Raw genomic sequence first — 214,312 nt, 5'->3', positions numbered from 1 at the left:
CTCTACCCGGTGGCCTGTCCGGGACAGTGTGAATGCGTGATGGGCACAGTAGCCCAGCTGGACTTACAAACCAGAGGTTGTGATTTCAATACAACTGGTCACTTGTGGGTGCTGGCACCAGGAAAATGGCCATGTTGTGGAAAGTTGGCCTTATCACCCTATCCTCTCCGTGCTTAAGTCACTATAGTTGGAAACATTGCGGTGCCCTGAATTACACTCTGGTCTTTGGTTTCAATCCCTGATCAAACCAGGTGAAGATTTCTTTGATATACTGGCTTTGAAGATCCTATATCAAATGAGTTTGAAACATCTCAAGACAGTTGTAAATAAACTTTGGCCTGGAGAACAAAACTCCCTAATCCAGCGCTAAACTTCATCACTAATTGTAGACCTGGTTTTGGTGGCTGAAACAGAAAATGTTCCACCTCCCACTTTGGTTTGGTGAATTTTATACTCAACGCACAGGCTGATGCTCTGAGGAACATGGGTTCCTCTATATAAGTTCCTTATTAGGTCTAATATTGAAAATTGGCTGGGGGAGGTGAGGGAGCTTCAGAGGGTGCTCACTGCATTCAAGCGAGTGTGAAGTGGATAGACATAAGTGTGCTACAGGAAAACTGAAGAATCTGGTTTCCATATTATAAAGAGGAAACAGAGGCACTGGAGAAGCTCAGATAAGATTTGCAAGGATGATGCCAAAACTGAGATAATCCCCCTATCAGAAAGGATTGAACAGGCTGGGCCTTTTCTCTAGAAAAATGGCGGAGGGTGAGATTTTCTTCTGAAAATTCTGGAAGGATTTGATAGGGTAGACAAGAGAAAATGTTTCTGCTTGCAGGGGAGAGCAGAACTAGAAGTCATAAATAAAAGTCAAAGATAGTCACTAATAAATTTAATCCAATTGGACAGAACGGGGTGGGCGGAACCACATTTGGTGACAAAGAACACGAGCTGTCATAAGTGACTTCATAAACTTGGTGTTGTGTACTGGAAGTTTCTCAAAGATACAAATTCCTTCTTGCTGCATACAAGCCAAATGCTTCATTGAAGGGTAAATTAGTGATGTCATTACTGAAAGACTTACTGTTATGTTGTATATTTACTGACAGGATTGTAACCAGCAATTTCATCAAAACTGCACTGCAATCTACACTTGCCTAACCCCACAATTAGATGATCTCTTGGGGGTTGGGCTCACCTTATATGTGTCTGTCCTGGGAGAGGGGAGGGACCCACTGAACAATTTCCTGTCCTGGTGATGGGGTGGCTGACCCTGGCACCACCAGTGACTGCAGCGGAGATTGGAAACTTGCCAAGCAAGGAGCTACAGAGCAAATCCAGCTCCTCCCATCTGTATGTTGAATGATTCCTCAGTTAACCAATTATTAGTGAATTAATAGTCACAGCGCATGCCAGGATCCAGCTCAGAATTACCTGGTCAAAAGTGCAAAAATGACTAGTGATTACAGTGAAACCGTTTAATAATAAATAACCACATTAGGCAGGACAGGTTGAAATGTACAATCACTTAGCTTTACAACTATAAATTTTCTTAAAAGAAAGGACTTGATTTATATAGTGCCTTCCATCACCTACATATCCCAAATCACTTGGTCAATGATGGGTGTGCTCAAAGATCAGGGCAGATCAGCAGTGAAATCAAATGAGTGGTGGTCCTAATGCAGGGTCTGGTTTAAACCATGTAACACAGTCCAATTGGTGCACAAATCAATCATCGCCTGGGTGGTTTGCACACAGCACCGGCTAGAATTTGAAAATCACTGCTTTAGATACAAAGATACAGTCAATGGGGAGACCTGCCATGTTTTTTCCTGAAGGAATTAACTTAGCTGCACAAGCACATTTTCCAACAGACAGCAATCCTAATCTTATTTCTCACTCACACCCAAACCAAAACAAAATCTGTTGTAACACCCCAATCCTGCCTGAAATAGTTAATTCAGCACAACCCAGAGATTGAACCTCTTCATCAGCTGTGGACCATGGCCTGGATAACGTCTGAACTTAGCGCACGTCGGACCAAGATAGACATGACTTTTGTTCGCTGACTCTGAGCAACATTCAAACCAAAATTCAAGTAGTAAAAGTCAGAACCGAGTTCAGTGCATCCTAGTCCTGGGGGTGTTGAAGTAAGGACATGAATGGGTTCAGAATCCAATTATGACCATCGGAAGAAACTGGCTTAACATAAACTCAATTAAAAACACTAACTCCTGACTAATATCAAACTTTCTTTTCCCACTCTCCCCTTTGGTTTTCTCTCCTTATCCCTACTTTCTCAAGTTGTGGGGTACGTGTGCAGTGGTTACTCTCCATTATCCAATCCCATGGGGATTGGCATCAGGACTGTTACACATCATTCTATTACCTGTAAAAAGCTAGGAACTAATTGTTTTGTGTAATTGTTCCGGGGGCCACATTTTACAGCACAGTCAAACCAGTCCTTCTATTGTACAAGGCAGCATGGCAAGTTAGAGTGATTATTATCAACATCTGGGAACCAAACAACAGGAAGAATATAGAGCAAGGACAAAGACCAAACCTCTATTCTCACCCAAGAGCCCCAGAAGCTGCTTTCTGGCTGGGAACAAAGAATGGTGAACAGGAACTGAATCCTCCTCCGCACACCCCCCTGGCCCAGATTGGTTTCTCCTCTCCTGACCCTGGGCGCAGTGAGGTCAATCACTGCAGCTTGGGTGGCAGGAGGACACAATCACTTAACAGTACAGAGCAGGATTTCAATCTGAGTGCCCTAGTATTTGTGTAGTTCAACATCATGCCACTCACACCCACATCGTGCCCCCTTACATCCATCCCCACAACCCAATCATCAGGAATTTGCCACCCCCAACACTCTGACCCACAGTTGTCCTTTAGGACTACTACCCAGAAGCAGCCGGCAACTGGTCAGAGACAGGCCTGTTGGAACACCGTAGTCAATCCCACTTACAAGTAGTCCAGTTAAAGGGACAACTTCTCACATACAGGAGAGTTTGTCAAAATTTGAGAAGGCAGCAAAAGTGTGTATGATTTTAGTGTGAGACAATTCTCAACCAATAAAGACAAGCTCAGACAGTTTCCATCACTGGACATTTGTAAAGTCACAAAAAGGGTTGATCAAACTGGCTCCAAGAAGACAACAGTCCCTTTAAATAAAAGCATTCAGAAATATAACTAGTTCTTGATGGCCTTGTGTTTCTCCCCCAATGAGCAGCTGATCCATACTGACCAAAAAGGTCACATGATTCACCTGATCTCGTCTTTATGTTGGTGGTGGCTCAGTGAGCCACACTCTCAGCTGAGTCAACAAGGTTGTGGGTTCAAGTTCTACTCCAGGCTCTGGAGCTCATGATCTAGACTGACAGGCCAGGCACTTCTGAGGGAGTGCTGCAGTGACACAGGTGCCGTCTTGCGGATGAGACGTTACACAAAGGCCCCATCTTCCCTCCCGTGTTGATGTAATCGATCTCAAACACGATTTGAAGAATAGTAGGTGGTTAGCCCCAGTGTCCTGGGGTCAATATTTATCCTTCAATCATCAGCATTAAAAAACAGATTAACTGGTCATTATCATATTGCTGTTTGTGGCATCTGCCTATGCGCAAAATGGCTGTCGCATTTCCCACATTACAACAGACACTGAGGTCATGAGAGCTGCCATTTAAAAGGGAGTTTGTTCTTTCTTCAAACATGTTGAGAGGGAACATCATCTCTAACGTTACTGAGGCAGGTGCAAACTGTTCAACAAAGCAAGAAGAAATGATTCAACAGTCTCTGAGCAACAAGCTGAAAATCAAAATACTGCGGATACTGGAAATATGAACTAAAAACAGGAATCTGCTGAAATAGTCAGCTGCTCAGCCAGAATCTGTGGAGAGGGAAACAGCATAAACGTTTGGGTCGGTAACCTGAAACTTTAACTCTGTTTCTCTCTCCACAGATGCTGCCTGAGCTGCTGACTATTTCCAGCATTTCCTATTTTTATTTTAGGCTGAAGTTACTCCTCACCGTTGCTTGCAATGCGCTCAGCCCTCTGTACTAAATGCTCTGCGCAAAATGGGTTACAATCATTGACCTCAGTGCGCTTGGATGACTATGACTGGCACCTGTTGAGATACTGGTGGTAACTGATCAAGTCCCTCTTTAATCGTGATGTGATATTTTAAGACCTGTTAAACAGAAATTCGTAAAAAGCAACAGCCTGCAGCAAAGCATCGCACATTTCCTCTCCCCGTTCTGTATTTCCCTTCTGAAACAGTCTCCTATAGCGGGCCAGAGTGTCCCGGGGAAACAGCACCCGTGGGTGCTCCTGCATCACCGAGTCGACCATGAGCTGCAGCACCAGTTCCCTCCCGCTGGTCCGGGATTCCCCCACCATCAATTCAAAGTGCTTCCCAATTGCAGTGCGCACCACGCTCAGCACCCTGTGCTGACCATCCTCCAGGAAGCTGCCCCCCAGCAGCCCGTGTAGCATGGCCTCAATTGTGCGCAAGTGCAGAGTCACAGGGAACAGGTTGGTGTTCTGAGTCGAGATGCTGGGCTTCTCCAAGATGAAGAAATCTGCTTTGGGGATTTTAGAGACGGCCGTGGAGATCTGCAAATAAATGGAAACGAAAGAGGGATGTTAGAATTTTCAGGGAATCTGGAAAGACATTAGAATCTTACAGCACACACGAGGCCTTTCAGTCCATTGCTCCTGTGCTAGGGTCTTTGAAAGTCCCATTTCCCTGCTCTTGACCCCTGGTCCTGCAAACTGTTTCTTTTTCAAGTATTTATCCAATTCCAAATCCGCTTCTCCCGCCCTTTCAGGCAGGTCTCCTGATTCCAGTCAGATTCCGGTCCACGTGAGCCCATGCAATCTTACGGATTCCAAACACGACTGCCTTTCAGGCAGCATATTCCAGATCAGAACTTGCTGCACAAAAATAAAATTCCCCTTGTGTACCTCTGGAACTTTTGCCAATTATTCGAAATCTGTGCCCTCTTGGATACTGGCCAGTTTGACCCCCTCTCCTTCTGCAGATCTCAGGAGTATTCGGGATAGTGACACAGTCTGTTTCTAAACCGCTGTGATCTGCGGACGAGCAGCAGCTAACACCAAAGGCCACTGAGAGAGAGGCAGTGAGCTGAGGCATGCACCTCTCCACAGGGCAGAGTACCCTTCTCCTGCTCTAACTTAAGTTGAATCACAGTTCCCTGGGAACAGGAGACGGCCTCGAGCCTGTTCCGTCAATTAGATCCTGGCTGATCTGTATCTAAACTCCATCTACCTGCCTTGGTTCTGTAATCCTTCATACCCCTGCCTAACAAAAATCTTATCAACCTCAGCTTCGAAATTTTCAATTGATGGCATGGTGGTATTGTCGTTGGACTAGTAATCCAGAGACCCAGGGTAATGGTCTGGAAACCCGGATTTGAACCCCGCTACGGCAGATGGTGAATTCAATAAAAATCTGGAATGACCATGAAACCATTGTCGAATGTGATAAAAACCCATCTGCATTCACTAATGCCCTTTAGGGAAGGAAATCTGTTGTCCTTACCCAGTCTGGCCTACATGTGACTCCAGGCCCACAGCAATGTGGTTGACTCTCAGATGCCCTCTGAACAAGGGCAATTAGGGATGGGCAATAAATGCTGGTCTCGTCAGCATTTCATGAATGAATTAAATAAAAATCCTCCAGCCTCAACTCCTTTTTAGGAAAGAAAGTTCCAGATTTCCAGTGCCCTGTGAATAAGGGCTCTAAATCTAATAACTCTAAATCTAAATCTGAGATTAGGTTCCTCCTACTCCAGAAACCCATTGCCAACCGTCCTGTATTGATCTGGATTCTCCAGGAATTGAAGATTAATCTTCTCTGAACAAAACCCATTATTTATTCTTTTTGAACGGTATATTTACTCATTACAAAAATATTAGTGATGGGGAATAAGGCTGTTTCACTCGATGTCCAGGCTGGGGGAGAAGGTCATGTGATGAAACCTCCACGAATTCATCCAAACAGAGTTGACAACCCAAATTCAGAGGAAACAGTTTCTCTCTATCAATTCCTTGAATCGTCTCAAACACCTCAATTAGCTCTCCCCCCTCCCCACTTTGAATCTTTGAAAGGATACAAGCCTTTAGAGATAATTGGACTGGCCACTTCTCTGGCACAGTGCAGTGGGAGCCCAGGAGAACGGAGAGAGACAAACCTGCTGAGCCGACTCACCTCCTCAAGGTAGACGGAGGGCAGGTAGGTGCCTTTCATATAGCGATGACTCGTCTCCTGATTCCAGTCTAGAACAGTCAGATTCCGGTCCACATGAGCCCATGCAATCTTACGGATTCCAAACACGACTGACACAATGCTTTTTGCAGCCTTGTGATAAATGAGAGGATATATTTAGGTAGGATGTCTTTCCCGGTCAGAATGTGTAATCCCCACTAAAGGCTATTGCTGCGGTAGGCCAGACATCACCAACCTGCAACATTCAGCTCAGGAACTCCACTCTGGAAAGTGCACGCACATACAAAGCAAACCACCTCACCACAGACAGTTTCAACAGCATCAACCAAGCATCACATATATGGATTCAAAATCTTACATCCGAGCACACTTCAACAGAACCTTACTTTCTATTGTCAGGCTTTTCAATTCTGTATCAAATCAAATACCAGTCCCGCATTATAAACTGCTGTCCTCACATTTCTAAAGGAAATGGTCTAAATAAGCCATGTTGTAATTAGGCACGTCCACCAGTGTCATCTGCAGCTCACCGACAGAACTCTCGCCTGTCAGGAGCTCAGGGTTTTGAGTATGTTCAGTATACTAATTATCTATCCAGTATACCTATTCTACATCCAGTGCACCATTTGTATATCCAGTGTACTGTTTGTACAGCCTCCATGCAATTTACTTCAGCCCTTACCAGAAGTCGCTTTCGTTCTACATCAGGTTTGATAAACTTCAGTCCTTGAAGTTTCTTGTCTCTCCTCCCAGGCTCCTCACAGGGATTCAGGATTGACTGACACACTTTCATTATGGTTTTGTGTTTGAAGAGCGGCACCTCCAGTAGACACCGCAGGTGTGTGAATGGCCCACGTTCATCTCTGTACTCCACAATGTTGGCCGACTTCCTGCCACGCAGCAGTTTGATTCCCGCCAGCTCCTCCCGGGAGGCTGTGTTCAGCACCCGCAGGACAGCCGCCCGCTGCTGGGGGGTGTAGCGCTCATCGATGTCCTCGGCCTCTGGGTCAGGCTGTGAGCAGTCGATGTGGTGGAAATCCGCCACAGTGTAGTGACCTTCCTTACAACAAGTGCAGCGGAGATAGCGCTGGTGTCTCACCATGCCGGGGAGCCTCAACTGCTGGAACACACACTGCTGGCCTAGGGAAATACAAACACACTCCATGAGATATGATGCTTTGAAACATCTCTCCTGGCCGGTCACCCATCTACCTTCCACCCTCTATCAATTCTCCAAAATTCTGCTGCCCATGTCCTAACTTGCAAAAGTCCTGTTCACCTATCACCACCTGTTCTTACTGACCTACACTGGCTTCCAAGTCTGGCAGTGCCTCAGTCCCAAAATTCTGATCCTTGTTTTCAAATCGCTCCATGGCCTCACTCCTCCCAATCTCTTTAATCTCCCCCAGCCCCACAATTCTCTGCAATCTCTGCGCTTCTCCAATCTTGATCTCTTCAGCATCCCAGATTGTAATCGCTCCACCATTGGCGATGGTGCCTTCAGCTGCCTGGGCCGTAAGGTCTGGAATTCCCTCCTGAACCTCAGCTTCTCTCTCTCTCTTCCTTTAAGATATTCACTAATGCCTGTCTGTTTGACAAAACCTTTGGTCACCTGTCCTAATATATAATATCTCCTAATGTAGTTTGGTAATAAATGTTGTTTGATATCCTCCTATGAAACACTTTGGGGAGTTTTAATACACTAATGGCATCATGTTGTTGTATAACTCAAAAAAGTCAATAGAAATTTAATAAAGTAACACTACACCCTCCTGCCATTAGGGGAGGGGGAGAGAGGGGGATGGGGAGGGGTGAGAGAGGGAGAGGGGGAGGGGGAAGATGGGGGAGAGAGGAGAGGGGGAAGGGGGTCGGGAAGGGGGAGCAGGGGGTGGGGAGCAGGGGGTGGGGAGGGGGAGCAGGGGGTGGGGGGAGCAGGGGGTCGGGGTGGGGGAGCAGGGGGTCGGGGTGGGGGAGCAGGGGGTCGGGGGGATGGGGAGTGGGGGAGCAGGGGGTGGGGGTGGGGGAGAAGGGGGTGGGGGTGGGTGGGGTGGGGTGGGGGAGAAGGGGGTGGGGGTGGGTGGGGTGGGGGAGGGGGAGCAGGGGGATGGGGAGGGGGGTGGGGGAGGGGGAGCAGGGGGTGGGGGAGGGGGTGTAGGGGGTCGGGTTGGGGGGAGCAGGGGGTGGGGGAGGGGTCGGGGTGGGGGAGGGGGTGTAGGGGTTCGGGGTGGGGAGGGGGTGGGGGAGGGGGAGCAGGGGGTGGGGGAGGGGGTGTAGGAGGGGGAGCAGGGGGTGGGGGAGGGGTCGGGGTGGGGGGAGGGGGGAGGGGTGGGGAGGGGGTGGGGGAGGGGTCGGGGAGGGGGAGCAGGGGGATGGGGAGGGGGGTCGGGGTGGGGGAGCAGGGGGTGGGGGAGGGGTCGGGGTGTAGGGGGTGGGGATGGGGAGAGGGGGAGCAGGGGGTGGGGGAGGGGGTGTAGGGGGTCGGGTTGGGGGGAGCAGGGGGTGGGGGAGGGGGTGTAGGGGTTTGGGGTGGGGAGGGGGTGGGGGAGGGGGAGCAGGGGGTGGGGGAGGGGGTGTAGGGGGTCGGGTTGGGGAGGGGGTCGGGGTGGGGGAGGGGGTCGGGGTGGGGGAGGGGGAGCAGGGGGTGGGGGAGGGGTCGGGTGGGGGAGGGGGAGCAGGGGGTGGGGGAGGGGTCGGGGTGGGGGAGGGGGAGCAGGGGGTGGGGGAGGGGGTGTAGGAGGGGGAGCAGGGGGTGGGGGAGGGGTCGGGTGGGGGGAGGGGGGAGGGGTGGGGAGGGGGTGGGGGAGGGGTCGGGGAGGGGGAGCAGGGGGTGGGGGAGGGGGTGTAGGGGGTCGGGTTGGGGGTTGGGGTGGGGGAGGGGGAGCAGGGGGTGGGGGAGGGGTCGGGGTGGGGGAGGGGGAGCAGGGGGTGGGGGAGGGGTCGGGGTGGGGGAGGGGGAGCAGGGGGTGGGGGAGGGGTCGGGGTGGGGGAGGGGGAGCAGGGGGTGGGGGAGGGGTCGGGGTGGGGGAGGGGGAGCAGGGGGTGGGGGAGGGGTCGGGGTGGGGGAGGGGGTGTAGGGGTTCGGGGTGGGGGAGGGGGAGCAGGGAGTGGGGGAGGGGTCGGAGTGGGGGAGGGGGTGTAGGGGGTCGGGTTGGGGGAGGGGTGGGGGAGGGGGAGCAGGGGGTGGGGGAGGGGTCGGGGTGGGGGAGGGGGAGCAGGGGGTGGGGGAGGGGGTGTAGGGGTTCGGGGTGGGGGAGGGGGAGCAGGGGGTGGGGGAGGGGTCGGGGTGGGGGAGGGGGAGCAGGGGGTGGGGGAGGGGGTGTAGGGGTTCGGGGTGGGGGAGGGGGAGCAGGGGGTGGGGGAGGGTTCGGGGTGGGGGAGGGGGAGCAGGGGGTGGGGGAGGGGTCGGGGTGGGGGAGGGGTCGGGGTGGGGAGGGGGTCGTTGTGGGGGAGGGGGAGCAGGGGGTGGGGGAGGGGTCGGGGTGGGGAGGGGGTCGTTGTGGGGGAGGGGGAGCAGGGGGTGGGGGAGGGGTCGGGGTGGGGAGGGGGTCGGGGTGGGGGAGGGGGAGCAGGGGGTGGGGGAGGGGTTCGGGGTGGGGGAGGGGGAGCAGGGGGTGGGGGAGGGGTCGGGGTGGGGGAGGGGTCGGGGTGGGGGAGGGGGTGTAGGGGTTCGGGGTGGGGGAGGGGGAGCAGGGGGTGGGGGAGGGGTTCGGGGTGGGGGAGGGGTCGGGGTGGGGGAGGGGTTCGGGGTGGGGGAGGGGGAGCAGGGGGTGGGGGAGGGGTCGGGGTGGGGGAGGGGGAGCAGGGGGTGGGGGAGGGGTCGGGGTGGGGGAGGGGTTCGGGGTGGGGGAGGGGGAGCAGGGGGTGGGGGAGGGGTTCGGGGTGGGGGAGGGGGAGCAGGGGGTGGGGGAGGGGTTCGGGGTGGGGGAGGGGGAGCAGGGGGTGGGGGAGGGGTTCGGGGTGGGGGAGGGGGAGCAGGGGGTGGGGGAGGGGTCGGGGTGGGGGAGGGGTCGGGGTGGGGGAGGGGGTGTAGGGGTTCGGGGTGGGGGAGGGGGAGCAGGGGGTGGGGGAGGGGGTGTAGGGGTTCGGGGTGGGGGAGGGGGAGCAGGGGGTGGGGGAGGGGGTGTAGGGGTTCGGGGTGGGGGAGGGGGAGCAGGGGGTGGGGGAGGGGTTCGGGGTGGGGGAGGGGTCGGGGTGGGGGAGGGGGAGCAGGGGGTGGGGGAGGGGGAGCAGGGGGTGGGGGAGGGGGTGTAGGGGTTCGGGGTGGGGGAGGGGGAGCTGGGGGTGGGGGAGGGGTTCGGGGTGGGGGAGGGGTCGGGGTGGGGGAGGGGGGTGTAGGGGTTCGGGGTGGGGGAGGGGGAGCAGGGGGTGGGGGAGGGGTCGGGGTGGGGGAGGGGCGGGTTCCTCACTGAGGCAGAAACCCCGCCGGTCAGAGAGGCGAAGCTTGGCAGCGTGTGATTCCCCCCTGGGTGGAACAGCTCTGACCCTGACCCTGACCCCCGGGGAGACTCTCCCCACCCCGAACCCTCCCCCTCCCCCTCCCCCTCCCTCCCGGGAGACTCTCCCCGCGCTCCCGGCGCCGGTACCTCGGCTCACGACGCGCCTCAGGCCATTCACCATCATGACCGCGGCCCGGGTGCAGCCGCCAACCGGGTCCCCCAGGCCCGAGCAGCGCGGCCCCTGGATCCGTCCGGCCGAAACCAGCGCCCGGAACTCGGTTCCCACCCGCCACCTGCTGGCAGCTGGGGAAATGTCCCCTGTCCCCCCTGACCCATTCTAATCCCACTGTTGCAGATTTTTCTAAAGGTTATTGTTGGCGTCTGTTCTGTGTTGACCTCAGGAATTGGTAAATCAGCAACTTTAATTCATGTGGCGCCTTTCACATCCTCAGGATGTCCTTTGAAGACAGTGTTTTGTTGTTTTGTGGTGAGTGCACCAGCGAATTCTGCAGATGGTGACTTGCTAGACACAGCTAGCAATGACCTGATAATACGTTTCAGCTGAGGGAAGGCTGTTGCTCAGGCTATTAGGTCAGCTTTTGTTGCTCTTCCAAGTCCCTCGGGACCTTTGAACAGTCAGACAGGCCACCCAGGTCAAATTCACATCTGAAAAGGTGGCACTTCTGACAGTGCAGCACTCCCTCAGCACTGCACCAGAGTGACTGCCTAGGTTGCATTGTGGTCACATTTCTGTGGTGGACCTTCGAAGCACAACCTTCCGACTCAGAGGTTAACATGCCACCCAAGCTTTCTAACAATATTATTTTCTAGTACTGGTAATAATATAAACATTAAAGTCATTTATATATCTCAAGAGAGCCAGCACAAGCATGATGGGCCGAATACAATTCTATGATTTTTATTGTTCATTATATTAGCTGTAACGATCAACAATTATTAATTGCTAGTTTATCTTCCATGGCATTGCACATCTCAGGGGAGGAGGTGAGTGTGATGATAAAAACCAAGTGTTTTCTCCAAAGAGAGGTGAGGCTGGAATAATCAAAGCAGGGAACAGACTTAATCCAGTCCCCAATTGAAAGTCATATATTCTGTCCTTTTTAACATATATCCCCTCTAACCTCCTGCATCCACATTCCAGTGACCCCTGAGTATCACATTAAAGTAATAAAAGTCAGGTTATATATACTTGGTTTGTATGGGGTGTATCTGGAAGGGGTTGTACCTCTGTAAAGTGGGGACTTGTCGCACTCTTCGAAGTGGTTCACCTTTCTTTGGTCCTCACCGGCACCCAAATCTCATCTGTGGCTCAGAAGTAGTTGTTTGCATGAAAGAGTGGCCACACTCAGGCAGTCCATCTCAGCAAAACCCCATCAGTGAGTTCAGATTCGCCTATCCTTATGTGCAAAGTTTTAACTTGACATTGTGGGTGGAAGAACCCAACACAAAGTCAATGTCCAACGGCAATAAGGCAAAGCATTGTGGAATGCTGAGAGTGCGGTCAGACACTCAAGGTACCATGGTCACCCATTGTATTCAGAGTCATCTCCAGCTGTTTCAACTTTGTCTTGGTACTAGACTCAGATGTGCCAGGATGTGAGATTGAGGTTGATGCAGTGCAACTCTCGCTCACTATAATCTATTTCATGCACAAGTCATGACATCATCCATCATCTCAATGAATTCTAGTTGATGTCATGGTCAGCTTTGAGCATAAGGAACGAACACCAAAATTCCCTTGAGTTTAGTAGCTTGAGGGGTGATTTAATCAAAATGTTTGAAATTATAATGGGATTCTATAGGATTGAGAGAAACTATTTCTTCTGGTCAGGGGAAATCCAGACCAAAGGAATATCATTAGAGTCAAGAGATTTAGGAGTGAAATCAGGAAACAGTTCTTCACACAAGGTTAGTGGAAATCTGGAACTCTCTCCACTGAATGCTGGATCAATTGGAACTTTCCAGACTAAGATAAATAGTTTTTTTTGTTGGATAAAGGTTCTAAGGGATATGCAGCAAAGGAATGTAAATGAAATTGAAGTGCAGATCAGTCATATTCTAACTGGATGGTGGAACAGACTCAAGGGGCTGAATGGCCTCTTCTTCCTTATTCCCAATAGTACCTCAATGATCTGGTAACAAACACCACCAATAGCCTCTGTCAATCATCAATGACTGATCTCACTGAATAAAAACATCCTATTTGAAACTAGTGTTAGGAAATAGAGATAGTTTAAATAAATATTTGTATTTTTAGGTGTTAGGAATGAGTTTTAGCTTTAAAGTTTAAGTTTCATTCGTATTTCTGTATCTGTGTGTTAAGAAAGGTCAAATGGAGTTTTAGTTTCACTTTAAAAAGGTGCTTGCATTTCCAATGAGGAGTTTTACGACCCCTAAAGAAAAGGAAAACATACAAGGATAGAAGGATTGGAATGTTACCTGGCAACAGGGGCCAGGGAAGCAGCTCCCTCCCACAGACACACACACAAGAAGAGAAGCAGCAGTTGTTTTGGCAGCTGTTTGAGTTCAATTGGTTCTGAAAATTGCTGCCAAGAGAAACTGGATCAAAGGGGGCAGATAGCCAATCCCAAGCTAAAGAAAAACCCCTAAAATCTGGAAGAGGGGAAAGTTAAAGAAGTCCTTCTAGTGAAAAGAAGGACAGGAACCTGGAAAAGGTCCTGTTAAGTGAAGTTAAGAGTGAGGGGCAGAGAGAAAGCCTCCAAGCTTCAAGTTTAAAGAGACCAAAGCTGCAGAAAGCAGCTTTAAGGTGAGAACAGCTTGCAAAAGGCAAGAAGGTCCAAAGAGACAGCTGAAGATCTGTAACTCTTTGCTATGGGCAAGTGAAGCAGTGGTGTACTGTTGATGGCTGAGTCAGAGAGACAGAGTGCGTTGAAGACGCTTGAATGCATGGGGGAGGAACATCAGAAGAAGAGTTCGAAACCCTGGAGATGGACCCTTTGGAAGGCTTCTGAGAGAAAGCATCGGTTTGGGAGATTCCAAGGCAAGGCCGTGGAGATTGGAAACCCTCGTGTGAAAGACGGAATTCAATGAGGCCGGTTGGCTCAGAGGGTGACAAGCATCTGGGGGAAGTTGAGGAGAAACCCATAGCATCTGTTTGAGGTGGCATCTGTCACTTGGTTTCAGAGTGTGGTGTGCCTGACCACAGGGTGCTATAGGTTTACATGGACTGTGTACTTACTGTGAACATCCAAGTATAAGTTAGCTTTTTTAACTTGTGTTATCCTTACAAACCTGTATATATCTGTAAAGGTATAGTTATGGGTGAAGGAGAATTGTAATATAGTTCATCTTTTCTTGTTGAATAAATGTTTTATTCTTTTGTTAAAAGTTCATCAGCTGACTCCTGTGACTCTGTTCAGTAGCCACTCTCCACATATCTAAACAAACAAATAAAGTTAGGATCTATCAAGCTGGGTTCCACTCTGGGATCAGGCTTGTCCAGGGATAGCCTCAGCTGGGATCATAACACTAGTTTTTCTTCTCCTGACAGGAACACACCAGAAAGTGGTGTGTTTGTATACAGAATCGAATTTCTCCAACTGGGAGTGTTGCCTGAAGGCAATATTAAAATTGTTTGGAATCTTTCTGAATAAATTAACCCGTTGGGTTTCAGCTCCTGCTGATATGGCCGTTTCCCTTCCCCCACTTCCTTTCCCCATTTCCCCCTCATGAGCTCACGTAAGTGGACATTCTTCATGTGGGGGGGCATTAAAGAGTGAACATTGCTGTACTAATGAAACATGAGGGGCCTATACAGAACAAACTAGATAAATAGCTGTTGAAGATTGGGAATGAAAGACATTCCTAGTGACTCACTGAGTTTATTCAGTGTGATAGCAGAGCTACATGGACAGGTTCAGCTGCCCCAGTTAGTGCTGATCTCAGCCAGTGTCATCAGCTTCAGTGGCCCAATGTTTGTCACTATGAGGAAAAAGAGACTTCCTCAAAGCTCAATGGGATGTCTTATGTCCACTTGAGAGGGCAGAAAGGTAGCACCTCTGACAGTGCAGCACTCCCTCAGTACTGCCCTGGAGTGTCAGCCTGGAAATCTTATGCTCAAGTCTTTGGAGTGAGATTTGAATCCACAACCTTCGGACTCACAGGCAGGAGTTCTATCAATTCAGGTGACACCCAATAACCATTTCTGGGTGAATAACTGAGGGATTCAGACTCTTTGGAACAATACGCCATTAAGGAGTCGCAGTCTTCAGAAATGAATTTGTTTTGAAGCTTTAAGGAATGGAACAGACGGAAACAGTTACCCTACACAAGGTGCTGCCCAAATCATGGGAATGTCATCCCAGAAATGTCATTTGTCAGGAGTTAAGTAATCCTGGGATGTTATCAGGGTGAAATTATTTTGGAAGTTCACCCCCTTCAGGAATAGGGAGAGGGAAATCCCCAATGAAGCAGGTTGTATTGTGGTTTGTGAGTCAGTAAGTATTTTGATGGGTTTACCTATGTACAAATATACAAATTAGGAGCAGGAGAAGGCCACTCGGCCCTTCGAGCCTGCTCATCCATTCAATAAGATCATGGCTGATCCGACTGTGACTTTTATATCCCGCCTACCTCCAGTAACATTTCAGCCCCTTGTTAATCAAGAATACATCTGGCTCTGCCTTAAAAACATGCAAATACTTTGCTTCCACCACCTTTTGAGGAAGAGAGTTCCAAAGGCTCACAATCCTCAGAGAGAAAAATTTCTACTAATCTCTGTTTTAAATGGGTGACTCCTTATTTTTGAACGGTGACCTAGATTCTCCCACAAGAGGAAACATCCGCTCCACATCCACCCTGTCAAGTCCCCTCAGGATCTTACACGTAATCAAATGGCCTCTTACTGTTCTAAACACCAGTGGGTACAAGCCTAGTCTGTCCAACCTTTCCTCATATGACATCTTTGTCAATCTCTTCTTTGCTTTCACTTATCACTGGCCCTTTATCCAGCTCTATCGGTCCCTGTACCCACCCCACCCCACCCCCCCACCCCTCAATCAGTTTATATTTCACCACATTTCTATATTTCCTTAGTTCTGATGAAGAGTCATTTGGACTCGAAACGCTATGTTCCTCTCTGCAGATGCTGTCAGACCTGTTGAGTTTTTCCAGCTATTTTTATTTTTGTTTCAGATTTCCAGCATCCGCAATTTTTTTGCTTTTATTCCAGATATTAGTTTAGTAAACCTTCTCTGAACTGCTTCCAATGCATTCACACCTTTCCTTAAATAAGGAGACCAGTACTGTACAGAGTATTCCAGATGTGGTCTCACTAGTGCTCTATTCAACTGAAACATAAGCTCTCTACTTTTGTATTCAGTTCCCCTCGCAATAAAAGATAACATTCTATTAGCTTTCCTAATTACCTGCTGTACCTGCATATTAACATTTTGCGATCCAGAGCAATCTTTATCTCTTAAGCATTCTTCCAGTTGCCCATTCTTTCCCCTAAAGGTGCCAACTCCTTCTGCAATTCTACTTCCTGGTTACCTTGACAATCCTATAGTATCTCATCCCATGTGACATTTTCATTGTAGAACAAGCTGCAAACTCAGTTGGTAGGATGATGAACTGCATGGGGCGTCACAGACAAACCCAACATTCTGTTATTATCTGACATTCAGGCACAAATACACAGGACATAAAAGTCACAAGAACAGGAATTCAACTCAGGCAGTCCATGCTAGAATAGTATCTAGTTATATTGTCGAGAGAGGGAAGGGGATATACGGCAGCTAACTGGAAGATCTGGCTGATTTGTTTTGCCTCTCTGGGCTCAGAATCCACTTGTCCCAAGTGGTCCCAGCCCCCTTTATCTGTATAATCTTCCCCTGCCCTACAACCCACCAAGATCTCTGTGTTTGTACAATTCTGGTCTCTTGAGCATCTGTAATTTTCATCACCCCCACCATTAGTGAATATGCTGTGATCTGTCTGGACTCTAAGCTCTGAAATTCCCTCCTTTCTGCCTCTCTCTTCTCCTTGCGCTACTTAAAACCCACTTCTTTGACTAAGCTTTTGATCACCTGTCCTACGATCTCCTTATGTGATTCAATGTCTGATTTTATTTGATAATTGCTCCTGCAAAACTCCTGGAGACACTAAGAGGTGCTATATAAATGGAAACTGTTGTTATTATTCATGTTGAGGGAATGTTGGCTTTCAGATGCGACATTAAACCAAGCTCTGTCTGCCTCCTCATGGCGCTCTTTGAAGAAGAGTAGAGTGGATTGTCCAGGATTCACTGATGCTTTACTGGCTTTGTTGTTCATTATAAAGTGGCTGCTGTTCAGACTTAATTCATTGGCTATGGATGACTCTGGGACATCTTCTCGTCTGGACCTGGAAACATTTATTAATTTTGCTGCCAATTTCGCCCCTCCATCACTTTCAACTGGTCCATCACTGACACTTCCCTTCCCTTCCTCAATCTCTCTGTCTCTATTTTTGGTGATAGACTGTTCACCAATATTCAAAAGGATGTGGAAGTTGCTTTGGAAATTCAGTGTTGTTTGTTGACCCTAAATCATTTCTCGACTTTGTCTTTCCTCCCTCACCTACCCCTGACCCTCTTCCCCCCCACCTTCCCCATTACTGAGTTACTGGTGCCCCTGGGTGAGCTTCCACTGACCTTGACTGAGCTTTGTGAGACCCTGCAAGTCAGGGGCCAACACTGAAGCTGTATTAATCCTACGCTAAACATAAACACAGAACTCAAACTATCTTCAGAAATCCAACTTCCAATTTCTTTCTAATCTGTGACCAACTGATCCAACGCAATAACTGCCCCCTCACCAGCTGCAGGTTGACCCTGATGCCCCAAATTTACTTAGAAGTTTTTAAAATTAGTTTGAAGATGATTTGAAATGGAGACAGAAGGGAGGAGGTCACCAGCGCTACCTGGACTGACTCTTCCTTACTGGATCGATGACTGACAACTGTCATTGATCACACCTCCAATATTGTTATAACTACAACGACAGTTTGCATCTATGGAGTGCCCTTAACATCCCAATGTGCTTTACATGGACGTGTCCAAACAAAATATAGCATTAAGCTCCATTAGGAGATATGATGAAAGGTATTTTTTAAGAAGTGACTTAAGGAAGGAGAGTGAAATACAAAAATGGGGAGGTTTCAGGAAAGAGTTCCAGGGCTTAGGGCCTAGGTATTGGAAAAATGGAGGTGCACAAGAGACCAGAATTGGTGTAGTGTAGCAATCTTGGAGAGTTGCAGGGCTGGAAAAGGTGACAAGAGATAAAGGGCTGAATTTTAGCTTTGGGGTCAGGAGACGGGAATTGGGACTGTTTCCAGGTCCCAAAGCCACCCCCAATCATTGGGATTTTAAATGGGGCTCCGCCATTCCTTGGCAGGAAGACAGCTAAGCTCCCTCTCCAATGAAGGGCGGTGGGCACACTCTGGAAACTGACAGGTCAATAAGCAGCCTTCCAGTTTCAGAGGGGCAGCCAAATCATCAGACAACATCATGAGTGCCCATTAAAGCACATCAGCAACATGAACGAGACAGTTTTTAAGACATATTGATCCTGCTTAAAGGTATTCTTATAGAACTTATTCATTCAATGAAAAGTATCACATTGGTTTAATCTGGAGTACCAATGTCATGTTTTCTCCTCACATTTCAAAACGGTGATCAGACACACACCAACACCAACACCACCGGTTAACATTTTATACCCAGTGTATCATCGATCTTCACTTTTAAAGGATTTTTCGAGGCTTCAAAGATTGATTTACACGCCACAATCTGCGGTAACTGAAATCTGGACATTCCCATCTCCAACCCAGGGGAAAGAGGTAGTTCCTATCAGGCCAAAAATCTTCATGCTGCAAAAGACATCTCGGGGTTTGTAATCATGAAAGAGAGAGAGAGAGAGAGAGAAAACCCTGGCGAGTGAGTGAGTGACGCCAAAGGCAGGAATTCAGTGCGAGCAGGAGGTGTGCCTTCTGACAGCTGAAACAGGGAGGAGACTAAAAACGTCTGGGCTGGCCATGAGAAACAGACAGAGAGAGAGAGAGAGACAGAGAGCAGGGCTCAAACAGCGGACTGATTAACTGGTAGAGATACAAACTGGTGAAATTTAAAGTGGACTGGATCTATCAGCCAGGGTTCCAAACACACACACACTGTCTGACTGAAGCCTGGGTTGTATGAGTGCACATCTACACAAATTGCTCTAACTTAGTTTCAAACTATGGACAACTGGGACAGGAATAAGACGATTCTCCTGGAGCTACTGAGAGAGGGAGAGAACAGTGAGTGTGCCGACTGTGGAGCAGCAGGTAAGAACAGGATAAGCTGGTTACCTGCTGGGCTGAGGGAAGTTGCCCAGGACAGTGATTTAATTAAATCTTTACTGGACTGCATCCAAAACTCTGCCGCCTGTACTCTAACTCGAACCAAGTCCACCCATCACCTCTGTACTTGCTGAGTCACCTTGACTCCCTGTTTGGCAACACTTTGATTTTAATGCTCATTCTGATGTTTATGTCCCTTCGTGCCCTCGCCTCCTCCCTCTGGAACCTTCTCCAGCCCCACAACGCTCCAAGGTCTCGGTGCTGATCCACTTCTGGCCTCTTGCACAACCTTGGTTTTAATCGCTCTGCCTTTATTGGCCATACTTTCAGATGCTGAGGCTTTCACCTCTGTAATTCTCAGCCGAAACCTCTCCACCTCTCATTCCAAAGTTCCTTGAAATCTACCTCTGACAAAGTTTTACTTCTCCTGCCCAAAAGTCTCTTTATGAGGCTTGGTATCACCATTTTGCTTGTTAATCATTCCTCTGAAATGCCCTGGAGTATTTTACTGCATGAAGGGTGCTATATAAATACAAGTTGTCTGTCGTTGACATTTACCACCCGGAGTGCCAGCTCAGGATTCACTCCTATTGCTGCCAGTGGTTTCTGAATGGATGACTTGTCCTATGTACAACCTGTCCAATAAATTGTCCATTGTAATTTTCCAGACTGATATCAGTCTGAGATTTTTGTTCGGTTTGGGTATCAAGGAATTGGGAGCAGAGACGAGAAACTGGAACTGATATACATCAATGATCTGAACGAATGGTGGAACATACTCGAATGACGTCTTCCTGCTCCTAAATTGATCTGGGAGCTGATGTTCTCATCCTCACAGTGAAATCAGGAGTCTATACTTTTGAAAAGGATGAGGTATACTATGATGTGATCTATAGGGTTCTCAGTAACATATAACAGCCCTTGTGCAATGTATCACACGGTGATATACATAATCTCACACTTTCAATATTAAATGTGAATCTCCCACTCCTCCAATGTAACCTCTGCAGAACTCTCCTTTACACTGGTAGACACTGTGCCCAATGAATGTAAGGTCCTAAGGAATCACCCCTATGTACAGTTGTTTCTGTTCATGCAGGCCTTTAACATAAGAAAACAACCCAAAGTACCTTATGGGAGTGTAAATCAGGCAGAAAAAACATAATAGAAGAGGTGGCCAAAAGAGTTGGTTAAAGAGGTGCATTTTAAGGGGGTTCTTAAAGGAGAGACAGGTGGAGAAGCAGAGGTGTTTAGGGAGGGAAGTCCAAAGCTTAGGACCTTGCTATCTAAAGACACAATCAACTAGGGTGGAGCAAAGGGAGTGGGGAATGGACAGATTTCACCAAACCCTCGATTAGATTCCAGTCTGTAACTCACTCCCGGGTATCTGTTATTCTATATATAAATCCACCCAAACCCCTCGATTAGATTCCAGTCTGTAACTCACTCCCGGGTATCTGTTATTCTACATATAAACCCCACAAACCCCTCGATTAGATTCCAGTCTGTAACTCATCCCTTATGAATATTATTCTTTTTTTAAAATTTATTCTTTCACAGTGGGTGTCACTAGCTAGGCCAACATGTATTACCCTCCCTAATTACACTTGAGAAGGCTTTTGAACCGCTGCAGTCCATGTGATGTAACTCTTTCGAGTACAAACCCATTTCCATCTGTTTCAGATGAAGTTACATTGTTTGATAGTTTGCCAGTGTGAGATTTGAACTCTTGATACTCTTTTGAGTAAACCTGTTTCCATCTGTTTCAGATGAAGTTACATTGTTTCATAGTTTGCCATTGTGAGATTTGAACTCTTGATCTTGGGGTTACAAACCCAGTACCATAACCACTAAGCTATTTAGGCCAAGCGAGTCCATGTGGTGTAGATGTACTCATAATACATAAGTCCTCTGACCCCCTCAATTAGATTCCAGCCTTGGGTATTGGTTATGCAAATGTGTCATCGGAACAGTTTTGCTGTAAATGGTGGCTGGAGTGAGAGTAACAGGGTGTCATTTACATGAGGGATGAAGTCACAGGCCATAAGAAAAATGTCTAAATGTCAATTTAAAACCAATTTTCTACTAGCACCTTTTTTTTGAAAGTGTGCTTTGCTTTGATAAAAATAGTGCAGTTCAAGTGAGATATTGAGCTGACAGGAAATGGTCTGTAAAGAAAGCAGCAATAACTCCTCTGATGGTCTAGAGGTTAAATATAAAGTGTTTGAGGTTGTTGATAAATGTCCAGACTGCTGGATCCTGTATTCATGACTGATTCCTGCCCCAAGTACAATAGAGCTGATCTCATACGAGTTCACACCCTCTCCCCATCTCACATTACAACAGCGACTAAACTTCAAAAATACTTCACTGGCTGTAAATTACTTTGGGACATTGAATGAGATGGTGAAAGGTGATACATAAATGCAAGGTCTCTCTTTCAACCGGGAAGCTTGTTGAAATCTTTATTTTGTTCCTCCCTTCCTTGTTCCCAGAAGAAACCGTGGGGCTTTCCCCATTCACCTACCTGATAAATTCCTCTCACATTTCCAAATACCAATGGAGTTTTTTTTAGAGGAACAAATTAGACTAAAAATCCGATTGAAGAAATGCTGGAGCTGTTTCCCCAGTGTGTTGCTGCCTCAGTGTTGAATTGGTTAAATGCAGTGTGTGTGGATGTACTGAACATCTTCCACTCGTCCATTTTGCTCTCTTCTACATTAAAAGACAAGTATTAGCTACTGTTACTGTTGTTAATCAGTTGCAGCATAATCTTTCATATCTGGACCCTGGTTCAGATTCAGCCAAGACTAAAGGTATGTCTGTTAGCCTCTCTCCTTCTGCTGGCTTTAGACCTGTATAAAAAGCTCCCACAAAGAGCATTTCTCTTTAAAAAAAAGACTTGCATTTATATAATCCCTCTAAAAAAAAGACTTGCATTTATATAATCCCTCACACGACCACCGAACGTTCCAAAGCGCTTTACAGCCAATGAAGCACTTTTGAAGTGGAGTCGCTTTGGGAACGTAGGAAACACAGCAACCAATTTGTACACAGCAAGATCCCAAACCAACAATGTGATAAAGACCAGACAATCTGTTTTTATGATGCAGATTGAGGGATAAATATTGGTCTGGTCGCCAGAGATAACTCCCCTGCTGTTCTTCGAAATAGTATCATGGGATCTTTTACCTCCATCTGAGAGGGCACGCAGAGCCTCAGTTTAATGTCTCATCTGAAAATGGCACCCTCTGACAGTGCAGCACTCCCTCAGTACTGCACTGGGGTGTCAGTGTGGATCATATGTTTGATCTGGACTTGAACCCACAGCTTTCTGACTCAAGAGGATACAGACTAACTCTTTGAGCCACAGCTGTCACCTATTACTTTATTTTTTTGACCTTTTGTCCTCATGTACTTTCTCATGCACGTTCATCAGGAACAGTGATCCAGGCAACAGTGATTCTGATCTTTGTCACTTCCCACCCTCCAAGTGGACAGTTTGTGAGGTTTACAATTGCTCAGGGAAGTCCAGAGCCCTGGTTTTGCCTTGCAGATGCTGCAGCCACCCAAGGAGAGGGAGGTGAGGGAACACATCACAACATCAGCCAGGGAATCCTGCATCTCTGCTCTATCCCTGCTGGAAGGTATACACAGGCATGACACCAAAATGGTACCAGGACTAAAAGGGTTAAATGAGGAGGACAGTTTGCATGGACTAGGCCACTTTCCCTTGAGTAAAGAAGATTAAAGGGGGTGATCAAATCAAGTGTTTAAGATGATCAAATGAGTCAAAAAGTTTAATAAATAGAGAAACTATTTTCCCTGGTGTTGGTGGAGGGTGTTGGGGTTGGAGATGGGGGGTTGGGGGAGTCCAGAACAAGGAGGCAGAATCTTAAAATTCACACCAGGCTGTTCAGGGGTGATGTCAGGAAGCTCTCCTTCACACAAAGATGAGTGCACATCTAGAACTCTCTCCCCCAAAAAGGCTGAAGTTGGAGGGGTTTAACTGAAGACTGTTGGTTGGTTTAGGGTATCAAGGGTCACAACCAAGGTGGGTGAATGGCATTAAGATACAGAGTAGCCATGATCTATGGTGGAACAGGCTCGAGGGGCTGAATGCTCCTGGCCCTATGTTCCCATCTGAAGGATGAGATTCAGCTGTGCTTCCTTTGTAGTTGAATAGCCTGGTGATTTCACCGCCTAGGCTCACTGGCACTGGTGGCTCCATAACCTCAGCATGAATCAGAGCCTTCACAGGAACACCAGGAGGGGGAGGGTGGGGGTACATTGTCCATGAGCTGAGAGCTGTGGGTTTGTAAAGATCACAGCCCGTATCAGGCCTAAGTGGACCTGAGTAAAGCTGAACAAGCCTCTTCATGTTCCTGAGAAGTTAGTTGCAGCTCAGCCACATTGGTGGAAAGCAGCACCTACTCTCGGAGTTAAGGGGAAGTGAAATTTCAGACTTATTTTCTAAGTGCCCAGCCTCCTAAAAATACACAACTGCATCACAGGGTTGACAGCTCACAACCTGTGGGGAGAACAGTCAGCAGCTTAGACTCAGGATGAGTCCCAGCTCGTCAACTGTCTACACATACTGCCTGATCTGCTAAAGGAAAAGAAAGATTTGCATTTATATAGTAGCTTTCACAGCTTCAGGGCATTCCAAAGCACTTTACAGCCAATGAGGTACAAGTGTAGTCATGGCTGTAATAAACACATCAGCCAAATTTTACACAGCAAGATCTCACAAACAGCAATATAATAATGACCAGATAATCTGGGTTTTTACTGATGCTGCTTGAGGGATAATTATTGGCCACCGGATACTGGAGAGAACTCTTGCTTTCTCAGCTAGGATCTTTTAAGTATACCTGAAAGGGCAGATGGAACTCTCATCCAAAAAACAACTACCCAACAGTGCAGCACTCCCTCAGCACCAACCCTCTGACAATGTATTGCTCCCTCAGTACTTCCCCTCCTGCTGTGCAGTGCTCCCTCAGAACTGACCTTCCAACAGTGCAGCACTCCCTCAGTACTGACGCTTTGATAGTACGGTATTCCCTCAGTACTGACCCTGTGACAGTGCAGCTCTCCCTCAGTACTGACCCTGTGACAGTGCAGCACTCCCTCAGTACTGACCCTCTGACAGTGCAGCACTCCTTCAGTACTGACCCTCCGACAGTACTGCACTCCCTCAGAACTGACCTTCTAACAGTGCAGCACTCCCTCAGTACTGACGCTTTGACAGTGCAGCATTCCCTCAGTACTGACCCTCTGACAGTGCAGCACTCCCTCAGTACTGACCCTCCGACAGTACTGCACTCCCTCAGAACTGACCTTCTAACAGTGCAGCACTCCCTCAGTACTGACGCTTTGACAGTGCAGCATTCCCTCAGTACTGACCCTCTGACAGTGCAGCACTCCCTCAGTACTGACCCTCTGACAATGCAGCACTCCCTCAGTACTGACCCTCTGACAGTGTGGCACTCCCTCAGTACTGACCCTCTGACAGTGCAGCACTCCCTCAGTACTGACCCTCTGACAGTGTGGCACTCCCTCAGTACTGACCCTCTGACAATGCAGCACTCCCTCAGTACTGACACTCCGACAGTGCAGCACTCCCTCAGTACTGACCCTCTGACAATGCAGCACTCCCTCAGTACTGACCCTCTGACAGTGTGGCACTCCCTCAGTACTGACCTTCTGACAATGCAGCACTCCCTCAGTACTGACCCTCTGACAGTGTGGCACTCCCTCAGTACTGACCCTCTGACAGTGTGGCACTCCCTCAGTACTGACCCTCTGACAATGCAGCACTCCCTCAGTACTGACACTCCGACAGTGCAGCACTCCCTCAGTACTGACACTCTGACAGTGCAGCATTCCCTCAGTACTGACCCTCTGACAGTGAAGTGCTCCCTCAGTACTGACCCTCCGACAGTGCAGCACTCCCTCAGTACTGACACTCCGACAGTGCAGCACTCCCTCAGTACTGACCTCTGACAATGCAGCACTCCCTCAGTACTGACCCTCTGACAGTGTGGCACTCCCTCAGTACTGACCCTCCGACAGTGCAGCACTCCCTCAGTACTGACCCTCTGACAGTGCAGCACTCCCTCAGTACTGACCCTCTGACAGTGTGGCACTCCCTCAGTACTGACCTTCTGACAATGCAGCACTCCCTCAGTACTGACCCTCTGACAATGCAGCACTCCCTCAGTACCAACCCTCCGACAGTGCATCACTCCCTCAGTACTGACCCTCCGACAGTGCATCACTCCCTCAGTACTGACCCTCTGACAATGCAGCACTCCCTCAGTACTGACCCTCTGACAGTGCTGCACTCCCTCAGTACTGACCCTCTGACAGTGCAGCACTCCCTCAGTACTGACCCTCTGACAATGCAGCACTCCCTCAGCCCTCTCTACTCATTGTCTCTTTATAAGACAATCCTCTCATCCCAGGAATCAAGCTAGTGAACCTAAAACAAAGTCGTGGGATCTTTTCTGTCCACTGGAGTTGATGTAGAAATTCAAACTTGATTTTCTTGAATGGTGGAACAGGCTAGAAGAGCTACAAGGCCCACTCCTGCTCCAACGTCTGAGGCTGTTCACAAGTTCTTTTGTGGCTTAGGGTAGGATCACCCCCAGTTGGGCGGGGTGTGGGGGGGGCTTTGCAGGAGCGGAGCGGACTGGTTCCCGATTGACGCCCCTGGTAGGGGGTGCGCTGCCATTTTACACGGGCGAGCCAATTAAGGCCCACCCAGCGTGACGTTCGCCAGGAAGCGCTATGCGTTCCCTGTGCAGGCAGGGTGGGGGGGGGGGTGGTGATTCCCTGAGCCAGGAGTGGACTCGCACACAGATCTCCCTGAGGCAAAGTGCTGCCTGAGAGAGATCGGCTCAGGTGTGGAACATTAAATAAAGACAAGAAAAAAAATTCCTGACATGTCCTGTCATGTGCCACTGTCATGAGGTGGGACACGTCAATTTCTTGCATTTAGAGATTTCGTACAAAATTTAATAACATCATCCCGCCCACGGATGAGGTTTTCATGTTTTTTCTGAAGCCCGCCTGGGCTCCCGGCTTGTCTGCTGGGCAGGTCCATTAGTCACTCTAATTACCTTTTTAATGGCCTTAACAGGCCTTTGACAGTTCGGCTGCGCACCCACTGAACTGAAAATCTAAATGATGCACGGTGATGTCGGGAAACACGTCTGACATCACCTCGCGTCATTTTACACGTCGGTGAGCACGCCTCGCCCCTCGCTCGCCGACTGGAAGATGCAGCTCCTAGTGTCCGCGATTTGTCTGCTATTCGTCCCTGGGATCTGCTTTGTTATATTTCGCTAAGTTAAAGGCGCTACATAAATGCTGTTGTTAAATAATTTTTTGATTCTAACTGGGCCACAAGGAAAGCACTGTATTCACCAGTGATTAACCAGTGATTTCTGTTCCCCTCAGATCCTGACTGGGCCTCCTACACCCTTGGAGTGTTTATCTGCCTGAACTGTTCAGGTATTCATCGCAACTTGTCAGGAATCAGCAGAGTCAAATCTATCCGGCTGGATTTCTGGGATGACGATTTAATTGAGGTGCGGGAGATGCATGTATTATAATATTATCAGTGCCCCCTTGACCACAGTTTGACTGCAGTTTGTGCTGAGATTGGCAGAATTGCAGCTTGTCCATAATCAGAGTATCTTGGAAGTTTTTTTTTAACTTTAATTCGTCCACAGGATGTGGGCACCACTGGCCGAGGCTGGCATTGCTTGCCTACCCCTGGTGATAATGATCTGCCTTCTCGAATCGCTGCAGTCTCTGTGGCTTTTCTTTGTAATGATTTGATCTGCCTGAGTGGTTCATCAGTTCACTTCAGAGAACAGCTGAGGGTCAGCGACCTGAGGTGTAGGACGGGAGTCACACGTAGGCCGGACTGGGCAAGGCCCCCAAGTTTCCTAGTGTCAAGTAAGCAATCCTCTCAGGCCCATTATCATTTATTTGTACAATTAATGAGTAAGTGCAAAGACTACTGCGGTTCTGAGTGTTGGGAAGGGTTCGAGTCTAATGTTTCATCTGTGCTCAGTAAATATAAACTCAGTCAAGGCAAAAACATGGGATATCAGAATCCCTGGATGATGGAGGGAGAGATTCAGTTCCTGATCACGACCTGGTGACTCTTCCTGAAGATCCACCTGCCTCTGTATATTGAGAGAGAAAGGGATCAGCTTGGTTTGTGATGCCCTCTCACAGACTTCACTAACACAGGGAGAATGAGCATTTGGGCAAGGTGGGTGCATTCATGGATCTGTACCCACCCCAAGCATTGAGTCAACACCTGTGGGAAGGCTAGGGGGTGGTGAAGGGAAAATAATCAATAATTAAGGAGACCATATGTTAACGTCCTGTTCTATGATGAATTACCAGGTAATGGGTTTAAGTTTAAGGCTTTGAGTGAGGCTTGAATGTAGGTCAATAATGGGGAAAAAAAAGGTACATTTCAATCTGTGCACCTAACGCAAATGAAAATCTCCTTTTGTTTTTGTGTGTGTAGAAAATGAGGAAACGTGGAAACCGGGTGGCAAAGAAACATTACGAGGCCAACATCCCTCCTTTCTACTACAAGCCACGAGCATCAGACTGTGTGTAAGGAAAAGCCTTTTTTACTGGGGTCAGAACTGGCGCTCAGAGGGGAAAATCGATGGAGCTGCTCTGTCGCACAATTAGCAATGTGGGAGGGTATTCAGCCCCACGAGCCTGTCCTGCTATTCAACTGTGGCTGATTTGTATCTTTAATCCACGCACGCTGGGTCTGTAACCTTTAATACTCTCCGCTCAGCAAAAGTCTATCAATTTTGAAACTTTTGGGGGAAGGAAGAGATTTCCTTCTCTTCCTTCAATCTCTTTGTTTGATGAAGTGCTTCCTGACATTGCCCCTGAATGGCCCGGCTCTAAGTTTAAGCTTCTGCCCCTATTCTGGCATCCCTCTGCTACCAGAGGAAACAGTTTCCCTCTATCAACCCTTTAGCTCCACTGGACATTTTGGCTCACGGAACTTGCCCAGTTTGTAAAGTGCGACGATGGGGTCCCACGGGATAAGGATTCCATGAGCTGAATGTCCCACATCCTCATTTGACTGCATCTTCTTTGTTGCATTTACGTTTTTCAGAGAGGGTTTCGAAAAATTCTATTTTTAGTCATTATTCCTTCTCGGGATCTGCATGAGACTGGCATTTCTGTTATTGCTGGTTGATGTCTCAGCTGAGTGGTTTCTAGGCCATTTCAGAAGGCAATGCTGAGTCAATCGCATTGTTGTGGGTCTGGAGTTATATACAGGCCAGGCTGGGTAAGGGCGGCTGATTTCCTTCTCTAAAGACATTAGTGGACCATTTGTGTTTTTACAATCCCACAACTTCATGGTCACTTTTACTAAGACCAGCTTTCTATTTCCAGGTTTATTTTGAACATTATTTAAATTTGCAAATTGCCCCTGGTGGGATTTGAGCTCAAAGCTTTATTAGATTGGTGGTCCAGGCCTCCGGGTTAGCACTATAACCACTACACTACCGTACTCAGTTGGGATTACCAGAACGGTGCTGGAGAATATCAAACTCACTGGGCATGTATGTCACCCAGTGTGAAACAAACTCTGAACCCTCCAGGTTTGATTCCTGCTTCATTGAACTCTGCAGGTCAGGCTGCACCTGTGGAGGGAGAAACAGTTAATGTTTCCGGTCGACGACCTTTCATCAGAACTGGAAACTGTCAGAGATGCAACAGGTGCCATACAAATGCAGGGGCAGGGAAAGGTGGGTGGAGGAGAGGGAGGAGCTAAAAGCCTATGTTAGGGTGGGAGGCAGGAGAGGATAAATAACGAACGGAATGATAGTGCAAGGCCAAAAGGAAACGGTGATAGAATGAGTAAAGAAAGAAAAAATGAGCCTAGAGGAGGTGTAAATGGGAGAAACAGAAGCATTACCAACAGTTACATAAAAGCAAAATATTGCATGTGCTGGAAACCTGAAATAAAATCAGAAAATGCTGGAAATACTCAGCAGATTTGGCAGCATCGGTGGAGAGAGAAACAGAGTTAACATTTCAGGGTTATTGACCTGGCCATCGACCTGGAATGTTAACTCTGTTTCTCTCTCCGCTGTTTCTGCCAGGCCTGCTGAGTATTTCCAGCATTTTCTGCTTTTATTTCCAACAACTGCTGTCCGAACAAAACAGGGGAGGGGGGTTATGATCAGCAACTGTTGAGGTCAATGTTGCATCTGAAATCTGGAGAGTACAAGAACCAAAGTTGGCCTCAGTATCACCATGGTATGAAATGGCGTAAAGCTCTTCACGGTCTCTGTTTCAAATTCGAATCTAGTGATCCCAGCTGGAAAGTTCTTGGATATGTATGTGCACATGTTGCATGTTTCTATGTGTGCACGCATGTACGCAGAAGTTGGCAGGGTCAGGGTTGAGTTTATGCACAAAGAGTTTTGCTGTCTGCCAGGGTTGGGGGTGGGATTGGGCACACTGTCACCTTGCTCAGCTGGACTCAGGGTCCAGGGGTCAAGGGGTAGGACCCAAACCAAGCTGCCTGAAAACTGTCCAGTCCAACGCTGGCTGCTGGCAAAGGCCCTCTCACTGTCTGGGGAAAGAAACTGATAGAAGGTGCCTCAAGGCTTTGTGTGCAGCAGAGGCAATGACTCTATTCACAAATGCACACTTGCATTTATTTTATTCTCCAATCCCAAAGCCCTCCAGTCAGTGATGGATCTCCCAGCTGGTCGTCGAGCATGAGTGTGCTTAATACACTGAGCAGGCTATTTGACCATGGAAGGAGTCACCCAATCCAATTCTCACCCAACTTCCATATATAGAAGCTAGTGAATGGGGGTGAGTCACTAACGGTGGTCAGAAATGGGAACCTTGATCCAGCTCTGGGACTCCATATTAGCAGACTCAATGCAGACTGAAGATCAAAGATAGGACTATCTTGGGCTGTACAGTAGCTTTGTTTCCCAATGGCCCGAGCACTTCTTGACTCGAGTTGTTGCGGAGATGCACCGTGCTTTCATTTTGTTGAAAAACTGCCACTGGCGGCATAAGTTACCGCTTTAACCAACCTACCTTGTCAGGAGTTGTTTTTACAGCTCTCATGGCCTTGACCACCCTCTCTGTCCCTAATGCAGAGTTCTGAAAGAGCAATGGATTCGAGCCAAGTACGAGCGGGAGGAGTTCACCGACATTGTCACCAAGCTGCAGAAATCGGTCACTTCAGGTACGGGAGTCAGTGTTTGGACCTCTCCTTCAAAACAGGAACGTGTATTTATATAACGCCTTTAACATAGTAAAACATCTCAAGAAGTTTCACAGGAACATAAATCAGACAAAATTTGACAAGGAGCCACATTAGGAGATGTTAGGACTGGTGACCTAAAGTTTGGTCAAAGAAGTAGGTTTTAAGGGGCGACTTAAGCAAGGCGAGAGAGAGAGAGAGCGCGCGCCGGAGAGGTTAGGGAGGGAATCCAGAGCGTAGGATCCAGGCAGCCGAAGGTACGGCTGCCAACGGTGGAACGATAAGATCAGGGATGCTCAAGAGGCCAGAGTTAGAGGAACGTTTAGAGGGTTGTGGGGCTGGAGATGATTACAGACATAGGGAGGGGCAAGGAGGGATCTGAAAATTAGAAAGAGAATTTTAAAATCGAGGCATTGTTTTACCGTAACTCAGTGAACACGGGGGAATGTGACTAACTGCGAGCTGGGATTTGCACCTTTGCATGCTCATGAATGTTTCCTTGTCCAATATAAAAGGTAACCGAGTTGGCTATCTCTGGAAACGGGGAAAGGACAATAGAAATTTTCGGAAAAGGAATTTCCGTCTTTTAGAGAAAGAGGGTCTGATCCTTTACTACGCTAAGGAGGTATGGCTTTTGTATCTCAGTGTCATTGCATTTCTTCCAGTTTGTAAAGATTTCCCCCTCTACCCCAAACTGTAGCTATTGGACCTGAGCAGAGCCTCCATTGAGATCAATAAGATTGAATATTGGCAGCATTTTGTGACAATTTGGTTACCAATCCTCCAGGACTGCCCTGCAGTCTCCAAGAATTAATGCATAACTTCCCGGACATGACTGCGAACAAATCCGGCAGAATAACCATATTAAAAAATGGTGTTTCCTCTTTTTGAGCACTTTTGTTTATTAATTCTAAGAATATTGGAGGTGAGAGAAAGACTGATTGTGTAGGGGTGGGGTGGTTAGAGTGATGAAACTTCCAGCAGGACGTCTAACCAGAGTTTACAAAGGGCAGCAAATGTATCTCTACAGCGATGACCTGGGATTGAGAAATTGACATCTAACAAACACGGTCTATCTTCCTTTGTGCTAGGTATGACTCCAACCAGTGAAGAGTTTTCCCCTGATTCCTATTGACTCCAGTTCTGCTAGGGCTCCTTGGTGTCACACTCGGTTAAATGCTGCCTTGATGTCAAGGGCAGTCACTCTCACCTCACCTCTGGAGTTCAGTTCTTTTGTCCATGTTTGGGCCAAGGCTGTAACGAGATCAGGGGCTGAGTGACCCTGATGCAACCCAAACTGAGCATCAGTGAGCAGGTTACTGCTGTGTAAGTGCTGCTTGATAGCACTGTCATCAATGCCTCAATACCTTGTTGATAATCGAGAATGGACTGCTGGGCCAGTAATTGGCTGGATTGGATTTGTCCTGTATTTTGTGGACAGGACATACCTGGGCAATTTTCCATCTATTGGTACAACTCTTTCGGAAGACATGCTATGAAATCCCACAAATGCCACAGTCTTGCTTCTTAATTTTCAACAATTGGCCTTGACATGCCCTCTTTTAAGACAAAAATAGCACGTTGGTCCCCTTGAATCATTCCTATACTTACCCTCCTTAATGTCTTTTTTACCCCTTTGATGAACATCTGTATTTTCATTTCTGCTATCTTTCTCACTGTTCCCATGGGTCTGTTCGATATCAGACCTCTTATCTCTCCAAGTTCAGCATGGGTTTGCAAACATAGCTTACTGCTAACATGCTTATGACAGCTAACATGCTTATGAGACAATCCATAATCATCAGCCCTAATAGCAGCTGCTCTAGAACCTTATTCCTAAAGGGACACTATTTTTAAATTCTTCCATTAGCCTTACCTCTCAAAATATTCTTTAATTTTCATAGGCCTACACCACCTTTCAAATATAATTTATTCTGCTTTAAAAAATCCCACAGAAGTCAGATTCCGTTTCTTCCTTAAGTTCCCAAAATTTTTTTCTGTGTGCCTCTGGCACTAACACGTATGCACTGAGAGCAGCAGTTTTCACTGTACTATAATTACAAGACTGCATACTTGAAAGAGACAAGTACACCGCTAATGACTTCCCTGTGAATATGTTCTGCAATGAAATTGTGCAACTTATTCTCAGCCATTGCAGTTTTGTAGCAATTTTCTCAAATGACACTAAAGACATTTCAACCTCTTCCTCACAGAATTTAGGCACTAAGCAAATATTTCTTGCCAAATCAAAGCCATAAGTTAAATCTGAGTCATCATCAAGTTTTACTGCCATCCCCTCTTCACATAATTTAAGCTTTTCTCTGTCCAGTTCAAACTTTGTCTCATTCTAGTTTCTCTTTTTCTCACTCTCTCTTTGAGTCACAAGGTTTTCCTGTTCCTTTGCTCTTTGAAATCCAAATTCAAGTTTTTAAATTTTTCGTCCTCTTTTCCTCTTACTATATCTCCTTCTAATTCAAGTTGCTTCATTTGTAGCTGAATTCTAGCTAACTCAACCTGAGTACTATCAGGCTCTGTCTTTTCTTCCTCAATGTTCAGGTTGAGTCAATACTTCAGCAATCTCTGCCTTTTTAGGCCCTACTTTTAAGTTGACCCCTACTTTCTCTGTCACAGCCTTCAAACTAACCTGTAACTGTTGTAAGGCACCAACAATCAGGTCGTCTCTCTCTCTTCAGAAATGCTTGAGCAGCAAATGAGTCATGTCACTTTTTAGTGATATAGCCAAAAGTAATTGTGAAACTGTGAAGTTCCAGGGTACTTGTTTACCAGCCTCTGGATTCACATCTGGCAAGAGTCTGTCATTTTAAAAAGTGATTTGAATTTCCCAGCAGCCGACTCAAAGGATCACATGTCAAGATTTCACGTTTTAGGGCTTTTACTGTAACACACTAAAATCAACCATCGACTAAACGTTACTTATTAGGCAACTAATACATAAACTACAGGAAAGCTATCCCCTCCTTTAACTTCTTACATAATGGAAAACCCCATGCCACATTTCTACGTTATACCACAATCTCTGTAGACTTGTAATCTTAAGTTCAAAGTCCAACTCCTCTGGCATGAACAGGATCCCTTCTCCCTGCTTCGCCAAGAAGAATCTTCCAGTGTCCTTTTAAACCAAGTCCCCTTCACACAACCCGTTGAGCATAATCAAATGGACTCTTTGTTGTGAGGTTCCCTCTGGAGATTCCATGGTCTCTAACTTCTCACAATCCTATTTCTTTGAACATGGGTTCCATTCTCCGGGGGTTGGGGGGGGGGGGGGTGGAAACGGGGATGGTTAACCCAAAAGCAGGTCCTTTTCTTCCACTTGGCATAGCAGCATTTGTTGTGGGTCTACCTCCCCCAAACATTACGGTCTCACTGATTCTTGAGAGTCTAAGTCTGCAGCAGTAAGGCCAGTCTCCATTCCCTTTGTGTCCAGGTGTTAATTGAAACTTACACCAGACTTTGAATCAGTTTTGACCTTGTGAGCGGGCAGAGTTCAGTATAACTTCACAATATTCTCCCGCTCCAGGGCATTGTCCTTAAACTAAAGAGACAGTTTAAAACATAACTGTCTTATAAAGTCTAATGGTCATAGCAATATACGTGCACACAGGCATACACGTGAACACAGGTACGTGCACACAGGCATACACGTGAACACAGGTACGTGCACTCACACAAATCCAGGGTAGGCAGAACAGAAAATACTGGAAGACTTAGAATTTATTTTGATTTTATACGAACATATAGATAATTTAAAAACATAAATAATATGAAAATAGCAGGTATCATTTTGTGGCTGCGCAGCTCTCCCTCACTACCCTGTTTGGTTCTGTTTAGTCCTGGGTTGACTCCCTCAGCATAATTCTGGCTAATTTCTATTAATATTAGAGCTGCCCACTCTTGGGGATATCGACCGAATACAAGAGGAGCTCAGACTTTGGAAGCTAGTGGGGAAAGAGTGGAGCATCAAAGAGACGTTACTAATGGGAGAATTTTGTTTTAACAGGATGAAGAGCCAAAGGGAGTCATTCAGGTGTCAGGTCTCAATGCTACATTCCAGCCAGAGAAGATTGGGAATCCAAACGGGCTGCAGATCACTTATCTGAAAGATGGGCGCACCAGGAGTATGTTTGTGTACCACAAAAATGGGAAGGTAATGGAGGATGTGATCGGCCCACTTGGTCACAAGTTGGAAGTTCCTCAAAACTGCTTCCCTCTCTCTCTCTCCCAACACTGAGTCTCTCTCTCTCTCTCTTCCTGTCCCTACACTGACTCTCTCTCTTTCTGTCTCCCGACACTGAGTCTTTCTCTGTCCTGATTTGACTTTCTCTGTTTTTCCCAGGACATAGTGGATTGGTTCAATGCAATCAGGGCGGCTCGTTTCCGATACCTCAAAAGTGCTTTCCCCACAATTAGTGACGCAGAGGTGAGCTCATAGTTCATATTTTAATTGTGTTTCATATAAAGGCAAATACACATTAAAATAATGAGATACACAATGCATCAGAACATAAGAAATATGGAGCCAGCCTGCTGCTCTAGTCAACAAGATCATGGCTGATCTTTACCTGATCTGCACTTTCTCTGCCTTGATCCTGAGTACCCAGAGGTCTATTTCTTGCTCTCTTGAATATATGCAAGGACTGGGCATCCACTACTGTCGGTAGAGAATTCCAAAGGATTCACCACTCTGAGTAAAGAAATCTATCCCCTTTTATGTCCCAAATGGCCAATACTTTATTCTGAGACTGTGACCCCATGTTCTAGATTTCCCAGTCAAGGAAAACATTTTCTCAGTATCTACTCTGTCAGTCCCCTTTAGAATTTTATATGTTTCCATGAGATCACCTCTCATTCTTCTAAATTATAGTGACTATAGACCCACTCTACTCACTCTCTCCTCATAGGACAATCCCTTTTTCCCCCATTGGTGAACACACAAGAACATAAGAAATAGGAGCAAGAGTACACCATATGGTCCATCGAACCTGCTTCACCATTCACTATGATCATGGATGATCTTGGGTTTCAACTCCACTTTCCTGCCCACTCCCCATATCCCTTGATTCCCTGAGAGGCCAAAGATCTGTCAATCTCAGCCTTAAATATATTCAATGATGGAGCATCTACAACCCTCTGGGCTAGGGAATCCCAGAGATTCGCAACCCTTTGAGTGAAGAAATTTCTCCTCATCTCAGTCCTAAATGATCGGCCCCTTATCCTGAAACAGTGCCCCCCCATGTTCTAGATTTTCCAGCCAGGAGGGAACAACCTCTCAGTATCTGCTTTGTCAAGCCCCTTCTGAATACCGTGTGTTTCAATGAGATCACCTCTCTTCAGAACTCCAGAGAATATAGGCCCAATTTACTGAGTCTCTCATAATAGGGCAACCCTCTCATCCCAGGGAGGAACCTAGTGAACCTTCACTGTACCGCCTCCAATGCAAGTATTTCCTTCCTTAAATATGGAGACCAGAACTGTACACAGTATTCTAGATGTGGTCTCACCAAAGCCCTGTACAACTGTAGCAAGACTTCTTTATTCCTGTATTTCAATCCGCTTGCAATATTGCCAATATGCTTTGCCTTCCTAATTGCTTGATGTAGCTCTATGCTAACTTTGTGTTCCTTATACAAACAAACCCGTCTCTCCAAATATCAATGTTTACAAGTTGGCGCCTTTTAAAAAAATATTCTGCTTTTCTATCCTTAGGACCAAAGTGAATAACCTCACATTTCCCCACATTATACTCCATCTGTCACCTTGTTGTCCACTCATTCATCTATATCTCTTTGCAGCCTCTCTGATTCCTCCTGGCAGCTAGCATTCCCACCTTGCTTTGCACCTTTGAAGAGAGTGGAGTGGGGATGTGGGGAGAGGGTAGTTGAAGAGGGGGAAAAGAAAGACATGTCTCCATCTGAGGAACTCTGTTCAATTCATGCACGAATGGACACACGCATAGACATAGGAACATGCATGCACATGGACATGTACACACAAACAGACATGCACATGCACGCATATACACAAAGACATGCAGATACAAAGACACATGCATACACGCAAACACTTGCATACACAAGCACTCAAATACACATATGCACAAATACAGACACATACACTAACATAACCACACACAAATAAACACAGACTCTCACACACACACGCATGTGGTCTTGCATACCTAACACTGCACAGAGTCCAAAGGGTGCCTCGCAGTTGGATTGTTTTATAATTATGTTTGTCATAACGAGTTGCAGGAGGTGACAGCGTTACCCCGATCCAATTCAAACAGCTGCATTCTTACAATACTGTATTTTTTTTTAAATGATTGCACCATCCGGTGGAGGAAACACTGACAGGAGGTGTTACCAACTCAAGGATTCTTTTGGGGGGGGGGGGGTGCAACTGGATCTCCCAGATCCGAAATGGGCTGAATGTAACTTGTGAAACAGGCCCAATATTTCACCATTGTCTCCTATGTTTGAGAAGAAGTGTCTCTGCTGAACTGATTCATGTATTATGTATTTTCTCAGCTCATACCAAAATTAACAAGGGATTACACAAAGGAGGGATACATGGAGAAGACTGGCCCCACAGTACGTACACCGTGCACTAACCTAGAGAATAAACTTAATATGTTTAATATAGAATTTTTAGATTCCTGATGGGATTTGCCCTTTGTTATTATACAGTTAGGGACCAGTAATTTTTTTGTTTAAAGCAAAGTTTGAAATTCCAGTTACCCACTAGGAGAATAAAACCACAAGATTTCACAGTTTTAAACAAATGGAATAAGCTTTAGTATACAAAGTCAGAAAAGTAAAATAATTTACAATATTTATGTTACACTCTTTACCATTCAGAATTAACATAAATTAACAAGCAAATTGTGGTTGAATACACCAAACTGCGCATTAAATGGCAAATGCGACTAAGACAGATCCCACAGATTTCTGAGCAACCCACCCAGACGTCAGTGACCACTGTGAGTCACAATATCTCGTTAGAACTCTGTCTCCCACACAAGGGATTCCAACTTTACACTTTCAAAGACCTAGCCTCTGAATTAATTCATAAGCCGCGCTGAGTCGGACTGCCTCAATGACTGCTCACCTCACAATGGTTCAATCTCTCCTCCTGAGACTTCCACAGAATTTACAAAGCCGCACTCCCACCTCTAAGTATTGGCTCACTTCCAACTCATTCGCAGACCGCTAACTTCACAAAGCCCTGGGTTTCTCCAAACTTCAATCTCCTGGCTACAGCAAGCTTTAAAATGGCTCCCAGGGCTTCACTGAGCCCTAACTGCCTGGCATGAAACTAGTACCAACACAAAACCAGTGACCTTCTGCACTCTCTCAGCTCCCCGGGACTTCTCTGAGCTCTAATTGCCTGGAGCCTGCTAACAGCTCCCATGGCTTCTCTGTGCTGCCAACCACATGTGGTCCAAACTGCAACTAAGCCCCTCTTCAAGCAAACACACAGATAAATTGAAAACAGGCAACATTCTTAAGCCCCACCTATCTCCATGACAACGCAGTCTTTTAGGGTTCACTGAATGCTTTTAACTAATTTAGCTCTAACTCCCAAAACAAAACATCTCTCGGGATTGCATGTCTTTGCAAGCAGTGTAGACATCATGCCTCCAGTTCTCCGCTAAGTAAATCCACTGCTGTTTTATGGCTCCATCTCTTCTATACTGACTCTATTAAACAAACATGGGTAACCTTCTGAACTGTCATTTTTTTTTAAGGTGTTCTTAGGTGACTAGATATTCTTCACACCTTGGTAAAATGAATGGCTCTAAACTTTAATCTTAAAACTTAAAAATTTAAACTTAAATATGCATAATGTTTTGTTCTGCTGCTTTAAGGTTACAAAGTTTAATTGCTGTTAAGTAAACACAAGGTGAGGTCAATTGGAGGTCAAAGTGTTCTTTACAGGGAGTTTCTCAGTCCTTTGAAAATGATCTTTTAATACTTTATTTTAATCTACGACAAAGAAATTTGCATATAGTAACAGCACTTGCAATAAAGGCTTGAAACAGTGATTAGATCTTTCTCAACAAGGGAATTTTCCAAATTCAGATGACCAGAGAGGAAGTGAAAATGTTCATGAGGCTCTTTGGACACCTCTCCATAACCTGGACTGAGGGTTATTCCCAAAGCAGTAGATACCCCAGGCACAGGATAATAATCATTTAAGTTGAGTCTGGTAATATAATAGCTGTTTTTATTTCAGACTCTCCAGAACATTCTTTATGGGTATTACATTTAATGTAAGGAGACCCTGGAGAGTAGCTCATACCACATTTGCTCCCATCAGGAGTCCCTCTATCCCTCAGGGTACAGCTTTACAGATTTCTAAAAGTAGTGATGCAGGATCATAAAGCTATATATAAAGCAAAGAAATCACTGGGGTTCATTTCTAGAGGTAAAGAATTGAAAAGCAGACAAGTTATATATGTTAGACTTGGTTAGATCATAGTTAGAATACTCTGCACAGTTTTGAAATCATATTTTAAGAACCAAACTGAGACACTGGAGAAGGCACAAAAAGATTTATAAGGGTGTAACCAGAAATGAAAATATTTTAACAATGACTAAAGGATGATTTTTTTTCTGCATAAAGCTGAGGGGCTTCATGATTGAGGTCTTTAAAACATAAGATAGTCACTAATAACAGGGAATTTGGGAAAATCTTTTTAGGAATATGAAACAAAGAAGTAATTAAGGCAAAGAACATAGATACATTTAAGGGGAAACGTGATAATCACGAGGGAGAAAGGAGTAGAAGGATATACTGATAGGATCAGGTGAAGTGAGTGGGAGAGACTCGTGGAGCATACACATCAGCATGTTGGACTGAATGGCCTATTGCTGGGCTGTAGATCCTATGTAACAAAATATATATCACAGGGAATAAAGTAAAAAGAGTGGCTATAAAATTAAATACAAAGTGTCAAAGAGACAAAAATTGAATCTTATACTCTGTAAATAAACTAACAGTGCCTCTCTCTTGTAGCAAAAGGAACCTTTTAAGAGGCGATGGTTTACACTTGATAATCAGGATCGCAAACTGTTGTACTTTAAGGAACCACTGGTGAGTGACAGTGTCTGCACAGCGCACAGAAGGATAGAGACAGAACACCAGGGGCAGCAACACTCCCAAGGGTTAACACAGGATAATGGGCAACACAGTTGCTAATGTCTGATTGGGCTGAGAGTTTCACACATGGCAACAGGGAACAATATTTCTCAATTTTTGCCTGTGATTATTCATCATCTTGTTCTCCAGATGAGCTGAGGAGAGTTGTTGAGAAACTAAATTGCTAATGGTCTGTTTGGGAGGATTATTGCCACCATCTCCCCTCTCCTCCTGGAAGCAGTAGCTCCCTCTGGAAAGCTCAGTAATGCCTCAACCAAGGGAATTTGTTCTTAGGTGCGAGGCTGGGCAGTGACTATTTATGTCATCAACTGAGCAAGACCAGACCAGATACTGTTTCAGCCTGTTCCTGCCCCACAGAACTGATTTTTTTCCCTATCTCGACTTTATTTTTCTCCCCTTGTCCAGTTTCTTCCCACCCACATTCGTGACTCTGCCACTTAAACAGTTTCCTGCCCCCACCCACTTCCTTTACCATTGAGGTCGAATACTTCTATATTTCGATCCCCAACAGAATGTTCTCTATTTCTTCCTTGAATGGAAGCCCAACTAGTTTCCACCCACCACTACTGTGCTCTGCCTGGCTGAGCCTGTTCTCACTTGTGAAAAACTTCTCTTCTCAATTCCACCAAAGAGAGGTATGGGTATATGGGTATCTTCATGGGTCCTAGCTGTGCCTGCTTTTTTATGGGAGATGTGGAACATTCCTTGTTCGAGTTTGACTCAGGCTCCCTCCCTCACCTCTTTTTCTTATAGATTGATGACTGTATTGATGTCGTCTCCTGCTATCATCCTGAAACTGGAAAAACTCATCAACTTTTCTTCCAATTTTCACCCTCCTCCCACCTTCATATGGTCCATTTCTGACTCTTCCTTCCTCGAACACACCTTCCAGGTGAACTAGCGATTTACACCTACTTCTTTTAATTTAATATACTGTACTCACTACTCACAATGTGGTCTGCACGACACTGGGGAGACCAAGTGTGGATAGGGTAATTGCTTTGCTGAACACCTCCATTCATTCTGAAACATGACCCTGAGCTTCCAGTTGCCTGTCATTTTAAGTCCCAGCTCCCACTTTGTCCTTACCCCTCCTACGCTGTTTCAAAGCAGTTCAATGGAAGTTCCAGGAACAGCACTTCAATTTTCAATTAAGCACTTCACTGCCTTCTGGATTCCACACTGAGTTCAACAATTTCAGATCATAACTTCTGCCCCCAATTCTATGCTTTTTTATTTTTCTGGGGTTTTTTTTGGCTTTGTTTCAGACACCAGCCATTGTTAGTGTTTCTGCTTCTACCATTTAGCTCTCCTCTAGACCCATCTTTTGTTTCTTCACTTGTCCCATTACTACTACCTTTCACTCTTGCACCCTCCACCTTGCTTAAAAGCTGTTACGTCTCTAATGTTTTCCATTTTTGACAAAAATCATCAAGGCAAAATGTTAATTGTTTCTCCCTCCACAGATGCTGCCTGATTTGCTGAGTATTCACAGTAAGGGGCTAATTTTAACTTAAATCACCCAACAGCAAAGTAACGCAATCGGATCAGTTTTATTCTCCATTGGCAGACAATCTGATAGCGCCAATTTCCCCACCAGGCGAGTTTGATTAAAATGACCAGGGTATTGAATCCAAGACCCACTGGCTCAGTGTCATGTATTTTAGCCACTGAATCATCAGGGGGAGCCATTGTTCTATTTTCCTCCTCATCTTTGTAGATTTACCAGAGGATAGGTGTGCTGTGGTGACAGATTGAGGTCACACTCTCACTTTAGAGTCAGGAGGTTGTGAGTTCAAGTCCCACTCCAATGTGTTGAGCTCAAAGCCTAGGCTGACACTCCCAGTGCAATACTGAGGGAGTGCTACGCTGTTGGAGATGCTGTCTTTCAGAGGAGATGTTAAAGTGAAGCCCTGGCTGCCCTCTCAGGTGGTCATAAAAGATCCCTTGTCAGTATGTAAAAGAGCAGGGGGATTTTTCCTGTGCCAGTATGTACCCCTCAACCAATATCACTACAAACAGTAATACAGGAGGCAAAGTACTGCAGATGCTGAAAATCTAAAATAAAGACAGAAAATGCTGCAAATATTCAGCAGGCCCAGCAGCATCTGTGAAGGCAGAAATAGAATTAATGGTTCATGTCAAGGACGCTGTCAGAACTCATTAAAAACAGGTCATCTTGTCATTAAATCCTTGCTTATGGGATTGTGCTGTGCATAAACTAGCTGCTGTGCTTCCTAGGGTGACTTCACTTTAAAGAAGTATTTAATTGGCCACCAATTTGGGACATGGTGAAAGGTACTGAATTAACATGAGCTTTCTTTCAGGATGCCTATGCACAAGGGGAGGTGTTCATCGGACATTCACAGTACGGATATAATGTGATAGAGGGCCTACCGCCTGGCCTGAAAGGCAACAAATGGAAATTGGGCATCACGATCGAGACACCAGAGAGGAAGTTTGTGTTTACCTGTAAGGATGACCAGGACCTCAAGGAATGGATTGTGGCTTTTAAAGAAGTGATTTTCAAGCCGATGTCTCCCCAGGATTACTCGGGTAAGAAAGACTTTCTGGTTGAAAATGTCTTTTTAAGCTCCCCAAGTAGCTGGTCTATGTCGAGTTAGCTCAAGGGAACCAGGGCCAAAATTGACAGTATTATTGGGCCTACTTACCCGATGGGCAGTAATGTGCTGTAAATGATTCTGTGTGCCATTCTTCGCATAGGATTGCACAGACAGCATTGGGAAATATTCAACTACGTTGGTCATTGTACTTCAGCCAGCTGCTGTCTGAGGCATTTGCACTGTCCAGTGGGCAGAGTTCCAGACTAGCAAGCGCCTGTCGTTGTGTTCTGCAGCTCAGGGGCAGAGTGTAATGCCCCTTCAACTGTTCCAACTATCTCAGTATGGCATGGGACTGAGCCTGTGCACCCCCCCCCCGCCATAGCTCAAAGCTATACACTGGACAGCACACATAGCTCACTGAGATTGTCCAATACAGATAAATGTCTTACTCATTAAATTCTCAGCTCTTCTAACCATCAAAAGCTAGCGCACAGTGGGATGAAAACATGGTATCGCAAAATAAGATAAAGTGGTGTGAAAATAATCATACTAGTTTCTAAGTGCGCAGTTTAACCAACTAGCTCTTTATTTTTCAGTTGAAGCTACATTAAGGCGGAAGCAAAGATGATGATAACGCAAAGTGATGGCCTGACTCAGAAGAAGTTCCACTCAGAAGATATTCTGCGATAAATAAGGGAGACATTCCTCTTTGGGATCAGGATTCCCCGCTCAGAACAGGCTATCTAGCACATGGGGCCACCTGCATACACTCTGGGCTTTGAACAGAGTTTCTTATTGTCCAACTTCTCCACGTGCAGTCCAGGGCCTCTGTCAATAGGTGTGCTTCTATTGAAAGCACCAGTTACAATTCAGTTATGAACAGTTGGTACGTGGAGTGAGGCGATGTTGGAACTGGACGCCCTGGAGCGTAGGGACAGAATCGGCAAGACTCCCTCGAAGCATTTCCTCAAAACCATTCCTTTCTATACCACAAGATTTGCTATGCAGACAAACTGAAAGCAAAACCCAAGGGACCACTGCCATTATTTCAGAAACTAATGGCACTCCTGAATTAGGACAATAGTGATGGCTCAATCATGTTGATGTAAATTAGTTTCTCTCAGATTGTGATCCTGTTTGCTTAACAGGAGCTCCAAGGTAATGGATTAAATGTCAATTTTTTACTGATCCGTTTGTTTATTGTAAAAAAAAATTCAGTTTCCCAGTGGCAGAAGCGCTGCCTTTAATGATGGTGAACCACAATAATGAGGCACTTTCCAGGCTTTGGCAAGGAATGGGTTTGCTACGATACCTTACACAGTCAAATAGCCTGCCAACATTTGGTGTCAAAGCTCACCCAGGAAGAAGAGCTACAAGGGCAGGATGATTGGGGGAGGGGGTGCGTGGGGGAAAAAGGCAAAATATTTCCTACATCCGTGGAACATCAAGGAATATTTAAAAAAGAAATTGCATGCCAGAGCCCAGAGAGGAGGGACTGGTGTGGAAAGAACAATCCTTCCCCTTTCCCAGCCCAGGAGATGGGGGTGGGGGGCGGTGGGTGTGGTCTCATCTCTCTGACCCACACAACATAGCTCAGCTGAGAGCCTGGGAAGTCCAACGGTCTGCTGCAATGTGCATGTGGGAGTTTGCCAGCAAGATTCATAGAATGATATGACATGGGAGACCATTCGTCCCTATGCTGCCTCTCTGAAAGAGCTATCCAATTAGTCCCACATCCCAGCATCTTTTCATAGCCCTGTAAATCTTGCCTTTTCAATTGTACATCCAAATGCCATCTGAAAGTTACTATTGAATCAACTTCCACTGCTCTTTCACACAGTGCATTCCAGATCAGAACAACTTACTGCGTCAAAGTGCACAATTTTGATCCCTTTATCTAAGGGAAGATATACTGGCATTGTAAGCAGTCCAGAGAAGGTTCACTAGGTTATGGGGGGATTTTCTTATGAGGAGAGGTTGGGCCTGTACTCATTGGAGTTTAGAAGAATGAGAGGCCACCTTATTGAAACATATAAGATTCCTAGGAGGCTTGACAGGGTAGATGCTGAGGTTGTTTCTCCTTGTAGGAGAGTCTAAGTCCAGAGGGCAAAATCTCAGAGTAAGGGCGCACCCATTTAAAACAGTGATGAGGAGGAATTTCTTCTCAGAGGGTAGTCAATCTGTGGCATCCTTTACTGCAGAGGTCTGTAGAGGCAGGACCATTCAGTATATTAAAGGCAGAGTTGGATTTTTAATGAGTAATGGAATTGAGGGTTATGGGGAAAAGGCAGGAAAGTGGAGTTGAGGATTATCAGATCAGCCACGGTCTCATTGAATGGTGGAGATTTGATGGGCCGAATGGCTACTTATGCTCCTACGAGCTTATGGAAACGTGGGCTACATTGTACTTTAGTAAAATTATTCCTTCAGGAGCTTTCACTGATAATTGTGGCTCTCAACAAACATACCAGGTGTAGTTTTGGAGTATGAAATGACAGGGGAACCTGCAATCTTTAGAGGTGTTTCTCTGTAAAATGTTAAAATAACTCCCTCAAAACAGATTAATTTGACCATTTTTTTTTTTTACATGCAAAGCCAACATTTATTGTCCATCTCAGAAAGATGATGAGTGAGGGTAGTTAAGAATCAGCCACGTTGATGTGGGACTGGATTCACATATTAACCCAGACAGGGTAAGGGCAATAGGTTTTTTCTAGGTGACTTTATGACAATTCAAAAGCGTCTCAGTCACTTTTACCGAGATCAGCTTTTTATTTCCAGATTTTTAAACCTGAATTCAAGTTCTAAACTCGCATTTGTCTGCGAAATTACTTGGCTGTGAAACTCTTTGGGATGTCCTGAAGATGGAAAGGGTGCAAGAAATAAACGCAAGATATCTTTAGTTTGTATTAACTTGGGTCGGCATCACATCAAAGAGTGCATCTGCAAAGTGGGGAAGTTTTAATCTGTAGCTGTTGCAAACAATAAAGTGATGTGATATCTAGAGATGATCCCATTCTTTAATAATAGAATTATTCATCATGCCAACCACACAACTGTCAGTAACATTGATTGCTGGAGACTGGGGCTGTTCTGTGAAGCAGGGAGGAATTTGAAAGTCTAACATGAATGGACCCCATCTGCCTTTCCCTGTTTTGTTGGGTTGTTTCCCAGATCTGCGCTTTGTGTTTTCCATTTTGATTTTGAGCTGCACTAACTCTTGGACATGGCTTCTACTTCTGATTTTCTCCCTTTCTGAGGGGGGAGCTAACCTGTTCCCATCTGTTCGGAACTGGTGAATAATTCTATCACCAGCCCCTGCGGGCGCAACTTCTGTCAGGAGTGCACCGACAGCTGCTGAGGAAGGCTGTGAAGAGGGCACATCTGCTGCCCCCAATGTAGGAGGATGTTCATGGAGAAACTGACCCTCTGCTGCAACACGATGCTGTGCTCCGTGGTCACACAATTCTATGCATCTTGCAGGGGAGCATGGAGTGCAGAAATGAAGTCAGGTGAGGTGGCCTGCAACATTTGCATGAAGTGGAAGCTGAAAGCTGCCCAGGCCTGCCTGAGCTATCTGGTGTCCTGCTGTGAGGTACACCTGCTGTTCCACCAAGAGAACCATGCCTTCGCCCAGCACAAGCTGAGCGACTCAACATCCAAGCCGTCAGACAGGAAGTGTGACCGACACAGCAAGGAGCTACTTTTTCTGTTCTATTTGCTGGAACCCAAAGAGTGATAGGTTTTCACCCTCGGACAGGCAAACCATGCAGAAGTACAGGGTCCCAACTATATTATCTGTTCCAGTAGTAATAACTTGGCAGAAATGTTTCAGCACTATTCCCTTCCATCACTCTTCACCCTGCAACTCTTGATTTTAGTCAAGATGATTCTCTAAAAATAATGGTAACTTTCAACAACTTATATTCACTTAGTGCCTTTAACATAGCAAAGCGTCCCAAGATACTTTTGATGAAGCTCATTATCAAACCACAGTTGACACCCAGCCAAACATTGGACAGGTGGTGATTTTTATACCTCCCACTAACATATTTCCAGGTTGGCAGGGAGCATGTAAAATAAAACGGCTTGCTAGCCCACTGCCTTACAGTCCAGCTCCAAGCTGTCCCCCATTATAGGTTTGGCAGGCAAGGCATCAGCCAGTCTACCTCCGCTAAAATAATACCCATGGCCGGGGAAGGTGGAACAAAGAAGGCCAGCCTGCTGCTATTACAACTGAGGCTAAAAGGTGGGAAGGCGAATCCCTCCTTTGGCGATAGTCCTGTGGCTATCGGAGGCACCTCTGAAAATCATACCCACCCCCACAGGGTTCCTGATCTCTCGTTGGCCAAAAACCCCAGAGTTACCTTTCAGTCCAGCATCCATTGATCATCTTCTCAGGAATTCCCTCGCAGTCCGAACAGCTGCCAAGATTGAGTTCTGCCAGTGCTGGGAGTAATCAACTGCAGGCCAATCAGATTGACTGGCAGCACTCAAGGGCAGGAGGTCCTGTTCCTGAGGGGCAAAATTCCCATACTAACTGTGTTAAGGCTGCCCCCACAGTATTACTTTAAAATCTGCAGGCTCAAGGCCAACCTTTTTACTGGAGGTGGGGGAAGGAATATGCCCTCTTCCACTTGCACAATTCACCCTATGCAGTTATTAGGAAAGGTGACCAAAACAGATAGGCTTTCAGAAGTTCTTAAAGGGAGGAAAGAGGAAGAGAAAGGCTTAGGGAGGCAGTTCCAGACCTTAAGGTCCAGGCAGCTGAAGATATGGCTGCCAATGATGGAGGAATTAAAATTGGGATGCTCAAGAGGCCAGAATCAGATGAGCGTAGATATCTCAGAGCATTGCAGGCAGGGTGACCAGCCATCACAGATTTAATGTGATCATCCTGTAATTGGGTTACTTGTCTCACGTTCCCCCAGGTGGTTTGAGTCCCGAACGTCTTTACTCCCGTACTTGCAATGTTGGAACTTTGCATGTGCATGCTTCCCTCTTTGATCTGCTCCTTTGCTTCTTGAAAAGCTCTGGCACCACCACCCCTCCCCCCTGCTCACACAGCATCCCACCACCACTACATCGTGCCAATGCCAAAACGCCCTTTTTCCTGCCGGGAGTTGGTCACCCTGGTTGTGGGGCTGGAGAATTTAAAAATTGAGGCATCAAAAGATAATTAGATCCAGACCTGAAACGGAAACCCTTGCTGAGTAATGGGGAAGAGAGCCAGGGAGTGGGACTTAGGAGCAGCACTTTCAAAGAGCTGGCAAAGGAATGATGGATTGAACAGCCTCCATCTTTGCTGTAAGTTTCTATGGGTTGTAAAATTAACAAATATCGACCCAAGTTTACTTTTCTGTTTACTTTGTTACTACTATGTGTCTCATGACTCAATTGGTAAGAACTGGGGTTGATACAGCTCCAAACCAAAAATAGGCATGTTAAAATCTTTTTCTAACTACAAAGTTTAAAAATACAGGGTTCCTTCACCTTCAGCAAAGTAAAATACTGTAAATTTTCCATAACCAAACTAAAATATTTCGTGACCATTTTTTTCTTTCAAATACATCATGAATTCTAATATTTGTAGCTTTACACAAGCATTAGAACCTTGCATTGTGTGTCAGTTATCCAATAAGCTCAGTTTCTCACAAGACTATGTTTTGCCGAATTTTGGGTGGAATTCTAACCTTTTCCAAAGAAAAGTCTCATCCCCATGTTTATAAAATTCTGAGTTTTCAATGGCTTTGGACCTTTTTTTTTTAAAAAAAAATTTCCATGGCTTTTCCAGGTTTTCCATGGCCCTTGGGAACCCTGCAGCTATCTTAATTTCTTCATTATAAATTGAGGATGTGGGCATCACTGACAAGGCAGACATTTACTGATTTAACTGAGTGACTTGCCAAGCCATTTCAGTCAACTATAGGGTGGTGGGTGGGGGGGGAGAGGAAGTGGGGAGTAACACATAGGCCCAGATCAGATGAGGATGACAGGTTTCCTTCCCTAAAGGGTTACTTCAGTGAACCAGTTGAATTTTTCACGACGATCCAAAACTTTAATGGTCACTTTCCAATAAGTGTGAGGTCTTTACATTCATAAAAAGATTGAGAATGAAATAGGAGAACCGGAAGCAGAAGGTTCAAGATGCATTGATACCACTGTAAAGAAAACTGCACACTATCAACAACAGTTTCTAGTTCTTCAAGTAGCAACAAGTGACAGAGGGCAGGGAGATGATTTTAAAATGAGAGTGGGATGAGCATCAAACCTGCTCAAAATCAGTTTCATGACCTGGGCTATATTACCTCCAGGTGCCAGCCCAAAAGGGGCAGAAAGAGACAACTTGCCACCTGGTTAAAGTCTCAGTGCACAGAGGCCAAGTGGGCAAGTTGGGTGGTCAGTGGCAGGGGGGGTGGGGGTAGTTCAACATGGTCCCACATGTCACAATACCTTCTTACATGCAAGTGTGAAGCAGAGGCCAATGCTTTCCCTTGCCAATGGAATCACAAATTGCCAGACCAGCTTTCCTTCCATAAAGGACATTGGTGAACCTGTTGGGTTTTAATGACAACTTCAAGGACAGTTTTTCTAATTCCCAGATTTGAACTCGCATCTTACTTGAATTACTGGTTCAGGCCATATGTTCAGTGGTATAACCCGTACACTGTCATGAACACCGTCCCCCTGGAAGTTGCTTTAGTAACATTTGGTGACAGAGCTCCGATTCTCATTAGGAGAAAACCCTGATTTGAAGAATGCTTTAGCAGAGCAGTTCCACAAGGTGAAAAAGGTGTTTGAAGAGGGAAAGAAAACAGCCAATAATAAACACATGCAAAACAAGCCACTCAAACAAATAATGGACTTCCTGCTGAATATTCAGCAGGAATTAGAATGAACAGAAGTCACAAATAAACACCCTTTTCCAGGCAACAGCCCCTATAGATGCTTAATCTATATATAAAAAAAGTAATATTACCACAAGGCACCACTGTTGCTATAGGGGAGGCTTCTCCTCACTCAACAATGGAAATTCCAAGGCTTGTAAATGTATAACATTTTGAGGGGGTTGATAGGGTAGACAGGAAGGAACTTTTCCCCTTGGTGGTGGGATCAATAACCAGGGGGCATAGATTTAAGATAAGAGGTAGGAGGCTTAGAGGGGATGTGAGGAAGAAGTTTTTCACCCAGAGGGTGGAGGGAATCTGGAACTCAGTGTCTAAAAGGGTAGTAGAGGCAGAAACTCTCATAACATTTAAGTATTTGGATGTGCACTTGCGATGCCCTGGCATACAAGGCTATGGGCTTAGTGCTGGAAAATGGGATTAGAATTAGTTAGGTACTTGTTTGACTGGCACAGACTTGATGGGTCAAAGGGACTTTTTCTGTGCTTTACGACTATGTAACAAAACCTTGCTTTCTGGAACAAAAAATTCTCTGGGGTGGCTAGAAGCTGCTTACTTCACAGGTCTGTCCTCATAGCACAGCTTTCAATGTTTCCTGAAATGTTTTTTTTTCCCTTTAACTTTCTTTGGAAGTTACCTTTCCCAGAACATAAAAATCTTTCATATTGTCTTTATGGGCACTACTTTTGGGAAAAATAAACTTAATAACGTTGCTTTATTCATTTATGATCTCTGCCAGTTGTAACATTCCTTTTATTTCTCTTTGAAAATCATGAAAAATTCAACTCATTTATTGCCTAATGTAAATTCTTATTCATGTTGTATTTACTGGTATCCCATCTTAACTTGTTCATCACCACCTCAAAATGCCTGCTTTTACACCTAACCCTTTGAAGATTTAAACCTTGCAGTCTGTCTTCAGTTTAATTAAATTAGTCTCTCTCACACACACCTGTGCAAAGTCCCCAAAAGCCTGCTTTACAGGGTCCCACAGGAAAATTGGAAAAAAATGATATTCTCCTTTACAAGTGGCAAATAATGCTCATGTCACACAAATGTTAGTTAATAACCATCTCTCCTCAATGACATTACTATTGCTGAATCCCCTGCCATGAACATCCTGGTTTTGGGGGGTGGGGGGGGGGGGTAAAAAGAGGAAGAGAGAGGAATGTTACCATTAACCAGAAATTTTATATAAAATTTAATAGCCATATAAATACTGTAGCTACAAAGAGGTAGGTCAGAGACTGGAAATTCTGCAGTGTCTAACTCTCCTGATCCCCAAAGCCTGTTCACCAACTACAAGGCATTAGTCGGGAGTGTGACAAAACAATCTTCACTTGCCTGAAGAGCTCTCTCTCATTCCAGTGGGAAACCTAACTGCAACTACACTGTTAAGCCCCCTCAGAATTTTATACATTGCAATGACATCATTCTCATTTTTCTAAACTCCAGATAATATAGATTCTTTCTACCCATGGACCCTCATAGGACAGCCCTCACCCTGGAATCAATCTAGTGAGCTCTCTTTGCACCCTAAGGCAAAGTATATCTTCCCTTAAGTAAGACTATATGTAGTCCCACCAAAGTTTCAACTTAACTAGAGCAAAATTTCCTTGCTTTCATACTCCAACATCTTTGCAATAAAACTATTTGCCTAAGTGCTTGCTGAATATGCATGATAATTTTGTGATTCGTGTACAAGGATACTCCAAATTCTCTGAAAACCAAGTTACCAGTCTCTCATCTTATAAAAAGACTATTTTTCCTCTCTTCCTACAGAAGTGGATAATTTCATACTTCCCCACATTATGCTTCATCTATCACATTCTTGCCCAATCATTTAACTAGTCTATACCCTTTGCAGCCTGTGTCATCCTCAAAGTTTACTTTTTCAACTAACTTTATATCAGTAAACTTGAACATATTACACTTGGCCCCCCTCATCTAAGTCATTGATATAGATCACGAACAGCAAAGGTGCAAGTATGGATCATTGCAGCACTCCACTAGCTACACCCTGCAATCCTGAAAATTACCCGCTTCTACTGTTTTCTGTTAACCAATTCTCAAGTCATGCTATATATTACCCACAATCCCATGAGCCATAAACTTGTAAACAGGTCCCTGTGTGGGCACCCTATTGAATGCCTTTTAAAAATCCAAATATATTACATCTACTGGTTCTCCTTTATCTACCCTGGTTATACCACCAAATAAACTAATAGACATGTCAAATATGATTTTCCTCATCATAAAACTTAGAACAGTAGTGCCCAATTACTATGTCCATACTAGATTCCAGCATTTTTGACTATTATCCACTAGAATCTACAAAATTCTGGAAGATCAAATGCAACCCACTGTCACTGCAGCCAGCTCTTTAACTTCAGGCTGTAAGCAATCAGGTTTCAAGGGATTGTCAGCTTTTAGTCTCATTAATTTTTCCAATACCTTTTCTTTACTAGTGTTACTTCCTCTGCAATTTTTAAAAACTCTCCATTACAATTTCTCCCGTGTCTGCTTTTAAGGGGCCAATATTTATTTTCACTAAGTCCAGCATTCTGTCCTACAAGTCAGAGATTAAGAGGTGTGATAGAGGGGTTCAAAATCATGAGGGGCAGATGGCAGAAGGATTGAGAATCAATGAGGACACAATTTAAAGTGACTGACAAAAGAGGCAACAGTGGCAGAAGAAAAACATTTATATCCCTCGAGTTGTTAGGGTATGGAATATACTGCCTGAATCTTCTTCCAGCAGATTCACTAGAGGCCTTCAAAAGACAATTGGACAATATCTGAAAATTTTGTAGCACTGCAGAGAAAAGGCAGGGAGTAGGATTAAGTGAGTTGCTCATGCAAACAGCCAGGATTAACTTGATTAGCTGAATGGTCTCCTCCTGTACTGAAAGCCACTGGAAACAGCTTTCCAGTCACAAAAACACCCACTCAATATTACCTATACCTTCCTGCCACTGAGCCAACTTTGGATTCAACTTGCCACTTTCTCTTGGATCCCATGGATTTATCTGGCCAGTGCACGTAAGAGCTTGTCGAAAGTCTGGCTTAAATCCATGTGCACATTAAATGTACGACCCTCACTGATACTTCCCCAGAACAAACTTTTTTTTTAAATCTACATTGATTAATCTGCATCTTCCTGATACTGTCCTTCAGTTTTTTTTTGTTCAATAATTTGCCCACCAGAGCTTAGGCTGACTGGCCTGTAACTACTCAGTCTACCCCTTTCTCCCCTTTGAAATGGGACTGTTAGCAGTCCTCCAATTCTCTGGCATCACCCCTGCAGCCAGAGATGATTAGAAAATGGCCTGAATATTTTCCCTTGCTTCCTTTAACAGCCCTAGATACATTTCATCCACGCCTGGTGATACCTAAAGATGCCAAACCCCTTAATATTTCCTCTGTTTATCCCATTCAATACTTCAAACTTTTACAGTGTGTTGGCCCCCCTCTTGACAGACAGCATAAAGAACCATGTTCACATCTTCCACCTTCACACACAGGTTACCCTTTTGGAATTTTGGGGCAAAAGGCAAGGGAAAAGAGGAGAGAAGGGAGGGAGGAAATAAATACAATAACTATCACTAAAGAAAAAAATATTAGGGAAACTAATGGGGCTAAAGGCCGATAAGTCACCTGGGCCCTGGTGGATTGTATCCTAGGGAATAGCTGCAGAGATAGTGGAGCACTGGTAGTAATCTTCCAAGAATTCTTAGATTCTGGAAAAGTCCCTGAGAATTGGAAAACTGCCAATGTAACACCTTTATTCAAAAAGGGAGGGAGACAAAAAAAAACAGCTAACCATAGGCCAGTTAGCTTAACCTCTGTCATTGGGAAAATGCTGGAATCTATTATAAAGGATGTAATAACAGAGTTTAGAAGAATGAGAGGCGATCTTATTGAAACATAAAGAAGATTCTTTGGGGATTTGACAGGGTAGATGCTGGGAGTTTGTTTGTTTCCTCTTGTGGGAGAGTATAGGACCAGAGGGCATAATCTCAGAGCAAGGGGTCACCTATTTAAGACTGATGGAGGAATTTCTTTTAGACCATAAGACATGGGAGCAGAAATGAGGGAAGTGAATCTGTGGAATTCTTTACCACAGAGGTCTGTAGAAGCTGGGTCGTTAAGCATATTCAAGGCTGAGATAGACAGATTTTTAATCAGTAAGGGAATTGAGGATTATGGAGAAAAGGCAGGAAAGTGGAGCAAGGATTATCAGATCAGCCATGATCTCATTGAATGGTGGAGCAGACTCGATGTTCCAAATGGACTACTTCTGCTCCTCCATCTTATGCTCTTATTCCTTAGTTATCCTCTTTCCCATTACATATCTTAGGGCTTTCCCTGATTTTACTTGTCAACATTTACTCATGCCCTTCTCTTTGCTTTTCTAATTTCCTTTTTAAATCTTATCCCTGCACTTTCTAGAAGTCTCTATGCTTTCTCCAGTTCAGCAAGGTTCCTTTTTTTGCAGTATGTCTGATATGGGAGTTCAACCTTTTCCTTTGTGGGAAATGTATTTATTCTGACATCTTGCTATCTCCTCCTTCAAAGCCTCCCACTTGTTTTAAGTTATTTCCAGTTCATCTTTGCTAAATCACACCTTAGCTTACTTAGTAAAATTAGCCTTGCTCCAATTAAGAACTTTTTCCTCCTAATCCATCTTTGCCCTTTTCCATAATTATACTAAATCTAACTGACTTATGATCATGACCACCAAAATGCTCTCCCACTGATACCCCTTCATCCCCTAAAACTAATCCTAAGAACTGCCAGACTCGAGTTTGCTGACCAGCTTCCACAGTTCTCCTGAATGCTTAAGAATGTTGCCTCCTCTATACCTTTCATACCGATTCTGTTAATTTGAAATCCCCATATTGTTTCTGCACTTCAAACTTTTCACCCCTATTATATTGAAATTAGACCCACTGTAGTCCCTGAATAAAGAATCTCAGTACTTCTGCCACTCATCTGCCTGCCCTCTTGCAAAGCTAAGGTTTTTAAAATCCAAACCCAGTGCCACTTAATCAAAACTTCCTGCTTTACCTCACCTCTCCTACAGTCTTTGGAAGTTTCCTGGGCCCTGGCTTTCATGGTGATAGTTCCATATTTCACAATCATGTATGGCTATTTTAGGCCTCCTAGGGTTCAAAGATGTAGATACAATTCAGCAAAACAGCACAATAATTTTTAAAAAGTAAAAGTTTGGCAAATGTTAAAAATAACTAAGTTAAGATTTCAATTGAGTCAGGCTAGATTGAGGTCGTTGTACTATAGGACAGGTGCGGTCACTGCCCACTGCCCCAATTTGTCCATCAGTCTGATCTAGTTATTCCAAGGATCAGAATGTTCATGTTTGGACAACCAGGATCTAATTAAAAAGGTGCTTGGGTCAAGGCAATAATAAAAAAAGATCAAACATAGTTAGAAACTGGTTTTAAACCAGGAAATAAAGTTACCAAAGAAAGGCAATCTAGAGCACTGAACTAGGCCATTCAACCCAAGCGGAACGTGGTTTTAAGCACAGGCCTCAAACAACATGTAAGGGAATGTTGCAAGTTCTTAAAATTGCTGGGTTACTACAGAAATTGAAATGTTTAACCCAATACATTTTGTAGACTATATTAATATTGGATGTAAAAATGTTACATCCAAAATGTATTTACTAGAATGGTACCGGGGATTTCAGTTTATTTACAGAGACTAGAGCGCAGCTCAACACCACCCAGAACAAAGCAACCCGCCTCATTGGCACCCCCTCCACAAACATTCACTCCCTCCACCACCAACACACAGTAGCAGCAGTGCATACCATCTGCAAGAACTTACCAAGCCTCTTTGGACAGCACATTCCAAAACCATGACCACTACCCTCTGGAAGGATGAGAGCAGCAGACACATGGGAACACCAGCACTTGGGAGTTGCCCTCCAAGCCCCTCATCATCCTGACTTGGAAATATATTGCTGTTCCTTCACTGTCACTGGGTCAAAATCCTGGAACTCCCTAACAGCTCTGCAGGTGTGCCTACACCATGTGGACTGCAGCAGTTCAAGAAGGCACTTCATTACCACCTTCTCAAGGATGGGCAATAAATGCTGGCCTAGCCAGTGACACCTACATCCCATGAATTTAAAAAATGGGATGCTGGGGTTGTTCTGCTCGAGCGCACAGAAGGTCAACAGGAGAATTGAGGCATTCAAAAATGAGTAAATAAAGACAAAATTGTTTCCAGAAGGGTTGGTAACCAAATTACATATTTAAGATGATTGGCAAAGAACTAAAACTGGAAGCAACATGGGGAATTTTCTTTGTTGCAATGAGATGTGATCTTAAGTGCAATGCCTAAGAGTGGAATCAAATTTATTAACTTTCAAAAGGAATACTTGGGAAGAGAGAAGAGATTACAGGGCTATGGGCAAAGAGGGGTGCAGGACTAATTGGATAACTTTTTCAAAGCACTGGCACAGACATGATGGGCTTAATAATCTGAGCTGCATCTAGGTTTACATAGTTCCCATCAATCTTTGTTGTAAATTCTTTAATCCACATGTGCAAATATGTTGCGGCACCCTCACTGGCAGGGATGTGCAATTACAGGGCGACAAAATAACCATATATATTAAACAGACTGCTTCCAAAATAAAATGTTGCCACAAGAATTTATTGCATGCCCAGCTCAAGTTATACACCACCTTTTAATACCAATTCGAGGATTATGCTCCTCTCTGACTTACGAGCAATGTCACAGGAGATCAAAAAGTGCCCACAAATATAACAGAATTGATGCCACTTAAGGATTAAAATATTCCACAGCAATACGGCTGAACAGTGAGATCAACTGTGAAATATATTTAACAAAATTAAGATGGGCAAGTGCAATTAAGATATCGATGCTTGCAATCATTGTTATAAAGGGTAATTTTACAATATTTAAAACAATTAGCTGTGGTTTTGAATGGGGACAGAGTGGACGGCTTTAGAAAAATGAATCAGTTCCAGAAGTTTGAATTCCAGTTTAATTAAGAAACAACTCAATCTTAAGAAAAAAAATGTTGGACAAGAAACAAGACAAAAATTGGTAATTTTATTTCAAATAAGAAACACTTTCCAAACCTTAAGCTTTGAACGATTAACTGAAAGAAAAAAGCAAATCATTTTCTTCTAAAGGTTGTTGTCAGCACCGAGATTGCGTCCATCTGGTTGACTGTACAATATGCAAATAAGAGATTGTAGACAGACAAGTACAACCTAAAATCTGGAGACGTTTGAGGAAGTGATTCAAATGCAGAGATCAGGCAAGCTCCTTAACAGGGGTGTCCAAATTGCAGCCTGTGGGCCACATGAAGGTTCCAAGCTCTCGCAATCTGGCCCTTGTCCCAAATAACTTATTGGCACTTAACTCATATGTTGATTTGTCCTGTTTGATTTTATGGGCCTGGAGGTTTGAGAAGAGACGTTCTTTATCTAGTGAGATGCCTCACCGGTGAAAAAATTCCAAACCAGAATACTCTATCCATTCCATCAACAACTGAGGGGGTATGCAAATTAATGTGAATACCATTTTAAATTTTAAACATGAACCCACGAGACACTCCATGGTGTTCAGCTACGTGGCCCATGAAGACATAACCTTGGACACCTTGCCTTAATACCAGTATCCTTACATCAGATACTTCATTAGTTCCTTGTAATTCTGCACTAAAATAAACATTTTCTTCCAAACAGTCAAACAACAGATGCACCATGGGTATCACTATTCTCAAAAGGGCCATCTTCAAATGTTCATCATACAACTCATTTCAAATTAGAAAGAAAAATCTACAAATGAAATGCATTTGGCTATCAGGCAATTACAACTAACAGTCCACAGCAGTATTACTCACCACCTCGAGTTGAAGGTCAGTCTGAATACTCCAATATATTGCAGTGACGGGATATAGGTGTGCACGTGATTCCCAATGATCATCTGATTTTGACTAAGTCACCATGAGCACTTGCCAAGCAAAGGCCCATCACTTTCCCATAGTAAGGAAGAAAGCACACCTCCAAAACTACCAGGTTTTTTTAAATTTCATAAACAGGGCTATCTCCACTTCACAATTTGTTTGTCCGCACTTACTGTGGAGCAAGAGCAGAAGGGGAAACAGTACCTAATCTCAGCTCCTTCAAGTGGGGAAGGTGCGAATTGAGACCTTGAGTCAAATGACAAAACAAGCCTAATGGCCATGAATGAAGGGCTACAGATGGTTCTATTTCGTAAATACTGCTGGGCTACTACCTCAAAGCAAGGTGAAGTAATTTATAAGCTTCTCACAGCATGTTAAGGCAGCCACAAAGTCAACTTCTTAAAAAAGTTAGCACCAACCAAACCCAGTTAAAGAGACATCACATACACAACTTTGATTTGTTTTGATCACGTTTTAGTGCTCTGGAGATTTTTGGTCAATCAACTGAGCAGACCAGCAGAATGGAGAAAAAAAAAACTCGACAATATAGTGATTGCAGAGCCCAAATGTTCTGTTTAACACTGTATAGAATAAAATCGGTCCACTTTCTGAAAGCTGTTCTAGTATGCACCATATTAATGAGGAAAACACACTAGCTTGGATATAGGCAAACGCTGGTCTGACCTTTGAAGAAATTCATTGATTGAAGAGATCCTTTTCAAATCATTTGCTAAATGGACTCATAAGGCATTGGTTCTTCATTAGGAATGACTTTTCTTCAGGGGCATGTGAATTCAATGGTGCTCGGATTCTTCCACCTCACCCCCACCCGCCCCCCATTGTCATAATAATTCAGATTTCAATAAAAGAGGTACATTGATTAGACAGAAAGGATATTCCTAACAAGATTAGAAGACAGAAATTCAAATTGCAAGTGTTACACCCAAGCATGAAATGGTTCCATAATACAACTTTGATTTAAGTCTGACATTGTGACATGGAAGTGTTGGGGCAGCACATCCATTTCAACTCTGTGTATACCAAGACCTATAAAAAACCCTAGAATTTATCAAACTTGATTGGCAATCAGTACATTTCTTTATAAAGTCAGTTATAAAAACACAAATGCAGATTGTCAACTGGATGTGATCAGTACAGTTCTATTCAGCCGACAGTAAAACCTGTATTAAATGTAACAAGTTTTTTTTTAAAAAAAGGCTGTAAACTTATTAGCCAAATGTTCACCAACCCGAAACTTCTCAGCCCATTTTTGTGTGAATGCACCATAAGATAGGAGAGAGTGTTGAGTCAAAAAAGGGGGTAGAAGTGTAAAAAAAGACAAGATACTGTCTCCATTTTCAAATACTTTATAGCTTGATGACTTAGCACTCTGCTGAAATAAAAATGCATTTTAAATGTAGCATATCACATTTTATAACATAATACCCCTTGCCAAAGTTATGGTATGCCCTCTGCAACATAAAAGGGTGATAAAAGTGTTAAAACTACAAGAAACTTACAACAAAATAGCTGACAAGTTTAAGGCACTAATTTAAAACCAGACTGCTGTGAGGGCATTTATAAAACAATTCTTTGGTAATTACCAGAACTACTGCTCTGCTTAGTTACTGCCAGTGACTGCATTTAATAATAAAGGTTGGAGTTTCCGCTACTCAAGCAGTAACACTTCCAGGAACATGCTGATGTAACAGTGCTCTAAAGCTATTTCATTACAAAGTTTCTTTTAAAATATTCATTCCTGGCATGTGGGCATCGCTGGCTAGAACAGCATTTATTGCCCATCACCAATTTCCTAAGGAGGTGGTGTGCTGCCTTCTTAAATCACTGCAGTCCATTCACAACATGTGTCCTTACTTGAGGATCTCTTGACAACAGCTTTTTGAGTTACATATAGGTCTGTACAACACCAAAAATGTACAAAATGTCCAGCAACTGAAAACTGTAATAGACACCCAACAGAAAGTGCCATCATTGCTCTGATATAAAAATAGATTGGTCTGTGCAGGGGGGGCAGGGCAGCATGGAAAAGCTCAAAAAAAACTTGGAGCTTATTAATTTTTTGTCTCAGTCTTTCCCCCTCCTTCCAGGAAGGCACCGACTCTTGTGGGCTACAGTTTCTTGGGTGCCAGAAGCTATTCAAGCTGCAAAATTAGACGAAGGAATTATTATTGACTACTTGGGTGTGGAAGGCACTGCAGTCAAGACAGATCCTTTCCACACCTGAAGACCCCACAAAAAGATTTTCTGGGAAGACTTGCTCAATAATCAGGGCCAGGAACCCCTTTCATATTTCCTCTTTGAGCATGGGGAACACCAATCAAGCCCAACAAATTCAGCAGACTAGAGCGTAATCTTTGGATTTTCTACATTGTGGTTCAGTGCCCTACTCGATGCATTTACACATCAAGTCTTCTGAAGGGCCATGTAAATTTTAGTTAACGTTTACTCTGATCCTTTATCATACCAGGTGGAATAATTTAGAAAGCCAACCATAATTGCAGATAATGGCCAATCAAAAAGTAACTTTCAGCCACAAAGTTCTGTTCTTTTCCCATTCTTACTAAGTAACATAGCAGAAAAAAATAGTTTTTGCAGCAGCGTGAAAATCACTTAATAAAGGTTTTACTGTCGATCACTAGAAACTTTAAAAAAAAAACTGTTATAGACATTAGTTGTGAATGTGCTTTTGTTGAGGAAAACTTCCACCACTAATATTCACACTGTTTAGAGACAACAGATACTTACAGATTAAACTAACCTGTACTGCCAGAGCTCTTGGCATTTCCTTTCCTACACGTTAAAAAGCAAGTGACGGAACGCTGCTGTTATAGTTAACTGAAACAAAAATTATGTTGAAGAAAATCTCAGTTTCGGGTGCAGGGAACTTCCATATTAAAATACGCTGAACATTTGAGAACCCAATCATCTGAATGGAAATCACTGATAAATAAAACCAGTTTGCAACATTGCAAATTAGAGGGTTACATTTTCCATTCAGTGCTAATTTAGTACAAACATTAACATGGTCGCACCAAATTCTTGTCTACTGTTTAACCACTGGCTTTAAACCAACGTTTAAAAATGCCAAGTGGAAAACGCTCAAAACTAAAAGATAAATGTGTTTAATAATTTGGAACTAAACTATCAAGTGAAATGAAATATTGTAAACTGCCCAAAAAGCAGAAAATACTAGCATCAGGATCAGATAGAGCACTAAATGAATTAACTGAATCCTGTGAAACCCAGTTTGTGACATACTTCAAAAACTAGCCAAGAGGCCCTTATTAAAAAAGGAATATTTTAGCCCAATATCAATGTTTTCATATCCTGAAGCTTTACAATAAAATCAATGTCTTCCTTTTATACACTTTCTCCAATACTGGGAACAGACTGTGCCCTCAGAAGTAAAATCCTCCAGTTAATAACAGGATTAAAAAGTGTTATCATTTCTATTCATTTGTCCTGCGTTGCTAAAAGAGCATTAAGCTGCAAGAGAAATATCCACACACTCCCATAAGCTGCAAAACAGAGCAAGAATTCTCCTTTGCATTTCATTCCCAACCAATAATTGAAGTCATACATCAAGCTACAAATTCCAATCCCCTCCCCAGATTTAGCAACATTAACTAGTCTAATCTACACTTCACAGCTCCTTTATTACGAAGATCAGAATTTTTTTTAAAAAAAGGTGCATAGATTCTTGGTGAGCAAGGGGGTGATAGGTGGGATGCAGATTTTAGGTTACTATCAGATCAGATACGACCTTATTAAATGGTGGAGCAGGCTCGAAGGGCCGAATGGCCTATACCTGCTCTTTGTTCATATATTCTTGGAAAGGAATGGGACAAATGCAGTTTTAAAATCTAAATACAGAAATTGTGTATTTTAAGTCCAAAGTTTACATTTGCAATTAGATCAAAGATTTCAAAGCTCAACATCAATTTATTCAGGCACTGGGTCCTTTTCATTAGTCTCAAAGTAAAATTGTGCATGCTCACTGGAAATAGGCATAACCAAGCTTACTTTCACAAAACACGTTCATACAATCAAAATTTAGTGGTCTCTAAAGATGATGTGAACCTTCTCTCCAGACGGTGCCTTGTCATGCTAGGTAGTTTCATGGGTTCCAGCAGACATCCATTGCCTAGTCCAAGAGGTTATTCTTCTCACAAAAGTGGACAGTAAGTATTGGCAGTCTATTGCATTGTGCGTGACATCACCTCCCTTTCCACTGCCCCCAGCCTAAGTAGTACTGAGGCCAAGTGTAACAACACCTCTCCCAAAGTCCCAGCTGAGATTTGATCACTACAGAAGGCAGCTTCAAACCTACAGCCTATATTACTCAGTTTCGCATTTAGCTGAAGTTAACTTTTAAAAGCAATATACTTCATCCCAACCAGATGACTGGCTCGCCCAGGTCATATCACTTCAATTAATTGTTTACAGCTTTCTCTTTGACAGAGTACTTGGTACACAATGGACGGCTCCAGGCAAAGCAAGATTGTTCATTCACTATCCAATTACCTACCCCTCACCCCAGCAGTGGGTTGAATGATGGACCCGTAAGTCTATTGACTCTTCAGCTGTTTTAAATTAAGCAAGGAGGATGGAAGCTCACTACAACTCTGCCATGGACAGAATAGAGGCAGACATTGAAAAAAAGATAAAAGAGCAAAGAGTGTATGAGAAAAGATTAGCAAGTAGCAAAAAAAGAAACCCCAAATCCTTTTATAACCATAAAAGGAAAAGGATAGTTAAAGGAATGGTGGGGTAGATTAGGGACAAAGAAATCTGAGGCAAAAGGAATGACTGGGGGATCCAAATGTACATCTAGCAGTTTGCACAGCACAAGAGGATGAAGCTAAGATCACAGTAATGTGGAAATTTGGACAGGACAAAAATAGAAAGGTGATTATTAACAGGTTGGCACCACTCCAAGTTAAGACACCCTGGTCCAGATAGGGTGTATCCTAGGTTACTGAGGAAGGAAAGTTAGGGTGGAGATAGAAGCTCTACCCATAATCTTTCAATCTTCTTTTGATATGGTGCCAGAGGTACTGGAGAATTGAAAAAGTTACACCTTTGTTCAAAAAGAGAGAGGGATAAACCTGTGTCAGTGATGGGGAAAACTACTTGAGACCACTGTCAAGGTCAACATTAACTCGCACTTGGAGAAATATGGGTAACAAAGCCAGCACAGATTTGTTAAGGCAAATCTTGTCTGAATACCTGGAGTTCTTTAAACGAAGTACCAGAAGCCTGATGAAAATAGGACAAATGATGTATACATGGTCTTTTAAGAAGTACCTTGTAACAGACTTATTTGGAAAAGAAGCATATAACAAAGAGTAAGCAGTAAAATGGGTACATAATTGGATACAGGATCAGTAGCAGAGGGCACCGATGAATGGATTAGAGATGTGGTGGGGCCTTCCAGCAGAGTTAGGTCAATAGTTTCTTTTTGTACAAAAATGATCTGGACTTGGCTGTAGGGAGCACAATTTTGAAATCTGCATATAAATACAAAACTTAATATAGCAAATAATTGGCAGGGTAGCAACAGACTAAAGGGGGACAAATGCGCACACATAACAAATGTAATTTAATACAGATAAAAGTGTGAAGTGATATACTTTGGGAGTAACAACACAAGTCTAAACAGTGCTATTTTGTTGGGGAGGGTGTACAAATCCTTAAAGGTGGCAAGGCAAGACGACATTTAAGAAATTCCACAGGAAGCTTGGTTTTGTAAATAGGGGAATTGGATACAAGAACAAATAAATCATGCTTTACAAATCACTAGTTAGACCTCCATTGGAGTACTGCATACAATTCTGGGCACTACTTGGAGAAGGATCAAGGACTTGGGAAGGATACAGAGGTTTACGAGGAATGAGAGACTTCAGTTACGTGGAGAAATTAGAGAAGTTGGGATTGGTCTCCTTAGAGCAAAGAAGGTTAAGGAGAGATCCAATAGACACATTCAAAATTGAGCTGTTTTGACAGAGCAATTAGCAAGAAATGGTTTCCTCTGGCAAATGGGTTGGCAATCAGAGGTCATAGATTTAAAATACTTGGCAAAGGAACTAGAGAGGAAATAAAATTATTTCAGAGGAGTATGATGGTCTGGAATGCATCATTGAAAGAGCAGTGGAATCAGATTCCGTAACTTTCAAAGGCAATCGGATAGATACTTCGAGAACCAATTTGCAGGGTTATAATGGGGGCAGGGGAGGAAAGAGCAAGAACTGGCTGAAAGACTAAATTGGACATCTCTTTCAAAGAGCCAGTGCAGCCATGATTGGCCAATTGGCCCCCTATGCTGTAAGATTCTATATCAATATTACCATTGATCAAGGAGATCTCATAAGTTAGATCTTTCTCAGAAGACATCAGCCCAAATTTAAGTGGACAATAGGGCCTCAGCTGTGCAGAGTAAAGATTTGTCTGAAGTTGACTAATGCATCTTCCGTTTGCACGTGCACAAAGCAAAACGGAATTAAGTGTCTTCCGGATGCAGATCAGGACAAGCAAAGCGTGGCAAATTCCACAGCAAAGATAAAAAATCAGCTTGATAAATGTACACGGAAAAGGGGTTACCTGGGCTGTCCTGCCATTTTTTGAGTGTCAGACAATACTAACCATTTTAAATGCAAAATCCTACCCTTATTCTGTAATACCTTCAGTGCCCAAGTACCTCCATTTTAAACTGCTCAATTGCCTCAGCATTAGCAACTTTCTGGGAGGTGGGGTGGTGAGGGCAGTAAGTGCCCTCAATGTTCTTATAGCCCTGCATGTGATGTCTTTCTTTCAGGATCCACTTTCAACCAGCTTGGTAATAATTTGAATTATCTCTTTGTTCTGAAATCTCCATCTAGAAGAGATGTTGAATATTAAGTGTCCCACACACTCAGGATCACACTGAAATGATAATTTGAATGTGTGCGAGACACCATGTGATAAGTCGTCCTTTTTTTTAAAAATACATCTGCTGCGAAATGCAACGAGCAATTCAACTAACAGAAAAGCAGCAAAAATGGCCGATGCCCATCATTTATTGAGCACAAAAAGCATTTTGAAAAAATAAAACCAGGCACCAGCTGCAGGTGCAATGTTTGTGATCAGGACAGAATTTCAATGGTCATCTAATAATTACTCTTAAAATACTTTTAGCAACAAAATTTGCAGTGAATGTCAGGGACAGTTTTCAATTTCAGTCCTACTTCATTGGCTGGGTTGGTTATTTAAAACTTATTCAATTCAAGCAACAATCTCACTCTGGTTAAACTGTCTCCAAGTATTTTATACATAGCTTAAATTATGACATTTAACATGGCTCTGACCTAGGAGTTCAAAGATCAGTGCAACCCAAGCAATGTCCCACTTGCCAGATACAAGGAAATAAAAATTTAAAAAGCTAGGCACAAACTTGAATGTGCATAATCACTAGATAAGCAATTGACCCCACCGGTTTCTCTGTGTGCTCAAGAAAACTGTTTAAAAAGGGAAAAATAACCACTAATATTTAAAGTTTAGGTAAATGGGAACAGTAAACAGTAATCTAATCTCTGCAAATAGTAGGTTCCCATATCCAGCAAATAGCACTTTGCTCTAAAGTCAAATACAATCACAACACAATATAATACGTTACTAGAAATAGATTTTTTAAAAAAGGGCCTTCACCAAACTTGCTACAAGTTTGGGGACAGAGAAATCCAACAGCCATAAAAAGCTGTGAAAGCCCCTGGAAAGGAATAAAATGAAATCTGACTTGCCTCAGACTGAGAGGACAATAAGATTCAGCCTCAGCCTGTCCCATGGCAGGGCTACAGGAAGGAAGAAATAAATTCCAATTTTAGCAATATGTTAGGGTGGTCAATTCTACATCCAAATACCATGCATTCACTCCACAATTTTTCCAGAAAGGTTTTAAATATATTGTTTTTCTGTTGCTTTACTGACCTTGTTTGTCACAAATATGAATAATTTAATGCATACTGGGCTAATATAAAGCATGCAGAGAGATATACAGATATATACAATGTTGGTTCATTCCAAAAGCATAACCAATAAAATCCCCCTCCAATGCTTTTACTTTTATTTTTGCATTAAATCACAGCAACATGCAGTGGTACAAACCTTGAGGCAGTGATCCACAGCTGGTCATGAATAAAGCAACATTAATGTTTCCATCAAGTTTTATTACAATGAGCTTTACAACAGTACAGAAATTAAGAAATCAGGTACGACCTATTTAGGTTCAAAATGTTTTTTTGAACCCTGGATACGGGGTACGTTAAACAGTTACATAATCAAAACAACTGAACAGGTATTTGGTGCTGCAACAAGCAACTACACCAGAAGCCCTCACCAAACAATGTTGGGGACAATAAAGTCCAACAGCACCTAAAGTGCTGCGAAGGCCTCACTTTTGTTTTTAATACAAAAGCAAATTTTAATTTACAGAACTTGCCTTCAAAGGTGGTACTGTATGTTCATGTAACTCCAGCGCCTTCAATTTTTTTTATATATAAATGGACCATACTTATTATACTTCACTTCTACAAACCTAGATGAAACATGAGAAAAGAAGCTATACAACATGAATTGCAATTATATGGTGTTTGGGTGGGGGGGGAGAAAGAGAGGGGGAGGGTGAGAAAGAGAGAGGGGGGGGGAAGGTGAGAAAGAGAGAGGGGGGGGAAGGTGAGAAAGAGAGAGGGGGTGAGAAAGAGAGAGAGAGGGGGTGAGAAAGAGAGAGGGGGTGAGAGAGATAGAGAGAGGGGGGTGAGAGAGATAGAGAGAGAGGGGGAGGGTGAGATAGAGAGAGAGGGGGAGGGTGAGATAGAGAGAGAGGGGGAGGGTGAGATAGAGAGAGAGGGGGAGGGTGAGATAGAGAGAGAGGGGGAGGGTGAGATAGAGAGAGAGGGGGAGGGTGAGATAGAGAGAGAGGGGGAGGGTGAGATAGAGAGAGAGGGGGAGGGTGAGATAGAGAGAGAGGGGGAGGGTGAGATAGAGAGAGAGGGGGAGGGTGAGATAGAGAGAGAGGGGGAGGGTGAGATAGAGAGAGAGGGGGAGGGTGAGATAGAGAGAGAGGGGGAGGGTGAGATAGAGAGAGAGGGGGAGGGTGAGATAGAGAGAGAGGGGGAGGGTGAGATAGAGAGAGAGGGGGAGGGTGAGATAGAGAGAGAGGGGGAGGGTGAGATAGAGAGAGAGGGGGAGGGTGAGATAGAGAGAGAGGGGGAGGGTGAGATAGAGAGAGAGGGGGAGGGTGAGATAGAGAGAGAGGGGGAGGGTGAGATAGAGAGAGAGGGGGAGGGTGAGATAGAGAGAGAGGGGGAGGGTGAGATAGAGAGAGAGGGGGAGGGTGAGATAGAGAGAGAGGGGGAGGGTGAGATAGAGAGAGAGGGGGAGGGTGAGATAGAGAGAGAGGGGGAGGGTGAGATAGAGAGAGAGGGGGAGGGTGAGATAGAGAGAGAGGGGGAGGGTGAGATAGAGAGAGAGGGGGAGGGTGAGATAGAGAGAGAGGGGGAGGGTGAGATAGAGAGAGAGGGGGAGGGTGAGATAGAGAGAGAGGGGGAGGGTGAGATAGAGAGAGAGGGGGAGGGTGAGATAGAGAGAGAGGGGGAGGGTGAGATAGAGAGAGAGGGGGAGGGTGAGATAGAGAGAGAGGGGGAGGGTGAGATAGAGAGAGAGGGGGAGGGTGAGAAAGAGAGAGAGGGGGAGGGTGAGAAAGAGAGAGAGGGGGAGGGTGAGAAAGAGAGAGAGGGGGGAGGGTGAGATAGAGAGAGAGGGGGAGGGTGAGAAAGAGAGAGAGGGGGAGGGTGAGAAAGAGAGAGTGAGAAAGAGAGAGAGAGAGAGGAGGGTGAGAAAGAGAGAGAGAGAGGGGGGAGGGTGAGAAAGAGAGAGAGAGAGAGAGAGAGAGAGGGGGGGGAGCGTGAGAAAGAGGAGGGGGAGGGTGAGAAAGAGAGAGAGAGGGGGAAGGTGAGAAAGAGAGTGGGGGAGGGTGAGAAAGAGAGAGAGAGGGGGGAGGGGGAGAAAGAGAGGGAGGGGGAGAAAGAGAAAGAGGGAGGGGGAGAGAGAGCGGCAGAATGAGAGAGAGGGGGAGAGGGGCAGAAAGAGAGAGGGAGAGGGGGAAAAAGAGAGAGAGGGAGAGGGGGAAAAAGAGAGAGAGGGAGAGGGGGAAAAAGAGAGAGAGGGAGAGGGGGAAAAAGAGAGAGAGGGAGAGGGGGAAAAAGAGAGAGAGGGAGAGGGGGAAAAAGAGAGAGAGGGAGAGGGGGAAAAAGAGAGAGAGGGAGAGGGGGAAAAAGAGAGAGAGGGAGAGGGGGAAAAAGAGAGAGAGGGAGAGGGGGAAAAAGAGAGAGAGGGAGAGGGGGAAAAAGAGAGAGAGGGAGAGGGGGAAAAAGAGAGAGAGGGAGAGGGGGAAAAAGAGAGAGAGGGAGGGAGGGGGAGAAAGAGAGAGAGGGAGGGAGGGGGAGAAAGAGAGGGAGGGAGGGAGGGGGAGAAAGAGAGGGAGGGAGGGAGGGGGAGAAAGAAAGAGAGAAAGAAAGAAAAAATGGGAGAGAAAGAAAAAACGAACGAACGGGGGGGAGGGGGAGAAAAAGAGAAAGGGGGAGGGAAAAGAGAGAGAGAGAAGAAAGAAAGAAAGAGAGCAGGTGGAGAAAGGAATAAGGGAGACACATCAGGATTTTGCTTTTCAAGAGTATGCTTTTCTTTTCCCCGCTATTGAGGTTAAACAAACAACAGGTCCTGGGATTTTGTGGTCATCATTAGCAGGCAGGAAGAGGTTTACCAGGTTTTTCTTAAAAAATGTTAAAGTCACTTATATTCACTGAAGCTTGTCTAGTTAACAGCAAGTTGAGAAAAGGTTGAATCTCCAAACCTATTAACGTAGGTACACCAGCTTCAGTAGCGGCCCCCTTGTGACATTACAGGAGGCCTCATTCCTGACATTCCCATTGGTGGCCGAGGGGGTCCACCCTGGTAAGGGGGCACCATTGGCGGTCCCTGTCCATATGGAGGCATGCCGCCAGGGAGGTAACCTGGCATACCCTGTGGGGGGCCACCATACTGACCTGAAAAGAAAAGAAAATAGGGAGTGTAAGTACAAATACTTGTCAAAGGTCAAGGAAATACAACAAATTTAAAAACACAGGGCAAAAGTAAATCTATATGAGCTTAACACCACTTCTTGGCTGATTGGTTTTGCATCCTAGTGTATTTCAGCTTCACATATCCTCACTATACATAGCCCAAGACTATGAAGGGGCAAAAACTAACAGCTAACAAGAGGTGTTCTTCATAGTTGAAGCAAACAGATTACAGGAATTTCAAACTCTACATTTCACTTCACCGAATTCTAGCAACAAACCAACTACTATTTAAGATAATGGAGAAGCCTGGGTTTATTTTCTTAGAACTGAGAAAGTTCAGGGGAAGATTTGAACACAAGAACAGGCATAAGAAATAGGTGGCCATTTGGCCCCTCGAACCTGCTCCCCCATTCATTAGGTTCATGGCTGATCTGATCAAGGCCTCAACTCCACTTTCTTGCCCAGTCCCCAAAACCCTGGATTCCATTGTAGATCAAAAATCTAACTCAGCCTGGTGTATACATACAGTGCAACTTCCACTGCTCTCTGAGGAAGAGATACCAAAGATTAACAACCCTCAGGAGAAACTCCTCCTCCTCACATAGGAGACCCCTTATTTTGAAATTGTGCTCCCTAGCTCTATATACCTCCACCAATGGAAATATGCTCTCCGCATCTACCCTGTCAAGACCCCTCAGAATCTTACATGTTTCACTAAGATCATATCTCACTCCTCTAAACTCCAGTGAGTATAGGGCAAATGGTGAAGGGTTTTGCTAAAGTACTGTTTCCAGTGACAGAAGGGCGGGTAACCAGAGGGCATGAATTTAAAGGTTACTGGCAAAAGAACCAGAAATGTCGTGAAACTATTTTTTGATATACAGCGAGTTGTGATCTGCAATGCACTACTTTAAAATGGTAGTGAAAGTTGATTCATTACTGACATTCAAAAAGATCTAGATAAATGCTTGCTTGAAGGGGAAAAATTTAGGGAACGCTATGTGGAAAGAGGATGAGGGGGGACTAAATGGATAGCTCTACCAAAGAGCCAGCGCAGATACAATAGACTGAATGACCTCTTTGTGCTGTCTCATTCTTTGATCTGTGCACTCAATCAGGATTTCATACTAGACACCATTAATTCAACTGAGTTTATAAACCCATATTATCCCATGGTACTATCTGCATTTACTCATGCCACACAATGAACCCTTCGTCATATACAGGTTTACTGAAACAGTGGTTAGCCAACAGAAGTCATATACACCCAAGTGCAAAATTAACAAGGGCCTCAAGCCATACAGAGTACTTCTGTGCATATTAGTAGCAAATCTAATTAAACCAAAAATCACTAAAAACCCACAAAAAGACAAACGCTTTTTAACCTGGAGGTGGCATGGGAGGCCTCATTGCTGGTTGCTGAGGTGGCATTCCTTGTTGTGGTGGCATCATGCCACCCATTGGCCCAACTGGTGGTGGCCCCATTGGTGTCTGGCCTTGCCGAGGGATGTTGCGCTGGTACTTTGGAAACTGAGCTCTCCTTTCCTCCTAAGGGGAAGACAAATGAAAATTGCACAGATACATTACTTTTCCTTAAAAGAAAAATAACTTATAACATGAATCCGCTACTGAATGTTCTATTAGTGTGGCACACATGTTAAATCCAGTTAAGACAGAAGGGTTTTAATTAAATGAACAAAGAATGACCCATACACTTACCAGTGATATATCCTCATCTGGATGGATCAACTTACTAGTTGCACTAGTTGTGGTTAGAGTAGCAGGCTTACTAGTTACAGGGATAGTTGGCTTAGCTGCAGAACTGTTCGATGTGCTGGTGGCAGTAGCTGTTGACTGCGTGTATGCTGGGAATGTGGGCTTCGGAGGTTCTGCAGTAGTGGCAGGCGTACTGTTGAGGGGTTTAAAATCTGTACCCACGGGTCCAGAGACAGACTGCTGGCTCTGTTGAATCAACACCACAAAAGTTAGATTAATTGCAAATCCAGAAAATCAAAATCAAAATCAAGCCTCAAGCAAAGCAGTTTAATTTTCCAAATAACATGCTAATCTAAAAAAATGCAGGTTTACAAGTTTCAATTGTACTGACAATTCAAATTAAGTATCCTCAAAAGAGTCAAAAGGAACAAAAAAAAAGTGAAATTAAAAAAAAATTCTGGCTCAATTTAAACTGGCAAACCTTCAGCAGACTCTGCATCAGATGTAAAGCTACTGGATGTTTCTTGGTGATTGCTTTTTTTAAAAAAAAAAAATAAAAATAAAAAAGCTAACTCTACAAAGTAGTACAGCACACTACACCAGATTAGCATTACACAGCCCATACACACTCCAAAAGCCTCTAAAGCTAGTTTATAGCATGCTCAAGAATTATTCTGGCAGGTGAAGCACTGTGAATTAGTCTAACACCAGAACAGATGGTGACTGCCTGCGTACTTGTGCTGCACTAGGAAACAGAGGTTTAGAGGAAGTTGAGAGATTTGCCGAATTTGATGAAGCTGTAGTGGAGGTTGTAGTTGTGCTTGAAACACGAGTCCCCATCTGAAGCATAAAAAGAGCAGATAGTGAAAATCCTCAACAGCTGCCAGTACTCTACACTAAAAGGGTGACTGTCAGACATTCAATGCATTAAAACCTAGAGGAGCTTCAATTTCCTATAAACATTTTACAGCTTGCCCTAAATAACTGCATCCCTAGTCTGAGTGTTGACTGCAATGAATTATGACCAGATAAGTACTAAAGTTATTCACATACCAGGAAACAATTGTGGCACTCTGATATTACACAGGTCAACAGGACTTACCAACACTGATATTTCAAGTTAGCATGCACTTACCTGGCCAGCACTGGGGAAGAGTGGCTTTGAAATGGGAGGCTGTGGGCTAGGTCCAGGAAGTGGTGCTCTACTGGGTAAACCAGGTGCAACCACTGGCTGCGACTGGGTCATTGATGGTCCTCCTGGGCGTGGAACAGGTGGTGGCATACCTGAAAAAGTACAAGAAAACTAGAAGTTAGAACTAAAACTAGTTAGAAGGAAATCAGATGCAAATGAGACTTAGAACAATCAAGTTACTAATCTGCAACTCTGCTCAGTTGTTGTACAATGCTTACTGAATACGAAGAATATTGTTCAGATGGTCTAGTTCCTTTGAAATTTAATTTACTTACCATTAACAGCCACTGAAGTATTTGGAGATAGTAACTGGTCATCAGATTATGTCACACTTACTGAAACCATAAAGTATAAATCATAAACCATCCCAGCTCTACCCATTTTTTTCCAAGTGGTATTGAATGTTCTGTACCAGCTGTTAGAGCCCATATTTACTAAATGAGTGACTTATACTGAAAGAAGTTAAATCTTACAGCGGAGGAACGGGGATCTTTCTAAACATGCAGACAAAACAGGTGCGGCGGTAATAAAAGGAGATAGGGCAAATGTGATTTAAGGTTTAATATAGAGAGGCATATAAGAGCAATGTTAAATTTGTACAAGATATTGGCAATGCCACAATTGTAATATAAGCAAAATACTGAAAAGTCATATTGGACTCAAAACGTTAACTCCTCTCCCCAGATGCTGCCAGATCTGCTGAGTTTTACCAGCACACTTTTTAATCCACAATATCAGCAACTGTAGTATTTTTATTTTACATTAGTGTTCTAATATCTTTGGGCAAGCAATTATAGGATAAATGCTATGTTCACTGAAAGGTTACAATGAAGACTCATTAGAATTAAACCAAGAAAAGTTAGGGTTGTTTTTTTTACTTCATTCATGAGATGTTGCTGCCAAGGCCAGCATTTATTGCCCATCTCCAAATGCCCTCGAGAAATTGGCAGTGAGCTGCCTTTTTGAACCAATGCAGACCATATGGTGTAGGTACACCCACAGTGCTGTTAGGGAGGAAGTTCCAGGGTATTAACATGATGACAGTGGAGAAGTGGAAATATTGTTCCAAGTCAAGGTAGTGTGTGGCTTGGAGAGAAACTTGCAGGCGGTGGCATTCCCATATATCTGCTGCTCTTCTTCTAGATAGCAGAGGTCGCTGGTTCGGTAGGTGCTGTCCAAGTAGCCATAGCGTGTTGCTGCAATGCATTTTTTAAATAGCACGTACTGCTGTCATTGTGCGCTGGTGGGGCAGGGAGTGATGTGCTGCCAATCAAGTGAGCCACTTTGTTCTGGATGGTGTCGAGCTGCGAGTGCTGATGAAGCCGCATTCATCCTGGCAAGAAGAGTATTCCATTACACTCCTGACTTGCACCCTGTAGATGGACAGGCTTTGGCGAGGTAGAAGGCAGGCTACTTGCCATAAAATTCCCGGTCTCTGACCTGCTCCTTAAGCCATAGTATTCATATAGCTGGTCCATCTGGTCAATGGTAACCCCAGCACGTTGACGGTGGGGGATTCAGTGATGACAGTGCTGCTGAATGCCATGGGGTGAGTAATACTTGCAGCACACAAGAGCCTAGCCTGATTGTTGCCCAGATATTGCAGCGTGGGCACAGAAACGGAGTGCTTCAGTATCCGAGAAGTCACAAATGGTATTGAACACAGCAATCATTGGTGAGCATCTCTACTTCTGACCTTATGATGGAGAGAAGGTCACTGATGAAGATAGTTGGACTAGGACAGACTGATTTCCAACAATCACAATCCATCTTCCTTTGTGCTAGGCATGACTCCAACCAGCACAGACATCCCCCACCCAATCATCATTGGTATCAATTTTGCTAGTGTTTAATGATTAAGTTTTTGTGTCAGAGTAGTCAAACGCTGCCTTTATGTCAAGGTCAGTCACTCTCACCTCAACTCTGAAATTCAGCTCTTTTGCCCATATTTGGATCATGCCTGTAATGAGGTCTGGAAGCATGTGGTCCTGGCAGAACTACTACTGAGCTTGGCTGAGCAAGTTGTTGCTAAATAAGTGCTCCTTAATAGCAGCTGATGCCTTCTTCCATCACTTTGCTGATGACTGAAAGTAGACTGATGGGGCAGTAATTGGCTGGATTGGATTTATCCTGTTTTTTGCGAACAGGACATACCTGGACAATTTTCCACATTGTCAGGTTGATGCCAGTGTTGTAGCTAGACTGGAACAGGATAAAGTGCCCTGAGATTTTACTATGTTAAAAGCACCATATAAATGCAAGTAGTTGTTGCTGTTGAAAGGCTAAAACAGCATTTCATTTCCCCCTGCTGCAACAAAGGTTTAGGGAGAATCTAATAGACTTTCAAAATTGGGAAGTTTTATTTTATTTTGATTTATTCATTAATGGGATATGGGCATCGCTGGCTAAGGCTAACAGGTAAACAGTAATGGCAGTACAGAATCAATTGTCACAAGAACAAAAAAAAAGCTCAAAAAATATTTGGGATAAACAGCAATTAGGAACACCAGGAAATATTAGAATACAAAATGCTTTAAGACAAATAGTTATTAAGTCAGAAATGACTAGATTGCATTAGAAGTTCTTTTTAAAAATTAACTCATGCGTTATTGGACATCCCTGAAAAGGCCAGCATTTGGTGTCCATTCTAAACTGCCCTGAAAGGCAGCGGTTAGCCGACTTCTTGAACCATTGCAATTCATGTATTGTAGGTGTACCCTCTGGGCTGTCAAGTATAGTTTTTGAAAATGACAGGAATGGCCAAGGCAGTGAAATTAGAGTAAACAGTACCAGTTGAGAACACAGCACAAACAAACCAAATGACCTCTTCCTGTGTTGTAAATTCTATGATTCCTTTATTAGGTGATATCTCAGTATTATCCTTTATGGGACAGTCCAAAAGAAAATGGTGAGATACATCTTATAATTGGAGATGTTGCTGTTTAAACCCCTTGATGGTATAGATCAGTCACAATTTAACTGAACGGCAAGCATGGTTAATGGCTCTAGAAAGACATGGTCAATAGGTGCATGTGAACACTATCAAGTAACACACCACCTAGTGTTCACGGTCACTGGATGAAAATCCTGGAATTCCTTACCCAACAGCACTGTGGTAATATACTCAACACACTGATATCAGTAATATTAAATGGCATGAGGTCTTTCTGAAGTACAACTAGGAATGGGCAATAAATGCCAACATGTTCATATCTCCAGATTTTTATATTATAAATTACCTACTCCTGTTCCAATGCCCCTGTGCCCATACAGATGATATCCAAGTCATTGTTGTAGACTTCATTTGATGGGTTGCATGACATCTTTACCAGTGCTCTCTAGCTAGGAAGCAATCATTTAGTACATTAACTACTCATACTCGTTTCAAACTGCTTTACAACTTAATTTTTTAAAAAAAATCCTTTCCCTTAAGGGTACTGGAAGAATGTCTTAATACCATTTTTGCTTTCTACAACTATGCCATCTACAGTTCTCCAACTGCCTATTCATTTTTGGGGGTATATTCTAATGCTCTTTCCAATGGTTTCTCCTCATTTCCCTACACAATGTAGAGAACGTTTCTTTTAAAATACAATTCCGTGATAGAAGATCTCCTGTGGCATTGCCCAGAGTCAAGACAAAGCATACTGCCCTGAAAGTGCATTAATACTGCTGTAACTGTGGATAGGGGGATCTGCAGCTACATCAAATGGTAGAAGGCGGCAACTGCAGGCAGAACTGTGTCACTGAATGCTTGACCCTGAATAAGGATCATCAGACAGAGAGAAATTCATTATGTAGATTTCTTGTTTATTACTATAATTTCATAGCTTACTACTGCAAATATGGGAATTACTATTTTTGAAAGTTGCCTTTTCCATAGAAGTTTGCTTTCCAAAATAATCTTACAAAATTTATGGGTCACAGCAAGTCACGAGTCTGAAATTAAACTTTTTTTTCTCTTTCATGAGATGTGGGCGTCATTGGCAAAACCAACACTTCTTGCCCATTCTCAACTGCCCTTGAACCAATGATGGTTTCCATGGCCACTATTATTGAGACCAGCTTTATGTTGCAGATTTATTAACTGAACTTAAATTCCACCAGTTTCCATGATGAGTACTGAACTCGTATCCTCAGGGACTTCTGCGTTACAAGCTCAGTGACATTACCACTACACCATCATCTCCCCCAGAGTGAACATAAGCAACTAGAAAGGTAGCCTGTATCCAAAATATCTCTTTAGAAATTGTTTGCCAATAAAGTCAAAGTTGACTAATCATGTCTTATGCTAGATTTGGATATGTGGAAATAAGTGCTTTGAGACACAACAGTACATTTTTGCATTGCTCTAAATAACTAGAGGTTAAGATTCTCTGCAATACAGACCTAAGTTGCTGCCAACCGTTTTCAAATACCCACCAGGGTGCATGCCTGGCATCATGGGTGGCATTCCAGGTCCTGGAGGCATCATTCCACCCATGGGCATCATCCTGTGATGACAAGATTTAACAGAGATTACATTCTGAAATCAAGGTTGCGTATAAAAATACAAGAGCTCAGTGAGCTTATTCAGTGTTGCTAATTTGTAGAAAGCACAAAGGCCCCAAACTGTGCTGAGTTAGATTTTTTTTTTGGGGGGTGGGGGGGGGGAAAAACTATAATTGATTTTGCATCCCAAGTTAAGGGCAGTGGAAACCAGCCAGAGCTCTTGATTGCTACCAGCAACTGTAATTGGAACTGCATTGTATGGATACAGGGTCTGGTTAAGCAGTGAGGCTCTCTACAGAGAAACAGCATTCTGACATTCACGGCTGGGACCCACAGGGCACTTTGGAAAGATATCAGAACAGCATGCATGGAATCATAAACTAGCCAAAAGTCAAGGCAGATCAGAATTTGCTTAAAAAGAAACTCATTAGTCACTATTCACAAATTTAAACAGGCAGGCATCTGGCAGATAGAAGGCTGGATTGAATTTCACCTTGGGGAATAATCCTGTCCCACCTTAATGATAAAGGATAGCAGGAGCATTTTAAGGCACAATGTGTTAGTATACAGAGATGACAACACTAGGATGACAAAGAAACAACTTCCCTTTGTTAATATTAATCAAAAGACAGTAAGAGGTAAATTGAGAATACTGACCCTGGTGGCATTCCTGGCATTACCGGTGGCATTCCTGGCATCATGGGAGGAACACCTGGTACCACTGGTGGCATTCCTGGAGAAGAAATGCAACCATGTAAAAAAAAAAATTCACAAATAATCCTGGAATATTGCAGCATAAAAGAATCTGCTTAATTGATTGGCTCCAATGGACTGATCAGAAATTAAACATTTGGTCTGCGTAGGAAATTACTGAAATAAAATAGTGAATATACAGAAGATCTTCCCTAGCATAGCTCATGAAGTCAAAGCTGCTAGGGTCAGGGGAGACTTTGAACTGCTTGCAAATTCCAAGTTTCAGGTCAGTAATTGGATTTCCTTTTTTTTTTAAAAACTGATTTGCTTCTAGGTCAGTACATGAATTTTGATATGACACTGACATGACAATGCAAGTCATGTTAACCTACAAAGGTTATACATGCATTCCCCTCTGGCCAGTGAGGTCAACTAGAACTATAGCAGGGATAATATTGCTAAAGGTCAATCATCTAATATCTGTAGTGAGAGTCAGGAGTTTCTAAGAAAAAGCAAAAAGCTTGTATCACCTGGAGGAATGCCTGGGGCACCCGTTACAGGGTGCATGCTTGACTGGTTCATACTTGAAACAAAGTTCTGTTGTTGCTGCATTCCTTGCTGCTGGTATGAAGTCCCAGCTTCTGCGTCGTCATCATCAAACTCATCAGAATCATCATCTTTCTGCTTCTTTTTTTGACTTTCCGCTGATGGAAGATATAAGAATTTTAACACTTGCACCCTAAAACAGTTTTTTTTTGGGGGGGGGGGGGGGTGGAGAACCACACATATGAGTTCAGTGTAACAGGAATGTAATCAGCTTGAATCTTTGTAGAAGTTTTATTTTATCGTTAGGCTCCAGTACAGATATTTTCCTATTACAGGGTTCAATGAACGACGACAGGAACACTCTGGTATCTCACCTGGGAAATACTCATTGCCGGCAACACAGGCAATATAATTCGGTTACAAGATCACGAGTCCTACCTTGTATTTGCTACAGTGCGTTTCCAGCAGAACCTGCACTTATCTCTGACCCAATTACTCCTCTCCACAGTGAGGCGACCCAAGGCAACGCTTCCACCCTCACTCTGAGCAAATGTCACTGGCCATGGAATTCAAGGTCAGAATCTAGCACCTCTCCTTGTCTCTGTGGCCTTTGTGCTACATTACAATTTTTTAAAAAATGGGATGTGGGCATAGCTGGCTAGGCCAACATTTATTGCCCATCCCTAACTGCCCTTGAAGTGGTGGTGGTGAGCTGCCTTCTTGAACCGCTGCAGTCCCTATGGTGTAAGTGCTCCCACAGTGCTGTTAGGGAGTGAGTTCCAGGATTTTGACTCAGCGACAGTGAAGAAACGGTGATATATTTCCAAGTCAGGATGAAGAGGGGCTTGGAGGGGAACTTTCAGGTGGTGGTGTTCCCATTGATCTGCTGCCCTTGTCCTTTTGATGGTAGCGGTCATGGGTTTGTAAGGTGTTGCCTAAGGAGCCTTGGTGAGTTTCTGCATTGCATCATTGTTCGTCAGTGGTGGTGGGAGTGAATGTTTGTGGAAGGGGTGCCAATCAATCGGGCTGCTTTGTCCTGTAAGGCTTCCAGCTTTGAGTGTTGTTGAAGCTGCACTCATCCAGGCAAGTGAAAGAGTATTCCATTACACTCCTGACTTGTGCCTCGATGGTAGACAAGCTTTGGGGAGTCAGGTGGTGAGTTACTTGTGCAGGAGTCTTAGCCTATGACCTGCTCTTTTAGCCACAGCATTTATGTGGCTAGCCCAGTTCAGTTCCTGATCAATGGTAATCCCCAGGATGTTGATAGTGGGGGATTCAGTGATGGTACAATCATTAGTTTCTCTCTTATTGGAGATGGTCATTGCCTGGCACTTGTGTCGCACGAATGTTACTTGCCACTTGTTAGCCCAGCCTGGATAGCTTCCAGGTCTTGCTGCATTTGGACATGGGCTACTTCAGTATCTGAGTTGTGAATGGTGCTGAACATTGTACAATCTCATCAGTGAACACCCCACCTCTGATCTTATGATAGAAGGGAGGTCATTGATGAAACAGCTTGGCTAGGGGCACAGCAACTTACAGTAATTTATAAATGGTAAAATTACAAATGATAAAAATTAAAGTTCCATTTTGAAAGGGCGTCTGATCAGCCCAGCATGGAATTCAGCATCAGGCACATGGGTACAATTCATACCACATTAGCTAGAGTGGCAGCAGTATCCTCAGCATCACTGGGTATTCAAAAGAGTTCCATTCTGGAACATGAATCAGTGATTCTATTGGAAAGGTATATGTGTGTCCACTGGTTGAAAATGGATCGGAAACATCTGCAATGGCCTTTCTCACTCACTTGGACAAGGTGCAATGCCAGTGGAATCATAACCTAGCTTTTGATACCGTTTCAGGGAATAAAAGACAAACCGGAGGGAGTGAAAAAAAAAAACACAACACAAATTTACAATGTTTTTGTCAAACTCCCCAACCTACAAAAACAGGATATGGTAATTTTTATTGCAGTCTGAATAAAAATTGAACAGCACTGAAAAAAAACTTGCAGTTCACTAAAAGCAACTTATATTTATAAAGCACCTTGGGGTAATGAAATGTCCTAGGGCTACTATAAAACAAAATATGACACTGATCCACATAAGGAGATATTAGAGCAGGTGACCAAAAGCTTGGTCAAAGAGGTAGGTTTTAAGGAGAGTCTTAAAAGAAGAAAGCAAAGCAGAGAAGTATATGGAAGGTATTCCTGAGCTTAGACAACTGGAAAAGAAGACAATGTGGATCTGAAACTATGTTAACATTCACTGAGGGACTGCTGCAGCACTAGGGGTGTCATAGAACCATAGAAAAGTTACAGCACAGAAAAGGGCCATTTAGCCCGTCGTGTCTGTGCTAGCTAAAAAAATATAAAAACAAGCTACCCATTCTAATCCCAACCTCCAGCAACTGGTCTATATCCTTGCAGGTTACAGCACTTTAGGTGCAGATTCAGGTACCTTTTATCTTCCAGATAAGACATTTAAAGACTCCACTTGCCTACCCAGGTAAAGAAGTGATTCCATGGCACTATAGAGGATCAGGGGAGTTCTCCTAGTGTCCTGGTCAACATTATATCTCAACAGGTGTCACCAAAAATAAACTAGTCTATTTTATTGCTGGTTTGAATTTGTTTATGTAAAAATGACTACCCCGAAAATATTCAATGGCTGTGAGGCATTTCGTACCATCTTAAGGGCAAGTCTGTATATAAATGCTAACTTTCTTTTAGCTTCCCCGTCTCTCTGCAGGTTAAGCAATCGAATAGCTCAGTCATCCAGAAAACCTCTGGCTCAATTCACCCAGAGGGTGGCTTGAGTAGCAGATTAAGAGAAACTAGGATTCTCACTCCCAATTATAGTCTAGCAGCGTCTGCTGGAAATGCACCTAAGGCAATGAATATAAGGCCAAAAAGGCTGGGAGCATTCACCATTAAGACTCAACAGGAATAATGGACATTCTGACATTACAACAAAAGTGCTTCATTCACTGCAAAACTCCCTGAAAGGATCTACATAAATGCATGGTTATTTTGTTTTTTTAAATTTGGAAAGGCACTTATGAAACAAACTCCAACTAGGACTTAAATGCCATTAGATAGAAAAGGCCCACAACAAAATATAGATCAAAAGATAGCAACCACCACACTATTTACCTTGAGTCTTTTGTTCCAGCAGTCGCCTCCTCTCCTCCATATCCTTTTCTGGAATGCCTTCCATTCCATAAATTTCTAATTCTATGTCTGTTCTTCCTGGGATTGCATTTGGGACTGCATCTATTGTTTCCTTGTGAACCTACACAAAACAAAAATTATTCCACAAATTTCAAAAGCAGTTGAAACAATACATTAAAAATATTAGGGCAATAATACACCAAACCAATGACCATGCAACAGAATAAACATGACTCCAAACTGTAGAATCACCCCAGCACCCTTAAGGGAACAATGATCAGCACAGGAGACCATAACTTTGAAAGAGCTATCCAATTAGTTCTATGCCCCACAATTCTGCATATTGTCCTCCAATTTATCCAATTCCCTTTTGGAAGATAAATTTGCTCCCATCAGCCTTTCAGCAAATGCATTCCAAAATTGAAAAATACTGTTTCTTATTTACTTAATCAAAACTCTTTGATTTTGAACACCTTTTAAATCTTGCCTTTATCTTCCCTGCTCAAAAATAGAACCAGCCCAGTGTCACCACCTAAATGAAGTACTTCATCACAGATATTAAAATAAATAAATCTCCTCTGCAGTCACTCCAAGGCCTTGACCTCCATAAAAATATGGTGCCCAGGAATTAGACGGAGTATCAGCAAAAGAACCAGAGTTGACATGAGATTATTTTTAAAAAATCATGTATTATTGTCTTCTGTCCTCTAAAAAGATGGTTACCAATTTTACAAAGTGCAAGATTCTACAAGCAGCAAATGCGATGATTGGTCAGCTAATCTGTTGGTTTTGGTGACTGTTTTACTTGGAAAAGAACATTTTTGTTTACTCTTCCAGGCAATGATTAAAATGGATATGTGCAAGGATAATTGCCCATTCTCACAGCATCTAGAAACAAAACGTATAACTCCTTGCACAAGAAAGAATTCAGTCTTTCAAATTACTCTAGTTTAAAGTCCAAGCCTCACAAAGTCAATACTGAAAACATACCAAGCTCAAATTGAACTTCTGGCCATTGTCACTTTAAAACAAGTTGTCAATGACCTAGATTCTGGTCTAGAAAAGCCACCAACTATGTTTTTTGTGGTAAATCAAGACTGCAGCAAAGTAAATCACATTTATTAAGAAATGGGATTTCAATGCTTTAAAGGAAAATGTGTTTCTAAGTTTTATGTTCAGCGTCAAAAATTTCAGGTAGTTCAACCATTGGCTCTTTCTATACGGTTCAACTAATATAGCATTTCCATCTCATATTTTTAAGCTCAGCTCTTTGGAGAGTAATTGCATGTTGTTGAATTAAAATTACAGCTGAAGTCCCAAAAGTGAAAAAGCAATACTCCAGTCTATTCCCAACAACGTCTACCTGTTAATAGTTATTTAGGTTAGGGTGTTTTGTTCAAATCGAACAAAGATTCAAAAAATTATTTTTGTACAAGGCTGAAGGCACACTTGACATTTAGTACTGTATCAGTTAATGGCCAGGTTATCAAGTAAAACCTGATAGCATAATGGGCCTACATCTCTGCCAAGAAGGTATTTTTCTTAGGAATCCACTTCCAATAGTGGGAAAGATGTAAACGTGAGAATCAAAACTGGAATCCCTGATGTAGCAGGCCTGACAGTATAGAGTGTGACAAGTTTCATTTCTGAAAATTGCCTTATCCTTGGAAGTGTTTTAGGATATTCCTCATTAAAGAATGAGTCTCAGAGCACAATCCTGAACCTTTCTTCACCTCACTCCATGGCCCACTCATGCGGTCATGCTTTAGGAAAATGTGCACTTCAATGCTTAGTGTTATCAAACTATGCAATTTTAAAAGGAGATTGAAATTAGATAGTGATAGGGTTTGATTAGTCGTGACATTCTGTAGGCACACAACTGACAATTCCATAATCAGGAAAAATTAACAATAATCTCACTGCTTTCTGATCCTTCTTTCTACTAATCAAGATAAACTGGGCACATGCCATCATAATGATACCAAAGGCATTTGTAATGCTTTCTGGAAACTATAATGAAGTAAAAATACAAATGCAACATTTGATAAATGGACGATTCCCACAAACATAACTAGGAGTAGGAGGCAATTCAGCCCCTTGAATCTGCCCCGCCATTCAATATGATCATGGCTGATCTCATTTCGGCCTCAACTCCAAATTCCCACCCTCTCCCCATTACAATTACTAATTAATAATCTATCTCCTCAAATCCCGATGTGTCCCAACATCCACTGCACTCGAGGTAGTGAATTCCACAGGTTCACGACCCTTTGAGAAAAGTAATTCCTCCTCATCTCTGATTTAAATCTACCACCCCTTGTCCTAAAACTATGGCCTCTCGCTCTAGAATGCCCCACAAGGGGAAACATCCGCTCCACATCTACTTTGTCTATCCCCTTTAGCATCTTATGTACCTCAATTAGATCGCTCATCATTCTAAACTCTAACAAGTATAGGTCTAAACTGCTCAATCTCCCCTCATAAAACAAGCCCCGCATCTCTGGAATCAGTAAAATGTGCACCTTCCTTGTGTGTTATAAATTCAAAGATCCTGTATCCTGAACAGCACTGAAATTAGATAATGTAGATTTGTTCTCATCAGAACCAAGTGTCTATGAACATCTTTAATGATCGGCAGGATTTAGTGGCACCTATTTGATGCATGTGTCCATACACAATTTAAGACTGACCAGTGTTTCACCATAAGAATTTTGGCGAATTTTTACAGTAACAATCTCTCCTCCTGCCCCAAATCCACTCCCTTCGGACATTGAGAAGGCTGGACCCAGGTGCCATCGAAGCCCTTTTCACAATTTCCCTTCCCATTCTACAGTCTCAGGCTATAATAGAGTATATAATCTCAGCATCTTGTATAACATTAGGCTGCGTGTCTGGTTCCATCTCCACTCCATCACAAATTATATTGCTTACTTTGAGAAATTCCAAAATAATTTTAAAGTTGATGAGCAGGACTTTTGCAATGCAAAGTATCAAATTGATGTACTGAATGTACTTCAATCACCAGCAATTACATACTGCTGGTTTACTTTTGTGGGATCAAGGCTTTAAAATGGATTAGCAAGTTAAAGGTTGGATATAGCATCTACAGTCAAACATGGCCATGATACAACTGATTATAATTATATGATACCAACTTCTAAAAGAGGGATTGCAACTTTGACCGTATTTTTCTTAGTAAATGAATGAGGTCAGATCAACAGACATCGTGGGCAGTTAGAATGTGACCTGTTCCTATAATAAATCATTGCGTATTTCTAATTTAAAACATGGGGCACTCAGAATCCAAACAATCAACTTAATATTGCTCCCATTAGCTAAGCTTAGCACACAAGTCCATTTCCCTCATTAAAGCATTAGGCAGCTTGGCTATTTCCTTACTCAGGATGTGACATGTTTCAAGTACAGCAAATGCCAGCCAAGTCATCTCATGCTCAAGGACAAACATTTCATACACTTTATCAGGCAAGAGCAATCATTGGATTAAAGAGGCACCAAAAAGGAAAATGAATAGTCTACAGAGATCTCATCTTAAACATTGTCAGATTTCTCAGAATTAAAATGCAACAGAATAAATGTAACATATCCCCAGCAGACTAATTTACAAATTGAAATTCAGCGCTCAACAAGGTACTAGTCTATGCATCAGAATGAGATAATTCAAAACACATTAATGCAACCCTGCCTGTGAACTGGGGAAGTCTAAACATTTAGATGTAAATGCTTTTTATAAAGAAAAAAAGTAGTATCAGAACCTCCAATATAAAGTATAGCAATTCTGCTCCCCTCCTCACCCAGGGGCAGCTCCAAGACCTCTCCCAAATAGCCATTTTACATACCACCTTGAACTGTGTTAATAAGATTCTCATCAGAGCCACATACAATCCAGCAACTACATACGTATGTACTCCTCTCTCCCCAACATCCAATCAGTCCAACAATCTAGTTTTTCTGGTGAGATCCCATCTACTTATTCAGACAAGAGATTCCAGGACGCAATCTGAAGAACTGGGAACTTGCCTAGTGTTTGTCAATATTTATCTCGGGCAGTACCACAAAAAAGGTTTTATTTTACACCTTTGTGCAGAAACTGATTATGTTAACTACAGAAGTGTTTACATTTCAAAAGCAAATTCAAGAGAAATTTAGTACAAGATACAAAATGTACAATATAAATGCTGTTTCTTCTTTATATAGTGCAGTTAATGTTCAAAGTCATAATGATCTCATTACATATTCAGTAACATTAGGATTTGAAATTTACAACTCAAAGATTGAACACTACTCCCACTTAATTCAAATATGTTGGTACATTAACCTGTAACATACCTGCATGCAGTGAATAGCAAGACCTGGACCTGTGTACAACTTTTTATGACAAATGTGACATTTGAAATGTTTTGCTTTCTGATGCTGAATAAGGATCTTCTCATCATCGAAGTCCCTGTTGCAGTACCTGAACATCTGCAGTCAAGGAAATGAAACAAAAGCCTGCCTCCTTATTTAAAAAAAATGCAAAAACACCCCAATGCAACAAAAATATAGCCACTTGAATACAGAAGTTTTCAACAGACATTACACTTTAAATTTGACACTCCATTGAATGGTCTCATCTTTACTTAAAAATAAAAGCGTTTTGGTTTTAAAAGATGATTTTATAACCACATTAAAACACATTGCCCAGGTCAAAATAAGAGCTGAACAACCATTTTGCCCGGGGGCGCGGGGGAGGAGACACTTTTAAGTCTTTTGTAACATGACAATACACCACACAAGGATTTGCCGTCCCACACACGCAGCGTTATTTTCAAAGTAGTGGCTCCTTAGTCGTCGGGGATAAAACGAAAGGAAAAATCCGAAACACGACAGGAAAAAGCTGACGCCATTTTACAGGCTGGAGAGAGAGAGAGAGAGAGAGAGGGAGGGAGCTGCTTCTTCGAGTCGCACGCACCGCACATGGGCCACCCATAGGAGACAAACATAGTTATAATTATTAAATACCAGCTCCCACCCTCATTTCTCAAGTGTTAGTGTAAATGGGCCGCCCTTACAGGGACGGTTCTCTTCCCCCACCCCCCCCCGCCCGCCCCGGCAGCGTTACGGCCCGAGCTGAGCCCCCTCTTGTCTTTGTGTCTCTGCGGCCTCTTGAGTGTCTAATGGCGGCCGGAGAAACTTCACCGTCAGAACGGGGACGGATAGAGATTTATCAGCGGCCGCAAGGATACCAACACCACGGCTTCATCTGCTTCTTCTTCTTTCGGCCCATCCTGTTGGGGAGTACCTGAGGGGAGTGAGTCAGACAGACAGACAGAAAGAAAGGACGAGCAAGCAGCGAGCGACGATCACCGAGTAACCAGAAACTGACGCTCCTCCCGCCGCTGCCGCCGCGGTAACAACCAAATAAAATGGCGCCCGCCCAGAGCCGCGCCACCTCCCAACATCCTCTCCCCTGATTGGCTGCCTTCATCGCGGCCGTTGCCACGGCAGCAGGGTAAAGGCCGGAGCTCCATTCCCTCACACGGTCCCGAAGACGGGCAGAAAATACCGCCAAGACTCGACGTTGGTCGGCAGAGAGAAATGGGAGCTAACGTTTCAGGACGACCAGCTGTGTTTCAAGATGCGTTATAGGCCCTGAAGTGTTTCTGCCCAACCCGCCCCAAGTGTAATCTTGCAGCGCGAACCAATTTGCTCGCAGCCAGCTCCCACAAACAGCGACGTGATGGTGACTGATTGTGGAAAAGGGGAGATTTGATAGAGGTGGCCAAAATCATGAGGGGTTTGCGTGGAGTAAATAAAACTTCCCGCTGGTGAAAGGGGGAAGAACCAGGGGACATGTCCCTCTAAGTCACACACCATCCTGACATGGAACTATATCGCCCTCAACAAAAACAGAAACAGCAATACCTGGAAAAACTCAGCGGGTCTGGCAGCCTCGGCGGAGAAGAGCACAGTCGACGTTTCGAGTCCTCATGATCCTTCATTGTCGCTGGCTCAAAGACCTGTAATGCACTATGCATGTGCCTCCGCCACACAAACTGAAACAGTTGAAGATGGCTGACCACCACCTTAAGGGCAATTAGGGATGGGCAATAAGTGCTGGCCTAGCCAGCGGTGCTCACATTCCAAGAACAAATAAAAAAAATAAGTTACATGTGGGAGGTTTGTACATAAAGTTTCTCTCACTTCCCACATGTGATCCCTTTTTCTCTTGAAGCTTCACAATCAATGAGATAAAGTACTATTTTATTATTTTAACTTTGGTTTAGCTATAGATCTTGTACAGTACATGCTTATTTCAACTAATGTCTCTGACCTGTCATCAGGATGTTAACTCTGTTTCACTCTTTACAGATGTTGCCAGACCTGCTGAGATTTTCCATATTGTTCTGTTTTCAGTTCAGATTATCGGCATCCACAGTAAGCACATTTGGTATTTCTTCCACTCTTTCTATGGACGTTAGGAAGTCTCCTGGTATCTTGCCCATATGGTCATTCTCCAGACATAAACCAAGACCAGTTAGAGACTACTCATTACGGTCGGAAGTTTCCCTACATTGGGAAGCTTGGGATCTCCCTGACAGCTGCCCTTGAATTAAAAATGTCCAGATATCTGATGGTCATTTTAGTTGTCCTGTTACTTTCTCAAAAGTGGCAAAAAATGACTCCACATCACTCTCTTCGAATTGGGGAATAAATCTAGCTTACTTGACCTCAGAGAGTAGGTCCAGGTTAGGGGACAGTGGGTGCTACTAGGTAAAGAGAGAATTTCCCTCGCAGCTTCCAGCTGTCTGGTCTCTCTCTCCCTTTGAGCTGTTAGCTCTATTTGCAATTTTTGGAGCTGGAATTCTTCTCTCTCCCTTTCCCTCTCCTGAAATTGTAGCTGCAATCTGAACTTTTCAATCTTGAATTTAGCTGGGGTGGGGGTGGGCACTCAGAGTCATGGTTGAGCTCAACATCTGCTCTATTGGTAATGTGAGATCTGAATGTTCTACCAACAACTGGATCAGTTCACTTCTCTTCATTTTACTGGGCAATTTTAACTGTATCTCCTTGGCTACAGCTTTCAGTTGATCTGTGCTAAAGGCCACTAAAGTTTCACCATTCAAATTCCCATGCTGGACCCACATCTGGACATCAAAAGTTGCCATTTTCTTAGAGTTAGAGAAAAGGAATTTGCAGTGGTAAGTTAATGTGTTTTAAAATTTGTCCCAGCCACCAAGTTGTCCCCTTTTGGTTTCCAATTGGCTCTTTTATATCAGATTTGGCTCATCTTAACTTGGACTCTGGTCAAATTCAAATGGGTGATCCCAGATTTGAGCTCCCAGTGTCTGTTATAGACAGGAGGAGGGATAATTTAAGAGCACTAAATTCTCCTCTCACCACCCATCCATAAACTGAAAGGTGTTTTTGATTTGCTCTCCCCTTTATAAGCAGTGGCTTATTTCCCAACCCTTCGGTTTTGGTGTGCGGGATCCAATTTTTGTTAATAATCCCACAACAAACTCGAGATAGGATGAACTCAAAGGGTTAGTTTATTTGCACACACTGAAAATGAGGGAGAAGGGCCACAATGCTGCCTCCTGTGCATTCATACAGTAAAAGAGGGATAGAGAAAAGAAAGATTTGTTGTGCACAGAGCACACGTGGATTCCAGAGTCCAGAATCAAAGCCCAATGAGGTATTCCTTCACAGAGGTCAGTGAGCTGAAAACCAATGCTAGACAAATCACTTTTCTATTGGTGTTGACTTCACACGATGAGACAGGCAGGTAGGAATGTTTCAGTCTTATAGGCGATGGGACAGGCTTTCCGCTAGAAGCAGTGTGGATGGGGCCAGGTGTCCAAACCTGGGCCTGACCTTTTCTGTGAGGCTACTTGTAGGATGGTAAACAGCAGACTGACTTTGCACAAGGTAATATTACTGATTCTACAAGCTAGAGGTCCATGTCACATGCTTCCCACCTCTCCACTCTGGCTTTGACAAGGGATGTGCATCCCTTGCCTGGGTCCTTGAGATTGTTAAATGTCTCAACTGTTAAGAATTGAAAGGAAGGTTGCGGGGCTCTTTGTCCTAGCAGACAAGCAGACTCTGGTTGGCCAGCCTGGGTTATAAAATGTAAATGGCCTTTGTATAGCTCTATTTGAATTTGGTCTGTGCAGCCACAGGGGGGTCATTAGTGTCTCTTCAGAGGTAACGAGATTCAAATTTCTCTGATACTGCCAAGTAGCTCCTTTTGTTTGGGGTAAAAGACAAACATAGATTCAGCTATTTTAAAAAAAATTTGTCCATCCTTTTTTAAAATTTTAGAAATAGCCATGAGGATATCTATATATATATATATATATATATTTATAAAATATACAGTGTAAGGTCTTAGCTCCGTCATAGATTCTTCAGTGGTCATGTGTGAGTATTTCATGCAAAGTGTGACAACTGCAGTTTGGGTGCTCCCAGAACTTCTATCTAAATAAATAGAGGATTGATTTTTGCCAGCTGAGTGAAATTAAACTCAAATGAAATGTTGCATATTTGTTTTGGAAGCTTCTGGCAGCTGCCGTGGGTTTGCCAATCATGTACACAGACTGGTCAGAAAATGTCTGTGTACTGATATATAATGTACCGGCGTACTGTTAGGTGAACACCAGATGGCCGCTTCACAGATTATTTACAGTGCAGAGGGAGGCCAATCAGCCCATCACTGGCTCTCTGAAAAAGCATTCTACCTAGCCCCACTCCCCTGCCTTATCCCCATAACCAAGTACATTCTCTCTTTTCAGATAGCAATCCAATTCCCTATTGAACCTGCCTCCACCACCCTCTCAGGAAGTTCGTTCCAGACTTTAACCACCCTAATCTTTACTCCTTTTACCAATTATTTTGAATCTAGTTCTTGATGCTCCCTTGAGTGGGAACAGCTTTTAGTCATTTATCCTGTCCATACCCCTCAGGTCTTGAATACCTCTATCAAGTCTCCTTCAGCCTTCTTTTCTCCAAGGAAAACAGTCCCAACTTCTCCAATCTTTCCTCATAGCTACAGTTCTTTATCCCTGGAATCATTCTTATGAATCTCCTCTGTACTCTCTCCAATGCCTTCACATCCTTCCTCAAGGATGGCGCCCAGAATTGGACATAGTACTCCAAATGAGGCCTAACCAGTGTATTATACAAGTTCAACATGACCTCCTTACTCTTGTACTCAAAGCCTAAGATACTATATTCTTTATTAACTGCTCTCTCAACATGCCCTGTCATCTTCAATGACTTATGTATATATACACCTTATACATCTGTTCTTGCACCTCCTTTAGAGTTTCTTCCTTTATTTCATGCTGTTTCTCTATGTTCTTCCTGTGAAAATGAATCATCTCACACTTCTCTGCATTGAATTTCATTTGCCACTTGTCTGCCCAATCCACCAAAATGTCTATGTCCTTTTGAAGTCAAGACTATCTTCACCACAATTGACAACATTTCCAATCTTAGTATCATCTGCAAATTTTGAAATCATGCCCTGCACATCACAGTCTAGGTCATTAATATATATCAGGAAGAGCAAGGGTCTCAACACTGACCCCTGAGGAACTACAAACATCGCTGTTTCCTGTCACTCAGCCAATTTCTTATCCAAGTGCCTATTTTCCCTTTTATTCCATGAGCTAGAATTTTGTTCACAAGTCTGTTGTGTGGCACTGTATCAAGTGCTTTTGAGAATCCATATACACCACATCAACAGTGTTTCCCTTATCAACCTTCTCTGTTACCCCCTGAGAAGCTCCAGCATTTAATTAAACAGATTTTTCCCTAATTGAATCCATGCTGCCTTTCCTTAAAAATCCTGCACTTGTCTAAATGATGATTGATTTTGTCCCGAACTATAGTTTCCAAAAGTTTCTGTACCACTGAAGTCAAACTGACTGGACTGTGGTTGTCGGCTTTATCCTTGCACCCCTTTTTGGACAGAGGTGTAACATGTGCGAATCTCAAGTCCTCTGGCACCACCTCTGTGTCTAAAGAAGATTGGAAGATTATCACTAGTGCATCTGCAATTTCCACTCTCACTTCCCTCAGTACCTTGGATGCATCTTATCCCATCCTGGTACCTTACCTATTTTAAGGTAAAGATAGCCTTTCTATCACCTCCTCCATCTCAATTGTAAATTCTTCTAGTGAGAGAAGTAACTGGTATACCTCGGTCTGGGTAGCATCTTCTTCCTTTGTAAAGACAAATGCAAAGTACTCGTTTAATACCTCTGCTTTTTCTCCTGCTTCCACGTGCAAGTCCCCTTTTTTATCCTTAATCGGCCCTACTCTTTCTTATACTACCCTTTTATTATTTACATGCTTATAGAACACCTTGGGATTCAATTTTATGTTAGTGATCAGTCTCTTTTTATGCTCTCTCTTTGCTTTTCTTATTAGTTTTTTCACTTCCCCTCTGGTCCTTCTATATTCGGCCTGATTCTCCATTGAATTTTCTACCTGACATCTGTCATATGCACACTTCTTCCTTCTCATCTCGACCTCTATCTCACTCGTCAAACGGGCCGCTCTGGATTTATTTGTCCTACCCTTTCCCCTTCAAGGGAATATACCTTGACAGTGCCTGCACTACTTTTTCTTTGAAGATGGCCCACTGTTCAGCCACTGTCTTTTCTGCCAACATTTGATTCCAACTCACTCAACTCAGGTGAATTCTCATTCTATTGAAGTTGGCTTTCTTGATTGAAATAGTTCCTACATTACAGCAACTACACTTCAGAAGTACTTCATTGGTTGTAAATTGCTTTGAGACATCCTGAAGTTTGCTATGTAGAACCATAGAACATAGAAAAGTTACAGCACTGCAAAAGGCCATTCAGCCCGTGGTGTCTGCGTGGCCGAAAAATAGAAAAATAAAAAAAAAGCAGCTGCCCATTTTAATCCCACCATACAGCACTTGGTCCGTAGTCTTGCCAGTTACAGCACTTTAGGTGCAGATTTAGGTGCCTTTTAAATGAGTTGAGGGATCTGCCTCCACCACCAAACCAGGCAATGAATTCGAAACACTCACCAGCCTCTGTGTAAAGAACTTTTTCCTCCTGTCCCCTCATTATTCTACCAATCACCTTAAATCTGTGTCCTGGTCACTGGCCTCTCTGCTAGGGGAAACAGGGCATCCCTGCCTACTCTAGGCCCCTCATAATCTTGTACACCTCAATCAGGTCACCCCTTAGCCTCCTCAGTTCCAAGGAAAATAACCCCTGCCTATCCAATCTTTCCTCATTGCTGCAATTTTCAAGCCCTGGCAACATTCTTATAAATCTCCACTGTACCCCCTCCAGAGCAATTATGTCTCTCCTGTAATTTGTCCAAGTCCTTCTTTCTTTAAGCATACTGTAGCAATTAAACTTCAGGATCTCCTCAGCTGCTGAATGTTAAATCAGGTTAACAGATCACCTGAACTTTAGATAACTTGTTCTCTAGGCTTGCAACCATGGTACATTATAGGAACATAAGACTTAGGAGCAGGAGTAGGCCATTCAGTCCTTCAAGCCTGACCCACCATTCAATAAGATCATGACTGATCTGTTTGTGTCTCAACTCACCTTCCTGTCTGCCCGCTCCCCTGCCCCCCATAACCCTTGATTTCCTTGTCCAGCAAAAATCTATCTAACTTAGCCTTGAATAAATTCAATGATCCAGCTCACTGCATTTTGCAGAAGAGAACTACACAGACTAACAATGCGCTGAAAGAAAAAAAAACCTCATCTCCATCTTTAAAGGAAGACCTAAGCTGTGTCCCCTAGTTCTAGCCTCCCTCATAAGAGGAAACATCTTTCTGGTATCCACCCAATCAACTCCCCTCAGGATCTTAAATGTTTCAGATTACTTCTCATTCTTCTAAACTCCAATGGGTATGGGCCCAAGCTATTCAAACTTTCTTCATAAAATAACCCCTTCATCCTAGGCTTCTTTATCTCTCCTTATTCCCTCTGCAATCTTTCACATAGTTGATCACATAAACGTCCTCCAGTGCTTCACTTTCATTGTTCAGTTCTCTGGGATTGCCCTTACTTGGTTCCACTCCTACCTAATCAGTTAAAGCTAAAATTCCTTTATCAAGCTCCTGCCCCTTGTGTATTCCCCTTTCACTTTGTCCCACTTTTGTTGGCTCTGCCTTCAATCGTCTCAAGCAGGAGATTTATCCTTGGTGTCCTGGTCAATATTTATACCTCAATGAACATCACAAAAAACGGATTATCTGGTCATCATCACATTGCTGTTTGTGGGAGCTTCCTGTAAGCAAAGTAGCTGCCACATTTCCTACGTGATCGCACTTCAGAAAGTACGTAATTGGCTGCAAAATGATTTGAGACGCCCGATGGTCATGAAAAGCGCTGCGTAAATGCCAAGTCTTATAAATTGGACCTTCTGACTCAAAGTCCAAAGTGTGATTATAACTGAGGCAAGCTGATACCGAAATGAAGTTTTAATTTGTGCATTGTGATAGAAAGTAGATCCATTAAAGTAGATAAAATTTATGAAAAATAGAATGCAGTGGGCGAGGGCTCAGGTCAGCAGCGTTCAGATCCAGTGCTGATATCAGCATCGAATCAGTCCCCAGGCGGAACGTTTGTGCGGGGAAAGGGGCCGCCGGCCGGACTGTTATTGAGGGGCGGATCAACCGGCCCGGCCGACGACAGCTTCCCCCGGCCCGTCCGCCCATCCACCCGGCAGCGGGACTGGGAATATGCCAGGAATGATTAATCAAACTTCCTTGCAGGACTCCATGGACGGAGACGAGAAGGAGACGGACTTGGAGCCGGAGGAGGAGCCGCCGAGGGATCAGCAGCAAACGGACACTTACTACAGCCTGTACCGGAGACACAGGTTTGGGCCGGGGTTTGGGTCGGGGGGGGTGGGGGGGGGAGGCGGGTTGTGTACGGGGGGGTCGGGGTTTGGCTGGGGGGCTGGGGGTTCCGGGCCCTGGGGGGGGGGGGTTACCGGGGTTTGGCTGGAGGCCGGGGGCTCGGGATCGGGGGTGGGGTGGGGAGCGGGGGGGAGCGGGGGCTGGGGGGGGCCGGTACTGGGCTCACCTCATCCCCGCGGGGCCGCTATCCGCTCTCCCCTCCCCCGAATGCAGCATGTGAAATATTAACAGCTCAGGAACTGGTCCCCGCCGGTGTTTATACTTCATACGAGCCCCCTCCTAGTCCTCACCATCTCTCCCCATCTATATCCCTTCTATTCTTCTCTCACTTTATCCAGCTTCCTCTTAAATACATATCTGCTATTCACCTCAACTATTTGTGTTAGCGAGTTCACTTTCTTGGTCATCCTTTGCTGAGACGTTTCTGCTGAAGTCCCTATTGGATTTATTAGTGACTATATTAAATTTATGACCCTATTTTAATGATACTGGCCCAAGGAGTAAATGTTGGGTTGGCCAGTGTACAGGGAAGAACTCCCCTGCTGTTCTTCAGATAGTGCCATGGGATTTTTTTTATGGCCACCTGAAGGGGCAGACCCGGCCTCAGCTTAATCTGTCACCTGAAAGACGATACCTCTGGCAGTGTAGCACTTCCTGACTTCCCTGCACTGGAATGTCAACATTTGTTGAGGTCCCTGGAGGGGGTCATGAACCCTTGACCACCCGATTCGATGGTGAACGTGCTACCCACTGAGTCACGGTTGAGAGTGGCCCCTGCATCCTGTACTATATTGGAAATGGAGCAATAACTGCAAATTATCTTCCAGATCTCTGCAGTTTGGAGATGAGGGAAATATGGGACACAGAAGAAGTGGATCATCAGATACGTTCCCGAAGGAAACAGTGTCTCAGGAGGATTTCAGGTAAAGGAGGCTGTTGTTCTGTCTCACCATATCACTTTTGTCCGATAAAGATCCAGATAACTAGAACTGCATGATAGAATTTTTTCAAAAATCCATGTTTGTGAATATTTTTGAATACAAGTAACAAGTCAGATAAAACACAACATATCACAGAATCACACAGTGTGGAAGAGGCCCTTCGAGCCTGCACTGACACGTGAGAAACACTTGACCTACCTACCTAATCCCATTTACCAGCACTTGGCCCATAGCCTTGAATGTTATGATGTGCCAAGTGCTCATCCAGGTACTTTTTAAGGGATGTGAGGCAACCCGCCTCCACCACCCTCCCAGGCAGCGCATTCCAGACTGTCACCACCCTCTGGGTAAAAAAGGTTTTCCTCACATCCCCCCACTAAACCTCCTGCCCCTCACCTTGAACTTATGCCCCCTCATGACTCACCCTTTAACTAAGGGGAACAGCTGCTCCCTATCCACCCTGTCCATGCCCCTCATACACCTCGATCAGGTCACCCCTCAGTCTTCTCTGCTCCAACGAAAACAACCCAAGTCTATCCCACCTCTCTTCATAACTTAAATGTTTCATCCCAGGCAACATCCTGGTGAATCTCCTCTGCACCCCCTCCAGTGCAATCACATCCTTCCTATAATTTGGTGACCAGAACTGCACGCAGTACTCCAGTTGTGGCCTCACCAAGGTTCTATACAACTCCAACATGACCTCCCTACTTTTGTAATCTATGCTTTGATTGATAAAGGCAAGTGTCCCATATGCCTTTTTCACTACCCCACTAACATGCCCCTCTGCCTTCAGAGATCAATGGACACACACGCCAAGGTCCCTTTGTTCCTCAGAACTTCCTAGTGCTATGTCGTTCATTGAATACTTCCTTGTCAAATTACTCCTTCCAAAGTGTACCACCTCACACTTTTCAGGGTTAAATTCCATCTGCCACTTATCTGCCCATTTGACCATCCCATCTATATCTTCCTGTAGCCCAAGACACTCAACCTCACTGTTAACTACCCAGCCAATCTTTGTGTCATCCGCAAACTTACTAATCCTACCCCCTACATAGTCATTTATGTCGTTTATATAAATGATAAATAATAGGGGACTGAGCACAGATCCCTGTGGTACGCCACTGGACACTGGCTTCCAGTCACTAAAGCATCCTTCTGTCATCACCCTCTGTCTCCTACAACTAAGCCAATTTTGAACCCATCTTATCTAATTACCCTGTATCCCATGTGCATTTGCCTTCTTTATAAGTACCCCATATGGGACCTTGTCAAAGGCTTTGCTGAAATCCATATAAACTACATCACCTGCACTACCCTCATCTACACACCTGGTCACCTCCTCAAAAAATTCAATCAAAATTGTTAGGTATGAGCTCCCTCTGACAAAGCCATGCTGCCTATCCCTGATCAAACCTTGCCTTTCCAAGCGGAGATAGATTCTCTCCTTCAGAATTTTCTCCAATAGTTTCCCTACATATGTTTACTTCAGAGTAAATATTGACTGAGATTAATTGAATTCTTGGATCAAATTACACATTGAACCTAACCATGTCTGACAGCTTAACTGGCAGAGTATTGGTTTTGTATTGTCCCCTCACTCACTCTCTGGTGGTGACAATTATTTTTCTTTAATTTTACTGGATGTTGTCAACAAACACATCATTTACTTACCACTAAGTGATCCACAGCAGTGGTATTTCATTTTGCCTGGGATGGAGCACACACACACACCCTGTAGGGATGAACCCAGTTTACCTAATCCACAAAACCCTTTTGCAGATTGACGAGAACCAAAGTTTAAAGGACCTGGGTACATGTAGGGATAATGTCAAAGTTTAACTAGCTAAAATGCAACTGCAGTGCATTGTTAACATCCCAAACCCTACAAACACTGGATTTAAAGAATGAAAGTTACCAGTCACTCAGCATAACTGGATCAAGGAGTCAGGAGTAATGAGTTAAATTTAACTGACTACAGTGCGGTAAGGAAGTCAGGAAACATGCACCAAGCTATCCTAGGTCACCATGACCAAGTTCCTTTTTGATATGTTCAGAAATAAAGATGTTCTAAAAACTTCTTTTGCATTAGATCTGAATTGCCTATATGGACAGAGTGTCAGTATGGGTTTGGATGCAGGCATGAGGTGGTCTGACAATGCGGGACAATGTGCTGGGGTGAGTGAGGGTGTGGGTTGGGATATTGGAGTGACTAAAATGGGTTTTATGACATTCCAATAGCTATTTTCTACTTCCATTTTTTGATGTAGTGAACTCCAATACTTACCTTGAGTTTAGATCAGGGTTTGGAGTTCAGGGACTACAGTTCCCCGCCGGCCTTGGGACTTCTGTGCATGTACTGGCTGGGAAAAGGCCACACATGCACAGTTCGTCCATTTTCACGTCTTCAGGCCGGGAACCGGCTCAGCGCACATATGCAGAAGAAAAAGAAGAAAAGTGGAACAGTGCGAAACGGCAAGTCAGATCACCTGAAGAGGAGCACCATTGTAGAGAAGGTGTCCCAGGGAGCAGGACATAGGGAGATGGCCCCAAACAAAGAAGAAGACCCTAAACCAGGGAATGGGGCAGAAACAGGTCCCAGGTAAAGGACAAGGACAGAGATCAGAAACAGATCTTAAGTAAAATTGAGAGAGAGGAGCAGAGCAATAGGCTCCAAATTAAAGAGAGAGAGCTGCAGGGAGCAGATTTGAAGCAAAGTGGGCTTGAAAGAAGCCTGAAGATCGAGAGGGCAACCGAAAATTGGTGACTCCGTGCTGCAGGCTGAAAGGGCAAAGGTACCCTTCTGGAGCAGTGATGTTCTGTTTGACATGGCTGAAGGTCTGAAAGTGTGCTTGGAAGGTGGTGAAGCTTGAGTGTATGTGGCAGTCCAGGGGTAAGGAATCTCGGAAGGTGAGATTGAAATCCTGGACGTGGATCCTTGTTGAAGCCATCGGAATAGGAGCAACATTTGGCGTGAACTCTCAGACAAGTTTTGAATGTGGAGATTGGAAACCCTTGTGTAAAAGACAGAGTTTCAGTGAGACTGGTTGGCTCACAGTGTGACAGGCATCTGGGTGGGTTGATGAGAAATCCATGGAATCTATTTGGTGGTATCTGTCACTTGGGATTGGTGTGTCTGACCACAGTTCATCTGTTAATTCACATGCATCGCACATTTACCCTGAGTATTAGATATTATAAATTGTTATCTTTCTGAATTTGTATATATTTGTAAAGATATAGCTGGGGTGAAGGAATCATGAATATTTGAATCATTTTCTTGTGTTTGAATTGAGATCTTTCTATCCTTTCTGCTGGTGTAATATAGTTCATTTTTCTTAGTTTAATGGATGTTTTATTCTTTGTTAAAATTTCATTATCAGACTCCTGTGAATTTGTTCAGTAACTTACCTCCATGGTATCTTAAAAAAAAATAAAAATTAAGATCTATCAAGCCAGGTATCACTCTGGGATCTGACTTGCTGAATAGTAACACCAATTGGGATTGTAACATTTAAAAACCGAATTCCAATTCTCAAACTGCCATAGTGTGATTTGAATTTGAGTTCCCTGAATTACTATTCTAGCAACATTCCCCCGCTATGCCCACTTTGTTGCCTTACCTCACTATTTTTTTTCTGATTCAGAGTGGCTGGGTCTCTTGCTATTCTTGTCCTTTCTGGATGGATTTAGTGGTTGTCAGTGCTGCCTGGTAGCCTGTTAGAGAATGGCAACTTACTGTTTGGTAATGTTTTTCTTCGATTGGAGAACAATGGACCATCAGATGATCAAATTGTTATCTTCCAAGATTTTTAGGTTCAGCTGACTTACTGCCCTCTGGAACTGTGAGACGGTTGGAAATGTAAATGTACTTGTCCCGGACTGATCCAGTAGTAAATGTTTGTAAATGTGTGTGAGTACACGTGTCTGAAGATGAGATGAGGTCTTTAAAGGTGCTTAGTTGTGTGAAACTCTTTGCACCTTGCTGAGCAACTAAATCCTTGTGTTTTTCACAGCTTCTCTTTATTGGCTTCTAACTTGTCCGTTGTGGCTGAGCCAGAGCTTAGAGCGTTTATTACTAAACGTCTCAGCAAAGGGGCTTTCTTAGGCGGAATGGGCACTATAGCAGCTGTGGATTTGAGGTAAGAAAGAATTTCTGAAGAATTTGCATTTCTATAGAACTTTCATGAGCTCAGGACAGCCTTAAGTGCTAGTGAAGTACTTTTTGAAGTGTATTCACTGCTGTAAATTGAGGAAATGTAGCAACCAATTTACACTCAGCAAACTCCCACAAGTAGCAATGCATTACATGTGCTGATGATTTATATTAGCAATGCTGTTTTAGGAATAAATATTAGCCAAGAAACTGGGAGAACTCCCCTGCTGTTCTTCAAATAGTGTCAAGGGATCTGTTATGTCCATCTTTGTGGGCAAACAGGCTTCAGTTTAGCCTCATCCGAAAGACAGCAACTCCAACAGTGCAGCACTCCTTCAGTAGTACTATACTGAAGTGTTACCCTGGGCTGTGGTCAAATTAGTGGAACTTGTACTGAGCTTCTCAGAGGCAAGAATGCTCCTCCAATCTAGCCTCTTGAGCATCTCCAATTTTAATTGTTTCATCACTGGTAGCCGTGCTTCCATTTGCCAAGGCTCCAACCTCTGGAGTTCCTGAACTAAATGTCTTTGCCTCTCTATCTCACTTTCCTCCTTTTAAGCTGCACCTTAAAACCTACCTCTTAGTACGGCTGGTGGCCAAAAGCTCGGTCAATCTCCTTATGTGGCTCTATCAAATTTTGACTTATAATGCATCTGTGAAGTTCCAGAAGATGTTTTACTATGTGCAGAATTTTCACCTCGGTGGTCGCACGCCTGACCTGCTCGAGCATGAAATGACGCGCGATGGCGTCCGGCGAGTGTCCCGACGTCAAAGTGCAGTCATGCAATAGTTCGGTTGGCGGGTGCGCGCAGGAACCGGCAGCATGCCCACCGACAATTAGAAGGCTTACTAAGGCCGTTAAAGTATTAATTAACCTAATTTTTTCACTGCCTGTCCAACCTTATGGCTGAAAAGTAGGAATATATGAACTATGGATGTGAACGGGATCAGGTGCCACTGTGATGCTCTCCTAGTCGAATGGCCCCACAGCTTGTGACCAGACTTGCATGTGAGAAACAGACTGAGAGGTTCCAGTGGCTCTATAATCGTGCACTAGCCCAGAGACGTCCAATTGGTATTCCATTCTCCTTATAGCAGAGAAGAGGAGGTTTGATAGAGGTATTCAAAATCTTGAAGAATTTTGATAGTGTAAATAAAAATAAACTCTTTGTAACTAGTGGACTGTTATGGTCCTTTCAGAGACTGATAACATTCTAAAAAGAAAGGAATCCCCATGACACCAAGAAAAAGAAAAGCACTGGACAAGATTTCACTTTTGAAATTTTTTACTGTAACAAACCAGCTAAAATCACCATAATTCAAACATTGAGAGGTGAAGGATATTTCAAATGAAAAGGAAGATTTCACTTTAAAGAGTTGAAGCAACAAACAAACACTTCACGTAGTTACAAGCAGTTGCTTTACTTTCTGCACAAATGTGGCATCACAGGTAATCTCACAGTCTTTGGCCTCTATTTTGTAGGATTTCTTACTTCCCATCCAATTGTTTCGGCTCTTGAGTCACATTTGCCAGCAGCTGTATTCCATCCGAAGTCCCTGGACACGGTGACCACTGACAAGACACGTGTCTATGAACCCCCTCTCACTCAGGTCACAACAGTCTTGATGGTACAGAGCCCCTAGAGACTCCCTTCTCCAATCACTTCAGATAGTATGTTGGGCTCTGGCACCATTTCAACAGCAGCAATATGGGTACTGTCCATTCCTAATCCCTTGCTCTTCTATCTTCAGCGTTCTGTCCTTTCCAACAGTATAGCACACAGTAATACAGTCTCTGCACTATTCTCAGAGAGCTGCTTCAACACCAGGATCTATCCTAAGTCTGCCAAACTGAAAACTCTTCCATCTGGAGAGAACCTTGCTTGTTTTCTCTTTGCATTAAATCCCAGCTTCCAAACTACCAAACAGGCTGCCCCATCCCACTGCAACTAACTTTCTATTTCCCGTTTGCTTCTTAGCTGTTCATCCCCATACAACCCCAGGTCACTGAGCATTTCTTGGAACCTTATGATGCCACCATCAGAAAACAAATTAACCCTTTTTCAAAATACTTCTCAGCTCATTTGTTCTTAAAGGGACATCACACAAAAGAAAATACAGGCTCTTTCCAGCACATAGGTTATCAAAGGACACATTTAGAGTAATTGGCAAAAGAACTGAGGTGACATTTTTTTATTACACAAGTGTGATGTTATGATCTGTAATCCAGCACCTGAAGTGGTGGAAACATTCGATGGCATCTTTTAAAAGTGATTTTTATAAATACCAGAAAGGGAAACATTTTGTAGGACTAGGGAGACAAAACCGGGCAGTGGGGCTAATTAGATAGCTCTTTCAAAGGACTAGTACAGCCATGATGGGCCAAATGGCCCCCTTCTGTGCAAAATAACTCTTAAGATTTCATTGACTAGCTGCAGACATGGATGCGATGACAGCTTTAATTGCATGCAGTCATTTTAGTAGAAAATGCCTTGCATGCACTCGCACAATATAGGTAAGTGTACTTCATGGCAGTGGATACTTATTACTTAAATATCTGCCACCATTCAGTAACCAAGGGAGTGAAACATTTACAACAATCCATGAGCACTCACACACTCTGTTTTTTGTCTTAACATTTTACTAACAAACACAAAGTTAAAAGTTCGCATGCACACAGAGTGTGAATCTGAGTGTTGAGAGCACATGTCTGCTTTTGCTTACTAATTGGCAATGTAATTAGCCACATCTGGATTCTTCATTGTTCTCGTGGCCAGTAAGTAACTTATTGGACAACACTGCTCTCATACAATCCAGGGAGGACAAAACCTACAAAAATAATGCATACATTAAATTATAATGCAAATCTAGAGCATCAGACATTCTTCATGATGTTTTTTTTTTCAAGATACATCACAAATGTAGAAGCATACACAAAGTAGGGCGCTGAACTCGGTAGAGAGAGGGATGGTAATTTTCCACGTTGTATTGCCCTGGGAGGTACTGAGATGAGCCTTGCATGCATCAAGTTAGTCATGTAAAGTTAAAGATTGTACTAATTGAAGTGTGTTTGTTTATTTGCAGCATAGACGAGCAATCTGTCGCTTGTTACTATTGCTTCCTCCACCAGGATCAGCCTCCAGGGCCAGAAAGTGACAAAGTGGAATCAAAAACCGTGGTCACTGATTATGTTCTCTGCTTTCTGGGAAGTACAGAGAAGAGCCTTGAACTATATCCTTCAAGTTCCTTGATGGTTCTGCAAGTTTATCCCATGACTAACTGAGCTATGCGAGTCAGGAAGGCCCTGGGTTTGTGCTGTGTTAGCTGAACTGAGGCAGTCCTGCATGTGGGCTGGGATGGGGTTGCTGTTGGAGAGAGGGAGGAAGGCGAGAGACAGTTGGACAGTATCCCTGCACCTCTCTGACAATCCCTGGGTAAGTAGCCAGCGCTGACTATTGAGCCTTTCACATGCATTGCAGAGGAGAAAGGAAAGCAGATAGAGACACTAAAGTATGCTGCCTAGACAAACCTCCTTTTAAACTGAGTCACCTTTTAGTGCGGATGGCATTTTCCATCTAGGGTTGATCTTGTTGGGACTCCTGCTTTAAACCATTATTCGGTAATTCATGCAGTAGATTGGGTTGACTCTGATGTTCTCCATGTTCAATAACCTACCTGTGCTTGCTGGCTAGTCTTGCACATATTAGAAGGCAACCTGTGTTCATAAAACTGTGCCCATTTTAGAATTGATAGCTTTGTAATTGTGGGGCCGGGGGAAGAAATCAATTAAAACTGCAACTTGGGGATATTTGTGGTGCCATTTTTCATTTCATGGGAGAAAAGGGACAGTAGCAGCATAGATACAAAATTGGCTGAGTAATAGGAAACAGTGGGTAATGGTCAATGGATATTTTTTGGGCTGGAGGGAGGTTTGTAGTGGAGTTCCCCAGAGGTCGGTCTTGGGACCCTTGCTTTTCCTGATATATATTAATGATCTAGATCTTGGTGTGCAGGGGACAGTTTCAAAGTTTGCAGATGATACAAAACTTGGAAGCATTGTAAACTGAGAAGGACAGTGTAGAACTTCAAAAGGACAGACAAGTAGGTGAAGTAGGCACATAGGTGACAGATGAAGTTCAATGTGGAGAAGTATGAGGTGATGCATTTTGGCGGGGAGAACATGGAGAGACAATATAAAATAAGAGATACAATCTTAAGGGATGCAGGAACAGAGGGGCCTGGGTGTATCTGTGTATAGATCATTGAAGGTGGCAGGATAGATAATAGGTGGAGAGAATAGATAATAAAGCATACAGTATCCTAGGCTTTATCAACAGGGGCATAGAGTACAAGAGCAAAGAGGTTATGTTGAGTTTATATAAGGCACTAGTTAGACCTCAGCTGGAGTATTGTGTACAGTTCTGGGCACCACACTATAGGAAGGGTGTGAACGCATTGGAGAGAGTGCAGAAGAGGTTTACAAAAATGGTTCCAGGGTTGAGAAACTTCAGTTATGAAGATAAATGGAGAGGTTGGAACTGCTCTCCTTGGAGAGGAGAAGGCTAAGAGGAGATTTGATAGAGGTGTTCAAAATCATGAGGGGGCTGGATAGAGTAGATAGGGAGAAACTGTTCCCACTTGTAAAAAGACTGAGAACAAGAGGGCACAGATTTAAGGTGATTTGTAAAAGAAACAAATGTGATGTGAGAAAAAGCTTTTTCACTCAACGAGGGGTTCAAGTCTGGAATGCACTGCCTGGAAGTGTGGTGGGGCAGGTTCAATCAAGTCATTCAAGAGGGCATTGGATGATTATTTGAATAGAAACAAGGTTTCAGGGAAAAGGCAGAAGAATGACACTGCTCATTTGAAGAGCTGGTACAGACAAGATGGGCTAAATGGCCTCCTTCTGCACTGTAACAATTCTGTAGTTCTGTGATTTGCTTAACAAGATCATACTTTCAGAATTGAGTTGGATAAATATGCCCAGGGATTGCAGCTTTACTTGGATGCTGAGGTAAGGATTTTGTTATTTATCTTCTATTTACATAGAAATTACAACAGGTTCTTTGGCTCAACCTCGTGCTGCTTCTTGCTGCCTATCACAGTATTCCCTAATCCCAATTCCCTGCTCTGTTATTTCCCCTCTCCTTCAACCACCTAGCCAACAATCTTTAAATATTGACAGGGTCTTTACTAAAATCACTAACTCCAGCAGTGGACTGAACAGCCTTGCAACCTTTGATGCTAAACAAATTCTCCTGCACTCTGTCTCACATTTAATCTTATACCTATGTCCCTTAGTCACTGGAAATGGTTTGTTTCCATCTACCTTATCCTGACTGTTCATAATTCTTAAACACCTCTACAAAATCTCAGCTTAATCTTTGTTCTAATGTGAACAGCTTCAATTATTTAAGCCTATTTTTGGCTTTGAATGTCCTCATATTGGGCAATTTTCATAGTGAACCTGCACTGTAACCTCTCTATTGCCTCAGTATCCTGGAGCCCAGCACTGCACCGAGTAACCCAACTTGGGTTTTATACGGATTCACCTTTACACTCACTCTGTTTTTTTGAAGTCTTGTGGTCCTGAACCGCCTATTCCACCCTAACTCGCAAAACAGAGGGTGCATGATCAGTCTTCACTTCTGAAATAGCAGGTCACTAGGGAGTTCATGAGAGGTTTTAGTGATTATTTTGTGGGTAGGGTCTCTCTGTAGCAGGCAGTTCCTGATGTGACCTGGCAGAGGGTGAAGTGATATTTAAATAGGTCACATCAGTGCTTCAATGCAATCTGCACTTTTTCTTTCTCAAAACAATTGCTCTCTTTGTGAATGTTGATGTGCTGATTTGCATCATACCTTTTAAATTAATTCGCTGCCTTGGGTGGCACCAGATCGTATAGTTCAGGATGGTTTCTAATTCAATCCCTGGCCCAGCTGATTGCTGTCCTGTTGTGTTAGCCTCAGTGCCTTTGGACTCAGGAGGGAAAAGCTTGGCCAGGGTTCCTTCTCCCGTTTCTTTCTTATGATTCCTACAGAAAACGCACATTTTGTGGATGTTGTTTGAGGACAGAATTGGGTTCAGTTGTAATGCTGCCCCTGGTTGGGTAGCGCACTGGCAGTCACTGCCTTGGCTCGGCATGAGGACCGAACACTTGGATGAAGCAGCCAAGGATCACTCATCTTATTGTAGCTGTGGCTCTTGTTCACATGTGAGCTTTATAGTGATGGCAGGATGTACAAAGTGCGGGGGCCACAGCTGATCCTTGATCCTGCCTTTGAACAACTTCCACATCCATGCTTGCTAAATTCTTATCCTTGGTTTCAAATTCCTTCCATGGCCTTGCCCCTGACCTCTGTGACCTCCTCCAACCCCAAAATCCTCAGATTTCTGCACTCCTCCTATTCTGGCCCTTTGAGAATCCCCAATTTTAAAATTTCCACCATTGGTGGTTGTGCCTTAAGCTGCCTATATTCTCAGCTCTGGAATTCCCTCCCTAAACTTCTCTGCACTGCCACCTCTCTCTCCTATTTGAAGATTCTCTTTAATACCTCTTTGACCAAGCTTTACATGCCTGCCTGATCTCTCCTTAAATGACTTGGTGTCAAATTTTGTCTGGTTACGCATTTTGCAATGTTTTTGCTAGGTTTAGGTGCATGGATGCAAGTTGTGGTGTCTCAGCACAGACTGGGGACTGAAACCAGGACCTTTTGTGGTTTGCTGCTTACTGGATTAAACTTTTTCTGTGTGTTTGTGGGTTCCATAGGTTGGTGATGTCGAGCTGCATATCCAGCCATACCTAAGCAACTGGTATGATGACTCTGTGCTCTACATACAAAGGGTGGTGCAGCTATTCCGGGACAGGCTTCCTATTCTGTTACGGGCCGTGAGTATTTATATAGAAAAACAGACACTGCCTATTATCTGAAATATGTACTTACAGGGAACGTGATGGAAAATATTCTATTTATTCTTTCTTTCCTCTTCTGGCAATTTTCTGCCCTCCTCCCCTGAAAGTCCTGGCTCATGCAGTTCCAAGGGCTCTCTTCTCCCCACACCCAGGACTATGCTAAAGTGACCTTTTGTGAGCCTTCAGAGTGAAGGTCACCAGGATGTGGAAGGCATCTGATGGTGATCCTGTCTGTGCCAGAAGTCCACAGGCATATGTGGTCATTGGATTTTGACACGAAGCCCAGCCCTTTCCCCCTGGGTGCTGAGATCAGTTGTACTTTTACCACTTTCCTAGCTGAAATCAGCTTACTCCACATGGTCCAGGGATTTGTCTTGGGACTCCCAGGACTGTATAACCCTTTCTGACCCCTGGCATAGGAGCACTAAAGGCAACTGCAATGGTCCTAAACTGACACCAACTGGGATCTGAGACTTTGGAACTCTCTGCTTCAGAAGGCGGTGGAGCAGGGGGCTTTGAATATTTTTAAGGTGGAAGTAAATAGATTCTTGTTAGGCAAGGGAATCAAAGGTTATCGGGGAGTAGATGGGAATATGGAATTTGAAACGCAACCAGATCAGCCATGATCTTATTGAATGGTGGAGCAGGCTCAAGGGACCGAATAGCCTCCTGCTTCTGTTTTGTATGTTCATATCACTCGACATGGTTAGAAATTAATTCTGCACACTCCTGTGTGTGGCTTTCATTCTGTCTATTCAAAATTGCAAGGTTATGAGGAGCAAGTCTAAAGTTGAATTGGATATTGAGGTCATTTTGGACTTGAGTATGATTCTGAATGCTTTATGGATTGTTCTGGTCTCTAACAACCAGCTGTTTTTTTTTTAGGCTTTAAGTCACACTCCAGTTGAAGTTAAAGGTGCTGATGACAAAGTAAAACATGATGTTGAGAGGTAAGAAATGCTCTGATGTACCTGATAACTAGCTTTGCTGTGCCTGTTAACTAGTGCGTTCCTTAACAAGATCAGCTATTTTTAATTCAATGATCTGCCTTCTTATCCTCTTCTTTCCGGCCAGTTGCCCTGCCAGCTCAGCTGAGATTAACTCGATGTAAACCAGCCATCTGTTTTCTAGTCTGTGTTCAATGCTGTACCAACAATTTGTCTTTAACATGGTAAATCATCCTAATGTGCTTCGCAGTACAAAGAAGGAGGTTCAGCAAAGTCAGTATAAGGAAGTTGGCACCAAATTAAGAAGCAGATCCTCAAAGATCATAATCTCTGGATTACTACCTGAGCCACGTGCAAGTTGGCATAGGACCAATCAGATTAGGGAGATAAACGCGTGGCTCAAAGCTTGGTGTCGGAGAAGTGGGTTCCGATTTGTGGGCCACTGGCACCAATACCGGGGAAAGTGGGATATGTACCGTTGGGACGGTCTGCACCTGAACAGTGCTGGGACCAGTGTTCTTGTGAGCTGCATAACTAGGCAATTAGAGAGGGTTTTACACTTAGAAGTGGGGGCAAGGGTACAAATTTGGGAAGGTGTGGTAAACCAAAGAGTAGAGAAGGCAAAAGAGAAAGATATTATAATGGGAAATGAAAAACGGACCGTGACAGGAAGGGATAGAGTGCATGTTTCTGACAGTAAATCAACAGAACAGACTAGAGATTATAAAAAGAATAAAAGGATAAAACTAAAGGCTCTGTATCTGATTGCATGAAGCATTTGAAACAAAACAGATGATCTGAGAGCACACACAAATAAATAAATACTATTTGGTAGCCATTACAGAGACATGGCTGCAGGAGGACATGAATTGGGACCTGAATATTAAAGGGTCTAGGACATTTAGAATGGACAGGAAGTGAGGAAAAGATGGAGGGGTAGCTCTGTTAGTTAATGTTGGTATGAGCACAATAGAGAGGGATGATCTAAGTTCAGGAAGCCAGGATGTGGAAACTGTTTGGGTGGAGATGAGAAATGGTAAAGGCAAGAAGTCAATTGTGGGAGTCGTGTACAGGCGCCCTAATAGTAACCACATGGTAGGGTGGAGCATAAAGGAAGAAATAATGGGAGCTTGTCAGAAAGGCACGGCGATAATCATGGGAGATTTTAATCTATATGTAGACTGGAAAGGTTAGATGGACAAAGGTAGCCTCGATGAGGAGTTCATAGAATGTTTCCAAGATAGTTTCTTAGAACAGCATATTCTGGAGCCAACCAGAGAGCAGGCTTTACTAGATCTGGTATTGTGCAGCAAAATGGGATTAATTAATGACCTCATTGTGAAGGCACCTCTCAGTAGCAGCGATCATAATATGATTGAATTTTACATTCAGTTTGCGGGAGAGAGGATTGGGTCAGAAACTATGTTTTTAACCTTAAAAAGGGCAATTATGAGGGCATGAAAGTGGAGCTGGCTAAAATGAATTGGCAAAATAGATTAAGGGATAAGTCAATAAAGATGCAGTGGCAAATATTTCAGGCAATATTTCAGAATGCAGAGAATAGATACATTCCAACGAGTAAGAAAAAGTCCAAGGGACAGATACACCATCCATGGTTAACTAGAAAGGTTAAAGATAGTATCAAACTTAAAGAAAAAGTATATAATTGTGCAAAGTTAGGTGGAAGGCCAGAAGGTTGGGCAGAAGATAAGGAACAGTAAAGGATGACTAAAAGATTAATAAGGAGGGAAAAAGTAGAGTATGAGAGAAAGCTAACGAGAAATATAAAAACAGATAGTAAGAGTTTCTAGAAATGAATTAACAAAGTGCGCATTGGTCCTATAGAAAGTGAGTCTGGAGAATTGATAATGGAAAACAAGGAAATGGCTGATGAATTGAGCAGGTATTTTGCATCAGTCTTCACTATAAAGGATACAAGTAACAACCCAGAGGCAACTGTAAGTCAGGAAATAGAAGGTGGGGAGGAACTCAGGAAAATTACAATTACCCAGAGAACTGGTACTGAGTAAATTGTTGGAGATATGGGGTGACAAGTGTCCGGGTCCTGATGGACTTCAGCCTGGGGTCTTAAAAGAAGTGGCTAGTGAGATAGTTGATGCCTAGATTTTAATTTTCTGAAACTCCCTAGATTCCCATTAGACTGGAAGTTAGCAAATGTAACTCCATTATTCAAAAATCGAGGGAGTCAGAAAGCAGGGAACTACAGACTAGTTAGCTTAACATCTGTTGTAGGGAAAATGTTAGAAGCTATTTATTAAAGAAGCTATAGCAAGGCACTTGGATAAGTTCAAGGTAATCAGGCAGAGTCAACATGGTTTTGTGAAAGGGAAATCATGGTTAACCAATTTATTGGAGTTTTTGAGGAATTGCATGTGTTGTGGATAAAGGGGAACCAGTGGATGTACTGTACTTATATTTCCAGAAGGCAATTGATAAAATACCACATGAAAGGTTACTGCAGAAAATAAAAGCTCATGGTATGGGGGTAACATATTGGCATGGATAGAAGATTGGCTGGCTAACAGGAAGCAGAGAGTAGGGATAAATGGGTCTTTTTCAGGTTGGCAATATATAACAAGTGGTGTGCCATAAGGATCAGTGCTGAGACCTCAACTATTTACAATTTATATAAATGACTTGGATGAAGGTATGGACAGGATGGTTACGAAATTTGCTGATGACAAAAAGGCAGGAAAGTAAGTTGTGAAAAGGACATAAGGAGGCAATAAAAATATTTACATAAGTGAGTGGGCAAAGATCTGGCAAATGGACTATAATGTGGGAAAATGTGAAATTGTCCATTTTGGCATGAAGAATAAAAATGTAGCATACCATCTTCATGATGAGAGATTGCAGAGCTCTGAAATACAGAGGGATCTGGCTCTCTTAGTACATGAATCACAAAAGGCTAGTGCGCAGGTATAGCGAGTAATTAGGACAGCTAATAGAATGTTATCTCTTATTGCAAGGGGAATGGAATACAAAAGTAGGGAGGTTATGCTTCAGTTATACAAAGCACTAGTGAGACCACAACCGGAGTACTGTGTACAGTATTGGTCACCTTAAAGGTGTAAATATATTGGAAGCAGTTTAGAGAAGGTTTACCAGACTAATACCTGAAATGGGCAGGTTGTCTTATGAGGAAAGGTTGGACAGGCCAGGCTTATATCTGCTGGAGTTTAGAGTATGAGGTGATTTGATTGAAACACATAAGATCATTAGGGATCTTGACGGGGTGGATGTGAAGAGGGTATTTTCTCTTGTGGGATAATCTAGAACTAGGGGTCACTGTCTAAAAAATAAGGGGTCACCCATTTAAAATGGAGATGAGGTGAAATTTTTTCTGAGGGTTGTGAGTCTTTGAAACTCTTCCTGAAAAGCAGTGGGAGCAGAGTCTTTGAATATTTTTAAGGCAGAGGTGGATAGATTCTTGAGAAGCAAGGGAGTGATAGGCTATTGGGGATGCAGATTTCAGGTTACTATCAGGTCAGCCATGATCTTATTAAATGGCAGAACAGGCTTGAAGGGCCGAATGGCCTACTCCTGTTCCTCCTTCACTTAAGCAGCGTCTTTAAAAGAGGTGAAAGAAGTTGAGCTATTTATGGAGGGAAATCCAGAGTTTGGGGCTTAGGTTGGGGGAAGGGAATGGAAAATGGACACCCTTAATCCATTAGATTATTGAGAATTAGGGATTTATCTGAAAAAGTAGAAATGAGGGTTCAAGAGTTTGGCGGAAAGCTGAGGCCAGGTAATGTGAATCCTAAGTGCTCTAATGTACACACCTCTGTGCTATTGCTGAGACTAACTCAATGTTTAAAACTGATTGTAAATCTTGCTTTGTAGGTTTCTCAGTGCTGCCAGCCTTCAGGGCCTGATCCAAGAGGACTCTCTAGCTTCGCTGTGTAAGGTGATGACTGAGGAACAACAGAAAGTCATTGTTATAGACTGCAGTGAACCTACTCCTGCCTTTCAAAATGCTGGTAGGAACTCAAATTCCCCACTAACTATGCAAAGAAAGTTCCTCTTGTTTGCATGTCCCTGAGTTTGTCTAACTGTGCTGTGCAATTACCTCACAAGACAGTGAGGAAATGACAGCTGGGATGGCAGACTGCATGCAGCTGAAGCTCTGGGATGAACCAGCAGAGGGTGCTTAGATATGCAGTTAATTGTGCAAAACTGTAGTTAAGAATATAGGAGCTAGAGTTGGTCATGTGGCCCTTTGAGTCTGCTCCGCCATTCAATTCGATCATAGCTGGCCCAGCACAGCTCCACTTTCTTGGACATATACCCAGATCCCTTGGATTTCCATTGGTGCCCTAAAATCTATCCATTTCAGCCTTGAATATATTCAACAACTGAGCATCCACAGCTCTCTGGAGCAGCAGATTCCAAACATTCCCAACTCTGAGTGAAGAAATTTTTCTTCTCAATCTAACTGGTCGACCCCTTATCCTGAGACACTGACCCCTGGTTCCAGATTCCCCAGACAGGAGCAACTGCCTCTCAGCATCTACTCTAACCCTTCCACAATATTATGCTTGTGTAATGTAACTTGGATAAGAGCTTGGATCTGTGTAGGATTTTTTTTTTATTATTCATTCTTGGGATGTGAGCATCACTAGCATGGCCAGCATTTATTGCTCATCTCTAATTGCCCTTGAGCAGGTGGTGGTAAGCCACTACCTTAAACCACTGCAGTCCATCTGGTGTAGGTGCATGCACAGTTTATGCAGCTCAGGTCTGTGCTCTTCTATGTGCTAATTCATTGAACCAGCAGAAAATACAATTACAGGGGAGGAACCTGTAGTCATTGAATAAGTGCTGGGCGACTGTCTCAGCTTTTAAAATGTTCTTCTTTCGTTATTCACCGGGTATGATTGTCGGCAGTGCTCACACAGCACTTGTTTTTTTGCAGTGAGCAACAAGTTCTGTGAAGACTGGATTCCTTCCTTTTTAAACAGTCTGGAAAGTGGAAATCCTTTCCTCCTAAGGCAAATCTTGGAGAATTTTAAATTAAAGGTAAGGACACTGCCTGTGTGCCCCTCAGACCTGAGAGGGAGGAAGGCCAGAAGAGCTGGATTTAAATAGTAATTCAAGTTGCTTTTGTCTCTCCCAAGCTGATGTATCTTGGGGTACAGCGTCTGACTGGGGTACCATTGATTATTTCCACTAGGGGAGTTTTCAGTTTTCCTCCTCTCCTGATGGCGATAGTTCTTGTGTTGCAGAGTAACTGGACACTACCAAAGTGAAAAACCTCATATTTCACATTATATTCCATCTGCCACCACTTTGCCCCACTTACACAATCTGTCTGTATCTCTTTGGAAACTTTTTGTGGCCTCCTCACAGCTGACTTTCCCACTTAGCTTTGTATTATCAGCTAACATGAGTACATGTCGCTAGCTCCCTTCATCCAAATCATTAATATGGATTGCAAATAGCTGAGGCCCTAGCACCCCACAAGTAATAGCCTGCCAAACAGAAATGGCCTATTTATTCCTACTCTGTTTTCTGTCTTTTAGCCAATCGTGCTAATGCATTACCCCCAACCCATTTACCCCATCCTTATCTTGTCCAACAAACTTAGTCAATGCCTTTTGAAAATCCAAACATACTGTATCCATCGGTTTTCCCTATTGACCCCACTAGCTACACTTTCAAAGCAATTCTTGACTCTGCCTGGTCATATTTTCTCAGTGCTCTGTAGACACTTCTTTAATAATGACCATTTTTCCAATGTTTGATGTCAGGCTAATTGGCCTGTAGTTTCCCATTTCTTTCTCGAACAGCAATGTTCCATATACCACCTTCCAATCCGTTGGGACTGTTCCAGAATCAAGGGAATTTTGGAAGATTGTAGCCAGTGTATTCATTATTTCTGCAATCTCCTTTTTTAGAACCCTATGATTAAGCCATAAGGTCCAGGGTATTTGTCAGCTTTCAGTCCCATTAATTTCTCCAGTTTTTGTTGTTTATTAATATTAATTACTTTAGGTTCCTTTCTCTCACTAGACCCTTGCTTACCATTATTTATGTAATGCTTTTTGAATATTCTACTGTGAAGATAGACACAAAATGTTAGATATCTCTGCTATTTCCTTTCTTCCCATTATAATTTCTCCTGTGCCAGCCTTTAAGGGACCCACAATCACTTTTGCTACTGACTTCCTTTTTACACACTTGTAGAAGCTCTGACAATTTGGTTTTTGTTTTAGATTTCTTGCTAGTTTACTCTCATAGTCTATTTTCTCCTCCTCTATCAATTTTTTGGTCACCCTTTGCTGGTTGCTAAAACTCTCCCAATCCTCAGACTTGGCAACACTTGCCCACGAGTTTTTATTTATGAATGGAATGTAGATTTGTTGAGAGTTATGAAATGTTTCTTTAAATGTTTATCATTGCTTAACTACCGTCCTGCTTTTTAATCTAATTTCCCAATCCACCTTGGTCAACTTGCCCCCTCCGTACCTATTTAATTGACTTTATTGAAGTTCAGTTCTCTAGTATTGGACTTGAGCACATTACTTTCAAAATCGATGTGAAACTCTATTATATGATGATCACTCTTTCCTGGAGGATTCCTTACTATCCGATTAATAATTAAGCTTGTCTCATTACACAAAATATGACCTAAAATAGCCTCTTACCTGGTTAGTTCCGCAACGTATTAATTTAGTAATTTGTTGTGAATGCATTCCATGAACTCCTCCTGCAAACTACTTTTGTTGATTTGCCTTGTCCAGTCTATGTGAAGGTTAAAGTCCCCCATGATTATTGTATTGGCTCTGTTGCTAACTTCTCTTACTCCTTGATTAGTACTCTGTCCAACACTATAGGTACTCTTGGGAAGGGTGGGGTATGGGAGGAGGGAGCTATAATCCACTCCCACCAGCATTTTCTGACCTTTGTTATTTCTTAACTCCACCCATACTGATTCTACCTCTAGCCGATCACATGCTTACCCACATGCACCTGGCAGCATGGAGGGTAATGAGTTGTAGAAGCACTCATCTTCTCACCTTGGTTCAGTGCTGTGATTTCCCCAGCTGGCATTAGTGAGCTCAGTCCAGGTTGGAAACTTGAGCCTGAAAGTAGGCCCCAGATTGGAAGGTGCCCTTTACCCATCGAGCTATGAGGAAGCATGCTCAATGCTGTTTCTAATTATGCCCAAGTTATTTTTTGTTTATATCTGTATTAACCTGGTTAATTCTAATCTAATCTAAACCTCTTACCCTCCTGGGGGTGTCACTCAGGCCATCCAGGATATGAACAGCCTGAAGCGGTACATTCGACAGGCCGAGACGAACAACTACGCCCTGTTCAAATGTTTTGTCTTTCTTAAGAACTGTGGCAATGGAGATGTCCTCCTGCATAATGTCAAGGTGGAGCATGTTGAGATGCCCGAGGCTCAGAACGTAGTGAAGGTTCTAGAAGAATTCATGTATGAAGAAGGTGTGATTACTCCCGCTAACTAAAAAAAAACCTATGGTTTACTTTAAGACTTATGGTTTACTTTAGCAAAGACTTTATTCTGTGTTTTGTTGTACTTGTTGCTGTGGAAGTTAATAGTCAAAAGTACCGTAATTTCCATCAGCGTCGCACTCATTTGCATGAAAACCCAGGTCTGGTGATCTTATGTTATTGTAAAGTGCTCTGTAAGCAGCCTGTGGGATAACAGGACTAGCTGTGATGCATTGTTACTGAGCACAGCATCTGACACATAGACAATCTTCTCCAGTGTTGTGGGCACTAATACAGACAGACCTGTTCCGCCTCCCTTGATGAGATTCGGTATTCTACAGTCACAAAGACAGGGACTGGGATTGTGTCTGGTAAACGCAGCTGGCCCTTGCATCTTATGTAGACTGAGGAATGCGGAGCTGGGCAGTAGAAAAGGATCATTTAGGTTCAACAGCACAGATCTGGAGTAAACTATGAGGGGACCCAGACTAATATTTGGAGATTCCCCTCTCAGGATTAAGGGTTTAAGCAGAGATTGGCAGGTTGGGCACAGTGACTTGGGACAACTAAGAAATGATGCTGCTTGCATAACAGGGGAGGGAGAATGTGGAAGTAAAGTCTGCTTCTACCTAAACGTTCCTGACCAGGTGTGGGGGCGGTGCGTGGTACGGGAAGGAAGAGGAAGGAGGTGAAAAGAAAGGCAATTAATTTTTTTAATAAACAAGTTTCTGAGAAACTGATTATTGTATAACACAGCATAATGAATTCCAGGCCTGTAATAAACAGAGGCTTTAATTTCCTCAGCTATTAATAATGCAGTTGTTAATATGATGGCTCAGAATAACAGTTATTGAACCTCATCAACTAGTACACACCATGTTAGAGAAGCTGCTATTAATCAGTTGTAAATAGGACAGAAAGTGTGTCCCCAGTTTCCTCTGGGACTCTGCTGTTGCTTTGTCAGGAATGTATTTGCAATAGAGTTTTCTTCTTTGATTCCAAATAAAGTTTTATCATGGGGTGTCTTTGTTTTAAATCTGTCTGCCTCTTTACTAACACAAGTTAATAATATCACTTTATGGTTTACATATATTGGCACTGACACGATGGGCTGAATGGCCTCCTTCCGTGGCATACTTTTTCTACGGTTCTACCTCAACCAACTGGGACCACTGTTCTGGAGAATCGTATAACTAGGGCAGTAGAGAGAGCTTTAAACTAAATAGTGGGGGGATGGTGTAGTATTAGGGTGTTCAGGACTGACAGGGTTAATGCGGGACTGGGGAAACAGTATCGCCCCCATTATGATATAGAGAGTCACATGTCAGTCGGAGAGTGAGTCTGGTAAAAGTTGGCATGAAGATGGTGCCCGTACAGGACTGTATCCTGTATATATGTATATAGTTATATGTTATTAATAAACAGTTATTGTTCAACCATACAAGGCTCTAGACCTCTTCATGAGACAACTTACAACATGGTGGCAGCAGGTGAAGGACCCCAAAATCCCTAAGAATGAAGAAGTTAAAGGCACTGCAGTCTGACCTGAGAAAGTGTGCCTAATTTGAAGACCTCAAATACACAGCTGGAGATCACCTAAGAAGCTCCATTACAGCCTTTGAGGCTGAAGGACAGAGGAAAAGTCCACTGGAGCGGAAAAGGATTCCACCAGAGTGTGTGTGTGGAGGTCCGTTGCGAGACCTGATCAAAAGCAGAGGCAAAGGATCTAGCCAGATCTCAAACTCCCAAAAAAAAGCTGAAATGGGCTTTTAAATTCAGGCAGCACTGGCAGATCGATTGTTTTAATAACTGTGGCTTGAAGAATGCTGCAGCCTGGATCTAGAGTAGGTGCCATAACACGAGACCGCACGCAAGCAAAAAAAAAAAATTAAAGAGTAATTGGAGCAAAAGATCTGATTCAATTTGATCTCCAAGCTCAGGAAAGCAACTGGTTGGCTGAAACAATTTGTTCAAAAGATTTCCTGCAGAATTGTTGAAGTTTAAAATGGCTCTGTAACCACGAAGGGAGCCTGTCACATCCTGACAAGCACAGGAAGAAAGAAAACAAAAATTAAAGTTGTACTCCCATGAGCTGAAAAGAGCCAAGGATGGTAAATTAACACTGCAAGGCCAATTAAGGCAGATGGAAGGGCCAGACCAGGTCCAAAATTGGGCATTATGGAGAAGATTTTTAGGGGATATGATAGTGTTGGGCTTGATTAAGAAAACAGTGGCTGAACAAATGAATACACTATTATATTCAGTAAGTCCAATAGCCAACTACGTAATTGCCAGACGAGGAATAAATTAATTTTATGATAACCTTGAAGAAGTCATGAAATCCTTTGACACCTACTTAACCTAAGAAGCAATAAAATGTTGGAGCAGACAAAATTTAACAAGAGTCCAAAAGTCCGGGGAACCTGTGGACTCTCATAAATGAGTTATACAGATTGGCTGAAGGCTGTGACTAAGGTGGCCTTAGGTTGGAGCTTATTAGAGACCGAATAGTAGTGGGAGCGGCTGATGATGCTCTTTCGGATGTACTCCAATCTAAAGAAGATCTGACTTTGGAAAAATCCATTCAACTCGTCAGACAATCAGACATCTGCCAGCAAAACTGATCCATTTTGTGTGGTGAGGTTAAATCAGCAGTCCAGCTCATAAAGCAACAAAGGGGCAAGGAGACTCCAGGGCAAAGAAAGCAATACCCAAACAAAACACAAGATGGTGACAGACCATGTCAGTGCAAGGTGCAAAATGACGTCACAGGTTCGAGCAGTGTCCAGCAATCACTGTGCAGTGCTTTCATTGCAACCACCTGGCAAGATGGGTAAGTCTAAAGCCTCAAGACATGTGGAGAATCCCAAGCAAGTCCATGAGATAGATGAGCCACACCCAGAAGTCATACAACTATGCTTCTTAGGAGAAATTAAGGATCTTAAATTCACATTTTGGAATGCTGACACATCTGTAAATGGTTACCTCCTGAATTTCAAGTTAGACACAGGAGCCAGTGTGATGGTCCTGTTGGATCAGGAAATGTGGCTAAAAGACCTCGGGCTATGGACGACAGACACACCACTGTATGATCCCAGAGGGATCCAACTACCGGCCATAGGCATAATTCAAGAGCCACTCTGGTATGGCAACAAGCAAATAATTGAAATTCTATACATCACCCACAATCAACCCTTTTCTCTCCTGAGCAGAGGTGCTTATGTTTTCCTCAAAATGGCAGAAAACATTAAAACAACCACTAGTTAACTACACTGTAATTGGAGACTCCCTAGATGTCCACCAGTGCTGATGATTTCAACTGGGACTTCAGTTTGGAATTGTCCTCACTCTTTGCAGAGGCAGTCACTCCAGCTCTTTTGCAGGCAGCAGAAAAAAATACTCTTCTTCTGTCAGACCAGCCAAACCTCCAGATGAGCACCAACATACACAAAACAGAAGATAGAGAGGAGGAGGAGTAGCAGCAGAAGATTGAGACCAAACTTCAGAGTCAAACAATTGCTGTCACAGCCAGGAAAAAGTGCAGCAGCTTCAACCTCACGTGCACAACATAAAGTCAATCCTGGAGCAGGAGAGAAGCGACCACCAACTCACCAAGACAGTAATCAGGGAGGCGCAAGTGCACATGAAGAAACAGTGCGCAGCATTAGGATCCAAACTGCAGGTTGAGCTCAAGGATGAGGAACATACAAACATATGGGAGGTAAACCCACAGCCAGAAAGAATATGGCGGACCCCACCAATAAGGAAAACCTGAGTCCACTCTGAATGGAGCGAACATTCCCTCCAGGAGAAGGATAAGCCCATGATATCTGACCAAGGAAGACAGATTGTCGACAAAGAAAAATGCATCCCTAAGGAGCACAAGAAGCAAACCATTTGTTGACACCCAAATAATTGAAGCACCAAGTACTACAACTTCAACTCCAGACCAAAGGAGTTGAGGCTACCACTCCTCACAAGATCTGGAAGAGTTGTAAGGCTCCATACTGTTTGAATCTGTAAAGTTTAAGACTTGGGGTGGAGTGGAGGGAGAGGAAGGGATAACATAAATATTATTGTAAATACATTTGGGTAAAGGTAGGGGGGGGGAGTGTAGTATTGGGGTGGTCTGGACTGTAAGGGTTAATGTGGGATTGGGGAAACATACTGCCACATTATGATGTAGCAAGTCACAAAGGAGTAGTAAGAGTGTAGAAGTTAGTCTGGTAGAAGTTGACATGTAGATAGCACATAGTCAGGACTGTATCCTGTATGTATGTCTATAGTTATATTAATTAAGTTATTGTTCAACCATTCAAGCCAATAGATCTCTTCATGAGACAACATACAATCTTACAACAGAAGGGGTCAAGTGATAGGAGATATAGTAAAGGGAAACAACAAAGAAATAGAGCAAGGCAGCAATTTGGGTATTGAGTACCAGAGTATGAGTGGAGGGACAGAACATACAAGAGTGCATCAGCAGATAAGGTTGGAGATTGCAAAAATGGTTTTAAAAAAAGGTTTAAGGCCCTGAGTCTGAATGCACACAGCATTTGTAACAAAAGGGATGAATTGTTAGAACAGATAGAGATTAGTATGTATGACCTGAGGCATTATAGAGATATAGTTGAAAGGTGGCCAAGGTTGGGACCTGAATGTTGAAGAGAATGCCATATCTGAATGACCAGAAACTAGCAAAAGGTGGCGGGGTAGCTCTGTTAATTAAGGATGGCATTAGTACAGTACTGCAAAATGACCTTGGCTTGAAAGAGCAATATGGAAAATCAGGTTGGGTAGAGATAAGAAATAGTAAAGGTAAGAGGTTGCTTCTGGGAGTAGTTTATAGCCCTCCAAACAGTGGTTACACTGCAAGAGCATATAAGAAGAAATAAATGGGGTGTGAAAGAAAGGTACAGCAGTAATCATGGATGACTTTAATCTACATGTAAATTGGGAGAATCAGATTAGCAAAGGTAGCCTGGAAAACGAGTTCATAGTGTTTTGGGGACAATTTCTTAGAGCAGTATGTCCTAGGGAGCAGGCTATTCTAGACCTAGTAATGTGCAATGAGTCAGGATTAATCAATAACCTCATGGTAAAGGAGCCTCTAGGTGATAGCAATCACAAAGTGATAGAATTTCATATTCAGTTTGAAAGAGAGAAGTGTGATGGGTCCATGACTGTTTTAAACCTAACAAGTAACTGAGGGTATGAAGGCAGAGCTGGCTAAGGTGAACTGAAAAGTTAGGTTAGAAGGTAGTACAGTGGAGTTGCAGTGGCAGATTTTTAAGGAGGTATTTAATAACTTGGCAAAGTTTTATCCCAATGACTAAAAGAGACTCTTTGAAAAAGAGGCATCACCCATGGCTAAATAAGAAAGTTAAGGATAGGATCAATTTGAAAGAAACACTACAAATCTGCAAAGATTAGTGATAGTTCAGAGGGTTGGACAAATTTTAAGAACCAGCAAAGAATGACTAAAAAGATAATAGAGGCAGGAAGAAGAATATGAGAGAAAGCTAGCTAGTAATATAAAAACAGAGTAAGAGTTTCTACAAGTATTTGAATAGGAAAAGAGTAACTAAAGCTAGTTATGGTCCTCTAGAGGATGGGTCTGGGGAATTGATAATGGAAAACAAAAAAACGGTGGAGGCATTGACCAGGTATTTTGTGTTTGTCTTCATAGTAGAAGACTTAGAAAACTTCCTAAAGATACTTGAAAATCAAGAGGTGATAGGGAGGGATGAACTTAAAAGTCACGATCACCAGGGGAAAGGTGCTAGGAAAACTATTCGACCTAAAGGCTGACAAGTCCACAGGGGGCCTGCATCCTTGGGTCTTAAAGAAGTGGTGGCACAGATAGATGTATTGATTATAATCTTCCAAAATTCTTTAGATCCTGGAACATTTCCAGTGGATTGGAAAATAATTAATGTAACACTTATTCAAGAAAGGAGGGAAGCATCTGTCATAGAGAAATTGCTAAAATCTATTATTTAGGGGTTTCTAGCAGGATACTTCAAAAATCACAATCTGATCAGGCAAAGCCAACATGGCTTTATGAAAGGGAAATTGTGTTTAAATAATCTTTGAGCTTTTTGATTAAGTAACACTTCAGGTGGATAAAGGGGAACCAGTAGATGTGGTGTACTTGGGTTTCCAAAAGACATTTGATAAGGTGCCACATTAAAGGTTACTACACAAGATAAAAGCACATGGTGTAGGCACTAAAATATTAGCATAGATAAAAGATTGGTTAGCTAACAGGAAACAGAGTATGGATAAATGTGTCTTTTTTGGATTGGAAAGCTGTAACTAGTGGAGTGCCACAGGGATCAGTGCTGGGTCTTCAGTTTTTACAATCTATATCAATGACTTGGTTGAAGAGTATGTATGGTAGCTAAATTTGAAGAAGACACCAATATAGGAGGAAGCTGGGTCTTTCAATTTATTCAAGGCTGAGTTAGATTTTTGGTAGACAAGGGAGTCAAGGGTGGCAAACAGGAAAGTGGAGCTGATAGCACAAGCAGATCACCATGATCTTATTGAGCAGGCGCAAAGGGCCGAATGGCGTACTCCTGCTCCTGAGTCCTATGTAATCCAGTCTAAGCCAAGTTGGGTGTCCACACATTTAGTGTATTGTATAGCAGGTATGTTTGTGTGCTACCTGTGTCAAATCACCAAGTACAGACCACTTGCCCAAGTGCCTGGTTTAGGACAAAAAGAATTGAGAAATGACCAGGAGCATCTTCCTTCACTTTCCCCAAACGTCTGGCGTGCATCACACCAGTAACTTTCTGGAATGCAGTGATTGTTATAGGCAAAACAAAATGACTTCTTCCAATAAGGTTGAAATGAGCACATTGTGGAAATTTAATCACAAAGATTATCTCTGAAATGAAACAATATAAAAATCCTTTAATGGGATTGTATTCTTGGAATGTTGACATCCTCGGACTATACACAATATCTACACACCCCTCAAGGCAGCCAGATCCCTATCAAACTCTTAGAAATCTACCCCCAGAGAGTTTACCCATATGACTTGAGGCATATTCCAGCTTTTTGGCTAAATAGAGATTTACACAAAATATTTTCAAATCCCTTTAAACGTTTTTGTCATTATTGTTGTTTTGTGAGTCCTAGGGGTGAGTTTGACCTGTGAATTCTTCCATAAATTAAGACAATCACTAAACAGGTCAAATTATCTACAACCTACAGGGACATTCCCACCATCCTGTTGTGTGAATAAACTCCTTATTTACAGAGTTTGAACAAGCTATGTACAAGTTATAAAACTGTATTCATAGCAGTTAAATGGCATTCGAGTCCAAGGTCATTTTCTGAACATGCGCATCTTAATGAAAGATCCAAAAATGAGAATGAAATAAGTAAAAAAAAATATTTGGGGCAGTTTCGGTAGAGCCTGAGTCTCTGAAACAAACTGTCTGCAAACAAGGACACTATTTACTTTCATAATGTTATCACTATCTCAAAGGCTGCAGCACAACCCTTCTGGGACGCTGCTTTAGGAATGAATTAATTCTTCGGACTTCCAGTGTAATACAACTTCTGCACATTTATCACACCGCACCCCCCGCCCCCCCCAGGTTGACAGCCCAGAGACTGACTGTTGTTGGACTATTCAGCTACTGGGGGCATCCTCAGCTGACAGTTAATATTGCATTTACTATCAGGTGCCACAGAGTAGTGATCTGGAATCAACTCTGTTTTTTAAAAAAATCCTTCCTTAGAATAAGGCTTGCAGAAACCCCTTCAGCTGCCCTCTCCCATTATGCAATTGGCTAATTTGTACCTGGGGCCTTCCAGGTTTCTACAGCTGAGTTCCCACACACTTGTGAATGGAGCTGAGATTAGAATTATTGGATTGCGGATGTCATTCTGTTACAAGTCACCTCATTGACCTTTCTCAGCTTCCAGATCCAAAGTGAGATTCTTTCTGCTGGAGGTCTCGGGAGCACCTTTAGCCTACAGAAAGCTGCTGACCCCTCCGATTTGACATGAAGGGAAATTGTCATGCCATGCTTTTTAAAAAGAAACTTGGATTATCAGTAATTAACTGAATCAGCAAATCATCGGAGGAAGTCTCTACTGGCCACACGAAAATTGCAGCTCGTGAAAGTGTCCGATTCCCCTCAGCATCATGATTGAGCCAATCAGGTCCCATCTCCTTACAGGCTTTGACTAGACTCAGCTGAATCCTTTCTTGCCATCCTGTTGTGTTTTTGGCTGGTTGGTTTAGTCTGTTAATAGTGAGCTTTGAGCAAATCTTTGCTATTGGGCTGAAGCCTTCATTCACACCTCAGTCTCAAAGCCAGTACCAATGTGTGTTAGACTGGTGGGAACAGCCTGATCTCCAAGAGACTATAGGCGAAGATGTTCCAGAGGATAGCAAAGAAAACGAAGACTAGATAGATGAGGAGGAAGATCCACCAGATGGACTGCTCATGAAGTCTCTGCTCGTAGTTCCTGAGGACCACCACCCCCAGCGTGATTCCCACCATCACTCCACCAAGGTGAGTAACGAAGCTGGGGTGAGTACACGCTGGGTGGGCAGGTGGATGAAATCTCAGCCAAACAGCACGGCCAAACTCCAGACTCACTGAAAAGAGAAGAAAGGATTCATGTTGCGCCTTTCAGAGACCTGGGGTGTCCCAAAGTGCTTCACAGCCAAAGAAATACTTTGTAAAGTATAGACATAGTTATAGGGAACCACATCAGCCAATTTATGCACAGCGAGATCCCACAAATTGCAATGTGATAATGACCACATAACCTGTTTTTGTGATGTTGGCTGAGGGATAAGTATTGGCCAGGACACCAGATTTTTACATCCACCTGTGAGGGTAGACAGGAGTCTCAGTTCAGTGTCTCATGGGAAAGGCGGCACCTCCAACATTCCCTCAGTAGTGCATGGGGGTGTTTGGTTTCAAGAAGTCCCACTCCATCATCATTCAGCATTCGTGCACACGCAATAACAGGGGGCGGGGAGGTGGTCAGGATGGTGATTGGATAGTACTCAGGCATAGGAACCTCAGTGGCCTTTCCCCTAATGAGCTTGGTGAGCCTGAACTGATTGCAGTGATTCTCACCAAGGACCAGAACGAGGATTGTCTTAGTCTGCTCCACTCATCAAACCTGTATCTTTTGGATTTAATATTTCAGTTGTAGCTACTTAAATCTTAAGGGCTTCCATGGGGCACAGACTACACCAACCCTGAAATCTGCTCTGACAGTGGGCATCATCTACCCTTCTGCACAGGAACGCTCAGCACATTTTCTCCTGGTACTTACTGCAAATCATTGCTATTCCCATCCGGATCAGTTTGAATTGACATCTCATTCCCGACCAACTCTAGAAAAGAAACATAGTTTATAAAGAGGTGCCTTATGGTGATATTATGCACTTTCTATATTGATGCAGACTACATGCCACTATATGACATTCATCTGAATTATAACGTCAGATTTTCTGTCTGGCCAATATCTACGAATTGGTGAGGGATGTTTACTGCAGGTAATGGAACACACTCCAGCTCAATTATGATGTTGGTATAAAATACTCAAAAGTTATTTATTTTGGTTCTGCAGTGTTTGTATAAAAAGATGCTTGATTTATAATTTACCAAAACATGGAAGTTGCTGACAGGAGGCATCACCAATAGGCAGGTCCTCCAGTCAGGAGGAAAGACTTTGTGTTTTCCAACTCATCACAGTCCTGTAAGGAATCCTGCAGTTAAAATAAACCTTAAATTGGATGTGAGTGAGTTTTTGCTTTTGTTAAGACAGTGGTCTATCCAAAGGCTGATGTGGCCAAACAGGCCTCTCTATGGGAAGTATCATTACACAGGACAGGACTCTTCTGTTACCTCAGCCAAGTGGCAGGTTACATTGGTGAATAACTGCAGCTTATGTGACAGTGAGAGTGGAGGCATGGAGGCATCACAGCAAGTGAGGAGGATATTGCATTTGTTGAAAAAAGACACGTCAAAAATTTTCATCTTGTGTGTACTGAAAGCAACATACGCAGGGCCCTGTTCTTTGCAGACAGAAAGAACACTCTACACACATTGAGCATGTTTCAGCTAAACAAAATAAGTGACAGCCATTCCCTGAATCATTCCTCAGGGCAATGTCTTGACCTATTAGGGTCAAGCTGTCTGGTTTAAATTTCAACAATTCTTGGCAGTTAACTGTTAGTCACCATCACTTGTGCATTCACGCCTCTACCAATCATAGTCCATTTAACAACCAATCAGCACTCTCTTCACATACAGTATAAATTGTTTCCCCTTTGTATTGGTTGCGCAGTGTCCTGATGAGTGCAAGATGAAAAGCTTCAACATGTCTCTTTTTTCAACAATACTCAAGTTCTGTACTACCAAATGACTAGATATTGTATTTGTTAGTGCTCTGAATTGATGAGTTCAAATCCCACGATGAGCAGTTTGAGAACTTGAATTCACTTTTATCAAACATTTCTGGGAATAAAATGCTGATATCAGTAAAAATGACCAAGAAGCTCTGGGATTGTTGTAAAAACCCAATCACCTCCTTAAGGGAAGGAAATTTGCTATCTTTAACGAATCTGGCCTGTGTGAATCTAGTCTCACACCAAACTGGTTGACTTTTAACTTCTCACTGAAGTGGCTGAGCAACTACTCAGTTGTATCAAACCGCTACAAAGTTCAAGAAGGTGCCCCACCACCTCAGGTTAACTAGACAATGGGTAATAAATGTCACCTTACCAGTGACATCCACATCTCAAGATTGAATTTTAAAATGTAAATATTGAAATGCCACTCTGACTCTCGAAACCAAGCAAATCTCAACACCTATCTATATGCTCAGTAACCAATCAGTGTTTATACAAACATATGAATTAGAAGTAGGAGTAGGCCACTCAGCCCATAGGCCTGCTCTGCCATTCAATAGGATCATGGCTGATCTGATTGTATCCTCAACTCTACATTCCTGCCTACCCTGATAACCTTTCACCCGCTTACTTATGAAGAATCTATCTAGCTCTGCCTTAAAAATATTCAAAGACTCTGCTTCCACTGCTTTTTGAGGAAGAGAATTCCAAAGATTCAAGATCACAAAATTTCTCTTCATCTCTGTCCTAAATGGGGGACGCCCTATTTTGAAACTGTGACCCCCTAGTTCTAGATTCTCCCAAAAGAGGAAACATCCTCCCCATGTCGACCCTGTCAATACCCCTCAGGATTTTATATGTTTCAATCAAGTTGCCTCTTACTCTTCTGAACTCCAGTGGGTACAAGTCTAGCTTGTCCAACCTTTCCTCATAAGACAACCCAACCATTCCAGGTATTAGTTTAGTAAACCTTCTCTGAACTGCTTCCAATGCATTTACATCCTTCCTCAAATAAGGATACCAATACTGTACACTGTGTGTTTAGCCATTTTACTATCAGGGATTCTCTCTGAAGAAAATGCAGCAACAAAAGGAAATCTGTGTTTGTGATAAGTCAGCGACACAGTCCCTCACTCTACAAACTGAGGTTTTTCAGAAATCTCAGAGCTGTGTGTCATGTCAGCTGCCAAGTTTTGTTTTATAATGCTCCTGTAAAGTGCCTTGGGACATGAAATGATCTATATAAATACAAGTTAATGGTGTTACCATGACTACATTAGCTAGATGAGCTGAGACAAGAGCGTATACTCCTCCCGAAGAACCTGCTACTGGTGCAGTCATATCAGCCACTGACGCAGCCAGTGAACCTGAGAGAGAGAGAGAGAGAGAGAGGGGAAGGTGAGGCTTCAGCAGATAACAATTTACATTTATACAACAGTTTTAAGGTAGGAAAACATCCCAAGGGCAATTTGAGACAAAATTTGACATTGTGCCACATGAGGCGCTGTTAGGTCAGGCGATCAAATGCTTGGTTGAAGAGGTAAGATTAAGATTAAGATTAAGGAGCGTCCTAAAGGAGGACAGAGAAGTTAAGAGGCGGAGAGGTGTAGGGAGAGAATTCCAGGTAGGGCTACAGAGGGTGCAAGGTGGTAGATTGAGAGACAGTTGCTCAGTCTTCCTGTCCCATCATGGAATACAGTGCTTCTCTCACAACTACCAAGGGCCTGTGATGTTTGTGTGAAATACAGGCCTTTCCACTCAAGTAAAAGAACCAGTTTACTCCAGCATCAGTGGTCCTTTTCCAAAGTTTTCTTCTTCCCGGTTCTATCTGTAGGTACTGACCTTTGCTGAGGTTATGAAGTTTACCAGAGAAACCTGGTTGATCATTTTCCTCTCCCAAGGCTGAGGACACATCAGTTGTGGCACTTCTGCCACAGTCCTGGCTGGGATCAACAACAACATAGTCTGGGGTCTTACTGTTCTCGGTACCATGCAGGAAACATATTAACCACCTGAGCATTGTACTGCTAAGAGAGACCTTGCATTCTATTGCACCTTTGACAAACTCAGGAGCCCCCAAAGCACTTTACAACAAATCTAGTCGCATTGAAGTGTGGACATTATTAATGTATGAAATACAGCAGCCAATTTGCACACAGCAAGATCCCCCCTATGTTCATTCACACACACTCATGCTAGCAAAGGCATGCTCTCAGTCTCTCTCTCTCTCACACTCACAACACACAGGCAGATACACACAGACAGACATACACGCAGGCAGGCAGACACACACACACAGGCAGACAGACACACACACACACACACACAGGCAGATACACACACACACACACACACACACACACACACAGGCAGACAGACACACACACACACACACACACGTAGACAGACAGACACACACCACACAGGCAGACACACACCACACTCAGGCAGACAGACACACACAAGTAGACAGACAGACACACACCACGCAGGCAGACAGACACACACACATACACACGCAGGCAGACAGAAAGACACACACACACAAGTAGACAGACAGACACACACCACACAGGCAGACAGACACACACACACACACTCAGGCAGACAGACATACACACAAACACAGGCAGACAGACACACACACACACACACACACAGGCAGACAGCCAGATAGACACACACACACCCACACACACACAAGCAGATAGACACACACACACAGGCAGACAAACACACACACACACCACACAGACAGGCACACATTAATATCCTGATTTTACATACATCACAGACACGGAAAATAATTCATTTCTATTACCATATGAGCTGATTGAAAATCGACCGATTTGTCTCTTCTGACAGACACTCAGAGATCTTCATGTAATTACTGAGGCTGATATTGACAAATTGATAAAAAAGAACCATTAAGACACTTGAACCCTGTCATCAGCTCACTTCCTCGCAGTCAGCAATCCATCAGTAAGTGGATCAATTCACGGAAACACCTTGTGATTGTGCTGATGATACCATCTGCCCCTCATGGGTGAATAAATTATTTAGAATTTACAGCGTACAAATAGACCAATCGACTCAACTATTCCATCTTGGTGTTTATGTTCCATATGAGCCTCGTCCTACTTTACTTCATCTCACCCCATCAGCATACCCTTCTATTGCTTTTGTCCTTGTGTTTTTTTTCATTATTCTTTCATGGGATGTGGGCGTTTCTGGTAAGACCAGCATTTGTTGCCCGTCTGAGTGTCTTGCTAGGCCATTTCATGGGGGCAGTTAAGAGTCACCCACATTGTTGTGGACCTGGAGTCACGTGTTGGCCAGACCAGGTAAGGGTGGGTTTTTACAACAATTGATGATAGTTACTGAGGTTAGCATTTAATTCTAGACTTTTAATAATTGAATTTAAATTCCACCAGCTGCTGTGATGGGATCTGAACCCATTAGCGTTAGCCTGGGCCTCTGGATTATGAGTCCAGTGACATTCCCACTATGCCACCATCTCCTCCTAATCTGTTTATCTAGCTTCGCTTTAAATGCATCTATACTATTCCTACATTTCCTACATTACAACAGTGACTACATTTCAAAAGTATCACATTGGTTCAAAGCACTTTGGAATATCTGGTGGTTGTAAAAGGTGCTATATAAATGCAAGTCTTTCTTTCTACTTCCTTCAATCACTCCCTGTGGTAGCAAGTTCCACGTTCTCACCACTCTGAGTAAAGAGGTTTCTCTGGAATTCTCGATTGGATTACATAGTACTATTTATCGCTGCTGGTTCTGGACTCTCCGACAAGTGGAAACATCTTCTCATTGTCCACTCTATTGAAACACTTCCATGATTTTAAAGACCTCTATAAGGTCATCCCTCAGCCTTCATTTTTCTAGAGAATCGAGTCCCTGCCTGCTCAGTCTTTCCTGATAGGTAAACGTTATGCAGGTGATTTGCAAATTAGGTAATGACATTGATAAGCAGTGATTTGTAGTTAAACACCAGCCAACAGCAAAGTAGTGCAGATGATGGAAATCTGAAATAAAACCAGAAAAGACTACGATCACCCAGCAGGTCATCTGTGGAGAGGGAAACACAGGGTTAACATCCAGGCATAACTGGAAGATGTTGGGAGTGGGATTGACTGGATTGCTCTGTGGAGAGCTGGCATAGACTCAATAGGCCAAATGGCCTCCTTCTGTGCTGTAAATGACTCTATGTTACAGATGAAGAGTTTATGAGCGAGTCAAGTGAAGTCTGTGGGTGGGTGGAAAGTGAGCGATGATTAAATGACAGGAGCACTGATGATGCAAATCAAGGAGGTGATGATGGGAGAAATTAAGGAAATGAAGGATGTCCCAGAGGATGTGTGAATGGAAACAGCAGAGGAGCAGGAAGCATTGAAAAACCAGCAAAGTAAAAGGGTCTATTTTTCTGGCTCATCATAGAATGATACAGGGCAAAAGGAAGCCATTCGGCCTATCATGCCTGTGCCAGCCCTTTGAAAGGGCCATCCAATTTGTCCCACTCCCCTGCTCTTTCCCCAAAGCTCTGCAAATGTTTCCTTTTCTGTTAATTGGGTATTAACCAATTCCCTTTTGAATGTTATTGTTGAATTTGCTTCCACCACCCTTTTAGGCAGCACATTCCAGATCGTAACTTGCTGTATAAAAAGTGTTCCTCCAAGATCTCTTCACTCTTCAAATTCTGGCCTGCATCCCTGATTTTAATCAATCGACCACTGGCAGCCATGCCTTCAGCTGCTCCAAGCTCTGGAATTCGTTCCCTAATGTAATCTCTCTTTCCTCCTTTCAGACACTCCTTAAAACCTACCTCTTTGACCAAGCCATTGGTCATCTGACCTAATATCTCCTTTGTGGATCAGAGTCAAATTTTGTTTGATAATGTTCCTAAGAAATACCTTGGGAAGTTTTACTACATTAAAGGTGCTGTATAAATGTAAACTATTGTCATATTCTCCAAGCCTTTCAAGTTTTGTCTTTTCAAATATGTATCCAATTTCCTATTGAAAGTTAAATTTAATCTGCTTCCACTGCGCTTTCAGGCAGTGCATTCGAGATCATAACAACTTGCTGCTGAGTTAAAATAAATTATCTCTTCCACCCCACCACCCCCCCAACCTTCCCCACTCTGGTTCTTTTGTCAATATCTTCAATCTGTCCTGGCAGTGGGAACAATTGCTCCCAACCTATCAAAAGTTATGGCCCGAGTCTTCTGCTCAGGGTTGGGACCCTTATTTCTGACATTGATCGGGCAAAAAAATATACACACTTACCTTCCTCCAATTTTTCAGAACAATCTTCCAATGGAGAATCCTACAGAACTCGATCAGTACAGGAAACTTCAGAGGAATCAGTGGTGAGAATCTGTGTAGAAGCCACCCCCCCCTTTTTTATGGCACTAACTGCCATAAGTGGGTAAGTAAGAGTTTAAATGTCCAAAAGCTTCTTTGAAAAGCAATGGAGAGAAGGAAATTGTGTAATAGGGTAGGGTGGGGAAAGTAAGGGGGTAAGGTGGGTAAGGTAAGTAGGTAAGAGGTAGGGTGGGTAAGGGGGTGAGCTAAGGGGGTAAGGCAAGTAGGATGGTGAGGTTGGGTCAGGTTGAGTCGAGGGGGAGTTGGGAGTGAAGTCTGGGGTTCGAGGGGGAGTCAGGGAGTGTCAATGTGTGTGATTGGGGGATCAGATCTGTAGTTACCCAGGTGTTAGGATAGGTTTTAGTCTGTTTAACATTTCCTGGGTGATCCAGGTAAGAGCCACAGAACTGTCAGAAGTCTTAGACTCCAACTCAGAGTTGGAGACATTCTCAGAGGGCCCCGGGAGCAGGGGAATTGGCAAACTTCCTGGGAAATTCCCACAAAGTCATTGCATTGGGATTTCTGAGGGGTCTCACAGTGTGTCTTGGGGGATACTGCCGGTCTCTGACTGGAACCTGGAAGATGTGGGCCTATGTATTCATCTGTAACATAGTCAGACTGAAGCATAATCCTTTGTTTCTCTCTCCATAGATGCTATCTGATCTTCTGAGTATTAGCTGGTGCTCACTAGGTGGCTCTCTCACCTCTGAGTCAGAGGTTGTGGGTTCAAGTCCAACCCCAGGTGCAAAATCTAGGCTGATACTCCAATGCAGCATTGAGCGAGTGCTGCACTCTCAGTGGTGCTGTCTTTTGGATAAGACATCAAACCCCATCTGCCCTCTCAGGTACACTTATAAAGTCCCATGGCACCTTTGAGAAAGTGAGGAGTTCCACACCATGTTCTAACATTACTAGAACAGATTATCGGGTCATTTTCCATTGCTTTCTGTGCTCAAATTAACTGATGTGTTTCCTTCATTACACTTTAAAAATACTTCATTGGTTACCTGGGATATCCTGAAGTCATGAGCTCTCTATAATACAACATCAGGGAGAAAGATATAGAAGGCTATGTTGATGGGGTTAGATAAAGAGATGTGGAGAGAGGTTCATAGATGGCATTTATACTGTCACAGGGTCTGTTGGGCTGCTTCTGTGCTGTAAATATTTTGTAAGTCTTTCTTTTGCTTTCGTCTCTTATTTATTTTATTTAATCTTATTTGATTTTTACTGATCTTTTAGAAATCATATTCCACAATTCCAAACAATTTTCTGTTAAAAGGGAGACTGCTCAACTAATATACAGTGGCTGATATTCTCCTGTAGTATTCCCCTGTCCTATCGAGTCAGAACTGACCTAACGTTTAAACCCAGCTCATAATTTGCAATTAAACAGCTTCCCTGCAAATGTCCAGCAATGTCACTAACTGAGGTCAGTTAACTTGGCACAGATGGACAACTGAACTTTGGCATCTTTCTAAGTCAAGATGGTTCAATATTACCACAACAGCTGGAAAAAAAGAAAAGCACATTAATAAATGACTTGGGGAATCGAACAGCATGAGCTCGGCTCCTGATTTCCTGTTGTTTTTCTGGTAGAGGATCAGTCCTTGGTCCAAGACAGTCCCAGAATTAACGCAGAGACTGGGCAGCAAAAACCACAACTCAATAACCCACTAATTGCCCTCCATTTCAACTTGTTTTTCTACCCTCCTTTGCTTTAAATCTTTTAATCTTCCAGCCAGCTGTTTGCAATTACAACTTGCTTTGACTCCCCATCTGAGTCACAGTCAGCACAAATTCCAGATAAATCAAAGTCTTTCACAAGAGCATCAAAATCAGATCTATATTCTCTTTTCTGTGTTTACTCGTTTTTGATTCTCATTTGGGAGTGGGTCAGTTACACACCTCCACTGGTTAAGCTGATCGACACTCTCTTCACTGGTTAAATTGATCAACACTTCTCTGTCGGTTAAACTGATCGACACTCTCTTCACTGATTAAACTGATTGTTGCTCTTTCCATTGGTTAGACTGATTGCTGTGTTCTCCACCAGTTAGGTTGATTGGACCTCCCTCTGCCAGTTAAATTGCTCATGAGTTGTAAGGGCCTCTGCTGTTTGGTACAGAGTGTGAGATGTGGCTTATTGGGTAGCACTCAACCAGAAAGTCATGGGTTCAAGTCCCACTTCAGAGACTTGAGTGTACAGTCTAAGCTACCATTTGTAGGGCTGGGGGAATGCTGTATTGCTGGAGGTGTCATAATTTAGATGAGATGTTAAACTGTGGCCCTGCTTGTCCTTAAATGGGTTTTTGAAGGAAATGAGGAGAGGGGTGCTTCCCCAATGTCTTGACCAATATTTATCCCTCAGCCAACTTCTCTTAAAAAAAAAAAATCTGGTGCTTTATCTCATTGCTATTTGTGGGAGCTTGCTGTGCACAAAAGACAGAGCCCAAAGGCAGAAGCTTTAAAATGAGGAACTCCACTGGGGACAGCTAGAGAACATTGGAAAGAGTTGGAGAACATCAGGAAGAGTTAGATTAAGTCCTGGAAGAAAATCAAGCTAAATCTGGAACACAGATTGGGACTCGGGGTGTTCCCAGCATGTGGATTTCCTTGACCTGTTACCTGCGAGTACTCCAGCAAGGTAGACAAAGCTAATGCGGAGAGCGCCGTGCACCATCTCGAGCGGAACACCGACCAGGAGCTGCAGCACCACATTGAAGCCCAGGTGTTCAACCCTGGAACAAAGAACTTTCACAGTCACACTCAGGATGCACGCTTTGACAAAAACCTCACCTCCTCGTGCGGTAATCAGTAACAGAACAGCCCGGCACTCTGCCAAATCCACAGGAGGTTGATGGGTTCTCTCTGACACCCCTCCCCTGGCTACAACACACTTGCATTTATATAGCTCCTTGCAAAACGTTCCAAGTCACTTCACAGGGCACAATTAAGTAAAAGTTTGAGGAGATTTACTGGAATGGTAACAGTGATCAGTAACTTCAGTTATTGGAGAGACGAGAGAAGCTGGGGTTGTTTTTCTTGGAGCAGAGAAGGTTAAGGGCATATTTAATGGAGGTGCTTAAAACTGAAGGGTTTTGATCAGGTAAATAAGGAGATATTGCTTCCACTGGAAGGGGGGGTCAGTAACCAGAGGTTACGAGTTAAAAATAATTGACAAAAAAAGAGAGAGAAGCTGAGGAGAAATATTTTTACGCAGTGAGTTGTTGTGATCTGGAATGTGCTGCCTGACATGATGCTGGAGACAGATTCAGTAGTAACTTTCAAAAGGGAAATGGGAAATATTTGCAGGGTTATGCGTGAAAAACAGGGGGAGTAGGATTAATTGGATAGCTATTTCAAAGAGCCAGCAAAGGCCTGATGGGCCAAATGCCCCATTTCTGTGCTGTAACTATGATTACAATCATTCCAACTGTAGGTTCTAATCCCAGGACAGACACCACAAGGTCTTAGTGGTGTAGCTGTGCAGCATTAGGAGGAATGTAGGTGCCAATGCTGAGGCTATATAAATGAAGCAGTCACTCTGTAGCAGCTACTCACCCGACATGTATGAAGATGTAGCTGAGGTAACGCCAGACCTGGCTACGGAGCTGTGGCTGATAGACCAATGGGTTGTTCAAATATGATGGGTGTGTGATTTGTAGCACCCATTTCTCCAAGACCAGACCATAATAGACGAAGATGGCAATCTGTTGAATACAGTTCAGATCACATACATTATACAACTCCCTGCTCACTCTCTACTGAGTCAAAACCAACCAGACTCTTCAAAAGAAGGAAAGAACTAGGATTTATGTGCTGTGCTTTTCATAACCTTGGGGCTTCTGAAAGCGTTTTACAGCCAATGGAGTATGTAGTCACTGCTGGCTGAAGAAGTAGGTTTTAACAAGTGTCTTAAAGGAGGAGAAAGGAGTGGAGAGACGGAGAGGTTTAGGAAGGTAACTCCACAGCTTAGAGCCCAGGCAACTAAAGGCATGGCCACCTATGAAAACTGGGGATGTTCAAGAGTCAGATTTGGAGGAGTGCAGAGATCTTGGGTTATAGGACTGAAGGAGATTGTAGAGCTAGAAAGGAGTGAAGCCATGGAGGGGTGAGAATTTTAAATTCAAGGCATCGCCAGACTGGGAGCCAATATGAGCACAGGAATGATGGGTGAATGGGACTTAGCCAAAGTAAGGACATGGGTAGCAAAGGACTGGATGAGCTCAAGTTTACTGGGGTTTCAAGGTGGGAGGCCAGGAGTCATTAGAATAGTCAAGTCTGAAGGTAGCAAAGGCATGGATGAGGGTTCCAGCAAGTTTGAGCTGAGGCATGGACAAAGTTGGGTGATGTTATAGAAGTGAAAATAGGTGGTCTTACTGATGGTGAGGATACGTGGGTTAAAAGCAGCCGTTGATCCCTTGAACGCAATGGCTACTCACTTCCAGAATGGTGACAGTGATCATAAACCAGGGTGGGGGACAGCATGTGTAGCTGTCGTAGTACCACTTGCGGTCCAGTCCCCGGGGCAGGGTCTCATAGGCGATGTGCCGGATGAATCGCTGGGATAGGGTGAGTCCTGTTTCCTCCAGGAGAGAGTTGGCACGGAGACGGTGATTTCCCAGATGGATCGCACGGCAGAAGCTGTTGGACCGTTTGTTGCTCATCTGGTTTAAAAAAAGCACATATGCGAGGGGATTAACTTCCGCCAGACCCAAATAAGGCTGTAATACCCTGTAAATGGACAGTATTTACCTATAGCCCTCATGCGTTCCATTGGCTAGTCAGAGCAGCTCTAGGAGCCAGGTGTTGGATCCATATTTTTTTTTAATTCATTCACAGGGTGTGAGCTTCACTGGCTGGGCCAGCATTTATTGCCCATCCCTAATTGCCCTTGAGAAGGTGGTGGTGAGCTGCCTTCTTGAACTGCTGCGGTCCCTATGGTGTAGGTACACCCAAAGTGCTGTTAGGGAGAGAGTTCCAGGATTTTGACCCAGCCACAGTGTAGAAATGGCGATATATTTCCAAGTCAGGATAGTAAGTGACTTAGAGGGGAACTTCCAGGTGGTGGTGTTCCCATGTGTCTGCTGCCCTTCTTCTAGATGGTACCGGTTGTGGGTTTGGAAGATGCTATCTAAGGACCCTTGGTGTGTTTCTGCAGAGCATCTTGTAGATGGTACACACTTCTACCACTTTGTGCCGGCATTGGAGGGAGTGAATGTTTGTGGATGGGGGTGCCAATCAAGTGGGCTGCTTTGTCCTGGGTGGTGCCCAGCTTCTAGGGTGTTGTTGGAGCTGCATTCATCCAGGCAAGTGAGGAGTATTCCATCACACTCCTGACTTGTGTCTTGTTGATGGTGGACAGGCTTTGGGGAGTCAGGAGGTGAGTTACCCGTCACAGGATTCCTAGCCTCTGACCTGCTCTGGTAGCCACAGTATTTATATGGGTGGTCCAGTTCAGTTTCTGGCCAATGGTAACCCCCGGGATGTTGATAGTGGGGGATTCAGCGATGGTAATGCCATTGAACGTCAAAGGGCAATAGTTAGATTCTCTCTTGTTGGAGATGGTCATTGCCTGGCACTTGCGTGGAACGAATGTTACTTGCCACTTGTCAGTCTAAGCCTGAATATTGTCCAGGTCTTGCTGCATTTGGACATGGACTGCTTCAGTATCTGAGGAGTTGCGAATGGTGCTGAACATTGTGCAATCATCAGCGAAAGGCCCCATTTCTGACGTCATGATGGAAGGAAGGTCATTAATGAAGCAGCTGAAGATGGTTGGGCCGAGGACACTACCCTGAGGAACTCCTGCAGTGATGTCCTGGAGCTGAGATGACTGATCTCCAACAACCACAACCATCTTCCTTTGTGCTAGGTAGGACTCCAACCAGCAGAGAGTTTTCCCCCTTATTCCCATTGATTCCAGTTTTACTAGGTATCCTTGATGCCACACTTGGTCAAATGCTGCCTTGAGGTCAAGGGTAGTCATTCTCACCTCTGGAGTTCAGCTCTTTTGTCCATGTTTGAACCAAAGCTGTAATGAGGTCACACACTTCTCCAGTGAGTTGTTTAATTGTCCACCACCATTCACAGCTGGATGTGGCAGGACTGCAGAGATTAGATCTGATCCATCAGTTATGGAATCACTTAGCTCTGTCTATCACTTGCTGCTTATGCTGTTTGGCATGCAAGTGGTCCTGTGTTAAAGCTTCATCAGGTTAACACTTCATTTTTAGGTATGTCTGGTGCTGCTCCTGACATGCCCTTCCACACTCTCCATTGAACCAGGGTTGATCCCCTGGCTTGATGGTAATGGTAGAGTGAGGGATATTCTGGGCCATAAGGTTACAGATTGTGTTCGAGTACAATTCTGCTGCTGCTGATGGCCCACAGCGCCTCATGGATGCCCAGTCTTGAGATGCTAGATCTGTTTGAAATCTATCCAATTTAGTACAGTGGCAGTGCCACACAACCCGATGGAGGGTATCCTCAATGTGAAAGCAAAATATTACGGATGCCGGAAATCTGAAACAAAAACTGCTGGAAAAGCTCAGTAGGTCTGACAGCATCTGTAGTGAGAGAAACAGAGTTAACGTTTCGAGTCCGTATGACTCTTCATCAGAACTAATGAGAAATGGAATTATGGTGAAATATAAGCTGTTTAAGGCGGGGTAGGACAAGCGAAGCTGGATAGAGGGCCAGTGATAGGTGGAGGCAAAGGAGAGATGTCATAAACAAAAGGTCAAAGGGCTGTTGACGGTGGTGATATTAGCCAAAGGATGTGATAATGGTGACATTAAGGGTAGAAAGCAGGATGAGCAAGTGACAGATAGCCCTAGTGGGGGTGGGGTGAGGGGAGGAGATTGAAATAGGCTAAAAGGCAGGGATAAAACAATATGGAAATAAATTGTAAAAATAATAATCCTTAATGTGAAGATGGGACTTTGTCTCCACAAGGACTGTGTGGTGGTCACTCCTACCGATACTGTCACGGACGGATGCATCAGTGGCAGGCAGGTTAGTGAGGATGAGGTCAAGTATGTTTTTCCCTCTTGTGGTTCCCTCACCACCTGCCGCAGACCGAATCCAGTAGCAAAGTCCTTTAGGACTCGACCAACTCGGTCAGTAGTGGTGCCACCGAACCACTGTTGGTGATGGACATTGAAGTCCCCCACCCAGAGTACATTCTGCATCCTTGCCACCCTCAGTGCTTCCTCCAAGTGATGTTCAACTGATTCATCAGCTGAAGGCAGGGTGGAGGGTTGGTAGTTTCCTTGACCATGTTTGACCCGATGCTATGAGACTTCATGGGGTCCAGAGTCAATGTTGAGGACTCCCAGGGCAACACCCTCCCGACTGTATACCACTGTGCCTCCACCTCTGCTGGATCTGTGCTCCCAGTGGGACAGAATATACCCAGGGATGGTGATGATGGTGTCTGGGACATTATCTGTAAGGTATGATTCCATGAGGATGACTGTCAGGCTGTTGCTTGACTAGTCTGTGAGACAGCTCTCCCCCAGATGTTCGTAAGGAGGACTTTCCAGGGTCGACAGGGCTGAGTTTGCCGACGTTGTTTCCAGTGGTTAGGTTGGTGCCGGTGGTCTGTCCGATTTCATTCCTTTGAGGCTTTCTTTTTTTTTAGCAGTTTGAGACAACTGAGAGGCTTGCTAGGCCATTTCAGAGGGTGTTTAAGAGTCAACCACATTACTATGGGTCTGGAGTCAGGGCAAGGATAACAGATTTCCTTCCCTTTCATTAGTTAACCGGATGGGTTTTTACAACAATCGACAATGATTTCATGGTCATCATTATACTTTTAATTTCAGATTTTTATTGAATTCAAGTTCCACCATCTGCTGTGGTGGGATTCAAACTCAGAGCGTTACCCTGGGTCTCTGGGTTACTAGTCCAGCGATAATACCACTGCCTCCCCCATAGATTCACGGTCCAATGCATGTCAGACAAAGTGTTTCACAGTCAATGAAGTGTTGCCACTGTTGTAATGTAGGAAACATGGCAGCCAATTTGTGCACAGCAAGCTCCCAGAAACAGCTGTGTAATAATAAGCAGATAATCTGTTTTCAGTGATGTAGGTTGAGGGATAAAAATTGTCCAGGACACAGGGAAAACCTCCTCTGATTTTCTTCAGATTATGGCTGTGGGATCTTTTATACCTGAAAGGGCAGATGAGGCCTCATTTTAATGTCCCATCCAAAGGGCAGCACCTCTGACAGTGCAGCATTCCCTTAGTACTGCTGTGCGCAGCAGCCAGGATTTTGTGCACAGGTGGGACTTGAACCCACAACCCTCTGACTCTGAGACGAGAGCGCTGCTCTGAACCACAGCCGGGCAACCTTCTAAATAATTAATCCTCACCCATGAGAAAACACAATCCCAGTTGGCTGGGAGCTTTAATGTGAATGTCAAAGGCTTCCATCAATCTGACCAATTCACATAATATTTACTGGAGCCTTTCCCCCATCTGATTCACAATGTTAATTCCTTCACCCAGCTGTGAAATGAGAATGTAATGTTCAGGAGAACTGTAAGAGGTGCAGACAGTTTATTGTTGAGTGGTATTCACAGTTTTCATTACTCTGTTCTATTTCTGGATAATTGGCTGGAAACTGGGGACTTATTTCTGCTGCATTGAACATCCCATCCTGGAAGTTGGAGAATTTAAATTCAGTTGACAAAAGCTGGTCTCAGTAAAAGTGACCATGAGCTATTGGATTGTTGTATGAGACCTGGTGATTTCCTCATATCCTTCAGGGAAGGAAACCTGCTGTCCTTAACCAGCCTGACCCATCAGGGACTCCAGTCCCACACCGGCCTGACCCATCAGGGACTCCAGTCCCACACCGGCCTGGCCTATGGAGAGGGTAGATGAGGGTATTGCGTTTGATGTTATGTTTTTAGACTTTCAAAAAGTGTTTGATAAAGTACACATGCTAGATTTGTTAGAAAAATTGATGCATATGGGATTAAAGATAATGGTTGCTTGGATATGGTATTGGATAGAGGCTCAGAAAAGAGAGAGCAGAGCAGTGGTCATCAATTGTCTTCATGCTGGAGGAAAGTGTACCGTGGTGCTCCCGAGGGATCACTGCTCTTTCCTGGGTACATTAATGACTGGACATGGGCTTTATCATAGTTTCAACGTTTGCAAATGATATGAAACTCAGAAATGTAGGAAGCATTGAAGAAGATAGTAACAGACTTCAGGAGGACTTTGAAAGGTGAGAAAATTGACAAAAAACATGGGAAATGAAATTTAATGCAGAGAATTGAGAAGTGATACATTTTGGTAGGAAGAATGAAGAGAGGCAATATAAACTAAAAGGTATAATTTTAAAGGCAGGAGTAGAGAGACTTGGGGTATATTTTATATATATGTGTAAGGTATAAAACACACAAATGTTTGAAGGTGGCAAGCTATGCTAAACTTTTACAAAATACCAGTTAGGCCCCAGCTGGAGTACTGTGTTCAATTCTAGTCACCACATGTTAGGAAGGGATGGCAAGACCCCTGTGTTCACACTGAGAGGCTGGATCCTCCACCTGTTTCCCGTATTGGTCCATTGCAGGGGGGCGGGCAGAGTGAGCTCACACTCACGTCGTCACCAATAGTGGGACGCAGTCAGCTGACTCCATTGGTCAGCTGACTGACCGCTCACAGTGAACAAAGGAAATGACACAGTGGAGATGGCGTGGGGGGGGGGGGGGGGGGGGGGGGGGGGGGGTTTCTGGAAGGTGGAAAGATGCAAACTCCATCCCACAGGGACCAGACTCCGACCTCAGAGCAGGAGGCAGCAGCTAGAACCTGGTGACTAAGTGAAGGCAGAGGTCTGGGAGTGGGTTGTCCAGCTACATGTCAGGCTGCGGTCAGGGCCCAGAATAGGGGCGGGAGGGGTAAAAACCAGAAGTCCATTCAGCTAAGTAAACTTCAACATCATGTATTGTTTCTGGCAACAAGAGAAATAACGTAGAAGCTCCAACCCCCAGTTACAGTCAGGAACGACTGCCAACCTCTCAGCCTTAAGTGTATCTTCATCATTTGCAGGTGTCGGTGTCCTCACTCAGCAGCTGGATTCAGGGAGCTAAGGTAGCAGTCACTCACTTCCAGCTCCATGTCTGATTCATTGGGAAAACTTAAGATTTAAGAGTTCTCGCTTGGCGCTATCCAGTACAACTTCCCAGAAATCTGCTGGAAAGTGGAGTCTAACTGAGATCACACTCAGCACCATCAGTCTCAGCATTCTCTGCTCCCTGTGAATTAAAATGAGACAATCTGAAATGTGACACGGAACTGACCAATTGGTGGGGAGTGTCTCTGTGAACAAAACATTCCAGTTTATTAACCCATCTAAAATACCCTGTCTTTCTGTTGCATGGTGCCTCGTCTATAAAATAATGGATACTGGGGGAATGAGTTACGGGCTGGAATCTAATTGAGGGGTTCAGGAGGTTTATAAATAGAATAACAGATACCCGGGAGTGAGTTACAGACCGGAATCTAATCGAGGGGTTCGGGGTGGTTTATGTATAGAACAACAGATACCCGGGAGTGAGTTACAGACTGGAATCTAATTGAGGGGTTCGGGAAGGTTTATATATAGAACAACAGATACCTGGGAGTGAGTTATAGACTGGAATCTAATTGGGGGGTTCAAGTGGTTTATTTATTGAATAACAGATACCCGGGAGTGAGTTACAGACTGGAACCTAATCGAGTTGTTCGGGGTGGTTTATATATAGAATAATTGATACCCAGGAGTGAGTTACAGACTGGAATCTAATCGAGGGGTTCAGGGGGTTTATATATAGAATAACAGATACCCAGGAGTGAGTTACAGACTGGAATCTAATTGAGGGGTTCGGGCGGTTACAAGTTATTACATTGATTATACAACACAGAAACAGTGTATCCAGCCCAACTATTCTGTGCTGGTGTTTATACTCCACACGAGTCTCCTCCATCTCCCTCATCTCCATCTTTCCACTTATCTTTTTATTCCCTCTTCTCTCTTTACCTGTCTAGTAAATTCTATTTGCCTCAACAATTTCCTGTGGTAGTGAGTTCCACACTCTAACCATGTTCTTGAATAAAAGACATTTTCCCTTATTTCCCTGTTGGATTGATTAATAACTATCCAGTATTTATGGACACTAGTTTTGGATTCTCCCAGAAGTAGAAACATTCTCTCCACATCTGCCCTGTCCAAGCCATTCATCATTTTAAAGATCTCTATCAGATATCCTCGAATTTTTTTTTTAAGATGAAAGCTCTAATCAGTTTAATCTTCTTTAATAGTTTTAAACTCTGCATTCTACTACCATCCTCGTAAATATAAGGGGTGACTTTCAGCAGGTGCATTCAGGCTAATGAGAATTTGAGGTCAGGAACTAAAACGCCAATTTTTTCCTGTGTTTAGTGTAAGACACTATCTTGGTAAAGGATTTGAAACCATTGTCAGGAACGGTGCCTAGAAACTTGTTAATCAGCTGATTTTCACTTAAAATGTCTGCTCGTGCTCATTAAAGAAGCTACAAAGCATTTTGGTGACTAACGCTTCAACTCATGCCCTTTCCTAACAGTGACCAGCTGTTTGGGGATAAACTGTGTTGATGTCAGTTTTGAACGCTATTTAAAGGGGTACTCACCATTCCACAGTTACTACTGCTGGAGCTGTGAGGAGAACCTTGAAACACATCGGGAGACTTTCTGGGACACTTTACTTCACCAATAGACCAGCAACATTTATTCTGGAAAATTCTCCGAGGAACTCGCCTAAAAAGAGTAAAGGTTGTGCTACTCCATCTTACAGGAGTCATTAGAAGAAAGGGAGTACTTAGTCTTGGACAACACATGGAAAGATTGCATGATTGTGGTGATCTTCATTTTCAGACTGTTTCAAGAATTATATCTTACATTCCCTAAACATTCTCCTCTTTCCAACTTGTTTTGATGTCTCACTCACCAGGTTTACAAAGTCCTGGTAGCAGACCATCCCTTCGGAATTGTTGTCGGCCAAAGCCAAAAGCACCTCCAGCTTGTGTGGCTCGAGCTCCGAGCTGTGGGCTTGTAGAAGGTTCCGGAACTTTTCAGTGCTAATGTAGCCTGTGTTCGCAGGATCAAACTGTCAGAAAAATGAAGAGTACAGAGTATAACACAAAGATGTGACAGAGCTCCCAATAACCCCAACACAAAACCCGATGTCACTGTCCTACCACCCCCTCCCCCAAAAATACAGTGAAACATCATAGCAGTTAGGTTAAAGGTGGACTTTAACTTCAACATAAATACTGAGAATGATAATGGAGTGGAATGGTCTGTCGGGAATAATAAGGACCAGAAGTGGTGGGAGTGGTCCGCATTGAGAATGGTCAGTATTAGGAAGGGTCAGTACTGGGAATGATCTGTATTGCGAATTATCAGTTTTGGGAATGGTCAGTAAGTACTGGGATCACTGGAATAGGGTCAAGGAGCTGAATGGCCTCCTATTCCTGTAAGAACATAAGAAAGGAGAGCAGGAGATGACCAGTTGGTCCCTTGAGCCTGCTCTGCTATTTGATATGGCTGATCTTCTACTTCAATGCCACTTTTTTGACTAAAGCCCTTAATTCCCTTAGTGTCTAAAAAGGATTATATTCCCTCAAACCTGGGCCCTGATATGGGTGGGATCTTCATGACATGGGAGGGAAAGGAATTTTGACAGTGAGCAGATCAGGAGTTTGGTTGCTGAAAGTGACAGAAAATCTTTAGGTGGGTACAACAGTGAGGTTGGTCACCATATGGTTAAAGCGTCTCCGTCTCTAATGCCCCCAGAGCTGTGACAGAGGCAGGACAGCCACTTCTCGCTGTCACTTACACAATTAGGTACAGCAGCTCCTTGAATATTTCTGGGGCTGCAGATTGTCTTGGAAATCCCTGCCCTTCATTCTAAGTTTAATGGATCCCATCCATCGATATGAAAGATGCTTCCCAAGAGATTAGCTATCAGTGTCCCAATGTGGCTGGGGTGGGGGCTGGAATGAATATTTAATCAAGAGCTGACCTTGGCATTGTGAATAATTCATAGCAAGTGGATGGGGGGTGGAGGGGGTTGGGGCTTGAGGTACATTCAATTTCCGAGCTTTCTACCGGCTGGGAAATTTCATTCTTTTGCCTGAATCAGCAAATTGTCGTTTTGTGAGTCAGATCCCATCTCTGACCAGAGCCAGGCTTGGCTGCCTCCTGATTCTGCTCTGTTTCCACAATCTTATCCCACCCAATGTTTAATCGCTTTTCCAATTGAAGTGGTTTTTCTCTCCCGCATCCCTCCGTCCACCCTCACATTTACGTTATTTGCCAGTTTTGTAGGTTTTTTTCTGTTCCTCCTTTTCTCCTGGTTTTAGTCACCCTCTGACCACCAATCGGAGATGTGCAGCTGTGTCTCAGTAGGTCACAGGCTTGCCTCAGGAAGTCAGGAGTTTGAGTCCCACTTCAGAAACCTGATCACAAAGTCCGTGGTTTATGAGGGAATGCTGCACTGGCAGGGGCGCCATCTATCAGATAAAATGTTAAACCTGTCTACCCTCTCAGGTGGATACAACAGATCCCATGGTGTTATTTTGAATAAGATCAGGGGAGTTCTCCCCCGTGTCCTGGCCAATATTTATCCCTCAATCAACATCATTAAAACAAATTATCAGGTCATTAACAAATTGGCAGCTGAGTTTCCTACGTCACAGTGACTACACTTGGCTAAAAAGTGTTTTGGGATGTCCTGAGATTGTGAAAGGTGCTATATAAATAAATACAAGTCCTTTCTTATTTCTTCCTCACAACATCCCACTCCACATTCCCACCGCTGATTGTCAGGCACTTCCATCGTCACAATGCCCTTCCCCACCTTCCCGCCACTGATCTGTCGACATCTCTGTCCTCACAGGTAATTGGAAAGTCAATACCCCTTGTGATGTGATTGGATGATTCTTGACTTTTAGTGAAACAGCCTTACACCACCCCCCCTGCCCCCCAACCCCTTCCCCCTCCCCTGCCACCCTCCCACCTCCCCCTCCCCCGCAAGTCTGATATTTTTTATAACTAATAATCAAAATTGTTCAAAGAATTAATTTTTTAAAAAAGTACAATTTTTAAATTGTGCCTCTAATTTTTCTCATCGTTGTTGATGTGTGCTGGAGATTAATCATTAATTCCTGCAAACTGCAGGAGAATCCTGGAGGATTGGCAACCCATATACAGCCTCTCCTGAACGTGAAACTTTAAACTATTCCAATGTGAATCCTGCTAGCCAGCAGTCTGACACTAGGATTTATAAAGTGCTGTTTCATATTTCCGGATTTGGATGCAACTTTGACTGAACTCCAACTCGGGGGGAGAGTGGGAGGGGAGAACCAGACTCCGAAATACTGGCCAAACGCTCTCTCACGTGACACAAACACTAGAGTGGACTACAGACTACGTTTGCAACTCAAAGTACTTCCAAACAGGGCACTGGACAACCCTTTGAGATAAAACTTCATCTTCAGTCCCTCCTGGGCACACACTGGATTCTCTCACACTCCACACACATCCACACTCTGGGTTCACATACACATACTCACACTCCACACACATACACACTCTGCAGCCTAGGTTCACACACACACACACTCTGGGTTTGCACACACACTCTGGGTGTGCGCACACATACATACACACACACACACTTTGGGTTCACACACACACTGGGTTCACAGGCATATACACATGCACACTGGGTTCCACACACACGCACATTCTGCAGTCTGGGTTCACACACAAACTGGATCCATGCACACGCACACACATACACACTCTGGGTTCACACACACACACACACACACACACACACACATTCTGGGTTCACATACACACACGCTCTGGGTTCACACATGTACACACTCTGTGTTCACACATACACACACAAACTCTGGGTACACACACACACACACATACAAACTCTGGGTTCACACACATACACAAACTCTGGGTTCACACACACACACACACACAATCTGGGTACACATGTACACACATATACAAACTGTGGGTTCACACACACATACAAACTCTGGGTTCACACACACACACAATCTGGGTATACACACACACAATCTGGGTATACACACACAATCTGGGTACACACATACACTGTGGATTCACACACATACACAAACTGCAGGTTCACACACACACAATCTGGGTTCACACACATACACAATATGGGTTCACACACACACAATCTGGGTTCACACACACACACACACTCACATACACACTCTGGGTACACACACAAACACACACACACACTCTGGGTTCACATGCACACATACACCCTGCAGCTTCGTACTGCAGATTCACACACACACTGCAGATTCACATACACACACACTGCAGATTCACATACACACACACTGCAGATTCACACACACACATTGCAGATTCACACACACTGGATTCACAAACATCCCATGGTCCACAGCTCTTGGCTGCTCAGATCACAACCTGTTCACTCACAGTTACTATTTGCCCTGCACAATCCCCAACCTCAGCCCTCCACTAAAGCAGGGCAATAGAGATACTCAGGAAAACTGTGGGGAATTGAGGAGTTTGGGATAGGAGTTGAAAGTTGAGAAGCTCGGGATAGGAGCTGGCTTCACTGTTGAACAACTAGTCCAACTTTGCACTAATTCAGCAAAGGATGAGTAAGAGGAGAAAGATAGAGTATGAGAGTAAACTTGCAAAGAACATAAAGGTGGATTGTAAAAGCTTCTATAAGTAGATAAAATGAAAAAGATTAGTGAAGGCAAATATAGGTTCCTTACAGTCTGAAATGGGAGAATTTATAATAGAGAACAAGGAAATGGCAGAGCAATTAAACAACTACTTTAGTTCTGTCTTCATGGAGGAAGACACAAGTAACTTCCCAGGTTCCCAATGAACCAAAGATCTAGTGAGCAGGAGAAATTGAAGGAAATTAGTATTAGTAAAAAATTAGTGCTGGAGAAATTAATGGGACTGAAGCCAATAAATCCCCAGGGCCTGATAATCTACATCCCAGGGTACTAAAGGAAGTGGCCATGGAAAAAGTGGATGTGTTGGTTGTCATCTTCCAAAATTCTGTAGATTCTGGAACAGTCCGGCAGCTTGGAGGGTGACAAATGTGACCCCACTATTCAAAAAAGGGAGGGAGAAAACAGTGAATTACAGACTGGTTAACCTAACATCAGTAGTAGGAAAAATGCTAGACTCTATTATAAAGGATGTGATAACAGGACACTTAGAAAATATAAACGGGATTAGACAAAGTCAACATGGATTTATGAAAGGGAAATCATGTTTGACAATTTTACTGGAAGTTTTTGAGGACGTGACTCATAGAATAGATAAGGGAGAACCAGTGGATGTGGTGCATCCAAAGGGAGGTGGTGGCATAGTGGTATTGTAAATAGACTAGTATTTCAGAGACCCCAGGAAAATTCTCCGGGTACCTGGGTTTGAATCCTACTATGGCAGATGGTGAAATTTGAATTCAATAAAAATCTGGATGATGGTGACCACGAAACCATTGCTGATTGTCATAAAAACCCATATGGTTCACTAATGAATTGGGGAAAGAAATCTGCTCTCCTTACCTGGTCTGGCCTACATGTGACTCCAGACCCACAGCAATGAGGTTGACTTTTAATAAGGGCAATTAGGGATGGGTAATAAATGCTGGTCTAGCTGGAATCAGTCTGATGATCCTTTCTTAGGTAAGGAGACCAAAACTGCACACAACACTTCAGGTGTGGTCTCACCAAGGTCCTGTACAGCTGCAGTAAGACATCCTTGCTCCTGTACGCAAATCCTCTTGCCTATATTCACTGGAGTTTAGAAGAATGAGAAGAGATCTCATTGAAACATATAAAATTCTGACAGGGTTGGACAGACTGGAGGCGGGGATGATGTTTCCTCTGGCTGGGGGGGGGTTTGGAATAAGGGGTTGCAGTCTCAGGATATGGGCTAGTCCATTTAGGACTGAGATGAGGAGAAGTTTCTTCATTCAGAGGGTGGTGAACCTGTGGAATTCTCTACCACAAGAGGCTGTGGAGGCCCAGTCATTTAAGAAGGAAATGGATAGCTTTCTAGACACCAAAGGCGGTAAGGGGAGAGAGTGGGAGCACGGCTTTGAGATAGAGGATCAGCCGTGATCACAATGAATGGCAGAGCAGGCTCGTGGGTCCAAATGACCGACGCTTGCTCCTGTTTTCTATGTTTCTAATCTGGTGACCACCAACCTAAAATAGTCATGAAGAAATCCATCGGGGAATTCAGGAGAAACTTCTTTACCGAGAGAGTGGTGAGAATGTGGAACTCACTATTACAGGGAATAGTTAAAGGAAATTGCATAGATGAATTTAAAGAGAAGCTAGATAAACATCTGAAGGGAAAAGGAATAGAAGGATATGCTGATGGAGTGAGATGAAGAGGGGTTCAAGTGGATCAATTGAGCCAAAAGGCCTGTTTCCCTGTGTCACTGGATGTAATTCTAAACTTAAAGCAAAATGAAAATCATCTGGATGTGGAAAATCTGCAATGAAGATAGAAAATGCTGGAAACACTGTCATGTAGGCTGGATAGGTGGACGGAGCAGATACGTCAACATCTGAGGTGGGACTTTGGAAGTGGATGTTGCAGAAATGAACACAGACATGGCTCGATCACTATCCAGTTCACATCACTGCGAACAACTCTGATTAACCACATTAAACCTACACCTCAGCCCCACCAACCATGCCAAGAACTAATGACCCCTCCTCCCTTCCTCTCAGCGACCCCCAAACCCATGGTAACAACCATCCACCCCAAATGTCGATTTCTCCCTCCCCTCCGGCCATCTGATTAGGCAAAACACTGAAGACACTTGGTGACAGCAACATCTGTCAGGAACACATGGGATAGTCCACGGTTCTCGGGAAAGCACACATTCACTGCCTCCTCTTCACTTGCTGAGCATTTTCCAGCACCTGCTGTACTTTCTGGCCATCTTACAACAACAACTTGCATTTATATAGCATCTTTAACATAGTAAAACCTTTCAAAGAGTTTCACAGGAGTGGAGACCAGACAAAATTTTACACAGAGCCAAAGAAGGAGATGTTAAGACAGGTAAACAAAAGCTTGGTGAAAGACGAATGTCTTAAAAGAGAGAGGGAGTTGGGTGGATAGAGAGGTTTGGGGAGGAAAGCACTCACAATGATCAGGAAATACTTGCGTCCTCTGTTTTTTTGTCTCACTGTTTTACCAACAGCTGCACAAAAAGGTGAAAGTTCACCTGCGCACCCCATGTGAATAATACTATTGAAACGCTCTACAAGGGTCATTATTTATTTGCTAATCAGACATGCGATTAACCACGGCTGGATTTGCAATTTGCCACATGGGGCTAGTGTTACTATGCATCAGCCATGTCTCAGTTACACTCACCTCAGAGTCAGAAGGTTGTGAGTTCAAGTCCCATCCCAGCCCAACCACCTAGGCTGACACTCCCAGCGCCGGAGGTGCCGTCTTTCAGATGAGATTTTGAAACAAGGCCCCATCTGCCGCCTCAGGTGGAGATAAACGATCCCATGGCCACTCTATCTCCCCTGGGTCGTGTTCATATTTAACCTTCAACCAATGTCACTAAGAAAACACACTATCTGGCCATTACCACATTGCTTTTTGTGGGAGCTTCCCTTGCTCAAATTGGCTGCCCTGTTTCCTACATTACACCAGTCACTAGTATTTCACAAGTATTTCATTGGCTTATAGCATTCTGGGATGTCCTGAGGTCATGACAGGTGCTATATAAATGCATACTGCCTCTTGAGGGTGGGATGACGTAGAGTGGGTGGAGGCTCATGTGGAGCATAAACACTGGCATGGATAGTGGGGCCGAATGGCCTATTTCTGTACCGTAATTGTGCAGCTGAGCAAAGGGTTAACCTCTTGGGCGGTTGCTAACTCACTCGTGACATGTTGGAGTGAGTGAGCTGCAGAGACAGCAGCTGCTGCCGTTCACCATGTGCAGGGATTATTTTGCCAAACAATCTGCTGTGTCCCTTTGATGTCTGATCAACACAATCGAATGCCTGATTCAGGGGATTGACAGCTCCCCTATTTGCAACAAGTTTCTCCTGCGCAACCTCAAATCCTCCCCGTGTTTGTTCAACTTGAAAAGCTGAAAAACTTGGTTCACTGATTGACCCTGTTGGTCCTTTCAGTTAGAGTTGGTTTGTTTGAGATACAGACGGAGGAGCTAGGGTTTGTTAAATTAACCCTGTGAATTCTCTGAGATTGGCCTGTCAACGATAACTGATCCCCTTTTATTTCCCTCAGATTCACTTTTTATTCCATTTCTCTAAGGTCACAGTGAGAGGGCAGCAGCTCCAGAGATGCAACAATGCAGAGAGTGTTTGTGAGATTTATGGAGGGAAATGCTGACACTGCCTGTGACAGGAGGGAGGCTGGAGGCAGCTGGACTTGGGTCTAAAGGAGAGCCACAGTCTGGAACCCATCCATCACTCAGCTGCAGTTTTTACTAGTTAGTTTTGGTAACGTCAGTTAATAACTGCAGAAGGGTGAACGGGGGTTTAGGGTAACTAGCAGGTTTTTAAGCTGGAGATTGAGATCTAAGTGCTGGGGATAAACAACAGTGATGTAATTAAGATTAATGCCCACTCTGTAACAGTGCATTTCACCAAGGCAGCAGTTGTGATTGCTGGGACTGAGTGAGACTGAGGGTGCTCCACTTGGAGCCTGTTACATTCTGATATAGCCTTGGTCTCTCATTGAATGGGGAAAGGTGCTGACAATCCGTTAACTTTCTCTTTACAAGAACGCAGCGCGGTGATATAAATTATGTTGATATGGATCATCTTGTTATTCACACAGTGATAATGATGAAAATAACCCAACTTAACATGTTCTACAAGTGATGAAAGTCTGTAAAACACTGCTTCATCAACACATGGCTCCCGCTCACTCGATTATTCATTGTGCAAAGTACTTTGGGATGTTTTTCCATGTTAAAGCCAACTCCTGTTGGCATTGGCTATGACTCGGTGGGTAGCATTCTTGCATTTGAGAGACTTGAGCACAGCATCCAGGCTGATAATCCAGTGCAGTACTGAGGGAGTGCAGCACTGTCAGAGGGTCAGTACTGAGGGAGTGTTGCACTGTCGGAGAGTCAGTACTGAGGGAGTGCTGCACTGTCAGAGGGTCAGTACTGAGGGAGTACTGCACTGTCAGAGGGTCAGTACTGAGGGAGTGCTGCACTGTCAGAGGGTCAGTATTGAGGGAGTGTTGCACTGTCAGAGGGTCAGTACTGAGGGAGTGCTGCACTGTCAGAGGGTCAGTACTGAGGGAGTGCTGCACTGTCAGAGGGTCAGTACTGAGGGAGTGCTGCACTGTCAGAGGGTCAGTACTGAGGGAGTGCTGCACTGTCAGAGGGTCAGTACTGAGGGAGTTCTGCACTGTCAGAGAGTCAGTACTGAGGGAGTGCTGCACTGTCAGAGGGTCAGTACTGAGGGAGTGTTGCACTGTCAGAGGGTCAGTACTGAGGGAGTGCTGCACTGTCAGAGGGTCAGTACTGAGGGAGTGCTGCACTGTCAGAGGGTCTGTACTTGAGGGAGTGCTGCACTGTCAGAGGGTCAGTACTTGAGGGAGCACCGCACTATTGGAGGATCTGTACTGAGGGAGTGTTGCACTATCAGAGGGTCAGTACTGAGGGAGTGCTGCACTGTTGGTGGGTCAGTACTGAGGGAGTATCGCATTCTCAGATGGTCACCACTGAAGGAGTGCTGCACTGACGGAGGTACCATCCTTCACATGAGACATTAAACCATGGCCCTGCCTGCTATCTCAGGTGCTTGTAAAAGATCCAACAGCCAATATTTAATGAAGAGCAGAGATCATCTCTCCAGTGACCTGGGTAATACTTATCCCTCTACCAACATCACTAAAACAGATAATTTGGTGGTTATCACATTGTTGTGCACAAATTAGCTGCCTTGTTTCCTGCATTACAACAGTGACACACTTCAAATGTACTTCATTGGCTGTAAAGCACTTTCAGACATCCAAAGGATGAGAAAGATGCCATATAAATACAATTCAATCTTTCTTGTTGCTAAATCTTCACCTCCAACAGCTCCAGCCAAGAACCCAGAGAGCATTCAGTTTCAAAGCAGACTGCAGCTGCCATCTCCAGCCCGGCTAGCTGTGGATGGGCTGGAGATTCAGCCCCATGTACTGGTCAACAGTGCATTTATAAAGAGCCTTAATGTGGTGAAACAACTCAAGGTGCTTCACAGGAACATTATCAAACGAAAAGTTGACACAAACCACATAAGGAGATATTAGGTCAGGTGACTAAGAGCTTGGACTTAAGTCGGTTTTAAAGAGCATCTTAAAGGACAAGAGGTGGAGAAATTTAGGGAGGGAATTCCAGAGCTCAGGACCCAGGCAGCTGAAGACATGGCCACCAATGGTGGAGCAATTAAAATCAGAAATGTGCAACAAGTCAGACGAGGAAGAGCACAGAGGTTTTATAGGGTTGTGGGGCTAGAGGAGATTACAGAGATAGGGAGAGGTCGGCTCTGGCAGGATTGGGAACAAGGGTGAGAATTTTTTTCATTGAGGTGTAACTGGGTGGGGGGTTGACAATGCAGGTCAGTGAGCATAGGGGTGATGAGTGAAGGAGACTTGGTGCAAGTTAGGATACAGGCAGCAGAGTTTAGGATGAGTTTAAGTTTACAGAGGATGAAAGATGGGAGAGCACTACGAAAGTTATCAGACAGAAATTGACCAAGGCAACACTGGGAGAGGTGACCAGGTCTGAATTATAGATTTTTTTGCCTATTTAAAGGGAGAAGCTGGTCCCAGCCCAGCAGATGTTTAAGGAACTGATTTTTTTTTTGGAAACCTATTAAAATGCTAATCATTCACTGCTGATCATTATCTGTCACTCATTAACTCTGTGTCCAAATCCTGGGCCGGTGACACTGGCAGTAAAAACCAGCCTGGGACCTCCTGTGGACTCTTTGATCTGACGCACTCCAGCAGGAAACCACGGTAACCCGTCAGGTTACAGCTGTGGCATCACCACGGGCAACAGGGAGGGGCTCACTGATTGGCTGGAATCATCACTTAATGCCAGCTGACGATAATTAATTGCCCCTATCCCGGTTTGTGGGGACAGACGCAGCACGGAGCAGACAGGGACTGTCCGGAGCTTGCCAATTCTCCAGGAATGCCCTGGAGTTTCCAGGAATGAATGTTTCACCTCCAGGACACTGTTTGCAAACAACACCCATAGAGAATAATGATAGAAAATTATGTGTTTATTAATTGCTGTCAGCAGTTTTGTTTCTCAGTTATCAAAAGGAGCAGATAAAGGCCGTTTGACCGAGTGGGGTAGGCAGGATGTCACATGGTGCAGCATCCAGGAAAACACCCAGAGTTGGTAACCCAGACGCTTGGAGCTTCAGAATTGTAAACCCCCCGTAAACAGAAGCAGTCATTCCCGCAAACCACTGACTGGTTTTAGATTAGCAAATTCACCATTTAAAACTTTTCTTCCTGCTGATTTGTTAAAGGTCTCTGTGCATTTTTACATCGTTGATCTGTGACCACCACCCATGCTCAGCCTCCGCCTACGTTCCGATTGCTGGAGGCACTGTCAGCGATTCCTCCACTCCCTCCGTTTCCCTTTCTCACCCTCACTTCCCTCCCTCCAGAGGGATGTGACTATTGTAACACCCTGCCTCATGACCAAGCTTCACATCCCATTCTACACAGTGAGCAGTTGTGATCTGGGATGTGATCTGCCCGAAAGAGCGGTGGAAGCAGATTCAATAGTAACTTTCAAAAGGAGAATTGGACAAGTATTTGTAAAGGAAACATCTTCAGGGCCCTGGGGAAAGATCAGGGCAGTGGGACCAATTCGATTGCTTAACCAAAGGGCCAGCAAGGCAGAATGGGTAGATTGGCCTCCTTCTATGCCTCATGATTCTCACCAGCGAGTTTCAACAGACAGTTTCTTCATGAAGACTGATTGAGGTTGAACCTGGTTGTGTCGTTGCCGATGATCACACTTGCACATCTTAAAATAGGCCCCAGGCAGAAGATCAGGAGAAGGGAGCTCAGTCTGGTTGGGGGGTGGGGGGGAACGCGAGGATGGGGTGGGAAGGGGGGATGGGGGGGCATGCAAAGCTAAAGGTAGAACTCCAACTTTCAAAGCACAGTTGTAATCAGATGTGTATTGAAAGGCTGAATCTAACCCCACTCTACACTGTGTGGGACTACCTGAAGCTAAACCCCCCCCTGAACCCCTTGATTAGATTCCAGTCTGTAACTCACTCCTGGGTATCTGTTATTCTACATGTAAACCACCCCGAACCCCTCAATTAGATTCCAGTCTGTAACTCACTCCTGGGTATCTGTTATTCTATATATAAACCACCCCGAACCCCTCAATTAGATTCCAGCCTGTAACTCACTCCCAGGTATCTGTTATTCTATATATAAACCCCCCGAACCCCCCGATTAGATTCCAGCCTGTAACTCACTCCCAGGTATCTGTTATTCTATATATAAACCCCCCGAACCCCCCGATTAGATTCCAGTCTGTAACTCACTCCCGGGTATCTGTTCTATATATAAACAATCCTGAACCCCTCGATTAGATTCCAGCCTATAACTCACTCCTGGGTATCTGTTATTCTGTATATAAACCACCCCGAACCCCTTGATTAGATTCCAGTCTGTAACTCACTCCCGGGTATCTGTTATTGTATATATAAACCACCCCGAACCCCTCGATTAGATTCCAGTCTGTAACTCAGGGCAATGCAAACAGTGTCCTGGAGATAAAACATTAGGAATTATCATGGCAGATGGTGAAATTTGAATCCAATTAAAACAAAAGTCTAATGATGACCATGAAACCATTGCCAATTGTTGTAAACACCCATCTGGTTCATCAATGCCCTTTAGGGAAGGAAATCTGCTGTCCTTACCTGGTCTGGCCTACATGTGACTCCAGACCTACAGCAATGTGGTTGACTATTAAAAATGCCCTCTGAACAAGGGCAATTAGAGATGGGCAATAAATGATGGCCTAGCCAGGAATGCCCACATCCCAAGAACAAATTTTTAAAAACTCACTCCGAGGGACACGTTTGCTGATGAAAGACAAGCTAATACTTTGTGATGTGTGAGAGGATCCTGGCGCTGAAAGGGTTAAGGATGAGCCCAGGGCCAAGGACAGAGTGAGGTAACAACAGCTCACGTCGTATAAAAGTAAACAACTCTTAAATTATGGTGCGCTGTGCAATGTAATTAATTGATCTGCTTGAATAAAATTAAGGAGTTGTGTCAGCTTGAGGGATGTTCCACACTTGTTTCGAGGGACTGAGGGACGTTCCACACTTGTGTCGAGGGACTGAGGGACGTTCCACACTTGTGTCGAGGGACTGAGGGATGTTCCACACTTGTGTCGAGGGACTGAGGGACGTTCCACACTTGTGTCGAGGGACTGAGGGATGTTCCACACTTGTGTCGAGGGACTGAGGGACGTTCCACACTTGTGTCGGGGGACTGAGGGACGTTCCACACTTGTGTCGGGGGACTGAGGGACGTTCCACACTTGTGTCGGGGGACTGAGGGATGTTCCACACTTGTGTCGGGGGATTGTGCTTCCCCTCAGCTCCCTCACCCCAACCTTGCCCTTGAACCTCCATGCTTTCAGGTAACCAAGAACTGCCGCTTGGATAGGCAGGAGAGGCTGAAGACCTAGAGGGACAAGAGGCAGATGAGGAGGAAACATTGTCACTCAGTCTGAGACTTGCAGCCACCAGGGCAGATAGTGGCACTGCACATACTTTACTGGGTGGCATCAAGGTGCGATATGCATGTATGAGTCACTGAGTAGGAGTGAACTGCAACCAGGGGGTCAATGTACGTGTTCGGCTCACTTTGAATTTCCTGGTGGCCCAAGCTGATTAAAGTCAGCCTGCACGACCATCTGCAGCGTCCCCCAGTGAAAATCAGCAGCCTTCTTCCAGCTATGCTGCAGCCGCTGCAGTAACACAGCATGGGAGCATTAGGCTAGGTAAAGGCATCCGCAAGGCAGGCAAAAAGGGGACGCACAAGGGTTTAATTAAATTCAGTTGCAACATTGAATGTTTTGTTGGTGAAGTTGGTATCGAATGAATGTCTTGTGGTGTCTTCTATTTCAAGGTTGTGGCCAAGGGGAGGCTGTAATGGCATCTAATAGTGAGATGGTAAGATGTGGGACTGTTGTACAATGGTAATGAGGCGCTCATGGTCACCCTGTCCAGAATGTTGATGTGCTGGCTTCCTGCTTCTCCTCCTTCCCTCCTCTTATCCTCCTGCTGAGGTTTTCACCAAGTCCTTGTGGAGATGAGTGCTGCGCCCTCATGGTGGCCAGGTTACTGAGGATGCAGCAGGACCACCACCAGTCTGGGCACCGACTGGAGGGCTCCTGCTGAGCACCTGAGGCAGTGGAACTATTGCCCCACACATCGATCATCTGCTCGATGAGGGCCCTTGAGACAGCATGGCTATTACTTTAAACATACTGGCCACATGTGGTTGGGTTATGGAGGAGAGTCACGAGCCATGTGTAGGGCTGTCCTTCTTGTCCAGACACCATCCTTGGGTTTGGTGACTGAAAAATTGACGGAACAGCAGCTTGGTGCAGAATGGCGACTGCTGCCAGGGTAGTGGCCATTCACCAGCATGATGGTGCTGAGCACAGTAACAAACCAACAGCACCTTCAGCAAGTGGTAACCTTCGTGGTTGGGTATATCTCAACACTGAGGTGGTGCTTGCGAAGCTACATGTGTGCAGTCATTAGCTCCTGCACCATGAAGAAGCACTATCCTGGCAAAACCACGCATGCGCTCAGCCTGTTTCACTCCATTTGGGCGTTTCCCTCTCCTGCTAAAAAGAGCCTTTGTCGATGCTCTGATGCAGGAGTGGACGGTGAACTACACATGTCGCCTGCTCCAGCCAGGGTCGATCCCACGTGGAAATTCAGGGCCACAGTCACCTTCATAACCACTGACTATCCTCACCCTGCTCAGCGGCTGATGATCGGATTTCGAGAATTCCCTGAGCACCTTCTTTATGAATCGGAGATGATGCACACACTGCTCCTGGAGTAGGTAGAGATAAGAGAAATGCTGCCAGAAGAGCCAGGGTGGATAAGGCCTTTTCCTGACAGCTCTTCTCCCCTCCAGCTGCTCCCTCTGAGAGCGGCTTCTCCTCTTCCTTGCTGACTCTGCACCATCCCCTCCCTCAGACTGTGTCCCAAGGGGAGCTGTGACTATAGAACCCATGACTCGGAGCAAGTCATCTGCCCTGAGCCCTTACAACCAATGCCTTCCCTAGGTGCAGCACTGCTCCCTGCTGACTTCACCAACCGTAACCAGCTCAAGACCCCCAGAACTTCCACAGAGTCGGCAGAAAAATAATGAGCAACTAAATTGTTGATGACCTGTTTAAACCCCTGGTAAAAGGGCCTTGCTGCTACTGAATTCATGTTCAGCTGTGGGAGGCTAAGAGGGGGAAGTAACTAAAGTGACGAGGTTGGAAATGGCAGCACTGGTATCAAATCAGAAAGCGTCATGACCGACCTCATGATCTGCTGACTCTGCATATTTCCATACACGCTTGTAATGCCTGGGTTAGCACCCTCACAAGCTGGTGTTTACTGCAGATTCATTTTGATATTAAAATGGCATCTGCAACGTCAAAATCACCAACAATATGGAGTCAAAGTTTGCGATGTCAATAACCCAAATCTACACTGACCCAAACATAGATTGAAAGGCATGAGAGGTATCTTACCACTGTGGCTACAAGAACAGGTCAGAGGTTATTCTGCGGTGAGTAACTCACTTCCTGACTCCCAAGGCCTGTCTACCCTCTACAAGGCACAATCCAAGAGTGTAATGGAATATTGTGCACTTGCCTGGATGAGTACAGCTCCAAAGTCACTCAAGAAGCTCAAAACCATCCAGGACAAAGCAGCCACTTGATTGGCACCCCATTCACCACTTTAAACATTCACTCCCTCCACCTCCGACACACAGTAGCAGCAGTGAGTACCACCTACAAGGTGCACTACAGCAACTCACCAGACCTCCTGTACAGCACCTTCCAAACCCATGAACTCCACCGTCTAGAAGGACAAGGGCAGCAGATGCATGGGAACATCACCGCCTGGAAGTTCCCCTCCAAGCCACACAACATCCTGACTTGGAAATATATCGCTGTTCCTTCACTGTCACTGGGTCAAAATCCTGGAACTCCCTCCCTAACAGCACTGTGGGTGTACCTATACCACACAGACTGCAGCGGCTCAAGAAGGTGGCTCACCACCACCTTCTTGAGGGTAATTGGGGATTGACAAAAAATGCTGGCCTCACTAATGTTGGCCACATCATATGAAAGAATAAAAAAAAATTCACAAATATTTACTGTTCTCATAAACCTCAGTGCCATACTAAATAAACATCCATCAGGAAAGGCATTGGCAGGTTTCCACACAACTCTATAAGGTACATTTAATCTCATAATTAAAAACACAAATCATGTTTATCACCAGATTTATTAAACTTCACCTACTCACATCTCCAGTCCATCAATTTAACTTGTGGCCAGGAGCTGCAGCAATCTATAATCCTCATTAAATTGTCTCCTAAAGATAAACACATGAGTTGGACTGACAAAGATAATATTCATTGCCTCAGCCCTGGCCAAATAGTTGCTTCCAATGGACCAGTTATACCTCGTCTTTGGTACATAGGGTGTTGTAACTATAGTGACAGTTACCATACAGCACGAGGCTGTGGGGTGACAAACTGGTGCTTTATTTTTGGTGCCTTATTACAGATGCTTGTTTGTTAAACATGTTAAGTAGGATAAGACATTGTCAAATCAGCTCCTTTAAATTGAACCAACTCGAGGAGCCAGTTGCTGGGCTTTCCTGGGCTCAGGTAGGTTCTGTCAGTTTGTCCACAGTTTGACTGCACTGCACACTTAAACAAACTCACAAAGTCTGAGCGAAGGATTTGTCAGGAACTAGTTGTTAATCTCTAATTATGGCTGAGGGTCAAGGGAGGGTCAGTAAGACACCACTCACTGCTCCTAGCCACATGCCCCCACCCTGCCGTACACAATGTAATATCATCCATGTGACCCTGGTACCCTTGTGACACAGATACCATTGCTGCTCTATATAATCAGGGTCAGGATGGTACTCCTCCTAGTGTTGTGGGTAAAAAGTAGAGAAGGTTTGTCATTGCTACCCATTACAGTTCTATCATTGACTTTGGGTAAGTAGCATAGAAGGAAGAAAAAAAAACTTGGATTTATACAACACCCTCACAGCCAATCAATTATTTTTAAAGTGCATCCCGTGTCTTGTAGAGGAATGGGATGGCAATATTGTGCACAGCAAGATCCCACAAATACCCTGGAATGCATTGTCTGACAGGATGATGAAAGCAGGTTCCACAACACTTTCAAAAGGGAATTGGATAAATAGTAGAAAAGGAAAAAAAATTGCAGGGTTTTTGGGAAAGAACCAGGGGTTGGGATTGATTTGATAACTCAGAGGTCTGAGGGGCTGAATGGCCTCCTTCTGTGCTCCATGTGCTTTTGAGATTATTATTTTGTCCAACATAACCTGTCAGAGAGTCACATTTCTCTTCCTATGTAAATCAGGACGATTACCCACATACTGAATCACAAACTGTGTGGTGGTTACAAGATGCAATTAACGCTGTGTTGAACACAGTGAGGTTGGTTCTCGGTTGTTGCTGGGAACATTGAACCGTTGACGCAAAGCACCATCATTTCGTATGTGTCAGTCATGGCCCAGTGGGTAGCACTCCTGTTTCTGACTCAGAAGCTTGATCATAATTTCTGTTTATGGGAAGCTTGCTGTGCACAAATAGTCTGCTGTGTTCCCTACATTACAACAGTGATTATACTTTGAAAATATTTCATTGGCTGTAATGCACTTTGAGACATCCTAAATGTGCTAAAGGTGTCATAAAAGTGTAAGTCTTTCTTTCTTTTGACATGAATATGGCCCAGAACACAAACTGAACCAACAAGCCAAGCATGGACCTCCTGATAGAAAGCAAACTTAGAATCTTACGCAACAGAAGGAGGCCATTCAGCCCACCATGCATGTACCAGTTTAATGAAAACTTTTTCCATGTACTCAAGAGTCATGACGGCCTCAGTAAATTAATCGACCATCCCCAGGATTCTCAAGCACATCATCCTCTCTTCCAATGACATATTCTCCGGTTATCCTCAAAGAAAGAAAGACTTGCATTTGTATTGTTGCAAGGTGACGAAGGCTGAGACCCAAATATTCAAGGGTATTTGACATTTAGGAAAGATAGGAAGCTAGGAAAAGGTGGTGGGGTAGCTCTGTTAATTAAGGATGACATTAGTACTAAGTGAGAGAAAACCTTACTTCAGAAGATCAAAATGTCGTACCAGTTTGGATAGAGATAAGAAATAGTAACGTTAAAAAGTCACTTGTGGGAGTAGTTGTAAGACCCCCTTAACATTAGCTACATTGTAGGGCAGAGTATACAGGAAGAAATAATAGGGGCTTGTGAGAAAGATATTGCAATAATCATGCGTGATTTTAATCTTCATATAGATTGATGAAACAGATTTGCAAAGGTCATCTGGAGGATGAGTTAATAGAATATATTCGGGACAATTTCTTAGAGAGTATGTTTAATGCCAGCCAGGGAACAGGCTATTTTAGGCCTGTAAATATGCACTGAAACAGAATTATTTAATGACCTCATAGAGAAGGAACCTCTAGGCAACAGTGATCATAACATGATAGAATTTCACATTCAGTTTGAGGTTGAAAAGCGTGGGTTTAGGACCAGTGTCTTAAACTTAAATAAAAGGCAAATACAAGGGTATGAAGACAAAATTGGCTAAAGTGAACTGGGGAAAGAGGTTAAAGATAAGACAGTAGAAGAGACTGGCAGATATTTAAATAGATATTTCATAACTCTCAGCAAAGATATATTCCTTTAAGAAAGACATCTATGAGAGGGATGCACCATCAGTGGCTAACAAAGGAAGTTAAGGATAGTATTGAATTGAAAGAAAAAGCATACGATATTGTGAAGATCTGTGGTAGGTCAGAAGATTGCCGATTTCTAAAATCTGTCCAAAGAATGACCAAAAAATAATAAGGATGGAAAAATTAGGCCATAAAGAGGAAGCTAGCTAGAAATATAAAAACTGATAGTAAGAGTTTCTATGGTAAAAAGTACCATTAAAGTGAGCATTGGTCCCTTGAATGGTGAGACTGGGGAAACAAAGAGATGGTGGAGACATTGAACAGATATTTTATGTCTATCTTCAGTGCAAAAGATGCAAAAAACACCCCAAGAATACATGAAATCTAGAGGTAAAAGGGAGGAAGGAAGATAAAACAATGACAATCATTAGGGACAAGGTACTGGGAAAACAATTAGAACTAAAAGCTGACAAGTCCCCTGGACCTGATGGACTGTATCCTAAGGTCATAACAGAAGTGGCTGCAGAGATAGTAGGTGCATTAGTTGTGATCATCCGAAATTCCTTGGATTCAGGAAAGATCCCAGCGGATTGGAAAATCACAAACCTAGCACCACTATTCAAGAAAGGAGGGAAACAGAAAACAGGAAGCTACAGGCCAATAAGTCCAACATCTGTCATAAGGAAATGCTTGAATCCATTATTAAGGAGGTTAAAGCAGGACATTTAAAAATCATAATGCAAACAAGCAGAATCAACATGGTTTTGTGAAAGGAAAGTCATGTTAAACTAATTCATTAGAGTACTTGAGGAAGTAACAAGCAAGGTGGATAAAGGGGACTCTGTAGATGTGGTGTACTCGGATTTCCAAAAGGCGTTTGATGAGGTGCCACATCCAAGGTAACTACACAGAATAATAGCTCATTGTGTAGGGGGTAACATGTTAGTACGACTTGAGGATTGGTGAGCTAACAGGAAGCAGAGAGTAGGATAAATGGGTCATTTTTGGGCTGGCAAGCTAACAAAGTAACAAACTAACAAAGATAGGTAGGAAAGTAAGTTGGCAGGAGGACACAAAGGCCCAGATTTGCACTAAGTGCAGTAGTGGGTGGGAAAAAGAATGTTTTACCCATCGACTGCAATGGTGGCTTTTCACACCATATCACCTCAAACCCACTTCATTAATCACGGATTCCCAGGAAACATGCTGTTTTGATGGTGGGTGGTCTCTGATTCACCTGCTATGCTGTCACCTCGCCGCTTCCTCACGCTGGGCGCCATATTTAAACTGCAGCCATGTGCATGCCTCTCGGTACTTCCAGCCTAGGACTGCTGCACAGAAGACGTGGGCCCGAAAGGCAGGAAGACTGTAGCCCCCCAGTTTAGTGACCTGTCCCTCGAGTGCCTTTAGGACGCCGTGGAGGCCTGCCGGGGTATCATCTACCCCTGGTCTGGCCGCAGGAGTGTTAGCAACATTATCAATCTGGCTTGGGAGGCGGTGGCAGTGGTGGTCAGTGCCAACGCCCTGCAAAATAGAACAGCCACCCAGCGTCACAAGAGGATAAATGATCACCTCTCTCCACAAGAGTAAGTCACTCTTCTCATCACTCTCAACTCACACAGTCACAAATCTACCACATATCCACAGGGATCTCACTCACTGCCAGTTCAAGGGACACTCGTTCATTGTCTCACTCACTCTTTCATTGTCCTCATCCCGTCCATGGGACCACTCACCACCCATACATGTCAGGCAGACATCCTGGCCTGTCAGGTGTCCCATGTACACTCTCTCCATCTGTATTCATGCAGGACAAGCTGGCACATAATATGGGGTAGAGGTCGCAGACAAGTGGAGGAATGCCCGACATCAAGATCCTAACAGGCTTTGAAAATCGAGTCATCCAGTTTGCAGATGAAGATCTGGACCACTGCTGTACTGACGGTGCTCAGCCAAGTGAGGGTCCAGCAGTGCAACATCCATCAGACAACCATGCTGTGAGTGATGTGTCCTCTTTCACAGGCCACTGCCGTGCACTCTCCTTGCTTTTGCGAAACAGCCAAGGGAGTCCACCACCCGGGGCCTCCAATCAAGCTCCGGAGACACCTTGGAAGAAGAGTCTGAAAGCACCCTCATCGAAGACCGGTCACGTTGCTCACCCACACCCTCCACTAACACAGAGACACACACTTCAGCGGGACTGAATTTTAGAGTAGCCTCGGGGTTACAATCTGGTGAGCACATCGCACTGTCTGATCCACAGCAGGCGGTGGCAAGAACTTCCCAGGCGTCCAGCACTCAAGAGGACTGCTGGAGGTCAGAAACCTGCTGAGTCAGATGACGAGCCTCTGGGCTCGGTCATACCTCCTTTGCTGGAGCTGCAAAGGCAGCTCGAGAACATCAGGAAGGGATGTCCGCTGCACTCCTCAGATTGCAAGGCACGATAGAGGAGTCCGTCCCCCTTCACTCTGAGGTGATAGCGGCTGTATGCCAATGCACTGAGGTCAGCGCTGGTAGGATGGCGGCCTTCACAAAGACCTTGGTCCAGGACATTGGTCCTGCACTGCTGCACGAGCTGAACTCCATCGCTGATGCCATAGTTGGCCCTGAACAGTGCCGATGTGAGATGGGTGCGGGGCAGCTTGATCTCACTCCAGCTTCCCCTTCTCCTCAAGGAGTCAGCCTGGGGCCCCCAGGCACCCACAGAGAGGAGGATCAGCAAGTGCACACCCCGGGGCCGTCCATGTGATTCTGGGAGTGTCCGGTCCATCCAAGTCCTCTCTCCCTGTGACCCCAGCAGCTCCAGCTCTACAGGCCCAAGTGGGTGCCACTGTCGCACAACAGGACCATGAAAGCAGATCGGTGCTCTCCAGGTCTTGACCCTTCAGAGAACACCTGCCAAGGTCATCACAGACAGGGCATCGTAGTCAGCAGGCTGCCTCCACCTACGCTGTGGATGTCAGGGAGCACCAAGATGTAGCAGCAGGATTAGGAAAGTTAAGAAGATATAGTTGCACAGCCTGGGCAGGGGCATTAATCACTTGTACTTAATATTCACTATTGTCAATAAACTCCCAACTTGCCAGTGGTTCTGATGAACAATGTTTGTGTCACTCAGATGTGAAAACTTGGTTCCTGTACAAGTTAAAGGCAGGTGTCTCAGTTTAGGGCCTCTTCCCTGTGTTTTGTGCAGCCTTCAGACCAAAGTGATGTTCTGCCTTCACATTCACCGGTGAATGATACCTGCACCTTGCTGGCGTTTGTCATTGCTGCCAGAATGTCGTGGTCAGGCATCACTGAGTTCCGCCATTCTCTCTGTGTGCTCTCAGCACCTTTGAGGGGGGATTGATCCCTATCTCTTTAGCCTCTGTGACCAGTAACACTGTGCTCCTGTAGGGGTCAGGTGCTGAAGGCTGACAAAGGATCAGGTGCATTTAAAGCTTCACAGCTGTGTCTCCATATGACAGAACGCAAGCAAGCTGCCCTCAGGCAAACGGAAGTCAGACACTCACAGAGACTATGTGAAGATCTATGGAGTGTCTTCACTGCATGTCATCATCATCCTCCTGGAATTGAGTGACTATTAGGGCCTCCACTGCGTCTCCATGACAGGGGCATTCTCACAGAGGGTATGTGCGCGTCATCAGTCAGACAGGAGTCAAATGTTCACAGATGTGAGGATCTATGGTGTCTCCTCACTGCACTTCGTCATCATCCTCCATAAATCCAGCAGCTATGAGGGCCTCCTGAGTGCGCCTGCCTCCTCTGGTCATCGCCATCATCCGCGCCTTTGAGGACCTCCTCACCGTCATCCCTGTCGATATCTTCCTCATCAGTTGAGACCTCCAGCTCCTCTCCCTGTTGCAGCGCCAGGTTGTAAAGGGAGCAGCAGGCGATGACGATGCGTGACACCCTCTGTGGACTATATCGCAGGGCTCCACCAGACCGGTCGAGGCACCGGGACCGCATTTTCAGCATCCTGCTGGCTTACTCCACCAAAGTCCAAGCTGCAGCAAGAGCCTCGTTATACCTTCGCTCTGCCAGGGATCTGAGACCAACAGAGAACGTAGGAGTTGTGGTCACTCCCTGGGAACCGTGTGCAGACCTGCAGGATGCGGTGGTGGTTGCACACTAGCTGTACGTTCAGCGAGCGGAAGCCCTTGCGGTTGACATAACTCACCGCTTATTGCCACAGAGATCTGCGCACAACACGAGTGTAGTCGATAGAGCCCTGCACCTATGGGAAACCTGAGATCTGGGCAAATTCCATCGCTCTTGAATCCTGGCTATCCCAGTCCCAGGCGAAATGTACAAAGCTGTGTGGCTTTCACGAAGGTGGCGTCCATGACCTCATGGATGCATTTGTGGGTGGGGGCTTGTGAAATCCCACACAGGTCACATGTGGAGCCCTGAAAGGAGCCAATGGCATAGAACTTGAGCGCTGGCACTTTCACAGCCCCTGGCAGTGGATGCCCTCCATGTCCCTGTGGCGCCAAATCCTGCAGCAGGTGGCAGATGTGACCGACCAGTTCCCTAGACACGCGCAGTCCTCAGCGACACTGGTTCTCGGTCATCTGCAGGAATGAAAGGCGGCGTCTATAGACCCTGGGTCTAGCTAGGTGCCACCCAGCTGTGGCTCTTCAGTGGCGTGTGAGAGAGCCCCAGTCACCCCTTCTACCTGAGGGTGCTGCTCCTCCCTCTGCCCAGCCAGGGGCCTCAGTCGCTCTCTTGTTCATCTCTGCTCTCTGTAAACCATGAGGCATACAGCTAGGTCACCAGGCTCCAAGCTCCTGATGTACTCCTCCTGCAGGATGAAAGAGAGAGATGCGTGTTTAGGTTGGGTATTCTAAGAACCTCTATTGGTTAAGTGTGAAGGCCCCTTAACACATCCAAGAGAGTGCTGGCCACCAGTTGGATGGCAAGAGTTTAGTGCGCTGCATGGCTGCCTGAAACCCCACCCAACTCCGCCACACTGAACCTGACAAATTGGCAGCAGCTTCACCCACCATGCTGTGCCCTCGGCTCAGGCGCAGGCATTCTCCTAACCCGCACTGCAAGGATGCACTGTTAGCTTCAACCATGGGGGAGACATGATGACATGAGATTGGTGATTTTGCAAGGGGCTGTGAGCACCTCCAGCGGTGACTGCCCCATGGCCAGCTTTCGCGAGGAGATTGTACAACATGTGCAGGTGTCCAATTCTTCTGCAGTCCACTAAAACACTCATTAGTTTGCAGTCTGTGCCCGAGGGGTGAAAAGCTCTGGAGCATTTGGTGGCACTTTCATGCCTCTGTGTTGCTTGGGTGGGCAGATAAGCTAGAGGCCCAACTCCAAGCACGTCAATGTGGATGGGCCTGAACTATCTCAGCTGTGGAGCAATGGTCACTTTATACAAGGTTTCCCTAATGCGTGGCCGCTTCCCTCCCCCAGCCCCCTGCCCCCCCGCATGTGCTTGTCCACTACCATCAACCGCAGCGCAGCTCCTCAGGTGTACGCCTTATATATGCTGTTGTGAAACACACGCCAACGTGCTCGGATGATCCAGCGTGGGACTGGGGGGGGATGATTCCGACGAGCTGGGCTTATAATGAGATGCAGATGTATTACAATGAAGTTGCCAACATCGTGAAACCGATTTTTGGCCTTCCCTCCATATTGTCCGCTTATGCCACCATGACGCCCGATGCAAGCGGGCACGGAAAATTCCACCCAAAGAGTCTACAGAGGGAATTACATAGGTTAAGTGAGTGGGCAAAAAAATTGGCAGATGGAGTATTACATGAGAAAATGTGAACTGGTCCACTTTGGCAGGAAGAATGGAAAAGCAGCAAATTATTTAAACAGAGGAAGGCTGCAGAGCTCGACTGCACAGAGGGATCTGGGTGTCCTGGAACATGAATCACAAAAAGTTGGTACGCAGGCACAGCAAGTGATTAGGGGGTAAATGGAAAGTTGGCATTTATTGCAAGGGGAATCGAGGAAAAAGTAGGGAAGTGTTGCTGCAGTTACACAGGGCCTTAGACCACATCTAGAATACTAGTAATGTGCAGTTCTGGTCTCCTTACTAAGAAAGGATATGATTGCATTAGCAGTTCAGAGAAGGTTCACTTGACTGATTCCTGGGGTGAAGGGCTTATCTTATCAGGAAAGGATGAGAGATGAGAATGAGAGGTGATCTTATTGAAACATAAAAGTTCCTGAGGGGACTTGACAGGGTGGATGCTGAGAGGAGATTTCCCTTTGTGGGGGCAGTCTTGAACTAGGGGACACAGTTTAAATTTAGGGGCCTCACACTAAAGACGGAGATGAGGAGAATTATTTTCTCTCAGGGGGTTGAGTCTCTGGAGAGCAGTGGAGGCTGGGTCGTTGAATATTTTCAAGGCTGAGATAGACAACAAGGGAGTTAAGGGTTATGGGGGGGGGTGTGGTCAGGTTGGTGGAGCTGAGGCCACAATCAGATCAGCCATGATCTTATCGAACAGCAGAGCAGGCTCGAGGGGCCGAATAGCCTAGTCCTGCCCTTCATTCCTGTAGTCTTGTGTATAGTGCCTTCCTTAGCCTCAAAACGTCCTGAAGTGCTTTACAGACAATTAAATACTTATTTAAAAAACTTTGATCATGGTTGTAATGCAAGGAACGTGGCAGCCAGTTTGCGAACAGCAAGTTTCAACATTGACCAGGTAATCTGTTTTTAGTGATGTTGGTTGAGGGATAAGTACTGCCCCAGGACACCAGGAGAAACTCTCCTACTCTTCTTTGAAATAGTGGCCATGGGGTCTTATGCATCCACCCGAGAAGGCCTTGGTTTAATATCTTATCTGAAAGATGGCACCTCTGACAGTGCAGTGCTCTCTCAGTACCGCACCGGAAGTGTCAGCCTGGATTTTGTGTGCAAGATTCCGGGGTGGTACTTGAACCCAGAACCTTCCTTAGAGCAGAGAACATTAAGAAGAGAATTGATAGGGATGTTCAAAATCATGAAGGGTTTCGATAGAGTAAATCAGGAGAAACTGGCTCCTATAGCTGAATGGTTGATAACCAGAGGATACAAATAAAAGGTGATTGGTAAAAGAACCAGAGGTGACATGAGGGAACAATTTTTATGCAGTGAGTTGTGATGTGGAATGTGCTGTCTGAAAAGGGTGGTGGAAGCAGATTCAGCAATAACTTTCAAAAGGGAATTGGATAAATACTTGAAGTGAAACAATTTGCATGGCTATGGGGCAAGAGCAAAGGAGTGGGACTAATTGGAGAGTTCTAATAAAGAGCTAGCATAGATAGGATGGGCTGAATGTCTTCCTTCTAATCTGTATCTATGATTTTATGATTCAATAATTCCGACTTAGAATCGAGAGTTCCACCACTGCCACCTAACCATAAGGTACAAAAGAGATTTTTTTAAATGTACAGTTCAGACATGACAGGCCAAATGCCTCCTTTTGTGTTGTAACCATTCTGTGGTTCAAAGTGCAACAAACAGCTACACAAGAGGGTTAACGAGCCTTCAACAAAACCCCCACAGTTTGTTAAGCCCAGACCGGGGTCTGACGCAAACTCAAAGGCCTCTTGAAAAATACAATGTGACACAGCTCAAATTGAAAAATAAAAGAGGATTTCTTAAACTCTGGCACTATGTGGCCCAGGGCAGACTCCATCTCACTCTCATTAATTGACTTTGACACCTGAGGCAGGGAGGGGGAAGGGGCAATGGGATCAGTTCAAGGGTCTGTCCCAGTACAGACACTGGTCCTACTCATTCCTATTCAACTACAGACAGTGCCTCACCCACCCAGACCCCCACACACCCACTCTGTTTGTCACTGATATCCTGAGTTCCCAGTCAGAGGGTCCCATTCAGCAGCTAAAGCTGACAACTGTAAATGGGATTAGATAAATTCTAAAGCTGCATGGTAATTGTATCCAAACAGGTCATCCACAGTATCAGAGAGAGAGAGAGGGAGAGAGAGAAAGAATGAGACAGTTTGAGATAGAAAGAGAAAATGAGAGAGGAAATGAGAGTCTGCTATATAGACAGAGAAAGAGAGGGAATGGGTGGGATAGACACACAGTGGAAGTGAACGTAAGGTAGAGAATGAAAAAAATTAAAGGGAAATTGAGAAGGGGATAAAGAGAATGGGAAAGCGAGGGGTCAAGAAAGAGAACGGAAAAGGAGAAATGAAGGCTAGGGACAACAAGCAAGAAACAAGAAAAGGTGTTTTTAGTTTAAATGATGTTAAGTAAAATTTAGTTGAAGTAATGAAACATGTGGAGATTGTCAGCTGCATGCCTGATTTACACTTGCAAAAGACTCATGAAAATGTGGAACTAGGAATATATCTATAAATCAGTGAAAAATAAAAGAAGATTTCTTAAACTCTGGCACTGTGTGGCCCAGTGCAGACTCCATCTCACTCTCATTAATTGAGTTTGACACCTGAGGCAGGGACGGGGAGGGGGAGGGGGAATGGGACCAGTTCAAGGGTCTGTCCCAGTACAGACACTGGTCCTACTCATTCCCATTCAACTACAGAGAGTTTTTCAGTGAAACTGAATATATCAGTTTCAGGAAGGATTTGCTGAAATACCAAGTATAACAGAGAGAATGAGAGGAGAACTCACTGCCACTGATAAATGTGCCAAAATTTACCTTGAGCAAGTGGTTGTTCTTCATGTGGGAGACTGCTCAGTGATGGTGAGTTGACTATTCTGGGTAGCACAGCCCATTACCCACCCTGTCCACACACATATCTGGGCCTTGTGGGCTGACCTGACCCGTTACTGATTTTATGAACGAGGTTTATTCCAGCCTGATAGGGGGAGAAGAGGGAGAGAGGGAGGGCAGGGGGAAAAGTTGTGGGGGGTGGGGGGGGGGGGGGGGTTGGTGGGGATGGTGGTGGTGGTGAGGGAAAGGAAAGGGGAGAGTTAAGGTTCTCTGAGCATCTTCACCAACAAAAGGAGCTGAGATGAGAGGGAAGCGAAGCCAGAACAGTACAATGCTGGGCAGCCCTGAATCTCATTAGCAGCTCGACTTTAAATCTCGGAGCTGTTGTTTGCTGGTGAAGGGGCCAGCTGGAGCTGAAGCAACACAACCCCTCCCCCCAAAACCCGTGCCATATGTCAGCTTATCAGGGGGCACATCTCGCAGTCCCTTAGAGCCATTCGTCAAAGCAACGCAAGGTTGAGGGACTGCCTGTGACCATGACTGAAAAGGATAAACTGCTGCCAAGATCCTGCAAGGCTGGTGACATGAAGGAGATTTAAGGGGCGTGCACACTGTCACTGTGTAAATTCTAACAGTGTTCAAACTCTCTCTCTCTTCGCTGGGGCCTTGAGAGGAACTGAGCCCCGGGGTCTCTCAGCTGTCTGATTCTCATGGTGTTTGCAACACTGATCAATCACAGCCCGGCACTCGAGCTGAATGAATGAGGATGAGTCCAGTGCTGGACCAAGAAAATCTGGATGACTTGCATTGCTGTCTTAGAGTTCCCAACTCTCTAGGGCTGTCCAGGAGTCTTCAGAAATTTACCATTAATCTCTGTTGTGAGCAATGCAACGTCCGTCTGAAAATTCAGTCCAGAGACGGTTTGAATTTACACAGTAACAGTATGCACATCCTTTAAACCTGCAGCGTAACACCAGCGTTTCAGCATCCAAGAGGCAGAATTGATCAGTCACATGTTGGTCAGGGGCAGGTTCTTAAATCTTGTGTTGTGATGAATTCATGATAAAAAATGTTAGTAGGGAAGTATCTCTTTAACCACCAACCCCACCCCCAGAATAACAGAAACTCAAAAGGGATTGGTCCTTTAAGGGGAACCAGGAAAATGGGGAGAGAAATAGCCCTTGGAAAAGTTCAAAGGGCATCTTCAAAAACTTTGCCAAGACTGAATGAGGGGATAATGACAGTGCGACGGGCGAGAAGTGAAGTTCAGCAAGTGTCACCGTCCCCTGGCCATTGATCAGGGGCCGGATTTTGTTAACTCTCATCTGGGAGCAAAAGTCCGAACCAGTTCAGATTTGTCAGAGCAGGAATCAAACCCAGGGCCTGATGGTCACTTCAGCCAGATAGACACTGTATTCACTAACTGACCCATCATAGTGAACTGAGATAAAGCTATTGCAGCTCAGGAGCTTTTACATATATTAATGACTTATGCATGATATATACAATACAATAATATATAAGAGCTGAGACTTAATTGTAGAATCATAGAATGTGGGTGTGTGGGGGGTTTGATAAATAATGCAACACTCAGTATAGTCAGTGTAATTGTGAGGTGTCAGCTTGCTGAGCACATTGTGGAATGCGTAGATGCCTGTCTGAGTCAGTATTAACAGCAGAAGCAGTGCCTGTTTCTGTATTGTGAACTTGTTTGCCTCATTGCATGTGGTAGATTTGCTGATGTGCTGTTGATAATCCTCAGCTGTACCTGTGACTTTTAGCACTTTCTCAGTGAGAATTTGGCAGCCATGTCAATTCTGTCTAAAATAAAGCTGAAGGTGTTTGCAAATTGATTTTGGAGGAGTTTTTAAAGCTGGGCATAAGGGTTTCTGCAGTAAGAGTCAATGTCACCACTTCTCCCTCCATTTGCCCCAGGGTAGTGAGGAGAGAGCAGGAGGGTTTCTTTTGGTGAATGCAACCAACTTCCTTCCAATACTCTAGGTGGAAACTTTAAATAACTACAAACAACTTCAAAACCCATGTCTTACTTTCTGCCAGTGGGAGAGAAAATGTTGGGAACTTTGACCTCACGTGTCATTCACCTAGTCCTTCTGTCACTTCGATGATGCCTTCCAATGTAAGACATGAAAATCAGAGGGTCAGACATGAGAGTTCACTGCTGTGGTTTTGCCATCCCACATTCTACGGGACTGAAAACCTGACGATCACAATGTGGCTATAAAGATGGGATTTGTTTCACAGACCAGGACTGCACAATGTAAAGTCCTGTCTGTTCCCTCAGATGGGCATAAAAGATCCCACGACACTGTTTTAAAGAGCAGAGGAGGCCTTCCTGGTGTCCTGGCCAATATTTATCCTTCAGCCAACAGCACTCAAACAGATTATCACATTGCTGTTTGTGGAATCTTGCTGTGCACAAATTGCTGCTGTTTGGGAACAAAGGATTTAGGAGCAGGAGGAGGCCATTCAGCCCTTCAAACCTGCTCCACCATTTGATAAAATCATGGCTGATCTGGTTGTGGTCTCAACTCCAATTTCCTGTCTGCTCCCCCCCAATAACCCTTGACTCCTTTATCCATCAAAACTCTGTCCAACTCTGCCTTGAATAAATTCAATGACCCAGCCTCCGCTGCTTTCTGGGGAACAGAATTCCATTTCCTACATTAGAACAGGGACGACACTTTAAAAATACTTCAATGTTTGCAATGCACTTTGGGACGTCCTGAGTTTGTGAAAGCCACTACATAAATACACATTGTTTCCTTCTTTGGTGCTCGGACTTGGCAAATTAATCAAGAATCAATTGGGAAAAACATCTGCCCCGCATGTATCTGAAATAAAGTACACCCGGTCGCTTTGCCTCTTGTCTCTGCGACTTGAGCCATGATTGTTTATCTTGTTCCAGCTCTCACTAACTCCCAGTAACAGCAGTGAGGAGTGGGCGAGGGAAGCCAAGCCTTCCCTTCCCCTTCCCCCATCGCCATCGCTCCCCCACCCCCCACAACCGTGTGAAGACATTATTATTGGCTACAATTCCACAGTCTCTGCTCATTTCATCCTTCAAGAGTATCTCACCTCATTGACCATCCTTCCCACATGTTCACCTAGACAGCCAGGCGTGACTTTTCCCTTACCCTACTTGCAGGCAAGAATCGAGCAGGAATCCTGGCTAATATTCCCTTCCTCGTCCAGGCTTCCTCATGTCAATTCCAATCCCCCACCCACTTCTCTAAGGAGACATGGAATCCATCTCAGTCAGTATCACACTGATCATAGATTCACAAAATCATAGAGTGCAGAAGGAGGCCATTGGACCCCTCCTTCCTGTGACAGCTAAGCAATTAATTCTAGGCTCTTTCCCAATAGCCCTGTCTTTTTTTTTTCTTTCAAGCATTTGTTCAATTCCTTTTTTAAAGTTAGTATTGAATCTGCTTCCACCACCCCATCAGGCAGTGTATTCCAGATCACAACAACCATAGAGCCATAGAAATGTTACAGTACAGAACAAGGCCATTCGGCCCATCTTGTCTATGCCAGCCCGAGGACACCCAGATGCCCTTTCTAATCCCATCTTCCTGCACCCGGCCCATAGTCCTGCAGCTTACAGCACTTAAGGTGTAGATCCAAGTACTTTTAAAAAGAGTTTAGAGTTTCTGCCTCTACCACCAACTGGGGCAGTGAATTCCAGATACCCACTGCCCTCTCCATAAAAAGTTCTTCCTCATGTCCCCCCTACACCTTCTGCCACTTATCTTCAATCTATGTCCCCCGGTTCTAGAATTCTCCACCAAGGGAAACAATTTTATCCTGTCCACTCTATCTATTCCCCTCATAATTTTGTACGCCTCAATCAAGTCACCTCTCAGCCTTCTTTGTTCTAAGGAAAATGACCCCAACCTATCCAATCTCTCCTCGTAGCTACACTTTTCTAACCCTGGCAACATTCTTGTAAACCTCCTCTGCACTCTCTCCAGAGCTATTACGTCCTTCCTGTAATGTGGTGACCAGAACTGCACACAATACTCCAGCTGTGGCCTCACTAGTGTTTTATACAATTCCAACATTCAACTCACCATTAAAAAAAATTGTTTCTGCATTTTTGCTTTACCAATCACATTAAACCCATCTCCCTCTGGTTACTGACTCGCCTGCCACTAGAAACAGTTTCTCCGTATTAACTTGATCAAAACCGCAAACAAAGCTCCTCTTAACCTTCACTCCTCCAAGGAGAACAATTCTAGTTTTTTTAGTCTCTTCCATGTAACTGAAGTTTCTCATCTGATGAATTGCACTCAGTGAGAGGGACCATAGTTTAATTAAGCCACTTTATTGTTTGTCTTTCTTATGTTGAATACACAAAGCTAAAGCCATTAGAAATCTCACACCCAAAAATAGTCCACCCTGGATGCTGGGAAGAGGAAACCGACTGGAGAGATTTGGGGCATCTCTCATTCAAGTATTTTTTGTTTTTCCACAGATCTGAAGTGAAAGGTGAGCCATGCGGACAAGGTCAATATTTGGCCCGGGGGTTGCCAACCTCCAGAATTGTCCTAGGGTCTCCAAAAATTACAGGTTCAACACACAAGAGAGATATCACAGGAACATTAAACAGCATTGTTTGTGTTTCATTTCCTTTAACATAAGAAATAGGGACAGGGGTAGGCCATTCGGCCCCTCGAGCTTGCTCTGCCATTCAATAAGATCGTGGTTAATCTGACCTTGGCCTCAACTCCATTTCCTTACCCATTTTCCATAACCCTCAACTCCCTAGTTCAAAAATTTGTCTATCTCAGCCTCAAGTATATTCAATGGCTCAATCTCAGAATATTCCAAAGAGTCACAACCCTCTGAGAGAAAAAATAGGAATCCCCCTATTTTGAAACTGTGCCCCTAGCTCTAGATACCCCCATGAAGTGAAACATGCTCTCAGCCTGTCAAGGCCCCTCAGAATCTCATGGGTTTCAATAAGACCACCCCTCGTTCTTCTAAACTCCAATGGGTACAGGCCCAACCAACTCAATACTTCCATTTATTAGTTATTAAAATAACGGCAATGGGGGAAGGAGGCTGTTTGACCGGGTGGGATGGATGGAGGTGGGAGGTTATGTGATGAAACCTCCAGGAAGATGTCTAAACAGAGTTGGGAACTTGAGTTAGGCTGATGAGGGGGTGAACAGAATGTGAGCTACATTCCTGCTTGTAGGGCTAAATAAATCAAACAACTCTCTTTGAAGAGATTCCAGGTGTGTTTAATGAGCTTTTGTTATTGATTTCAACACTACAAACCTGGCTAGAATAATCTGGGTTGATATCAGTGTGCAAAGTGTCTACAAAAAACAGTAATCAGGTTTATTGTAAAGCTCTTAGGAAAGCAGTAGTTTAGTTGGGTATAGAAGATGCCCCCTCACCACCCCCCCCTTACTGCCCCACCCTCACTCCCCTCTCACCTCCTCCTTCCCTTCCCTTCCCTCTCCTGCTCTGCGTACCTCCCAGTACCTCTCCATGTCCCTATCCCTCTTCCCTCCCCCTCTCTCCCCATTCCCCCCCTCTCCTCCGTCACCAGGGAGATGGGCTGCTGGAGGATTTTGCTATGAGATAATACAAGTGTTCAGGTTAAGGCGGGCGAACGGAGATTTAAAAATTTAAAAGAAAAGAAAAACAAAGCATGTCTTTTGGTCGCTCAGTGTGTGGGTTTGCTGCCCCCTCTCCATGTTCAGTGTGTGGGTGCCCTACCCTCTCGATGCTTAGTGTGTGGCTGCACTGCTGTGTGTAATACTGAATCATTCAGCTTTCCGGGTCCCATCCCTTCACCTACACCTAAATAGCCAAGTGGTTATGGTACTGGGTTTGTAGCCCCAAGATCAAGAGTTCAAATCTCACAATGGCAAAACTATGTAACTTCATCTGAAACAGATGGAAACGGGTTTGTACTTGAAAGAGTTACACCTCAGTCTATTGAGGGGAAATTTTATTCCCACTCGCCCATCCATCAGGAAAACTGACAGGATCGGTTGTAACCCTGGTTTTATATGCTGCCATATTTCAATCTCCCTTGCAGTCAACACAATTAGGTGCAGTTTATAACTAGCATTCCACACAATCCTGTGGGATTCCTGCTTGGCAATTACCCCTCCCACCCCGCACTGCAGACTCAGTTCTGAGAAAGCACCTCTTGATTCAGTTTCCCTACAAGAAAAGTCTTACTGTGAATTAGATAACTTTTGAGTATCTCCCAGAAACTGAAATCTGATCCAACATTGACTGACTGCTATAAAAACAAAAAAACTGCGGATTCTGGAAATCCAAAACAAAAACAGAATTACCTGGAAAAACTCAGCAGGTCTGGCAGCATCGGCGGAGAAGAAAAGAGTTGACGTTCCGAGTCCTCATGACCCTTCGACAGAACTTGAATGAGTCCAGGAAAGGGGTGAAATATAAGCTGGTTTCCTTCACCCCCCCCCCCCTATCGGCATTCCGTAGGGATCGTTATCTCCAGGACACCCTGGTCCACTCCTCCATCACCCCCTACTCCTCAACCCCCTCCTATGGCACCACCCCATGCCCATGCAAAAGATGCAACACCTGCCCCTTCACTTCCTCTCTCCTCACCGTCCAAGGGCCCAAACACTCCTTTCAAGTGAAGCAGCATTTCACTTGCATTTCCCCCAACTTAGTCTACTGTATTCGTTGCTCCCAATGTGGTCTCCTCTACATTGGAGAGACCAAACGTAAACTGGGCGACCGCTTTGCAGAACACCTGCGGTCTGTCCGCAAGAATGACCCAAACCTCCCTGTCGCTTGCCATTTTAACACTCCACCCTGCTCCCTTGCCCACATGTCTGTCCTTGGCTTGCTGCATTGTTCCAGTGAAGCCCAACGCAAACTGGAGGAACAGCACCTCATCTTCCGACTAGGCACTTTACAGCCTTCTGGACTGAATATTGAATTCAACAACTTTAGGTCTTGAGCTCCCCCCTCCATCCCCACCCCCTTTCTGTTTCCCCCCTCCTTTTGTTTTTTCCAATAAATTATATAGATTTTTCTTTTCCCACCTATTTCCATTATTTTAAAATATTTTTAAATCTTTTATGCTCCCCCCACCCCCACTAGAGCTATACCTTGAGTGTCCTACCATCCATTCTTAATTAGCACATTCGTTTAGATAATATCACCAACCTTAACACCTATGTGTTCTTTTGTTCTGTTGTTTGTGACATCTTTTGATGATCTGCTTCTATTACTGCTTGTTTGTCCCGACAACCACACCAACCCCCTCCACTTCTCTCTCTCCCCCCCCCCGCCCCCCCCCCCCCCCCCCACCCAAACACACACCTTAAACCATCTTATATTTCACCCCTTTCCTGGATTCACTCAAGTTCTGTTGAAGGGTCATGAGGACTTGAAACGTCAACTCTTTTCTTGACTGACTGCAGTTTAGCAACAGCTGAATTGACTCGCACACACAAATCTACCGTAAGAAACAGCCTCTGTAAGTTTCAGATATTATATCATCTTTGCTTCCAGAATAGTGACCATCAGCTTAACATTCCTAAATACTCAGAACAGTCCACCTTTAATGTCTCCAAGGTACACAAGGGATCCTTCTTCAAGTGAAAGTCAGTCAGCTCTAAATAGCTTCTATTGCAAGTTGTATACCTATACGTACAATATATTATGAGTCTTACACTTATTGTTATTATATATTTGTCAAAGTTTTTGTGAACTCCCATATGCACATTTATAATGGGAACTTTCTATGTAAACAGGTCACATTGTTATTAAATCCTCCCACCATTGGTGGCGCTCTGGTGCCCCTGTTTTCTGTCTCCTCGCTCTTCAAACTCCAATCAACCCAAAACAAAAACAGAAATACCTGGAAGAACTCAGCAGGTCTGGCAGCATCGGTGGAGAAGAACAAAGTTGACGTTTCAAGTCCTCATGACCCTTCAACAAATAAATATGTTCTAATCATGAGCAGGCATTCATAGCAAGTTGTGTTACACAAGTTTTTCAAGAAGCAGTGAGACACGGGATTGTAATGAACTTTCCCTTGTATATTAAGTTTGTGTTCTAAGTACTGCTGCTGTGGAAAGTATTGACCACAAGGAGAGATAATTACCTCAGAAGGTGAACAAGAAAATTCAACAAACTGTTGAAGGGTCACGAGGACCCGAAACATCAACTTTGCTCTTCTCCGCCGATGCTGCCAGACCTGCTGAGTTTTTCCAGGTATTTCTGTTTTTGTTTTGGATTTCCAGCATCCGCAGTTTTTTGTTTTTATCCAATCAACCCAACTTCCCTGCTTCCCAAATTCAGTTCAAATCATTCTGAATTATCTCTGCTGCCTCTTTTGATTCCACTGTCCCTTCCGTCACTTTCTTTCCTATCCTAAGACATTGGTGCCTAAATTATTCTTTATGGAAAGGTCAAAGATTGAGTTGAGGTCTACCGGGATTCAGAGCATAAGATCTACTCTTGTCCTGGTTGATATTTATCCGTCAACCAACCACCAACCCGCTGCCCTCAAAAGAATGACAGATTATCTGGTCATTATCACATTGATGTGATGTTTGTGGGAGCTTGTGTACATATTGGCTGCCACATCTGCTTCATCACAAATTCCAAAAGTACTTAATTGGTTGTACACAGAGGTCATGAAAGGCTCTATATAAATACAAACCTTTTCTTTCCACTTCCTTTGAGTCCAGGCCTTAACTGCCTGTGGTATCTGACCTTAACCTGGGGCCCACGTGAGTGTCAGGATCAGGGGGGGAAGGAACATAGAGGCTCAGGAAATGCCAAGAAATGGAAATTCACTGCATGGATAACAGGAACTCACTTCACTGTTTACACACCATGAGTCATACCATTTACTGTAGATAAATAAATTACAATCTAACTGAGCAGAAAGCTGCTTCTCCTCCAGATCAAACAGGAGAAATGGCTGAATCAAATCATTGGTGAAAAAGCAGCTAATGTGAGTCCCGTTAACAGTTGAGCTGCTGGAAGTGTTTCTTGGAGGGACGGTGGAGGTGCTATTCCACAACCTCCTTACTCATGTATTTGGTGCACTAAAGCCATTTTCAGCCCCTCCCACCACCCATGCTTAATTTAAAATGTATGAGACAATATAAGACCATAAGACATAGGAGCAGAAATTAGGCCATTCGGCCCATCGAGTCTGCTCCGCCATTCAATCATGGCTGATAAGTTTCTCAACCCCATTCTCCTGCCTTCTCCCCGTAACCTTTGATCCCCTTACCAATCAAGAACCTATCTATCTCGGTCTTAAATACACTCAATGACCTGGCCTCCACAGCCTTCTGTGGCAATGAATTCCATAGATTCACCACTCTCTGGCTAAAGAAGTTTCTCCTCATCTCTGTTCTAAAAGGTCTTCCCTTTACTCTGAGGCTGTGCCCTCAGGTCCTAGTCTCTCCTGCTAATGGAAACATCTTCTCCACGTCCACTCTATCCAGGCCTTTCAGTATTCTGTAAGTTTCAGTCAGATACCCCCTCATCCTTCTAAACTCCATTGAGTATAGACCTGGAGTCCTCAAACGTTCCTCATATGTTAAGCCTTCCATTCCTGGGATCATTCTGTTGAACCTCCTCTGGACCCCCTCCAGGGCCAGCACATCCTTCCTGAGATACGGGGCCCAAAATTGCTCACAATATTCTAAATTTGGTCTGACCAGAGTCTTATAAAGCCTCAGCAGCACATCCCTTTGCATATATTTGCATGCATATTAATAAACCCAAATAATTAAACAACACAGCAAAAAAATACAACCGTGGCTTATTGGGACAAATGTACCTTAGTCAGAAAGTGGTAAGCTCAAGCCTAACTGCAGGCTGAGATTTAGTTATGTGACCTATCAGTGTATTGCTGAAGAAATGTTGCAATGTCAGAGGAGCTATCTTTTGGATACAGTGTCATCTACCAGTTCAGTGGCACATCACCAATTCTATAATATTGCTTGAAAGTGTTCTTTCACTGTCCTGGCCAACACCACCAGAAATAGAAAATGCTGGAAAAACTCAGCAGGTCTGGCAGCATCTGTAGAGAGAGAAACAGAGTTAACGTTTTGAATCCATGTGACCCTTCTTCAGAGGTGCTGGGGATATGGATCGGAGGGACCAGGGCATGCGTTAGAAACTGGAAGGAGCGTGTGTCAATGGTGCAAAGAAAATTTGGCATGTGGGAGTGACGCTCCCTCTCTATTGTGGGTAAGAACCTGGTCATCAGGTGTGAGGCACTCTCGCTGTTGCTGTACGTGGCCCATTCCAGACTCCTGCGCGATGGCGATCACCCGAGCCATATTTCGCTTTATCTGGAGGTCGAAAATGGATCGTGTCTGCAGGGACGCAATGTACAAGCCTCTAGATAAGGGGGGAAAAACGTGCCCAACATCGCCCTCATCCTGATGGCCACCTTTTGTGTGCGGCTGCATCAAGCTGTGCGTAGACTCTCAGTACGCAAACACCAAGTGTCACTTTGTGCTGAGGTTCTACCTGTCCCCAGTGTTGCGAAGGATGGGTCTGGCCACCCTGCTGCGGAACGCTCCAAGTAGTTGGACCGTGCCGTACCATCTGTCCCTCGTGGAAATATTTATTCAGAGAAACACTTTTGACCACAAGTCCATCAGGCAATGGTCGGCACATAATGTCCTAGAGGCCCTGAGGGAAAAGGAGATGGTGGATCCTATCGGATGGTTCCCTGAGCAGACTGTCAAAGTCATTTGGCAGAATGCCTCATCACCCGAGCTTTCCAACAAGCACCAAGGCGCAGCTTGGCTGGTGGTGAGAAAGGCCCTCCCCGTCAGATCCTTCCTACACGCCAGGAGTCTCACCCCCTCTGCACATTGCCCTCAAGGTGGCTGTGGTGGGGACGAGACAGTTGTTCACCTCCTTGTGGATTGTGCCTTTGCAAAGAAGGTCTGGAGAGAGATGCAGTGGTTTCTGTCGAGGTTCATCCCGAGCAGTTCTGTAACACAGGACTCCGTGCTCTACGGGCTGTTCCCAGGGACACACACCGAGACAAACATCAACTGCAGCTGGAGGATCATCAACTCGGTGAAAGATGCCCTTTAGTCTGCCCGGAACTTGTTGGTCTTCCAGCACAAAGAGTTGTCCCCGACCGAGTGTTGCAGACTGGCACATTCCAAGGTCCAGGGCTACGTGCTGAGGGATGCACTAAAGCTTGGGGCAGCCGCCGCAAAGGAACAGTGGGGAAAGATCGCTGGTCTAAGACCTTTCTGCCATAGGGCACCGAGGGACTGGGAAAGGTATAGACCCCTCGGGCTGTACGACTCACAATGAATGTATGTATTGAATTCTAATTGTATTATAATTGTATTGAAGCACCTCAGAGTGCAACATGATGCATGTTGATAATTCCAATACCAATGCACTGTCTGATTGTCTGTAATGACCATATTGAAATGATTGTAATATTCATTGTATTGAAGCACCTCGTGATCCATGTGTAAAAGTTGAATCTGATTGTACTTTTTGTGATGACGATTTAGAAATGTTTTGTAATGTTCGTCCAGATATTTTATGAATAAAATATATTTTTCAAAAAAAAAATCCTGCCCCATATGCCCAAAGATCTGTGGGTCTAGAATCGGCCTGTTCAGAATCGGCCTGTTCAGAATCGGCCTGTTCAGTCACATGAAGACCCATGGCAGAAACTCATGACCCTAATAGATGTCATCCTTGAATTGAGGGACTGCCAACAACTATGACACAGTGTAGAGAAATCTAATCATGTCCATTTATAAATACAACACAGAAATATTAACACAGATAGCTTTATAACACAGATATCTTTATACAGATAGCTTTATAACCTTTAGCCAGTGTTTGATTTTTAGAGGTCAGTTTTCCAGAAATATCTCCCCATAATTACCAATCAGACAAATTCAGTAACTGGTCAAAAACTTAATAAGAAAACATTTGTAGTTGTGTTTAAATGTTCACTTACCTGGTCAAAGAAAACTTTCCAGTGCTATAGAAGGAGGCAGCGATGTACATATAGAGGAGAAGGAAAAGCAGAATAAGCTCACAGTAACATACATATATAATGCCTACTGGTCTACCTAATATATATATAACACATCTGGTCTAGCTCATGCAGATAATATATTCTTGAGCACCTAATGTATATTGCACATACTGATGTATCTAATGCAAATACATAATGTAGCAATGTTCTGATTTAAACAAGATGGAACATATACAATAAAATAGATTGAGAATGTTTAGCTTACCTTTAGTTTGGGCAGTTTTAATCACTTGAATCTTCTTAGGTGGTTATAGGAGACAAGGATAAAATTTCTACCTGAACTGCTCAAGTCTAGAGGGGAAACTACCTGGTATTAGTGTGTTGGACACCTTTCCCCCTTAATATTGGCCCAACGACAACTTACATGTATATAGCACCTCTAACTTAAAAAAATCACCCCAAGCTAAGTCCCATTTTATTAATTTTCCACTTTCTCCTTTTCAAACGGCATCCCTGTTTACACTTGGACTAAACAATATCTAGTCCCTTCAACTTGACTGCTGCAAATCAGACAAGAGTGAGATGAATAGTCTCAGTCATTTTTTATCACTGTGGTCATGAGTGAAACATGAGATTGAGAGTCCATTAAAATATGAGCCCCTCCTACCCCCAGCCTCAGCATTTCAATCCAACAGAGATGTCACACTAATGAAAGATTTCATTGATCTAAATGCTCTCACTTGCCTTAATGACTCCTCCTCCCTCTCTTTTAGTAACCAGTCTGAGGCCACGAAGTATCAGTGTTATTAACCTGATCAGCAGCACCACATTGCCCATCTCAAAAAGCAGAAATCCTCACCTATCCTCATGTCACTGGGATTCTATCTCAGCCCCTCATCAACAGTAGACATTTCTCTGTCCTGGACAAATCTGATCTATCTGCAGCAATCTCAATAATTAAAGAAAAAACATATTTCAGATCATCTCAAGTTCTCTGTGAAAGTCCCTTTCAAACCCATTAAGCTGCAGTGGTGACATTTTCTCCAGATCCTGAACTGTATCAGAGTTCCTTTCTGTTCAATAAAGATCAATGGTGGTTATCCAAATCCTCCACTTCCCGATTGTAAAATAGAATTCTGTTAAACAGGGCTCAGGGTCTGAACACTCCACTGTGCTCAGGGAGTAGCGCACTTCACTCTGAATCAGAAGGTTGTGGATTCGATTCCAATTTAAGAATGTGATCTAGGCTGATACTTCACTGTAATACTGAGGGAGTGCTGCACTGACAAAGATGCCTTTAAGGTTGAGGCTTTGTCTGCCGCTTCAAATGGGCATAAACAATCCAATGGCACTATTTTGAAAAAGGACAGGGGTTCTGTCTGGTATCCTGGCCAATATTTACCCTTCAATCAATGTCACTAAAAACAGAACATCTGGTAATTTCTCTCATTGTTGTTTGTGGGAGCTTGCTGTGCACAAATTGGCTGCCACGTTTCACATATCACAGCAGTGACAATAATTGCCTGTAAAATGCTTTGAATATCTTAAGGTTGTGACAGGTGTTTTATAAATGCAAGTTTGCTCTTTCCTGCTTGAAGCTGAAGTAGTCACTCTCAGCCTGGGTGGAAACATATGGCCTACGATTGCTTCAGGGCGCCCAAGCTCAGGACCAAAAGGTCTAAACTGTTGATGCTGCCTTTGCTCAATGTTTGTAGACATGTGGGTATCAGCTGAGGATAGGATCAGACTCCGCTGTGAACGCCATATGGGTTGAACAGCCCAACACTCACTGGTCATCAGCAGTCGACAGGAGCGAGATGCTCATGGACCACAGACTCTGTGAAACCAAAGTTCAGCACGAGTCAGAATAGGGATAGAGAGAAAATAGTATGGAACGTTGAGTAGGAAGGGTGCCACTCAAGCTTATAACACATCCCGTGGGGCAATTTCAAATTAGTTGGAGGCCAGATCAATTAATATTACATATTAAAAGATCTCAGGATGATTTTGCTTTCTCCTGTCCGTCTGTGTCCTTATGCCAGCAATAATTTGTAATGGCTCAAAAGTGAAGGTCAGGGCATCACATGTTGTTACTGTGTGATAAAATTCATAGTGAGGAATGTATATTGAGATTAACCGAAACATTGCTGATAATTAATTTTTCTGCACTCCAATTTCATCCTCTTGCAATGGAGATGCTGCAGTTGGGGAGGGCAAACGGTGCCACAGGCAGCCTCCAGTTCACCTCCCCAAATGGTCACTTTCCACATATAAGCCTAGATTGTGAATGGTGGTTAGCTTTTTGACCATAGGGGGCATCGCATCTGAGACACGTCATCTCACCCAACAACCACACATTCACACTTTACAACACCAGGTAGTGATTAGAAATGAGAACCCCCATCAGTTTCCCTTCTTTCTATCCACGGGGCACTGAAAATAATTGAAGAATAAAATCCACTCCAACCCCTATCCCAGTGAAACTGTCTACTCAACATCTACTGGATTAAACATGCCTCGATTTCAACCAGCAATAATCAGCAACTGATTACAAGAGAACAGTGCTAGTTATATATTCAGATATTGCCCCACACTGGCTCTAAGTATTATAATGAAATCAATAAGTGCTGTTCACTTGAGAAAACATGCTTCATGTATTAGAGAGATCCTTACACAGAGAAATCAATTGCAATCACATTCTTGGGTTGCTGCAGCTTTTCTCAACAATAAGTGGGAAGCATTTACTTCCATTCCTTTGTTACAATGCTGGGTACTGAATCGTTACACCGACATCTCTATCACAGTACTTAAAGCTGGAGACACTAAAATACCACTCAATCACCCAATTTTCCCCCTCACCCATTTTTCCTGCACTAAAATCTAGCTTTGCTAAATTTAAGATTTATAAAACAATCTGTGGCTTCGAATGCATTTAAATATTGTTAATAGCCACAGTCCTCATAAAAGTGTTTGGTAAACTTTATTTCAGTTGGCATTAGCTGCATTCATGCACATTGTTTTCTGATACCATTGTAGCCAAAAATCACACATAGTTCTTCTGGCTCCCCTAGCAAAAATAAAGTGTTTGCCAAAGACAATTTGATGACTGCAGCATTATTCTCAATAGAAGAAACATAGAGACAGCAGAGAGAGCGAGATTGAACAGAGATACAGAAACCGGGTACACACAAGAATACAAACATGTGCACGCACAGATTCATGAACATGAAAACTGTGAAAGATAGACAGACAATTACAGAGAGAGGTTAAAACAGAAAGAGGGAGACTAAAAAGGACCAAGCGCAGATACACATATAGAGAGGGGTTTAGGAAAACATAGATAACAATAAAAACACTTTGTATACAGTAGGGTGTCAGAGCTTGCTGTCTTTATGAGCTCCATAAGTTTACAGAAAGAAGCAACAGGGCCACACATAATGATCAACTTTGCTTTGCCAATAATTCCAGGTATCACAGCCCACTTATTCTAACAGGTCTTGGTGTTTTATTTGGGGTTTTATCCATCAATGAGCAGTAAAAACAGCCCATTTCAAACTTCCAGGCCCAGGGTCAGTCCTGTGAGTAAATTCAAATGTAAGTATGGTTGAGTTACCTGGGGATCCAGGGCTGGTTGGCTGAGCTGTCTGTTTGGACACCCCTAGTGCAGCAGAGACACAGATGAAAATGTAGACAGAGCAAGAAAATGAATGACTCAGAGGCAGTAGTAATGCAGAGCAAAATAACAGGAAAATACAAAGACGGGTGCAGAGAAAGACTGAGAAAAGAATGTGGGAGACACAGGCACTGGCACAGGGACACTGACACACAGAGGGACATTACCACGGATACTGACAGAGAGAGAGAGAAAGAGACATTACCATAAATACACTGACACACAGGCACTAGCACAGAGACTGACATACAGAGATACTGAAAGAGACGTTATCACAGAGCTACTGGCAAATAGAGACACAAACACATAGGCACAGAGATAAACACTGTAGACGTAGAGGTTGAATGGGGAGACAGAAATCGGTACACAGATTTATACAAGCACACGAGTGGACAGATTCGTAAACATGCACACTGAAAGATACACAGATTTACTGAGAGAGGTTAAACCAGAAAGTAAAAATCTAAAAAGGATCAGGCACAGATACACATATGGTGTGGGGCGGGGTGGGGGAGTTAGAAAAACATAGATACCAGCAGAACTGTATACGACAGGAACTTTAAAACATCGGTCACACACAGGGACGTTGATAGAAACTGAGAGGTACTGACACAGAGGGAGTCACACAGGCAGGCAGACTGTCATTGTCATTGATACGGACAGTGACATAGGCAGACAAACACACTGACAAACTCACGCATAATGACACAGACAAATACAGACAGGGAACTGAAACTCACATCCTCTGTACCCATTGGCAGTCCCTCGGCGCTCTCCAGTTCCACGATCCCGTCCCCCTCGGCGTTAACAGCCACTGAGGGCTCTGGGTTGTACGGTTCCCTCTCTCTCTCCTCCATTCCCGCGGATCGCTGCCCCGAACGGAGCCTGGGTTCAGCCCCGCTCCCTCGGGAGCTGCTTCTTCATTCTCCGCTCTTCACTTCGGCCTCTGTGGATCTGGGAGACAGGAAGGGAGCAGCGAGTCAGACAGCCGCCGGCTACCGACTGATCTCAGTGACCGGCCCCAGAATAGAGACTGGAGTCAGTTTTACACAATGTCTGCAGCCTGATCCCGGGAGTCCCCCCAGCACCCACCACCCCCACCACCCCCAAACACCCAGCAACCGGTACCTCCTGCCCGGTACAACAGGACCCGGACCGGGGACCTAGGTTTGAATGGGTCATTTTCTCGCATTTGTCACGGATCGTCAAAAGAAACAAATGAAACAGAACCTTGGAAACAGCGTCTGGTAACTGATGCTATTGGTGTAAAGTTTATTTTAATGAAAGTTCCGGGCCAAAGAAAACAAGACCCTAGAAATCATGATAACGTTCATCAACCAATTATTAATTCAATACTTTCTACTCAAACATTTTATATATTTTGGACTTGTACCTCTGGCTGAAGAATCCTCTTCAACATTAAGACTGGATTAGTTACAAACCGCATCTCTCTGAAGGGGAAAAACAACAATAAAAATACCTGGAAAAACTCAGCAGGTCTGACAGCATCTGCAGAGAGGGACACAGTTAACGTTTCGAGTCTGTATGACTCTTCAACAGAACTAAGTAAAAATAGGAAAGGGGTGAAATATAAGCTGGTTTAAGGGGGTGGGACAGGTAGAACTGGATGGAGGGCCAGTGATAGGTGGAGAAGAGATCTGGTTAACACCTGGAATCCGCAACCCTTCCCAAATGGGTTAAGCCTGTTGGAAGCGGTACCTGTCCTGGGTCGGACTTTGTCCCTATCGGCCCCAGCTCTGTTCTGTCTCCGGCTCCTCCACACACTCTGTTCCCAGATTCCGCTTCTCAGCTCAATCACGCCACGTGCAGTCAGGAAGAAGTAAAAACTACAACTCTTCCTGGGACTTCTGGAGCACATCAGCCAGGGGAGCTGTGAATACAGGAGCAAATCTCTCTCCTCCTCCTCCCCCAACAAAGGTCAAATCACTGCCAACTTTGAGATTATACAATCACAAACTAACAGATTGAAGCCTATTTAATTAACAAGGGCTGTACATATTAACATAGATAAACTCTTCGGTGTGTGAGATAAACCTGTATATAGGAATAAAAAGCCCTTTTATCTGTCTGTAATCTGAAGATATAATGACCCCGGTATGATACATTCCGTTTCTATTTAATTTTCTTTATTTATAATCAGTGCTGGGCACATTTAGACATGAAGACAATAAAACAAAAACATGCTGGAAAAGTGAAATAAAAACAAAATGCTGGAAATGGCATATCAAAAAACATCCACAGGAGAGAAAAACAGATAAACTTTTAGGTCGATGAACTCTCAGAACAAAGGTGAATGGTGACGGCTCCATCGTCGAATTAAACACTGGAAATATACAAAACAAAAACAGAATTACCTGGAAAAACTCAGCAGGTCTGGCAGCATCGGCGGAGAAGAAAAGAGTTGACGTTTCGAGTCATGACCCTCCCTGGAAATATACCAACAGGTTATCAGCATCAGATGAATTAACACGTTTATTCTTTTTTATCTCTGATGTTGAGGGAGGGATTGTCTCTCATCACACTCCGTAGACAGATGATAGGTTGGGATAGCTTCGGGTTATTATGATTTGAGCTTGGTCACTATAAATTTTGTGCATTCTCAGTGGAAATGACAGCCTGTGTTCATAGGTGATCTATAATCTTGGTGATATGAAACTTTATGAACACCGTGTATAGGATATAATGTGCTACGAGCAATCCCCCTTTTCTTGTTTTAACCTAGATATCAGGTCAGATTTGACCACTTCTCACAAGGGAGATAACTTCAGCCAAACATTACACTTTTCAGAGAAACATAGGAACAGGAGGTGGTCACTTAGGCCCATGGTTCCACCATTCAAGGAGATCATGGCTGATCTGTGACCCAACTCCACAGATTTAACTTTGTCTCATATCTCTTAATATCTTCAACAAACATAAATCTATCAATCTTGGTTTAATTTAAACAATTGATCCAGTATTGTTTGCAGAAGAGAGTTCCAAGCTTCTAACACCTTTTGTGAAGTGTTTCCTAATTTCATTCATGAAAGATCTGGCTCTTATCATTTGTCTATGGCCCCTAGACCTAGAGTGGAGACAATTTTTCTTCATCTGCTTTCCTTCCTATCTTGAGGATGTCAATGAAATCAATGATTAACCTACTAAATTCCAGGAAATTAAACACTGTTAATCTTTCCTTGTAGTTTAACTCTTGGAATCCAGGTATAATTCTGGCAAAACTACACTACACTCCCTCGAAGGTCAATATAGCCTTCCTAAGATGTGGTGCCCAGAACTGCTCTCAGTATTTCAGGTGTGGTTTAACCAGGGCTTTGTATAGCTGAAACATGATTTCTACCACCTCGTATTTTAATCCTCTAGAAATAAAGACCAGCATTCTATTAGCTTTTTTGACAACTTTCTGTGCCTGCTCATGACATTTTAAAGATCCGTGGATTTGGACCCCAAGTTTCTTTGGACCATCACTGGAGCTTTTCACCATTTAGGAAATACACTTTTCTATCCTTCCCAGGTCTAAAGTGCCCGACTTCACATTTGCCTACATTAAAAACCATTTGTCACAGTTTTTTCAATTGACCTAGCCTGTCAATACATATTTTAAATTTTGCATTTCTATCTAGACTGCTTCCAATATATTGGCAAGTCTAGATATGTGATTTTATATCCTATCATCTATGTCATTAATGAATACAGTGATTAGCTGAGTTCCCCACATGGATCCTTGTAATACCGCTAATCACATCCTGTCAATTAGAATAGAGGCCTATTATCCCTACCCTCTTCTGTCCTGCTATTTTCCTAACCAGGTCAATAATTTGTCTTCAATTTCATGAACTTCAACTTTAGCCAACAGTCTTTTATGAGGGATTTTATCAAATTACCTTCCATAAACTTTTTAAGATGTTCTGTCACCCTATCCTCAATAAGACAATAGATGTCAGGAAACTGGTTTATAATGTCCTGGTTTCCTTCTCTCACCTTAAACAGCGTAGTTACATGCACAATTTTCCAATCTAAAGAGAATGTTCCCGAATAAAAAGAGATTTAGAAGATTATAATCAGCACACCTGCAATGTTCTGATCTACTTCCTTTCAAACCCTGGGCAGGAATTCTCTGGTCTTGGGGATTTACCATTCTTTAATGCCATTAATTTCTCCATTACTGTTATGTTGCTTGTTGTTTTTTATGACCCTGATTCAATCGTAGTGTCCTTGGGATAGCTGGCCTCTTCCTCTACTGTGTTCCAGAGTTCAGGGCCTCAGCAGCTGAAGGCGCTGCCACCAATGACGGAGCAATGAAAATTAGAGATGCGCAAGAGGCCAGGACTGGAGGAACACAGAGTTCTCGGAAGGTTGTGGGGCTGCAGGAGATTACAGATCTAGAGAGGGGCAAAGCCACAGAGGGATTTGAAAACAAAAAAGAATTTTAAAATCAAGCCATTGCCAGAAGTTTGACTGATTGGTGACTCAATGAAAAGTGAACAGGATCAGTTCTTATGGCACATCAACAGTGAAGAGCTTTGTAATCAAAGCATCAGGATGCAAGTGACGTTACAAACCAGGCAAATGAAAAATCAAACTTAACAGTGCACTGTCCTCCATTTCCAATTTTTGGAATTCTCTACTTGAGAGTTATGGGTGTTCTATCAATGAATATATTTAAGGCTGAGACAGACAGATTTTAGATCTCTCAGGAAATCAAGGGATCTGGAAAGCAACAAGCAAATGGAGTTAAGGCTGATGGATCTAACACAAAGTAATTGAAATGTGGAGCAGATTCAAGGGTCCATTTGGTTTACTCCTGCTCCTCTTACGTTCTTAGGTGCCCAGACTGAGCTGTGACATGCAATTACCTCAAGATTACCTATGTCTTGTAGCAATGGGTCTGCAAATTAATTTCTGGTTACAACTGAGGGACAACTGTCCCTGGCTCCACAAACTCAGGTTTTTTTACAAGCCTGTGTCCTTCAATACAATCTTTAAATAAAATTATTTTTCAGATAAAACATGGATTTTTTTGGAATATAAACAAAAAATGTTGGAAATGCTCAGCAGGTCAGGCAGCATCTGTTAAGAGAAACAGACTTGATGTTTCAGGTCAAGTGACTTTTCATCAGGACTGAAGGTGGTTAGAAATGTAATAGGTTTTGAGCCAGAGAAAGTGGGGAGGAAGATCTAAAGTGAAGTTCTGTGAAAGGGTGGAGGGCAGGAGATATTAAGTTGCAAAAGATTTTATGGTGCAAAAGTCAAAGATAGTGGTAATTGATATAGTAAAGAAACAAAAGGTATGTCAAGATGAGGTGTGAAAGACTACATAGTGGCCATCTGAATGTAATATGAAGGATTAAAGAATGAAATGAGATAAGAACGAACCAACAAAAACATAGAACAAGATGGAGACAGAGGTTATGATCTAAAAATGTTGAGCTCAGTTCCAAGTATATTGAGTCCAGGAGGCTGTAGAGTGCTGAGTCAATTGAGGTGCTGCTCCTCAAGCTTCATTGGAACAAGGTTAACAACACTACTTCATGCCCCAGTTCCTGTAAGGACTATGCCATTTTCCTAGTTTCTTGGTCTGCTGTTTCTGTTCCAACAATGCAACCTTCCACACTAGTGCTTCTGATATGTCTTCCTTAACCCTGAACCAAGAATTCCCCTCCCCACTGTGGTCGATAGGCCTTTCCACTGTGCCTGATCTATTTGACGGGCTTCTGCTCTCACCCCTTCCTATCCCTCCCAGAACATGATAAGGTTCCTCTTGTCCACACCATCCACCCCACCCACCTCTGTATTCAACAGATCATCCTCCACCTTTTTCACCAGCTCCAGCACCACCACCACCAAAACACTTCCCCTATCCTCCCCTTTCAGCATTCCAAAGGGACAGGTTCCTTCCACAACACTCTGGTCTACTCATCAGTTACCCTCTCTACCTTTCCATGCGAATGCTTGTCCTTTTATATCCTCCATCCTCACCAACCAGGGCCCAAACACACCTTCCAAGTGAAACAGCAATTTACATGTACTTCTTCCAATGTAGTATACTGCATTCATTGCTTACAATGTGGTCTCCTCATAGTGGGGAGATCAAACGCAGACTGGGTGATTGCTTTGTGGAACATCTCTGTTCTGTCCGCAAGCATGACCCTAAACCTCCTGTTGCTTGTCATTTTAGTTCTCTACCTTGCTCTCATTCTGACCTTTCTGTCCATGGCTTTACAATGTTCGTGAAGTTCAATTCCACCCTTCTGGACTCAACACTGAGTTCAACAATTTTAGATCATAACCTCTGCCTCCCTCTTGTTCTATACTTTTTTTTGCTGTGTTGATCTTGTTTCTTTCTTTAATCTTTCATGTTGCATTCAATGATTATGTAGCCTCATCTGGACACATCTTTTGATCCTTTACTATACCCATTATCACTCTCTTTGGCCTTGTCACCATGAAATCTTTTATAATTTAATCTCTCCTGCCTTCCATCCTATCACAGGCCTTCCCTTTTGTTCTTCCTGCCCCCTTCCACCCTTTCACTGGCTCAAAGCCTATTAACCTTCCTTTCTTCAGTTCTGATGAAAGGTCACCTTAACCTGAAATGTCAAATCTGTTTCTCTCCAAAGGTGATGCCTGACCTGATCAGTATTCCCAGCATTTTGTGTTTTTATTTCAGGTTTCCAGCATCTGCAGTATTTTGCTTTTGGATGTTCTGGGCAATGGCCTTTCTTGTTCATCTTTCTTTGCTTCGAGGGCCATTTCCATTTTGCAGTGGTGCTGATAGTAGAACTCCTTGGGTTATTATATGTGGTGATGATTGATTTGAATTTGGTTGATTGTTTTAGAAGTCTATGGCTAGGGAATGTGGGACATATTGCAATAAATTCCACAAATGTTTACACTTAATACATGTAGTGAGATTTACTGCTCAGTATCACAAGAGAGAGATAGATACACTGAGAAAGAAAAAGATGGAGAGAATGAGACCTAGGCAGAGAGAGAGAGAGAGAGAGAGAGATAGACATAGAAAAAGAGAGAGAGTGAGAGAGACAAAGGCAGAGAGAGAGAGAGAGAGACAGACAAGCAGATAGAGAAAGACAAAGAAAAGACACAGATAGGGGAGGCGATTCAGTGCATTATAACTGATAGATTATATTGAATAGTTTAGTTATCAAACTCCTGGTCTGCAAGAAATCCACCTTCAGGTTGCAGTTCTGAAGCAGATAGTTCTGTAATATTTTTATTATGAGTATACAGCACAATACACAACAAATCCCACACATTAAAAAAAATCAGTGAATATAAACTTTGTGGGACAATAAGATTCATATATACAAGGTATGAATAACATAAGTCCAATCAAGGATACATCTCATCTCAGACACCTGGTATGCAGACATCTCATATACAGTAAATCTCATCTCAGACATCCAATAGCTTGTTTTATTTGTGAAGTTCGTGCTGGGATTGAAACACTGCCATTTAAGGTGCCCATGTGTATTTATCTCCCAAGCCTGGTACTTTTGAGAGTTAGATGCTGAGTAAACCTCACCACTCTGCCCCAACAAGACGTTCAACTCTAACCTCAGAGTAGCTGCTTCCACTGCATGTGTGAAATTTCCCACACCATCCATCCAGTGCCCTCTGTGACTGAGATTGCCAGTAGGTACCGAACTCAGGCAATTTTGATGGGCAATTGCATCTGATCTGTGATCGTCAAAGATCTTTTATTTGGGACCCCTTTACAGTCAGAGGGCAAAAATATATTTGGATCTTATCAGTCTGGGCTGGATTTGAAGTTGGATTGAGGGAGTGAAAAGCCATTCTATACGGTAGCTGGGAGTCAAACAGAACTACATTCAGGCTGGGACCAGTGCCTTTAGAGCACGGAAGAAAATTGGTGAGAATACAAAGGGAGAATCCTGTGCATGAATGAAATCTGTTGCCAGCTGTAGATTATAAAGGTCAATGACTTGTATACCAGCCCAGCTACAATAAGAAGTTATTTTAAATAGGAATCAATGTATACATGGATGCGACTGATAGTTTGGATTTTACGGTACTTTGCATAAGATAGACACAGTTCCCTTTTACTCTTGTTCTAAATGTCACCCTGTTGCTTGAGAACACAGGACAATGAGTTCCACATTATAAACCAGGAGGTTCACAGTCAAATAAATGTACTTTCTCAATTTTTTAAGTATTATACTGTAGTTTAAAATGTGCTGTGTTCATTTGCAATTTCACAATTAATTCTGTGCCAAAAGTCAACAGCCTCAAATTGCATGAAATACTTTTTGTTTGAATGTTCCTGATTTACAGCGTTTGCATGTGTGCTAGCGATTTTGCACTTGAGTCGTTACCTAGGTGACATTTTCTGCCATTTCAGCACGTAACAAAGATGATAAAAAAAGACATGACTGTGTGTAACCAAGCAGGAACACAATGAAATGATATGGAAAGCACTTTAGTGCCTTGGCGAGAGCTCCTTTCAACCCCATGTTCTGCAGCTGGCGTTAGGTTGGAATAGATGCATTCCTGACAGGGAAAACACACACAATATTGATACTTTAGGTTGGTTATAACAATTATTACTTTAAGTTACAGTACTACAGACAACTCTCTCTATCAAGTGAGTAGGAGAGACATAAATTAGGAAGATCCCAGGTTCACCTGATCCCAGCTAGTTCTAGTGCTGTGAACATAGTGAAATGTCCCAATGCCCCTCACAGGAATGTTGTCAAAAAAACTTTACTCCAAGCACATAAGATATTTGGACAGACGATTCGAAGCTTGGTCATAGATAAGCTTTAAAGAGCACTGTAAAGGAGAAGAGAGTTGGATAGGTTTAGGGCCCAGGCAGTCGAAGGCACAGCCACCAATGGTGCAGTGATTTCTTTTCATTCATTCACGGGATGTGGGTGTCACTGGCTAGGCCAACATCTATTGCCCATCCCTAATTGCCTTTGAGAAGGTGGTGGTGAGCTGACTTCTTGAACCGCTGCAGTCCCTGTGGTGTAGATACACCCACAGTGCTGTTGTTTGGTGGGGAGGGGGGGGTGTGACTTTCCAAGTCAGGGTGGTGTTGGAAGGGAACTTCCAGGTGGTGATGTTCCCATGTGTCTGCTGCCTTTGTCCTTCTAGATGGTAGCAGTTGTGGGTTTGGAAGGTGCTGCTTAAGGACCTTTGGTGAGTTCCTACAATGCATTTTGTAAATGGCGTACACACTGCTGCCACATGCGTCCGTGGTGGAGGGAGTGAATGTTTGTGGATGGGGTGCCAATCAAGCGGGCTGCTTTATCCTGGATGGTGTCAAGTTTCTTGAGTGTTGTGGGAGCTGCACTCATCCAGGCAAGTGGGGAGTATTCCATTACACTCCTGATATGTGCCTTGTAGATGGAGGACAGGCTTTGGGGAGTCAGGAGGGGGGTCACTCATCACAGGAATCCAAGCCTCTTACCTGCTCTTGTAGCCACAGTATTTATATGGCTAGTCCAGTCCAGTCTCTGGTCAATGGTAACTCCCAGGATTCAGTGATGGTAATGCCAATGAATGTCAAGGGGCAATGTTAGATTCTCTCTTGTTGGAGAAGGTCATTGCCTGGCACTTGTCAGCCCAAGCCTGGATATCTGGATATTGTCCAGGTCTTTCTGCATTTGGACATGGACTGCTTCTGTATCTGAGGAGTTGCGAATGGTGAACATTGTGCAATCATCAGCGAACATCCCCATTTCTAACCTTATGATGAAAGGAAGATCATTGATGAAGCAGCTGAAGATGGTTGGGCCTAAGACACTACCCTGAGGAACTCCTGCAGTGATGTCCTGGAACTGAGCTGATTAACCTGCAACAGCCACAACCATCTTCCTTTGTGCTAGGTATGACTCCAACCAGCAAAGAGTTTTCCCCATTCCCACTGTCTCCAGTTTTGCCAGGGCTCCTTGATGTCATGGACAGTCATTCTCACCTCACCTCTGGAGTTCAGCTCTTTTGTCATGTCTGAACCAAGGCTGTAATGACGTCAGGAGCCGAGTGACCCTGGTGGAACCCAAACTGAGTGTCAGTGAGCAGGTCACTGCTAAGCAAGTGCCGCTTGATAGCACTGTTGATGACCATTTCCATCAATTTACTGATGATTGAGAGTAGACTGATGGGGTGGTAATTGGCCAGGTTGGATGTGTCCTGCTTTTTGTGTACAGGACATACCTGGGCAATTTTCCATATTGCCGGGTAGATGCCAGTGTTGTAGCTGTACTGGAACACTTCTGGAGCACAAGTCTTCAGTACTATTGCCAGGATACTGTCAGGGCCCATAGCCTTTGCAATATCCAGTGCCTTCAGACGTTTCTTGATATCACGTGTAGTGAATCGGATTGGTTGAAGACTGGCATCTGTGATGCTGGGGGCCTCTGCAGGATCATTCATTCAGCACTTCTGACTGAAGGTTGTTGCAAATACTTCAGCCTTATCTTTTGCACTGATGTGCTGGTCTCCCCTTCATTGAGGATGGGGATATTTGTGCAGCTTCCTCCTCCAGTGAGTTGTTTAATTGTTCACCACCATTCATGGCTGGATGTGGCAGGACCGCTGAGCTTAGATTTGACCCTGTTGGTTGTGGAATCACTTAGCTTTGTCTAACACTTACTGCTTATGCTGCTTGGCACGCAAGTAATCCTGTGTTGTAGCTTCATCAGGTTGACTTCATTTTTAGGTATGCCTGGTACTGCTCCTGCACTCTTCTTTGAACCAAGGTTGATCCCCTGGCTTGGTGGTAAAGGTAGAGTGGGGGATATGCCAGACCATGAGGTTACAGACTGTGGTCGAGTACAATTCTGCTGCTGCTGATGGCCCACAGTGCCTCTTGGTTGCCCAGTTTTGAGTTGCTAGGTCTGTTCAAAATCTATCCCATTTAGCACGGTGGTAGTGCCACATAACACAATGGAGGGTATCCTTAGCGTGAAGACGGAACTTTGTTTCCATAAGTACTGTGCGGTGGTCACTCCTCCCAATGCTGTCATGGACAGATGCATCTGCGACAGATGAGTGAGGATGAGGTCAAGTATGTTGTTCCCTCTTGTTGGTTCTCTCGCCATCTGCCGCAGACCCAGTCTAGCAGCTAAATTCTTTAGTCTGTAGTGGTGCTACCGAGCCACTCTTGGTGATAGACATTGAAGTCCCCACCGAGAGTATATTCTGCAATCTTGCCACCCTCAGTGTGCCCTCCATGTGGTGTTCAACATGGGAGTCAACTGAGGGGCTTGCTTGGTCATTTCAGAGGGCATTTATGAGTCAGCCACATTGCTGTGGATTTGAAGTCACATGTAGCCAGGCCAGGTAAGGACAGCAGATTTCCTTACCTGAAGGACATTAATGAACAAGATGGATTTTTATGACAATCAACAATGGTTTCATGGTCATCTTTAGATTTTTAATTTCAGATTTTTATTGAATTCAAATTCCACCATCTGCCGTGGTCTGATTCAAATCCAGAGCATTACTGTGAATCTCTGGATTACTAGTCCAGTGACAATACCACTATGTTACAGCTTCTCCCTATTAAAATCGGAGGACGCTTAAAAGGCCAGAATCAGAGGAGTGCAGAGGGTTGAGAGGCTGAAGGAGATTACAGAGATAGGGAGGGCTGAGGCCATGGAGGGATTTGAAAACAAATATTAGAATTTTAAAATTGAGACATTGCTGGACTGGGAGTTAATGGAGATCAGTGAGCACAGGGGTGATGCCAGGGATAAGAAACTTTAGTTACGAGGAGAGTTGAGTTACTGGGACCAATTCCACTATAGCTGGGAGACTTTTAAGAGATTTTAATAGTCAGTATAAACATCTGAACAAAGAAAAGATTGAAAGGGCTGAGAATAATAGATAGATATTTCCTGCTCTGATAATATTCTTTTTATAAGTACAGTAACAGCCTGTAGATAGGCACTGACCAATACAGACAACCTTCTAGATAATTGCCAACTCACACAGGAGTTTCTAAACTTTTTGTACGCTCACTGTGTCTCAGTGGAATCCAGCCAGTGGTATGTAGAAATCCTGCAGTCTGAAATGATTTCATCCAACAGTCCTGTGTTGGAGCTGGAGGTGAACGGTTCATCAGAGTAAGACTGAACATCTGAAATAAAGACAAGATAGCGATTGCCCAACCACTCTGACTAAGAGGCAAATGGAATAGGAAAGATGCTCCCCCTTTAAGGTTCAGTTGGTAACAGCACTGAAAAATCCAGCCCCAGGAAATATCAGGTTGAAGCATGTTGAAAATGCTGGAAATACTCAGGAGGTCTGGCAGCATCTGGAGAGAGAGAAAAACAGTTAATATTTCAAGTCGAATATGACTCCCATTCACGTCATATTCAACCCAGAATATTAACTATGTTTTTCTCTCCAAAGGCCTGATGTGTATTTCCAGCACTTTGTTTTTATTTCAGTATCTGCAGTATTTTGCTTCTATTCAAGCATGTTAGTGTTAAGTTAGCCTGAGCTCCACCAGGTGGCAATAGAGATATTACAATTGGCCACAGCATTCTGAACAAGATTGTGTAAAAACACCAACTGTTCATCAATACTCTGTTTCCTGTCACTCAACCAACTTTGTATCCATGTTGTTATTTCCCTTTTATTCCCTGGGTTTCAACTTCACCGGGAAGGCGATTATGTGGCATCGTATCAAATGCCTTTTGCAAGTCCATGCACACCACATCAACCACATTACCCTCATCAGCCCTCTCTATAATCTCACCAAAACACCCCCCTTGTTTTCTCCTGTTCCATGTACCCATGTCCTAAAACCTGAGCCTCATGGGGGGTGGGGCAGTCTTCTCATCAGACAACACTGATGCTGCTATTGATCAGGTTGCTTGGTGGCACGTGAAAGTGATGTGTGTAAATTAACTCTGAATCCATCTTTCCCTTCCACCAACATAGCTGAGATAAGGAACTTAACAGCAGGAAATTGAATGTGTTTTGCTCCAGAATGCAGTTCCAACACACTCTTAATACAGCTCTGCAGAGCAGTAAAGGTGGAGTAGGTGGGTGTTGAAGCCCCAGTAATATTCTGGTGAATCTGTGTTGCAACCTCCTAGGCCAATAAATCCTTCTTGAGGTGCAATGTGCAAAACTGAGCACTGTGCAGGATTCACCATGCCAAATTCTGTGTGCTGGATTTGCCATGATGTTTTCATTGTGCCAGATCCATCAGGCCTGGCGACTAGGAAGGCCTTGATGTAGAAGTGCCAAGAGGCCAGTGTAAAAATGGTGCACGTGGTTGGGATCTGTCTCAGCTGTCATGCCTTCCATGTTGGAATAGCTTACTCGCACTCAATGTAGACAATGTTCACAGACAAAGAATATGCTGAGGGCACCTGTGGGACTGTAGCAAAAGGAGGAATCACTGCCTTTAATATATAAATAAAGAGGTGAGAAAGAAACAATTACTTACTGGAATCGATCTTTAACTTCTCAAAGGACTTAGGAACATCATAGACCCCACTCTGACAGTTGACTAACGAGAAAAAACAAAATCATCAAGGTACATCAGGGACTGAAAATCTTAACTGCAGATCCCATCCCTTGTTGCTCTTCCTCTCCTCCCCGCCATTCAAGCTTTCCCCAGACACACTATTTCCTGCCAAAGGGATTGGGAGACATGTGACCCTCAAGTCTTCAGCAGTATCACTCCACAAACATCTGCTGAGGAAGGCATTTGAGTAGCCGAGGGATATCGGAATCTTCTTTCTCTCTCTCTCTCCCTGAGGCAGCACTGTTTATTATGCATGCCCTGCCCAAACATGAACTAGAGACAAAAACAACGAGTGACATTGCTGTGGAAACCCAATTCTTCCTCCATTCATTCTGCTAAGTTGCTGGTGGAAAGGCACAGAGGCCAACACTTCCTGCTGGTGAGCGAGAGAAGGATGGATGAAGAGCTGTGAACGGGTTGATTTTGTACAAGTCTCTTGGTGGCTGAGACTAAATAGCAATGTTAGAGACTTGGGAAACTGTCAGAGCTTGATGAGCAGAACTCTGCATCAGAATATAAATACAGCACAGAGATCTGTGTGCACATTTAGATCAGATGCACATAGCCCCATGTGTATATTTAGATGAAATATATAGAGACCTTTGATTCTGGAGATTCTTGATTGACAAGGCAGTCAAAGGGTATGAGGGGTGGACAGGGAGGGGAGTTGAGGCCATAATCAGTTCAGCCATGATCTTATCAAATGGCAGAGCAGGCTCAAGGGGCCAAATGGCTTTGTCCTGCTTCTAATTTGTATGTTTGCACAATTGTTCATATGACCCATTTAGATGAGTTGCACAGAGACTTTTGCATATATTTAGAATAGATATACAGAGATCTGGGTGCACATTTAGATAAGATATACAGAAGCCATGTGTACATTTAAGCAAGATGCACAGAAGTCTGCATGTACATTTACAAAGATCTGCATTTGTGGTACACAGGGCCTTTGAATGTTTAGTACAATGCTCAGACTATGATACATCCGATTTGAGATTGGCGCAGGCTCTACATTGCCACTGGAACAACAAAACTAGGCTCAATCCTGTGCCTGTAGTGAGACTGCAACAACGTTTTAACTCTGAACAGAGATATTGTTAACATGCGTACCTTTGCCAGCAACTTCAGGCCATGGACTCAGATCAACATCTGCCTTTGTCTCCTGTTTATCTGGGAGGTGGTCACATGTGATATCTGGAAGTGAGAAAGATCGAGGAAAATAAACACTAAATGAAATAGCCACGCAGCGAGGTTGCTGCCACATGGAGTTCTAACCCATCAGACTGATGAGAGGAAAATCCCCATCTGTTGGGTTTAAGGTGCAAGGCTCCTAAGACACAGAGTTTGAGGCATCCTGGGCTAATATTTGTCCACTAGCATTACTAAAATTATTTGGTCATTATTACGTTATTTTGTAGGAGCTTGCTTTGTGTAAATTGACTGCCTTGTTTTCTATGTTTCAGCAGTGCCTACATCTCGGGATTGGTTGTAAAGGCCTTTGGAACGTCCTGAGGTTATGAATAACTTAACGGAAATGTAAATTTTTTTTTCCCCTTTCTTTATTTCTGTTAGAATAGACTCCCAGATGATATTCAGGATGAGCTTGCATGTGAATAGTGATCAGACGGCAGCTTTGAACAGCTGTCTGAATCTGGGAAGAACGCATTTACTGTGTGAAACACTCCATAGTGGATACGTTAGTTTTGGAAAAACATTACTGTAATGCACTGATAATTCATTTTTAACAGAGCTACACAGTCCACACTGGTTTGAGATATACTGAAGAGATTTCTACTTCTAGAATCAATTAAGCTCAGACCCCTGGATCTGAGCCACAAGAAAATCTCACAATGTAAATAACATGTAATTAAAAAGATTATTATTAGGTGATGATTGAATGGCCCATTTCACTAATAATATGAACAAAGTACTTTGTTCCAGGTGCTTTCTCACCATTTGCTCCTCTGCTCAGTTTATTGGGTCCTTCCTGTGCCCATTGCTTACTGCTTCTCATTGGTCTCCCTTCATCTTTGCATTACTCAGCACTTCCTCTTGTGATCATTTCACACCTTACACACAAGTAATAATCTTAAACCCCAAGCAAATAATCTTATCGTGGTGAGCATGAGCAGGTGGCAGAAAATTGCCAATTAATAAACACAAAAATTGGAATCTCACTCAGAAACTGATGTGACTGGTGCAGCAGGTACTTTTCCTGGGTTTAGTGATCAGATATCTTCTGTAAAAGGAAGCTCTGCAGCTGACTAGGCTACACCTGAACCAGTGGCAAGATTGGGCCAACACTGGGTTTCCTCAGCAGTGAGGTCCCTCATCTTAACAAGTACAAACCTACTGTAAAATCATAGAATATTACAGCATAGAAGGAGGCCATTTGTGTTAGGCCAGGTATTGAGGGTTATGAAACGAAGGCAGATAAATGGAGTTAAGATTTGAGTAACCGTAATCTAGCAAAGGCAGTGTTGGCTATCACAGTTTCTGTATTCCACTTGGTCCATTGTGCTTATGCTGGCTCTTTGAAAGAGTTATCCTATTAGTCCTACTCTCTTGCTCTTTCCCCAGAGCCCTGCAAAATTTTCCCCTTCAAGAAATAACCCAATTCACTTTTTGAAAGATATTGTTGAATCTGCTTCCACCAACCTTTTCAGGGTACATTCCAGATTGTAATAATTCATTGTATTAAAAAAATTCTGATCTCACCTCTGATTCTTCGTAAACAATGAATGTCAAGCTTAAAGCATGTGTTTGGATGGATTTTACCCACTTAGTCTATTGGACAGGGAACTGTGACAACACTGTTTGGTCAGTTGAGTTAATGATTACCTCAATAACTGATATAAAGTAACCAGTACACAGTGGGAGTGTCCTATTAATATTGGTTTTGGCAATAAAACCAAGGGAAAGGACTGGCAGGACAGCAGAGGTAGTGCTGGCAGTGGAACTCTGACTGTAGGATGGCAAGATCTTGGTCGTCAATCCAAGGTGTTGCCCAACATGTATCAGTTCCAAAAGGCTGTCTCTGGGAGCAGCATACACACAGGCAGTTTGGAACAGGAGGAAGCCATTCAGCCTCATGTCTGTTCCGTCATACATTTAGATTACAGCTGATCTGTGTTTTAACTCCATTTACCCACATTGGTTCTGCACCCCTTTATTCCCTTATGCAATTGCAAAGGGCATGTGACTCAGTCTGTCCTGATTCCTTTAACTAGCTAAACAAAGCAAAAACACATTGATCATTTTGTGTTTAAAACTGGCCAGTGAGGTCAGTGCAGAACGCACTTGGGGGAAGCAACATTCCAGAGTGGGGGGAGGTGGGGAAATGGCTCTCTCAATGGATTCATCATTCACTGCACCACCTCCCCCACCCCCACCCTGGGGGTTCATCGTTCCCTTCAGATTTATTGCACCCTTCGGACTCTCATATGTACCGAGTGAAAAATGGTACACACCCCTGAGAGAAAAAGGAGGGAATGGGGAGGAAACATCATTGTCCTATTGCTGATTTAGGACCTGTTCAAGGAATTGGTTGATTTCTGAGAGCAGGGTTACCACTCGCAAAGCCCAATGGAACCAGGGAAAATCAGCAAAATTAACTTAAACAAGTTCAAGCGACGCCCACATCCCATAAATGAATTAAAAAAAACTATAATTCATTGGATTAAATAAACAAACACTATATAGACTACAGTCCAGAAATTCACACTTTAGAATAGCAGTATGGTTTCATTATCCACATCCTCCTCCCCTGTGCTGGATGATGTTACACTCTAGGAGCTCACATAAGAAGGTTCAACTACAATTAGATATCAGACCATAGTTAATGCAGCACTGAGCAAATCAGCCCAGTCGCAGAGTGAGCACCCAATTCCACCATAACAATTTTGTAACTGACCTAAAATGTTTAAATACTTAAACGAAGTCTCCCGAGATGCAACAGAAGATTTGTGGAGATGTACAGTGTCTGAGGTGAAGTCCTGACTCTGTATGTCTGAGGAGCTGAACAATGAGGAATGTTCCCGCTTGGTCGTGTCCTGACAAAGTGACGCTGCTCTTTCAATCAGACAGGGGATGTCGTGCCTAGGAAAGGAATTCTGAGTTACAGAGTGAAGGCATTTTCAGAGCGCTTGATTCACCAGGAAATCTTCCCACCATAGGGAAAACATAGGACAACCCAGTACAGCTGCACAACTCACATCAACCATCTCACTCCTCATAAACACATCCTCTCTCGCTCTCTCCCTCCATCATTTGGAGGCACAGACATTCTCAGACAAAGGTTCTTTGAAATACTCTTCTACACATTCTTATGCTCCATCTCTTTCTAGAATTTTCCTCTTCTCAAACATAACCTGGGTTTTTATAACACACGAGTTCCTTGCCATCACTGTCTCACTTTTGCACAAATACTCTATCAAACACATGTTTCTTTCACACATGTACAAACTCTCTATACCAATCTTTAAAGCTCGCAAACCCTTCCCTATCCACGGAGGATAAATGGCTGAAGAAAAGTACATAATGTACAAGTTGCATGTAAGTTGGGTCCTGTATCTACCCTTTTGCAAACGCTTTATTGCTGCACCATAAATTCTGATGTCATTGGATTTCCATTCTGGGATTTCAATATAACATAAAATAGATCCTATGCAGTGTTTCTGCTCCCATATGTTTTGGATAGGAGCATTTCCAATTCAAACAAATAAGCTTTATCACTTATTTTTTAATGAAATATCTTTGATGTATTTTGTCAACATTTCATTTGTGTGTGAGATGGTGATTCATTATAAAATATGAGTGGTTCTTCTGGTGCCTAAATCTGCCCATCGCAGCATCCGTTTCTATTTTAAACTTCCCCCAATGGTTTTGGCTCTATTACTGTGTCTGGAATAATTTCTTATAAATTTTAAATTCACTCTGAACTCAAAGTGAGTGGGGATTATTTCTTCTGGCCAGTGGGTCAGTAACCAGAGGTCACAGATTTTGAATAATTGGCAAAACTACTAGAGGGGAAATGAGGAAAAATTTCTCTGCATTGAGACAATTGGTAAAAGCAGCAGAAGGGTGTTCTGGAAAATAAACAGTTTACACAGTTGTTATGATCTGGAACACGCTACCTGAAAGTATAGTGGCAACTGGACATGTACTTAAAAAGGACTAATCTTCAGGGTTACAGGGAAAAAGCTATATTGAGAGACTAAATTGTACAGCTCTTTTAAAGAGCATGAAGTGGCTTCTTTCCGTGATGTAAGATTCTATGATTCTATAACTCATTAAAATCTGATCTCTTCTGGCTTATCCTGAAGTAATATTCTGGATTTCGGGGAAACCGCACGTACCACTGGGGAAGGCTCACCATGTACAAGCGGAGTTCTTCTTCCCTGGTCCAGGAAGCTGCATGGCTTTCCACAGAAACTCCATCCATACAGCCCGCAGATCCGACCTTTCCGCAGCCTGATACACAAAACAAGGAGACCGAACAAGGTGAAGAAATGGGTGGGTCACCATTCTTAATCTATGTAATGAAGGAACAGAAATTGACGCGGGGATTGAGCTGTGCAAGTCTGGAACATTGCTGATGACTCAGATCCATAGAACTACATAGAATTTACAGCACAGAAACAGTCCATTTGAATGAATGGGTCCATGCCAGTGTTTATGCTCCACATGAGTCTCTCTCCATTTTTTTTCATCACTCCATCAACATATCCTTCTATTCCTTTCTCCCTAATGTGTTTATCTAGTCTCCTTTAAATCCATCTATTCTATTCACCTCACATACTCCCTGTGGTGGTAACTTCCACATTCTCACCTCTCTCTGGCTAAATAAGTTTCTCCTGAATTCCCTTTTGGATTTATTAATGGTCAACTTATATTTATGACCTTTAATTTTGGTTTCCCCACAAGTGGAAACTCTTCACTGCATATACTCTATCAGATCCCTTCAGAACCTTAAAGATCTCTATCATGTCATCCTCAGTTTTCCCTTTTCTGGAAAAAGAGAGCCCCACAGCCTGTTAAGTCTTTCGTGAGAGTTCTAATCAGCATTCGAATGCTGCCCCTGAACTTTAAGCCGTTTAAAATTATAAACATAATAGATTAGCTAAATTAGACTAAGTGGTGACTTGGGCCCGAGCTTGGTAGGTAAAAACCATCAGTTCCACTAAGGCATAAGGCCAGCAAGTGCTATCTTTAATGCCCTGGCCTGTACTAAGTTAACTGGTCTTAGCCGGGGTGCCCACATACAATTAGCCTCAACAACTGCGAGTTAGGGAAAAGAAAGGAATGGATTAAGCCATTTCACTGCTTTGAAAGTTTGCTTACAACTAAAAAAAATTGTAATGTGAGGAGCTGAGCTCTTGCATTCACTGGAGCAACAATAATAACTTGGGATTTCTAAAGCACCTTTAACATAGTTAAATCTCAGAGTTACGAGCAAAAATTGAGCAAACCACATAGTAAAGTATGAAGGCAGATGACTACAAAAAAGTAGATTTTAAAAAGTGTCTTAAAAGGAGGAGGTGGTTTAGGGAGGAAGTTCCAGAGTTTAGGGTCTTGGCAGCTGAAGGCACTGCCACCAATGGTGGAGTGATTAAAATCAGGCATGCTCAAGAGGCCAGAATAGGAGGAGCACAGAGATTTCAGAGGGTTGTAGTGCTGGAGGCAGTTAGAGGCCATGGAGGGATTTGAAAACAAAAGCAAAACAGTCTAAGAAAAACTAGTCTTTCAAAAATCACCATCTTCCTAAACATCTTTTTAAAAAAGATCCATGGTACCAAGCAGTATTGCTTCATGTATTTGCATCATACTTACATAGATTGATGTGCGAATCAAAGCATGGTTCGCCACAGCTTTCTAATTATTAACACACAATCTTTATGGCAATTCCCAAGAAGTTTATTACAGTGGAATAGACAACAGGTGTCAAGGAGAGGATGAGATTGTGAAGAATACAGCAAAGTTGGGAATGGTGATGGGTTCTATATGATAAGATGGAGGGGAGAACAAAATAGGCAATGTTGGGCCAAACATCTTTTCCTGATCCTGAAAGTGGTCCCATCGTCATTTAAAACATCAATTTTTATTCACTTTCCCAAATTGTTCAAAAGAGATTCAATTAGATCTTCCAGTTGTGACTCTCATTGCTGGTGACATTGAGGATTATATGGCAATTCAGAAGAATATTTAAGTTACTCGTGAATGAAATTCCTCAACTGATTACCATAACAACCAATTACTCAAACAGGAGAAACAGCCATGCATTTTATAAGTGTTTACATTTTAGCTTAATAAAATAAAAAGGCCACTGAGGCAAACTAGGAAGTGGAAACATGTAAGCCATTGGCTGCTAAATATAATCAGCGATCAGTACAATAGGCATTTTGCCATTATCTAATCTCCACAGACACTGGCTCAACTTGTGGTCTTACACAGTTTAGACTTACCAGCAATTTCCTCTTCCCGTTTTTCATGACTATTTCAAAGGGATATTCATGGTTTGTGGCTTTGATTTCTCTCACGGACTGAACCTGTCGTTGGATAAGTTCTGTGATTAATACGTTTGATCAGCTTGTAATTATATTTATTGCAGTTTTTCCTATTTCTCCTGAAGGCCTGAATTCCTGCTGCAATACAATCCCATGAGAACTGTCACCACCTTACTAAAGTGGCCACTTTTTTATGTGCAGAGTCTTGCCAATGGGTTTATGCAACTGGTATGCATTTGAATGCAAACCAATTTCAGATCAGCAGAGCAGATGAATTTGATTCCAATTTCCACTCACCCTCAAGTACCATGAAAATATGCTCTCTCCTCAGAATGCCATTCCAGAGGGTTGAGCACTTAATCTAGGCTCACAGTTCGGTGAATACTGAGAGAGCATTGCACTGTCATCTTTCAAATGTGATATTATACTGAGGCCCCAGATGTCCAATCAGGTGGATGTACAAAATACTATATTTGAAGAGGAGATGGTGGGATTTCCCAGGTATCCTGGCCGACATTTATCGCTCAACCATAAATCATTAAAACAGATGATCCCATCATTTATCCCATCTGTGGGAATTTGCTGTGCACAATTTGGTTGCCCTGTACCTACATAAGTGATTACACTTCAAAAAAAACATTGCCAATGAAGTGCTTTGGGAACTTCTGAGGTCATGAAAGGCACTATGGAAGTTCTTCCTTTTATCTTTCCATTTTCCAGTTGCAGCTTGTATTTCAATTTTGGGAATCTACCATTCAACATATTAATCTTCTGAATCCTTCAATTAGATTAGTTTGTAGTTCACTTCCTGGTTTCCATTGTTAATGCAAACTATCCAAACTCCAATTAAATTCCAGCTTGTAACTCACTCCTGTTATCTCTTATTCTACATTTAAAAAGAACCCTCTGAACCCCTCAATTAGATTCCAGCTAGCAACTCACTCCAGGGTATCTGTTATTCTATATATGAGCCATCTAAAGCTCTTAAATAAATTCCAGCCTATAACTCACTTCTGCACTATATATCATAAACAGCACAGAAGGGGCCTTTCCAGCTCATTGCGTCTCTTCTTGAATGAGTTATCAATTAGTCCCCTGTCCATTCTTCATAGCCCTGAAAATATTTCATTTTTAAATATTGGAAGTAATTATTGAATCTGTTTCCACCATCCTTTCAGGCAGTTCATTCCCGATCAGAACTTGCTGAGTAAAATAAATTATCCTCATCCACCCCTGCCCCCCCCACCCGCCCTGTGTCCTCTGGTTACTGACCCTCCTATTAGCTGTTTCTCTCTACCTGTTCTATCAAAGCTCGTCAATTTTGGACACTTCTATTAAATCTCTGTTTAACTTTCTCTGATCCAAGGAAACAATTTCAGCTTCTCCAGTCTCCACCTAACTGAATCCCTCATCTCTGATAACATTCTGCTACATTTCCTCTGCATCCTCACCAAGATTTTGACAACCTTCTTAATGTGTGGTGCCCTGAATTGGACACAATACTCTAGCTGAGCTCTAACCAGTGATGTATAAAGGGTCAGCATTGCTTCTTTGCTTTTGTACTTTATGCCTCTCTTTATAAAGCTTAGGATCTTGTATGCATTTTTTAAACAGGTTTATCAACTTGTCCTGCCGACTTCAAAGATATGTTTATGTCAACCTTCAGATCTCACTATTCCTGCACGTCCTTTAAGATGTTACTGCCTCTCCTCATTTTTCCTTCCCCTTAACAACCCTTTGAATCTCTTAAGATTCCAGATTGTAGCTCTGCTGTAACCTAGTGACTATCCCTGTAATCTGCAATCCTTCCCTCAGTGAAAGGAGTATTACCCTTTAATGAATCAGACTAAAATATTCACATTTATACAGTTCAGTACATTACTTGATCCCAGGAGGGGCATACATGTTATCGTCAGGTGATTCTTATATGACTTTTCTTCAGAATCCACCCAGCAGCTTCTATTTTTTTGTACCATGTGCTCAGTTTATTATGCTCTGTCTCTCTGGTATAGGTAACAATTTGTTCAAAGATTAGATTTTAAAAGTGTGCCAAAAACAGGACAATGTCAGGGTGGATGAGAAATAGTCACATGGCTGTTACCTTAAAAAAAATATAAATAAATGGGTTGGATAGAAAGAAAGTTCTGCCGGTGAGGGAGTCTAGGACAAGGGGACATAATTTTAAAACCAGAGCCAAGCCATTCAGGAGAGAATTTAGGAAAACACTTGTACAAGTGTGAAAATTCACTCTCACAAAAAACAGTAGATGTTAGCTCAATCAATAATTCAAGGTCTGAAATCAATAGGTTTTGGCTAAACAAGACTATAAAAGGTTATGGAACCAAGGCAGGTGCATGGAGCTACAATACAGATTAGGCATTATCTTGCTGAATGACAGTAAATGCTCAAGCCTCTAGAGCGAGGCCATATTCTTTTGGAACTGAGCTGACCGATCATTTGTTCCCCTTCACCATAAGGTCAGGCTACCTGAATGTGGTGAGGATATGCTTTGAAAAGGCCGGGGCAAGTGCCAAAAACTGGGAGGAGCGTACACCAAGGTGAGGCACAAACTGGGCATGTGGGAGCAATGCTCCCTCTCCATTTCAAGTAAGAGCCTGGTCAACAGGTGTGAGGTGCTCTCGATGTTGCTGTACAGGTATGGCACATGCCCTGATTTTGCGCCGCAGCTGTCACTTGAGCCATCTACATCATCTGGAGATCAAAGTTGAGTCATGTCTGCAGGGACACCATGTACAAATCTCTGGATTGGTTAGGGGGGGGGGGGGGGTAAAAACATAGCCAACGTCGCCCTAATCCTGATGGCCACCTTTGTATGCAGCTGCATCAAGCTGCGCATAGACCCTCAGTACACAAACGGCAAGTGTCACCTGGCCCCGATGTTGCGAAGGATGGGTCTGGCCACATTGCTGTGGAATGCTCCAAATAGTTGGACCGTGCCATATCACCTGTCCCTCATGGAAATGGTTGTGCACAAATACACCTTTGACCACAAGTCCATCAGGCAATGGTCTGCATGTAATGGCCTCGAGGCCCTGAAGGAAAAGGAGATGGTGGATCCTGTTGGATGGTTCCCTCAGCAGACTGTCAAAAGTCATTTTGCAGAATGCCTCATCACTAGAACTTTCAAACAAGCACCAAGACCTAGCTTGGCTGGTGATGAGAAGTGCACTCCCTGTCAGATCCTTCATGCATGCCCAAAGTCTCTGTGCCATTGCACGCACACATGCTGCCCTTGAAGCAGCTGCAGGGGTGGGGGGAGGGTGTTGAAGGGACGGTCACACACTGCCCTGTGGAATGTGTCTTTGCAAAGAAGATCTGGAAAGAGATGCAGTGGTTTTTGACAAGGTTTATCCCAAGCAGCTCTATGAGCTGTTCCCATTGACACACACTGGGACAAACATCAACTGTTTCTGGGGGATTATCAATTTGGTGAAAGACACTCTTTGGTCTGCCCGAAATTTGGTGATCTTCCAGTGCAAAGAGTTGCTGCAGACTGGCACATTCCAAGATCCAGGACTACATGCTGAGGGAGGCACTAAAGCCTGGAGCAGGGACTGCAACGGCACAATGGGGAAGGGCCAGTATGTAAAGCTTTTCAGCCATAATGCACTGAAGGGCTGGTAACCATGAAGAACCTCTAGGACTGTAAGGATGTTCTTGACTGTACAAAGTAAATGCAACTGTGTAGAAGCACCTCAGTGTGCAACGTGATCTATGTAGAAAATGCGAATATCATTGCACTTTCCTGTTATGACAATTTGAAATGTTTTGTAATATTCTTTTAGATGTTTTATAAATAAAGTATTTTTTTTGCAAAAAAGAGACAGTAGAGTCTCAAGAGGCCAGACAACATATCTTCTCAATTGTTACAAAACATGTAGTTTAAATAATGAGAGCAATCTGTGCAACATCTTCAACCCAAATACATGAAGAGCAAAGGAAAAAGATACTTCAGTATTTTTTTTCCTTCTTCCATTACATTGCTGACCTATTTAGACTGTACCTGTGCTATGAGTCATTCAGTGACTGGCAGGTGAGCTGGAGATCTGCTCTTTGGGTGTCAATGTTTCTGCTTGAATCATGTGTGAAATTGCCTCAGGGTATTTTGCTCTCTAAATTTCCCACACATTGTGCCAGTGACAAGTTTTCTTTTCTAGAGTACTTTCCCATAATGGTTGCGCCATCAAAAACAGCTCATCCCATTCTCTCTACAAAGCATAAAAGATTAGAATTTCTATAACTCCTTTCATGAAATCTTGGGACATCTCAGGATGTCCCAAAACACTTCACAGCCAATTAAGTTTTTATGAAGTGTAGTCAATGATGTAATGTAGGAAACACAGCAGTTAAGTTGTGCACAGCAAAGACTTACAAGGAACTGGTGGGCAGCACAGTGTCTCAGAAATGTAGGTCTACAAACATATCTTTGGAAATTCGAAGCATTCTGTTACAGCAAAGCAGGAAGTTTGACCTGTGGATTTTTAAACCCTTCAAGTTATGTGGTGTTTAAATAATTCTACATAGGTAAAAAGTAAAGGGTCTAGAAAACAGGAAGATTTTTTAAGCTCTGGTGCACTCTGCAATGTAGAAGTGCAGAGAATTCTGGAATGAAGATTTCCCGCTTCATGAAAACAATCCCACCATGTTGAATTAATTCCAGTCTAGTCTCACAGCAGTCCTGATGGTGGCCAGTACTCTGAATATTTTATTTAAAAAGCCAAAGGGAATGCATGGAGAGAGCTCTGCCAAGGCAGAGATGAAAAAACAAAAGCTCTTCTGACAATGGCTGAAATTGGGAAATCAGTGCATGGGGAACTTCAAGACGAAGTACTTCCTGCCATTCCATGGCAGAATATGTTGAGATACCAAATAACAATGACATACAGCAACAGTAAGACACTATGGCGGTGGAAATTTATTTTGCATGGTGAGGCAAAACAGGTGAGATTGGGTTGTTGCCTGTTGTACACAGCGCATAATATTCAGTTCCTTTGCAGTTAATGCTGCCCATGAAGGGTGGCCAATCTAGTATCACCCATTTTGCGTTGCCCAGAAAGACAAATTCCTACCACTTAATGTCATAATACACTCAATTTTCATTAGAGACATTCTAAACATGACTCACCATGTAGATATAGTATTGACCGCGGAGGTGACACTATGGAGAAATAAAATTATAGTGTTATTCAGGCCATACATATTATCTACAAACATACAAACTAGGAGGAGTAGACCACTCTGCCCTTCAAGCCTGCTCCGCCATTCAATAAGTTCATGGCTGATCTGATTGTACCTTCCCACCTACCCCCACAACCTTTCGCCCCTTGTTAATCGAGAATCTATCTAGCTCTGCTTTAATAACATTCAAAGACCCTGCTTCCACTGCTTTTTCAGGAAGAGAATTTCAAAGACTCATGACCCTCTGTCATACAGTGAGCTAAGAAATAATGCCAGAACAGTAAAGGAGATGGTTTTTTTAAGCAAAATGCTTACCGACTCACAATCCTTTTCAGTGTAGAAAAATAAGGTGGTATTTTGGAGTCTAAACCAGTATTTTGCCCAAGCAAACCTCTGCAAAGGGAGAGAAAGAGAAATTTCAGTCTTTACTCTTTAGAATACTGGATTTGTCCAGTTTCCTTATGCCTTACAGAATTCCAAAGACACAAAACAATTAAATGAAAACAAAACTTACCATCTTATCTTTTCGCTTTTTCAAATATCCTTCAAAAACCAGGTCTTTGCCATTCTCACTAGAAGCCATCATAACGAGCGTTTATGATTTGCAGTTGACTCGGTGGAAACATTTATGCATTGATGAGGCTGATCTGGAGTTGCAGTTTCCACAAAACTCTTCTGCTTTTCTCACAAAGGATCAGCTTTTTTGTGACCTAGTACAGGTGTACGTGTGATAGCACCACCCCCACTAGAACTAGACAATCAAGGTTGGCTTGCCAAAACACTTCCTTGTACTCTGCTACAGGCATAATTTCAATAATCATTTAACCCTTTATGGGTAAAATACTACAGCTGCACGCTTTCAAAATTATAAAGTTCAGTTCCAATATCTTTGAGAGGATTTTGGATCAGGTGCAATATCTTTGGCATTACTCACCTTGGACAAAATATTACAGCCTTACACCTCATAGAAGGAAAAATAAGTACAACTGTTATTCTATTGCTAGCGATAGTATAATATTCTGACCAGATTAATGTTTAGCCCCCAAGAACCATGCTCTACAAGACTTCTTAGTATTTTGGGTGAAAAATCATATTGGGCAATCCACAGGTGTGCTGAGAACTTAAGGTCAAAGCCATAAACACTGGTGTATAACACATTGAATAAAATAAGCTTTGGAACTATGAAGAAGGTACTAAGAAGATTAAGCAGGAAGGCAAAATACTGAATGAAAACTGGAAATATTCCAGGACTGTTTTAAGGAAAGTTGCACGGGTCAATCACATCACCATGAAGCAGGCTCATATTCTGAAAATTCCCTACCTTTGCGACACTGCTGTGGGGAGAAAGAGACTAGAATTCAGATCTTCCTTGCATGGAGAGAGGGCCAATCATTCCAACAACTCCCAGCAGGTGCAGTACAACAGTGCCAGTAGAAGCTCGTAAGTGGGCCCCTGCCTATCCTCTTAGCCGGGGAAAGATGAATAGCAGATACGCTTGGGATGGGGAGAAGTGAATTACAAACAAATAGAAAAGATGGCCTTAAGGGCTACGCAAAAAGGGAATATAATCACAGGACAGGTTACGGAAGTTTAAAAAAATCTGGAAATTTAAGAACGGTGAATCAATAAATATTTAAAAAGAGTGACACATTTTTGGATCCAAGAGAAGCTGGGTGAGGACACACACACACAGACACACACACACACACACACAGACACACACAGACACACACAGACACACACACACACACACAGACACAGACACACACAGACACACACACACACAGACACACACACACACACAGACACACACACACACACAGACACACACAGACACACACACACACACAGACACACACACACACACACAGACACACACACAGACACACAGACACACACACACAGACACACACACACACAGACACACAGACACACACACACACAGACACACACACACACAGACACACACACACACACACAGACACACACACACACACACACAGACACACACACACACACACACACACACACACAGACACACACACAGACACACACACAGACACACACACAGACACACACACACACACAGACACACACACACACAGACACACACAGACACACACACACAGACACACACACACACACAGACACACACACACACACACACAGACACACACACACACACACAGACACACACAGACACAGACACACACAGACACACACACACACACACACACACACACACACACACACACACACAGACACACACACACACACACACACACACAGAGGGGAGGTCTAGGTGCAGAACGCTGGGGAGTTTCACAGCTGAATCCTGAAGCTAAGAAAGAAAATGAGCAAGATTAAAATCAGTCTTACAGACCCACTTAGTCTAAAATCCACAGTGGTTCACATGACTGAGGGCATTTTATAGGATGGGAATTACTCACTTGCTAAAGTGAAACAAGCAACATTTTTCGGTTCTTCTGATGTTAGTAAAATTATATGTAAAAGAGACATAATCAAAAGATTAACGGCATTTAAACCAATTAGATTGAACAATGGCCCAGCAATAGAAAGTCAAAAGGGTTGATAAACAACATGGCTTTACCTGGGAGCAGTTACAACTGTAAATGGTTGATGTTATCTTCAGTGTTCAGAAATGGCATTTAGGAGTGAGTCCATGAACTGTTTTTAAAAGAAATGTGATGGTTGCTTGAAAAAGAATATTAAAGGATATGGATGCAAACAGGAGTGTGGGGTTAGGTTTGGCAGTTCAGGTGGAGGGAAAAATTGGCAGATACTTGATTGGTCAAAAGGCCTTTCAGCACTGTAACATTCTACAAAACCAAACTTCTAGCCAAATCGTTCAAAAGACAGATTGCAATGGAATGAGGCTAGAACACACAGACAAGCAAATATCCATTGTATAAATGAAAATGATTGCTTGCTATATGCAAACATTTCTTGATCCAACAGGATGCCTTCGCCACAGTTTTTTCATTCAAATTTAACCTATTGATTGGGAGAAGTCAAATGTTCCTGCTCAGCAGTCAACCTTGTCCTATATAGATTCAAGCCAATACAGGCCCATAACGCAGCATAACCAACCACCAGAAAGAAATGATTCTAATGCGTAGATGCAATGTGTGGCAATAATTCCTGTTCAAAGAATAAACGGATTCAGATTACCCAGATATCAAATCCCCGCTCAAGGATATAGTTACTTTCCTTTCTGTCTGTTTAATTTAAACCTGAAGAAAAGCAAGTCTAACTTGCAGTATTTGCTGCCAACAAAACTTGGTATAGTTTGAAGATGTAGTGAAACTGGCACCTGTCCTGGCAATAAATGTTACTTTTCCACTCCTTATTTACTCCTTCATTCTTAGCATGGATCAACGACTTGTATTTATGTAGCACTTTTAACATGGTAAAACGTCCCCAGGTCCTTCACAGGAACATCAAACAAAATTTAACAGAGATACATAAGGAAGTATTAGGACAGATGATCAAAGAGGTAGGTTTTAAGGAGTGTTTTGAAGGATGAGAGGTAGAGATGTTTAAGGAGGGAATAGCTTAGGGCCCAGGAAACTGAAGACGTCTATGCCAATTGTGGAGCGATGAAAATCCCATTCTCCAATTAAATCCTCTTAATGCAAACAACCCAGTGCTGTTATTTCACATGTTAAGGATAAGGGGAACAGCAAAAGGAGAAGTCAGTTGTACAGATTCGTAGATGGGAAATCTTAATATGGGTAAAACCCTATGGGGAGGAGCTACTTCCTGTAAACTGGAAATGCAATTTCAATGGGGAACTATGTAGAATAAGAGTGGATAGGAAAGAATTTAACAAAAATAATTAAGCAACAGTATTTCAGTTAAGGCAAGAGTAAGCTTGGGGGTGGGAGGAATCACAGATTGTTTGGTTCTTTTGGGATTGCAAATGAACAGGAATGGAAGCCATTGGTTTACTTTCCCAGTCTAAAAGCCAGTAGCACAGGGGCAGCAATGCCTACATTTTATGATTTGTTACTGAGACTGCTGGGGTAGTCAGTTTGAATCTTTTGAGAGCATGTATTAGTTTCTGTGCTTTTAGATAGCAAATACCTGATCTACATTTTGACCATCCCAAAGGGAAAAACTGGGCAGGGTGGGTGGGGTTGGAATGCTGTGAAGTGTTCTTCTCAGTCCTTCTCAGAGGGCTCAAACGTGCTCAAAAGACATCAGGTGCATTCCTATTATTGGAGCTACCAGCAGTGCTCTAGTTAGGAGTCTCTCAAGTAGATTCCTGGCTGGCAGGATGGTTGGGGTATTGTGTCTGCACTGGGCACAGATGAGAAAGGATGTTGAGGCCTTAGAGAGGGTGCAGAAATGTGATCACCCGATTACTAAAGAATCGATTCCCTTAGGTTTTAGATGCTTCCCCTGCCATCAAGGAGACCTGGTTTGGAATGTTATAACTGTCTGAAGGCTAGGGCTGTATTAACAA

The 214,312-nt window shown here is 43.8% G+C and overlaps 6 protein-coding genes across 21 annotated transcripts; 2 read left to right on the top strand and 4 right to left on the bottom strand.

Moving 5' to 3' along the window:
- Window positions 1-1,463: 1,463 nt before the first annotated feature.
- On the bottom strand, window positions 1,464-59,805 carry tefm (transcription elongation factor, mitochondrial). Of its 2 annotated transcripts, XM_041217262.1 has the most exons (6): window positions 59,745-59,805; window positions 30,173-30,350; window positions 28,665-28,752; window positions 6,934-7,391; window positions 6,234-6,383; window positions 1,464-4,615 (listed from the first exon to the last, which is right to left on the bottom strand). In XM_041217262.1, exons 2-6 carry the CDS (start codon window positions 30,200-30,202, stop codon window positions 4,184-4,186), a joined length of 1,158 nt encoding a protein of 385 aa, XP_041073196.1. In that variant the 5' UTR covers window positions 30,203-30,350; window positions 59,745-59,805; the 3' UTR covers window positions 1,464-4,183. The 2 variants fall into 2 exon arrangements, with proteins under 2 accessions (XP_041073196.1, XP_041073198.1); XM_041217264.1 differs by lacking the exon at window positions 28,665-28,752 and having other exon boundaries at window positions 59,745-59,801.
- Window positions 18,744-43,276, top strand: adap2 (ArfGAP with dual PH domains 2). Of its 3 annotated transcripts, none has more exons than XM_041217265.1 (11): window positions 18,744-19,033; window positions 26,513-26,643; window positions 27,603-27,694; window positions 30,235-30,323; window positions 30,857-30,966; window positions 34,360-34,506; window positions 34,696-34,779; window positions 36,890-36,952; window positions 39,381-39,458; window positions 41,852-42,080; window positions 42,685-43,276. In XM_041217265.1, exons 1-11 carry the CDS (start codon window positions 18,946-18,948, stop codon window positions 42,714-42,716), a joined length of 1,143 nt encoding a protein of 380 aa, XP_041073199.1. In that variant the 5' UTR covers window positions 18,744-18,945; the 3' UTR covers window positions 42,717-43,276. The 3 variants fall into 3 exon arrangements, with proteins under 3 accessions (XP_041073199.1, XP_041073200.1, XP_041073201.1); XM_041217267.1 differs by lacking the exon at window positions 18,744-19,033 and adding an exon at window positions 26,328-26,401; XM_041217266.1 differs by lacking the exon at window positions 34,696-34,779.
- znf207b (zinc finger protein 207, b) lies at window positions 59,805-85,316 on the bottom strand. Of its 6 annotated transcripts, XR_005946612.1 has the most exons (13): window positions 85,136-85,316; window positions 84,240-84,366; window positions 79,875-80,013; window positions 76,702-76,875; window positions 76,136-76,211; window positions 75,377-75,480; window positions 70,931-71,079; window positions 70,531-70,635; window positions 69,799-70,041; window positions 69,465-69,627; window positions 67,869-68,061; window positions 64,762-64,812; window positions 59,805-59,821 (listed from the first exon to the last, which is right to left on the bottom strand). XR_005946612.1 is itself a non-coding variant. In XM_041217258.1 (12 exons), the coding sequence occupies exons 1-11, from the start codon at window positions 85,174-85,176 to the stop codon at window positions 67,892-67,894; spliced, it is 1,491 nt and encodes a 496-aa protein (XP_041073192.1). In that variant the 5' UTR covers window positions 85,177-85,316; the 3' UTR covers window positions 64,022-64,812; window positions 67,869-67,891. The 6 variants fall into 6 exon arrangements, 5 of the variants coding, with proteins under 5 accessions (XP_041073192.1, XP_041073191.1, XP_041073193.1 ...); XM_041217258.1 differs by lacking the exon at window positions 59,805-59,821 and having other exon boundaries at window positions 64,022-64,812; XM_041217257.1 differs by lacking the exons at window positions 59,805-59,821; window positions 64,762-64,812 and adding an exon at window positions 65,171-65,555.
- Window positions 85,317-92,541: 7,225 nt separating this feature from the next.
- On the top strand, window positions 92,542-114,283 carry c22h17orf75 (chromosome 22 C17orf75 homolog). Its single transcript, XM_041216974.1, has 10 exons — window positions 92,542-92,780; window positions 93,648-93,743; window positions 97,781-97,906; window positions 101,005-101,151; window positions 102,877-102,934; window positions 104,690-104,809; window positions 105,719-105,783; window positions 109,645-109,781; window positions 110,717-110,820; window positions 113,055-114,283. The coding sequence occupies exons 1-10, from the start codon at window positions 92,641-92,643 to the stop codon at window positions 113,274-113,276; spliced, it is 1,215 nt and encodes a 404-aa protein (XP_041072908.1). The 5' UTR covers window positions 92,542-92,640; the 3' UTR covers window positions 113,277-114,283.
- rhbdl3 (rhomboid, veinlet-like 3 (Drosophila)) lies at window positions 99,189-185,359 on the bottom strand. Of its 6 annotated transcripts, XM_041216968.1 has the most exons (10): window positions 185,290-185,359; window positions 184,311-184,524; window positions 179,877-179,900; window positions 141,033-141,191; window positions 133,491-133,715; window positions 132,610-132,758; window positions 131,674-131,786; window positions 124,928-125,028; window positions 122,581-122,641; window positions 120,115-121,888 (listed from the first exon to the last, which is right to left on the bottom strand). In XM_041216968.1, exons 2-10 carry the CDS (start codon window positions 184,425-184,427, stop codon window positions 121,617-121,619), a joined length of 1,221 nt encoding a protein of 406 aa, XP_041072902.1. In that variant the 5' UTR covers window positions 184,428-184,524; window positions 185,290-185,359; the 3' UTR covers window positions 120,115-121,616. The 6 variants fall into 6 exon arrangements, with proteins under 6 accessions (XP_041072905.1, XP_041072902.1, XP_041072901.1 ...); XM_041216971.1 differs by lacking the exons at window positions 120,115-121,888; window positions 185,290-185,359 and adding an exon at window positions 99,189-100,749 and having other exon boundaries at window positions 184,311-184,622; XM_041216967.1 differs by lacking the exon at window positions 185,290-185,359 and having other exon boundaries at window positions 184,311-184,622.
- A 5,433-nt stretch (window positions 185,360-190,792) lies between these two features.
- LOC121293802 lies at window positions 190,793-210,693 on the bottom strand. 3 transcript variants are annotated; one of them, XM_041217133.1, is made up of 10 exons: window positions 210,338-210,692; window positions 210,139-210,216; window positions 209,771-209,803; window positions 204,583-204,666; window positions 202,494-202,591; window positions 201,033-201,217; window positions 198,230-198,313; window positions 197,039-197,101; window positions 195,598-195,715; window positions 190,793-192,120 (listed from the first exon to the last, which is right to left on the bottom strand). In XM_041217133.1, the coding sequence occupies exons 1-10, from the start codon at window positions 210,407-210,409 to the stop codon at window positions 192,099-192,101; spliced, it is 837 nt and encodes a 278-aa protein (XP_041073067.1). In that variant the 5' UTR covers window positions 210,410-210,692; the 3' UTR covers window positions 190,793-192,098. The 3 variants fall into 3 exon arrangements, with proteins under 3 accessions (XP_041073067.1, XP_041073069.1, XP_041073070.1); XM_041217135.1 differs by having other exon boundaries at window positions 195,567-195,715; window positions 210,338-210,690; XM_041217136.1 differs by lacking the exon at window positions 210,139-210,216 and having other exon boundaries at window positions 210,338-210,693.
- Window positions 210,694-214,312: the final 3,619 nt, after the last annotated feature.

The sequence above is a fragment of the Carcharodon carcharias genome, chromosome 22 (assembly GCF_017639515.1).
Source record: "Carcharodon carcharias isolate sCarCar2 chromosome 22, sCarCar2.pri, whole genome shotgun sequence".
NCBI lineage: Eukaryota > Metazoa > Chordata > Chondrichthyes > Lamniformes > Lamnidae > Carcharodon > Carcharodon carcharias.
The sequence above is the reverse complement of the archived record's forward strand: the minus strand, read 5'-3'. Positions and strand labels throughout refer to the sequence as shown.

Bases quoted from the DNA above. Each gene is read 5' to 3' on its own strand.
- adap2 (XM_041217265.1), top strand. From the start codon at position 18,946: ATGGACAACTGGGACAGGAATAAGACGATTCTCCTGGAGCTACTGAGA. The intron at 36,953-39,380 runs GTACGTACACCG...TCTCTCTTGTAG, and splicing joins TGGAGAAGACTGGCCCCACA to CAAAAGGAACCTTTTAAGAG. The intron at 42,081-42,684 runs GTAAGAAAGACT...TTTATTTTTCAG, and splicing joins GTCTCCCCAGGATTACTCGG to TTGAAGCTACATTAAGGCGG.
- tefm (XM_041217262.1), bottom strand. From the start codon at position 30,202: ATGAGAGCTGTAAAAACAACTCCTGACAAG. The intron at 7,392-28,664 runs GTGAGTTTGATA...GTATTTCCCTAG, and splicing joins CTGGGTGACATACATGCCCA to GCCAGCAGTGTGTGTTCCAG. The intron at 4,616-6,233 runs GTGAGTCGGCTC...ATTTATTTGCAG, and splicing joins CCTCCGTCTACCTTGAGGAG to ATCTCCACGGCCGTCTCTAA.
- znf207b (XM_041217258.1), bottom strand. From the start codon at position 85,176: ATGGGCCGAAAGAAGAAGAAGCAGATGAAGCCGTGGTGTTG. The intron at 80,014-84,239 runs GTATGTTACAGG...TGTTTTGTGTAG, and splicing joins TTGCTATTCACTGCATGCAG to GTTCACAAGGAAACAATAGA. The intron at 69,628-69,798 runs GTAAGTGTATGG...TCTTCCCCTTAG, and splicing joins CAGATGAGGATATATCACTG to GAGGAAAGGAGAGCTCAGTT.
- c22h17orf75 (XM_041216974.1), top strand. From the start codon at position 92,641: ATGCCAGGAATGATTAATCAAACTTCCTTGCAGGACTCCATGGACGGA. The intron at 92,781-93,647 runs GTTTGGGCCGGG...ATTATCTTCCAG, and splicing joins AGCCTGTACCGGAGACACAG to ATCTCTGCAGTTTGGAGATG. The intron at 104,810-105,718 runs GTGAGTATTTAT...TTTTTTTTTTAG, and splicing joins TTCCTATTCTGTTACGGGCC to GCTTTAAGTCACACTCCAGT.
- rhbdl3 (XM_041216968.1), bottom strand. From the start codon at position 184,427: ATGGAGGAGAGAGAGAGGGAACCGTACAACCCAGAGCCCTCAGTGGCT. The intron at 122,642-124,927 runs GTAACACCATTA...TTTCTTTTCTAG, and splicing joins ATCTAGCTAATGTAGTCATG to AGTTGGTCGGGAATGAGATG. The intron at 121,889-122,580 runs GTAAGTACCAGG...TTCTCTTTTCAG, and splicing joins GGGAATAGCAATGATTTGCA to TGAGTCTGGAGTTTGGCCGT.
- LOC121293802 (XM_041217133.1), bottom strand. From the start codon at position 210,409: ATGATGGCTTCTAGTGAGAATGGCAAAGACCTGGTTTTTGAAGGATAT. The intron at 201,218-202,493 runs GTGAGCCTTCCC...TTCCTTTCCTAG, and splicing joins AAGAACTCCGCTTGTACATG to GCACGACATCCCCTGTCTGA. The intron at 198,314-201,032 runs GTCAGTTACAAA...TCTCACTTCCAG, and splicing joins TAAGTATTTAAACATTTTAG to ATATCACATGTGACCACCTC.